Raw genomic sequence first — 288358 nt, 5'->3', positions numbered from 1 at the left:
AAATACTATTAAGACTTAAATAATTTAGTAAATAAACAAGCTATTTGCATGATTTTTGCTTAAATACTTTCTACATATAAACAAATACAAATTTTAAAATAGACTATCTTTTCTAAAAAAGAAAAATTTTAATTTCTCATTCCGAAGATATAAAATGATTATTAATTATTTTTTCACTTTCTCAACATAGAAAAAGCAATTAGAGATAACTGGGTAACAAGATCTTAAAAATAATTTTAACTGAAAGCTCATTCCATACAAGGAAATTCAGGGACTCTGGGAATCATTGTGTTTGAAGACATGAAAACGCGTAAGAGATAAGGTTAAAGTAACTTCGCATCCTGATACCTTTGGCAAAACCTCTAACAGATGTTAGCAGGCTTGCCGGTTCCAATTAGAATTTTTTAAACACACTTGAAGAAGATAACCCCTTTTGTTTTTAATTAGTTAGAGAGCCATTATTTTGGTTGAGTTGGTTTGTTTTGTAAAACGTTAAAGGCAAGCCATTTTGTGTTATGGGCTAGATTATTCCTGTGCTGTTAGTAGTTCTGTTCTAGTTTTAATGACCTAAAAGATGTTTTCTGCCCAGACGCCTGTTCCCTTAGTAACTCGTAGCTCCCTGCGCCGCCTCACCCAGCCCAAACCAACCCCTATCCTTGCCCCCCGAAAACAATGCTTCATCATTTTGCTTTATACCATAGCCTTTGTATTTCTTATAGCCTGTGTCTTCAAATACCAGTTTCATTTCTATGAGAAATGTGCTCCTGTCTAATTTTAGCCAATTCTCACCTTTTTTAATCTTCCCGAGAGAAGCTCTCTTGGAGGTGAAAAATGTTAGTTTCCCAATGATTGCTCCTGAATGCATTTGTTGTTATATATAGAATTAGTTACTTAAACAGGGATTAAATTTGCATTGTTATCTCTCAAGTTCTGTGGAAGAATAGGAGTCTAACTTTGGTGGGTGTCCCATGCCCAAACTACTTCTTGTCATAAAGGCCTGAGAAGCTTATGTTTCCTTTGGAGTAAGCCAATTAGCTACATCCCATCCTATTCCCCACGGTATTTAAGGTGAGCAGCGTGTGACTAATAGTGCTAAGCCCTCCTCGGTGAGACCTAGTTATTGTTTATTATAAGGGCACGTCTATAACGGGCTCTGTCCGCTCAGCTGTGCCAAGGGTGAGATGCCTTTCTGTCTTTGCTGTCTCTCAGTTCCCTGCCTGGGATGCTCATCCCATGCTGGGTTGATGCTTTTTCAGTACTAGCACATTTCTGGTGCTTTTCTACTTTTGCGGAGGGGTTGACTGGGTTGGGAGAGGCATTTTTAATTATATTTCCCCAGCGGCATTGAATATTGATGCTGACTATGCTCAACCTTTTCTCGGGCGTGTTCTTCCAAAAAGCAGAAATTGGTAAGAAACACCTCCACCCTTTTGTGTTCCTGGAATGGGTTGATCCAGAAGAAACACTGTGACTTCTCACTTGTTCTGAAATAAGGCCTATCTCTGTGTTGCCTCATTACTAACTCATGGATAGCTCACGTGTTTAGCCATCTCTATGGCAACCAAGGCACTTTTCCTTTCCTTGGACACATTGTTAATTAAAGAATATTCTCCCCACTGCAACAGCCTCAATAAAACCACCCCCTTTAATGGTTCAGCGCATTTTGTATTTAACAACACTTGGCTTTCACCAACCCGTTGGACGGTTGTGTTTTGTTAATGTTGTTATTGTTGTCATTTTGTCAATCATTTTTCTTTGGCTTCCTGAGTATTGTCACCAGGACTGGCATGGCCATTTCTGTCTTTCCCCTTCAGATGTAACCATATTAAATATTGAATTTTGATTCAATAGAGCTTAATGACCATCTTCGTACAATACCTAATCAGCAAGTTTAAAGGTGAACTCGTCATCCTGACTCTTGTTTCCATCCTGATTGTGTCTTTCTGTTGAGGAAATAAAGACCACTCTAAGCAGAACAAGGAAAATCCCTTGATTCACAGCTTGCCTGGGGAAGGGCCAGTCACATCCCTTGCGATGGACACGGAGTGAGGCATGTAGCAAGTGGGACAGTTTTACACAGAACAAATAAAAGAACTCCCTTAAGCCCTGGCTGGAGGCTGTTGGCTTTGGAAAGCTGGTGGAAAGGTAACCACGGGTGTTTCACTTGATTTTTTTCAGAGAAGTATGTTTGGCTTTCTCCAAGTTTGTCCTAAGCTGGAAGAAAATATAGGAAATCTGCCAGTTATTGATCATTTGCAGACAAATTGGGGCCAAGGACTACAGGCTTTCTGATTTGGCTTCCAGCACTGGCGGCTGAAGGTTGCAGGTCCAAGTTCTGTTTTTATATACAATCTGGCCATTGCATGCTTGTATAAGGCCTCTCCTTGTCAACGCCACTGCCAATCTTTCTGTCACCCAGGCATCACTCAGGCTTCAGACTGTAGTCACCTAAATGTTTTTGGTTATCTTCTTCATCTTCATCTTGTGATTTTTGCTCTTTTCAATCGTATTCATCTTTATTAATTACGTAATTCTGAACAACAAATCTCCATACTCTTCGCACGGCGACACCTTTGACTTAGTTCTCACAGTCACTCTGCCTTCACCCTGCTTTCTAGACCTGCTGCTACATCAATAAAATGTGCTTTTGATTAAGTTCCCCCTCCCGGCGGCAGAGTTGTGAGTTCTGCGCCGATCCAGCCTGGCTCTCTTCCTCGCACATATCATAAAATCAGTAAATGGCGTTTATTAAATAAATAGCAGCAAAGAAAATGAATTAACCCTGTACGATCGCCCTTTTGCTCTTTGCCCAAAACAGTCCATTTGCTATAGCCAAAGATTTCATTTGACAAAATGTGACTTAATAGACATTTTAATTTTTCAAATTACAGAAAGTCTTCTTGAGATTTGCCTTTTACCCTAGTTACTGATAATTACATATTTAGAAGTAACTAATTCTAGATACAGAAAATATTGTATCTAAATAGTCAAGTAACCCTGGCGGCTAATAATTACAACAGTGGCAGCCACCATAGTGTCCCATTGCTCAGACTCCTGGAGTCGCAGCTGCCTGTCAATCATCCCACATCCCTAGTGAGAGCAGAGTCACATGACCATCAGGGCAGAGAAAGGGCTGCTGCCAAGGGGACTCTGTAGTGATGCCCCCCAGAGCAGACATGACCTTCACCCAGCGAAATTTCATTTAACAAATTACGTTTGTGGTGCATTGGATACTATCAAAAGCTCTCTCTCTCTCTCTCTCTCTCTCTCTCTCTCTCTCTCTCTCTCTCTCTCTCTCTCTCTCTCTCTCTCCTTCCCTCCCTCCCTCCCTCCTCCCTTCCCCCTTCTCTTCCTCTCTTCCTTAAATTTAATAGTGCACCTCCAAAATAGATGGTAAGTGGGAGACCGTACTCAGCCATTTTACAAATTGTATCACCTTTCGTTTTTTATTTTGGCCCAGAAGTAAAATTTGCTCATTAAAAATATGTTCAAATAATACCATTCTTAGAGAATAATTAAATAGTTGCATGTAAATCAAGTAGGAAAAACCATAGGCTACAATAATTTCACTACTCTTTTCTATAAATGACTAAGTGAGGTAAGCCAGAGGGAATTCTCCTCTTGGATGTTATGTTTAATAAGAACAGAAAGCATTTCCTTCTCATCTTGCATCCTATTAACACCGAAAATAAGTAAAATATACTTTTTGAAAATAGTGCATCCAGCAACAAATAACTTTTAATTAAACTTAATTGAATATAACTTGCTGTGCTGTGAATCTCTGAGTGATACACCTTAAAGCCCAAAGCCATCACGGACAAAGCCCAGTAACATAAATGGCAGTAGTTTTATAATTCTAAACAGGTACCAAAGCCCCTGTATGGTTTAATCCTGGTATATCATTTTGCATGAGTGGTAGAAGGTGATTTGCATGACTGTATGGACTCAGCATATATGTGACCATTTCTGGAAGTAATTCCTGGCTCTATACCCCACTACGCAAGAACAGGGTGGTGTCCCTCCTGTCCCATGACATGGGGCCTCTATTATGTGTGTAAATTCATCATTCTCCCTTAGCTGTCTGCAGTCCTTTGAATAAAAGGACTTAATTTTTTGTAGTTGTTTAATACTATTTTATGTAGCTTATAGAAAGCATTAAATAATTGAAAATAAGAGTAGTGAATATTTAACATATAAAGGGACAAAGAATGAAGGCAATCAATCATATTACTTATGACAATTTGCAAAAATAGTTAATTAGTATGAAATTATTAGATATATAGAATTTTGTCCTAGTCTCTTGGTCTCTAGGACTCTTTTGCATTTATGTAACTCATTTCTATAACTAGTAGAGTTAAGTGACAACAGTATTCAACAGGATTCTGAGTATGAACTTTCTAAAGAAAATAGAAGAAAAAACATAGTTTTGTTATCCTTGTTTTCAAACTGGGAATGTTAACTTTAATATTGTACATAGACTAAAATCTACCCCCAGAAAACCATAGAATGAATCATATCCAAAAACAACAGAGAAATGAATCCGTCAAATGTAGCCATGCCACAGTTTTTATGTTATGATGGTTTTGTAATTCGGGTCCAAAATACTTTCTAAAGAACAAGAAATCCGTTATATTGATGAGTTTACTATTCTTTATGTTCTATCCTTTCCAGTTGTGAGGGAGAAATATATTGTCCTCTGTAATCCAATGGTTATAATTATTATTTTTTAACAAGGTTACTTTATTTTTATTTTTTTATTTTATTTATCTGTTTTTAGAGAGAGAGAGGAAAGGAGAGAGGGAGAGAAACATCGCTGTGTGGTTGCCTCTCACTCGCGCCCCCAACTGGGGACCTGACATGCAACCGAGTCATGTGCCCTGACTGGGAATCGAACCAGCGACGCTTGGCTCGCAGGCCGACGCCCAATCCACTGAGCCACAGCAGGCAGGGCCTCCAGTGGTTATTCATGTCTTCAAAATATAGGTTGAATTAACTAATTTTCTAGATGCCACGACTAGATATAGTATCTTCCACATCATGTGACGTATCTGGCAGCTTCCATCACGTCAGCTCCATGAGTCAGAAATCAGAAAGCCGTTCATTTCAAGGAGGGAAAAGGAAGTGAGTATATACAATGACAGATTTCCATTTTCCTCTTGAATTTTTGGGAAAATCTAGGGTTGTGAAAAGTGAAAAGATGCAGACTTGGCATTTGTGGGTTAAGTGAAATAACATTTCAAACAAGGTATTGGAAGCGCAAGCCATTGCCATTGGGACTTTCAGAAACCAGAGAGCAAAGGAAGACGAGAGAACCGTGTCTCTCCACAGGTTCACAGCTCTGCCTGTGGGAGGACTTGTGCCTGCGTGGAAGGGTGCAGCGCCACGTGGTGTGCCGACATGGGCAGAGGAAGCCGCTACCTGCCTCTACATCATTCTAGTCTGATCACAGAGAACGCAGACGTGGAACTATGCCGATAGTTATGTGTCGGGCGGGTGCAGTTTACAGCGATACAGAGGCCTGTAAACAGCACTTACATTAACCTTCCCTTCTGCGTGGGTAGGAAAGAACACTCGAGATAGATCCCTGTAAAGGCAGTATCAGACGGAGACTTGAAAGGGTTGCGCTGTGCTAGGAAGGAGCGGCAGAGGGGAGGTCAGTGTGCTTCAGGTCTTGAGTCAAGCGCACACGGCCCCACGTTAGAGAGAGCACGGTTCTTTCAGGGAAGTTAAAACAGTCTGCGAAGGAAAAGATATTTAAATAGAAGGCAATGATAGCAAGGCTCTATATAGAATTTCCTTCTTATATCCTCCATCAAGGAGCAATTGGAATTTGAAATTGAAAACACAGTATCTTTTACATTAGCACCAAAAAAAAAGAAAGAAAGAAAGAAATTGTTAGTTATGAATCTAATAAAATATGTACAAGATCTACTTGAGGGAAAACAAAATTCTGATGATAGAGGTCAAAGAAGACCTAATTGAATGGAGAAATATTCTACACAGATGATTAGCAACACTACGTAGTCTCAAGTAGTCAGTTCGTCCCAAATTGATCTGTAGGTTTAACACAATCCCAATCAAAATCCCAGAGAACTATTCTGTGGCTATCAAAAAGATGATTCTGAACTTGAAATGAAAAGACAAAAGCCTCAGAGCAGCCCAAGCGACATTGAAGAAGCATCAAGTTGGAGGACTTATTATACTACCTGACTCCAAGACTTTGTATATAAAAAGCCACAGTAATCAAGACAGTGTGATATTGGCAGAAGAACAGATAAATCAATCAATGGAACAAAATAAGTAGCCCAGAAAAAGACCTTCACTAATATCATCAATTGATCTTGGAGAGTAATTAGTAGATTTTCTAACGAATATGGGTAATAGTTAATGCACTCAAAATTGAGCATTCTATCAGCTGTGAGGACAATCATGATGCATGAAAACACACATTTATTTCTCTACAGTCAAAACTAATTTATTAAAAAATAAAGAGCAGTTATAAAATAAATGACTACTGCTACCTCTTCATTGTGCATTGTGCTCTTTAATTTTAGCATTTTAATTTAAATTTCATCTTCAACTATGTGAACACACACCTACAAATATGCCAGATTATATTATAAACACAACAACCTATAGCTTTACTTTTTCAAAACTATATTCAGGGAAGGACAAATGAACAAAAGAAGTTGGTACCATTTTCATTTCCTTAAAGCAGATTTTGGTATTTTAAAAATATTCTTCACAGTTGAAATAATGTTATCCAGATACATAATGGTTCTTTGAGTGTTTGACAATAAAATGATGTGTATTTTTTCATTTTAATAAGAACTAGCTGATGGATAGCCATAATTTAAATATGTCTTATGACCTTATACTTAATTGGTAGGTATGAGAGGCGGTACAACACTACCTATTATAACCGTAAGAAAATACATGTTGAAAAGTGTTTCAATCTAAAATACTAGCGATCAATTTCTGTCTTATGTATCCAACTAAATGGAGTACAGAAAGGACATTGATTTCAGAAAATGTTTGAATTTGCCCCCCAAAAGGTGAAAAATAATCTCAGCACATAGATGTAAATGTGGAGGCACAGAGGATCATATTTTCAATTTTAAAATGAATGCGAGGAAAGCAGGGTATTACGTTTTCAAAATATGTTGGCTCTTGCACACTTGGCTGGATTCTAGCACACAGCTCGGTTTTGCTATTTTATGAGTTTCTCGTATTCATACTGCTTAGCACCAACACCCAGAAGCCACCCACCAAACAAGCCACATTTTATCTGACATAACTCTGTCGTTCAAGTCCATCAAGTGGGCTAAGTAGTGCTTTAGAGGTTCTCAGATGTTTTCATTAAAATATTGAGACCACCTGGCTGCTGTGGCTCAGTGGATTGAGCGTCGGCCTGCGAGCCAAGTGTCGCTGGTTCGATTCCCAGTGAGGGCACATTACTAGGTTGCACGTCAGGTCCCCAGTTGGAGGCACGAGTGAGAGGCAACCACACAGTAAAAAAAAGAAAAAAAAATATTGTGACCAAGTTGGCTTTAAACGCTAAAGGTTTAACGTGATAAAAAAAAGAGGACCGTGTAATTCGCTCACGACAGACATCTCTATCAGACCTGTCAGTTGTCAGACAGGAGGTGGTGAGGCCCTGGAAGAAAAATTGTCATAATAAGTGAAAGTAGAAATGCCAGATCCTTCTGTGAGCATATCCTCATTTTGTACCAAAAAACTGTGAGCCAGACTCTCTTTTGAGTTTGACCTCTTTATTTAATTCTAGTATAATATTTTCCCTCTTATTGTCGTCATTTGTGTATTTTAAAAGCGTAAATGAAAGAAAGGTAAGTGTGCACAGGGCTACTTCCTTTGGCCGAGGATTGCAGCCAGTTAGCAAGATTTCCATCAGTTGCCTCCTGGGAATAAGATGCAAAAACATGTTTTCTCCAATATAAAGATATCAGATAAATCTCTGGACCTGAATCCTGGGAGGATTGTTGGAAACATATTTCAGTCTGAACTCCAAAAGTAATAAACAAAGGTTTATGTGAAAAAAACAAAGAAACAAATAAAAGTAAAAATGAAGCGTTGTGGCCTTCATTCTTATGTTAACCAGATTGGCCTATACAGAAATTCAGATCTAAAGGAAATCACACTTGTCACGTAGGTTTAACATCCCATCCCTATTGAGATCTTTTTTGTGTCATTATCTGTTTTTTAATATTTCTTGATTTTATAAAGATAATTCAGATGTTGACAAAAACAGCAATAACTTTTTACCCTGGCACTATTTATATTACAGCAGTCTGTTAGTTTTTTCTTATGTTTGAAATCTGGACATATTTAATAAAAGACACAAAACTTTCTATAGTTTGCATTGCATAAAACCTGAACATATTTAATGAAAGACACAAAACTTTCTATAGTTCGCATTGCATAATTTTTACCACCTTTTAAAAACTACAGTTGGAGTCACTGAGCTCTGAGGTATTACTTCAAATCATTTAAATCTAATTACAAAATGAAATTCAAAAATATTGAAGTACGCAAAATAGTTCCTCCTAAAATGCTATCAAAGTACATTAAAATGATGAAAACATATTTTTAAAAGTATCTTTCAAACTGCCAAAGGCATTTTTACTTACAAATTATCTTTGTACTTCAAGCAGTACTCTCTACCCAAAATATCATGTTTTCCAGCGACACATATAATTTATCTTTTCTTTCTTTTTTTCTGTCACTTTAGTCATTATTATGATGATTGATGGTGTTTACATATTTTAATGGTTTTAAACTCTTCTCTGGATTCTACTTTGAAGTTTCCAGAAGCATGCAGATAACGTCTTCTCTAACTGTCTCTATGGCACCTCAAAATCAACATATATAGAGTATTTTCTTCTTTCAAATTCGAAATGGCTAATAACTACTCATTTTTTCTTAAAATATCTCTGAGAATGACTCATTATTCTTCATTATTCACCAGTCTGGCTAGTTCTCATTTTATTCCACTCATAATACCTCTACTATTTATTCCAAACATACTGTTTTAATGTTTAGTATCTCCCCTTTCTAGGGCATGCTGTATTTCTAGATCAATTTTCCGAAATTGTTGTTCATCATCTCATTCTCTTGGTTGAGCAGATACAACAGATTCTTCCTGCCTTTGTGAACAAATTAATGAATTATTCAACAATTACCATAAAATTAGTCTCAGTGTTCCTATCAGTACTCATCTTCTACCTAACTTAATGCTAATGACTCATGCCCTAAAGACTATTCTAATTTTCATCATGCTTAAATTCTTTTCATATTAGAGACTTGGAATAGTGTAATATTAATACCTGGACTTCAGCTGAGCCCTACGTGAGGGTCTCTGGGGTCTTCTGGGGTCAAGAGTTGACTTGTAAAAATATCACCTAAATGGGTTGATTGAAATTTTTACTTTTGAAGTATTATGGACAAGTTTACAATCGTTTAGTAATCTTACTATGATTTTTAAATACTAACTTTATAATTTTTACCAAGACTCCCTAGAGTTTTATTTAAATTCATGAAAAATATATGTTTATTTTAAGTAACATTTGTCATCTGACCAACATTAAATATATACCCCTATCTACAAATAATGCTGGCATAACACTTTGTGAGCATTTTGGGGTCACAGAGTACTCAGAGTAACGAAAACAAGATATTTCTGTTTTCTCTACATTGTTATTCTTTGATAGATTCAATTAATACGATGAGCCTCCTAATACCCACGCACCCATATTTTGGACATCCTATACACCCCAGAGTAAGGAAGGGACCTCAGGCACATGTAAGAAGGGGACACTGGCTTATGCACACATCAGCTTTTATTTCTAACACAAATGCTTTGATGAAACCTTTAACCAGGTAGCAATTATACACCTACAATTTTTCTTCTATTCGGTGGTTTAATTTTTATCTCTCTGTCTTTTCCAGCCTTCCTCATCTTTTTAATGGTCAGCTCATATTACATCGATGGCTAATAGTTTCCTATCTCTTCACTGAAATGTCTCAAAATTCACACATTCATGGCAGAATTTTCCTCTGTAGCCTTTCTGGAGCGCGAGACATGCTTATTTCAAGTAACTCTGAAGCTGAAATATTCACCCTGGCTTCTAAAGACTGGTTGCTTCTTATTTTTATATAAGAATGCCTTTTCTCTCTGTGAGCTTCTCTTCAGGATACCTTTAATTATTCTTCACACTCGGCAACGGGCGCTGTGAAGTACATGTGGATTTGTTTTCTGATGTGAACTTTGGGGAGATGAGAGCTGCCTTCGCATTGTTAGAATATGAAGGTGTTTCTTTCCTCCATGAACATTCTTTCAGCCTTGCATTTATTCCTAACTTCACATCGGCCTAACGTTTTATGACTTAAAAAAAACTTCAGGTCCAGTACCTGGAGCAGTACTGGCACAATGCTAATTTTATCATTTTGAGAAAATCACTGTGATCGCTTGAAACTTCTCCCTGCTCTGAATAATTTCCAGAAGTGAATTAATTGCTAGAGGAGTCTTTGGGCAACTACATAATGGATGAGGATAATTAAGCTTAAGTATTGCTTAGATATTTACTAAATAATTATTGTAAATATCAAAAAGGCCTAAATCAACACAAAGCCAGACCATTTAGAGTCTTCATATTCTATTGCTAGTATCCAAACATCTTTTTTGTCTTTACCCCTTAAAAAATAACCCTCTTCAGTTATCAGCAATATTAACACTGAAAATAGACTAAACGTGCACTTTCGTCAGACATCGATGAAATGAATAATCTTATTTTTCTACTCCAATCACCCTATGCAGTAGAAACTACTATTATTCCCAACTTACACTAGGCAGCAGAGGTCTCGATAGGCAAAGTAATTTGCCTAGCACCAAAAAGACACTCTTGCCCACTTCAATGAAAAATGTATGAAGGTAAAGTTTTTGTTGGCTTGGTTCAGTAATGAACTCCCAAAATGTACCACGGAACTGAAACACAAGGGAATACAACACATAGTTGTTGTTTTTTCCTGTGCCAGATAGTCTTCATTTGTTCTCCCAGATCCACCATTTTCACTTTCCCTGTGCCCTGGGCAGGGGTAGAGGTGACTTTGTGAACGGCCTTAATTCCCTTGTTCTCCAGCTTCCTGTTGGACTCAGCTAATAGGACCTCTGCAACAGAGCTAGGCCACCATGAACCTGTTTTAGCACTTGGTTCATGTGACACCACAGACACAGTGGTGTCTCAAGTATCTGTCACAGCCAGCAAGGTCATGCAGAGCCATTGGCAGGACTCTGCAAGGGAACAAAGGGCACGTCTTTAGTGATTGAAGCAAAGCTGTGCTGTCCTCTGAAATACATATTCTTCTCTTATGAAACAGCCCATACTTGGGAGCCTTACTAGAAATGGAAAGCTTGGCCCTGAGCCAGCAAGTGACTATGGGACCTGAGACGCTCAGCGTGAACTGTGTGCTGTCTAATCCAATACACTGTGACTTGGGCAGCCTACCCAGCATCATTCCATCACCAAACGGAAGTGGTATACACGTCGTTGGGCTTAAAGGGATTCTGAAGGTGTGAGTTACCTGTCAGGTGGTACGGGTGCCCATGATCCCTGTTCGGGCGCTAGTGACTACACTCTCTGGACCAGCGCCTGGGGACTCATAAGGTGTTCCCTGAAAAGGGGTGATTGGGAAAGAAAAGTAGCAGGTCTGATGGTCGGCTGGTTCTGCACATAAGCTGAAACTACTCCAGAGTAGATGGCTGTAGTATTCCAGCCCTGTTCACGGTCACACAAGAAGAAGAGACAGAGACTTAAGCTGTGCACCTGGCTGTTCATTTTGCTTAGAAAAAGATTACTGTAAATGAATTGATACTGAGTGTCATCAGACATCTGAAGGGAAAAGTTAGCCAGTTGATGCAAAGGGGGTGCAGGAGAGAGGTATATGTTAGGCTTCACTGAACGAACATAGGCTGTGGCCATGTCTGGGTTCCATGTAAATCCTCACCGTGGAGCAACCACCGAAGAGTAAAATTTTAATAATCATGCAGGTGAGATGAAATTCCCTGTGGATGTCACCTGATCTTTTCTTGTCCTAGGGACTCACAGACAGAGGAGGCATGATGTCAGGGATGCAGATTTTTGAGGATTCATCAGCGGGATGAGGGGACCCCTTGCCCACATCCTCATAGAGGCTCAGTGCCTTCTGGCCCATCACATTGCCATCAGTGGGAACATGTTTTGTGTTCATGTCTTCCACCCACAACTGTAACATCTTCTCCATCTACCTAAGCCCTTATCACACATTGCGGCCATAGCATTAACAAAATTGCCTTTTTAAAACATGTGCAATTCCTTTTTTTATAGTAGATCACAAAAAAATTATCATACTCTAAGCTCCGCAAGCCAGAGGGACTTTATTCATCCCAGTGATTTCCCTGTCTATTCAACAATTGTTCACTGAATGTTCGCTCTTTATTCTTTTTTTCTCAACATATATTTACTGGGTGCCTCACTATCCAAACAACCCTTCATTAGACTGTGGATCTGGGGCAAACAAAAGACAAAGGACCTGGGTCCCCCGGTACCTTCATTCTAATGAGTGATTTTAGGGGAGAAAACCAATAAATTAAAAAAACCCAAATACTCAAGGGAATTTCAGAAAGAGGTAGTTATTTTGCAGTCAATGATACAAGAACATGAAAGGAAAGCTGGGAAGACAGTTTGTAAAGGAAAGTCCTTTTCAAGATGCTATTTGAAATAAAACATGGATATTGGGAAGGAGCCAGGATGTAAAATCCTTCCAGGATGAGGGAACAAGAAGAAATTGGCCTGAGCCACGCACTGTAGGGATAATTATTTTTTATTCCCATTTTTATGTTTTTCATCCCAGACTTCATAATTCTTACTGAGTCTCATTATAGTTCCCTAACTGATCCTTTTGCTTTCACTCTCTCTTGTGAGCAGTTCAGCATTTATTCATGTGACAGACTTATCTTTTTGAAGCACAGATTATAGCACTTAACATCCTTGTTCAAATATTCTCTTTACTTTCTCCCAGCTTATAGGATCACATCCAAACTCCGTAGACTACATTGTCATAGTAATCCTTTGTTCTCATGACAATCTGCATTTTCAGCCATCTTTTCAGCATAACTGTTTATACGCATCTGCCTCGGCCAACATGACATATTCATTTTTGCTTATGTTCCCTCATATCTGAGATTCTGCTCATGTTGTTTCCTGAACCTAAATTTCTGTCTACTTGACATGCATGCATGCCCCAGGTGTTCCCATATTACAACAGCTAATCAAAATTCTGAACCTACTCTGAGATTCCCACAAATTGGTAAATTGTTTGAAATTGCTACCCCATGGCTTCCATAAGCAGAGATATACAATGAACTGGAGAAGTGATTTTTAAAAAGACACTTTAGCAGCTACATATGTTACAGGGGACATTCACTAAGTTTTCTTTTTTTTCTAATCACTGCATGATTTCTCTCTTTATGAATAATTCATTTCATAGGCTGGAACTTTAAAACTCACTCTTGATGGTCCTTCGAAAATAGAGCAAAGGCATTTGACCTTTGTCTTCATCAATCAAGGGAAGCAACATTTGATTTTATGTGCTTGTGGTGTAGTTTCTGAGGTCTCTTACGTATTTTGTCAGTTTGACACCCTTCAACCACTGCAAGCTTAGGGAAATGCATATTGTTTCACATATTCTCCTACTGATGTTACACAGTGAAACGTAAAAAAACACACACATCCGTACTCTTCCCTTTTGTGCAAACTGTCTTAATGACATATACTATCTTCAGGAACTATGGAGAAGCGTACAACATTTTTATATTGTACTACTTTGTTTAATTAGAATTGACTCTGAATGAAGTACAATTTTGCCCCCAGTGAATCTGCCTTGAACTTTCTCCACCTAGATGGATTTCTCAGCTCTGTTGCCAAGCAACGGAGCTTCCATTGCTACTTTGCCTCTGCACGGAGAAGAGTCAGCCGTACCCCATACTTGCTTTGCATTTTTTAAGCATAAATAATTTTTCTCCTCTTTCTCAAGCAGCAGGGTCCTTTAGTTCTGTGCTATTGACAGATCTGCCCCATAAGCTGTTTACATTTACTATCTTGTACCCCACAATTTTTCTCTTCTGACAGCTTAGGAACTTGGCATCTATCTTCTCATTGGCTTCTCGGATTTGCAGAGCTGTAATTGTGTCTTCATTTAATAAATAAGATATGAGCAGCATTTGTCATGGAGGTAAAATTAAAAAGACAAGATCGTTAATTCAGGAAATTCCATATTATAGTTCCTCTTCAGGGGGCTAAGGGTATAGCAATGACCAAAACAGACAAAAATACCTACCCTCATTAAGGGTACACTCTATCTACTCAGAGAAAAATAATAGATACAGGGCGGGGCAAAGTAGGTTTACAGTTGTTTGTATGGAAATAATACAATGATTAATAAATAACAATGCAAGTATAAACTGTATTTTGTATACTCACAACTATAAACCTACTTTTCCCCCCACCCTGTATATGAACAAATAAGAAAGTAATGCATATAGCTGGAGTTGGTGAGTTATAAGCAGAAGATTAATCTAAGTCTTTATGTAACATATAATATATATGTATGTCATACATATTTCACATATAGTTTGATGGCATGTTTAAGAGGAATAATAAAGGCCTTAACTACAAAATGAGTTAGAAGACCTTGGACTTGAAAATGAAGTATTGTCAGTGTCATAAGACATCTGCCATTGATGCTGGGAAGAGAGATGTGGGACTCAGGATAGGCAGGAAGGGGGTTGCAATTTTGTAGAGGGTGGCCGGATTAAGTCTCAGAGAACATGACATTTAAATAATGATTTATAATAATTGATAATTGAGGAAATTAATGGCACGGGTGGTAAAAAGCTTCCTGATAGAAAATTAAACTAGAGAAACAAGACAGAAATTGTTGCTGCAGAGCAGAATGCTTGACCTTGACATTGACATTGACATGGACATTGACTTTGACATTGACGTTATGGATGTCAAAGATGTTGGTAATAACAAAGCATAAGATTGTCTGTGGGAATGGATTAAGTAGAATGATGAATATGATCACTGGAAAGACAGGAGATCAAGAAACTGAGTAACAAAGTAATTAGATGAATTATATACACCGATTTGTAAGTAATCAGAAGTTATGGCAATATTAATATCCTACTTCACGACAGGTGCCAAATCTTCAATGAGCGATGGATAATGAGCTGGATGTTAGTGGTGGTCGTGAGTGACAGTACAGAAGAGAGTAGAGAAGGGACAAGGATCTTGCCAGGGGTGGGCTACTCAGTTATGTGTTCCTGGGGATATGGTGGCAGCAGGATTCACAGTGGATGACATAATGCGGTGTCAGGAAGTGTATGATTCACAGGATTTAGTAAGGAGAGATGAAAATATTCTGAAAATAACAATGAGGGGCATGAGTCTTACCAGTCCTACCTCCAGGACTGTAATTTACAGAATGCATGAAAGAAAACAGCCATCACTCCAGGGCTCTGGCTGAGCAGGAGGCTAAGGGAGACCCAAGTTGCGTTTGCACCAAGACAGTGAGAACGGGGTGAGAGTCGAGAATTAGACTCTGGGTGTTTGTTGAGGGCGAACCACGAGTCCCTAAAGGTGCAATGGGGAATTTTCAGAAGTCGAACCTCAGCTTACCTCAGATGACAGGAGCAGCTGGCAGGAAAAAAAAGATGCATCTTAAGAGAAAATCAAATCTGCATGATGAGGGATGATATAGAATGTCCAGTCTACTGACTAGAGTTGGTGTATTGTGGAATCAAGGTGATTAGGTTTAATCATCTCAAAGAAGATTCAGAGTTACATACACAAATGCATTTATTACATTTGCAGATATATCATACATATCCATTTATTTCTACAAACCGACAAGCACAGATACACACAATCACAGAAAATAAGCATTGCAATGTTCAGACTACAGGCTAAAGATGGGCTATTGATATTAATTATCATGTGTGTGACTAGCAAGTCACTTGCAAATAACATCCCCCTGGAGTTCCATCAACACTGTCACATGAGTCACTCCAGCAATCAAAGTCTGTTGTTATACCCATGTTTCAGAAGGCCAAGAAGCAAATTCCCTTAGACCCTAGGGAGAGGAAGATGCTTAATATCATCCTGCTACACTAAGGAGGCCAAAAATTAAAATGCATTTATCTTTTCTGTAACATTTTTAAGATTTACATCCTAATAGGCTGATTTACTCATTAATAGAAATAATAGAAATTAGAAGAAAAACAGGAAAACCCATCACAACACGCTCTCACGTTTACATAGCTTTTTAATGAGTTTTACGCACCTGCTAATCCCATCTTATTGAGCAAACATTGAATCTATGTGTTTTAATTCTTATATTGAAAAGGAAGAGGACCATTTCATAAAAGACTCTTGTATTCCTTAATTAAATTATAAATTTCAGTGGAGGTTCATTGTATGACTCATTGGCCTTTATCTCTCCTGCTTTCTAACTTAAATTGGGCCCACATAAACATTCCTAAAAACCCACACTGGTAATTTGTTTGTTAAAATGCAGTTTGGACTAGGGTTTTATAAATATCTTTATCTCCTTTGAAACACGAAGCAATTCGAGTGTTTCAAAAATTCAGAATAACTGACAGTTTCAATAAGAATTTTCTTATTCATGTACATGAGCGAAGACTTATTTTTATTTCAAAACAGTAAGCACTTTATAGAGTGAGCATCTTATAAAAGCTCCTAAAAGCTATCAAATTGTTCCAAGATTCTGAACAGAAGGAGCTAGGCCAGAAGGATCTCTCTGCGTTTTTCCATTACCATTTAGTGCCCTGTAACCCCTCCCTGCCAGCAATCACCACACTGTGGTCCACGTCCATGAGCCCATCGAGGTCTTTCTAATGGGTAATTGAAGTCTCAACTTGCAGAAAAATAAGTGATATAAGAGCTTTCGTTTCTGGAGGAGAAAGAGCAAAAGCAAAACCCTCAGAGAACTGGAGAAGAGCTTCAGAGTCCGAGTGCTCAGCGGCAGGGGTCCCGTCTCTGAGAGTTCCCTCGTCCCTGTCAGTCGTTGGAGGCTTTTAAGCACCAAGTCCGGTGGGTGAGAACAGATTTGCCTGTGAGGAGCAGATTTCGAGTTGTCAGCATCCGTGGTGAATACAGAGGCTCAGCTCAGGGGTCTCCCAGGAAGGGTGCGTGTGTCTGGTTCAGGAGAGGAGTGTTTCTCTGTCTCTGGCCTGCGTGTCCTTCCCTGGCAAGTGCTGAGTCCTCTCAGAACTAGAATCCCTTGGGCTGCCAGGTGGGCTGTCCGCCTGCCGTCACCCACACGGATGGAGAGCGGCTTTCTTACCGGTGACCTGTGGCTAAATTAGGACAATGAAGTGTAATTAAAACGGGGACCTGGTAAGCAAATTCTACTTTCATACCGTTGTTACATTACATTCCCTTTCTTTCCATGTCTGTTAGAAATAACAAAAGACAGATGCTGTGTGGAGATAATGTTGATAGGAATCTCAGAAATTAATATATGGAAAACACGCAACTGAATTTATTTAACATTTATTGAGCCCTGGCCGTGTGGCTCAGTTGGCTGGGGCATCGTTCCTTGAACCAAAGGGTTGCCGGTTCAGTTCCCGGTTAGGGCACATGACTAGGTTACAGGTTCCATCCCTGGTTTGGGGGGCAACCCGTTGATCGATCTCTCTGTCTCTCTGTCTCTCTGTCTCTCTCTCTCTCTCTCTCTCTCTCCCTTTAAAATCAATTAGTAAATAAATAATCTAAAAAATAAAGTTTATTGAAATAATTTTTCTTTACCAAGGTAGAATTGCTTGTAAATATGGAAATTCAGCTTCTCAACTCAACAAAGAACATGAGAGGTTATTTAATTTGGGGGAAACAGAGTTTGAATTAGATGTACAGAAAGCAGGGTTTGAATGAAAGCTTCTCAGTAAAAGAGAGCATTCGACAACCCCCAACGGACGGATTTTAGGGGGCCTGCTGAGGGGGAGGTTCAGTGCAGTGCTGGCCTTGAGCGCTTTTACGACTCCCCGCGCGTGTACACGTGTCAGAGCCTACAAGAAGGGCAGGACCTACAGGGCGCTGAGACTTCAGTCCCTCCCTTTATTTCTCTTTAGCCAGATCCGAGGGAGGGTCAGTATAGCTCAGATCCACACAGTGTCGCAATTCTACTCAGAGAAATCTCATACAGCGTCCGAATCCGGCAAACAGCCCAGAGAACAGGTCGGACAGCGACCCTGGGACTCTCACGTTCCTGGGTGTGAACGTGAGGAGGGTGGCAGCGTGGGACAGCGCTGTTCGCCAAGAAGGGGGACATGCAGGGCTTGTTACCACACCTGCTTCCCATGTACACCTCTGAGCGACTCAAGAGACGAGCCACGTACACAGAATTGCAAAGAACAGAAAGTAGACTTCCAGAGCAGCGAATACTAAAATAGCAAGATAAATCCAGCCATGTTTAGTTGCTCTAAGCTCAACAGAAGTTGTTTTGCTGCTTTGCTTTGTTTTGCTTTTGAGACCATGAAAATTTAAAGTTCATAACGATTCTCTTAAGACAAGTGAGCACTCATTTTATCTACTAAGAAAACAGCCATAGAGAGTTTAAGGACTTGTCTATGTTCATACGGTTCTAATGATCTAAGTAAGAACTGAAAGTAAAGAAAAATTTTAAATCAGGAAAAAATTAAATATCAACTATTATAGGTTTTATTGTTTAAATGCCTGAATAATATACATGGTGAAAAGCTGTGTATCTTACATTAATGCCCAACGACTTACATAGCTTGCTATGTTTTTCTTCCACTAATAATGATGATGTTAATAATAACATGGGTTTTTATGGCATTTTAGTTTTTTACAAGTTATTTTACATGTTTAATATGTGAACACAACAAACTTAGCAGACCTACTATTATCAGTTTTATTCATTTGGGAAATTAAGCTTTCAAATCAGGATTAATAATATGATATTTATTCCCTTTCAGAATTTATATATAAAATGCATATATTAATTATAGATCAAATTATTATAAGCTTATAGGCATATTAATTACATATAAAACACATATTTACTGGGCTTCGAAGTTACATAATCATGTGTTTATATAAAGAATAAATTGATTATATTTTTTAGATTAGTGATATGAAATTTAAAAATCAGAACTTAGAAAATTTTTAGCTTTTTTTTTGGTATTATTTATTTGGCACCAAATATATCACCAGAAATACCACTATTTTTATGAAGTTTTAAAGTGTGTTGTTAGAAAAATGCTCAAAGATACATACATGGAAAGAAAATACATCTTTGTCTTTTTTAGAAAATATATGGTACAAAGAGAAAAGGCCTAACGGACCATATTTTATGTACTATGTAGTCATCTTTTAATGAAAAAACATATGTATAACTGCATGTAAACTCGAATAGTTCCCACTTGACTTAAATAATTTATTTTAATGTTAGTTGAGAAGTTCAAAACACAGATCTTGGTATAAATTTCATATGCCAAACTAACATAAGGTGGCAAATTCTCAGCTTTTATTGCTACAAATATGTCAAAATAAAACAAAAATATAATGTCATGGGACATATTTATCTATTTATATTTAAAAAGTATTGGTTAAGGACCTGCTATGTAACAGAAGTCAGGTACAGAAGAAAATTTATACAAAGTCCATATGCCCATAGAATTTACATTGTCGTCGTCGTCGGCAGCCGTCCGTCTCGAGAGACGATGGTGTAGCTTCTTAAGAGTCTCTGCACTGCCGAGAATGGCTGTGCAGTCCGACTCGGGAGTGACATGGTATCTGTCTCCTCCCGTGTTGAATCGACATCTTGTGATGACGCTGAAGCTACAGAGCCTGGGCAGGGTAATATGGAGGGTCTGCTGTTGCCCATGCAGCAGACCCCCCCTCTCTTCGCAGCTGAAGGGTCCAAGGGAAAGACGGAGTCGATACAGCTTGGGTTCAGGTGCGCCGCAGGAGTTGCCGGTGTTGACTACAACGTCAAACCGCCTTAGGGACTCCGGCTCCGGATTTTCTGTCGGGGTTTACTCCCTTAGCCTTTCCCCTGAAGAGGTATGCCGCAAGGCAGCGGAGGTTTTTTGGAGTCAGAGTTTTCCTTCTCTGAATTTACATTGTAATGTAGGGGAAAAGATTAAAATAAAATCTATGTCTATATATTTGTATATATCTATATCTGTATACTCTAGTACTTAAAAAGTCAGGGTAAAGAGGCTCTTTTTTCTTAAAATATTAGATATATAAAGTACATAAATTATATATAAAGCTATTTAAGTGGCAGTTATGTATATATTATGCCCATATATAAATAAATATAATACTATTCAGTGTAGTATTATTTTTAATAGCAAAAATTGATAAACATTCAAATATCCATCAGTAGTGACTAACAGGTTAAATATCAGAGAAATAGAAAATAGCACATCTATAAAAATATAATGAATGTTTGTGATGAGCAAAGTGGAAAACTATATAGTGTTATTCATGAAAAGGCAATGAGAAGATTATTTTATGTCACATGCTATCAGTTATTAAAACTAGTTCATAAATGACTGTCTAGATTTTTAGAAAACCTCACAGGAAAGAATAAATAGTTATCTGCTTGCAAGGCAGAGGATGAAATATTGTCAGAGACATTCCACTGTATATGACTTTCGCTACTTTTTGCTCTGTGAATCATGAGAATTTTCCATCTATATAGAAAATTAAATCAAAAGGTGGTTTTATTGAGATCTTCCAATGGCATTGAATTTGTGGGGTGGTCTCAGAGACCAGAGGCTCTAGCAGGGCAGTGCTTCCTTTGAAATATGAGGAACACAGCAGAGCAGTAGGGAGGTTAAGGAGAGATCTACATGCCCAGGAACATTCGTAAGGTTGTCAAAGGACTCGGCAAGTGTTCTTCCTTGGTCGGAACCAGCGCCGATGTCTGTTTAGTACACACCAGTTTGTTTGAACGCAGCTACACTCGTTCCCTTACATGTCACGTGTAGCTGCTTCCTCAGCCTGACGCCGAGCCGAGGGCCACCCGACTGCCTACAAAGACGCCCTCAGCAGCCCTGCCCTTTACAGAAAACCCGCGCTGGTTCCTAGGAGAGATCATCAGATATTTCTAATGGACAGCCTGTGTGATATTCAATAATGACGAGAGTGAATAATGATTCCACTACTTTTAACCGAGGCAACTGGCAAATGGAATCACCGCTTGTTGCCAAAAAAGCAGTCCCTTTGCCCTGACTGGTGTGGCTCCTCTGGTGAGCGTCACCCCACAAAGAAAGCCAAGGTCATTGGTTTGTTTCTCGTCAGGGCACATGCCTGGGTTGGGGACCCATCCCAGGTCGGGGCGCATGGGAGAGGCAAGCCATTGATGTATCTCTCACACATCTATGTTCCCGTCCCTCTCTTTCTCCCTCTCTTCCCCTCCCTCTAAGAATAAATATGTAAATGAATTTCTTTTTAAACTTTTTTTTAAAAAAAGAATCACCTATAGTGGAGTTCACATGGGGTACAGAGACCATAGCATTCACAGGGGTATTGTTGAATTCCTTGAGTGTGTCTTCATGACCACATGAGTCCCCAGGTCTCCATCCGAGAAGCAGCCGAGTAGTAGGACAGAAAGCGAGTCTAGGTTCTGAAATAACCCTTAGAGCAAATCATTCAAACGTTCTGATTCTCAATTTCCTCCTTAAAAATAGGTTTTTCTCAGTAATCACTATAATTCCAACACAAAGTCTGTGAAATAGTGGGTGAAATTTTACTATATGCATTTAAAATCAAGAGTTGTGCTTTTAAGGACTTTAAACTTAGTGAAGGATGCAGAAGGACCTAGTTAGGATGACAGGTTCCCTGCCCTCTGAAGGTCACAGAGTAAAAATAACTTTTTAAACTTTGTCAAGTTGTACTCAAATAAAGACACTTGAAAATTTAAAATCTTGTTTATTGAATTGTATGATGTTAAGCTTCAAGAATACTTACATTTTAAAACTTAATAATGGAAAAAATACATCGCAGAGACCCCTCCATCAAACTACTATCGCGCCTCCACTTTGCATTTTAGTTTGACAATTTATCGTAAGCACAGAGGACTTCGATGGCGAGCAATTTCAGAGCGTGTAATTGGTGGAGAACATAAGGTGTTTCTTTGCGAGTTTAACACTTTCCTGGGATGTTTAACTTAAATTCCGTGAGAGTGTAAAAAACAACATTTCTCAGTGTTCCTGGTCTTTCCCCTCTTTTCCTTAGACACTTGCAATTTCTTTAAAGACTTTCACCCTTAAAAGAGATATAAGTAGATATAAAGGCTGAGAATCAGTGTCAGCATTTCTAATTGCCAGTCTGTTTCAGACTTAATGAAAATTGTAGGCCTTTTTAGGCCTTTCCAAATTATTAAATGCTTTTAAATATTACTTGACCTACTTTTTTAAAGCGCTAGCTATCATTTCTTTAAACTACTGCTATTTTTACAACTATTTTCAACGCGTTCCCCCCCACCCCCGCACTCTCTCGTTCCTTACACCACTATTTACAAATGCTCTTACAAATGCAGAATCTCACTTATCGTGGGTATTATGTTCCAGACCCCTCCCCCCATCCCCGCGAAGTAGGAACCTTACATTTATTCTACACTCTTAAATCTACGTAACTTTAACAACACACATAAACAGTACCGCACAATCCCGCATTATAAAGAGGGACCGCTGTATATCCAATTTCCATGAGTGTATAGGTGTTTTCCTGTTAAGGCTCCGTAAGATCTAAATCTTCATCTCCCCCCCAAATACCATCACACTTGGCACTATTCCCAGCGCAACTCCATTTCCATTATCTGCGACATGTGCCCCTTTTGTTTTCTATACTTGATCCAGTTACACTCCCAGATGAGTCAGCAACCAGAATTGCCTGCAGTTTTGTGGATTTGAAATTCAAATTGCCAAATCTTATTATTCAAAAGTAAGTTGCACGGAACAAATTTATAAAAATATGTACAAGTGTGTGTAGTTGTTATTTGTCTTTCTCACCCAGATTCCTTTATCCCGTGACGCCTTCTTACCATTAATTTTTTTTTTCATTTTATCTACTTCCAGATTTACTATTTATAAGTACATGGTGAGATTCTCTTTTGGCATAGGTAAATCATTTATACTTACAATTATGCAAAGATAACATCAGAATATTTAATAAAACTTTAGAGAGCAACAAAAGGGGGTGGTATATAAAAAGGCACCCTTGAAAGATGAATTTATAAGCAAGCCATTAAAGGAAGGACTATACAGTCTCTCCTACCTGTTGCCACAGAGAACAGAAATATTACACCTGTTATGATTTAATAAGTAGGTTTGGTCTCACAAATAAATATCTTGAAGTACAATTATACTTCACTTTAAAAACAAAAAAAATATTTTTCTGTGAATAACTAAAAATATCAACTAATCATTTTTCTTATGAATTTATTATAAAATTAAACAGGAAATCATATTTCTGTTTTAGAAAACCAACAAAAGTAGATAAAGATAACTCAATTTTCCTTTTCCTGTTTTTTCTATCCCATTCCACCCAAACTTGGCCTTTTACTCGCCCCCCCCCCCTCAGATTACCAGTGCACCCCTTCAGGTATTTTACCATGAATTTACATGTATAATTTTCATACATGTATCTAGTTATATTCGATAAAATCTGTTCTGCAACTGGCTTTTATTTTTACACTGAACAATATGTTTCCTGGTGAGAAGAATAAGGCAATTACTCTTGAGATAAAACTCAAGATAATTTCCCAATTGTGGGCAAGCGTCCAGTGTTCTGAGCACGTTTAAGGCAGGCGAGGCTAAGCTATGATGTTGCATAGGTAAGGTGCATTGAATACATTTGCAACTTATATTTTTAACTTACAATGGATTTATTGGGACATAACTCTATTGGAAGTTAACAAGCATATGTACATTTTAACATTAACATTTTACTTTTATATTTTATATAATGTAGATACCAAGAGAAACCTATTATATAGTTGTATTATATACATATACATAAAATTGAAGTGTACAATTAAACAAAATGCAACATTTTAGACAGCTGTTAAAACCAGTTCAATTTAAATTTGGAAATTAGCATAATGTTTAGTTTTACATTTTTCAAGAAATAAGGCCAAAAGAATTATTTTAAAAAGTCAGTCAGATTGTATCATCAATTTATAATAATACTGTCAAATGGAAGAGTTCTAGTTAAGAATCGTCCAAATAAATCTCACTGACCTATATCACCTCCAATGTGGAGGCTTATGCTAAGGAAACTGTAAGAAAACAGATACTTGTTAAATTTTTACTATGTTTAAGGCACTGTGCTGAACAACAGCGATATCCATGTGACAAGATCATGCCTAATAAGATGCTTTGTATGGCACATTTAAAGCTGAAACGACCCCCGGGCATGCACATACACTGCCCACAGGAGAGTAAAGCAGTCTAAATTTTTATTATCCCAAGTGAGCAAGCCGTATCAAGAACCGTTCTATCTCTAATAATTCATTCTTTCTCGGTAGTTAGAGATATAAACAAAAACTTGTCCAAAATAATTTAATTCATCTTAAGGAATACAGATATAAATGAATATTCAATAGTGAGAAAATAATTTCATAAGTTGCATGTGTTTCTAAGATTGGATAGCCGGCAGATATTAAATACATGCTCTCAAAGGTAGAAACAGTATAGTAAAATGTTAACATAATAATCTGTGAAACAAACACAAGATGAAAATATACAAACAGCATAATTCCAAATAAATATTTTTATTAAATGGTAGAAATAGTAGTACGGGGATGCATAAATCACTAGACAGAGGAAGAAACCATTACAAATACTGTGTTGTGTCTCTGATTCATGGACTTTCATAAGACTTTTCCTCTATACTTCCCTGGGATATTAAAAAAAGTCACAAGTATTTTATATCAAATTCTTAATCAGAATATAAAATTAAAGACATTTCTCTGAGCATGCACCCTCTCTGCCCTACCTCACTGAAGACACGACATATTCCCACTCTATAGCCCTGGTATTTAATGCCTACATTGCATTCTTGCCTCAGAAAGAATCATAAATAGATCATTGTTTTATTTCTTTTAGTCACCTGTAATCTCATGAAAGACAGGAACTATTATCTTGATGTTTTTTACTATAAATAAATAGCCACACCTGGTCACAGAAAAAAAATTTTATTAAATTGTTCCAAGAATAATATTAGGCTACTTTCAGTACTTTAAATATGGATACATATATATGTGCACAAAAATGTGCAAAATAATTTTTAATATTATTAGATTTAATATTATTAGATTCTGTTTCTTTTTAATTGTACACACCTGTTAAAATAACTGCGCATGTCCTTATTGGTTAACTAATGCACTAACATTTTCTTTTCAGTTGTTAGTCATTTATTTTTGATGTCGAAAAAGACGTCTCAATTCAGTGCAATTTACCCTAATTGTTTTCCCCAGCACTAAGTTATCTGGAACTTTGAAAGCCTTTTTATGTGAGTTTAGAGAGATAACTACATCAAACTGAACCTTTTGATGAAACTTCAATCCCATGTTGAGATGGCTGTTTCACGCATTGTAGACAGACCCTTGCGCCACAGAATGGTGTGGGAAGCTTATCTCATATTAATGACTTGTTTGAAAATCAAAGGAACATCATTGTATTTAATATTGCCTTTGAAATGATCCTTTAAACTCTACTTTTTGAGCGAAGTAACGTGTTTCTGTTGAGTTGTGATTTTTTTTTAAAAAACATTTCTCAGCAATCAAGTCTTCAAATAGATTATAGTCTCAAAAATGTTTAAGTAAGTACAAATAGGTTACTCATAATGTATTGATTTTGTGAGTTTAAAATTTAATTTACAGCAATGACATTCCCCCGTGTTTTTCTTCACAACCTGCATCGCAGAGGAAATATGGAACTAGCCCTCCTTTGCAGGAGAACAGGAAGAGGCCAAGGGAAGGCTCAGACCACTCCAGATGGCAAGAGGCAGGCAGGCTTAATACAACAGACAACTTACTTAGGAGGCTAGTCTTGGGAGGCTGCAAGATGAGTAGATTTTGGCTGCCCAGGCCAATCTTAGAGGTCTATCTATATAGAGGCCATATGTGCACTCAGTCACGTACCTAGTTCAGATGGACTCAGAACCAGATTTCTATCTCAAGACTGTATCCTTGGAGAAGCCTGAGAATGGGGAAGGCAAGCAGAATGCACATTCCGAGGACAGGGAGAGGGCGAGAAGCTTCAGGCGCACAGGCACATCATCTCTTTCTGATGACCTTCTCCAACATTCTAGCCCTGGTGACCAACTGACAATCTCACGCGCCTCTCCCATGCCTGCAGTGTCCCCTGAGGGATCAACAAGGCGTCTCACTAACATGAAGGTGAATTTTTTGGCAGTTCTCTGGCTGCATCGGTGGCAGTTGCCCCAGCAACGTTATAGGCATGTGTGAGAGAAAACACACATTAAGACATTAATTTCTAAAATTAGTAGCAAGATTCTTCACCAAGTACCCCGTGGTCCAAACCATTGATTTATTACATACTCCAGGTGGGGAGTCGTGTAATTTAATAAAGATGACACATCAGTTGGCTCATCACACATAAACACGACACTCTGGATAATGGAATGGGTGTCTCCTTGTGAGTCAGTAAAAATATCCAAGGCTATGAGAAGAGCTCTTCTCATTAGTGACATTTGAGTGTCTAGTGAGGACAGGCTTTGCCAGCTATAATTTAAGGCTTGCTGCATGAACTTAGTAAGGGCCTTTGTGTGCTCTGTGACATCCTCCAGGCCAAGGGAGGGAACAAAGATTGTGGCCAAAAGGTCAACCCGTGGAAAACAGAATGTGCCCACCTAGCCTTGAGGAGAACAAGGTTGGAAATTGTTCCTGTGGAGGGTTTTCATTTTCTGCACCCCGGGAAAACCGAGTGGGAGGCAGTCCAACCACCCACATGGAAGCTAGAGCCAAAGATGTGTGCCACACAACAACCAGGTCCCCTTTGGGGCACCCAGAAAATACCTGGTGCCAAACAAGTGGCTGTCTTTTAATAGGACAGAATGACTCTATACTTCCAGTGATATCCGTCCTGTATTCCCGGTCTCATTGGGCTCATTCTGTTTAGCGTGATTTTTCTGTTTCAAACATAGGGGTGGGGAGGTGCTCCAAGTTCACATGCAGGGTGAGCTGCATAAAGCCACAGCCATGGAGAGATCAAACAGTGATATTGTTAGGGCCTTTCTGATCAGCACTTTGACTGGCTGCCTGTGGTTTGATTGACAGAAAAGGAAGGCCCCAGCCCAGGCTTACTGACAGTGTGGGCCACAGGCCGGGTCTCTGGATCAATAATGGACACAGTGGATGAATGAAGAGCACTAGCACTGGCTTGTCCCTGTCCCCGCTCAGGGCCTCCCAGTACCCACCAGGCAATCCCGATGAGCCAGAGAAGAGTCGCTGTCCACAGACCCACTCTGGGACGGGTTTTTCTTTGTTGAACAAATGAGTAGCCCCAGTGTGGGAAGGTGCCTCCATGAGGGGCCCATCCCACAACTAGACACCATGAGCCACAGGAACCTAAGGTGAAGACACAGGTATTCCATAGGAGCTTGTCCGGGGAGGTCTTCCCTTCTGGAAGGATGGCACCTGTGGCTCGATCCTGAGATGTTGATGTGGCCGCAGCTTTGGGAAGCTGACCAGGTTGTGCTGGGCATGTTGGCAGGGCGAGGCAGCACCAGGAGGCACGAGGCGATAGATCTGGGGTGGGATAGGCAAGGCTAGGTCCTTTACCTCCTTCCCTCTTCCGATGGTACATTCCATTCCAGGGATTGTGCTTTCAGCATGTCAGCTGGTAGCAGGACAGGGGGATTGCAGGGGCGCAGGAGTGGTTTCCCTTCATCCAGGGGGAAAAGACTAGCCTTTGCAGTCAGAAAACTCATGGCAGGTTGCAGTAGATGGTGTCTTTCCCAGGTGTGATGGGGCTTGGTGTTCTCAGAAGCACAGCACATTGGTTCACAGTGAGCGTGACCAGTGACAGCTATTTCCAGTCACTTCCATGCCTCATGCCTCAGCAGGGGTCCCCAAGCTGGCATATGGGGCAAGAGGCCCTACTGGTTGATCATATAAATGTATTACAACTTGCAACAGTTATTTATTAGAAAGTGATATTAGTATTTTCTTCAGAGCATACATAGTAACACTGTGGGGATCACTAATGTGAATAAATTGTCATGTGATTAATAAATGCCCTGACCAGTTGGGCATTGTCCTGTAAACTGAAATGTCACTGGTTTGATTCCCAGTGAGGGCACATACCCATGTTGTGAATTCCATTCCAGTCGGGGCACATGTGAGAGGCAACCAATCGATGTTTCTCTCCCTCTCTTTCTCCCTCCCTTCTCCTTGCTCTATAAGTAAATAAATTAAGTCTTTTTAAAAAGAGATTAAGGTGTATTATGATTCACATATATTTCTCTAAATATCTTGGTTAGAATGGGGCAGAATTAAGACAAAAGGGTTCAATTAGCTGAGTCCAAATAGCCTTGAGATGGCAAAATTGTACCCTAGTAGGATTCTAGAGACCCAGATCCTGTCACTAACCATCTATGATATCTGAAAGTTCAGTTAACATCTATAACTCATCTTCCTTTATAAACTGCTGTTGTTTACCACTCTAAAATTATTTCCTTGGGCTCTCTCACTAACACTTGTCTACCTTCATGTTCTTTATCTCAAAGACTGTTTATTCTATTCTAGAAAACAATATGACAGCACTTAAAACCAATGAATGCTTTTCTACTATATAGGGTTTTTTTTCTTCTGTGATTCTCCCATTTGCTGTATGTTTAAACCAGTTCCCTTCCGCATCACCTGGCGAACTAGCCTGTCTCTGTTACCTTGTTATTTCAGAGGTCTTTGAACCTTACTTAAGTTTTTATTTATCTTCTGAAAGAAGAAAAGACTGGAAAGAACCCAAATTAACAGGGTCTGTCCAGCTCCGCCTGAATGCCACTCACTGTGTAAACACAGAAATTGTCAGATGAAGCGGAGAAATACAGAACCTGCCCTTCCCTGCTGAGCAGATTCTTAGAAACACTGAAAGTCTTGAAAGAAAAATGAATCGAGTCTACTTTGAAATAAGCATGATGTTCCCTGCTGTGAGAAATCACACTTGCAAGGGACATGAACATCAAAAACAGATTTGCAAACCAGGAACAGGAAACCATGCAATGCTGGCTACAGATTGTACCTCCAAAAAAAAAAAAAAAAAAATTAGCACTTAGAAGAATTTAAGACATGAAGTTTAGCAAATAGGACAATAACAACACATCCTAAGGGTTACAGAGTATCCTGCTTAGTGAGACAAGCCAGGTGGCAAAAGGCAAGCACCATATGATCTCACCCAATACAGGAACCTAATGAACAAAACACACAAATGAGGAATATTGAACCAGAGGCACGTAAACAAGGAACAGACTGACAGTGACCAGAGGGGAAGGGGGAGGGGGAGAAGGGGGGGAGAGAAGGGGAAGGGTCTAGTCAAGGAACTAGCACAAATGACCCATGGACATGGACCACAGGGCGGGGACTGACTGGGGGGAGGGGGCGGTAGGCGGGGCAGGGGAGAGCAATGGGGGGAAAATGGGACAAGCGTCATAGAACAAGAAGTTAATAATTGAAAGAAAAATAGTTGTTTGAAGTAAACAAACTTCTGTGTTAACAGGTGTACCCCTGTAAAATGTGGGTGCCCAAAGTGTAGCAGGTGCAAACCCACTGAGATGAACCACAGGAAGACCTGGTTCGGGCATCCTGGCCTTTCAACCCCCGCCCTCTGCTTCCTCAGGGGAGGGTCAGATACGAGTGTCTGCAGCAGGAACATTTTTCTCCTGCTTTTTAAGAACCTGTTTTTGTTTATATGTTGTCCAGAGCATTTGTATTCATTTAGGTGACAGCCATTTCATAAAACGTTGTCTGCCCAGCATTCCATGTACCTTGTATTAATATTACACCCACACATGCCGACAAATGCGAGATAAAAAATACGTGCCCAGAATAACTTGAAACCCAAGCACCGCATAGTGGCTTCCAAGCAACAATTACCACATTAGAAGAGGAATAAGTATAACGATGTGTTTATTTTCATCAGAAATCTTCTGAAAACACAGAGGGAGTGATATTATTATTGTGTTTTTATTTTTTCACACACGCATCAGACTTCAGTGTAAAGGATACGCTAACACGGGAAGAAATAAAATCGAAACACAAGTGCTTAGGTTGTTATTTGTAATAGCGAAGCCGTGGGACATTCAGTTCACTTTGTGCTTCATCTGAGAAATGATGCAAATGTTGCACCTTAGAATCAATGATTAGAGATGTTAAACTTGTAAAAAACAAATTTAGATGATGAAATATATAATTATGCTTTATATTTAGGACAGAAACTAGCAAGTAGAGGACTTCCTTTTCCACTTTTATTTCACTGTGCTGGTTCTTCAGGGTCGTGGAAATAAAATGATAAGAAGTAAGGTTCACTAGAAAATACTTCAGCTAGATGTGAAGAACCCTCTCCCCATCACAGCCAACTCCGAATTCAAATGGAATCGGATTCAGTGCTTTATGTAGGGTAGGCATGGGAGTCGATGAGTTCTCTGCATTGTTAGCCATTTTCCAGCCAGTTTAACAAAGAACTGCTCCTCTTCCCATGGATTCGAATCTCATCCCTGATGCAATATCCTCGGAGAGCAGTCTTCCTGTCTGTATAACTGTGTTTGGCAATGGATTTCGAAGTCAACAATCTGATTGCAAGCATTTTACCAGGCTGCACCTCTTGCAGATCCTTTTTCTGAATCTCATGCTCTAGACAGACCAGGAAACTTATTACAAAGAAGAAAACTATCCTCTTTACTTTCCTTTCTCCATAAAGTCATGGCTGCTGGAAGAAGCTTTCCATATCTCTATTTCAGCTTGAAGAAATCCTAGCCCTCCTTTGAACTGCCGCTGAAATGCCACCTCTTTTCCCAGTCACTCTCTAGACACATTGCCATTCCCTTTCATGATGCTAGATTCTCGTAGGCAGTCACCATGCTTTGCTTGTCATTAGTCTGAGGTTAAGAAAATCATGTTCTAGACACACTTGCGTTCTGACTACCGCTTATTAAGTGCAAGATCTTGAGAAGATGATTTTCCTTGTCATGTCCAAACACAGAAGGGCGCAGTTCATGGTCCCTGCTTCACAGAGGTGCTGTACAGAATAAGTAAAATAACCCCCATAGAGCTTGCACCTACTGCCTGAAAATGGTAAGCTTTCAAAATCAGCTGTTCCTCTCCTTGCCTGTCTTCACTTCTTGTCATTATTTAGATTATTTACATGATGGGCTTTGCATGAAGCCAGAGGCAACAGGAATGACGTGCAAAATTCTCAGATACCAATTCCTTAATATTTCTTGAGCATGTCCATCTTGTAAAATAACCATAAACTTTAAAAAGGGCAACGTTTCTCTAGTCTTAGCTGATGTTTATATGACTTCTGCTAGTCATGTAGCTTTACTAATGCTAATGGTCTCACTGCTAAGACACTTACCCAGTAAATTACAACCCATGCTCAATTATTTACCAAGGAAAAATACACAGTCATGTGGGTTAAAATTCACTTGAAACATATTGATCTCTTCTCTACATATTGTAATTGGCTTTCTGTTTATATGCTAAAATAAGTGCATTCAGAAAATGAATTATAAAATTATGTTCCATATTCAGAAAAAAAATGTTGATCAACAAGGCTTCTTTTTGGGTGAAAATAGTACTGTGATTGGCTGAATTTTCACTCTCAAGTAATGGTGTATTTTTTCCCTAAAACCATACTGAATTAATGGCGTAGTTTAGTTACAGGCAAATAAACTGCCTTCTTTCGCTTTCATGAAATCCTCCGTTAGCTATTTTTCCCACAAAACAATACGTTGCATATGTCTTATTAATTTTCAAACAAAAATATGTTGTTTTGCAAAATCCCATCATGGTTTTTTTTTTTTTTTTTTGGTTCTCCAGTGTGGGTTAAAAGAAAATAAAAACCCTTAGACCACCTTGCCAGACCCAGGTAACATAATTCCTATGACTAAAGAGTACAGATAATTTGCCTGTTTTCCCAGAGAATCGGGCAGGCAGCCAAACCTCACAATCCAAATTAGTTCCCAATTTAGCGTTCGATGTCATTTCCCAAGGACTAGAATGAAAAATGAGACGTTGGACATGTTAACTCTGAGGAAAATGATCACTTCACCTTGTATAGGGCATCTTTAAGGGATGAAATCAGAGGAGATAAATCACCTCGCCCGGTGACAGATCTGCCTGTCATCTGGGCGAGAGATATCCCACCGTGAGAGGGCAGGCACTGTCTGAGCTTCCCTCGGGTTAAGACCAGATATATTTTATGCCTCGAAATAATTATAGAAATCTGGAAATGGAGGTGATATATGCAGGACACACTTCCCAAGTTGATTTTTCCGAATGACATTTTAAGTATGGATAAAAATACAAATGAAAATGCACACACATTTGTGAACTATGTATATCCTTGAAAAAGTTACTGAGTAATGAAAACAATTACTCTGTGTTTCCCATGAGCAGACTTTGGAATGATCTGTGATGATCAATACAAGTAAATCCACGCGCATGCCCAAACACGAGACATGGGGTGTTTTGTTCCCCAAGTTTTTCCTTCAGAAAGCAGGAAATTAGCCTGCTTTTAGGTAGCCACAAGGTAGGTCACATTGTAGTAAAATCTCACCCATAATTTATTTTGAAATCTAAAGTCCTTTGGGGAAAAGGTACATTAACCGAAAATGGTATCACTCCAAATCAGACTTTGGATACATATAAAGGTGACCTTAGAGAAATACAAAGGCAAAGATACTTTTATATCCAGGTTTTTGTATCTAGTCCTGTACTATGGCACCAACTGAGAGTTTGGGTTCCTGTTTTAAGCGAGTATAGTTAAAAGTAATAAAGTGTTAATGAAGAATTTGAATACGTGCCTTCAGAATTAATAATTAGCACCAATGTCCGGTGAATGGGTCTTTGCGGTTTGAGATAAAATGCTTAATTGTTATGATACTTCTAATAAAATATTTATTTTCTTGTAAAACCCTATTCTAATTTGCCCCCCCCCCCCAAATTATTTTGCAATCATCTTGCAAAATAGGGACTCAATTACATTTCCGGTTACTTGATATTTATAAAAATACATTATGAATGAAATAATTACTGCTCCTATGCAAAATGTTATGTAATTCTTTAAAAATTACATAAGCTCTAACAATGGACAATACAATTAAGAAGTTAAAATAATTCAAGGTAATCATGTGGTTTTCCTGTTCTGAGACAATCAAACATAGGATAAGGCTCTCTGTTTGCAGTTTTATTAAATCTCTTCTTTAGCTCAGAGTAATAACGAATCAGGGTTCCTTGTTCACTCATTTATTCCTCATTAATTTGCTGAGCATGTTCCCTGTGCCAGGGTCTTGACCTGGACACCAGATATGCAGCGGTTAACGAAGCAGACGTGCCAGCCCAGAGCTTGAATTTTGTGGGCCACAGACTCCATTCCCATCATTCATTGCTTGGGACGCTTGTAACCACAATAAGTTAGTGCCATATGAGGCAGACAGACAAAAGTACAGCTTGGGACCAGATCAGCAGGAAAAAGGCAACTAATAAGAGAGACTCAGAAGCTAACCCTCAAATTCAGATCATCTTGTTTGAAGTTGGTGATAGTCCGTCCTGTGTGGATGGTCTGTCTCATCTTGGCTCTTTGTTATGACAGCAAAGCCTAGAGCAAGGGATAAGGATCCAGGATAGAGAAGACTCCCCTTAGAATAAAAATGAAAGCTATGTTCTTTATTTTTAAGTAGTTTTATAACTCTATATATTCATAGTAAATCTCAACTGCTATTACAAATTTTGAAGAGGTCTTTTTTGGATGCAGAAACACTGCTATAAAATTTCCACTTAGCAGCAAGATAATGAATCTATAGCATGATGAAGCCTTTTATGAACATTAGAGCAAAGGTAATTATTAGCAGAAATAAGCGATTAGTAGGACGTAGGCTGCATTTGTATAGATACCAGCAGAAAAATGGGTGCTGGTCTTCTCAGCAGCGACTTTAGTAAATGGGACTAGTGTTAACATAATGCAAATAGGTTCTTGCTTTAAGAGTGCTTTTCGTACATAAGTTTAAGCAAAAAATGCTATAGCTTTGCATCACTTGTCAAGTAATATTTCACTGGCAATTTTTCCCCTGGACTTGGGAAACACTCCATTCTGATTGGAAGTCCATCTGTCTAGTAGCGTGATCTAAAAATGGAGATTTGATTTTTGTACAGTTTTGTTTGAATTATATCTTTGGTTTCCCCAAATCTCAGGAGAAATGATCAATACTTGCTTTCTTCAGCACCTGTCAGTGTGACCCCTGCATACCTATCATGCCACCTGCATCTTTTGGTGATGTTAGAGAACCAATTCTCTCTCTAGTCCTACTATGTGTTGCAACTATATTGCTGCAGGGATTCATGCTTTAGCCTCTGCTCTTCCCTAGGCTTGTAAAGCTTACTCCCCATTTCTTATTAACCTGTCTTCAATTCCCTATATTATAATTTCAGCTGACATTTTATTCTCTTCAAGATTAGCACTCTGCCTTCTGCACAAGCGGTCTGCCATTTCCATGACTAAGAGAAATGATTGAGCTCCCCTCTGATCCTCTGCGTAATCTTAGTTTTCTGTCACGAGTACACTTTCTGTAAAGTAGTTGTCTATCCACTCATCTGTCTCTAGGATTAGGTGACATCCCATAAACTTAGTGACTTTTGGCAGATGTGTATTTAACAAGGACTTTCTGGAATTTGAGTAACTTACTAGAAATCAGTAACATCAATGACAGCAATTGAGAAGTAAGATAGGCTGAATTCTTTGGAGAAGAAAAATTTCCAAGTTGGCAGTCAGCTAGACTATCAACTGAAGTGTGATTTGAATGTTCTCAACTCTTCGCTTTTTCAGGAGAATGAAATTGAGTATAAGTCATGCATTTTACATTTTATAGGATTACTTAGTGTTTTGAGCAGCAGAAAGGCTGGCTTTCTGCATGCCACCGTTGCTCGGGACTGGGTTTTGCAGACAAGTCGCACGGCGCTGCAGGTGGAGCAGTAAAGGGCTAGGTACCTTTTAGCCACCTTACAGAAGTTAATTTTAATTTAATTCCAATCTAGGGAACACTAAAATGCCCCAATTAGCGTGGCATTGAGTAATTAAGAATATGAATATTTTTAATATAAAAAGCACCAGGATCCATTTTACAAAAGTTGTTTAAATATAATAGCAATCAACATCAAAATCGATTATCATATAAAAGGCATGCAGAGTATAGTAATGAACAATAAAACATAATCATAACATAATGGCTATATACATGTAAGACTACAATGCTTTAAAATTAGAAACATAAATTTATTTCTTACTATAATCTTCAATTAACATATTCCACAATATTGTCACTGACTTACCTTTTACTTTTTGTTGGGAAAAAATATTCAGCCATATAATATTTAATGACAGCTATTCAATAAACATTAAAACAGAAAAACATATTGACTTAATTCTCTTTTGATGAAGTCTTAACATTGAACAAATGTAGCACATCTTTTACAGATGGAAAATGAAAAAGAAAAAAAATTGCTTTCAATTATGGAATAAAATTCATAATCCTGGGATCAAACTACGTTATGTTTCAGAGCCTGAGCAATAATTTGGTTTGTTAAAAACATAGGAAAATATAGAGGAAACCCCATAACTCTACTGCTTGATATTTTAAGGGTTAGCGTTTCACTCTTCACCTTCAAAAAAGCCATGTTTTGTTAGCTGGCTTGCTTGTTGATATGTCTTTTAATGTTCTCTAATGTACTGTAGCCAGGTTGTTACAATTTCCTTTAGCATCTGGTAATCACATATTTGATCACGAAGGTCATTTTGCCACTGCCAGCTCTTATTACCTCCACTTCTTTTCTGCTCACGTCTCTGAGTCTATATTCCTTCGTGGACTGCTGCAATTCAAGCAACAACCTAATGGCTCTCCTGTGATGCGGGCCAGCCAGCCCACACATGAAATGGCTCTTGAAATCAGATAAATATTTGTTAAAATTATTAATCCAGACAATTGCGTTTTGTTACTTAAATGCTGATCAGTAACCTGCATTCTTTAGCTAAACACTATATTAAATCAAAATACAGTCCACTGTCCCTCTCACTGAGAGCGCCTTCCTCTGCATTCAAAACACTAAAATTTCATTGTCAAAAGGTCTTGCCAAATAAAAAGCCCAGGCTTTATAGTCCTTAAATTGTACATGCTGGATAGATGTAACCTGCAGAGAATTTTCTCTTTATATCTGGGCAGAGGGCTCTCCGGATACTTCAGAAAAGACTTGATTCTACTGGTATTTTTCTCTGACAACTCTTTTACATGACTTGCATGACAAATTTCAACTTCTTTTCTTTCCTCTCATTATAGATTTTTATGTAAAATACAGACCTAAACATTCTCTTATAGTTTGCTTGTAGGCATGACTCCTTTTTAATTAAGTATTTTATAATTAAGTATTTTATAATTAAGTACGTTTAGCTAGGGCATTTTATATTTCCAGGAACAGAAATCAACTTGAACTAACTTAAGAAAAACAGGATTTTTTGTTTGTTTGTTTGTTTAAGTACAAAGATGTTTCCTATTGGACAGAAAGCAGCTGGACCCGAGGAAGGACAGCAGACAAAATAAAAGCTATCAGAAACATAAAACATGGGTGTTTTCTTTGGTTTGGGGGTTTTAACATTTTCGAATGCTTTTGAATTGGCTTCCTTTGGCTTTTCTAGCACACCAGCATTCCCTGATGTTCGTTTCCCATAAGGAAAATATAGCCTCCCAGTTCTAGGCCAGTAGAAGGACTTTCTTTTCTCCTTCCCCCTTGGTACCAATCCTAAATTTCCAGAGCAGGTTCTCTGAGTGACGGAGAAAGGGTCAAGGGCTTCCCCACAAAACCAGCCTCAATGGGGCCGCATTTCACATCCACCAAATATCCCTCAGGTTTGATGCAAACCTGTGCTCACAGCATTGATTTACCCCTCGACCAGAAGTAGGCAGGAGAACTGGGGTCCCGTTTCCTGGGCTGAGTTAATTCTCACAGGATGAGAGAACATTGGAAGTCAGTGCATTCATCAAAGGAAGAAACAGAGAAAAGGGGACCGCTGGGAAGAGAGCAGCGTGTAGGTTAGAGACGACTTTGTTATGCACGCATTCGCGTCCTGGCTCACCTGCTTTATAGTTGCACGGTCTGTGTGTGCCATTTAATTTCCTTCAGCCTCACTTCCTCAAATGAATAACATTGTGTTGTGGGTCAGGTAGTGTGATGCTTTCTGACCTCATTCTTTATTTTTTGTAAATTTGAGCTCCATCCTTCATGTTCAACATGGTTACCTGAGAAAGTTCCCATCTTGTTCTGAGACGTTAGGCCCTAAGATAAAACCGTATTGATTTGCAGCAACAGGGTACAGAAGTAGGTGAGGAAAGATAAAATGGCATGGGGTGACTTTCTAGAAATATACGATCTAAATGGGGTGAAATGGAGGCATGCTACACAGAATCACACATAAAATGGGTGCAAAAGAGAGGAATAGTTTCTGAAGTTACATACAACAGTATGTTGAGGTTACTCAGTGAAAAAGTGCAGCTTATGCTAATTATATAAAAGGAAGAAGAACAATTGCATTACAAATAACTTTATAGCCCTGGCTGGTGTGTCTCAGTGGATTGAGCACTGGCCTATGAGCCAAAGGGTCACCAGTTCAAATCCCAGTCAGGGCACAGGCCTGGGTTGTGGGCCAGATTTACAGTTGGGGGTGCACAAGAGGCAACCACACATTGATGATGTTTCTCTCCCTCTATTTTTTCCTCCTTTCTCCTCTCCCTAAACATAAATAAATAATCTTTTTTTTTTCTTTTTTAAGGAAACAACTTTGTAATCTAAATGCCTTGGTTTTATTTTAAAATTTAGTTAGAATTATATAAGACCCATACAATGTATAAGATGTAATGCATATAAAGCAACAAGTTATTCTTATGGTCTGGGAATGTTTTTAAGTTAAAAAACCTAGTATCTCCTAAGGAGAGAAAAACATGTTATTGCATTTTTTGTTCAAGATTAAACTCTATCCTACCTGTGCAGAATGACAAAGTATGTTAAAGTATGAAGATAAATAGAGTTAGTGCATATAAACATTATTTGGAAGATGTCGAGGTCCCCCTGGGAAAGTGTCAAAGCTTGGAGCCCTGCATAGGCCAGGTGAAGGAAACAGAGCCTGTAAGACCTGACCGGAAAACCGGGAAAGATGGGTGCATGTGTGCCTTGATGCTACAGCCAGTGGGCCCCATGGGGATCGGGCGAGAAGAAAATGCTTTAAGTCCTCTGAAGCTTGCCCTGCTCTTTTACCTTGCTTGGTCGCTTTATCATACCAGCAGCAGAGGTTTGAAGTTTAACTCAGAATGAACTCACCTTCCCTATTTTACAGCCATCTGAAGTCTTTGTGTCTGACACACCCTGACCTGAGGGAGATCTCAACATTCCTTCAGTTGTTATCCATGAACAATATCTGTTTTCTGTAACCAGCACTGTTTAACATTGATTGATGAGCTTTACATGCATGCCATATGCCCTTAAGCTAAGTGCACTCAATAAAAGACCCTGGAGGAAGGCGATTGTCTCTCAGACATTGGCTGGCCTTCTCTCCCCTGGCACAAGCTGCCTGGGAAGTCTTCATTTCATCTGCAATGACGGGGGATCTCTGTGTGTTGGGGGTCCCCAACAGGAGGACATTTTACAAACCAAAGAACATCTTTTATCTTAAGAAGTTAAAGTCATGCGGTGAGCCACACGTGAAAAATTCTAAACATTGGCCATGGGAACAAATGGTCAGTGTCCCTTTTGAAGATCCATGACAACATTCATTGTAAGCAGACAAATGTGTCAAGAGTATTCCTATTCTGCGAGCATTATGTTTTTCCAGAAATAATAATTAACAAGCACCAAGCTATGTGTTTACAACTGCTCATTTATTTTGGTGTTTTACAAAGACAATATTAGAATAAAAGAAGCTTTAGGCACTTGTATTGTAACCACCAGTGTCTCCTGAGATGTGATTATGTACAGGTTACAACATCCTGACAGTGATTTCGATGCATTACAGCAGGGCATGAATTCTTGAGAATCAGCTGAAATTCTCTTATATTTAGATTGCATTTTCTCACTGTCCCAAAGGGCTTCATAAACACTGACACAGCCATGAATTAGTTGATATGAATGGCATGCTGTCATCGTTATACAGAGAAATATACAGCGCTGAGTGAAAAATAATTTCAGAAACTTTTCAAGTGCTTTCTGCTGTTGTAACAGTAATTCCTGCAAATTACCTAGTAGACTATGTAAAATAATGTTTCTGCCTACAGATCTAGTAAACTGTGTATTCTTTGAGGAAAGTTGAAACTTTGTCTTCTGAAAATTTGTCTTAAGATAGTCCGACTTTCTGGAGGTTTGTAGATCTCCAAACTCCCTACACTAACTCCAGAGGAAGGAAACCAAGGGCTCTTGCCCTTTTGATAAGTTGTGAATGTACCAGTGATCACTGTATTTATATCTAATTCACTGGAGTAATCAGCTCACACTATTCTAAATTTATACACAGGAAGAACAGACACTAACTTGTTATGGATAGGGAAATCGTGCATATTAACAACCCTCATAAGGTTATCAATAATAGAGAAGTTAAAACTTATCAAGAGCTTAGTGCCTGGCACTTAGTAAGTGTAACACAAGTTGTTGACAATTGGATAGATTTAATACATGAAATTTGTAAATATCTTCAAAATTGTTTCATTGCCTCCACAAAGCATTGTGTACTTTTATTTTATATTTTGCATAGGGCTTTCTCTTTGTTCTGCCTTGCCTAAATAACCATCGCTGTGTTAGACATGATTGAACTGATTCTCTAAATGTATTGTTCAGGTTTTTTAAATAATAGGATGGTATTCCGAGGACTTTCCCATGTTGTATGTTACTCAACTTGCTTAAATCCTCAGCCAGGTGGGAAGAGTTATAAACAACTTCTAGTCTGGGTCCTCACTTTCCACTCTGCAGTTACTTCTCTTTGTGTCCAAAGGCAAATTAACATCTCAGACCCCCTGTTTGTTCGTGTATAAACTGAGGGGGTTGGAATATGAAGGTAACTTTTATTTCTTGATCAATTCTGAAAATGATCAACTTGCTTAAAACATTTTAAAGGTCTCCTTTTTTGATTAGTTTATAATTCACAATATAAGGCCTTCTTACATTATGAACAGACAGAATTAATTCAAGAAATCATTACTTATTACATAAATAATAAGAAACCCAAAAAGTGTTAAAAATTATTCTGAACTTTCTGGGATATATGATATTTTAAAGAGATCACCTCTGTGTTTCCTTTTAAATTAAAATTAAAATATTTCGGACTAGCCTGACCTTTTCTTAATTAAGATGTTGACATATTCCATAGTCTAGAGCCCTTCTCATGATGCTAGGATATGGATATCTCAAAGCACCAGGAAGGAACTGTAAATCCCAGAGAATGAAAAACAAAGTGATGTTGCAAACACCAATGGTACTGTGAAGTGCATCAGGACATGCAATGAAAATGCATGCAGACTTTTTAACATCCTTTTCAATTACAGGGCACATCATTTAATATGTTCACTAAGTGTCACTCAATTATAAATAATGAAAAGCAAAAAGTACTTATTGTGGATATTTCAGGACACCCTTCTTTTAAGCTGCTAAGCATTTAAATATAAGGTTGGTGCAAAAATAATGTCTGATTTCGAAGTCTATTTTAAAAATGAAGAAGCCCATCATTATGAAAATATTTATTTGTTAACATAACCTACTTTGCTTTCTACAACCTCATGCCATCTGTCAACTAACTTATAAATGGCACGCTTGTGAAATTCTTTAGGTTTTGAAGCAAAACATAAATCCAACTCATTTTCAACCTCTTCTCTTGATGTCAACCTGAGACCATCAGAACGGTTCTGTGGTCCCCGAGAAAAGTGACAATCAGAAGGAGCAAGGTCAGGAGAATATGGAGGATGAAGCAATACTTCCCAACCAAGCTCTTTCAAGAAATTTTTGGTGAGCCGAGCTGTGTGAGGACGAGCATTACCGTGATGGAAGACGACACCCTTTCTGCTGACTAAGGAGGGTCGCTTTTGGTTCAAAGCTGCTTTCAGACGACGAAGTTGTTCACAGTAAAGATGAGCAGTAATTGTCTGATTGTTGTCTGACAGTCCATCATGGACAGTTCCTTCCATATCCCACCACACACTCAACATGACCTTCTTGGATGAAGTCCTCCTCTTGGTTGTTGACCTCTTCTTCCTCCTTGACTGACTCATGATCAGCAGCATTTAATGTTATGGGAAAGGACCCACTTCTCAGCACCTGTAACAAGCCTTCCGAAAAATGGTGCCTGAAGGTGTCGCTAAAGCAACGATTCACAACAAGCAACACGCTGTTGCAGATCCTCTGGAGACAGTTCATTTGCGACCCATTTTCCAACCACTGAAACCTTCCCGATCCTTCTCAGTTGGCGCAGCGCGGCTGTATGGGCTCCGTTACATTGTTCTGCACGTTCCCTAGAGGTAACGGTGGGGTTTTCTGTGACAACTGCTTCTAACACTTTGGAATCGAGTTTTTTGGGGCGACCCTCTTTTGGCTCATTTTTCAAACTGAAGTCCCCACTTCGGAAATGGGAAAATCACATCCTGCAACTTCTTTCAGTCACTGCATCGTCCCCATAAGCGCTCTGAATAGACTTTGCTGCTGTACTTGCATTGGCACCTTTATGGAATTCATAGAGTAAAACATTTCTAATGTGGTCTTCAGATGGGACGAACATGGGTGCAAATATTGCAGACAATTATGAACAATACTTCGATAATCTGAAAAAATAAGGTATAAAGTAGTCACTGTGACATCAAAAAATAAGAAGAGGCACAGATTTAATAAATACTATCTAAAACTTTCTTTTAAAAGAGTCAAACATTACTTTTGCACCAACCTGATATTTTGGTTTAAACAAAGTTTTAAAACGTATAAGATACTGTAGAATTTTTCAACAGCACAAGAACGAAAATCAGCCACACCCCACGGGTGACAGTGCCTAGTATACTATGTCAATAGTTAAGCAAATGATTAACTCTTGTGTTGCCTGTATACTGAGACTACGACTTTTCTTCATATTCAAATAATTCTCCAACGTTTTAATTGAGCTTCATGAACTTTTATAACGAAGCACTTCCTAGACGGTACTGTGACGTAAGATTACGCTGCAAATGTCGGGGGTACTGGGAACGTAATCCTCTGCACTGGCAGGTGCGCAGAGGCAGCATTTGCTACTTTTTATACAATGATTTATTGTCCATCCGCCCATCAGTACTTAGCCCCGGTATCCCGTTCGCCAACTACCCCCTGGTAGGACTCCGAAGCCCCCGTTGTGAGTTACGATGGCATGTGGCCTCTCTCTCACGGCCTGTGTAATTACCGAGACCATGTGTGTACTCAGTGTCTGAGCAGGCGGGGCTGAGCGCCACTCACCCCTCTGATGAATGCCCAGTGATCTATCTGATTGGTCAGCTGGCGGGAGGAAAATCTAGGGTGCCCTCACTCACATGCCTTGGCTGTGGGTTGGGTCTCCCAGAGCAAAGGACCCCATGGCTCCTCATCCTGCAGGCTGGCCTTGATTTTCTCACAGTCCCCAAATCGCTCCCATCCCACCGTGCATAACAATAATGCTCAGTATCAAACTGCAGACAAAAATAATTGTATTAGTCAACATTCTTAATTCTTTTTAATTTGAAAGGTTCTTAGTGTTTAAGTAGATAAATGTGCTCGAATGTTGCTACAAGTTAATGCTATCACTGCGTTTGATGAAAATTCTTCATAATTTATGAAAGCTGTTCTTTGAAAATGTAAATATAGCTTCTGATAATTATTTTCAGACACTAGAATGCAGAAAAAATATCATGAATGTTATACAAACAGAGGCATTTAACAAATGTATGAAAGGAAACACTTTAACACTACTTTTATTTATGTATATTTTTCCTTGTTTGGAGTCTAATTATGTTCATATTTGTTTTGACATTTATAATATGTATCTGGTCCGTCTAGATTTTCTATGAAATTTGTGAGCTCTTGCGAGAGGTGCCAGAGTTTAAGAAGAGAGACAAAAATTATTTTATAAAGTTTCCAGCATAAAAAATTAAACAGTGTATTCTTTAGGTCTAGAGATCCCAAGTGGTAAAAACCATAGCAGCTTATATTTTACTTGCAAGAAATGCCTCCATTGCTTCAAATTTAATATGTTATTTTACTGAATCTTTCAAAAGTAGAGCAGAGACTGAAACCTCAAAGAAGAACATGAAACTTGTGAACTGTTAACAAAACTGTGATCATAATATGCAAGGTGCTATGTGTTTCTTTGCTTAAGAATCTATAAATATTTATGAGCTATTGGAGGTGTATCCATTCCATCAGACTGGTCCCATTTGAACAGGCTACACAAATGCTTGTTTCTTTTTATTCAAAACATGAATAATCTTGTACAATAAAGTATTTTTACATAAATAATACAAGACAAAATTGCCAGTATCTCCAGGGTGAATTATCAACTTCTTTATTACAATTGAGTTTTAAATTTGAAATATCATAAAAGCAAAAGCTGTTAAATACAAATAAAATAGTTCATACTTTTGTGTATTTTAGTAAATTAGTTTTACTTGGAATATATTAGAGTTAATTTTCTTCTATTTGAAGGAAGAAATAAGCATTAAGAATAAAATTCCATCATGCACTGTAAATAACCTCATATAAATATAAATTTTCACCCATTCTATTTAATAAAATATTGGTTTTGGAATTTTAAATATGAACAAGTAAAATCAAATTGTAAAATTGTACGACTTAATTTATGTGATACAGAAGTTCTCTCTCAGAATATTCTAGTGTTAAGTAAACCTATGTTGCCGTGGCCAGATTCCAGTACATTTATAGGGAATACACTAGAATGAATGTTTTGGCACATAAACTATATATGTGTATATATATGCATATGAATACATATGTATATATATAATGTCATATCATAACTTTAAATATAAATATGGAATGTCTTAATGTGCATTTAATAATATTGACATCAATATTTTTCCTTCATATACTTGTAACCTGTTCACAGAGTTTAGGTTCAGTGAAATTACAGTGAAAATTCTGGAATTTGGATATTGGCAGAAATTCTGGAATTGTTGGCAGAAAAGTTGTGTTTCCCATTTTAAAAAAAGTTTTTTGACTTCTCTGTATATTTACCATTGCGCACAAAGGGTGTAACATCATTTCTCCTTCCCTCACTGATACAATTATATGTGTGTCTCCTTTTCCAAGATACATCTTGGTACACATCACAGATAGTGGGCTGGCAGATCGATGGACAGACAGGTTGATGTATTAGAACAGGTTAGAATGACTAGTTTAATAAGTCAAAGTTACTAATATTTAAGTTAAATGGGGATTGTTATTTAAAAAACAAATGATTATAATTCTATTTTATCATTAACATACTATATTTTGAGATTTTTTGGGAAGAAATATAGATATTTTCACATTTATTCTCATTAGCCTTTCCCATCCTCTGCCGTAACCTTAGCTTTAAGACCTGTGTAGTTTGGTAAAGACCCTGAAAACAGAGATTTGTTCAAACTAAAAGCGGTGTTTCATATCATTATCAGGCATTGAAAATACGAAATATAATTGCTATCCCCAGCAATATAGGTTCTGGCATTTGGCAGTAGCTGAAGATAATTTTGGAATCATTTCAGCTCTATGGACAGTGATTACACAGGAATCTTGATGGCCTTGGTTTGAGACAGTCCACCTTCGTCAGGGTCACGGTGCCACTGACCTAGACATAAAGGACCTTAGAAATTCTAGCACCGTAGAGTCAAAGAATACCACCTGGAAGACTCACAGGAATAGATGTGGCACATTGTTAAAGCAGATCTCTCTCTCTCTCTCTCTCTCTCTCTCCAGGACTGTGGCATTTGGCCTTTTTTTTTGTACCTGAGTAGTGGCGTCAATATTTACCAGCTGCTATTTATATGTTAGTTCACAAATTACTTACTACAGAAATCATGCAGCAGACATCACTCCCCAGGGTTATGTTATATTCTGATATACAGCGGTCCCTCTCCATATCGCGGTTCACTTATTGCGGCCTCACTGTATCGCGGGATTTTTAAAAATATTATATTCAATTATTTATCACAGATTTTTTGCTATATCCTGGGATTTTGAGGTACTGTATACGTATCTTGTTAAAGTTATGTAGGTTTAAGAGTGTGGAATATGTTTGAGAACATAAGTAGTGTTTATAAAAGTGTGGAAAAGGTTAAAAGGGAGTGGGAAAGGTTAATAAGGGGCTGGGAACAGTTTATAAGTGTGTGGGAAGGGTTTATAAGTTTTAAAATATATATAAATGCTAAAATAAATTTAAGGTTCCTATTTCACGGATTTTCACTATCACGGGGAGGTCTAGAACGTAATACCTGCGATAAGTGAGGGAATACTGTATTGCTTTATTTTCTATTTTTCCAACTAGAATCTACGCCTCCTACATGCAATGGTTTTTATCCTGTTGCATCCTCATCCACGAATAAAATGTTGCCCAGCACATAGTAGGTCCCAGTCTATGTCAGACCAATCGATGAATACAAGAATGAAGTCACACGTGACTGTGCCCCTCTCCCTGAAATGTTCACAGCCACCCTGAGTCGGCCACGCTGCGAGGGAGCCAGGCTGCTCAGAGGGACTAGCTCTCAGGCCACTGCAGCCCAGCAGCTAGACGGAGCTGTGAGTGGAAGAGCCAGCGGACGATTCCACACCCAGTGCTGGAGACGCCGCCAGCCCTCTGCTTTTCAGAAATCATGCCACAAAAAAACAGCCATTTGTGCCATCACGCGCCTGAATTCCTGAGCCACAAAATCTGTGAGGATAAGAAAATGTCGTTTGAAGCCACTGAGTTTTTTGGGTAGTTTGCAGTCAGTAACAGTAACTGGTCTCTAATGTGGTGGACATTTTAATGCTGGTATTTTAAATGGATTTTCTTTTCAAGACCTACCACATTAAAAAAAAAAAAAAAAAAAAAAAAAAAAGAAACATTGCCAAGACTCAAATTTAAATATAGGTAGAAATAGTTGGATTTCCAGATGTTGACATCTCTACGCGCATGTGGTTAAGCTTGAGTTAGAAATGCAGGAATCATTTTCCTAGTCTGTGGCATCTCACTCGGCGACAACAGCTGTTGGCTTTAACAAAGAAGGTTCTGTGCCTTTAACAGCAAAAATAATACTGGTTTATTAAAAATGCATCTTTGCTTTGTTCATGCTTTCAGATGACAGGTACAAAAGACATAGCTCATTACTTAAAACTCAGAGATTAAAAATATGGTTGCACATGCCATCCTGAACTGTTTCAGATGACTGTGGTGAGCATTCACGCACCACAGATAACAGAACAAAAATGGAGATCACAAAGCGGTCCATAGGGCAGACTTTAACTTTCAAGGAGTATTTTCACATTTACCTTTTCATAGTCAAGAATGTCCGTGGCGACATTGACTTCCAGAAGGCTGAGGCAAAGATCCTCCACAGGCCACGTTGCTGCTTCTACTGCTCCCCATCACTCATGGTGGCATGGTGCTGGCTTCACTGATGATTGATCACATTACAAAATGGAATACATTTGCTATGATTTGAATCCATGAAGTAGCATTTGCTATGCACTGATATCAATAATCTTATAGTACATGGGTAAATCAGAAAATCTCTATGTAACATGAATAGGAACACAGCTCGTAACTCATTCGTTTAATTCTGCTAAATATGGCATTGCCTTTAGCTTCTGCCTATACACACACCTTCAACTTTTTGTGCTGTAGTTGTCATGTACCCTTCCGGGCCAGGGACTGAATCAAGGTCCTGCTGCCCAGTGCCGTTCATGCCAATAGAAAGAGAATGAGTTTGGTAAAGCAGAGCAGAAACTTTATTCTTCGATGAAGGAATGCAGAAGGGTGAGGCCATGGTCTAAAGGCAGCTGCTCCCCAACTGGGAGGAGCCTCTGTACTCGGCGTCTGGGCCGTGGTGATGAAATTCTTTTAAGCAACTACTCTTTCTGGCCCTTTGGCTCAAGGCCCTTTCTACACACGGTGCCGCCTCATCATCTTGACCTTTGTGTGCACTTGGCCCCTTGCTCTTTGTGATCAGCCCCTGGTCTTTGTGGTTGGGAATCCTTGTCAGTTCCTGAAAGCAAACATAGCTCACGCCATAGTTTAGATACTGAGAAACTTCAAGGTCTATCAGCTGACGGCCTGGTGACATGGTATTTTATTTCTAGTGAGTCTTGATTATTTATTTTACTCACCGGAATTGGGGCTCTGAACATTTTTGGCTCTTTATCAGAACTCACATTCAGTTTCAACAGATGAAGACTTCAAAAACAAGAACTACTGAAAATCATTTGGAAACGGTTCTTTTCTTCTTTTTTAAATTTCAGGCTTGAACATTAATAGGAACGTTTACATAGAGCTTCTCAAGCAAAAGTTTCGAAGGGAAAGTTACCATATTTTTAAACAAGAGCGGTTATCGTAATTTACACTACCACATCGTTGATGGTATCAGCGTCCCAGGTTACATTTCTGCTGTCGGCCTTGGAAGCAGTCGTCTAATAATCAAACGACTGTGATCTCTGCAATTTTCTTTGCTTTACTTTGATTTTTGACATCTAGCAGAGATCAATGATCTTAATCACTTCAAATACGGCACATGCCTCAGCCTTACAGGGAGGGAATTAGAATTCGGGCAGTAGTATTACCATGGGCAGTAGAAATGGCCTCAGCATCAGCACTGATAATTCTAACAATCTCATCAATAGTGTTGGGTCGACACACAAATCATTTTACCCAGAGCTAAAGAACTCGCAGTACTCATATGTCGAGGGAGGGATGCTCTTAAAGTCATGTTCAGTATTTATGAGATAATGACATTAGCATTTAAATCAAATACAAAAAGATTACAGGAAAAGAAGAATTTGGCATTACATATATATTTCTTATTTTTAGTCAAAATCACGGAAGAATTTCCTCAAAGGAGTTTCTTTGCTACCACTTTGCAGAAGGCAATACTACAGAGAAGCCAAATAATACCCTTCAGACTGAGTTTTATTTGATGTGCCAAACTCTGAAATACCTTTAAAATTATAGCTACAATAGCGGCTTGGCGTTTAGTGTTATTTTACTTCTCTATTCTTCCTCACGTTTTCAAATAGCTTTATAGAGTAGCATTCAAAACCCATTGAACAGAGAGATGAAAATGTATAGAGATTTAGAGAGAAGGAAAGGTAGGCTCCGCTGACAGCAGGTAGAGACCAGGATAGATCGAAACCGGTCAGACAGGACTGAACAAGGGACAAAGAAGTAATAGCTGGAGAATAACACAGTGATCTGGAGAAAGTACTAGCAGTCCTATGATGGCTCGAATTTTTACTAAAAAGCGTTTAAACTGAATTGAATATTGGCATGTTAAGAAATTTTAACACAGGAAAATAGTTGAAAAGTTTTTTTTCAATGTCATTGTAGGGCCCCCAATATTTAGAGGGACAGACAGGACTGTCCTCTTCCTTCCTCCTGCTGTTTGCCTTCGGGCTTTTTCCTTGCTCATTAGTACCTTCACCAGAGAGTGGGCAGGTGAGGAAAAGGGCCGAAACAGAGAGTCAATCAATTACAATCCTCATTAGGGACCCTGGGAAAAAAAATAAAATAAAAGGTGGGGCGGAGTCCGAAGCTAACAGACAGCAAGGGGGGTTACCCCGGTATTCTCTTGTCCAAATCATTCTGCTCCCTGAATATCAGAGATAATTGCATGTTGACTATATTAGCATACATTTCCATAGCAATTACTAGCATGTTTGCAGAAGGGAAACAAAGCAAAAGGGGGCAGTAATTATCCCGGTCAGTGGTTCTCAGATCTGAGCTTGCACTGGAATTACCTGCAAAGCTTTTTTCTAAAAAAAAGCAGATTGTTGGGCTCCAGAGGATTTCTGTTTGAGCAGGTGTGGGGTGGGGTCCCAAAATGTGAGTTTCTCGGAAGTCCCCAGGTCAGGCTGATGAGGATGCTGGTCCACAGATAAACTTCAAAGGTCGTCAGCCTAGATAATTCAGAAAATGTCGCACAGGAAACATGATTGATTTTAGTTTTTCCCTCCTGTGGGGCTTATGAATCCTTATATGATTTTTTAGAATTCAAGCAACCGTGCTCTCCTTTTGGACCTACCCTAATTTCAGATACAGAGAGAGGACGGGTTGCTATCCACATTGTACAATAATATCATAAAATGCAATGCTAAAAATAGATGTAATATAGAAATGTTTGCTTTCAAGTTCAAACATCCTGTTTATCTATCTCCAACTGTTAATTCACCACTTATCTTGAGACTATGTATTTTTTTTTCTCCTCTTCTTTGTTTTAAATTATGAACCAACTGTTTCCTAGGAAATGCTGATTTCTTTTTTTTTTTTTAAATACTGTATTTATCAGTGTCCTAAAACTTTCATTTAAAGCTCTATATTCTCTTGCTTTATTAACCTATTGAATATTTTTGTCTATTTTGTACATTTTCAGAGCCCATCATTTTTTTTACTTTTAAAATGGATTATAATTTATGCCAATGTTCTTGAGAGAGTTTATTTAAAAAGTCATAGACTTTTAAATAATTTTATTATTTAACACAATTTTAAATGGACAAAATATAGTAAACAATCACTGAACAATCAAATACCCCCCTAAAAGAGGGGTGAATAATTTTACAACAGAATGTGGATAATTTCTAAAATATTAGATAGAACCATATGAAATCACATATTCACCTGTTTCTGACCTAAAGAAATATAAATTGTAAATACCTATTTGATTTATTTTTCATAGAAGTTTTTATTTAAATCATGTTTTCACTGGTATATTTCTTTTATTAATATTTCATATATTTCTTGACTATTATCATAACTTTAAAAAACTTATTAGAATTATTTTTTATATATTGTACTTCTCTGAGTATTTTATATATAATGAAATACTTATCTTAAAATATTTTTCCTGAGTAGTAAAATGTAATAGAACTATAACTTGAATGATATCTGGCCTATTTTATAATCTAATTTAATGAAGATTAAATGCATATAAACAAACTTTTTCAAAACCCCACCTTTCCAGCAGAATATTGCAATGGGATTTTGTTGAGCCTACGAGGTAGGCAGAAATCAAAAAGCATTAGAGAAGAGGTCGGAGGTTGCTTTTTGGTGGGTAGGGAGGAAACTCTTGTTTCCTCGTTTGTGAAGAACGGCCTTTGAATGAGCACACGTGAGCTTTCCTGAGGCGTCTTGTCGTTTGCCCTGCGCCCGTCTGGACTCTGGCTTGTCTTTCTCCTGAAGGACTGATCGTGGCTTCCGCTTGTAGTACCACAGGGGCCAGTAGGTTTGCGCGTGAGCTGTGGAGAGCCCAGAAAACTGACAATTAGTCAAAAATTGGCATGTTCTCGCTGCCTAATTTTCCAGGGAGTTTCTTCTATATAGAGTGTTTGATAATGCTGAAAACAGCATCTGTTCCCGTTTTTGCTTTGTTTGCGGCTTTGCTGAGAGTCTATTGTTGGTTCTTTGTCACCATGTTGAGGTTTATTGGGGGCAACAGCTGGCTCTTTCATTACGCTGCTTTCCCTACATGGGACTGAAATGCTCCTTGGATTACAATCACAGGTGCAATTACACATACCTGAAAATTCTCACATAGACATGACACAAGGGTCTAATGCATATAATGGGGAGGGGGGTTAGATTTTAAATAAAACCCTGAATATTAAGGACAGATACTGTTTGAGTAAAATTTCTCAATAAGTGCACATACTTTCTATTGAAATACTACATATTCTATAAATTATATTGACTTGTATCATCCATTAGCCCTGTACCTTCTGTGATACACACCCCTTGACCCTACAAGAAGTGTGGGATGGGTACAGCAAGTTTTCACAAACTATGTACCTGTGAGGAGGAGGGGCAGAATTAAAAGCTACACGTTGGAGTTCTATGTTGCTTTTGCATGAAACGTACATTTACTGAATTAAAGAACTACGGGAAGATATTTTGACTGGCCCTACTCGCAAAAGTTTAGCTAGAATTTCAACTGCTTGGGCATTCCCCACCTGTTCATAACACATCTGTCAAAGCACTGGAATCTATACTTATATTTTATTTCAGAAAGCTATGAACTAAGAATCAAGCGTCTTTATTGGCATGGAAATTTTGAAATAAAAAATGTTTCTTGAATTTAAAATAAATGTGTTTTGAGGCTGAGTGAGGTCAGTGAGTGGAGCGCTGAACTAGCGTCGTCTAGAGGACAAAGCTGGATCTTCCCCAGTCTGTCCCAGGATGGCTGCTTCTGAAATCCAGAGGCCACTCCCAGGTGCAGAGCTGGTATGGGTGGTGTAGGAAGTCCTACAGAAAGTAAACGAAAAACCCTGGCCAGACTCAAAGGCCGAAAACACCTAGACTATTTGGGATGCATGAAACTTTATTTACCCTGATAAACACAAGATAAAAATGTTTTCAATAAATGTAACTCTAACTTCGTATTTCAAGGAGCATTTCTGTTGTAATCAGGAATAGACCCCTTTTCATCAGGTATACTGAGCAATGTAGGAGGTGACCGAGCAAAGCGTTAAAGAAACGGAAACGCATGAGAATTAGAGGCAATTAATCATCATTTGCAGAAGATGTGATTGTTTACATGGGAAAGGAAGAATATACCCACAGATTTTCAGTATTAAAGGTAATAAGATAAAATACCGAGGTGACTGAAAATAAAATCACTATGCAAAAAATAAAAAATAAAATTCAGTGTTTACCAAAAAAAAATCAGAAGTATACATATCAAAAATATAAATCCCTAGAAATTACTGTAACAAAAGACGCTCAAAACCTGTGCGCAGAAAATTATAAACCTACTGAAGAATCATTAAAGCTCTAGAACAGTGAGCTAGAACGAATAGATATCATAAAGATATCATTTCTTCCCTATGGAGTCAAATGGGTCAATAGACTCGATGAGTCTAAAATTTATATAGAAAAGCAAAGAACTTTAAATAGGTTAAGCCTTCCTGAGGAAGAAAAATGTAGAAGAGAAGCCTTTACTACCTCCTGAGTTTTATTTTAAGTTATAGTAATTCCAACAGGGTAAAGAGCGCCCAAGGAGAGGCGAGTTGACATGTGGAACAAAACAGTGAACGTAGAAATAGTTCCACTCAAATACGCTGCTTTGATTTAGGGCAGAGATGGCAAAGTGGGCGGCAAAACTGTGTCATCCATATGGAAAGAGACATGAAATTGAATTCCTCCATCACAACATATCCATAATTCAAACGCTGGTAACTTAAAACTTGAAATGTCATAGACAAAGCTTTGTAGTGTTGGGAGAAAATATAGATAAATATATTATTGAATTGAGAAGTGCTCACTTTCTTAAACAGGATGCAAAATTGTTCATTCATAAAGGAAAAAAGTTTAAATGTAGCTATATAAGTTCAAAACTTTTGTTTTTTAAAAGCTATATTAAAAACTAAAAAAAAATCAAGCTGCACATGTACTTATAAAACATTAGTATAAAAATATAAAGAATATGTAACAAGAAAATGATGGTTTATTAATAGTTCCCTACATAACAAACCACCCCAGAACTTGGTGGATGGAAACAAAAACCATATTTTTCACGATTGCGGTTTAGAATGTGCTCCGTTGGGCTTGAGTCTCTGGGCTACATGCTGTTGACTTGGTCCAAAAGACAAGGGCAGAAACATCCCTTTGTCTGACCACGTGACCACGTGTCTGCCCCTGCACTGGGGTAGCTGGATTTGTGACTGACTGGACCGGTCTCCTTTTAACCTCTTACCTCCCAGCCCCGCTCTCTGTGTGGCTCTTGCATTCAGCTTATGTCAGGCATCGGCTCAGGCAGAGCATCTCTTCTCTTTCCCTCCATTTGTCAGAGCAAATCCCAGATTGGAGGAGAGGGCACACAGACGCGAACTTTTGCTGGGAGAGATGGAAAGCGCCTTTGATGGAGGGAAGACACTACAGTTTTATTTACCTATTGGTCCATTCGTGGACACCAAGTTCATTTCTAGGTTCTGTTGTTACAAACGACGTCATCATGTGCATTCCCACGCTCGCCTGCTGGTCCACAGCAGCAACAGGGCGCCGTGCGTGTCCGACGGAAGTGTGATTATTGGGTTGGGGGCGGGGGCAGGGATCCTGAACTTCACTAGAAAATGCGGAATTGTTACCAGAAGTCGTATCAATTAACACGCTCATGGCCAAAGTCTAAGAGTTCTTGATGCAAAACCCCTCTAATATTTCATATCGTCAGATTTTATGTTATTTTATTTTATTTTATTTTTTGCCAATTAAATGAGTGTGAAATGGAATCTCAACATGGTTTTGTTGTTGTTGTTTGGTTGGTTGATTGGGTTGATTTTTTGTTTGTTTTTTGCTCTGTTCAATGATGCCTTTACAGCTTTGTTTTGTTTTCTGCTGAGACTGCCTATTTATGATAGTTATTCTTTTTTTATTTTGGATTACATGGTAGATTGTTTTTAAAAGGCAGCCCTCTATAACCCATTAATGATGCTTTTGATAGCTTCCATTCTGAATACAAATATATTGCAGTCAACATTTTAAAAAACACATTAAAGTACTTACGTATTATCTGGAAGAATCCCTCTATAAAAATGCCACAGAAATAGCCCTGACTGATCATCTTAATGCAATATCCTGTTTCTGGTGATATTTTGTCCCATTGTAGGGATTTCGTTTCAAAAGGTGCGTGCGCCTGGAAGGCTTTTCTAACCATTAAAATATGAAGAACTTTTTGACGGCTCACTAGTTAATTTTCTGTGTTTCCACAGGTTTCTTAGAGCAGAGACTTTAACTCTTTTCTTTTTCTTTTTTTTAGCTCTCCTTGTTCAATTCCATTATTCCATCTTCTCTTTCAGCAAATGTACAGGGAAAACGTAGTGTTCGGAGCAAAATGCTGAAAGCATTTGGATGGTTAGACGTTTTAATTATGAAGATTCTCATTTCATGTCTTTGTCATAAAAGAAGACAGTTACTGGGGCAGATAGGGCCACCTGAGCATGGAGAAGCTAGATGATCGCACATGCACGTGCCAACATCGCGCATATAACTAAATGTAGACGCCGTATTCCATCCACAATTATGTTTCGTTGGTTTTATTTGTCATTTCCAGAAAGTCCCAAGTGATCACTAAAAAGCAGTCCATCAATTCCTCAGTACAACATGATTCATTACTGTAGAATATAATCATTTCCCAAAAGGAATGATTACTTCGCAAAGCGACAGTGCCCTGTCTTCTCGGAGCGCACGGTCATTCAAGGCTGGAAATGCCGTTCCGTCCCACGGCAGAGTGGTTTGAGCCCGTTTTAACAAACCGCCCAGACACACGCGTGACAGGGCCGAGGAAAATGCCCCGGAAATGTGTGCAGCAGGATGCTCTGCTCTTCTTGGCCTGGCTCTGCGATGGTAAATGAGTCCCAGAAGAGGTATTCCTCTCTCTCTTCTCCCCCATTTAACTGAGCGTGGGACTGGTACCGCTTAAAGAGCACAGAGCAATCAGTGATATGTTCCCTCATAGGATGAAACACAGATGGAATCTAAGGGCATAAAAACAATCACCACATTGACAAAGATGTTAATGGACCTTCTTTGTAAAAACCTTTAGGGATTATTTTTAAATTTGGAAGGGATATTTTTTTTAAACAAGAGTCCTCACTAAAGTAGAACAATGATGTAAAAAAAAGAGTTAGGGCCTTGGTGGTGTAGTGGTTAGCATAGCTTCCTTCCAAGCAGTTGACCCGGGGTTCGATTCCCAGCCAATACAGCCTAGTTACTGTACTTTTAACTTTTCTGTCCTCCTTTGACTCTCCATCTAAAGTTTATTAGTAAAATAATCAAACTAAAATTTCAATCACTTTGGAAAAAAAAAAAAGAAGCAGAACTAGAATATGAAATGTATAGAAAATTCCCAAAGCTGAAAATAAGTCCTAGAAGCAACTTCTCTTAAGAAGCATCAGTTTTTTAAAGTATATACACTATCCCCATTTATTTTTAAATTCCTACTTATTTTCTATCAGTTTCTCTGTCTCACAAAAAATGTGGGAAGTCAAAGAAAATACTTAATACAGATTTAATATTTTTAAATTTATAAACAGTAAGTCCAGGAACAATTGAAATAACCAAAGACATGTTTTTCTTTATGTTGAATGCATGCAAAATATCACTTTAATTATCACAAAATTCTGCTGAAAGTAATGTTCTGAAAAGATAAGTGCCCTTCTTCAGCATAAATGAGCTCAACGTTAACAATCGTATGCTCTCCTTATATTAAGCAAGCACTGTTTCAGACAAGACTGTCAGACTTTCTGGGCAGAAGGCAGATTGGGTTTTGCAGGTAAGCAAACCCAGAGGCAGGATCTTCAGTTTCCTTTTCACGTTTTTCAATTAACACTTACCCTTTGGATCAGCTTGCTTCTCCCCAAGGTAATGCCACGGGCAGATAAATGATGAACTGGCTTCCCCAGACTACCTCAAAAGTACTGAACTATTTTAATTGTAGATCCATGTGGGGAGATGATTGATGTGGAAAAGGAACCAGAGTTGCTCACCATCTCACTTTATAGAATCCCCTTCCATTTATCATTCGCTATATAAAAGCCCTCCAGATTAGTCTTGTTTAAAGATTATTTGCATTTAAATTGTGAAGATATAGTGGAGCACTTGTATTTATGATTGAGGTTAAAAGCGAAAGTCCTCAGTGGCTTAATCTTTTTTTTTTTTTTTTAATATTCCTTAAAGCAACCCAGAGCATTGACTATGCTACAATATTTGGTGGAAACTCCTTCAGCGATGGGGATACTGGAGAGTCAACATTGTAAAAGAGAAAAAAGTGTCTTGATTTCCTGTTAGGTTAGAGCCAAAATTATATTCAAGTAGAATAATAGTCCTTGATGTGAGCTACTCCCCACAAACAAAAACGAAGCTTTTTATTTCTGAAATTACAATTGTATAAGCCAATTTTTTCTCAAGTATCATGCGGAGTTAATTGACTTCTGGCAACCTACATTATGCTGTTTCCTTACAGTTCAATTTAAAATTGTAAAGCAGAGAAATTTCGGAATGCTAGAATGAAAACAGTGGGCATGAAATAAGACTATAATGTAACATTTCAGCCACTCTAAATAGATGGTACACCATGCAGGTTGGAGCTGCGCAGAGAAAGCACAATTATCTATATTCTTCCATTCATTTCACAGGGTTCACGGGGCCATTCGTATCGAGTGAGCAATCATACTTTTGAGTTTTTCCCAGGAAAGATACCTTATTGGAGTAGCCCTTGAAAGCCTTTTATTTTAAAAGTTCTAAGATCAGTATGAAATAACCTTTGTAGAATTCTTCAGAAAGGACCATGTTTATGATAGTTTTAATATGATAAAGGATCTGGTTTTATATTTAAAAACTGTTCAATAAACAAGACTATTTGGTTAAGGCCTAAATTGGTCCGAAGGTTAAGACTGTATATATCTAAAGTGAATTTGATAATGGACAATGGTATTTACTTTTCCAGGTTCACGCTGGCTTACTCGTCTTTATGTGAAACTTATGTATCTAAAATTTAATGATTTGATTTTACAATCATGCATGCAGTTGATCATGTTTGATAGATTCTGCTAGAGAATTATGTGTTATACTATTTTAAGTATACTAATTATTTCAGGTGGAACTGAAAACAGTGAGAATTAACAGTCAGGTGAGTGCCTTTGAATGCCTTTGAAAGTACAGGAAACACATGGTTATGCTGAATAAATAGTTAGGAAAATATATATTTTCCATAAATTATTGCTTTATGTGTATTTACTAACTTTAGTAAATTCCCCTCTAAGCAAACATATCTGGTTCTAAACATTGCAAATGTATATTTCATACCATAGAGAAACAATGCTATTGGTATTTGGGCAGTCATTCAATTTGCTAGATGTTAATTCAAGATAATAACAATTATTTCACTAATTCAGAAATATGTATTATTAAATCAATGCCTCCATTTCTAAATACATGGGAACTATTTTATAGTCAATTTTAAATAGCAATTCAATTTGAGATAAAATTCTTTGGTATAGATAATTGTTGTTTTCTAAATAATAAGTATGTAGGGAAATTTCTTCTTCTAAGATTTCCCAGGTCAACCCATAGCTCTGGAATTACATTTGGAAGTAAAGCATACATGTCATTAAAATTGATCCATTAAAAGGATGATAAACTGACAGATATATATTTTTCCCACCTTAAAATTTATGTTGCATATGTGCTATTTTGTATATTCTTTTCATGCACTCTACCCTGTATTTGAAGGACACTTTCTGAAAGAGTCAACAGGGAAAATACAGAATGTCCCAACTTCTCACTTTTCCCCCAAAGAACCCCAAGCAAGGTCGTCTTGAAGTCCACCCTGGGGATTTTGCTTTTCAGTCTAGCTGTGTTCGATTCCAGCCTTTACCTTCCCCCCAAGTTTACTTCTTGACTAGAACCACACCTCCATTGATTCCTAGCACAGATACTAAAATACCCACAGTAACATACATGTCTTTAGCGTGGTTATCAGAAATGGGCTTGCAGAAGAGAAGTGGACAGAGGTCCTTCTCATCATTCACGCTCGCGTGGATTCTAACCACATGAAATGTCTGACCCGACCAGTGGGGGCGGGAGTTGGGGGGTGCCCCCAGCACCTCAGGCTGTCCCACCCATGGGCGAGCCACATACAATGTTATCAGGAGCAGTCTTACCCCACCTACCCGCCTAGGCGTGTAACTTCGACCCACGCATCTAGCTTTCTTTTCTTTTACATGTGGAAACTCAAGGATCATTCATTTTAGTATAATGAGGAAAAGGAAATAAGACTGACAGGTTATGTCTTTTTTTTTTTTTTGTCCATCTCATTTTCTTTTCTAATAATAGAAAAACATCTCAGCCCTGACTGGGGTGGCCTAGTGGGTTGGGTGTCCTTCTGCAAATCGATAGAAAAACATCTCATTGTGTTGAATCTGTTGCCTTAAAGACTTCTTTTATAAAATGTATTTATTGTTTTTCTATTACAGTTGTCCCCCTTTTTCCACCATTGCTCCCCACCTACTCAGCCCACTCCTTCTCCCACCGTCAATGCCCGCCCTGTTGTACATGTCCATGGGTCATTATACTAGTTCTTGATCATGAAATTGCCTTGTAACAAAATCATGTGTAAACTGTAAAGCAACTTGCGCACCCGTAAGACTGCCGAGATGACGACTTTATTTGTGGGGCGTGTGGCATTCGGGAGTAGGCATCCCGCCCCAGCTTGAGCCCACTCCTCCAGTAGCTGTTATGTGAAATATTACATTTACCATTCCTTGAGGGTTTTTATGATTTTATCACGAAGCAGTGTATGATGAAGTTTGGCATGATTTTGAACTTGGCCCCCTCAGAGTCACAGACCTGAGATTAAAATTTTTGATCCATGGTGTAGAAAATGATCCATTTTTTTCATGCTGAATGTTAATATATAAATATACCATCATTTATTTCCCATTCACCTCTCCATAAATATTTGGGAAATATCCCTTTTTTTCCATTATAAATTGTATTCCTATAGGTATCCTTAAAAATATCTGCTGGAGTGCATGTCAAAATAGCATCATGGCATCTATAGAAATTTCAAACCAAACAACATTTTTCCTTTACTGTATAATGCCAAACTAATTTCTAAAATATTTTGCCAATATAGACTCTGACTTGTTTCCGATTCGCTTTTTTAATCTGACGTGTGTAAAATGTATCACATATTGGCTTTAGTTAACATTTCCCCGACTAGGCTACTTCTTGCGTAATGGATGCTATGAAGAAACCCAGCTCAAGATTCTTCATTAACCACTTAACGCCCCCTTGGTTACCTCATTCGTCATCATTAAACTTGTTTCCCTGGTGACGGCAGCTGCGAGTCCCTTACCTGGTAACCCATAGCCCGGTGGCCCTTGGCCTGCGACTTGCTCCTGGTTTCAGTTAATCATGGTTTTTCTTTCTGTTCGTGGGTCAGGGCGGCTTGAAGCATCATTTCCCGTCTTCTCCTCTGCTGAACAGTTTCCTGTGGCCCGTAACGCAAAAAACACCCCTCCCACCTGAGTGACCACTCAAGTGCCAGACCTTTTTTATTTCACTCTGAGTGCGTGACTGCTCCCTTTAATCCTACTCAATGCGCCCTGAGCAGGGAAATACCTAAAAGAGAATGTATGGCCCCAGGCTTCAAACGCCATCCCTCCGTGTGCTTGGAAATGGCTTCAAAATTGATGTTCACTGAAATTTTAGATCAAAAATTGAGCATAGATACAGCCAAGGTCATGAGTCGCCAGCTCACAATGATTTCTGTAAAAGCTCCCCTAGGGAGAGGAGCCCTGCTGTGCTTTGGGTCTCAGATGATGAATTAACAGGAGAAGCCAAATTAAAATATTGTGGAATATGGGCCCCTGATCCGGCCAAAAAAGTTTTCAGGCATGGCCTCACTAATTAAGCCACTGAAGGGAGACGACAGGGAGGTCAGACACGTTTAAAGAGTGTCTAGAACTGAACAACTGTGCTCAGCGGAGCGGCACAGAGCAAAGGGACCGATTAGAGCAATCATTTATGTAGTTTCCAATAAAAAGCCAAACCGTTTTGACTGGGTTCTCTAGAAAGTTCTCAGCATCCGTGACCCTAGACTATTTCCTTCTTTTACAGACATTTGATAAGCATTTAGCTCTCATTGGCCTCGCACGTCCCATTGCCAATGCTAGCAAAGCAGATGTGGTAATGTCATCGGTCCTTCCGGGTCGGGGACCCAAATCAGGGGCCTTCTGCCCAGTGCCGCTGGCGCCAATAAAAAGAGACTGCGTTCAGTGAAGCAGAGCGGAAACTTCCTTCTTCGATCAGGGGACAAAGAAGGTGAGCTCCTGCCCCGGTGAGCCGTCTCCCAGCTGGGCGGAGCCTCGGGGCGGACGGGATGATTCAGGTGCGCTTTGTCATTGTGGTGGCTCGGCCCCTGGCTCATAGCTGCTTTGGCACACGACGCTCCTCTGGCATCTCGGTCTCTGCACTTGGCGCCCTGGTCTTTGCAGGTCAGAAACCCCTTTCAGTTCCTGGAAGAAAGCACAGCTCTTGAAAGAGTTTAGATATTGAGAAACCTCAGGGTCTTTTGTATGATGCCCAGTGACAGCAATATACAGTATATAAAACCGTTAGACCGAACCTTTTCTGTACGTGTATTCTTGAGTTTTAATGAACTCACATTGATGTATATATATACAAGGCCCAAATTTATTGAAAATTTTAATGAGATGAGAAAGAAGTGTAAGTCCCGAGATTTCAAATAAGTATAATTTGTGGAAAAAGGAAAGGGAAATTAGGTACTAGTATACAATTGCTTTCTAATTATTGCACTATTTCCTACTTCAACATCCCACTACAGATAACAAAATCGTGTTTTTTTTTAAATACCATATTGTATGAGCTTTCATTATTCTTCCCATATTTTTCCCTTGGAGTGTATTTGACAGCTTCTTAAGAAACGTGTCCTTTGACTCATTGTGAGAACTTATCCAGGACATATTTGTCTGACCCATGAACTGTGAAAAAGCATGTTTGACTTTTTTAATCCAGGTTTGAGTTATGGGTCAGGCAGGGACAAGATTGAGGCAAGCCCCCAAATCCCACAATGCAGAGCGTGTGTAACAGAAACAAGCCGAGAGGATCATGAACTTCAAGGCCTCTCGCGTTCTGTTCTCCTGTATCAAGTGAGGAAAACTGTGAGTGTAACACGCTAACACACCCGCGTGAGGGCGTTGCTATTAGAGTAAGTTAGTCCCCTCACAGAATCTGCTAGCCATTTCTGGATGCTGAAGAAATAATGTAACTTTGTACATTTCTTTTACCCTCGTAGGAGAAGCAAAGGAGGACATAGGATTCCAGCTGTCACACCGATTCAGTCAATGAGAGGCGAAGCATAGAACCCCTTTAAAGGGTATAAGATGAATGCAAAATATTGACAAGTACCAGTCTATTTTTTTAAGCAGAATAAACATAGTCGCCAATATGACGGTGCTTCATGAGGGAACACACCTTTGCCTAAGATTTGAATCCAATCAAGGATGTTTCTACCCTCGCATGCACATAAGCACCCAGGGACCCCACTGCCTACTGTCCACCTTCCAGACTCCCCCACACGGCCACCCTGGCCCCTCGGGAGCCTCTCTCCAGCATCATCACGCGCCAGGCTGCTGCCGCCTTTGCCCTCGCCTCCCAGCACGTGGCGTTCCCGACTATTGCTGAGCAGCCCCAGCCAGAGCCGAACTCCCCTCTTGTGGCATCAGTTACCACAGTCGATGGCGGCCCTGCGACATTAAATGGAAAGCTCCAGAAACACACAATTCGTAAGTGTCCAACCGAATGCTCCTGAGTTCCCCACTAGTCACTCAGTAGCCCCCTTGGTTATATGATTCACCCACGGGATTGCAGTGCTTGTGCCTAAGTAATTCCAGTCTTGCCTGGTAATGGCTCCGAAGCCATTTCTGTAGCTTGTATTACAGTATATTGTTGTAAGTGTTCTGTTTTATTAGTAATTGTCGTTCATCTCTCACTATGCCTAATTTATGAGTTAAACTGTATCAATGATAAGTATGTAAATATAGGGAAAAAACATAGTATGTATAGGGTTTGGTACTACCCCCAGTTTCAGGCTTCCACTGAGGCACTTGGAACACGTCCGCTGCGGGTCAGGGGGGCTACTGTGAGTGCCCCCCTCATGCCCAGCTCACATGCTGCCCTTCGGGATGAAGCTTTTCTGACCACGCAGACAGCATTTAGGCTTTCCCTGGCGGACTTTATTCTCCATGCATATGAGTGCGTGGAGAACAGGGTACTGAAGTCTCTGTTGCTTACTGTCTCTTTCTCTTTTCACTGGACTCGGCCCCTTCAGGCCAGTGTGTTTCAGAAGATGTTTTATTCCCAATGCCCATGACAGCCTGATTTAAAAAAAAAAAAATGTTTGTGGGCTAAACTGACTGTCCTGTATCACCATAAACAGCATTCCCTTTTCTTTCAGGAAATAGCATTATGACTACTCTTCAATACAGTGGGTAAAGCAGTGCCCATGTAAATAAAACTTACTTACAAAATAAGTCAAAATGCTCTGTTGGAATGACAGGGATTTTTAGAGCATCTGATACCTTCCAGAAATCTTTGCTAAGGAATATGTCATGTTGACATTCACTTTGACTTCAAGGCACTTAAAACCCTGCAAAGGAAACAGCTGTGCAGCTTTCTATAAAGCAAAATGGAATAATCCTTTATGCGTCAAGCTCTTTGAAAATTAACAATAATGAGAATATTATCAGTATATAAGCTTCAGATTAAAATGATTGTTTTGGGTGACATTTGAGATGAGATTTAAGGACCACTGACTTTTGGTGCATACAATATGTTTCATGAGCACTGGGGTATATTAGGAATTTAGCTTGGCTTATCCCCTTAGAATTTCAAATGCCGAAGTAATCTTTTGTACTTAATTTATTAGATAGTGTCAAGCTAGTAAACTTTCTGGACTAGAAAATAAGATGATTAGGCATACACAATTTAGTGTAATTAGAACGAGCTGCTACATGCAGAGGATTGCAATAACATTTTTTAAAATGTCAGGAGGCAAGGCAAGGGCGAGTGTACAGTGACAGCCGTCCGAAGTTGGGTCGCAAGCGAAGCGATGACAACGCACTGGGAAAGGAGACGGATACGGGACAGGCGCATGTAAATGACTTGTCAGCCCGCTCCTTCACACAGGGCAACGGAGGAATTAGAGGTCCATCTGTGCATCTGAGTCGGGATCACTGGAAAAAGGATGGGCGAATAATGCACAGAGAAATTAGGGGAAATGCTGCTCTGGAAAGAAAATGATGTGAACGGAGTAAGTGGTCAGAGAGTTGTGATGGTGGGAAGTATGCTACAGTGAGAACAGTAATAGTACTAACTCCTCTTTTTTTTTTCAGATTTAATGTGTTTTATTGATTAAATTATTACATTTGTGCCAATTTCCCTTCCCTCTGCTCCCCTCCATCCGGTGGCCCCCCTCCCTCCAGTTGTCCCCCCCTTTTAGATTATGTCCATTAGTTGTGCATACAGTTCCTCCCAACCTCTCTCCGTCTATTCCATTCCCTCCTACCTTGATCCCCAATTCCTATATCATCTCCCTCCCTTTCCCCATTCCCCCTCCCTGTTGACCTCCCCCCAATATGCTTCCCGTACCCACAGTTCCTCTTCCCCTCTCATTGCCTATTTAGTTTGCCTTGTACTAACTCCTCTTTATGTTGCTGAATGTTGCTGCAACGCGGAAAAAGGGTTACTTATTAAAGCTCAGAGGTCTATGTAATGCAGCGGTTCTCAACCTGTGGGTCACGACCCCTTTGGGGGTCGAACGACCCTTTCACAGGGGCCGCCTAAGACCATTGGAAAACACATATATGATTACATATTGTTTTTGTGATTAATCACTATGCTTTCATTATGTTCAATTTGTAACCATGAAAATACACCCTGCATATCAGATATTTACATTACAATTCATAACAGTAGCAAAATTACAGTTATGAAGTAGCAACTACAATAATTTTGTGGTTGGGGATCACCCCAACATGAGGAACTGTATTAAAGGGTCACGGCATTAGGAAGGGTGAGAACCACTGATGTAATACATTCAAAGCTACACTGCCATGCCCTGGCTGAGTGGCTCAGTTGGTTGGAGCATCATCCCATACATCAAAAGGTCACATGTTCGATCCCCAGTCAGGGCACATACCTAGATTGCAGGATCGGTCTCTGGTCAGGGCGCATTCAGGAGGCAACCAATTGATGTTTCTCTCTCACAACAGTGTTCCTCTCTCTCTCTGTCTCTCTCTCTGTCTCTCTGTCTCTCTCTCTGTCTCTCTCTCTCTCTCTCTCTCTCTCTCTCTCTCTCTCTCTCTCTCTCTGTCTCTCTCTCTCTCTCTCTCTCTCTGTGTCTCTCTCTCTGTCTCTCTCTCTCTCTCCCCCTCCCTCCCTCCCCTCCCCCCTTCTTCCCTCTCTAAAATCAATAAACATGCTCTATGATGGGGATTAATAAAAACATGCACAGGGGTCACGGAGCCCTTTTACTGAGCAATGCACTCAAACAATGCTAAATGTCTTGAAGTTCCATTGGAACAGTAAATTGTTGCATTCAGATAGCAGATTGCAGAGGCAAAATCACTTCAATTTTCTGTCATGATGAAACTTTGAATGCCTCTCTACCCATCTACTTGGCAAATCATTTCAGAGAATGGAAAATATTAGCACAGTTTTCCTAATGAAAAGTCCAAGAATTAAATTTGAATAATAATTCTAAATGGACTTCAGCGTTGCAACTCTGAAATAATTGTAGAACTTGTGTTTTCTCAGGCATCTGCTCGCTTCCATGGTCTGCATTTGGTACTCCACAGAGCTCGGGGCATGTACTGCATCTAAAATGGCACCTAATTAGAGAATAAGCCTGAGGTTGCTTCCTGTGAATCAGTTGCTTCTTTCTTTGAAGATGCTACAGGCCCTAGGACAGAAAGCATAGATCCCATGGCATGTCCCATGGTTTTGGCAGTGATTTCAGAGAAGGCCATGTTTTCTTTGAGTAAGTTTTCACAGTCCTTGTAGGTCTTTCAGCTTCAAAAGATGCATCGGATTAACTTCAGGGAAGAGGCAGAAAACCGTATTTATGAGTGTTTATGACTTCTTTTCCTCAATGAGAGTGTGATTCTTTCCATTGCATGTATATCACTCTTTGAGTCTTAAGTAGATAAAGATCTCAGCTATCTACCCCTGCATTGAAAGGGAGTCTCTTGATGAATACAATGCTGAGTTTCCTCACCAAAGAAAGAAGGGGTCTTTGTAAAAGAAATTTTTAAAGGTCTAAAGAATATCCTTCATAAAAAGGTTTAAAAAAACAATCAAAGAACACATTGAAGCTGAAAGGAAAAAGAAAAGGACTTGGTTTGTATAACACTAATACTTCCTTGTGTGTTTGTACCTGACTTTATCCTAATAATTCAGCTGTATTGCTGTCCTCAGGCAGGTCATTAGATTCTTGTTTTTTTTTTTGTATAATATCCAACTTTCAGGCAATGAAGCCATCAGAATGGGATAGAAGAAAACAATGAATTGCATTTTTATTCTTCCAAGTATTAGAATAAATTTCATAAGGAGACACAATCATTTTTAAAAGATTTCTAAGTCTAGTAAAGGACTTGTACACAAATGTACAAGAGGGAAAAATAAATCTCATTTAGTATTGCTTAGGACAAGTAACCTACTTCAAACAGCATCATGTAATTGCATTTATATTATAGCTGGTATTGATTGATACTCTTATTTTGCTAAAATAAAGAATTATACCAATGGGAAGAAGATACAGATAAACATTATAGCCTGTGCCTAATGCACATAAAATACACTAGAAATGTTAATACACAGGGCTAAGTAGAAATAACTTTCTTTTTACCATAATTTAAATTTTTATTAATTCTAACTTCGTACATGCTGTGAAGACCCCAATCTACACACCTTACTCTCACTGAATGTAAGAATTTCAATCTCCTGCCTAGAATATCGCTGTAAATGTTACTGAGCTAACTTGATTGTCTTTTTATGTTTTTTAATGGGTTCGATGGGTTCGCTTAAATAGCTTCCTAATGTCAATAGTTATTTAAAAAATGATGTTATTTGGAGAGGAGTGTGGTCTTCTTTTCCCTATTGGCACCTTCAAGCCAGACTGCCACAGCCCAAGTGATGAGGGGCTCTCAGCAATTACCCAGTGAACGCGAGGACAACGTCCTCGGCCTTGGACCGAGACCACCGAACAGATCTGGCGAACGCCCCCCAAAGCCAAGACTGCAGGCGAGGCGTCCGGAGAAATGAGGGGGTTCTCAAATCCCGTACACGTGCTGTAGGTCACAGGCCGAAGGGAGTGTTTTCTAACGGCTTTTGTGAAGGCACAACCAACCCTCTTTTATTTTTAATACCAAAGCGCCCGGTGGCCCCCACCTTTCATCTGGTCACGGAAAATTTCTGATTGGGTTTCCGATCCAAGTTAAATGACATGTTCCCCATGACAAACCAGGGCTGTGTCGGGAGGCCGTATACACACACCGTCATCCTAACGAGCTGTAGAGACACCCCTTTCCCCTCCTCACAAGCTGCATGCATGCTCTGTCCAACTTCTGGGAAATCTCTTCTATTCTGTGTTCAGCCTGAGAGAGGAACTGACATCCTCTGACACGTTATCCCGCTGACCTTCCCGGGGGAGATCTGCGCTTCAGCGAACATCTGTGCGTTGTCCACAGCGCACTCCTGGTTCCTGGTTCTGATTGTAGGGGAACGACTTTATAACTTCGTCAGTTGTAGACGACTGATGGCATTGCACAATAATTCTTTCCTATTGGACATGCAAGGGACTTCTGTCCTGTGGAGGGACAGACAGCCTGTGGAAAAACACTTTCCCTCTAAAACAATAAAGTCACGATTTTTCAGAACAAGAATAAGAGAATAGCACTTGCTTCTAATAGCCATTTTAATGTGTGTCTCTCTTTACATCTGTGTGAGAGTCACGATTTTATCCTATTTTAAAAATTATTGTGTTTTTAATGAAATTATCCTATATCGTATGTTCTCATCGGTTCCATCTGGCTGGTTCTCTCTCATGGCTGGCTGTCCTCTGCCCAGTGGTCCTCATCATGAGTAGCCAAGGTCACCAGTACAGCCATAGGTAGGAGCAAAGGACATGTGTATCCAATTCAACATTTCATTATTCTATGTGGTCTTTGGCCATTTTATGTAAGACTAGAAATCATTATAGAGTTGTATTAATCTCCTGTTACCATCAGGTTATTGAGTTAGTCACACACATGCAGAAAAAATAGGCCAACAGAATGCCCTCAAGAGAAAGGGAACAGCGTGAGTAAATTCAAGGAGGTCAGAGTGCGTGGAGTGACAGGAAGTGCATGAGATCAGCTGGGAACTGACTAAGTTATGAGGAAAACCACAGGTGAGAAAACTCAAAGGGAAACATTTTGAGAAGGAAGACTTGATCTTGTTTTCCAGTTACTCCCGATGCTTTGTCCTAAAAATCCCCATTATTCTGTATTTGAATGATAGCAATGGTGGCTAACTTGAGTTTCTTTATACCTTTCTTTTGCATATGTAGAAAATACTGTAATTTAAAATTATTACCCAAGTAGCTGATACACTGTGTGTGCTTCTGGCTTCTCAGATTTTCTATTAGCTGTAGCATTACAATGAAGTACATATGTATTTAATTAATACATAAAATATATTATCCAATACTTTCAAAAAGTAGGAGAATCATGCACAAATAGCTAATTATTTCAATGTACATTGAATAATGTACATTTTCTCCATTGTTTTCTAATTCAATTTCTTAAATAATAATTATTCTCCATGCTACATCCCTGAAGCATATACTTCTGAATTGTCCTAACTCTGTAATATCTGTAACACACAGGGACTCTCTCGGGTGGCACAAGGAGGTTTGTGAAATGCTGCTCAGAAATGACAAATAAAAATACACGCTGACAGCAGTATATACTTTAATTCGCTCTGGTGGGTGCTCTCTTTTTCCTTTCTTTTTATTTTGCTCTCTCTCTCTCTCTATTTAATGGACTTTGCCTCAGGAATACTGCTCAGAGACTGGGCAGCCAAAATCGCTGCTTCTTTCTGTGGCTTAAATGTCTTGGAAAAATTGTGAACCCCACAGAGCTTAAAGAACGAGTACCCATAGGGTGGTGTAATTTCCTCATTTTTAGTTTTCTATTCCTTTGTTATGGACCTTTAAAGACTAATATTTTTTTTTGTAGACTTTACATTTCAGGAGAAAGGCTTAAAAAAAGGCGAAACATTTTTGAAATGATAAATGCTATGTTTATATCTTGTTAGTGAGTGTCTTGAAAGTGCTTATAGCTTTGAGGTATAGAATTTAGGTAAATAATGTCCCTGCAGCGTGAAGTTGTGCATAGAGAGAAGCCATGCAGAGAAACTCAGAAAGCCTACAGAACAAGAAATGCTTTTCAGTAGGGAAGTCTCCCTCTGAACTTGTACATAGGCTGGAAAGACATAAAATGCTTCTTTATTGACAATGACAGAACTTTAAATAACTTTCAGGTGATGTCTATTCAAAAACTATAAACTGAATCATAATTCAAAGTTTCAATTCAAGCCAGTAGTCCTACCCTGAGAACAGAGAACACTGCTGATATGATAAATCAAAATGGAATATGGAGTTGACACAGTTTTCTGGCAAAATATTGGATTTTCCTCAGAGTACTACTGTGTATAAATAGGTAAAAACAATCAAACTGATTTTAAAAAATACTATTTGTTCAACAAATATGCGTTACAGACCTCCTATGTATAGACGTGGTTCTGGGTGCTGGAAATACGATAAACACAAACATAATAGCTGCTCTTTTTGGGTAACGTTCTACGGCAGAAGGCGGGCTATAAATATATAAACAAATGTATACATGATGCATTTTTGAAGAGTACTAAGTGTTATGAATAAAAGGAGGTGAGGTGTAGGGGAAACGATGGCTAGAAAAATTGAGGAAGGGGTCACCTTGGCTAGGGGCTCCTGAAACCTGACAAAGTGGGTGGCATTAGAACAGAGATGTAAAAAAATAAAAAATAAATAAAAATAAAAAAAATAAAAAAGAACAGAGATGTAGGTGATGAGGAGTGATGTGAAAATCTGGGTATGGGGGGCACTATTCAGGCAAAGGGAGAGTAAGGTACATGAAGATTTTGAGGCTACAATGAGTTTATACATTTTGGAGATGATAATAAGCCCAGGGTACCCTGAGCATCATGACTATTGAGTAGGATGTAGCGGCGGGGGCATGAGGGGGGAGTAGAAATGAGGACAGAGTTGACTTTCTCAGATAAAGACCCATTGCCCAACATCCGAATGAAATTAAGGAAATAGGTCAAAAATATGGAATTTGGCTAAAGAAATCTCTCACCTTCTCCAAAAATCATACTTGATCAAAACTAGGGGATAGACTTCTTCAACATTTCTTTTACCTATATGTTATGATGAATTTTATCTGTCAAGTTAACTGGCTAAGGGATACCCAAATAGCTTATAAGATTTTAGTTCTAGGTGAGTCTGTAAGGATGTTTCCAGAAGAGGTTAGCATTTAAATCAGTCAGTAGAGTGAATAGAGAAGATTTGCCTTCACCAATGGGAGGTGAGCCATTCAATCCATTGAGAGCCCGAATAGAACAAAAAACAGATGAAGGGTCGATTCTTCCTCTGTCTCTTGAGCTGGGGCTTCATCTTCTGCCCTTGAACTTGGGCGTTTCCTGGATCTTGGGCCTTTGTACTATTCCGTTGTCTACCTTATCCAACAGCCCGCTTAGTTCTCAGGTCTTCAGACTCGGACTGAATTGTATCACCTGCTTTCCTCTTTCTCTAGCTTGCAGGTAGAAGATCGTGGTATATATCTCAGCAGCTATAACGTGCTCTCTTTGTGTATATATCCTATTGGTTCTGTTTCTCTGGAGAACTCTGACTTTTAAAATGTATATAACTGTGATTCGAAAGTAGCAAAGCAGCTGTGAATTTCACATTGCTACCCAGAGATAGATAACAAGTGAAAATAAAAAAAGGGTACTCAGAGTGGGTAAATGTGTAAAGTGACCCACAGAAGTAAAAGTTTTGACCCTGAAAAAGGAAATATTGAGAAATGGTCTGAGAACCAGCGAGTCAGAGCATTGACAACTAGGGAGTGTAAAGGCTGAGTTTGGTACGTGTGTTTACTGTATAGTCATAATACTGTTTAGAAGGCACCCTTTGGAGGGAAAGGAAAGAAACGTGCAAGAGAAAGGCACTGAGAGGCTTGATGGTAAAAAAAAAAAAAAAAAAAAAAAAAAAAAAGGCAAAGCAGGGGATGTAAAGTAAGGGTACCATTACAAAATTAGAAGATTCACCAAACTTCTTTATCAAAAAAATTTTAAAAAGTGCCATGTGTTTACGAAGTTGTATCTAACTGCCAGCAGAAAGTGTACCTAGTATGTCACCCTTTCTTTATCAATACTTGTGATTGTTGGTCCAGAAATAAAAATCAGTACAAATTAAAATAAATGGGTAAAGTCAAGCATCATCCATAAAAAAGAAACAATAAGAGTGAAACAAGACAATCAATATTAATTAGCTATTAAAAACACTACCTGAACATTCATCCACAAAGGAGAGAGCATTTCTAACATAATATTTAAAAATAAATTAATTATAATTAAGTAATGAAAGATATAATAGAGTACCAGAAATTCAAAATTATAGAATAGGAAACAAAAAAAACAAGTTGTGAAAATAGAGTTGATAGCACTCAGGAAAGAAATTAAATAAGGAAACAAAACTGTCCCCAAGAGGAAATTAAATCAAAATACACCCTGGGGATTGTCTTTAGTGAGGGGGAGGGAAATATTTAGGATGTTGGAAATCTCAATGGCAGTGATGGTCACACTACAATCTACCACCATCAAAATTTGCTAAGTGTACACAAAAATTGAGTACATTTTATTATATGGAAATATATCTCAATAAAGAAAAATAAAGCTGTCATTTTCAGGCGGGATGTGGTACATTGTAAGATTCCAACACTGACGAAAATATTAGTAGGGGAATTGAGATAAATCACACAAAGTTTGCAAGCCACCATCTGTGACATCCGTGGCAGGGACAACCCCTCCCCGGTGCGAGGCTGCTTTCTCCTTCTCCGGGAAGCACAGGCTGATTCAGAGCATCAGCTGAGATCCCATCGTGCCCCCAGCAGAGGGACCAGAACGGTGGCAGACAGACACGGGATTGTCAACGTGGGCGGAAAACGGGCGGAATCGCAAACACGGCGGAGGGCTGCCTCACATTCTGGCTGATTTCCGGGGCAAACTGTCCTGGTTCATCTGCATGAAGTCTCTTTGGTCTGGCAGCGCTTGGGAGACAAAGATGCTCAAAGGAGGTGGCCGCCTCCACCAGCCCCGCCCGCCATTTGCCAAACTTTCAAGCTGCAGTGGGAAAGGGTAAGAAATTCATTGGGAAATTGCCCAAGGGCAGACCTGTCCTTTGAAGTGTCTCAGGCTCTAAAGAGGCAGATCCTTCCTGTTCTCCAGCAAAAGCCCAAGGGGATCACACTCAAAGGAGGGAAGCAAATGGAATATACAATGAGTCTTCCCCAAATTGAAGTCCAGCCCTGACTCCACCCCCTCCTGATAGACTGAGGCAATCAACCAGCCCCCAGTGGGGAGAAGAAGTCACCTGAGGAATCTGTTAGGACGTCACAATACAAATGTTAAACGTTTCTGTGTTTGTTTTTAATCTTCACATATATAAAAAGTCAAGAAAATATCACCAATGCCGAAACAAAAAGTAAACACTAATAGAAGCAAGGCCACTGATGATTCAGATTTTTGACTTCACAAAATCTTGAAAATATCAATAAATAATATCTTTCAGAAAAATGGCAAGTCAATGACAAAGGATGGAATGGAGAAAGGCAGCCCCTGCTTTGCTGACTTTCAGTGCTCCTCCCGTGACCTCTGCTGCCAAAGCCCACCCTAGGGCCCACTGGCAGAAGAAGGATGGTTCCAGGGTCTACTTCAGGTGTCGCGAAGCAGGGCAGAGAAAGGGGAATTTGGAGCCAGGAGACAATAATTGATAACTGGCAGTCAGTGACACCCCGGACACAGCCTGTGTTGTTGACCATTCTTACTGTGCGAAGAACAATGAGCCTGTGCATTGATCTGGGGTTACTCCTCAAAATTCTGAATTCTGTTTGGTGGCCAGTAAGGTTTCACGATTCTATCAGCTTTTTGAAACTTAAAAATATTTTTAAAGACATATTGTTGTCCAGTTCTTTAAAAATAGTTTCTAGTAGGGTATGTTTCTACAATTACTGAATTCACCCTTATCTGAGGTTACACATCTCTCCTGGTACCATGCCAGTATTTTTTTTTTAAGTGCTTCTGATGATTTGAAGCTCAGCCTTCATTCTTTAGTATAAACTTGTCCTTTCCATAAACAAAGATGTTGAGTTGATTGGCCATCAAAGCTGGCAAGGGACCTACGAGTCTTTATTAAACCCAGAGAGTAAGGTACAATTAAAGAAGACTGCAGAAATAAAAATGGATTAACTTTAAAGAACCCAGAATATCATTTACTGGCAAGAAAAACTAAACTAATGCAAATATGTCTTGTAAAGTAATAGGGTATTATTTTAGTCAAAGTTTAAGTCATGCAATACACATATATATATGATCTTCCCAAGACTATGTAAGATTTGTTATCATGTTTGAAAAAGCAGTTGAAATACTATTAAAGTTCAGGGTTTTGTTAAGTTGCTTTTTGGTTGGTTTAAGTCCACTCTGTTATAAATGAACTCAATTAGAGGAGACTATTAATTGTTGCATTGGAGCTATTACATCTACAAGGAAGTACCAAAGCCAGAACAGTTCTGAAGAGAAGACTTTTTTTTTTTTTTCTCAGAGCAGCTGGTTATGGAGAAGGATTGTTCCCTCAAGAACCATAAACCTTTTTCAGTTGACAGTCAAGCAGAGAAGGTGAGAAAGAATAAACAGCACTACTAATAGCAGCTGTCACCATGAAGAATATTGATGAGCAGTAATTAATGGGGATTCTTTTAAGTGAAGCCTGGGGATCTAGCTGATGTCCACTTGGCTTAGACATGTAGAGTCTGGAAAAAGGACCAAAGAGTGAAGAAACCAGAGAAAACGCTGTATTTTTTTTTTTTAATAGAAAGCAAGAATATGAGAACCATGTAAATGTCTGACCCTCCTGCAGTTTGTAAGCTCTTGAATAATGACCAGTTCCAAACCCAGTGTCCGAACAGGATTACCTATAACATGTGTGATTATGCTGCTTCTATGTCTTGATTCACTAGCGGGTCGTCTTACCCAGACATTCTCTGACAAACATGCATTCCCCATAAAGTGCTATACAACTTCGAAAAATTAGTATTTTCTTGTTCATTTGTATACTATAGTTTTGATCTTGTTGAAGTGATATCCTCATACTTAATGTTAAGTTATTTCAGCAAAATTATGAAAAAAAGGTTGTCACGTTTAAAAAAGAATGGTTAGCACTGTAGAAAGACAGGTCATCCATGTCCTATGTGGGTTGTCACCATGGAAGGAGACCGGAACTGAAAACATTTTGTAACAACATACTGTGGGGTTTTTCATTTTCATTTACTTTTTAAAATCAAGAGACGTGACGCAAAACTGTGGGCGATTTTACTTATTTATTGTTTACATTATTTTTATTGTCTTTTTCCATTACTGTTTTAGAAAAATCAAATCTTGAACATTTCTGATAATAGAAGAAATAGATCCTTCTTTGGGGGAGCGGATCCTTATACTAACTAGACATCTGCAAAAATATAGGAGAGTAAGCTGTATGTCTTTACTAGCCTGCGATTCATTGAAGGGGGATCCTTAAAGTAGTCCCATGTCTAAGGAGTGAGAATAAAATAATCCGTGGGTCAATTCATGGGAGGCAGCAGGCCTGCGTGGCTCTCCCATCATTCACAGATGGATAACCAGGAAAATGAGTTTTAAAACATCAGAATGGGTATTACGGTGTGATCCTACCACCTAAAGGGAGGAAAATGTAACATCGCAAGCGCAGTACACAACCGTTGCACGTTTAAGTAGATTCAGTACTGAACGTGGAATACGTATTAGAAAGTGTCCGCTTTTTACATTGAGACCCAGGAAGAACGAGGTAACGGCGTATTTTTTAAACTAAAACTATTTTTAGAGCAAATATTAATATTATGAGAGCTTAGGTCAGAAACAAAGCTACAGGAAAAGTAATTGTGATGTAAAAGATATAATTAACACCCAGAAGGCAGAGAAGGAAAGCAGCGAGGTGAAAGCAAATAACCAGTGAGGTGACACGAACACGGGGGACCAATGGCGATGGAACAAACCATTATTCTCCAAACCATCGATTAAAAAACAAACGAACAAAAAAAAACAAACGACCAACAACAGCAAAAGAAGTAAATTGACGGAGTTTAAATACAAGAAAAAAAGAATCCTGAGCTTAAGTAATATCAAGTTGCATGAATTTAAATACAATGTGGGTCCACCAAGAAAAACTAAGAAACACACACACACACACACACACACACACACACACGCAACCAAAGGACTTTGCAGTGGTAGCCTTAACAGTCAAGCTTGCTTTTTTATTTTTTGCTTATCTTTCTTTTTAAAAATTTAATGTTATTTTTTTTTCAATTATGGTTATCCTGTTTTTCCTAATTTGTAATGAACAGCTTTGACTGCCCAGCTGCTCACTCCAAAGGCCACCATCTCAAACATAAGCACGTTGCCAGCCACCCAGGACTAGAAAAAGGGTCAGGCCAGCCCCTCCTAGCTGACCATTCGGGCCACCAGTGAGCACCTGAGACCCACACTCGACACCAATAAAAGCAGATCGTCCCCCCAGCCCCCTTCTCTACCTTGGGCCTCGCTGTGTGGCCCCAGGTGGGCTACATAATCGTGTCTCTTCCAAGGTCCCCTGGCGGCGGTCGCCGAGGTGCATCTTGCAATCCTAACAAAACCCACAAGGACCCAGCCAGTTACAGCGTTAGGTAACCACAGGCGAAGACCAGCCTGAAACAGACATGCTTACACTGTGTGAGCAGCTCCGCCTCAGCCACACAAATCAGATTTACTCTGAAACTGGGCAGTTGTTCAGTGGGGAGCAGCCTGAGAGGCTGACTTTGAGGATTGCCTGTTGGTTAGGAAGGATGCCTGCGTGCCTGCAAAATTCATCTTTCACGCCCCCTTTATACTCCAAGCTAATTTTACACCATGTTTAATGATGCCAGGCTTCTATCTAAAAAGGCCGTTTTCTCGGGGAACTAGCCTATGTATCTGTTCCAAACAAACCAAATTCAAGGACCAGTTTACATCGAAGAGGAAAGGAGGATAAAAATTTGTGGTCCTGACACGTCACAGAATAGTAATTTGTTTAGTTTAGTTTTGGGCAGCCAGACTTTTACATGGACCCGACATGCGAAATACAACAGAAACTCATCTCTGTATCTCTGTACATGTAATTCAAATTATACTACAGAAGATCTTTTTCTTAATTACGCGGCATAACGCTGCATATTTTGTCACGTAAACTTCCCTTTTTCCCCTGACTATTCATGCTGATAAGTTTATGTTCTATGCACATCTTGCTCCTTAGGACTTTTTCCTTTTTCTTTTTTTGCCTGTCACTGTGGTCCAATCTTCATTTGAAGGGCTTTCATTAGGTTTGAAGATTTTTCATTAAGTTTTATCGTTTGAATCCCCCCACAAGGTAGAGTCAGAGGTGAAGAGTAAGGTTTCTAGGAGCTAAAACTGCAGGCAGCCCCCCAGAAGCTGGAAAAGGTCTGACATAGATTCTTCCCAAGAGCCTCTGCAGCTCCTGGGGTCCTGACTGCTCCTCGATACTGATTTCTTATTTCTGGCCTCCAGAAATGCGAGGAAGTAAATGTAAGCGGCTTTAAGCACCGAGTTTGTGGTCATTTGTTACAGCAGCCACGGGAAAATAATGGTCACTGGTTTCATGCGGACTGTGCTTTGAATGCAAACAAACAAATAAAAGCCAGAGAACGAAATAACGCTGACTGAAGGGGCTGGGAAGGCGAGAAATTAAGAACTAAGGACCCAAGGGATATGGTTAGTATCTCAGAGAGTAATTTAGCTACAGTATTAAGGATGCAATGATTTGCATATGGCGAAAGGAAAATTAATTTCCAGGGTTTTCATACTATCATGCGTAAACACTCAATTATCATTAAAAAAACACAAGTGCAATGAATGAAGTAATTGAAGTGAATGGATGGTGAATGGATGATTATTAATACACTTTAAAAATTTGCTAAAATTATTGCTGCGTACCTAACAACATGCATCACTTAGGGTCTCCAAGGTCTGCCTGATATAAGGAGAAACCGTGAACAAAGTCACTAAAAAGGATACGTATGAATATATATATAACATATCAAGTGCAATTTTTAAAGAGAGTAAAAGTATAGCATTTAAAGCCTTGGTCTGGAACTAAATGCCTCTGTTTAATTTCTTATTCTATTACTTACCAGCTGTGTGACCTTGGCTCCATTATTTTACCTTTCTGTGCCTTGCTTGGTTCCATCTGTAATCTAGTGATAAAAATAGACTTCCCTGTGAATTAAGTGGGTTGATATTTGCATAATACCTAGAACTATGCCAGGCATTTAATTCTTTGGTAATGTTTGTTACTGAATAAACAAGAGAGACTAAATATTTCATTACTCCTTGGGGCATAAGCTAAATTGATGATATTTAAGACAGTAGTGATTTTGAAAAGTTTTACCAATTTTATACATTTTTTAATTTGTGTTCAGACTGTGGCTTAAACAACCACCATTTACTTCTTACAGATCTGGAGGCTGGGAAGTCCAAGATCAAGGTGCAGGAGGATTCGGTGTCTTAGGAGAGTCTGCAGAGACAGATGTCCCTGAGTCCTCACCAGGTAAGAGGGCTGAGGGCGCTGTCTCTGTCTCTTATAGGGCACTAATCCCATTCATGGGGGCTCCAGCCCTATGACCCAGTCACCTCTTCAGTTCCCCACTTCCTAATGCTTTATATCATCAGGATTACTTTCAACATATGAATTGGGGGTGACACAAACATTTAGACTATAGCAATAAAAAACCTGCTAGTTTGGAAAACTAAAAGAAAAAGAAATACTACCATGTTAATGCTGCCTATGAGGAGTGGCATGTTTCAGAGATGCTAACATGGAAAAAATATTTAAAAGAGGAAATGGACTGATCAGGGCAAGCGTGCCCGGCCCCGGATGGTACTGGGGCACTAGGGGTGAGTGATGACCCCCGGGCCCCCCTTTCTTCAGAATCCATACAAGCAGCTTCTGTGGAGATGTTCATCCTTTGTAAACAGCAATGCATGTGGAAGGGCTACAATGTTGATCTATTTTGATAACCTTTTTAAAAATAAAAATCTCTGAAGAGACAGCTAAATATTATTGTGTTCACTTTAGTCATCCATCTTTTTGAAAGGTATCTTTTCTCTAAAATTCAGATATACTTTTCTGTAATCCCTGCATTCAACGTGACTAGTAAAGATTTTGGGGAATTTAATTTATTGCACAAAATGAGTTCACCTAATGAATCACCCATTGTATTTCCTTCTGTTCCCTCCCACCGCTCAGTTAACAAGGGGCAATAGGCGCCATGGTTTTGGCACCTGCCGCACTGGCAAATTTAATGTGTCCCCGGAAGAGTCAAGTCATCGGATTGTGTACAGGAACCCTTGCCAATCAGTGGAGGGTGGCATTCATTTTCAAATCTCTCTGAAAGCCTGAGAAATCATTCTCTTCGGCAGTGTTTACAAAATAATGTTTACTTCTCCAAAGAACCAAAGCCTTTGACTCAGAAGCGAAAACGGAGCGCTCAGGCAATAATCCGCACATGTGCCCCCTGTTGCCGGGATACGCGCGGCCTCCCATGTTCTATGGCACTCGCTTTGTCTGGAATGTCCCCTCATGCCCTCTATGTTCATTAAGATCCTTTTATTTTATGGCTCTGCGAGCAGCTCTCTTCCCCGCCGAGAGTCTGAGCCACTCTTGAGGGCACGACTCTGCGAGTCAGTTTGCACGTGAGGTCATAGGAAGCAGAAGTAGACATAGTGGACGTGGAAGGAGCTCCGGCTCAAGGGAGTCACGTGGCTTCGTTACTGCAACCAGATGCTGAGCGCAGGAAAGAACGAAAGGCCCAGACCGCCACTTGCTATTAAAATGGTAGCTTTTTAGTGTATGTGCGCACCGTTAGAGGGCCGTGGGCACCAGTCACGTGACACCAGAAATGTCTATGACCCTGTTGCAAGATGAGGCTTAGCTTCCTGCAGCAGAATGCAGGGATCACCTTAATGTGTACTGTTTAGATGGGTATCCGTTAGAAGAAAACATTGTTCATAATTTTAAAAACCTGCTACATTAAACTTAGTTTCTTTCCATGTATTTTTACATTGTATTGATATGTACTTACCGATCTACCTTCTATATGTGTATCCGTCTGTTGACTGCTGACCCTTGGACAGTTCAGGCTTTAGAGGAATGAACACCTGCGTAGCTGAAAATCTGCATATAACTTTGGACTCCCCCCAAAACTTAGCCGTTCATTGGCACCTGTGGGGGATGGGTGCCAGGACATCCCACAGACACCAAAGTCTGGATGCTCAAATCCTTATGTGATGTGGGGTACATCGATGCATTCAATTGGTCCTCGGCACCCCTGGGCCCCCAACCACAGATCAGAAAGAGTACAGACATTTATTGAAAAAAAAAAAAAAAATCCACGTGCAAGTGGGCCCGTGAAGCTTAAACCTGTGTGTTCAAGGGTCAGCTGTATATGAGCAGGTGAGAATGAATGTATCATCCCCCGTCACACAGTTTTGATTTTACTGTCCCCAAAGGGGATGGCAGTGTCTTCTATCATATCACCCACCGTACACCTCCCCCAGGTTTCTCACACCTGCCTAGGATAAACTCCACAGCCAGCATAAAGTCTGATATTGAAGGGAATGAGAGTAATGAAGTCAGCTGATGTGGAAATAGTATGGAAATTTTATATGTGTCAACAGTTTGACATAAGTGACATCCACATTAATGAAATTAATGATTCATGAAATGAAATTGAATATGACAGAAACATGTCTTTAGAAAGGGTACAATGGACATCGGTGTATCCATATTAAGGGCAGTTTAGGGTCACTTGAAGAAATAACATTCTGTCAGTTTACCTATTCAGCTTTCATTTCTATCTCTTTGTGTGTATTGCAATAATATATTTTTAATTTTGTTAAGTCAAATTTACAAAGTGGCCTTTCATGATGAAGAAATAGGTCATTAGTCCAGTTTCACTCCAATCACATGGCTTTTAGCTCTGGGTCCATGGCTCTTCCAGGTCCTGACATAATTAATTTATCCCAGCAAGTAAGGAAGGACTAAAAGTTCAAGGAAGGACAAGCTACCATGTGCCCATGAAGCGCATGCAGAATCAGCTTCATGAATGTGCCACCTTGGGCGATTTTAAGGAACCCCACATAGAAGGTCATGTGCTTGGTTTAATGTGCTACTGTCACCATCTTAAAATTCTCAACCAGGTCCTGCCTTTTTATTTTGCATTGAACCCTGAAAAGGATGGAGTTGGCTCTGAGAAAATGAGCCAAGTGCATATCCCTTCTTGTCACCTCCTATTCGGCAGAATCTGGCCAAGTGTCCACAGTGGGTCACGGGAGATGCTAAGGGATGTGCTTTCTCGGTGGCAGCCACGGCCAGCTGGAGGTCAGGCGTTCTCACAGTGGAAGGAGGGAAGAATGAATATTACCCAAATATAGTAAACTCAGCCACAGTGGGGCCATTTTTCCTTCGCTTCCTTCTTAGAACCTAGCCTTGGACGGGCACGTGGCTGGGGCATGGTGTATTTTCTGTTGAATAAATGAAAGTATCGTTCGGTAACTGTATCAACAGAACAAAAACAAAGCTAAATCTTTTGATTTTAGGTTGATGCATGTCATCAAGGCCATTAAAAAAAATGAAACTGACCAATCTAGTAATAGTTAATGTCAGGTAAATGCTTCCAAAGATTAGAAAATACTTTTAAAAGCCTTGGCTCACGACAGGCAGAAGTAGGTAACCAGTAGCCCGGTGGAGTACTATTTCCATAAGTATAAATCATATTTGACCAAACTGTATGTTACAGAGCCACATAAACTCAGGTTCCCTAATTAGTGAGCATGTCAAATCACTCCTGGAAAGGGTAGTTTTAATTCAGGCACATTTTGGTATCCTTTCGGTCTCCAGTTTAACGGGGAGTAATGTATTTTTTAACAAAGAACGTTAGAACAACTATATGTAATGTTTGGTACCTAGATAATAGGGTGATGCTTGGGCAAGGTGGCATAAACATGCGAATGTAGCAGTATAGTCATTTAGGACGCAGCGAACAAGCGTATGGGCCAAAATAAGGACCATGATGGATGTTGTTACAACAGCGTCAGGTATCTGATGGTCTTTTTGATGACTCGGTATTCCTGTTTATGAAGTTTACAGAAACTCCATCAAAAAGCATTACAGATAAACAATGTTAGGTCATAAAAGGGGTATACAGTTTGCATTTCTAGATAATATTCTTACCAAAAGAAAACAAACAAACAAAAAAACTATCTAGCTCCTGCTAAGTTACTGAATAACCGAAGCATTTCTATATTTTGTAAATTGTGAACGTTGTGCCCATTACTATAAAAGCACATTAGAGTAGTTACATACTCGGAGGAGATGTGGGAGAAAAGTAATGCATGGGATATGTCACTATATTAGAATGAAAGTGGAACCAAAATTTTAAAATGACTTAAAATGAAATGGCTGAACAAAGGAGATACAGCCCTGGCTGGTGTGGCTCAGTGGACTGAGCGCTGGCCTGCGAACCAAAGGGTCGCTGGTTCGATTCCCAGTCAGGGCACATGCCTGTGTTGTGGGCCAGGTCCCCAACTGGGGGCGCACGAAAGGCAACCACACATAGATGTTCCTCTCCCTCTCTTTCTTCATCTCTTTCCCGTTCTCTAAAAATAAATAAACAAAATCTTTAAAAAAAAAGAAAAGGAGATACATTTATTCCCCTCTTACTTAATGTTCAGGATGGGTATGTGGGATCTGCTCCAAATATGCATTACAGGACTAGTTGGGTTTCTGGTCCCCGGAAACATGATTTCCTAAGTAGCTCCATTCATGACCACTCAGACAGGGTAGGGTGGTAGTAAGCCGTAATGGCCCAAGGCCAAGTTCCTTTTAAGCACTTGCATTGGGAGGTGCCAGTAGGCTTTCCATTCACATTTCATTGGTGAGAATTTAGAGCCATAGCCACACTGACCAATGAGTGAGGGAAGAAGAACAATATAGCTGGGAAGCTTTGTACAATACGTAGGGAAAAGGAAAAAATGAATATGAGGAGTAAACAGTAAGAAGTAATAATACTTCCCTGAATAGATATTTAAAAGTTGAGTTTTTTTCTTGAAAATGATTTGTACCTAGGAAACTTCTAGTAATGCACTGAATAAATATCCTAGGGATTATGAATTCTCAACAGCTTTTATTTAGAACAGATTAGATTTACAGAAAAATGATAAACATAGGAAAGTGTTTCTATACCCCACTCCCCGTTTTCCCTATTACTAACATCTTACATCAATAACCTTGGTTATAATTAATAAATATTGTAACATTATGATTAAAGTTTCTACTTTGTTCAGATTCCTTTTTAACCTAATGAATTTGCTTCATTGCTATTCGTACTGAGATAGATTGAATAGCAGAAACCTGTTTTAAGTTTTATTCCCCATTTTTCCTTTTCTTGAAAAACCCAGTCTAATACTAAATAATAACAAAAATAACAAAGCAGTATTTAAATTTATTTAGTGGGGGCCTCATTCTACAATCCTATTCTTGCTATTCTTCTTCATATATTCTAATTTCCTGGTAAAACACTGTATGTATTTGTGATGAGTGTACTTGATCTAGAATTTTGTTATTTCAAAAGAAAATGATGATTATATATCATGCTAATTATTAAGAACATTTTTATTCAAAAGAGGCATTCTTTAAACTATTTGTGATTTTAACATAAGAGATAACAGACTATCTGGAGAAAGTTGGTTTGGGGTACAAAGAATAAATATAAATTATTATATAATATACATTGCATAATGTATTTGCATTTTATAAACTATCTTATTACTTATTAGAAGCTATCTGGCCCAATGAAACAAGATAACACACTAGAGTGTAGCGTTCTTCATGTCAGGAAGATCATACTAGAGTTTTCGTAAGTATAACTGAGACAAGACATTTAATGCACTCAACACCTCCTTATAAGTAAATAGAACACTTTTTTATCTCATATTTTGCACTTAAATGGTTTAACTATATTTTTCATTTCTCAATGTTTAAAAGTTTTCTTTTAAAGAAAGATATGCTTTCATATTTATTGAAGCCATGTGTCATTGCTACATAAATATTAGTCTGAAATGGGGAAAAAGTTATCTGGCATGAATAAATTTTATTTTTTAAAAACACAAAGGTGCTATCATATTTTTAAGATACTCATGCTCCTGGCCTTAGTAGCCTCAATTGGAGGAGACTTATCCACCATGACATAGCAAATATCAACCATTTACTTTAAAAGATTTATAAAATAATACTTAATAATAGAACTATTATGATAATCGTGATTTTCCACAAAAAATTTTTATGTAAAAAATGTATTAGCTCTGTTGTATGAAACTCAGGAAGTGAATTTCTTAAGTTCCTCATTTTCCATTCTCTTCCCCTTTGTGTTGGGTTTTACGGATGGCTCTTTAGGGAAAGGACATCTAAATTTATTTTGAAATAGATATTTGAACCATCATCCTTTATTAAATGATAAAAGATGAAGTGTCTCAGATGAATAAGACCAAGTCCTGCCAGTGGGATCCACCATATGTTGCTGATGTAATGATCAAGGAATATTATTTAAAAGGTTGGATGCTATTTAAATTTAGAGAAAAAATATTACTCATTTCATAATGTTCACTCTTAGTTGAAGATTTCAAATTTACTGTGGTATGAAAATGCACTAGGTTAAAATAATCACAAATAGGAACTCTTTATAGAATGTTTAGATTCAGAACGAACTTGCCACACATTGATTCACTGATCCGGCACTGGATTTACACAGTGTGCCGGGGACTGGAACCTCTGATTTCAGGCTTATTAACAGGGTATAAAAAGGGTTTAAGAAGAGAATTATGGACGTATGGTTTCTCCCTTCTGGAAATCTACAACCTCATAGACATACAAAAAGTTAGGACAGGAAAATATCAGAAAGTTGGATTTGTCCTGGCCAGTGTGGTTCAGTCGGAGCATCATCCCATATCTAAAAGGCTGCAGGTTCAATTCCTGGCAAGGCACTTGTACGGGAGGCAACCAATTAATATTTCTCTCCTGAATCAATGTTTCTCTCTCTCTCCCTTCCTCTCTCTCTCAAAGCAATTAAAAAAGTCCTTAGATGAGGATAAAAAAATGGATAAAAGTTTAAGTTTTTGTTTGTTTTCATTTTCACCTTGTTGCAATTTGGGTGTGAAAGAGAGAATGGTCCATTCTGCTATGGGAAGATGCTGAAAAAGTTGCCATGTAGGGTAACTTTACACCTGACTCATGAACGAGAATTCCTATTATTTTCTCTTTTTTGTAAGAAGGCAATCAATGGTAAAGGAATAAAAAATGTTGCAGGCAGAGGCAGGAAACTGCAGAGTTTGTAGGAGACAAACACTTGGGAAGAGGAAGACAGGGAAACAGCCAAGGACTGAACTAAGAAAGGAATCGCATGCTGACTGAAGAGCTAGTTCCCTGTTCTGTAAAGCTGTGTGTTACATTCCCACTTGAATAAGTTTATACTTTAGAAGTTCACTGTGATGACTGTGGAGAGAATAGGCTGGAAAAATATCAAGGGACATTAGAGAAAAAAAAGATAAATTATGGATTTGCAGCAATATGCTAGACTCACCAATATGGAAAACAAAACTAAAAACAAAACCTCCCATATTAGCCAACCTTCGAAGAAGCTTTCAGGGCTGATTTAGGCCCATATGTGATGCTGGTTGGGTTGGAGGGAGAGTCAGGTTAGCAGCCTGTGGCGAGGTCCCTATCTTACCGTGGAATCTTATGCTCTCCCTTCGGCACAACGCTTTACTCATTGTAAGCACCACATAGGTCTTAAATTAATCAAGTATTACATAGTATAGTCATTACGTGATAGTTACATCGTATAATCATAGCATGAAATAGTGTTTTGGTCATTAAATGGTTAGTCTGATTGTGAGAATGTGAGATAATTTCAAGTGTGGGATTTTTGCTTCAGATTGAATTTCATTTATATGTACTCATTTACCACATGTCCTCAATATCACATAATTTGACATGGATATTCTAATTCACAAGCCATTCATAGTTCATTAAAATAGCTGGTATTGGCTTCATGTAAGCGAAGATGTAAAAATTTCCAGCTGACATGTATTTACCAAACATTGAAATATTAAGAGGTGATTGAATTATCATTTCTGTTTCTATTTCTAGGAAAGCCTGGAGATAGAAATATAAATCTGATCACGTAGTTGGTGGAGAGGAAGGTAGACTGTCAGGGGCAGTAGAATAGTAGATAGTACCCGGGCATGGCAAAATGTCAACTCTCGGGTTTAAAAAGTTCAGCCAATTACACTATTATTGCCTAAGAATTCTACAAGCTTAACATCTGTGACTCTGTGGCTTCAAATTATAAATACCTATGACTAGAGGGAAATGCAATTTTGCTAAAGGATTACCATTTAATTAAATGATCCAGGCACCAAATCAGAGCGGCAGTGTTAATACGTTGTTTTCAGTGGTCACATTGAATTGGAAGACCTCTCCATAGCTTCTTAAAATCTTAAGCCATGATTTAAAGTTGTATTTTCTAATGGGTTTCCAAAAATTTCAACTTTCTTTCCAATTGAATTCCTATCTTCTGTAACTCACACTTTAGTGAATATAGTTTTGTTTTCAAATTATTAAAATAAATTTTCTGGCATTATTTAAATGCAGTTAGGAAAGACCATCAGCTATCGGGAAATTGGTCAGATAGATGCACAAAATAAAATCCAATAAAACTAGACCGCCTTCTTACACCAAGTACAAGAATAAACTCAAAATAAATTAAAGACTTAAATGTAAGACTCAAAACTATAAAACTCAAAGAAAACATAAGGTAGTAAAATCTCTAACATTTTTCTTAACAATATATTTTTCGTGTATCTCCCTACACCTGAGAAAGAAGTAACCCAAGTGCCCAGCAGTAGGTGAGTGGATAAAAAGTAATGGAACATACATACAACGGAATCTTAGCCATAAAAAAGGAAGGAAGGAATGTACTATTTGCAACATCATGAATGGACATGGAGGATATTACGCTAAGTGCAATGAGTCAGAAAGAGAAAGAGAAATACCATATGATTTCACTTATATGTGGAATCTAAAGAGGAAACTAAATGAACAACGACAAACAGGAACATACTCTTAGGTACAAAGAACAGACTGATGGTTGCTAGAGGGGAGGGGCTTGACGAGCCAGGTGAAAAAGATGAAGGGATTAAAAAATACTGATTGGCAGTTACAGAACAGTCACTGGGAGGGAAAGTACAGCATAAGAAATGTCAACAGTAATATTGCAATAACTGCGCATGGTGCCAGGAGGGTACTGAAAATACCGGGAAGCACTGCAAAAGCATATGATCGTATAACCATTACGTTGTACATGTGACCAATGCAAAATAATATTGACTGTAAATTGTGGTTGACAATTAAAAAAAAAAAATACCATCAGCTATTTCAAGAATTTCTCCTGGGCTGACAGTGGTCATTGGAATCCTGTTTTCATTTGCTAAAATTCAACTAGAGCTTCCAGCAACAGGAAGGAAAGTCAAAGTAGGATAGTCACCCAAATAACTAGAGCAGTAAGATGTTCTTGGAGAAAATGTTTTCTTAATATAGTTTTGATTTTCAGAATTTCAGGTTTCATTGAATTTAGTGAGTTCAGTTAATTCCTAATTCAGAAACCTAAATTAGGAATATCAAAAAAGAAATCAATGCCCTGTCCTTTAAAATACGATTTTACATATACATCTCTCAACCTTTGGCTCTAAATATGATTTTGACAGTAAAGTTATTTTTATTAAAAATTAGCAAGTTCATAAAACAATTTTCACATAGCTCATTTCAGGAAAAGGGAAATTCATTTCCCCCCGTACATTATTAGCAAACCTATGTGTATTAAGCTAGATTATATTGTCTATTGCTTATTGGGCACTGCTTAATACCTGGAACTATATGGGAAATAAAAATATGAACCTGTGTGTTGATAACTTACCCTTTAAATCTGTAGAGCACTGCAGAATTTCCATGGTATATTTGCTTGTATTGTATTCATGGCATCTTAGACACAGCAGTCAGAGAAACACATTTGTATTACTTCTCTACTGTCAGGGGGAAAGCAGAACCAGATAGAAAAGTCACACTGACAGCTGAAACTAAGATAATCCGATCCTGTCCAATGGGACTTCCGTGCCAACACCTGCCAGGCACAAGGTCTCAGGATCAAACCCCAGTTAAGTACTTCCTTACCTGTGGCCGCAGGGTCGGGGCAGGGCGAGTGGGCTGAGCATCGCTGACAACTTCCTCACGTGCCAGGGCGTGACTGTCGTTCAGAGTCCGTAGGTGCCGCGCACGTTGCTCACCCAGTTTCTGGGCCTCGGAGGCTCTGCACAGCCAGGCCTCCAAGACTTTTCTGGAAGAAGTCCTAGTGGCAGTTCTGACTTTTGCAGAAAAGCCTGTGTTGGAATCTTGGTCTTTCAACGTCTCAGTTTGTGATTTCTGGTAACTTGACAAACCTATTTTTGAACCTGTTTTTCACCAGGGAATTGGGAATAATCATGCATAACCCAGTGTTGTTGTTATAATTTAGTGAAGAGAATGTGTGAGATAATAACATCAGAAAGACGGAGTTTAATAATTGTGTACATTTCCTATGGAAGTGCCTACAAGCTGCCCAGAATAACGGAAGACAGCAATTTGCTCATGGTAGACTGAATAATCATTTGCTGTCCGAATGGTGTACTTGTTGCTAAAATGACTTGGAAATAGAAAAAAACAAACATCTCAAGAATCCAGAATGTCTGTGAAATCTTTTTTGTTGTCAGTCTTATTCTCTTCATTCATGTCATGGTTTCCTTTCTTTGTGCCCTGAAAAATGACCTGGTGACCTCATCAGAAAGGCTGGGCTGGATAGTGCATTTGTTTATGAAATAGTTAGACAAGAGCTGAGGGATAAATATCATAACCATACTTGACAGATACACTCGTATGTCCACACAAAACTATACATTATATTCATAGGAAAAATGTACAAATTATATACCTACTATTACACCGTGGGCAATATGGGAACTCAATTCAAACTTCAAGCCAAAACGTTAAACTAAAACTAGTTTTCTATTAAAAGAGTTTTCTCTTCCAAGTATATTTTAGTAATAGTAGTTTCTCTGGAAGAGGAAAAAAAAAAGCCTATTTACATCAGTAAGTCATTTTATGTCAACACATTACTATTTGTGAATTCTAGCTGTTATATAATTGACATTGGAAAATACCGGACTAACTAGGTTTTCAGTGCATGAAACGAAAAGGATTGTGTAGCGTATACTGATTATTGGTTATTAGAATGTAGACAGAGAAGACTAAGCAAGTTGCTAAAACTGTAAGTGTTCACATTCTCTGTGATGTCCTTGTAATCACATCATTGTTTCTGTATGTGTGACAGAACGTTCTGATGTTTACTTGGGCAATAGTTTACTTGCTTATTCTAATAACGATGGTGTTTCTTGGAGAGGTCTGTAAGCCCAGGTGATATAACGTGTCCCTTCCGTGAATATGCAGCTGCTTACTGAGCATTCTACCTGGTTGGGCTTTCCCTGAAGGCTATTGAAAGGGACCTCCAAATGTCTCCATTTAAAAAATCTTGGTGAATTTCCCCCAGGTTCTAACAAGCTATATCAAAATAAAACTCATTTCATGGAAAAAAGGAATCCCACAGCACTTCTTTTTAATAACTGTTCAGCTACAAAATTTTATTGGTATCTTTTTATGTTCCCTCTAGAGGATGTAATGCACAAAAGCATTGCCACGGAACATAGAAAATTACAAATGAAATTTATTGTAAAAAGTAGAATGTCTTCTAGACTGGTGTCAGTATTTATTTCATTCATCAACCAATACTGCAGTATAATATATTCATTGTCAGCAAGTCCATGTGTGTCAACGGCCATCCAATGTCATCGACGGATATAAGACAGATATTGAAAAGACAATTTAAATGGACTCTTGCAAACAGAAACTGTCCCACAAAAGCACTGTAAAAACTCCTGCCGGGTCCGGGGTTGTGCTTGACATGAACGGTTAACTACACAGTTTGGTCGTGTCGTAATCCACCGTGTTGGGCAATTTGGCATTGAACGCCTGCAGTGCGGCCTGGATCCGCACCACGTCGCTCGTGGACAGCTTGAGCCTGTGGCGCAGCAGGCAGGAGAAGAGGTCCAGGCGGCGCGGGCCCGGCGGCGACAGCTTGTTCACGCGGTCCCGGACCTCCAGCAGCTGCAGCAGGGCCGAGTCCTGCGACCCCTGCGTGTACGGGTAGTCCAGCTGCAGGATCAGGTCGCGGATGGCCTCGGGGTCGAAGTGCATGCTGTAGCCGAACACCTGGATGTGGTTGATCTTCATGTAGCCCAGGTTCCGCGCGGGGTCGACGAGCTCCAGCGGCTCGTAGTAGACGCTGTCGTTGCCGTGGGGGCCGCTGGCCCGGACGCGGCTGCGCAGGTAGATGTGCACCGTCTCGAAGAAGGTCTTCCACGTGTTGCCCAGCGTCAGGGACCAGTTGTAGCACTGCAGCGGCAGGTCCAGCCGAGTCCGCTCCCAGTCGGGGAAGCTGTTCTCGCTGACGGGCAGGAACCAGCTCTCCGAGTGGCTGCCGCCGAACGGGTTCACGTACACGGCCAGGACGGGCTCCAGCGTGCTGTTCTTCGTCAGGCAGATCTGCAGCGACAGCCCCAGGATCATGTGCACCAGGCTGGCCTTGTACTTGTTGCTCTTGAGCGTGAGCAGCATGCGCTTGCGCCACGACGGGTCGAACCAGCTGTTGAGGCGCATGTCGTTGCTGATGAAGATGGCGTGCACCTCGATGCGGCGGTCGGCCCTCTGCAGCAGGTAGCGCAGCTCCAGGTCCTGCAGGTCGGTCTCGAAGCCCAGGTAGTGGTCGGTGGCCTCGGCCACCTCGGGCTTGCACAGCCCCTGGCTGAGCATGAAGCCCGTGTTGCAGGCGCCGCAGCGCGTGCGGTTGTCGGGCGCGCACGCCAGGCAGGCGGCCGCGTCGCCCACGGTGCAGGGCAGCGCCGCGGTGCAGGCCACCTGGTCGCTGGGGCACGCGCACGAGTGCGTCGCCTCGGAGAAGCTGCCCAGGAGCCCGTTCTCGTTGCAGTAGAGGAACGACTGCAGGCGCGTGAGCCAGTAGGCGGAGGTCCTGGGAACACAAAACAGAACGGGCCCGCGTGAGTACAGACGCCTGGTGGGGGGCTGCGGGGGGGCAGCTGAGCGCCCAGAGTGTCGCTGCCGGTCCCTCGGGGCCTGTCCGGGCGGCATTCAGCTCAGCCCCGCGATGCACAGAGGGCATCACGGAAAACACATAAATACATGCGTGTATAACACACACACATTGTATATGTTCACGTAGTACGTATTTTCCCTTCACCTCTGCACCAGATTAGCTACAGATTATTCCTTCTCAAGAGACTGCCAGTCATATCTCTAGGATACGTGGCAGCTGACGGTGTTACCCACCCACAGGACCCAGCAGTGGTTTTGATCATAAAATATCTAGAGGATTCGAGCCTATAAGTGACGACTGTCCATCCATTCACCCTTAGCTTCATACAGCACGCATGCCGCAGGAAGCCCTAAACAGAAAATAAAACGGAAACGAAAAATAACTCAACTGTCACTCAGTGGATTTCAATCCTAGGGTTTTGTCAACATTGAAAGAACAAGTACCCACGGAGAGGAAAAATATTATTAAAACATGTTTGATCTTACGCTTACAGGCCGCTCAAGGACATTGTTGGAAACGTCTCATTCAAACCAACGAGGAGTGCTTTTAATAAGAGTTAAGTGTGCCAGTTTCCTGTGTTTGATTGGAATCGTTAAGATGTTTTTTCTTATTTCTTCCCAGAAATCAGGCTAATATGATGCAAGTTTAAGGTCTTATTTCCCTGGTTCTCCACATCAGCCAGACTCTCTTGTGTGCTTAGAATCTCAATAAAACACAGAAGGACAAGTGCGTAGCTGTGGATTCAGATAATCCTTTGTTGTTATTGTGTGGTTTCCTCACGCTGGCTGTACCGTCCTGGAAAAGCGGAATAGGTTCTGCAACGCACTTCCTCTCGTGTGGAAAGTGGTAATTTCTCTTATATTGTGTTCTCGTGAGATATAGTTGGGCCCAGACTGTGTGCGTGTGCTCAGAATATTGCCGAGAGGGTGTCTCAGGGCAGACACACAGATCGCGTCTCCTCTGGCTGTTCTGTGCCTTACGCTGCTCATTATGGGGTGCATACGAGATTTTCTGCTCGGTCCTTTAGCCATTACACTGCTACCATTTTAAATATACGCTGAACACTCTAAGGATGCAGGTCGTAATCTGTGTGAATAGTCCACACACAAAAAAATTTTATTAAGGTATTGAGAACAACATGTCATCTTGTTATATTATGTCTTTATTTTTGGTCCTAGCTCATCATCTCTTTGCAATGTAACACTTTAAAAAAAAATCAGCTCTTCCCTGTTTTCCAAAATTAAGTAAATTAAATAACTCCTTTATCACCACTCAGAACACTTAGTTTTCTTCATAGTGCCCTTTTCCACATAAATTTTTTATATTATTGTGTACTTACTTGTTTATGCTCCATTTATCCCATTAAATATAATATCCAGCTTGCCAGAACCCAGTATGCTTTGTTTATAGTTATAGATCCAGTACCCAGAAGAATGCCTGGAGATCACAGCACTTTAACAGTTACTGAATATTGAATCAAATGCATAGATGAATTAAAGGAACATTTGATCAATAAGTGTGTTTTTAAGTGAAATTTACAGCCCTAAAAATACACATTTAATACAGCTGTGAAGTAGCTCCTGAGTTGGTTCCTTCCTGCCTGCCTCCCTCCCACACTTCTCTCTCCTACCTCCTTCTCCCTTTCTTTCTGCAATTCTGTTTACGTCTACCTAATATAAAGGATATAAAATATATGTCCTATCTCGATTGAGAATTATATTTTCTTCCCTGAAACCAAAGCCTGCATTCCCTGAGCCAATTCATCTCTCAGTGGAAGCTCTAATCATGTTTCCAAATAATAAGGACAAACTGAAATAAAAAGACCCAAGGCTACAGGCAGAGCTCAGAAAACTAGGACACTTCAGAAAGAACCATTTGGACACTTTTTTTAGAAAAGCAATGGCTTTCCAAGTTCCAGGCTTTTCCCATCCTTGTCATGTCCCCGCAGACGCATTCTTGTGTTTCGGTGTCGTCCGTTTCTGCCTGTCACGTGTGAGTATTGATGATGCTACTCTCCCTGCCCCTGGACCCCAGGACGGATGAGTTCACGCGTGTATTTCCTTCCTTGCTGCTTCTTGTCCTTCCAACTATTTTACTGCATTTCACAATGAGGGAATCGACTTTTCAAGGGAAAAAAAAATACAATAGACTGTCTTGTCTTTGCTCCTTGTGAAAACTTGGGGAAAGCAGCAAAAACAGAAGACAGAGGGGATTCGGGGATTGTATGTGGGTTTTTCACTTACCCAAACGATCCCCAAGTCTTGTCTTTTCCCACAAAGTAAATTTTAGCATTAAACATTTTTTTAACTTTAAAAACACTGCAGCGAAATATATTCAAAATTAAAAGAAAAATATCTCCAAAACTGAAGAGAAATAAATACCTTTGAATTTAGGCTTTCTCTGTGTCCTTAAAACTGTTTCCTTTTATACCTAAATATTAAAATATGACACTTTTCAATGGTAACTTTTACTGACACCTATGGCTGAGGTAACGTTTAGGCTCCTGAGTGACTTCGAATTTTACTTCACTTCCCTCATTATGTAAAAGAGAAATAAAATAGAGGTGGCTGTAAGAAGTGCAGTGGAAGGAAAAGCACTTGAAAGAGTGCCCATGCACAGAATAAACGCAGAATAAATGTAAACGCTCATTCTTGTTAGCACCGTTATGATGACTGTTGTCTTTTAAAGAAACATAACTGCATGCAGCTTATTACGAATGCCTTTTTCTCCACAGAATGGGAAATTTCTCTTTATCTTCAACAACTCGTGACTATATTTAAAAGTACACATGTGCCCTCTTTGCGATATTTTTGAAACCTGCAAAAATCTGCAAAAACAAAGTTGCTTGAATTCAGGACATGTATTCTGATATGTAACGGCTTTGCACTGAAGTATAAGAATATGTGTTGTTACAAAAATAATTACCTCTTCTTGTGGTTAAATTCTGAGTACTAATGATCTTATTTCAAAGGTCCCTTATTACAACCTTCTAATCTTTTATTCTCCAAATCTGGGCAATGTGGATCTGGGTGGTAAAACCTAAACAACATAATTTCAGTATCTTCTTGAAGTTAAATACTGTTCTTTTGAACAGGGCATTTTACGTCAGCCTTCATAGATTTCTTCTTCTCAGACCCTCATACTTGAAACATGAATTTGGGATTAAGCACCCAGAGCTACTTAAAAAATCAAAAGCTGATTATTTGCTCAGTCACAGACAGATAATACCAAATAATTTTCTGTCCTCACCCCTCTTCCCAATAACAATATGGCATTCTGGGTGACATGTTATTCTTTAGGACTTGGATTGACTGGACTGTAATGCCCAACCTGGTCATCTCTGAGGTGCTAATGTAATGGGGACCCTGAAGCTTAATAGTTCTTTAAAAACTGCACCACTGCAGGGAAAAACATGAAAATATCACCTGCAGGGGTCCTGCTTAGGTGACCTTCATCCATAAAAAGAGTCTAAATTCATGTGCTCAAAGCTTTGGCTTTATATGAACATTGCCTAGCGTTTGGGATAGAGTAGTATATTCTGAGTCATATATGTGGATAATGGTTATGCCAATTTATCACCTGAAGAAAATGGGTGCTTCAGGCCCTTAAAAATGTCACCTTTATGGGAATAAACAAATACTGTGATTTGGATATTTGTTAAATGTTGCAAAGTGTGTACAAAGGTTTAAGGAATGATAATTCACAACTTTGTGGCTCTACTATTTGATTTAAGAATATTTGGGGGGAAAAAGAAATCATAAAACATGTTTTGTTTCGTGTTCCTGATTACACACATCAAAAGGGGTGGACGAAATTGGTTTTCTGAACCTGTTCTATGGAGCTATTTGGCTTCCTTACACATTAACAGGGAAATGAGATTTGACATAAATGTATATGTTTCTCTGAGGAACCGCCCGAGAAAGCAAGCAACCATATTACCTCAAAAAGCTGAGAGACATTGAGGGAGTCGTGGGATCCATTTTTTTTTCCTGCTATTGCATTCACCCTATTCCTAGTCTTTTCATTCCATGCCACTAAGGCTGACCATCATCCACTGCCTCTTGTAACTGCCAAGCCAGCGGAAAAACGACCTTGTTCCCCAAAGCTGCAGACATCATTCCTTATACGTGTTAATTTTTATCCGCGTTACAATAGATTCTGGTAGCCTTCCATTTCTCCTCCAAGTAAAGGTCACGCTGCTCCTGAAAGAAATACTAATTCAAAGTATCCACCTCTCACCAAGGTGGTTAAAAGCTACCGTTAATAGCTGGAAATTGATTGAAGTAGACAACATCCGCTTTTGGGGGCAAGGTGGAAATCCACACATTTCCGATATGCCATGGCATGTCACACACATGCGAAAATTAGATCTCAAAGTGGTATGTCAGCATTGATTTTCATAGTTTGGTAGTACCTCTAATCATAACCAATGGGGTTAGACAAAAACACCTGCTGTCTTTTTTGTAATTTGTGTGACAAATTAAATTCAAGGTAGCATGACTGCCATATAACTGGATCTCTACCCAGGGGTAAGTCTTGTCAAGTATCCTTGTAATGTCAGCGGTCGCTGGAAATATGACATTCTAAAGGGACCAGACACAATTTCAAATGAACACATTTCCATTACTTTTCTTAATAGATTTTCTGATTCAAAAATTCAGTGAGTGAGATAAATATGAGTTTTTATTTATAGAGTAGATGCCTGAAGAGAAATTGAAGGGATGAGTTGAAGCTCCTAAAATATGTGGCTATTTGCATATAAAATGTTTGGGATTCTATCATGTGCGACAGATGTGCGTGCCTTGTGTTTCTTGAAATTTCTGTACACAAAGACAGATTCCTGTTTTTCTAGAAAACTGCATTTTGGGTATAGGAATACCATAATCCTCACAGTTATTCTTCAACTTAAAAAGATTACTACTTCTTTAAATTAAGTTATAGTTGGTGAAAAGGGAGCTATTGCCACCACTTTGGGTACTTAAACTCTTAGTCTATGCAAAATATACTTGACCTTCTCAACATAATGCCTCTGTGGAACTGAAAGGTCTAAATCCTTTTGTAATTTGATTGTTAGAACAGTCTCGTTGTTTGGGGTAAATTAATCTAAGAAGAAACATCTCGGTGTTTTTACAGTTGTAGTATCAATTTTTAAATATTTACATTTTATAAGTAGGTACAAAAATATTGTATTAGTATAAACTAAAATGTGCACATAACAATACATGTGATTTAATATGTATTTATTAATTTCCTCATCTGTAAATAATTATTTAAAACCCCTGAAAGGCATAATGCTAATCTTAAAAAGCTTAGATTCAATTTTTATTAATTTTTAATATTTAAGTATAAGGTGTTCCAATGCACACAGACAGTGGAGATTCCACCTGAAGTTCCAGGTATTGCTTAGCCTGCCTCTACGCAAGTAGCTTGTGTGTATTTTTATGTGTGTATCAAAGATTGAATGTGAGAAGGACATTAACTTACCTGATTACCATTGCCATTGTCACCTAACAGAATTAACTGGAATTTATTGACAGTGACTAATGTCCAGGCCACATTCCAATCTCCCTGAAATTCTAAAAATGATTCTTCTTAATTCCTAAAAATCAGGATCCAAAGAGAGGCTACTCGTTTCATTAGGAGTATGTCCCTTAAGTCTTTTTCAATCATCTCTTTGTTTACCCCATGCTGTTGGCTCTTTTACGAAAATGAAACCAGTTTTGTAAAATACTCCACTTCCTGGATTTGGCTGATGGATTCCGTATGGTGCCATTGATTAGCTCCGCTGTCCCTAATTTATTTCCTGGAGACTAGAAATGAACGTCAGAGGTATGCTGAGACCCAGCTGTATTGTGTTTAGGGGAAGATGGTAAGGAGAAATCTCACAAGTGATTCCCAAGAGTTACTACTTTGTATGTTTAACTTAATATTCTGTCCTCAAATAAAACACACACACGCACACTCACATAGTTTATAAAGAACTCTGATTTCAAACCAAACTCTGATTACCTAAACAGTATTCATTAAAAAAAACGGCATGGACGATGTAATCAAGCCAAACACAAGTTCATTCTGTCTAACCCTGCACTTCTGTTTTCCCCTGTGCAAATAAGAAATAAAATGCCAGAAAATACAACTGGAACTAGGTGAAGAAATGGGTTTGCACTAGGCAGAGCTGCTTCCCAAGGGCCTTCGCGTGGGCTCTGGGAAAAAGAGAACGATGCCTAAGATTTATGAAGCCGCTGTTCTGCGCACTTGGCCCACCAGCCAGTTCCTCCTCCCTTCTCTGGAGTAAATAGTCTTGGTGCCAATTTTTACAAAGCACGTCGCTGAGCCTCAGGGAGGCTCCGTAACTTTCCGGAGGTCATGCAGGTAATGAGGAAGTGGCAGGTTAGGGGTGGGAGGAGAGCCTTTCTACTCCCGGAGCGTAACCTTCCAAGTTCATCCATGAGCAGTCATAGGAAGAACCCTGCCCCAATAGACTGCTTTCTGTTTGTAATTCTCATCGTAAAATAAAGTTCCCTGCATCCAAAACACAGCTTGTAACTCAAATAAGGAAATTATAAAAAATACAGTACCAAAACTGCCTGTTATAACTGAAAGTGTTCGGTTGTATTCCCAGCATAACTACAAAGTAATGGTAAGTTATCTTTTCACTTTACCTTACAATAATTACTTTGTGTATAAGCAAAAATATTTATTAACTGGTGTTTATGTTTTAATTTTGTAATAAAGAAGTGATTTTATGAGGCCCTAATTTTACCATAGCAGCTCATACTGACGGTCTGCTATGTTCCAGTTATGTTTCCAAACGCCTTCCCTTTATTATGTCATTTAAGACTCACCGGGAACCTGAGACAGGTACTAATATCTTCTCCACTTTGCAGATGAGGCAAGTGAATTGCAGTGAGGAGCGGAGTTGTTCTGAACATGAACCCTGAAATGGACGAGCTGGGATCTAAATAGGCCATAAGATGCTCTCATGCCCTTCTTAATACTGCAGTCCCATACAACCGGCTTCTTTCTAAAGGCACAATAAAAGCTGGTGGTATTTCCTTCAGGTAATTAAGACTTCAGTCAGTTCTGAAAGGCCCTTCTCTACCTACGTGGTAAGAATGCGCACCTGTACTGTGGAAGAGGTGGTGGAGGGAAAAAAAAATAGAGAAATAGAAAAAAAAAAAGCCTAAATTACTCATTCATTTGTGCATTCAAAAACCACTTATTGAGCTGAGATTTTTTTTTTTAAATTTCTGGCATATTAATCGATTCAAGCTTCTTCCAACAGGTCATGCAGGTCCTGCCTGGCCTGCTTTCCTGTGAGAAAAGCTACATCTCCCAATTATTAATAACAGTTAAAATCGATCCTGTAGACTATGTTGCACTAGTATTTGAGATCAGAAGGAAAAGGAAAAACAGAATAATTGCAGTTTATACATTTCTGATTTTTTTTTTTTTTTTTTTTTGGTTTGTGGCTAAATACACAACAAAAAACTTCAGTTAGATCCAGTTCCATGTTCCCGTGATCAAAATTAATAGAAAAGTTCACATCTTCTACATCGGAGTTCTTCGTGGTGCTTTCTAAATTTTTAAGACCTTATATTAGACTAAACATTTTTTGTCTCCCCTCTACCATTTTTTAAACGATTTATTATCCACAAACTTTACTACATGGAATGCAGATGTCTATATTTCAGGCAGCTTTCCTGTGCTTTGCTAAGGCACGTTACTGGGGAGGGTTACGGAAGGAACAGGCAGGTGGCAGTGGCAAAGTTTAGCTGTAGTTTATGTTGGTGGATTAATGCTTTACATGCATCTTTTTGGGTTATACAGTCTTGTAGACGGAAGGAAGCCCCAGGATCTGGGATTCGCAGCACTCACGATGGAGAGCCATTTGTACAGCCTGTGGCCACTCCCCTGGGGCCCCCTGCAGGCCACCCCTGGGTACTGCTGTGGTCAGGAGGTGAGGACCCATGCCCGCCCTGCGTCCACTGATCCTCGGGAGAGCGTCTGTGTGTTGGCTGGATCATTTCGCAATAAACTCATCAGTCAGTCTGTGACTCCATCGAATCTGGTGAGTATTCCATGGCTGTTTCCTTCTTCCTTGCAACTGCTAGATCACAGTAATCTTTAGTTTTTAAATTTATTGTATCTTTTGAAGGACCTCCTGCTGGCTGTGGCCGTTGTGAAAGGTATGTTAAAAAAAAAAAAAAAAAAAGCCCAAGGGCTCGTGATAAGGCGCCATGATTCTGAAACCTAACAATACAGAAATCTGAAAGGGTTCGCTCTCCCTTGGTCGTCTGCTGCGTTCTTTGTCCTTGACTGCAATGTGGCTTCATTGCACGGTGAAGGATTTGGTAATAAAAGTTTACCATTCCATCGAAAGGGACTAGAAAACAACTTGTTGTATGAGACACGTGTATTAGAAAATACATCCTATAAAGGAGAAAACACTTAGCAGGTTCTTTGACTAGGACATCTGAATACTGTCATTGCAATTAATGTTTCCTTAACGGCAAGCATTTGAGTACAACTTCCCAAATCTTGTGCAGGCTTTGCCAAAAACTGATTGCGTTCAAAAGACACCAGCTTTTAAAAATATCATTTGAGTTAAGTACATACAGTACTCATAATTGTGCATCCTTAGGTGTGTGGACAACCCTCCCCCCCCAAAAAAAAGTTAAATTAAGCTATGGCATATCACAGAGAGCCGAAATTAAACTAGGGAACATGCAAACAGGAGACCATTTAATATAACACACCATGTTGTCCACCAAGGTGAAAAATGCCTTGAAATCAAATTAAACACGGAATGATCAGACAAATGTGCAAAGCTGAGAAAAAGTCTTGGCACACCACCTCCTGAATCGCACACACGCTGTGCTGGGCTGGAACTGTCGTTTGTGTCATTAACGACCGCCTGTTATTGGTATCACCTCCAAGAACATAACGAAACGGGCTTCCTTATGTAGCGGTAAGAGGATAATGACATTGGTGGATGAACGTTGAGAGTTACAACCAAAATGGCAAAAACCAAAGCTTGGTGAGTATCAACTGCAGATTAAAAGTAATGTGCACAGAAAATCCTATTGAAATGTGTCATTCTATCCATTTCTCTCTGAAAGCAAAGGATATTTCTACAAATAAATACTACAAATGGAATTACCTTGTTCCCCTATTTTGAAATACGTTAAGATTCATACAAAAATCTGGATTAGTCTGCTTATGGAAAGGCTGCATAAACATCAATATGAAAGATTAGTAAATACTTATTAAGTCCTAATTATGTATTTAGCATCATTTCAGATAATGTTATACCAGGAGAGTGGGAAACTGGGGATTAAAACATAAATAGGAGATTTCCTATGTCAATTTCATGTGCATATCACTCTAGAAATGCATAAACTTATGGAATAAACATATCATCTGAATAAAAAGCAAATTATAGGATATGCTCGTGTACATCAGAGGAGGAGGAAATTCAAGTTACGAGCAGAGGAGGAGTTATAAAAATACACATCCTGGGGGTGGAAATAACTAAAAAAGAGCTGATGCCTGCACAGAGGCTGCAGATGGGACGTGATACGGGCTCGGTGATAGGGATAAGCCCCAGAGCGATATCACGTGAAGAATGCTGTTACATGGATGAGCACACAGAGGGGTGACAAGGCTCGTGCTTTCTCCAGCTGCCTGCAGGCCCCCCACCTTTAGTGCCATTATCCAACTACGTCAGCATGGCTAATTCGAATCCTCCTGCTTTTCTCTAATATTTTTTCTGCTATTGGGTCTATTGTTCATCCAAAGGCAGGGTCTTGAATCCATTCATTTGTTCATGTGCATATTCATGGATGGATTCCCCTGCATACCCACGGACCAGAGACAGATGCAGACACTGTTACACTGGGTTCAATAGTGTCCGCGCAAGTCCACCTGGAACATTCAGGATATGACCTCATCTGCAAAGAGGGTCTTTGCAATGCTGGATTAGGGTGGTCCCTAAGTCCATATACTGGTGCCCTTAGAAGCAGAGGAGATGACACAGGGACACAGACCTGTAGAGGGAAGGAGACCATGAGACAATGGGGCACAGGCCAGAGGGATGCAGCCCCCAGCTTGGGAACGAGGGACGCCAAGAAATGTTGTCACCCCCAGAAGCTAGCGGGAGCGAGAAAGGATTCTTCCCTAGCGCCTCCAGACGAAGTTCGGTCTCGCTGACACCTTGATTTCGGATCTCTCACTTCCTCGGTGTTGGGTAATTTGTTTCGGCAGCCCTAAGGAAACGCATATAGAGATACAGATACAATTATGGAGAGGCAAAGCTACACAGTGCTCAGTCCGGGCCAGCCACCGAGAGTTGAAAAACATTTGTGTCTGAGGCTATGCTCTTCGGAGGCCCAAATTCTAGTGTGGGACCTCTGGGTAGCAGCCACCATGGGCCTTGAACTTGCCAGCACATTCTTGCTCAGAGAGCCGGACTGCAAGGCTGACCTGTCTCCTGACGCTCAGCAGTTTCTGTAGCTGGTCACACAGGCAGCGACGAGGTCAAGGCAACTCCAGCCCGATGGGACCACCGCCAGGGGGAGTGGCTTGTTTACTGATTGTTCTGAAGCTTGTTTTGCTTTGTTTCTTTTTTCCCCCAAAGGCGTTGGGCCCTTGGTGCTGGGCTTCTCCATGGGGACGATGACCTGCCACCTGTACAGCATCCAGTGGGTGTCCTGACATCGTCCCCGTGCAAGCTGCAGGCAAGGGGGCCAATGCTGATGTTCACACGGCTCTGCGGTCCCTGAGCAATCAAGTCCTTTGTCTCTCACTGAGGAGTCTTGTGCCTTCTGTCAGCAGCCATCAAAGCTAAGAGGCTTAGTCTGTAAGTAGATTCAAGTCTCAGAATCCTGCACAATCTCGACACTCCCGCCTTATCCATTTATTTACTAAATTTTATTGTTTCACAATTTTAACTCTTACCCCTCCTGGTACGTCACCACATCTATTGGTTGGTTTATTAAAAACTTATTTAAACATTATTTTCTAAATAAACACCACATCATTCAGCAAGAGGCAGAAACATGAGTCCCCATCATGAAGCTCCCAATGTGCCACTCCAGGCCCATGCAATCTGATGTCACACAATGCCTGGAATCTGCATTTTACTGCATGTCTCCAGGCATCCTCTTCAAAGTGTTAGCCACATGCGTTTACATCCACATCTTTTTGTACATAATTTCCCTCGTTTAGATGGTTGCCTCTGACTCTGCCTAAGCCTTGTCCTTATATTTATGGACAAACCCGGTAGAGATTTTCCAAATTATCTTCAGCTCCTCTACGCACTATCTATCTAAAGCCATTTAAATTATTGCTATACTTTATCCAGTATATGCCCTTCCCGAGCTCCTACAGGATCCTGAGATTCTGAGGCCTAACAGCAATATCTTACTTTTTTTTTTATTTTTTATTGGAGCTCAGCAAGAAGTCCAACATTTAGAAACTGCTTAATAAATACAATGCAAGTGATAATGTGATACGCACAAATGACAGATGATGCTATCTAAAGAAACCATTTCAATTTAAATAGTTTAAAAACTATTTTAGAAAGCTCATGTGTTGTCACTCTATATTTAGGGAACAGTTTTGAACACAGAACATTGCATGTAACTCTGCAGGTATTACAGTTAATTTAATGCCATTCCGTAGCTTATCAGGAGGCAGAGATGCTCCACACTGATGTTAAGAAGGACAGAGAAAAGAGACCGTGGTTGTCCCAGGCGGTTAGCGTACATGATCATGAACTCAACTCTGTGCCTCTTAGGAAAGTCAAAATTACAGTTTAAACTTCACTGAAATCTTTACAGATATGAGAATCCCCTTCGTGAGCATCATGAGAAAATATATCCCATCGAATGTCGCGTGGGTGACTAAGAAAATTAATTAGATCAGCATTCGCAATGTGCCCGGAGTCAGAGGACCCTGGAAATTAGAGCAGGGGAGGACCTTGGAGATCACCTTGTCCGACACCTTCATTTGGCAGATGAGGAAATGGAAACTTGATTGGTAAGAATAATTTCCCAAGGTCGCACAGGTAATTAGTAGCAGAACAAGGTCTCACACATAAGTACTCAAACTCCTGATGAGGGTCCTTTCAACTGCATAAAGGGCATTGCTGTTCCAAAGCATGAAAAGATGAAGCAGGGTAGAGAGCTTCTCTATCAGGCACATTCTAAAGACGTAAAATGAATATATATATGGAAGGCAGTACCCTGGCTGGTTTGGCTCAGTGGATTGAGCGTCGGCCTGCGAGCTAAGTGTCGCTGGTTCGATCTTCCAGTCAGGGCACATCAGAGAAGGAAAACTCTGACTCCAAAAAACCTCCGCTGCCTTGCGGCATACCTCTTCAGGGGAAAGGCTATGGGAGTAAACCCCGACAGAAAATCCGGAGCCGGAGTCCCTAAGGCGGTTTGACATTGTAGTCAACACCGGCAACTCCTGCGGCGCACCTGAAGCCAAGCTGTATTGACTCCGTCTTTCCCTTGGACCCTTCAGCTGCGAAGAGAGGGGGGGTCTGCTGCATGGGCAACTGCAGACCCTCCATATCACCCTGCCCAGGCTCTGTAGCTTCAGCTTCACTGGAGAGGACACTCCAGCGTCATCGCAAGATGTCGATTCAACACGGGAGGAGACAGATACCGTGTCACTCCCGAGTCGGACTGCACAGCCATTCTCGGCGGTGCAGATAGACTCTTAAGAAGCTACACCATCGTCTCTCGAGACGGACGGCTGCCGACGATGGAAGGCAGGTATGTGCCTGCATCGTGTCACAGAAAGATATGCAGATATATTACACCCACATCTTTGCTCTCTGTAAAAAATCCCTTGAAGTCTCTCTTTGCTCTTTGTAACTAATATGTCCTACCTGTCATCTGAACAATTCTTACCACAAGGCTATTGTTGATAACGATGAAGTCATAAGCGATGAGAGAGAAATAGCTGTTCAGAATATGTAATTGATTTTCTACACAGTTCAATTTGATTATATCTTACAGGATTTGCTACATTTCCAAAACCTAACACTTGAAGATTAAATTCACGATGGGATGGGATGGGATGGGATGGCAGAGACACCCACTTGGTTCTTAATAGTCATTCTTCCTGTCTTTGCATAGAGTTAATGAGACTGCTCAGCTGAGCCCAGCCACTGAGTCAACGCGTCACTTCCTAATCTTTCTTGCAACTAAAAGGATGTAAGAAGAAGTGCTGGAGGCTGAGTTGTAACTGGAATGATGTATTCACTCATCTTTCAGGCCATGCCTTCAAGGGAAAGAGTTGTGCTGGCTCTTACATTTCTCCCTCCCAGCTGCGGGAATGGAGCCACCAGAGAGAGAGCATCTTGTCCCCTAGATTAAGGCTGGGTGCGGAAGACAGCGGAGCAGTAGCTTGGGGGGACCCTGGCTCCCCAACACGTGAGGCTACGTACCAGCCCTAAAAGCCCTACAGTTATTCACACTGGGAGAAAGGTACTTCTAGGCTATGTAAACTCTCCCCCGAGCCTTCTCCTTCCCTGCAGCTGACCAGATGCTGCCTAACACAAGTGGGACTGGTCTGACTGGAGAATTCAAAAGTTTACATTGATAGACAACGTTGTGGGCAGAGTATTAGACAAAATTGGACTCAAGAGATGGATCTTTGCCTGACGTCATGCTGATGCTAATTCTGCCAACCTAAAAACCTGAAAATAAATCATTCCTGGCACTGAAACATCTACTTTTTAAAAAATGAGTTATTTTATAAAATTATATCTCTACACTCTCCTGTCTCACCTTGAACTTAGAAGGCTGGTTGCTCTACTGGAGAGACATCGATGCCTCGTGCCCACAACAGTCCTGGGAATATACCGATCCCTTCCTTACCTTTACTTCCCATTAAAGGCAGGACACCTCAATATTATATCTTTTAATTCCCAGCTGACAGATGATGTGGTGTCCTTGGTTCTGCTGTTTCTTTTTCCCAGATCTATATGGACAGATTCTTACTCATCTTTCATGTCTTTGCTCAAATCGTACATCTTCAAAGAGACGCTTCTCTGTAAAATGGCGCTCACCTTCCCAGCGGATCCCTATCACATCCGCCTCTTTGTTTCCTTCAGACAGTTAATCTGAACTGAAATTATCTTATGTACTTACTTGCTGGTTGTTTACGATCTGCCTTCTCCTCGCGGTGTTCTAGAATGCACATTTTATATCTTTTTATATGAACTTTTGTTTCTCCACTAATATATCTGAATAGCTATTCCAAATTTTGTTCTTGAAACTAGAATAACATTCATTCCCTCTTCCCTCTGTGTTTATTTGCCCATGGAAAGGGTATCTAATGAAAACACATATATGGTTAATAGTTTAATTTTAAATATTAAAGTATTTTAAAGTATTTTTATTCAGTCCCATAAAATGCCAAAGACTGGGCTTTTAAAAACATTTTGTGAAATAAGATCAGGCCTTTTCCAGGTGAATCATCAAGGTCAGGTCTACCGACATGCATTCATTTTACTTTCATGGTTTCTCCTTTTCTTTTACAATCTGAAGACACAGATTTTCTGAAAACTACACCACACTGGGCTTGTTTCCCCACAACTGATTCAACAGCTTTAGGGACTAAAACACGGCCCAGCTGTCGTATAAAACTACCCACCGCAGTGACCCAGTGGATTTCCTTACCCACGAATTAAACATACAGGTGGTGGATGTCACTTTTGGAAGGAAGACCTAAAAATGAGCGCACCATTCCGTGTGCGTGTCCTGCCCCAGCAGCTGTGGGAGTCTGTGTCGGGATGGGCCGCCCACGAACCTGGAACCTGAGTAAGTACAAGGCCGAGCGCCGGCTGACTCTTTTCGTTCAGGTGGCGTGAGAAGCCATTTTTGCTGCCACATTGCGGATATTTAGGGTTTACGTGTTACAGGAGCGTTACCTGGTCTCTCGTCTCAACACAAGGTGACCCTGTGGTCTCTAGGGAAGGGGAAGACAGCTAAAGGGACACTCACTGACTTTTAAATCCTTCCATCAAGAAATAACGCGCATCATTGCTTCCCTTAGCCACTGGCGATAACGGGTCTCCTGGCACCACTAACCACAGGGAGTTACAGAAACTAGGGAGGGGCGCATGAGTACTCCGTAGTCAGTAAACGTTTCAACCTCATACTTCATACTTATAGTCATTTCAATTTTATAAATAAATTCTTTGAACTTTTCCTTCCTCTAGATAAATGGAGAAATGAAGAGTTTGTGGTCATGGTCAGGATTAGATGACTATGAACAAGATAGTCATACGGTAAATCCCCAGAAAGCCGCTGCTTTTTCAGACTTTAAAATGAAGTTTACCCAAATGATTTTTTAATTTAATAACTTAATTTGTTTATTCTACAAATATTTGTCAGCTGTCTAGTATGAACTATATGAGTCACAATTCAATTTTATCTGCCACAATTTTTTGAAGAATCGATTTGTCTATATCAAATGCACTCAGCTTGGTTAAGATTATTGTCTTCTGAGTTCACAGAGTTTATATATCAACTTGGTCCAGAATTAAGTTGCGTGGAAGACAAGTTGGCCTGATATATGTTGAATAGGGAGAACGGGATACAATGTCACACTCTACATGCTATTTGTCGGTAAAATAGGTTGTAGTATTAACTCTCATTTGACACTTGCCCCACTTTGCCAGTTTAATAAGTGAACATCAGAATGCCTTTACTTAGGCCTGAAGCAGGGCAGAGCATGAAAAAGACTAGACCTTGCAGACCACTTTTCTGACATATGAGGGGCTGAGGGATATTGGGTAAGACATTTATATGTAGCCAGTGTTTGGCAAACCTTGCTGAATCCATTTATTTATGAAGACCTGACGTATGGTAGATTAAAGAATGCCTTATGTCAATACAAGTGGCAAAACGAAACGTACAAAATACAAAAGAATTTTAAAATCTTTTAAATGTGCCTGATCATTCTCATTTCATAAAGATCAACTCATGAGAGTGTCAATTTGACTGGGGAAGTCTACTCTGTGTTTACAGGGCTGTCAGGGTCGAATGTTCACTAGGCTTTCCATTACAGCTTGATTTCTGCCATTACATAAATAAACCAGATTCAGTTTTACAGGATGTTGTCACTTACAAACACACAACCACTATATTAATGCATTATTAGGTGAGAATCAATTAAAAATAAAACAGAAGTGTGGGAAGGTTGATAACAAACTCTACCCTTTCATTCTTATTAATAATTTTCTCTCTCTATATGAATCAGTTCTAAAATGTACCCAGCCCGGCCAATAATTAAAAATGAAGTACCTTTTGGAAATGAAAAGATAGTAATTTTTTTGTCCACTAGATGAAGAGTGCATGAAGAGGCAGATTTTCAGTCACCTACATGCAAGTAAGCATTAAACTATAATTTTCATTTGTAGCACTATATTATCTACCAGCACTGGGGATATTTGTAGTTCATGCAGTAGATAATTATAGCATTATGTTCTTTAAGCAGTATCAAAGGGAACAGGTGCAGTTTCTGAAGACCAAGGACAATGAGCCAATCTGTGTCTAGAGCAGCCATCCTCACGTGAAGAACGGGAAGCCTACCGGTGTGACAAGGGCTCTGAAGCTGTGAGCAACATTAGCAAACAAAGTTGGCTTTTAGCCGCCTGGTTAGTGGTCTCTCTTATTCCTCTAGCATTTTCTTCCAGAAGTCACAGAGCAGTTAGAAAGAAATAAATTAATTCCACGTGCTGTAATAGATCACACACAGAAAGCAATGGGCACATTCTACTTCCCAAAACGAGAGAGAATAAGAGGTAAATAATGCTGGGAAGCATGTGACTTGGACAGCCAGTCCTGATTTTTAAGCAACATAGTGCACACAATTCTGCTCTTTAGAGAACAATCCTTTAAGAATCACATATCTATTTGGGACGCAGGACTTTTTATCTTCCGAATTTCTGAATGCAGACCTCAGCGGGGTTGTGCTCGCAAATAGGAGTTGCCAGGCAAGAGAATGTGACGGAGCAGCAAAGTGTGTCTTCAGGAAAGAAGTCTGGGAGCATGTCCAGAGAGCAACGCTTTTGTTGTAAAGATGTCTGTCTGATTTTAAACGTTACTTGATCTCTCTAGTTGGCAGTTTTCTCTGCACAAGGAAGAGTGGACTCAGATCTTTTCCATTAAAAACATCTTTTAAATGTCTTTTCAAATATCCCCAACCCGGCTGCCCAGTGTGTTCACACTACCCTTTGAACAACCAGGGGTCTATACTGGGCAAATTCTGACTTTCTGGTTTGTTGGTTTGTTCTGCTCAATTTAAGACGTTCATAAAAACATGTTTGACTCCCTCTCGTAAACGTAATTAGCTAATTATTGAGACTTAGTGGCCGCAGACCTTTTTAGCTGAAATCATTTCCCCCGAGCATTATTTTAGTCACCTCGGGAGAGGAATATGTGCGCGCTGCGCAAGTCCTGAGCAGAGAAGCGCACGGAGCCTCACTGCCGTCCAGATGCTGCACACATTCTATCATCTTGTTTAATTTCCTCCACAACCCTAAGAGCATGTTCGTTCATTCAGAGGTGTCACCTGGTGGCACCTGGCTCTATGTGTCCCGGTCAGCCTCAAATCCAGTTCTGATCATGTGAGGAGTTCTTGTAGTGCGTTAGGAATGGAAGAGGTCACAGCTGATCTGGGCCCTTAACGAGCAGGTGGTGCTTGTCTATCCACTCTTGTCCCATTCCCTGGCTGGATGCTGATGTCCTGGGTAACGCTGGATGCCACTCATGAAACGTGCACAGCCCCCATGCATCCGGGCTCTGCATGGCAACACGGGGCACACTCGAGTTCCCACACCACAAATTCCTGGGTTACTTCTTCTAGTTCTGTGATAACGCCCTTGGGATTTTGAGAGGGGTCGCACTGAATCGGTAGGTTGCTTGGGGTAGTGTGGACATTTTAACGATGTCAATTCTTCCACGAGCAGAGTGAATCCTCCCATTTATTTGTGTCGTCTAAAATTTTCTTTCACCGGTGTTTTACAGTCTTTGGAGTCCAGGGCTTTTATGTCCTTGGTTACTATTTATCCTGAGGTAGTTCATTCTTTTTGATTCAATTTAAATGGGATTTTTCTGAGTTGATTAGTACTCTAAAATGTACTTATATTTATTAGTGTAAAGAAAAATATTTACATAGATATGAAGATGCAAAATCTATTCCTACATGTGACACTATCTTCAATATTATATGTTCATGGTTGGCAAATGGGCTCTTCTGCTTTGAAAAAGGAATTCACCTGGGACGCCTTTTTCCTTAACCACGGTGTATAAAAATGTGCCAAACATAAGACTCCATTTATGCCTATAAACCTATTGTTAGCTATCAATCCTGATGTAAACACAGAAGTGAATTTTAGGATAAATAAGGAGTTGATTTTATTTACTAAGATTAGAAATTGCAGGACCAGCAGAATTTTGAGTCTTCTCAACTTTGCAGCAACCCTTTTACAAAGTTAAACATTCTAAAATTAAGGCCAAAGGTTCTGTTTTCCAACTTGGTGAGGTGACGTGAACTGTATTTCAAAACACCACTGGGACGCTGAGCTAGTCACGGGGTTCAGGGACAGCATTAGCATTCTGGGCAGCCGTTCCCCCAGGGCCCTGGCCGCCCCTCCCCCACTGGAAAGCTATTCATGGCCGCAGCTCCAGACCCCAGGGGCTGCCAAGCTTCACAGGTGCCCCTGCAGAGAGGGCCGCCACATCTGCCCCGCCCCCCCAAAGAGAAAACCCTCTATTCAGGAGAGAGAGCCATTTACAGACAGAGAGGCCATTTTTCAAGGTCTTTGAAGCCAGGGCAGTGTGGGGCGTCAGCAGTTGTACCTCCTCTTAACAGCAGGTGCAGAAGGATACACTGGCTCCCTTAGAAACACTCGTGAAAGGACCCCTTCGCGTCAGCATTTTAATGGCGGGTCTCTTTAAAGGAGCCCCGCTAAATGCATCGACTTCCAAACATACCTAATTTATCTGACTGATGAAAATACGAAATGCCCATTGGTCGGGGCCTCATGCAAACGCTGCCATTAAGATATATTTAGAGATTTTATATTTTAATTTATAGATTATATACCCATATTTATAGATTTGATATTTCTTACATTTAAAAAATCCTGCTTCCTTTATTTATGCTAATTTTAATATCTGATGATGCTACTCTACAATCACCCTTCTCCTTTAAAATATTATTTACTATTTTCGCTTACTTGCTTTTTCCAGGATAAATTTCGGTTGATGTTGCATTACATTGAATGTTAATTTGAGAGAAAATAATATCCTTATAAGGTTTTTTCCATTCAGAACCATGACTAAGGTCTTCATTTATTCAAAATTTCTCTTAATTTCCTAAATAGTTTTGTTTTGGCTTATTTCTTCAGTTACACATTTCGACATTCTCATGAATATCATCTTCGTTTCTATTATATTGCCTTACTGGTTTTTCCTCATTTGTGAGTAGACTTTTTTTTTTAATTTTTTTATTTAGTTACTTTTTAACCAGCCACTTCATTCATTTGTTTAAGTAGCTTCTTAGGTTTATGTCTGTTTTCTCCTCCAGTTGATTCTCTGGAGTCTTTTCAGATAAATATGCATGATATCTGCAACATATAATCATATCTCCTTTTCAATATATCAATTCCTGCTAATCCCATAGTTGTTTTATTTTACTACCGTAAGTCCCTGAGCAAGAGAAATAACAAAAACAACAGCAGACTTTATTTCCTTGTCCTAAATCAAGTAAGAATATATATTTTTTTAACTTCAGGAAAAAGTCTATGTACCTTCTTAAATTGCTTATTCTATTACTCTGTTGATTTAATAAGTAATATTTCAGAAGAAATATTTAGATTGTAATATCCACTGCACATGCAAGGATGTCTCTGTTTTCCTCTTATATAGGAAATCACCTAAGCATAAAATTCATGAGTCAGTATTTTTCCTCCCCAAACCCCATTCATTGTACTTTATAGTATGTCGCGATGTTTTCACGGCCACGTGGTTACATTTCCAAGGTGCAGGGGCAGACGGGCACCACTTTGCTGTCCCAGTCGTGGAAAGCCAGACGAGCTAGGAGCGGGCTTCCCACCCGGGTTCCAGGAGGCCCTACTGCGTGTAGCTTCACGCTGCCCTGTCTGGCGGCCCTGCTCCCCTGGGGCTCCCCAGAGCAGGAGAGGCAGGGGTTGGGGGGGCCAGGCAGCGATCCAGGGAGGGCCACTACTGGGTCTGCCTGCAGACGCTCCCACGCGGGGCTGGGGCTGCCTGGATTCTTGGTGGACACACGCTGCCGTTGTCCGAGCTGCGGCCGCGTGTATGGAAAGGAGGTGCTCCGGAGCAGACTTCTGTGTCCACGCACACGGTAAGCTGACTTAAGATGTGCCAAAGCTTGAAGCTCTTCGATGAACTAGAGAAACTGAAATGGTTGCCTTTAACTCAGAGACCACTTTCTCATGCAATCCTTCAGCACACCCTGCGTTTGGTACAGCCCGTCTTTTACGCACGTGGATTCCTGTTTTAAAGACTGTCCTCTCTCTCGCTCTCTCATGGATTTTTCTCCAAGAGGTCTCAGTCCACTCCTTGTGGAAATTCCATTAAGCATCCTTCATGCTTCTCATGCACCCCCCCCATAAATTACAGCTCCCCATTCTTTATTAACACTGGTTTAGTGTCTTAAGACTTCATTCAAATAACCTAGTTTTCTCTTAACAATCCACTGCCTTTATTTTAGTTTTAAATTTAGTGATGACATTTTTTTTTATCTCCCACAACCTTGCTTGTTTTCTGGTTACTCCATCTCGTGAATTTGCTTCGCCACGGCTTCCGTTTCCTGGGAAACGCCTTGGCCCCGAGGGCTCGGCGGGAGCTGGAAGCGCTACGCGTAGCAAACACGGCAAACCTGGGAAGTACCACGTGCTGGTGATTACGCACCCAGGCTCTGAGCCGCCTGCGTGAGTTCGGGTCCTGGCGCTGCCGCCACGGGTCGGGTAATCTTAGCACATCTTCCAGAGGATCTAAACTTCAGTTTCTGCGTTTAGAGTTTTGGAGGAATAACGCTAGCTCCCTTATAGCATTATATTTAAGGAACAAAAACAGGGATGGGCACACGGTTTGTGCTTCATCCACGTTAGCAAGCAGCTTGCTAACTGTGGACAGCGCTCATTAGCAAGTCAGCCCCAGGTCTGTCACCCTTCACCGCCTTTATCACGGCGCGTCTGGGCTCAGCGTTCAAGGGGACTGGTGGGTCCGCGGAGCGTCTCCCCTGCTGGCTGGTGGGTGGCTGTCTCACGTGGGTGTGGTGAGCAGTGAGTTGGTCATCTGGGCCCTCGTTTCTGTTTGTTTTCTGCACGATCTCTTTCCAAAAATCTCTCCACCGTCCTGCCTATGGATCAAAATGATTTAATAACATCCAACAGAGATGTAACTGATTTTATTTCAAGAGGAATTTAGATGAGGTTTTAAAACAAAAAGACATGTACATACACATCTTGTCCTTCTTATGTTTCTAATTCCTAGCCGAGGGTGTGTGTGCATAGGATAATACTGAGGACAATATTTCTTAAATATAAATATAAAGCTCCCTTAAAATTGGTAGGCTTTCCTTATAGCCTCACTAGGTTGTTTGAGATTGTTTATAGCTAACTCCCTGCTTCCATGAATTAATTTTATTTCAGCTCAATAAAAGGTACTGCCTGAGACTTGATCTTTTTGTTGCCTCTGAGAAACCTACATGAAGCCTTCCTGCTGGGCTTAATAGAACAAACACAACAAACTGACCTTCATTTTCTCCGGTGTTCTTTTGTTGCAACGATGTTCTTTTGTGCTGTTCTATTCGTTGCTGTCTGAAGTGCATCTGGATTGTGAGATAGGGGATTTTGATTTCAATTGGCATTGATTTTTGAATGTATTCACTGACTTTATAACTTGTAGTGGCCGCCTCAAATGAAGTTCTCCAAAGTTCTGTTTTGTTTTGTCAGGTCTTATTTTTTTCCCCCCAGTGTTACAGGGATTTCAGCTGCTCCGTATCTTGGTAATCTTTAGCTTTTCCCCTCTTGATTTATAAAGCGATTTGATTTTAGAAAATGTTACCTTTGTTTAATGCTCAAGGAAAAGAACACTGGATTTCAGGCGTGCGCCATTTTAATGACTTGGCACATGGGTGCATACCTTCTCTGTGTGTGTTTACATATACACGATACATTGGAATATGTGTAAGGAAATAACAATGGGAGGAGGTGAGTGAGCTTACTTTTTTGTCCTCAGCATGAATAATAGTAAACATACTATGAAGATTAAAGCTTGCCCACTGCCTTTACATGGTATTTTCAAATTAAGTATTACATTAAATTTATCAGGAAAACAACCCAAAGGAGATCCACACACAGACACACACACACACACACACACACACACACTGAATTGGGCAGGACTGATTAGATAAGGGCAGTGTTGGTGAGATTTGCATGATTTTTTGCCTGTAGTTCAATATCAAATTATTTCTTTATATTAGTGCCATCCTGTAGAATGAAAAAGAGTTCAGGACAAATTCTATCTTATCAATATGTTTAGTAGTGACAGCTTGACATGACCAACAGCATCTACATACATTAAAGCCTCCAATGTCATCGGTATGAAAGCTGACAGAAGAAGAGACTTTCGTATAATATGAGAAGCCACCCTTTTTATTCTTCCTTTACGTGTATATGTACTATCATGGTTTTTATAGACTAAGATTCTCATCTACGCTAAGTCAGGTCACCGTACATCACGGTGTTTGCTCTGGTACAACATTCTGTGGGGAAATGTTCAGGGGAAAGGTTCAGGAACAACATAATAATTGGGTTTCATAAGATGGGTGTTTGTTTTCAGATAATAAAACCAGCACACCATCCCAAGAGTGGATGATGTATTTATCTTTGCAAGTAAACATGTATTCATTTCTTCCATAATGTAAGTAAAATTGTTTAGCAGTGACTCATACAGAAATGAGACTGATTCTGGGTCCTGATTTAACTCTATTTGAAAATTGAAATTGCATCCATTCTAAGAATTTTATTGTCAATGACATTATAAGATTTGGAGACACATTTGTGTCTCGGGATTTATATTGATTCTTACTTTATGGTCCACAGACAAACCACTGATGCTTAATATAATATCAGCAAAGAAGCAGTTTATTCCCTTGCACTCTGTAACATTTTTCTCTTTAAGATGGAACTTCACGTTCCAATTAACCATCCCTGGAATGGATGCAGTTAACGCAACCGTCCGTCTCATGCAGAGTATCAGGATGAACATCTCAGGGCCCGGGTTATAAAACAGGAGACAAAATGTGTTTCAGTAAACAAATAAGAATTTACTCTGTAGGGCAATATAAAGTTATACCTTCACAGAGATAGGGTCACGTGATCCTCGAGTATTGTTTTTCACATGGGGATTAAAAGAAGCATTTGCCAAGAACTGCTACCTGGCACGCAGAAAGCATTTGAAGTTGGGAGAACAAAGATCATCTGAAATCATTTCAGCTGAAGGTAATAAACATGTTATGGTGATCGAGGTGACTGTATTGCAACACAGGACGATTCTAGATGCTACAACAAGTGGGTTAAAATGATTAAAGTATATTCTTTGCAAAGTTAACAGGTGTTTTAGGAATTAAAAAATTTGTTCTGGAAAATCCTTGTATAAACCTAGTTTTTTCTAAGTGTGGGGCATTAGAGAGAATTTTGCATGAATATATACATTGTAGATTTCCAAGAGGAGCTTATAAGAATTATGGTCTCCAAATTTGCTTAGCCATGGCTCATCTATGCTTTCTTTCTAGGAATAAATACTCTAATTTCATATGTAAATTACTTTAACCAAACTTAGTCTGTATTATTAAAGAAAGAACAAAATAAATCATTTTGTGTGCCAAAATGACATGATTTTTATACAAAATAAAAATGATCATCCCTGATTGCTTTTATTGACTGCATGAAAAATACTTATAAAAATACCCTGAGAGTAAATTAAAATTCTTTCCATTTCTACGTGTCTATTGTTTATAAAAATCTACTGCAATTTTTCTTCACAGATTTCCATTTTGTTCCTGTGCCAAGTAAGATGTGATTCTTTTCCCCCATGTTTAATAGCTATATTTACCTTATCTTGTTGCATTTCATGTTATGCATTTGCATTTCCTTACCTGCTTATGTAATGTACCATTAAGCCTTGACAACACCACCTGCTTGTGAACTGCCCCACCCCCAAGCCGCTAGTCTCCCAGATTGCCTCTCTCAACATTATGCAAAAATGGTGCATCAGACGATAATTTACATGCTCTAAGAATACACAGACTTTGACAAAATTAACTATGACAAAATTAACTGTTGAAACAAACAAACCAAAATTAGCGAATGCGTTTACCAGGCTCGAACTGGACCATCCTCCTCCATCTCAAAAAAAAAGCTTCATGCCAGGACGACCATGCTTTACTGCTGCGGGCAAATCACATTTTTATACTTTATTTTTACTGCTTCCAGGACATACTAAAAATGGATCCAGACTTTTATTAGATTTTATATCTACTAGAAAGTGGTCTTATTCTTAGACATAAAGAAAACCAGCTTGAATTAGAGACTGCTATAAGAAAAAAAAGTATTGCAAAGATAATTAGATAGCTCATGTATTTAAAGGTGTAAAAGTTATTGGAAGATAATAAAAATTATTATTTGTGATTCTTTAATGCATTAAAAAAAGAAAGTTAATTCAAGATGGGAGGCACTATTTTGCAGGACATTAGCGAGAAGTTGTGTCTTGGAATTCCAAAAGCACCAAATCTCTCTGATTAAAACAAAATTATAGAAAGAGCTCATTGAAGAGAGGACGTACAAAAGAAAAAAAAAGGGCCGATAAAGAGAGAAGGTCAAATGGAAAACATCTGGCTACGAGCAAAGAAGGAAGGGAAGAAAGAAAGTGGGTTGAGAGGGAGAGAAAAGGAACGAAAGAGAAAAAACAAGGACGATGAAGAGGGTTGATACATTGCCCCTGGAGGTCAGCTGTGGTAAACGTCATTCTCCAGCACGTCTCCCGTGGAAATGTTGGAACATCTACTGGTCTTGTGTGTGATACAGAGTTGTAACTACGTGGTGACGTGTCTGACACAGAGAAGCTGGGGAACGACCTCAGCAAGACAGGTGCGCTGCATCAAGGGTCTAAACCAGGGGTTCCCAACCTTCCTAATGCCGCGGCCCTTTAATACAGCTCCTCATGTTGTGGGGACCCCGAACCATGAAGTTATTTTCGTTGCTACTTCATAGCTGTAATTTTGCAACTGTTATGAATCATCATGTAAATATCTGATATGCAGGATATATTTTCACTGTTACAAATTGAACATAATTAAAGCACAGTGATTAATCACAAAAACAATATGTGATTATATATGTGTTTTCCGATGGTCTTAGGCGACCCCTGTGAAAGGGTCGTTCGACCCCCAAAGGGGTCGCGACCCACAGGTTGAGAACCGCTGGTCTAACTGGTGTTTGAACAGCCCCCCCCCCATTGGGTCTGCCTGCTGCCTTCATCAGTGTCCGGTGTCCGCTGTGCATGGACACCTGCTCACAAGAGAAGGGTGGATAGCAGGTCATCTCTCCCTCCGTCTCAAGAACTTAGCGACACAGAGGGACCAACCCTGTCTGCTAAGCTCTGAATGTGTGTGTCCCCTCCACATTTACCTGTTGGAATCCTAACCCCCGAAGCTGGCGGGATGGGGGGGGGCCCTCGGGGCAGTGTTGAGGTCCTGAGGATGGAGCCGCCAGGGCGGGATTAGTGTTCTTATAAAAGAGGTCCCCCGGAGCTCCCCCGCCCCTCCCACCCTGTGAGGGCACAGCGAGAAGTCGGCCGGCTGCAGCCCCAGAGGCCGACAGCAGAACCCCACTCCGCCGGCACCTTGACCTTAGTCTTCCAGCCTCCAGAACCGTGAGCTGTTGTGCATTTTCACAGCAGCCCAAAGGGAGTAAGACAATGACTCCGGCCCCTTGGAAAGAAAGGGAGAGGGCAACTGCCTGCCCAGCCCAGAAACGAAACAAAGCTGCATGCCATGCAGATTGTAACAGGTGACCCCATTTACACAGAACGGGAAACACTCTCCACAAAGTATTAAATGGTTGTTATTTGCATCTAGAAGGCGAACCAAAGTATCAGAGAAAATACCAGCCCCTGGCTGGTTTGGCTCAGTGGATTGAGCGTCGGCCTGCGAGCTAAGTGTCGCTGGTTCGATCTTCCAGTCAGGGCACATCAGAGAAGGAAAACTCTGACTCCAAAAAACCTCCGCTGCCTTGCGGCATACCTCTTCAGGGGAAAGGCTAAGGGAGTAAACCCCGACAGAAAATCCGGAGCCGGAGTCCCTAAGGCGGTTTGACGTTGTAGTCAACACCGGCAACTCCTGCGGCGCACCTGAAGCCAAGCTGTATTGACTCCGTCTTTCCCTTGGACCCTTCAGCTGCGAAGAGAGGGGGGGTCTGCTGCATGGGCAACAGCAGACCCTCCATATCACCCTGCCAAGGCTCTGTAGCTTCAGCTCCACTGGAGAGGACACTCCAGCGTCATCGCAAGATGTCGATTCAACACGGGAGGAGACAGATACCGTGTCACTCCCGAGTCGGACTGCACAATCATTCTCGGCGGTTCAGATAGACTCTTAAGAAGCTACACCATCGTCTCTCGAGACGGACGGCTGCCGACGAGTCATCAAATATTTATGGAGCGCTTGCTGCCTGTGAGTGGAAGAGCTGTCTAGGAACGCGGGCAGACAGCTCAGCACTCGTATTTCTTACAGACTCTCTGGAGGGCTCCAGCGGCCAGGCCGTCCTTCCCAGGCCGCTAATGGCTAGAGTTTCCATCAGGGGCTTAATTTACCTTCCCCCACTGACAGCCTCTGCTGGGCCTTTCAACTCCATTTCCCTCAGCTGTTCATTGTTCTTTTGTTCTTTATCCTAGTCCATGAGCACAACAGGATTTGGGATTGTACTAGAACTGGGGAGGTCGGGAAGAGGAAGAGAAGAGACTGAGAGCGCTAGGATAAGTGAAAGAAATTAGTGACAAGAGACACAGATTGGTTTCATTTACGCAAAATGCCCAAACCAGGCCCTGCTGTAGGTTTGACAAGTTCCGAGAGAGAAACAGCCCAGGGCTGGGTGAGGGAGTATTAAGGGATGATTGCTAATTGGTACTGCTCTTGCTTGGGGTGCAATAAAAATGTTTTCAATTTAGATTGTGGTGATAGTTCCATACATTTTGAATATCCTGAATTCCAACGAACTGAAAATAATGCCAATGATTTATTTTTACATTGGATTTAAAAAACTGAAACTGTACACTTAGTTTCTTTTTTTCAGTGAAAAAAATCTATAATTATCGATTTCTCCTCAATGATTTGAGCATCGAGTCAAACTACAAAATTTTATAACAGAGATAGTGCAAATGCATATATTTTTGTAATATCATTCTATATTTTCCCTTAGCTTTTCATTTTGATGTATTTTTTATCTGACTTCAGATAAATACATCCCATTTTTATTGCACCGACTGGTCAATACATCTTAAAGTAGCAAATCTAAAAACTGTGCTTCCCAAAACTCGTTCAGAAACAGTATTTTAATAGCCTCTCATCCTTCACATAAATTGTTAGTAACTTCCCCAGCAGTTTTCAGATATTCATGTCGAATGAGGCTGATAGCACTCTGAACTCATCACAGGAAATAAACTTTAAATCCCTTTCATTGAAAATTCCACGTTAAGAAATTTCACACTGTGGTCCCACTTCATTCCTATGCTTACAATACAAACACAAGGCTTTGGGGGTCTGTGTTCACCGTGCTACAATCATTAGCTGACTACCACAAGCAACAAGTTATAATGACTTTTCAATTTTAATAATAATAAAAGAAAAGAAAAATTAGCAGGTGTGAGCTGATGTTACTCATTGCACTATTGTTGGGAAGATAACTAGAAGGTATTACTCCGAGACCAGAGATATGTTGTTTTCAATTATTTCCTATGATGTGAGTAACACTGTGCTGTGTACATTAGCACCCCTGCGTTCCAAACCAAAGAGAGCTCCCTGGGAAGCCAGCGTCCTCCATCCCCCAGGGACACACGTGCCTTACCTCTGTCTCGGCAGGCTAATGAACGGCTGCTTCTGGCACCTCTTGCTAAGGCTGAAGAGCTTGTGCACGATCTTCTGCGCTTTGAGGAAGAGTTGCTTCATGCTGTTCTCCAGTTGTTCATAGCGGCGCTGGAAATTAGAATCCATTGTCCACAAGTGCATGATGGCCGACGTGTTGAGGAAGTAATTCATGGGCAGCCTTTTCATAAAGAACTTGAATTCGTCTGAAAGAAAATGGTTAAAATCCAATACTTGAATTATAAACAATCATCTTCCTCTTTCTCCAAAACACATTTCACATGTTAATATTTAAAAAATAAGTGCATACAATCGTATTTGAGTAGCAAATCAATAGAAAAATTTTAAATATTTTCATAATACTTTTCTTTTTTGTTCCCCTTAAAACAGAACTTTCAGGGAAGAAAATAATTAGAAGAATGTGTGCTAGAGCCAATAGTTTAGGCAGGAAATTCAAGCTGAACTTATTTTTTCCGTGTTCTCCCTTTGATGATCTTTGGATGAACTTTCTTCGTAGGTAATGGTCATTAATTCATCCTTCATTTTCCCAGTAGTATTAATAATCCTTTCCAAGTGTTTTATGTCAAAGAAATATTTTCAGAATTTTTTTTCCCTTAGTATGTAGTATTATAAAGCACATTGATTAATGTTTAAAGATTTTTTAAATAGGAAATTATAAGATCCAACTGTGTCCTCTGATTCTTCCCTTTAACTAGCCATTTAAAATCTGTCATGACATACCATGACAAACTTAGTACACAGAAATGTACTAAATGTGTTTTACTAATTATCATACCTGAAATCACCTTTTATTTCAAGTGTCTGATTAACCAACAGTGGGAACAAAAGTTGATGTTACACAAAAATCACTTGAAAGATATATTAATTATGCAAAAACAAAAGACAGTTGAGGTAATAGCCAAAAGATTCAAATAGCACAACTGTCCATAAAAAGAAATGATCTGGTACCTGGTACAATGCAAATGAACCTTGAAAATATTACACGAGTTAAAATAGCCACCGCAAAAAGACAAATATGGTACGATTCCACTTGTGTGAAATATCTAGCACAGTTAAGTTTACCGAGACAGAAAATAAATTTGAAATGACCAGGAGGGGAGAGGGGGAAATGGGAAATGATTGCATAATAGCTACAGAATTTTCTGTTTGGGGAGATGCCAACTTTATGGAAAAAAAGATAGTGGCGGTGATTCCACAACATTGTGAATGTAGTTAATGGCACTGAATTATACAGTTAAAATGATTAAAATGGAAAATTTTATGTTCTATATTATCACAGTAAAAAAAATTACAGTATGATCACTGAGCCCTTCCCATCTCTCCTTATTTATCCGAAGTAAATATCATGAACAGGGACACCAAACACGAACTGTTGATTGTTTCTAGTACTTGCTGAAGACGTTATCTTGTTAATAATGCCATGCTGCTCCCATTTCTACATCACACGCGGTCGGGTTAACTCTACAAACACATTAACGCACCACAAGATTTGGAAAATGTCTTCAAGGGCTAAACAAGTATTAGTTGGCGAGTGAGATGAACTACATTTTAGTCGCTTTTCTACGCATAAAAGAGATCCATGGTATGCATTAAACCTCAGCCTCTCTGTGCCGTAATTTGCCCTTTTGTAAACGATACAGAGAGTTCTAGATGATAATCTCTTGGAACTTTAAGTCTATAATGTTATGAACAGTTGTTTTAAATTCCCACAGTTAGTTTTAAATATCCAGTTCAAACCCAGTTGCTTTCTAATGTCATTATATTGCTATTATTATTATTCAACTGAATTTTGACAACCTGTGTTAATACTTTTTCCTTTAATGTAGGTGCCAAGTCTATTACAGCTTTCTAAAACTACCAGATTAGCATTAACACTTTTTAAAATATATCATTTTTCATCTGAGAACTAAACCGTATTAACTCATATCCATATTTAGAGCAATTAGTTTATATTTAGTTCATGTGTTAGGGCTATTTTGATAGAGCCAAACTATTGCACCAATGCTAGAAAATGCAACTTTTTAACAACGTAACAGAAAATTATACTCATGGATATAAGGTTTGCAATTTCACCCACAACAAAATAATTACAGGGGCCTGGCATCTTTTGGCCATTGTAGGTATACACTTTTACTAGAAGAAGGAAAAATAAAAGCAAAAAATAATATTTTATAGCAAATAATTAAAAAGATGCTTGAGGATACATCCATTTGAAATGCTTCAAATTATTTTTTAAAAGTAAGTAGGGCATAAATAAGAAATGCATTTTGAAATTCCAATGTCACAGCCCCTACATTTTGTTTGGTCCCATGAGTCTCCTCTGCGAGGTTCCCTCATTTGCACAAAGGGCTGACACATGGAACTGAGAGTGTCCCTGGGATGGTCTGCCAAGCAGAAGCCACTGGTTCGAAGACTAATCCATTTCATTGTCATCTTTGGCTTGAACACCTTGGATAAGCCATTATCGTTTCATGGGTATGCATATCTTAGTTCTCTTCATTGTTACAATGTTATTCTGAAAGTCTCTCAACCCGTAAATTATACTGGAGTTAAAGGATGGCTGAAAATAGAATTTAATTTTACCAAAGTGTACCTAATTGTGTCAGTTGAAAACTGTCACTGTGTAATTTCTAAGAAACACAGTTTTCACCTAACACTTGAATAATGACTTCATTATGAAGTCATTAAGCGTCACCACTGACAGACACCCAAAACATTTACTGGACACCTGTTATACACAGAGCACACAGATGTTTCAGTCTATGAAAGGGAATACAAAATAAACCTTTCATCTTCATTTTCAGAAATGACAAGTGACTTGAAATATTTTTAAGTGTTAAAACAACATCTTCAGCGTCTGAAATTCATTCTACTTAAAAGTCAACAGAATTCCCAGAAAGATCCCAGTGGAGATTATGTTCCTCTCATCTATGGCAATTGGTAAAATTCGTATTTGTAGGATATAAAAGTGAAATATGAATGACACATTAGAATTACGATATAAGTTTAGGGATTTACCAAACTACAAAGAGAAAACACAATGACTACAGGAAGCCAGATAACACCTTATTCCACAATAATTTCCAAAGCCACACAGACGATAAAGTATTGTTTTCCTTTTTCTGTTTTTACTTTTTTCTTAATTTCCTATCACTTTTCAAATAGCAAATCCACAGTGACTAGTCATACTTTGTGGGGAGAATACAGCTATAAAAAAAAAAAAAAAATCTCCTGCAATATGGAAGTATCTGTTTAAGTGTGTATTAATTGAATCCTTTTGCCCTACAGTCTTGAGGGCTACAGCGAAAAGAAGCCCAACCACAATAATAATAATAGTAATAAACATCCTCTATGTTGGCGGAAAGTTATAGTCGCTCAGTCATCTTAACAAAACTCACAAGCAGCAAGCAATAATGCAAAGGGAAATGCATGATACTAAGGAATTCTGTGGAAGCAAAGGGAATGAGGCTGGGGAAATGTCCTAGTAAGTGACAGGAGACCAGCTAAGCACCACGTTGACTCTCAAGACTGCGGCCACCTCTCCATTCAAAATAAAGTATTTTTTAAAAAATAGCAGAATAAGGTTTGTTGCCCTCCCCCTTCCTCTGATAGAAACTCTAGTTAACACAATATCTAACTACCGAATTTTTAATTAATGATCTGTCTCTATTAATGTGAGCTCTTACTCTGGGCAGGAACTCTTTTAAGTGTTTTAAATATTAATTCAATTCCCCCAATAACCCTTCATGTAAATTTTATCGGCGTAGTTTTGTGTGTAGAATGCAAATTATCTTTAGTTTCATAACTCAAATGTCAGCAAAAAAATATCAACATTAATATATTTACATAGTGATCCCATGTAATTATACATTATTTATGCTCTTTATTCTCATGCTTCACAGTTGAGTTAAATAAATAAGAGTGGGGAACTGAACATTTTAGGGTGAAAAGAAACCAGCCGTAAATATGTATATCCTGATTTGCATCTCTACCTGTACTGCCGAGCGTGGGAACACGAACCGAGGTAGCTGATTACATATTTCCAAATATCTAGCATCTTTCCAAACGTCTTATGAAAAGACATTCTAAAGCTTTGAAAACATGTAATTTAATTCCTCAAAAGAACAGAAAAGTAACCAGGGTTTTTTTTTTATATTTAGGAATAATTCAAAAGAGAAGCTACCTCCTTTAGAACACAGGACTATGGGTACAACTGAGGGGGAAACACGTGCTTTTATGGTTTTTTATTAACTAATATGAATGTGTTACTTTATTGAAATCTAAACAAATATTGTGAATCCCTATAAAAACACAGCCAAAGAATGCTGTTGAATTGCTAATACACGATAAACACGTTATATTATGTTATAAAAATATTAAATAAATTTAAGTAAATAGGCATTTAAATAAGATAATATTACTAATGCTCCTCAACTTACAATGGGGTTACATGCCAATAAACCCATCTTAAGTTGAAAATATTGCAAGTTGAAAATGTCGTAAGTTGAAAATTCACTGAATACACCTAACCGACCAAAAATCATGGCTCAGCATCGCCTACCTTAAACAGGCTCAGAACGCTAACATTAGCCTACAGTTAGGCAATTATTTTGAGTGTCATCTCAAGGGCAAATGTCTTCTTCTCATCAGAAGCAGGAGACACAGGTGGGCATTTTGTAGACATGGTGGGATGCGAAAACACAAAATAAAATATCCAAAGACACTTCCAATGCAGTGTGCATAGTGTGCTGGTTGTTCACCTCCTGATGGCTGGTGCACATTTTATGATTTTTCCCCCCGAAGTATCTTTTCAGTATAAATGACAATGCAATATGGATAATAATTTTAATTATTATTAAAGCATAGCAACAGTCTTACTATAATAACAAAATACTGTACAATATCTAGAAAAACAGGTAAACATGGACACAGCACATCTTAACATGAAAGAGAATAGGCAAAAAAATGTGTCAGATACATCTGAAGAAGCTATGTAAATGCTTGTTTTTAAGCAGAAAGGATAATCATTGCTGATGATTAAATGCTACAAATCTAACACCTTCCAACTTATTTCTCCCCTTATGTTTGTGAACATGGGCTTTTCTGAAGGAATACATGTGAATAGCAACACTCTGATAACCAAATTTCTGTAAGCAATACGCTAATAAAACAAATATTACTTCCTGTACTGAAGTACTGGGGCCTTATCTATACACAAATGCAGGGCAAATATATTCTGTTTCTACAGCTAGATTTTTTTTACAGATTGTAAGATTTTTATTAATTTGTTGGCTTGCTTGTTTATTTCGTCTACACAAAGTGTATCCTTATCCTAATCATTACCTCCAAACCTGACAATTAAACTACATCTGATAGGGGACTAAGAGTTGCAGGTTTAGCCTCAGTTGACAGGCTTAGGAGGTTAATGCAGCGGAAAGGGGCTATTCCAGGCCCTGGAATGCCTGACCTACAGTAACTGCAGGAGGTCCAAGAGGTCAACAAGCAATTCAACCTTCCTGTCCCAGGGGGTCTTTGAGCTGATAGATGGTACCTGAGCTGCTGATCGACAGATAGAGTACTGGGGAAATCACCCTGACTGCAACTCTCATTCAGTTAACCTAATTCCAACCCCCTTCCCTACCCTTCCTTCTCCTTATGAAAAGGTCAGCTTGAGGGAAAATGTTAAGACAGTTTTTGAGGGTACATAACATCTGAAAAAAGCACCCATAAAGACTCAATCCTTGTCTCTCCTTACTAATTCTGGTAGTGACAGGCAACAGAATGCCAGCTTTCCTGGTTTCTTCTCTACCACTGACCTTCAGAGCTATTGACCAACCAGAATCCCCCCTAAAAAGCCATGTCTTGTTCCTTAAGAGACAGTTTCCTGGAAGAGAGCATGGATTCTTCTATCTTCTCCTGGTTTTCAGTGGCAAAGAGCTGCCTAAAAAATAAAGGAACTACAAATCTTGACGCTACCGCAATGCTGGCCTTGTAAGAACCAGAATGGGCAAAGAGGTGCGAAAAGGAGTGGGAGGGCTGCTGGGAAGGATGCTTGAGAGACAGGTCTGTCCTGAAGGGCAGAAAGTAAGCCAAGGCTGAAATGGAAGTCCGATCCTCGAGCAGGTGCACCTCATATGCAAGTTTTGACCCCACTGCATAGTCCTGACTAGAATCGGCTGATTTTTACTTCCACACTGTTTTATTTATTTTTTTTTTCCTCCAAACATTTCTAAAGGATCATTTAAATGATTTGTCTCAGCACAGAATTTTCTCAACTTCTCCATTAAATCACCGGTACGACTTGGAGTGGCCACGTAGCAATGAAAGTGTTTAAACTGTGCCACAAGCCACGAACGTCGAGTTTATACTGATATTGACAAAATACTATAATGCCGCCCGAAGTACGCAACACGCGTGTTCTGCTGCTTGTGAACTGGCTGAGTTTATAACGCGACAAAGTGATGGGAACCCAGGGGCATAAATCAGAAACCGATCCTGATTCCATCGCAGCTGCCTAGAAATGTGTTTTTCCTGACTGTTCTCTTTTTCTCTGACACATCTATCACATTTTTACATTAAGATACTTTACTATAGTGAACCAACCACTCTGTCCTTCACTGGGTTGCCTTGTTTGAGAAATTACCCAAAGAGAGCTTTGCCTCTAAGCAGAAAATCTGCAAGACTCAGGTGTCCTCTTCCCCAGGGCCCTTGCAGCGGAGAGGCACCGTGTAAGCTCTCAGATGTCCGCACTTGGAGTTGGAATCTTAAGCTGTTGATTGAGTAACAGAGAAGATCGCTGGAGCCCTTCTTTAGGCAGGGGTGATTACAGCAGTAACGGTGGAGCTTAGGGCGATGTGGCGTTCACTGCGGTTAGCAAGGATGACCTCATTAAATAAATCGTATGCAAGTTCTTTAAATACTTGGTCCTGACTATGTAACAGAAGAGTATGCTTCTCTAGCTTTCTTGGTGATTCTATGTGTTACCCTATATTGTTCAATGGATTTCTTATCTGGTTAGGTCAGATACAGACTGTTTTCCACCGTTGGCAGGAAAGGACCTGGGCTGACAGAGGTACTGCTATCAGGAACCATTTGGCAATAATAGTCTCTGTGGACAACAGAAGGAATATTTACTTGGTTTCCTGGACTAGAGAGGGGAAAAAGAGGTTTTTTAAGTCCATACAGTGTTAAGGGTGGAACTTCAACAGCAGAAACACCACCTGTGCGCATCCGGAGTGAGGAGGTGCTTGTAGACGTGGGATTGGGGACTGTGCCTTCACCCAACTGAGTCAGGACCGTAAAAAACTCAAAGACTGAGCCTGAGCAGATGACTGTAAATAGAGATGGCTTAAGAGATGAAATTCCTACCTTTTCTTCTCAAAGCACAGAATGAATGCTAAAAACTTTCACAGCTGTGCTAAAGAATTTGTCTCTCTCTCTTTTTTTAGCTTAAGGGCTTCAAAACAAACTTTGATCCCAAGGTTGAATTTAAATTTCTGCCAGGTGTTACAATTAGGAAAATAAAAACACAAAACCACAAATTGGGACGACATGGGACCCTGGAAGACAGATCAATGGGAGGACTGGGGTTACCTCGGTCTTCAGATGCAGATTACTTTCCCTACCCTCAGGGAGTAGAGCCTTCCACCCCATGGGAGGGACTAACCCTGTCATGCGTTCCATCATTGTAATGATCTTAATCAAAAGAATGACCTTCACTGAGAAGCCAATTTTTATCACGTCTCACTTCCATCAGCCAACATGCCCAAGGGGAGTTTATTGGAAATAGTCTAAAGTTAAGACTGATTTTTCAATAGGCTTTGAAGAATTTGCTAATCTTTGTTGGAGAAAGAATATGAAGTGTTCTGGTACAAAGAATGCCTGCCAGCATTTCTGATGAACCCTGCACTGATGTTTTCTGTAAACTGGGAACACCAGTTCGTATGAAATTCTGTGTAAAATCAGGTGAACCGTCTGATTTCCATGTGGATACAATTACCCCTCTGTAATGGCGGCTAGTGGCAGCTGTTGACCATTAGAGGCACGGTGGATGTAGGTAGGATAATAGACAACAGGTCCAGTCAGCTATTTAGATGATCTAACCTGAAGGAATTAATAAATCAGATCATGGTCATAGGGACTTACATACAGAACCCATACTCTGATGTTCTATTTAATTTGTATAATTAAAAAAAAAAAAAAATTCTGGCAGCAAATGCCTGACTTGAGTCATCATGAGAAAGAACATTATACTATCAAATTTTGAGTCATGTCAAAGACTCAGAACCCCTATATCACAGCTTAAGTAGGGCAAATCCTCCTTCTGTATCATAAATTAATTCCTAGGACTCCTGGATTCCACAAGATTCCATTAATCAGAGTGCGATGGTATAGAAATAAGAGCAAATTGGGTTTTCTCTGAATCCCCCTCAAATTAGGTCCACTGAGACCCAAACCCACGCCTTATTTATTTCCCCAGTCCCGGTCTAATTAATTAGAATAGGAGATTATTGGCTCCCTAACCTATTATAAAGTATGATCTATTAAGGTAAGCAGGCAAAAATGGAATTTCCTTTCCAACCCAAAGACTAAATCCAAAGTGAGATTGCTTGTTTTTCAGGCTTGACGCAATCGCAGGCATCAGAGATCTGCTGAACATCCCAAACTGTGAAGATCGCGTTCATATTCCGTCTCCGAAGAACTCGCCATGCCGGCCACAGCTTAATCATAGGGTGACTCCAATGAAACGCGCATTCCAGAGGGAGCTCCCAGCCCAAGAAACAAAGCTGCTTTTCTGTGACACATATGGTTTCCTCTGTCGTTGTAAACAAAGAATACTGGAAGTAGTTCTCTTTCCTGTGTCAGATAAGCCAAGGCTGTGGTTCGGTCCCGGCCAGGGCACGTACAAGAATCGACCAAGGAGTGCACAAATAGATGGAACAATAGATCGATGCCTCTCTCTCTCTCTCCATTTTTCTCTCTCTAAAATCAGTCAACCAATCAATCAGTCAAGAGACTTAAACACTCCAATTTCACTCTCAGGTTAAATCATTTCTCAGTTTCTGGGCTGCAATTTATTTCACAGGAATGTAGGTCCCTTTACCAGGCCACACGACTTATTTGGTTCACGACATCATACTGAAAAAACATGAAAAGACAAGACACCAGGGCAGGCATCCTGGCTGCCGACCCACACCTGAGCGCATCCATCTTCTCAAAGGTCAAGTAAAGCCCCTGATGCCTGAGTGATGCTTCTGGGAGTTGCGAGTCCCGAGCCCATTGGGATATCCTCTCTAATATCAAGCACAGGGAGTGCCCGTCCAGTTCCCCTTCACTACACAGCTCAGAAGGTGCTTCAAATAAAGGATGTGATAATGTTACTGAACGCAATGACCCCACTGAAAGGCGCTGAGGCGCAGGTGTGCCCACTGCACATTCACTGGCTCCAGGGTGTCCTCAGGAAACGGTGCTTGCGTGTGATTTAGGGATCGTTCCTGGCATAGCCTCTGCTGACTCCGTGGCCTGCTCAATCCAATGTCTTTAAATACATTCCTTCTCTGCTGCAGTCATATTCTATTCTTGCAAAAATGCTGACTGACAGAGAGCTAACTGGGGCTTCAAAGGCAATTACAGTCCGCAGTTCGCAAGAGTATGGCGAATATCTATTGAGTATCTTCTGTGGACCAATCCCTGTGCTAGTTAAGGGTTAAAACGACAATAAAAATTATTATTATAGATATAACAGTGCTATCTCCATAGGTTTTCTGTGTAGATGAGATCATCACCAGGAAAACATAATAAAATGACTTTTATATAATCGGTAATAAATATTAGCTATTATTTCTTTTTATAATTTATTCAGTGTTTCCGTGTGGGCTGTGTTGAACATTTTACCTGGATTATCTCACTTAATGCTTACAACAGCCCTAGGGGATGTGTACTGTTATTATACTCCGCATTTTTCTAATGAGAAAATGTGCCTTCGAAAGATTCAGCAAATTGTTCAAAGTGACACATTTATTAATTAGAGCCCAGAACAAACCACGTCTGAAATGAAGCATTGCCCCTGCCATAATAAGCAGAAAGAGGAAAATAAAATTATTATCTCCCCTATCTAAAAGACGCTTTTGTCCGCTAGACTTGGCACAAACATTATCACGACCCATCTCGTAATAATGGTGCGGAAGGACAGGCAGGTGTTACTGAGCTCTGATGGGAAACTAATTCAAATCATGGGGTCCTCGCACAGAGCCAACTCTGAGGGAAAGGTGAGAGCAGTAACCGGCTCACGGAAATACAACAGGAAAGGTCCTTCTACATTTCTTGAGGGTCAGAACAATGTGTTATTTTTCTCTGTAGTTCCCCCTTTCCGAAAGCCTGCGACAGCTCATTACACACACTATGAATTAAGTATATATTCCTTAAATGGTTTAACCAATTGCCAAGATCCAGAAAGGAATGGCTGAAGCTATTATAAATGTAAATATATACAAAACATTTAATTTGGAAGTGTAGAATGGAGTTTAATCATATAAAATAGGAAGCTACAGGTGACTCACATGGGAAAAAAGTTGAAATGAGGTAGGTGTTCAGTTCTAAGCCTTCATAGGACTATGGAAAAAGGGAATTCGGATGGAAAGTAACGCTGCAAGATTAAAACATAAATATATTCCTTCCCCTATGGATGAGAATCTTGCAAATGGGTTTCAGGTAGTGAAATTACTCTGTATGCAAATTTGAGAGTATTGAGAAATAATTAATCAAACTATGTTGCAGTGACATGTGACCACTGGTTACGAACAAATCTAAAATCACATAGTCATGATTGCCACAGGAAAAATTGCATTCAGTGTTTTTTAAGTATCAAGCACTCTTCTAGATACTCAACTCTTAAATTCTGCACAGTAATGATTGCTGCTATATACATTATATTAAAATAATAACCATGCCTTAGAGATGCTGGATAAATTTCTCCATGTCTACAGCCTTGTAATAATACAGAGAAAAAACTGCGAACAAAGTTGAGTGCCATATCACACACCATGTAGCCTTTGGACTTTCCCCTGCACACTCGTAAGAGAATGAGAGTGAAGAAAGGACGATACCTCGATATGTTACAGCACGGGGTTACCTTCTGGGCCCCCTGACAGTATCTCGGGAACCCCGAGTTTCCACTGACTCCGCTTTAAGACTACTGCTCTCAGTGTATATATTAAGCAGCAAATGTATGCAACGTGTAGCTAATGCCTAAAAGAGCTCTGCAGTTTTTTATGTAATAACAATGACAAGCAGGACCCATGTTCTGTGTGCTCACATCAAGAGAAGATGGCGTACTCCTTATTAGAAGGCAGGGGAATTCGTGGGGTTCCTTCCCCAAGGATCTAGCATGTACTATTTAACTTTCAAATCCTCTAAGCACAATAAGGAGAAAAAAATCACGTGTTAGTGTAAGCCTGACAGTTGCTGCACACTTTCAATAATCTTCTCCCTTTTCATCCATCGTATATTAACTTGGAATTTCATGGGACAGCTATCACTGGATTGTTTTTCCTAAAATGCGCTGCCAAGTTTCAAAATTGGAGCGTCGCGTTTATTTGGTCTGCTAGTGCTGAGCAGCTATGAGCATAGTTCTGAAATCACCATTCCTATGCTGACAGGAGACCTCCGAGAGCCGGCCGTAAAAGATACAAATGACGCTGTGCAGTCTGGGAGGGAGACCTGTAGAGACCTGGCATGGTGGGTAAGAAAGGCGGCCCGCTAATAAAACCCAGGCAATCTGACTTCCTTCTCACAACAATATTTTCAATACTAATCGAAGCAATAAAAGTAATAGCGGGTCTAACACCATGGGCAATATTACATTGAAATAGCAAATTGCAAAGCTAGTGGAATGGTTATCAGAGGGATTGATCTGCAATGGAACCAATATTTCAAGCTCTCAAATAAATGTTCGATACAGCGTGGCTTCACTATTGTGCAGACATTATGATAGTGATTTACCAAAGATATATCACTTAAAACTCCCTCGCCATCTTTCCTACATGGGAGCAGAACACAAAAAAACTGAGATGAAAATGCACTTATTTTTATGCCCCAATGGACTTCAGTTGTTCACAATCCATTACTTGACTCATCCTAAAACAAACAACAACAGCAAAAAGCTAGACTCAATTTCAAGGAATGTTTGTTTTATTGGAACCCATATGAACATCAGGCCTCAGCCGGAAACGTGGCTCCTCTGCACAAATGTCGCCAGTGGAGTTAACGAAGGTTTAGAAACAACTCTTCGTATACTAGAGACAAACTGCAGTGTTCTTAGATTCTACTGTGTCTTAGGAAACATAAAAAGATTACTTTTATGGGACACTGAAAACATAAATAGAAATCTATCTATTTATTTACCGTCAAGACCTATCATTCATCTGTCCATCCTTCATCTATCCATCTGTCATCTATCATCTATCACTTACATGCCCATCATTGTCCAGAGAGGCTACATTTTGCTGCTGTAACAAACCATTCTCAAAACCCTAGATGCTAATGACACACTCTTACTTGCAGCTGCTTGTCAGGACTGGTCACATGCCACTATCTCACCGGAAGAGGACTACAAAGAATAAGGGAGGATATGGACTATTTCATGAGCACTAACCATCTCTGCAGTCTGCGCTGCTGGTCGTCAAATACTCCTCTTCCTTTCTTCTCCCCACATAAAGAAGACATTCTACCGTCCCTCGGGGGAGCTGACCCAAATACCCCATCTCTCTCTCAAGTGCAAAGGCCATGTGATCTGAGAGGTATGCCTAGTTCGTGAATCAAGTTCAGATATGACTTCTATTAGTCTACAGACTAAAAAGATGAGTTATGTGCCTCCCATACCGAGTACAGAGCGTGTAAGAGGAACAGAATAAAGCCAACAAACACGCCCGTTAGGGAGGTGTGTAACTACAAGGTACAAGTCACTGCTGTTTCCTGCTGTTTCCAGCCACCAGGAAACGCGCCCTGGCAGACACTAGGTGGGGTCCTCAGCTGGGGATGGGGGGTGGGGTGTGCTCCCTGATTAGGACCTGGTCTTCCTGTCTGGGGACCTCTTGCTTTTATGGTTTTCCTTTCCCGCTAACGGTGCCCACAGTACTTTTCCAGAGAGAGGTCTTAGAAATGTACATTTCTTAACATGTATATCTTCCTACCTCTTTGAGATTAAAAGGGACTGACTACCCTGAAGAAATCGCAATTTTAAAGGAAGGCCTGATCCTCATGTGGACCTTTTAGGATTTCTCTTTCTCAGCTTTTTCATGCTTAGCCTTGAGTTACCTCTTCTAAGTCTGGAGGCCTGGAATGTCTGTACTTTGTCTCTTTCATGTCTCAAAGGGAGCTCATCAGTTTTCTTAGCACGTGGCCAAACACATCCATGTGCAACCAATGTATATCATGAGCGCGTTGCTTTCCAACTTCTGCCTAGAGTGACAGATGCATGAGGCAAGAGCCCCCCTGGCCAGTCACTGCAGAACCCAGCATTGCCCAGACACGGCATGGCCGTTATCGCTCCTCACCCCCTGCCCGTCAGCTGAGCACTCGGGCAGTATCATCTCTGTGTGTCTGTCCTGGACATACACGTCCCCAATATGCACCTGCCGTGGCCATCAGGAGAGGCCAGGGTGAGCAGTGAGAACAAACCCAAGTGTAACATAGTCTACATGCCTTTGTGATTATTTTGAGACTCAAGGTCAAACTTTTTTTAAAAAAAAGATTCTAACTCTTTGATACATAATTCTAATAAAAAATCTAAAATTACTTCATAAACACCTGAAAACAGGGAAAATAATAAGTATTGGTAATAAGTTCCAGAAGCTCATATTACAATACGCACGCACAAGAAGCTCTAAAAACCAAACCAGAATATATCGTGAATTTGACAGCCAAGCCTAGTTTTCGTTTGGAAACAAATCTTTCCTGAAGCAACACAGTCCCAGATACGTTGGGATGTTACATAATACGCAGCCTTTGGATCATGTTATCCTCCTAAAACCTGCAATAGTATAAATTCTGTAACGCACTCCTCAAAGGTTCTGCATGCGCCTGTAATTCCTAAATCACACAGAGCAACGGGGTCTCATGTGCTCTATGACCCCTTGTACAGAAGCCTGTAGCATCCACCATGTATGACTCCCCTTTTCTATTCTATTTAAATTTGTCACTTCTCCCACATGCAATATGCGTTTATCTCCCTTCTCAATTCTAGTGGTCCTTGCTATCACTGTCAGCATTATAAACATCTGGATGCTAGAGACTGTTAGTTGGTGTAATTACCTTTCACACAAGCTGGTTGTGATATCACACTTTTTTGCAAGTGCACATTTTTGTGGATCAGACATCCAATGCTTTATCATTATTTATGGCATCTAGGAAGGAGTGGAAATACATCTAAGGAATTAGGTTACAATATTGATGCCAAAAAGCTGACCACTGATTCTGCATCTTCCTTGCCTGCAGATGAAGATTAATCATGTCTCAGAACACTGATGATTGTTTTGCCGGCACAGGGATGGGGACTGAATTTCATTTTTCTTACAGCCCCTCCCCATTACTTACATAGTAGCAATAAATGTATAGGAAACCACTAGGAAGCTAGAAGAAAACAGACTCGCTAAAAAAGAAATATGAAATTGGATAGGTCAAACGATAAAACAATATCTGCGTAATGAGAAAACTTAAGAGAACTGTAAGGAGTATGAGGGAGGAAAGACATTGAAATTCAGTAGATTTTCCTGAGTACGAAATTACTTGAAATACTCCCATGAATGAAATTTGGTTACCAGCTCCCCAGGAATACCGATCTACCCCGACCTGCGCGGGCACCAATAGAATTAGATCGAGCCCGCCTTTCCTCCTTCTTCTTCTCCCGATGTCAGCATAATATTGAGAATGTCTCGGCAAACTCATAACTTTAATAAGTGGATTTGCCAGGTGCAACACTAGCGGGAGGCGCATAATGTATTTAAGTTGGAAAATGAGGCAATTATGTTTCCAAGTTCTGATGGGCTAGTTCCATCTCGGAGCCCCGCGCTGAGCTGCTTTACCTGGTGACTTTCTGAGGAACCGTGTGCGCGTGCACCTGCTCATTTTGTGAAAACGGAAACACCTTGCCAGGGGTGAGACCAGGGTCTTGGTCACAGAAGCCGTGGCAGCTTGGTCCCTCTGCTCTTCCTATTAATTACATTTCTGGGCAGTCACACGGGAGGTTAATGACTGGTAGGCAATTAACACCCTTGCGCAAGAATAAAGAAAACATAATTATATGGAGACCTCCTGGAGACGGTTTGTAATCTTAAACGTGATATTCCCAGCTTTCTCCACAGCTGTGGCAACCTACGTCCTGACATCCCTTTTTGTCTGCGCTCCTCCACCACGTCTGGCCCTGACAAAGAGCAGTACTTATTAATAATCTATTGCCTTATTTTAAATGATTAAAAAAGAATCCCGAGTTTCCATCAATCTAATTAAACAGTCCCCGTGGAATGGCTCAAACAAAACAAGATAATATCTGCCTTGTATATAAAGTGAATCATCTTTCCAGAAAGATAGATCTGCAGTGAGAAAGACTCGGGACACCTTTTCTGGTATTAGTTTGTGATCTTGTTAAATTGAATTCCTGCTTCCTCCCATTCGGGAGGCAGCTCAGGGCCCGCCCCCGCCCTGCCCCCCAGAGCTCACGCACCTTTGCAGGTGGGGGGTGGGGGATGGGGCACAGCTTTCTGCTCTATAAAGGGGAATCATGGCTTTGAAAAATTCATTTTTATTCATCTTAACCTGAATCAGCACACCTAGCAGTTCGTGCTACGTGAGGCGAATAAAAGAAAGGAAAAAATGGCAAAACAGCAAAAACATAGGACTCGTGGCTGAGTCGTTCCTGACGTTTCCGGGTCCCCACCCTGCCAAGATCTCTGCACCGGCAGAGTCTTGCGTTTGCCTTCTATACAACGTCCAGAGTTCTCAGCTGAACGCTGAGGCTCAGCAGAAGGGACAGAGGAAAAAGCCGCTAAACACATATTTTTCTTCGTCATCACAATCCCACCACGTAAAGAAGACAATAACTGAATCTCTGCGCCATCACCTGATTTGTCCATTTTGCTTCGGTAGAAAGTTGACTGAGCTGGCGCAGCCCCTGGTTCTGGGAGGTTATAATGACAGAGATTACAAAGACACAGATGAATAAAAATCACACACACATAACTGTCTCCTACATCTTTCTTATTGTCTTGAATTTACATCAGGTTACAATTCTCCAACTTAAAGGTCTGGACCTAAACATATAGTTGTAGAAAACATACATGAATAACGGAATGGATTAGAGTTGTCCAATAAGTAGAATATAAGATGCTTGGTCTACACAGGTTATGAATATGCTAGTAGCTATTAAATAATAAGCCCTGGCTGGTTTGGCTCAGTGGATTGAGCGTCGGCCTGCGAGCTAAGTGTCGCTGGTTCGATCTTCCAGTCAGGGCACATCAGAGAAGGAAAACTCTGATTCCAAAAAACCTCCGCTGCCTTGCGGCATACCTCTTCAGGGGAAAGGCTAAGGGAGTAAACCCCGACAGAAAATCCGGAGCCGGAGTCCCTAAGGCGGTTTGACGTTGTAGTCAGCACCGGCAACTCCTGCGGCGCACCTGAAGCCAAGCTGTATTGACTCCATCTTTCCCTTGGACCCTTCAGCTGCGAAGAGAGGGGGGGTCTGCTGCATGGGCAACAGCAGACCCTCCATATCACCCTGCCCAGGCTCTGTAGCTTCAGCTTCACTGGAGAGGACACTCCAGCGTCATCGTAAGATGTCGATTCAACACGGGAGGAGACAGATACCGTGTCACTCCCGAGCTGGACTGCACAGCCATTCTCGGCGGTGCAGATAGACTCTTAAGAAGCTACACCATCGTCTCTCGAGACGGATGGCTGCCGACGACGGTCTATACATGAAAGAAATACAATTTAAAAACATATTTAAAAAAGGGAAAAAAACCAAATACATTTGTTGAACCTCCTCTTTGCCCAGACCCAAGCCCCCAAAAGGCACCATGGCTTTAAAGTACTATAGCAAAGGCCATATCTTTCCACGAAGGTGGACAGTGACATCGTCAGGAGATAAGGGACCAGGAATGGCTCTTGTTGGTAAACCCACAGATCACTCATTCTGCTTCCTTTACAAGCACTATCCTAAGGGCCTTTCAAAAACTATCCACGTGCTCCAACTCCCTGGAACCTCTAAATGTTGCCATTGACCAAGATGGCCTTCAACTCCCCGTCAGCTGACCTAAATTTCAGGTAGGTTTCTTTTGGAATACAGGTCCCTGATACGGTTGGAAGGTACTGCCCCCAGATTCACACGCTGGAATCCTAACCCCCACGCTGATGGCACCAGGCGTGGGAATGCTTGTGTAACGGTTATCTGCAAGTGAAGACGTGGTTCCTCAACGGGCACCAAACCCGCTGGTTGCCTGAACTTGACCTTCTCAGCCTCCGCAACTATGAGAAATAAACTTCGACGGTTTTTAAGCCACACTTGATACTTTCGCTATAGCAACCCCAACGGACTAAGACAGCCCCTGACCTCTGTCTCCTTAGAGCATTTACTTTAGAAAACTTGCAATTGTAAATTCTTTCTCTGCCCCGTTGAGGTGTAAATCTTCTCCCAGCCTCTGGACAGGTTTACAACCCAGGAATGTCTTTCTCAAGGACCTGGGTGCCATTCCTTTGAAATATAAACACGGAGGAAGATAGAGCTCCTACCTCTCATCCTCTGTGGGAAGGTAAAGGCCTAACGAATCACCAGTCAGCACGGACCGCTGACCTGGTCACACTGACTGCCCCTCTCACCCCCTGCCTGGTCCTCCGCTCCTTTTCCCCCAGCCCACCCCAGGGGTTAAGATTTCTCCCACCTTTCTGTTCAAGTAGGGTTGAGGTCCATCCCTCTCTTCCATTTTAATAGTCTCAAAATCCTCCTTGCCTTTTTAATTTATCTGTAGCAATTCTTTCTCTGACAACATGGGTGATTAGTCTGGATTATTGAGATAGGCTCTGAAGGCCATCTTCAGTGATCTCATAATAAAGGGGCAGAAGGAGACCACCCATGGGCGAGGAGGCAGGAGGGGACCACAGAGCCAGAGGCTGGAGCGCTGCGGTCTTCAGCAGCTGTGAAAATCAAGGACGCTTTCTCCCCAGGGCCCTCTAGAGGGGCGCGGTCCCTCCAACACCTTGGTTTTCTACCTTTCTGTTGTTTTAAGCCACCAGGTCTGTGGTAATTGGTTATGCAGCCCTGCGGTATGAATACCACGATCCGAAAACATTTTTTATGAAAATGTGTCATTTAAAAAATTATAATAATTAAACTAGGGTAAAAATGTTCATTCCACTTAAAACATTTGCGACTGAGGCCACTCTTTGGTTAAGGCGACGCCACAGGTCACTGTAGGTTGAGGACTGCGTGTTGTTTCCATACCAAAAAGTAGAAGTAAATGAAAACAATCCTACTATTTTGTTTCAGCAGAAAATGCGGACTGTTCTTTTTCCAAGTACTATAGTTAAAATGATAGAATTGGGATAAGCCACTTAAGCACCTGTTTTTAAGGAGACTGCTGTTTAAATAGATTAATTCAGCCAGAGCCCTGGAGACACTAATGAAATTCACCAATTTAAGATAAACAGCTTCAGTATGGATTTTTGATAAGAAAACAGCTGCTCATCTAGAAGTAGAAGTAGCTGAAGTCTGAAGGCCATGAGATGTGTCTGTTCTGGAAGATATGATATGCAAGGAACAGATGGTTAGCATAAATAATTAAAAATAGCTCTCTCCTTGCTTCTTCGGGTAAAAACGATGTGTTGAACTGTGTTTACAAGGTTACTTGGAACTTTCAGCACACAAATTATTTATATTTCCTCTTCATGCTTCCTTTCAATATGCAATTTAAAAACAAAACAAAATTTTTTGTTATTTACATGTGAGTTCTCCAAAATCAGTTCAGGCAACAGCATCGCATACGTCATAAAACAGCATTATATTAGCAATCACTATGTATCTAGCTCTCCAATGGAAAATTCCTGAAGCTGAGATGATGTTCTCTTAGCTCACAAATAGGCTCGGTTACAACACCCAGAAATAATATCCAAATGTATTGCAATCAAAACTAAATAAATAAAACTAACTTTGGCATAGCATTTCACAGCTTACACATATTTTTCTGCATACGTTATCTCCCTTGATATTATTTTACAGATGAAGTATGTGAAGTCCCTTCATCAGTTACACAATATAATACTCGACCTGCAGTTTCCCAATCCTACTCAATGTTTAAATTTCCTGGTGACGTCTTTACATATCCCTTGTGAATTACTCTGATATTTTCTTCTCTTCTTGAAAAAAAGATTGAAAAATTGCCAGACAGTTTTCCTTCATCTACCACTTTGTCTCTTCCCCTTTTCACAACTCCAGTTCTTCCAAATATGTACTTGTTTCCACCCAATTATTCTTAACCACATGCTCAGCTACACGTCACGGGTGCCTTTATATTTGTCCTGTGTTCTCAGCCCCAAACAGTTCACGTCAAGTAACGACTGTTGACAGCTGCCAAGAACAGGTGGATGGGCTTCCTGTTCGTATGCAGGCAACCTTTCGGTGCCATTCTCTGAGATTTTTTTAAATCCTTACCCAAGGACTTTTTTTTTTTTTCATTACGTTTAGACAGAGAGAGACAGACAGACAAGAGAGACAGACATTGATGCAGGAAGAGAAGCCTGGCCGATGCCCATGCATCTGTCTGGGTGCAGCTGACGTGTTCACTCCCCCGGAAGCTCTTTGTCTTCACTTCCCATCAACACCCCAAGTTTGATGGCCTATCCCTGCACTGATACCACCCAGAGCCCACCTGTGCCCCATTTATGTTGACATCAGCTGTGAGAACCTGCCCTCCCAGGCAAATCGTGAGTTTCCTCGGGGTACAGTCTTCATTGCTCTATCTCCTCCACCTACTCAGTTGCTATTTCTCAATAAATAGCTGCTGTTGGTGAGTCTTGCCAAAGTCTCCCGGAGCCGTCTGCCTGGTTCCAGAAACTCATTCATTTCACATGGAGATAATTTTTGACTTGGGATAAATTTAGAGTTTAACTGGCACAGAAGATACGGAACGTGAACTCAGACATCACAGGGTCCATATTTTAGTCTCTGCCCGGAGCCAGCACAGTGCACGGGTCACGGGACCAGCGCTCCGTCACTGCCTGCGGATGTACAGAAAACATTTCCTTTTAGATACAGACTTAGCCAACTGGGTGCGGCGGCGGAGACACGGATATCGTCCCCGAAGCCTAAAAACCTACCGATTGTGATCAGTCAGTCATCTGATATTGGAAGAAAAGGATGGTACAGATGAGGGCAATTTTCCCAGTAAACTTCGCTGCTTACACAACGCAGGGACAGACCCACTATACTTCGGTGTTGCGATGCTAACCAGGGCACAAGCAGCGGCAGTTTTTGCAAGCCATCTGCGTGTGGGCTCCATGACCCCTGAAAAAGGAGTCACCGTACCGACCTGCAGTCTCTCTTCTACGATTCTGCACCAAGATGCTCTCTGTGAAATTCTGCTTCTGAAATGCATGCATCCTTGTCTCACCGAGAGTATGACCAGACATGCCTAGACTTCCCTGTTGATGAGAGATGAAGTTATAACTGCTGCGTTATGTGAGGACGTAATACTTTCCAACGCTGTGTAATTCATTCAAGAAAATCCACGTTTAAGAATGTTCTGTCCTGTTTAAAAAATGTCTTTGATTCGTTAAAGGAATATGGGATGGAGTTAGGACAGAAGAAGAGCAAAGAACATTTTTTTTAAAGACACATATTACACATGTATTTTTCTTTCTAAAAAAAAAAAAAAAAAAAAAATTGGTTTCGTACAAGTTCAACTAACTAGATTCCTCTACAGCTCTGTTCCCTCCTGGGAAGAATTTTCACATCCTAGAATGTTATCATCAGAGCTGACTTGGAATTTAAAAATGCTGCAAAGTTCAAGCATTGTTTTAAAGATTGTTGAACAGATGTACTTTCTCCTAGGAGACCTTCTGTATGGTAAATACCTTGTATTTCATCTGAGAATTTCCAAATACAAGTATGCATTTTAACAGAAAGTAAGATATCAGGAAGCAAAAAAAGAAATGATCAAGGAGAGAAACTCAGGACACGGTGGCATTTTATCTGAGACTGCTCTTGTACAGTTTGGAATGCATTTCAAACTGAAATATGGGTGAACACTTCTCAGAGAAGTAAGAATATCCAATCAAAAGTAGCACCATATATAGTTAGTGGGCATTTGTATTATATACTGGGCTGGAGGGTATCTAAATAGAATTGCTGATTGCATTATTGATAATAATCCCTTTTTTAAAAAAATAAAATATTAAAATGCTTAGGTTACAAAGATAGTATTTCAGTTTTGTATCAATAAAAACAAACTGTGAGTTAATTAAAATAAACTGATATGGAATAAAAGCTAGCTGCACTGGACCTTGATGAAAGAGACCTTGATGAGACTTAAGTCAGGAAAAACTTCCTAGCTGATTTTTGTCCTTCTGGACGGAGACGTTTATAGCAGGTGTCTGTAAAACTAACTTTTAGAGGAAAATTGCCAATAGGCATGGAGCAGGATGATGCAGAAATCGGAAGCCATATCATGAAAACAGTAACAAGCCACATGTAGCCCATAAAAAGAAGACTCCACGGTTGTAATGAACGATTTCACTTCAAATACTTTAAAAGCAAAGTGAAAGCGATATAGCACTGATTACGAACAGCTCCAGAGGTCAGACTGACGTGAGTGGGGGACATATATTAGTGGGACTTGCGGGGAAAAGGTAACGCTATCCGAAAACTGAAGTGGCGGCCGCCGGTGCATACGCGTGACCAGGACAGGAGCAAGGCGCATGCTGCATGGATAGGAGGTACCGTTTGGCCTCTGACGCATGTACCTCACATAGAAAGACTGTGATACCATCAGGCGATCGAACAGAGTCCGTCTGCCAAACGTCCCCCAATGCCTCCCATCTCACGGCCGGGGCTCTTCCTGGCGCTGATGTCAATCACCTCGTAGCTCCATACTGAGAGGTGAACTGTGAATGACGAGTCACTGCGCTTAAACAGAACAGGAGTGCTGACCATGGTTAGGAACCGCCACCTATTGCTGACACGCACTGGTTCAAGCCGGCTGGGTTCCTGCTTCAACACAGGACTCGTGGCGGATTTTACGTGTTCACCGGGAGTCGCTGCCCTTGTCCGCCACGCCCTCCCCGGGATGGATGAAGAGTACAGCCCACCCTGCTAACTCGCTTTGGCCGCCACAGTTAATTCCGGGGATTATGCATGTTCAGGACTAAATTAGGGCTCACTGCATCAGTCGATGGGTCATACGTAGAACACAGGAATCATGGGATGGTATTTTCAGTGTGCCAAGAATGCACTGTGTAAAAGCGCCGTGCAAATTGCTAAAATTAATGAGAAACTTTTCTCAAATTCCAGGGAAACCTGAGCGTGGTTTATGACAGGGTTCTGCTATTTGCCCTCTTCTGCTAAAATAACAAAACTCAATGATTAATAACGAGAAACCAAAAAAGACTATTTTAGTCCATGGTGTAATCAAATCCCAAAAAAGAGCTCAAATAGATGAATAATGGCAGAAATATGAAAACAAAGTGAATATCAGCATTTACTCAAGAAAAAAGTGTGTGTGTGTGTATGTGTGTGTGTGTGTGTGTGTGTGTGAATAAAAAGAGAAAAGATCTCCCTTACCAGCAGATTATGTAAAACATACTTAATATTGTTAATACAACTCAATGCATCGGAACAATATAACACAGTGGCCAAAAAGCCAATGGATTCTTAGTCTGCATTCTATCTAGAATAAAGATAATTATTTTATTTCATTTTATTCTACGTAACATCCAAGGATCTGTATTTATAGCACTGTGTTCTGTTTAGTTGTGAAATGCACTGACAAACCAAGATTATTCCAACAGGATTATAGGACAGGTTAACGGTTTAGAAATAAGAATCACCTGAGAGAGAGGGACTATGAAATTTGCTGGAACAAATACACAGGGAGGTACGAGAGTTCATGCAAACACCTCAAGGCTGCCCTAGGGGGGAGACGTGAACGTTTGCATTGATATAGAAAAAAAGGCTGAGACTATTGGACAAAAATCAGAGTGACCAATATTCGAGCACACAGCCGCACAATGCTATTTTTGCAGAAAAGTGAGACACAAATTCAATTTCAAAATAAACAAGGGTCATCTTACAGTTATAACCATTCAAACTCAACCTCTTGAGCTTTGTGACTCCCTGGGCTCTCTGTCCCTGGAAATAGAAGTTAAATAATCAACACTAAATTGCATAAAGCCGAGGATTCTCCACCAGGTGGAAGGTTTGCCAAACTGGCCACTACAGCACGTGTGACTTCTAAGAGTTGAGGCATGCCTTTATGCTCCATTAATGCTCGGGACATTTATCTTGTTATTCTGTGATTCCCTGGGTGTTACCTTGCATAGCCACCGCGACACATTTGGTCAACGTTCCCAGGACGTACTTGCTCGGAGTTCACAAAACACAGCTCCCTGACAATATAACACAACACCACCCATTTGTTTGGCTGCCAATTAACTTCAAGATCTTCCCACTAACACTCTGTCAACTCCTTAAATGAAGCACTGCCTTTTGCCAACACAAGGGTTATTTCTTCCTCACCTGTGAAGTCATACTAGCAAGATAACAAAAATTGAACGAGACTCTCGGTGACAGGCCGTTTAACCACATGGCAGACGCTGCGTGCATGCTATAGGTGTCACTATGAGAGAATGGATGAGGCTGAAAGGACATAGTTTAGACCATTATTTTTTTTGCAAACCGAGAAAATAATTGTTATAATATGTCATCTGACTACGTTCCACGAATTTGCAATTATCAATGTATATAAAATCTTGAATTACTGTAACAGTAATGAACAAACAGATTTCTTAAAGAAAAGGTCAGAGATATGTAAGTACTATGATGATAATTATTGTCACAGCCTAGACTCCCACCATTAAAAGTAATCAAAGCCTTTCTTAAACATACAAAGATAATATTAACAGTAACGGAGGCATTCAACTCGCTCTAAATAAAAATAATGTCTTTTTTTTTTTTTTTTTATAGCTCTGGAGCTTTCCATCATCCCCTAATAAACTAAACATGTGATGACCGAGATAACTCACTGTCAGCATTTAGGAAAATTTAAACATACAGAATCAGTTATCAATATCCTACTCATTCAATACACACTGACAATGTCATTTAGCATGTCTACTTCGTGCACGGCCTACATATGTCAGTTTTCATCATTAAGGACCTACGGAAACCTCCAGATTACAGCCAGCTGCCCTGTAAGTTAATACACATAGAGATGCTATAAGCTATGAAATACAGGTGAGGGTTCCCCTCTGTAGTAACAGCCCTTGCTCATGAGAGGGCACAGTATAGGGTAAAAGCTGTGCATTTTTTTGTCTGAGCTTGACCTTTTGCTTTCCCAGGTATTAGATATGCTGAACAAGTGACCAACATATGTTAGCCCTGGCTTTCTTATCTGTAAACTAGAAACAAAATACAATGACAACAGCAGTCCTTTGCAGGGTTACTTTAAAGTGTAAAGGGCAAAAGTTCAAAAATGTGTCAAAATGGCCCTTAAACTTTCTACTGAGTCCGTTAAAAAATAAACTTGGAAAACATTTCAAATATTGACCATGATTTTTTAGGGGAGTTGATCAAACTAAAAGTCTTGTAATGCTACTTCTCAAAGCAGGTGAAGCGTAACACCAATCTATTATTTTTGTTTATGGTGAAATAGCATCGTCTTCTTATAAACCAGGTCTGTCCAGTAAGTATCCAGCCATGTAATATAAAAATAGGCATTTATTGAAGAAGAAACTATATACAAGAAACATGGTACACAGGACAATGACACCTCAGTCTTTTTCAAAGTAGGCACCTGGGGACCTCACACAGTTCTCCCAATTGCCATCAGCTGCCCTGTCGTATTTTCCTGAATCTCATTGACGGTCTGAAATCTCTTCTCTTTCGAAGGTGATTTTAGTTTTGGGAAAAGCCAGAAGTCACAGGGCGCCAAGTCTGGGATGTAGGGGGGCTGAGTCACCTGGGGGATTTGATGTTTCCCCAAAAAACTGCACGAGATGTGATGCATGAGCAGGCGTGTTGTCCTGATGAAGCTGCCAATCACCAGGTGCCCAGAGCTGCGGCCTCTGAATCATCTGAATAGTTTCTGCAGAGGAATGTTCAAGCTTCATGCAAAATTTGATGCAGATTAGTTGGTCCACTTGCTCAGTCATTTTGAATGTGACAGCCACACAGCACACATGCTCACTCAACGGCATCTACAGCCCCCACTGACTAGTACAGTGAAGTCGCCATTGTTCACACATGTGCATTCCCGTCCCCTCTCCTTGGCTGCCAGATTACATCAATGCCAAGCAAACCATTCTTGTCATATTAACAATGACTGGACTTTTGCTGGACAGACCTTGTATCTTCAGCATAGGCTGTTTTTTCCAGCAGAACAAACATCACCAAGTTATTGCTAGGCTTCCATAACAAAGATGTATGTCTGGCTCATATAACACGTCCAACTCAGAGTGGTAGGGCTCTCCTGCCCCTGTCCTATTTCAATGACAAGCTGTCCACATCTTCACTACCTGGAACATCATCGATACTTTGGCTCATGAAGCAAACATAACAAATTCTGCTTCCTCTAGAAAACAGCAAGCATTGTTTCTCCTCACATTGCCTCTATCAAACCAAGTCACACAGCCTTATCTAATGCCAAGGGTGCTCTAAGGCCAATTTTCTTATGTGCCCATAAGGATGATAACCAGTAATATTTGCTGAAGAGCATGAATGACAATTACATATCCACTTCATTCGGCTATCTAGAAATTTCCCTATACATTATAAATAATTTTAAAGATTTGATGACCTAATAAAAATTTTACAGGACTCATCTTGATTTCATTTTAATTTCTAATGCTTTACTATTAGATTATATACATGTACCCAAAAGTATAAGATAAAATTCCATATACTATTGTCTTCATTTATCAGCGAAGTAATTGATCAAGCACTTCATGCAAAAGACACCTAAATTAACTGTGTACTCACTTAAAGAGTTCACTCATTTGCTTTTGATTAAATTTAAAAATTAATAGAGGACTTTCTCTGAAAATGAATAAGTACACCTACTTGTTAGTTTGTCATAGTCAGGGAATGCTGTCTAAAAATTAAATGTATACAACAATAAAGTAGTTGAACACAGAGTACTGAATGAACTATAGTAGAGGAATTTAATCACTATGGGAGCATCACAAGATAACTGGAGCAGATGTGAATGCATGACAGCTTCTGCTGTGGCTTCCTAGAGTTCATGGTTAAAATGAGTAACCATTTTTATCAAAATGATCCAAGTGGCATCACGAAGGGCACACAACCCAGAAAAGTCATCACATATATTCTTACAAAACCGACCCTACAGGAACAAGTAAAACTTCTTTGAATATACTGTATTATTTATTAATCTTTTCTTTACCATAGTCTATGTCTATATGAAAAATGTGACATTAAAACACTTAATCAAGTTCCCATTGATGTTATTTTTATAGTACTGAAGCAATGAGTTGAATGATTTGTTTCAGACTAAGTTGGATAGTTGACCAAATTATCAAATACACGTATGTGTGTGTGTTGAGTGTGTGTGTGTGTGTAGAGTACATTTCATAATAAATACATTCAAACTTATGGGAAAAGCAATATGTCTTTGTGTTCTGGTGTGTCTACCTAATCTATCACCTTATTGTTCATGCTCTTATACAGATCTGAGTGACAGACAAAAAGACAAAAAATATCCCTCACAACCCCTAGGTACAAACAAAACAGCAATTTAACACAGAGGTAAAGCATTTGGGGGTCTTAGAATTGTTTCTTGGAATACATCTATTGCAAAGATCAATTACACCTGCTGCGACATTCAGAAGGCAGTGAATAAGGCAGATTAAATCAAAGCCTGGGCAATGGCTGGCCACACATATATTTTATCTCATTCATCAATTAATCAACACGTATTGTGATGTACAATGTGTCTACTAGATAGAGCACAGTGTACTAGTTTTTATGCAATGATGAAAATAAATATGCTGTTCTCTTCCCTCAAGGAACACCGAACCCTTTTCAGACACTGGGGACAGAGCCCTGATCTAGGGACAGAAACGCATCAAGCAAACAGGAGCAGGTAGATGGCGTTTGGCAGAAAGGCTTTGGGAGCTAGATCGGGAGCCCTTCCATCAAACACCTGCTTGACACTCTGCACTCGTCTTCTTTCAGACGGAGTTAGAAAATTAATCGGAGTACAGGATACAATTTTGTAATGGCAAAGGTGATATTCGTAATATAGTAAATATGATCCAGCCAGGCATTGATGAATCTCAGCAAACAGCCTCGAAAACCAAATTGGTTTTGATAAATCAGTATGGAAGCTGCACGCTGTCTCGTGCTGGGGGTATCCATAAATTAAAGCCACGCCAATGAGTGAATCATCACAGAAAATTAAAACACACATAGATATTGTGAGAATCCTCACTGGAGACTTGATACCATGAAAAGCTTGTTTTCTTTCCCTCACGCCTCTATTTTAATTACCTACCCCTATAAAACAGCTATGTTATAAATATAAGCACACGATTGCCGAAAGCTTTACCCATGAAAATGCAATACTGTATGTGGGAATTTTGAATGAGAATGTTAGACGTCGTTCCTCCAATCTAAATAAGGTAATGGAATGACAAAGGAGACAGCACTAGTTTTGAGAGATTAAATGACTTGCAGATTATCATATGGTTTGTTATTATAAAGTCTGGTTATCTGATGTTCAATTACTTTGTTGGTACAGTGGGTAGAATGTGTCAGAGTTCACGCAGCAGTATACACATTGCCTTTCCCTGACTATGGAGCCTCAGAGAGCAGGAGTGAAACCTTCATTCCCACCTAAGACCATGTGGTGAGACGACAATGAGGTGGTATTTTTAGTGACCTGTTTCCGAAGGAGTAATAATGGCCGGCACTTTGGTTTTTTACCAATATTCGGTGTTGTCTTCTCTCCTGGGCATCTGGTGAAATGGCGTTCCTCAGTTTTGTTTGAAATTAGACACGACCCTAACATATAATCGTAATAAATTCCTGGCAATTCCCATAAGAGCCAGTGACGATTTACTGGTCTCTCCACTGTCTCCATAACCAAACCACTCCCGATGGGGACACATCTTGAGCTTGAATCGGGCTGGGCAGCAGGGAGACTCCAGCCTCAACCGACCTTAACCCGCCTCTGAGAACGCACACACCCACAGCTGTGACATTGACTTGGCGGCCTGTGACTGTGTGCAGGGCACCCTGTCATGGGCTGGGATGCTGCCGGTCCCCGATAAGCAGTATTAGGGATGAAGATCACGCTGGGGAGGAGGTCAGAACACAGGAGGCTAGTTCTCTTGTTAACGACCGCTCCAGGCAAGGCAGGACAGGGCGCTGGCCTCTGTGTCCGTGACATGTTGTCCCAGACGGAGGCTGGCTGGCATCCCTTGTCCCGGACCGAGGAGCAGAGAGAAGACTCGGGCGCCAGCTCCTGACGGACAGAGGTCCGAGGAAAAACGAAACAGGAATGTGTGTTTGATGGCGCGTGGGCATGGTGTAAACTCAGAGCATTTTCAGAAACTGAACATACCAGCCAGCTTCTAGATCAAGGAATCCTGAGTTTTTAGCACCAAAGAAAGTCCCCCAGACCCTCAAGCATCCTGTCTGCCCTCAGCTAAGCAAGGAACCACAGCCCTGACTCGGAAGACATACATGAACTTGGCCGGTTTTTATACTTAATATAAATATGACCACATACGTAGTATATATACTTCCAAGTCTAGCTTCTGTTGTTCAAGGTGATATTCCAGAGCTTCTTATCGTTTTGGGATGCTTGTTTCCTTAGCTTTACAGAATTTCATTGTGTAAATATACCATGACTTTTTCCCCTTCTTTGTAGATGGGCATCCTGGAGCTTGGCACTGTTAGCAATCACATTACTGTGAATATTCTTGTCCCTTTTTGTGTTTTTGTTCTTGCAAATATGTACGTATTTCATTTGGGTTTTTATCTGGGAATAAAACTGCTGGGTCATAGAATGTATTGTACTATTTTTTGCCTTTGGTAGATATTATCAAACATTTATTCCAAAAAGGAATTAATCACACACTTCCAATTATTATGTGAGAGTTCTTCTAAGTTCTCACTCCACTTGTATTTCAATTTGCTTCTGGCACATCGCTGTATAAATTACTTTGTATATTGATTTTTTCTAATGGAAAGTTGCTAAATTCACTTATTCAAGAGCTTATTTTTAAAACTTTCAATGTATATGCAATCATATTATCTCTGAATATGCTAATTTTACTATTTCTTTCCAAATATTTATAGCTTTTATTTCTTTTATTCTTGCCTAACTATGCTGACTAGAACCTTTAATATATTTTTGAACAAAAGTTGTGAGAATGGACATCACTATTTACTCCTGCTCTCAGGAGGAAAGCTCCCAAGTTTTCACAATTATGCACAAGGTTTTTGTAGAAATTCTTTATTAAAAAGGTAGAAGGTTACATGTATTCCAAGTTTGCTCAAGGACATCTATTTCTGAATCATTTTTTCCCAAATATAATAACTTAGATTCTTCAATATGTTTTTGTCAAGTTAGGTAAATTTACTTTCCACCCTTGGTAATTATTAGGTTTATTAATCTTTCCAGAGAAACAGCATTTGACTCTGGATTTTTTTTCTACCTGCCGAATACTTTCAATTTCTTGAATTTCTGCTGTTATCTTTGTTCTACTTCTCTAATTAATAAGTTGTTTCTTCTTAAAATGTTTGCGGTAAAAGCTTAAATAACCGATTTCCATGTTATTTGTGAAAACGTCTTTAGGCAAGAAATGTTCTCCCAAAACCATCCATTGCCTTCCTTACCCAGTTCTGATTTGTCCTGTTTTGACTAGTGTTCTGTTGGACACATTTTCTCTTCCTTTAACCACTTTGACTTAAATTTTTGACTGAACTTCTTCTTTCTCCTTCTCTTGTAGAGTTTGTTTAGAAGCTGAGCACTCACATTTCAGGCAGATGAAGTTCCCCATTTCTCTTCTAGCTTAATTCCACTGTGGTCTGACATGTACTCTAAACGACTCGATCTTTTCTGATTTGTGCAGGCTCGCTTTAGGATCCAGCATACGGTGTGATGTGGGAAATATTCCACGAACCCTGGAAAAACGTAGTTGTTACTTTCTTCCTGTTGTTGAGTATTCTGTTTTATTTTAGTCAAGTTGGTTAATTTCCTTTTCGAATTTCAGGGTCTTCGCTGATAGACACGTTGTTTGTTCTTTTATTTATTTAAAGGAGAACGTTCAATTCTCACTCCGTGATTCTGTGTGTGTGTGGTGGTCCTTTTCCTTTTGGCAAACGTTTCTCCGTGGTTTCGGAGAATCTGCTATTAGGTGTTAATCCAAAGGGCCTGAACATTCCCTTCAGCTTGGTTAGCTTCCAAACAGATTTCTTCCCGACCCACAGCCCCCTGACTCCCTTTTCTTTAGAAAACCTGCAAGAATAAATTCTTTCTCTGTCCCCTGAGGTACAAATCTTCCACAAAGCAGAAATGCTTTCTCAGAGACTTGGGAGCCATCCGCTTGAACAGGAGGAGAGGGCACATAGAGCCCCCAGTCTCTCTGGGAGAACAGGAGTCTAACTTCGGGAAGGGGCCCTTGGCCAACGCTGAGGGCCTGGTCACATCTCGCTGCCCCGTTACTGTCCTCTTGCCCTCGTCCATGAGCTAATCCTTAATCCCAGTGTTTTAAAGACCCTCCTGCCTTTTGTTTCAAAGGAGTTCGGTTCAACCTCTCTTTCCTATTGCTAAGTCTCTCCTTATTTATAATAGTCTTAACAAAATCTTGTCTGCTTAACTTATGCAACTCACATAAATTAATAATGATGATATATGTTCCCACTGTTTATTACTTTATTACTATGGAATATTTTTTATCTCAATGAATGCAGCTTGCTTTAAAATGAAAGATAGTAACTTTTGGTCAGTGTCGGCATTGCATTTTTTTTCCATCCTTTAACCACAATTTATATATATTTGTAGCATGTTTCTAGTAAAAAGCAGTTTTCTAATATTATTGCTATCATCACCACCATCATCATCATATTTCACCCATGCTGCAGAGTATTAGTCTTGTATTTAGAATATTTAATGAAACAAGAAAAATAAAATTTTATATATATATATGATAAAGGAAAGGAGTCTTTATTCAAAAGCTCCACAATTTTGGAATAACAGGTTTCCACAAGAATTAGTCACTTAGGCCTGTCAATTAAGTCTAAACTCTTTAACTCTTTACTTACAGCTTTAAACACTTAAGCCTGTCACTTAAGGCTGAACTGTAACACCTGGGTTCTCCTATCATTCCCCCTGTTCCTTTGTAGTTATCTTATTTCTGTAGGGATAGTTTACAAACTAAAACAACAGAAGATACAAAAGCTACACAGGTTTTCCAAAACGGCGGGCTTCTGCCTCAGAGCTCGCCCCCTCTAGGACACCCAAAGAATAAACCTGCCACCCTCTGCCAGGCCAGCCCGACCCTCAGCTACGCCCGGGGTTCCTTCCCCTCCAAAATGCCCTCCCCTGGGAAATGCAGGCAGCCGCAGCATGGTCATCCAGGAAAATGTAATATTTAATCAAATAATCATTCCAGTAAAGTTATTTGTGACCCAATACAATTTATTAAGAAGACAATCCAAAACTTGATCTATTTGACCCAGACGGTCCTTCCTGTTTCCTGTCTTATTTTGGAGTGGTCCAGCTTTATAGAGTCTAAATCTCTGGTGAACTTATCAATATGTTCATCTACTTTATCCTTCCTTAGTTTTTTTTTTTTTTTTTTTTTTTTTTTTGACATTTAACAAATAATCATCTGAAAATATTTTCTACTAATTTCAATACCTGGGAAAACTTCACCTATTGTCTGATTTGCTTTTTCTTTGTCATCGGCCATAAGGTCTTGCCTGCTCTCATGATACACTTGGGATTCTGTGTCCTTCGTACATAAAAGAACTACAGAGGCGTGAGAAAAAGGTTCCATCCTCAAGGGGCCACCCTCTTCATATTTCCCAGACACTACTGGGAGTGGATCTTTCTAGAATCAGTTCCACAGGATGAGGACCTGAGCTGTTTCAATGTTGGATTACAATCATAAGGACTCGATCGACCTCTGTCGCTCCCTGGTGTGAGGGTCTGGCCTTCCGCGCTTCCACGTAAGGACCTGGAGAGCATCTGCCCTTCCCGCCTGTAACTTTGCAGAATGTGCACTTCTGTCCTTGAGAGGTTAAGTCATTTTTCAGTCATTTGCCACAGAGCAATTCAAAAAGAGGCACATGTCTTACAGAGCAGTCCGGTTGGGCATTAAACCCCCCTCAGCTTCCATTTTCTCAGTTCTCTCTACTGTGACCGCAGAGCAGTTTTCTGGTTTCTCTGTCCTGGACTAGCAACGCATTTCGGAAGCTAGTCCTAAATTCTCAGCTTCTAACTCGGCCTGGAATTGATAGATGCGCTCGAAGGGCAAACAGCTGTAGAAACTCAGTGTCAACCCATCATTCTCTCTGGGGCTTTCCATCCTTGCCTATTTTATTTTCAAGTGCCCACCCCATACCCGGAGTTTTTATTTCTTAGGCACCTAAGGGGGTGTGGTAACTGCCTGGTGAGATAGCAGAACTGTGTCGTGGTAAATTCCTGTATTGAGAAAAGCAAATCATGACTCATGGACGAGCTCAAGCCCACGGTACCTAGTAATATACAAAGCACCAATTATGCTTTCAGTGCGATACTGAATAAGCACTAATAAATCAATACACATGTCCACTTGAAAGAAGAAGAATAAAAAATCAGATAGAATGCTTCTGAGAATGGAATAATTCTTCCTAAGTGGTAACATGGTCTTTTCCATACAGTCGTCCGTTTGGCAAAGCTGAAGTGTGGTACTGAAACCCGTGTCTTACCTGACTGCTCGAAGTCGCTGTTGTAGGCTTTCCACGTCTCCGTTATTCGGAGCAGATTCTCCTCCATGGCCTGGATGTCCATGGAGGGGCAGTTGCACTCTGGAAACCTGGGGCCACACTGGCACCAGCAGTCGTTGCCCCTGCAGATAAATTCTCCCTCGGAATTGCAGGCGATGTAGCTCAAAGCGGCTTGTACGAAACGCTCCTGAAGGTAGTCCGGAAGGAGAACCTGCAGCCCTTGGAGAACAAACACGCCAACATGTTTACTTTGACAAAGCAAAAGAGCAGAAAGTGCATTTACAACGGTCAAAAAGTTAAACACTCAGTGTACCAAGTTACGGATTGGTGCATATTGAAAACTATCACTGGACAATTATCCAAGTCCACAAAATTGCCAATATTTATATAATCCTTTTCGATATATGTTGACTCTGTGCACTGTGCAAGGACCCCAGAGCGCTGGCTGGTGTGGCTCAGTTGGTTGGAGCATCATCCCAAACACCAGAAAGTCACAGGTTCAAGTCCCAGTCAGGGCACATACCGAGGTTGACAGTTTGGTCCCCAGCTGGGGCACGTGGGAGAAGAAACTGATCGATGTTTCTCTCCCTCACCCCCTCCCTTCTTCTCTCTCTACAAATCAATACGCATGTCCTTGGGTGAGGATTAAAGAAAAAAAAAAGGATCCCAGAACTCATAGGCGTGTTTAATCCCTCAAGACTATCTGATTTTGTTTTTTAAACTTCTTTGATTGGCTCTCTGAATTAGTTGATCAGAATATTTTGTTATTTTTGAGTCATGCAGATAGAGCCCAGCTACCTTTAGAAAGAGATGCAGGCATTTTTTTGCACTGCCTGACTTCAAATAGTTTTCAATATTTTCATTTTTCTTTCAGACCATCATCTCACATCTACATAAATACCGTCATACGAGGGGTGCTGCATTGATAAACGAGTCACAGGAGGCTGCTGCTCATGCCTACCCCACGGCACTGACAACATGTCATCTATCTCCCTGCTGTGCGGGAGCGATCCTAAGACCGACTCCAGAAAGCAGATGAGCTAATTGAGCTGTTTCCAGTTCATTTCCTTGTCAGGTGTTAAGACAGCCCTAGTGATGCAGTTCATTACTTTTCTAACGCAAGTTTAGTAAAATCGCTCTCTCTTAAGAAAAAGTATCAAAAATGAAAATAAGACGATGGGATGAGTATTTGGGGATCTGTACTGGTTTTTAATTTATTGTGATATTGCAGGAAAAATGTAGTTTCAATTTCAGCCTTTCCTCCTACACAGAAAATTTTAATAAAAGGTCTAAACATTCAAACTAATCAGTAGGTAAAAATAATAGAGTAAGGAAAAATTAGATCAATACATAATTGCTATTTACTACAAAGCTGGATTTTTACAACACTTACGTTTTCTTTTTCTAACAACAAAAAAATCAATGTTGGACCCTTAACAATGATATGTGAGGTTATTTAATAAAAACAAAGAATTATCAATTAGGTAAAAATGTACTTTGCACAAATCTTGATAATTATATCTCTCTCATTCTTTCATATTAATTCTCCCATACTTTGGTCAGGAAAAGTATTCTTAGGACTTATATAGCCACGTTATCATTTATTTTTATTTCACCTAAAATATATAACATTAATTGAATGCCTCACTTGGAAGGGAATTGCTAGGTAAAGTATAAATATGAAGATGACAAGATATATCCTTGCTCTAAAAGTACTTGCAATATATTTAAGAAATATGAAAGAAGTATATAATAATATTATACAATAGTAATTAAATAACTACTAGAATTTGAATACACATAATTAACTAGGTATAATTAATTGGCTAAGCATTATACTATGTTCATAAGATTAATAAAACTTTTCATAAAAAAGTTAAGACTGCGACATTATCGGACACATTTGTCAAGCAAGATAAACAGAGAACAAGACCAGATGACCACTGCTCCCAATGCTTATTTGCTCCTGTTGTTAATTATTTTTTGCTAGAAATATAGATCAATATAAATTATTTTAATACAAATTATTTTCCTACTTTTTATTTTTATATAAGTAAGCTCTGATATCATTAGTTCCAATACATTAACAGATAAAATAGTGAAAAAAGGTTTTATAATCCACATCATTCAATTTTTACTATAAGCAAAATAAATAATTGCATAGTGATGCATTATTAAAATTTACATTACGTGTTCTATGTAATAATAACCTAGTACTGTGTCAATTTTGTTGAAATAAAACATTAGAAAATAACTGATTTGAAAGAGTATTTGTTAGTCAGTTACATGGGTCACTTACTTTCCCAATTTCTGGGAATTTTACCAAAAAGCTACTATCAAGATTTAATAAATGGCTCTTAATTACTTCAGCTACTCTGACTCAAAGGTAACTTGTGTGATATATTAAATTCATAGGGGCTGAAAAAATTAGAATATCATTAATTTTAATCTATATATTTGCTGATACTTTCTTTGTTGTATAGTAAGTAGATTTTATATCCATATTTTGGAGTGCTAGCTATGACTCTTTGAGTTTGTGGAAGAAGTCTGCTTTGTAGCCTAATTGTGCAAAGCCAGATTTCAAGGTCAAAGAGGCAAGTAAATCCAGCGTGCTCACTGCCAGAAATCATTCAATTTCATTTGTTTTCAGTCAAAATTAATGTTATGTGCAGCTCTTTGACATCTCATTTCTGAATGCTAATTCTCATATAGATGATTAAGTCATGAAGTTTTATTCTAAAATTGTTGCCTAATGCTATTACCTTCAATAATTCATACAGATGCTTTTTTTTTTCTCTGATAAAATTCTACTTCAGGAGCAATTCATTTTCTTCTACAAGAGCAGAGACTTGAAAGAATAAGGCTGATACTGAGAAACTGCCATCATGCTGACTCTTCTCGACAACATATTTGGATTCAGAAGCTCCTAAAGGACCAAACTCTGACTCTAATTCTTCATCTTGTGCTTCAAAACACAACACAACCCAACACAAGACAGGACAACACACACAAACAAATGTATCTATCTCTTTATATCATCAATATCCATCTGTGTCCATCCATCAGTCCCTCCATCCATCCATTCATTCATCTGTTCAACCAACCATCTAAGGCAATCACTAACAAGCTATAAAACACACAGAGACCTATGATGGCGCCTTAATAACAATTCTTTGGAAGCACCTCTTTTTCCAAATGACACAAACAGTAACCCATAATTTTTTCTATGTTCGAGAGAAGTGCATTTATGGTAACATTGCTCCAGAATGAGTAAATGCTTTGCATTCTGTTTAAAGTAAAGAAGTAGAGGTCTGCTATCAAAGGTGAGGTTGAAACGGTGAAGCAACATGATAACTGGACTGTAAGGACACGCGAGTGAAATTTAAGAGAGTACATGAGAAGCCCAGAGTGTCAATACTGACTTTCTCTGGTTATCTTTGGAAAGGTCTTTGTACCAACAAGGTATACAAGTATACAAATAAAATCGCAACAGACAAGGAAACATACAAACCTGGCAAATGGAAAAGGTGAAAGAGAGAGGTACAGAAATTACATAAATTGAAAAGAACAGAAATATAGTTAAATAAAGGGAAGTGTCCCTTCATGAATTCTTTGTGTTATTTTTTTTAAGGCAGGTGACTGAATTTGTGTGGGTATAGTATAGTATTCTGAAAACTGAACACAGTGATTTATAAACAGTAAAAGTTAGTGAATTGTGCTAATAGATTTTTAAAATAAATCAACTGAAACAAACAAATTCGATATAAAATTTTGTGTCCTTTTGGATGAAAGTTCATAGTCTGATGGAATGTTAATCCATACAGGTGAAAAAAGGACTAAGCAATAGATAATTACAAGTAATATGATGTACTGTATTACTATTTAGAGAACATAATTAATAGCTTTAAATCTAAAATTGATCATATAAATGGTATAGCATTTAAAGTTTTAAATTTTAAAGTACTTTCCTTAAAATTGTATACAATTCAAAATGGATGGTATTCATTTATTATTTACAGTAATTTTAAATAAATCAAAGCTGTTACAATTTTTGAAGACTTAAAATTGAGAAAGAATGGCAGAATTTCTAAAACTTTTACACATCTCTATATAAAACTGAATATCGTAAACACAGGTCTAACTTACACAATTAAGGAAGGTGTACTAGGGAAGAGCAAGTCAGAATTACTCCTTTGGTCAGGCAACATAATTTCCGCAACATGCCATCACAAAGATGTTTCGGGACTTATTCAAACTAGTACCTGTTCATTCATGACCTTTCCCTGCCTACATGAATGAGTACTACGCATTCATATAACATTTTGAAATCAGCATATATTTGTGAGAAGTTACTATTTAAAAAATCCCCTAGTAAATTATCTCAAAAATATAGTAATGGGAAAAGATGGTAATTACTAGCATTATCACATAATCGATATTTACAGTGGAAATAGTATATAAATATTTTGTTAGTATATTATCAAGTACATTTCTATCTGCCAGCAGACAAATGTAGCCTTAACACCATCTCTGCTTATATTTAAAATGTCAACAGTTGACGTTACATGACGCATAAATATAATGACAATTTTTACCAGAATCCATGAGGAAAAATTCAAATCTCAAGCAGACTGTTGAGAAGACTGCTACTTTCTGAGACCGTGATTACTGTAGGAAAGTAGAATAACTATGATGATACATTTTCATTTGCTACACATTACTTAATTTAGGAAGTGAACTGAATTTTGACATTTTTCTTCCTCTGGTCTAGAATGTTTATATCTGTTAAATATTCAGGAAATCAGCCTTTTACGGGCATTTCAATATCCTGGTATTGCACATATGACTTACAACAAAAACAAGAAGAATGTAATCACTACTGGAGAGAGAATTAATGAAATTTTTCCTACGTACCTTGCAACTGAATCTTATTCTCAGGACTCTGAACCAGAACTGAGCTGACAGAATCTAGGTTGTCATAGTTACTGCAGCCAAGAGGACCCGTCCGCGTTTCTGTTACCTGACAAAAGAAAAACATCAACTTGATTCTACAAGTCGGACTTTACCACGTTTTCAGGGTTCGATGTAGCTGTCACATGGTGATAAACGTTTGACAGTAAACATCACTGAATGCTCTAGGACCTCATACACAGCATCAACGCGCACCCCTAAACACTGAGGGACAACTCTCTCTGTCTTTAACTCCATGTTTTCTCCTTGGGCCAGGCGTACACCTTCTGGCAAATAATGGGAGCCCTCTTTCATCAAAAGCATCGCTTATACAGGGTCACTGATTTTAGTCACGGTATGACAAAGCCATGCTCCTTGCAGTAGACAGCAAGTCAGAATTGTTTTTGTTGGTCCCTTTGTCCTGAATAAATCAGAACCGTCTACCACGCCACTGTCTCAAAACTGATTGGATTATTTTATTTCTCTGCTTAGAGATCAGCTGGCCATTCTTCGTTCTAATTCTCTGCTTATACAACATATTCCTTCCACCCCCCACTGTTCCCCTCTTTGACTAATTGATTTTACCCAGCCTCCAGGCTAAGCTCGTGTTCAAACGCCCACACCAAGCAGTCCTTAATGATCTCCACGGGCGTGATTTTCCCACTTGTATAAAGTGATGCTTGCGGGGCACGGCCTTGGCACTGGACTGTGGGATCACGTACAGTGGACCGATTGTTCCATGGGTGTCTTGGGATGGATCGTGTCAGGAGATGAGGAGGAGTTTAATCGATTATGTGAGACTGGGAATGGGTCCTGAGGCTATATTTTTAAAAACCAAACATCTATTTTAAAGCAGAGGCATTTTGTGTAATCTTCTTTTTAAAAAAACATGTTCTCGGCAACCAGGATACTTGCAAAACATGGCTCAGTTCATGCCATTCCACCATTCACGACCCCGCACGGGCTTCCTGGCTCTCAGGGTAAAAGCCAGCGCCCTTCCCAAGACAGCCCCCCAAAAAAACAATCATGTCATCCAGCGCCCTCTTTCCTCTCGGAACTCCCCTCCCCTCCTCTCTTCCTCGTGAACCTGCCCCACCCACACTGGCTTCTTTATGATCTCCCACCTCGTGGGCTCCCCTCCTGTTTCGGAACTGCGGACTCACGGTCCCTGTCGCTGGAGGGTTCTTCCTCCAACCGTCTCTGAGCTCACTCGAGCGCTTCCTTCTAGTTTGCTCAAAGGGTCTCGTTCTTAGAGGCTGGCTGACCGTGGGGAGCACGCCCCCCCACTTCCCTCCTCCAGCAGCACCGCCCCTTCTCTGCCTCCCTCGCCCCCCTCTTCCATGGCAGCGGCACCTCCTAACGTGCTGCCTCGCTGACACATGCGTCATGCTTCCTGATGACCCCTCTCGCTGGAACGAGCGCCCAAGTGCAGGGAACACTGTCCACTCCCGCGACAGTCAACCAGAGCACGGCAAGAATTGTTTAAACATGCAATGCCTGCCTATTTAGTCAAGGACACATTGACTTCTTTTCCCTTAGGTCGTCAAATAAGAAATAAAAAATTCAAGCAACAGAATAAACTGCTAGCCCAGAGTGACATGCCTTTTGTCCCCCCTCCCCCGTCTCTGTGTATCCTTTTTCATCCCTTTACTGAACATGAAAATGCTGGGGGCACGGGAACACCTGCTGTTCAGGACCGCCCTTAATCCACAGCAGCACCGAAAAGTCACGTTCCAGCCCCTTTCTGCCAAGAAGAAAATGATCGCATTTCAGTAGCTTTGGAGTTGTGTTAGGTTATACCCAAGTAGCTTTTGAATAATGTTGTATCCCCATTGATTATGTAGGGAAAACAGGGGACTATTGATGGGTACAATGCGGTTCATGCAGAGTTTTGCCCAGAGAGGGAGCCCCACTCCCGGGTTTAGCGATCTCTTCCAAAGACCCGCACTTCCCCGGATAATGTAAAATAAACGCCAATGTCTAAGAGGAGACGTCGCCTACCCCGCAGCGTGGCAAGAAGAGGGCATGAAGGGGGGCCGAGGAGGGGCCGCCCACCCATCTGCACCGCCAGGTGTTGCCAGACTCCGTCCCCTTGGGCCCCATTTTGCCCGCCTTTCCCTCAGAACGCCTCTCCCCCAGAAAGAGCACGTCTGTCCTTCAGCCACTTGGGGAGGGCTAAGGATGTCAGTGACACTGGCTCATATTCCAGTTACAGTTCCTTCAGGTTCCTCGTTCGCTATAAAAACTGATACTTGTTTCTGAAATAGAAATAAAGATGCACTAGTGTATGAATATTCCCCCAGAAGGTATTCATTTTACTAGTTCTTTCTTTATTAAAGTTATCTGGTCACATAATTGCAATTCATATACCCAATGCATGGCACGTACCCAGAATATATAAAGAATCCTAGTGAATTTCGGGGTTCTGCCTCCTCACATAAGGAGCTTGGAAGTTGCCACTGGGTCCTAACAGGTCAAAACCTGAACGGACTGAAAACCAGCAATTCCTGAAAACCAGCAGTTCCTCCTGAATCCATACGAGACGGAAGGACCCAGGGAGACCTGCTGCCCCCAGTCCTGGGGAGACGGACAGGGCCAGACTGGAAGGCTCCTCTTGCCAAGGCGGAGACTCAAGAGCAGAAACCACCCGGGGCCGCGATACCCCGACCCGTGAGCGATAAATCGCTGGAAGGTCAGTGTGAAGAAGTCTGGTGGTTCAAAACCCCACTGGGACCCCGTCCACGGGAGGCTCCCCTCACATTCTGAGCATTAACCTCCAGGAGTTCAGCCAGGTTCCCCCAGTGAATACTGAAGAAAAATCTCCCCTTGCTTTCCACAGGGGGAAAGAAAAAGAAACCACTGTTCGGTACCGCAGAGCACTCTGTTCTTTGCAAGGCCCGCCTGCCCTCGGGGAAAACAAGGCGGTGGATTCCAACCTCCTGGGTGGTACCGGAGCCTAATAACCCGAAGGAAGACCCAGCTCCAGCCCCCGCTGCCCCCCTGCCCAGCCCAGGAGGTTGGGCGTGGTGTGGGGTACAAAGCTGACGGTCACTAAGTAGACAGAGGCACAGGCTGTGAGTGAGGAAATACACCAAGAATTAGGATATTAAAACCCTCACGACATTTTAACATTTATCTGACCATCAAGCTCCCTTCATGGTTTATTATGGTAATTATAAAATTACTTCACAATCATCCCTTTACGTTTAACTTCTTGACGTATTTAACTGTAAACTCTCTTTTCAGAATTACACTTGCTTCCTGATGCATGGTAGGGATTCAATACCAATGGATTAGATAAGTTGATAGATAACCATTTTATTTGTGGTTAGAAATCTTTATTACAAAAGAATACTAAAGTTTATTTATTATACATTTTGAAGAACCTCTTGAAAAAAAGGCAGGAGGGCTGGGCTCCGTAAAGTTCTAAAAGTCGCGGAGCTCCACCATCTCCTGGTCACCACGGAGGCTGCTGAAGCCGGAGACAGTCCGGTCAGCAAGGTGCCCTGGAAGGAGAATGAGCCGTACCTGGGACTCGGACCTCCTGGCTCATAAACCAAATAGCCATTCAAAAACCATACTGGCTTTCTAATCGCTGTGCTTCGGTTTCTGAAACTCTGCTTGCCTTGATCAATCTAATCCATCCCCATTTATTCTGTCTCTGTCTCTCCCTCGCAATAAATTTACAATAAAGCCCATTTAATTGGTCTGGATTGATGTATAAGTCAATTAGAATGCTGTAGTATCTTGGGTCATTGTCATGAACAATAAATATTGCTATAAATGTGCTTGTTAATATACTTTGATGGAAGGCCAAATGAACTGGCTTTTATTCCAAGTATTAATTTATTAGTGCTTTGAAATAGAAATCCCCGTACATTCTTTTATTACTCTACGCTAAATTTCTAAAAAGTAAAATAAAAGTGTTGATTAGTTTTTATTTTTCCTAAAATAGTGCGCTTGTTTCTTTTCCTGTACATGTCAGATCTTTCACAATTACATATGCTTAAAGCTATCAAACTAATGAAAATCTTAGAAAATGTCAATACTAAGTATGTTAAAATACATATGATAACTATATCATATGATGAGACTAAAACATAATTTTATATATGTAACTATGTAAGCTATATGATAAATTATGATATACATAATTATTTATATGATGATTTATTATAAGTTAATTTAATAATTAGAAATGGCATAAATACATCACCTGTTTCATATGGGAATATTAACTTTGAAAATATTCTTATCATTTAAATTTTCTCTGTCAGTCATTAATTCTTATTTCAACATTTTACTAAGCACTTAATGTCAAATTGCTATTTTAATATAGTCCTAGTTCTATAGGCGGCACTATTTCTGGGATTTAGTATTTAACTAAGAAATCAATTTGCAAACATATTGTTAATTAAAAAAGCATATGAAAATAAAATGGTCACATTGATAAAAATCTAATTCTTCGTTTTGAGAACCATTTTATTACTTACAGTAAGTTTTGTGAGCGAAGTGCAGACTCAGCTATAAAACGCGGTGCGTCCCCAAGTGGAAAACCCAAGGGTGTGTCATTGCTGCATTTTCCTGCATCTCCACACCACCATAAGCACTGCACTTGGGGCTTTGAACACAATTAATATCATGATTCAAAATACAGTTGACATTGTCAGTGTTCCTTGAACCTGCTCCAACCACTTAATGGAAGTTTTAAAATAGTTCATGATATATAATCAATGCCAAGATGACTCATATTTTCACGTAAAAAGTACGCAAACAAATCAAATTCAATGTAACATAGAATTGTGGAATTATTTATCTGTGCAAATGACTTTATGCGGAAAACGATTTTCCCGAGTTCCATTCCCCATAATTTAACTAGCAGAATCACGTACAATAGGGTTGCATTTCTGAAGCTTTCTAGAGGCTGTCCTGCAGGAGGAAGAGAGATCCTTGAAACACAAGGGTCAAGAGTATGATCATAAACAAAATATTAAGTTAGGTAGATCCATAAAGCATGTGCAGAATAAACACTGTACCTATAAATTGTAAACCTTAAGAAAGGAGAAACACTGTGGACAAAATAGAGTACGTGGACAAAGCTATTAAGGACGGAGGAGAGGAACACAAAAGAGAGAGCCCACATTTTACTGAGGAACAAAATCGAGCATGTGTTCTTCAGCGAGCAATTGCCTCGGTACGATTTTCACTTGTGAGTGCCACCGTGAGCCCAGGCATGGTTACAATGATTGACCTAGTTTTTCCACACTCCAAAAAAAGAAGACACATGTGCACCACCCACAAAGAGCCCCAGATAACCCTACTGAGAAAGAGGAGGCCTGCTCTTTGAACACACATTAAAATATAAGATGACACGCGGGGCTAGAAGAGAGATGTTTTCTCTGACTTTTAAAGTGCCATTTCAGTGTGCTACGGCATAAGACAAACTGGACACAACTTTGTCCCAACAAGGCTGCTAACTAAAAACACCAGGATTCCTTTTGGGCATAGACCATGGTCATCATGGTTGGTCACAGAGGGTCCAAATCTATAAGCTCACGCCTACAGATGTTATTTTGATTTCTGTTTTAAATAACACAGAGCCTAAAATCTCAGCAATTGCAAGAAACTCTGTATAAAGTTTTTAAAAAAGCTTTCTTTAGGTTCCTTAGTATGAGATATATACAGTTAGAAAACCCACATTTTCATCCAAGCTCCGTCTGTGATGCCTATAACTGATGATGCTGCAGAAACAGTGACTGTGTGCTTCATTATATAAAAGCTATAGGATCTCGTTATTACCCTAGAGTTGGCTAAGTTTTCTGTATTAATAATGAAAACAGTAAAGCTTCGCTGCCTTGGGGCATTACAAATAACAAACACAGATTGCGGCCGGCTCAGGGCGGTGGTATGCTGTCTGCGTTCCTGTGAGTTATTAGGTCGTCACTACACTTGTCTCTGCCACCGTGGGCCGGTCTGCCACCTCCCCTGCCCAGAGAAATCACATTTTCTGGAACTCGGGAGCCACAGGTTCTTTTCTGCTGCTTCACATAAAAAAGAAATGTGGTCCAGGGCAGCATGGACTACATTTATTTTAGAAATGAAAGAAAACAGGAGTAGTGAAACATTTAGAGGGCTTTTTTATTTTCCTTACTGTTTATTCGATGAATTGCAATCATATTGCCTTTTAGTTACTGAATCTATGTAAAATGACCACAAACTTGAAGATGCTATGGCAAAAAAGCCCTTCTGGATCCAAGTCCAGAATACAAATACTATTTGTTTTTTTTGTTTTTTGTTTTTGGAGTTTATAGAAACCATCACATAAAAGTAATAGTGGCTCTGGCTGGGGTGGCTCAGTGGATTGAGCACCAGCCTGTGAACGAGAGGCCACCAGTTTGATTCCCAGTTGGGGCACAGGCCTGGGTTGTGGGCCAGGTCCCCAGCTGGGGGTGTGTGAGAGGCACGCAATCGATGTTTCTTTCCCTCTCTCTCCCTCCCTTTCCCTCTATCTGAAAATAATAGATAAAATCTTTAAAAGTAATAGTTTTTTATAATCCTTTTCAACAACAGTGTTGTCAACTCTCCCCTGTGGATGAAAACTCAAAAGCAGGCGTTCTAGGAGAGGCTAAATTTAATATAACAAAATCACTGAAGCCATGGGATTAGGAAAGCGTCCTCAGCCCACATCACTGTCCCTCGGAGACACAGTCGCTAATTACAAAAGGACACGCATGTTCTGTTCCCGATGGCTTTTCTTCTTTTATTCCCCAAGCACTTTCTGGCTCCCTCTAGATCCAACCACTTCCAGCTGTTCTCCAGGTGTGATGTGCTCTCCCTTTTCTGATGGAATACGCAAGGGAACAGGAGACTGAACACACCCAAGACGGTAGAGACTCTTCCCCATGGTGGAGCTAACGGCTCTGCAGCCAGGACGAGTGCGCGGAGGGTCCCCCTAAACGGAGCCTCTCCGGTTCCCTGACGGGGGTGGTACAGTTTATTGCATGAGCCTGTTTGTAGATCTCCCCATACTTTCCCGTTGGTACCGACCTGGGGCCTTGGCCGAGGGGCGCGCTGTGAGCTGATGCTGCTCTCCACAGAACGCGCCACGTGGCTTCCCTTTGGCAAAGCGACTGAACACGTGCAGGTGCGACTGGCAAGCGCTGGCGTGAAAGCACCCATCCCCGTGTCAGAGGAGGAATCAAGAGGTGAGGCAGCCGATCGTGGCCGGCGGTGCACGCAAGGCACAGCCGGGGACAATCTCTAACTGTCGCGGCGCCAGACACACGGTGCCCTGCCGTGCCAGGGAGCTCGCGTCGGGCACCTGCTTAGACAGAGCTCCTTTTATGCTGAACGGTTCATAGTACGGTTTCGTTATTAATATGTAAAATTGTCTCCTTTAATTCAGAAGGCAGGAGAGTGTGTTGAGAGCCCCCACAGTGCCTGCTATTCTATTTCCAAAAAGATACTTTGACCACAATTTTCTATTCCCCTGAAATTCCCTATTTACTATGACTTTATGAACTGTTGGTTAAACCGTTTCTTGTTGCTTATGATTATAAATGTAAAACTTTTTACTCTAGTCTTTTAGACTTTCCTAAGTGGTGAATATTTCTGAATTCCATCAGCATATCAAAAGCTTCTGCCTTCAGTTATCTTTTTTTAATGAGACAGCTAATGTCTGTGCACAGACTAACCAAACTTTCACACTGAGACTGGCATGTTCTTTCCTCCGTCACCCAATGAAACAGGCACCGGAGAGAAGCCCAGCACATTAAACCTTAACAGGCTCGGGCATAACAGGAAAGACAGAAGTGGATTTCTTGTTTCAATCGGCCGTGACAGAAACGGTTTCGCTGTCATTTCTACCTTTTCCCCCAAAATAAATTGGCTCTACTTATAAAAAACAAAAAAACAAAAAAAACGTTAGGATACATCCAAATTCTTTAGCAACAGCTAATCATTAAAAGTCAGCACTAGGATGACTTCAAATGAACAAAAACAGAATTATATTAAAGAAAGAGGAGTCTTGCAGGCTACGTGAGTCGCATATGTACTAATAAAACTCTACAAGCCAAGAAAAAAGAGTACGTTGAGCAGATTGCTCAGCAGTACTGTCATCACGTCATTGCTTCCCTTCCCCCGTTTTTTTTTAGTTGAAATACAGCCTGAGGATTATAACTATTAATAAGATAATATTGTATAATAAATAATGAATGGAGGCATAACGAAATGGAAAGAACAAGAAGTTAGGTAATTTTTAAAGTATGCATTGGTATGTGACCCGCGATATATAATTTAGAATTTTAAATTTTAGAAACTACGTAATAAAAATCCAAGGTGGACTCTCACTGCCTTTCTTGTCCTCTGTTCGATTCCCTTTCCCCCAGTTCCTCCTCTACGCTGTCTTATTTCTTCCTACGTATTTCCTCCAGAGACCAGGGAGCTACAGAAACTTCCAGAAACCTTACTACCGGCCAGAAGTGTATCTCAGAGGGCCGCCCGAAACCTACGTGCCCTGGAGTTACCGTGGTTATAAAGACTCAGGTTTATTCACCTTGGGCTTCCGGAGGTGCCCTTGACCGTACAACAAGGTGGACCAGGTGATTCTTAGCCACATTAAACATTAATTGCCATCAAGTTATTAACAAAAATCTTAGAGAAAATGATTCCTCGGTTAGCATATTAGTGATATTTTGATTTATGTTTTCCCCTTTCCTATAAAAAATTAAAAGAACATCCCTATTCACGCATATCTCATTCATGCGGGATTGTTAGGGAGAAGCTTTTTAAAGTGATTTATTCTACACAACTCAACCTTGATTCTATTTTTTGTAAAAATGTTTTAATTATTTTCCATGAACATTTTTCAAAAGAAGAAAGTTAACCTGCCTTTTACAATAAGTTACTATTTCAACTTCTCTTGGCTCAGTTGACATACAAGTAGTCTTTACTTGATAACATATTGAGTATACGGGTATTTGATCATGTACTTATGGGACCTGATGAGAATTTATGAGCTGTAATTTCAGCTGTATTATGTTGAGGTGTTATATCAGTTGTTTTAGGTTGGTTGCTCCCTTCCCCTACATTCGTATAAATTTAATTAAAGTTATTGATATAACAAGTGTGCCTCTCACTAGTACAATAGTCACTCTGAAAGCCTATTGTTAATTAGAAAGTCAGAAAAGCAAGCTGCATAGATTTGTTATTGTATAGTTTCATAGTGATATAATATCTGAGATGAAATTGTTCTCCTTCTGTATATCATAAATTTTATCCCACTTCTTCTATTGTGTACTTTTTTCTTTTTATAAAGCTTCTATATGTTCAGATGCTAGAGCTGCTTGATGTATCATCTATATTCAATCCCAACTTCAAGTTTTAAAAAATTTTATTTCTTTTCATTCCTGTAGTTTTGAGGTATAGTTTCTATTACTTTTCTGTCGGTGGCAATTCTCCATTAATTGCTAAACTTTTACTCAGCAGCAATGTATTCTGAGCTATATTTGTCAAGTTTTCCAGAATTTTCTCTATCATCTGAATTTCTTTAGAAATGTAGAACGAATGTTCTCTCTGCTCCTACGTTTTCTGTTCTGGCTCCTGTGAGAGGGGTCAGTAGGACCCCACGTTTACCCGTCGGGACTCCCGTTCGGCTGCTAAAACACTCGGGCAGCAGCAACCCTGCGAGGAGCTGAAGATGGTTCCGTGCAATTAAATTGTGAGCCTAAAAGGAACGGCAGTAGCTTATTAGTTCCCTGCGAAGCTATTAAGATCCTGCTTCTCCACCCTGAGGTGCTTTCGTGCTTTGAAGAGAAGAACTCTGCCCATTTACTCAAGGCTTCTTCAGCTCCCGGGGGCCAGGGAAACAGAGCTAAACTCATCCGTGACCAGCTGTCTCTGCCCACTCCGTCTCCCTGGGATCAACTGCCTTCTGATAGCAAAATTAAGACTTTCAGGAGCTGTGGGGCCAGACTGGCCATCATCCCAGATGGGGGAAAAAACGCTTCAAAAAGTTCTTACACTCTCTGGGGCCCGTTTTCTTGTGGGTGCCTAAACCTTTTAGGCTCAGGAGAGGTGAATGGGGGGATGGGAGGAAGTCAGTTCTCTCTTTAAACTGCCCCCTTCCCAGGATGTCCCCCTTCTCCCCCTGACCAGTAGGCTCTCTGTGAGTGACCTCATTCACTCCCATCTCTTCACTTATTACCTGTGTATCGGTAATGCTCACACATTTTCTCATCAGATTCACCCTTGAACTTCGTGACCCATAAATGCACTTATATTTTATGTGTTACTGTTTGGGTCTTCACAAAGGCTGCACGCATTTCATGCCACAAACTGAACTTATTAGCTCTGAATATATAAAACCAGTATCCTGTCCTGCGGTGGGAGGGGGAGAGACAGGTCTGACCCACGGGGGCTCGATCCGGGAATGGCCCAGTGACTTGCTCACACGGCAATGACAGAACCCTGAGGACAGAAGCTCAACCACAAAAGCACACCTCAAGTCTATGTGTCCTGTCCACCAGCAATCCGTTGGCCAAGCCACATGACCAGGGCCAACACTAAAGGGACAGAAAAACGTTCCCCAAATATCAGAGAAACCACAAACCCTTTTGGAAAAGGGTATACCGAAAACATGGGTATAAAACTGGGAAAAGCTAAAGAACTGGGGAAAAATTAGAAAACGTAACTCCATGTATGTCCTTGGTAAACAGCTCTTTTCACGGATCAGTCACAGAATTCTTCAGACACACCGAAACTCTCTCCATTTTCTTAGCATAGCTTATTCTTTCACATCCCGATGCTTCTGCCTTCTGTCTGGATTTTTCTTCCATGTGACTCCCCTGCTCTTTTTCCTTCAAGGCCCAGATCAAATATTTCTGATTGTTCTTACCAATTCCCTCAGACAAGACTCAGTGAGCGTCCCTCTACAAAGTTCTCCTTTCCATATTGTTTCTCTCTCCGGTTATCTGTCTCATCAGACTCAACATTTCCAGGCTAAAAATCACGACCTTTTCACTGATAAAGGCCTAACACCTAGCAGTGCTGGGTGCATCACAAATACGAAAGAAACATGGCCCAAGGAAGCCAATTTGCCCTGACATGGGATATTAAACGTTTGAGTATATCTAGCCGTTGCAGGATCACATATGATATATACATTTTGCTTTTTTATTGCCAATTTTATTAATTCGGCTACGAGTAATTAAATGCTTTCACTCATCTTACTACAATAAAAATCTGATTTAAGTACTGGATGTTCCAAATTTAAGAACTAGCAACTGTAAAAACTAGCAGTAGATTTCTATCAAAATAAGCATCAAAAATGTTTTAAATTAAGTAGGAAAAGTACGTAATTAGTGAAAAAAAAAAAAAGAAACGCTTTTAAAATCTGTATCATTGTTTGAGGCCATGATTTTTCTCTGGGTGTGATTCCATTTTGGATGAGATTTTTCAAACTGTAGCTTTGACCAAAGGTGAACTTGCTGGAGAGTTTGAACTAAATTGCCTCGGCCATTTCTGAGCTCTGCGAAGGTAAAGGTACATCCTCACGCACCTAACGACTGAAACGGGCTCCAGCCTTTTCTCCTTAACATCAGTCCCACACGACTAACGCCATGTATTTTAAACCTGACAAGATTATTACAGCTCTCAGAGAAACCTGTGAATTTAAAGAAGAAAATATCTGATCATTTTTAAAGTGACAAACGTTTCCATTTAGGAGTCTAAAAACGGCCCAAGAAGACTGTAGTTTAAAAGTAAAGAAAATACAATTAAGGTCAACTCGGATTTCTGCCTAGGTTAGAAAGAAAAAAAGATACAGGACAAATATCCAATTAGCATAGCATTTCTGGGCAGAAATGTTAGGAAGTTAATGCACTTTAAAGTGCACTTTAAAACGTAAAAGGCACGGTGCCTCTCTCTGCCTTTTCCGGTCCAGCCGGAGAGGACAACAGCGAAGTGACAGAAATTCCATGCGCAGCAGCCCTGCGGTCCGTCCTGATCACTCGCACTCAGTATCCATAATTAATGATAACAACCCAGGCAAACGTGGGAACTGATCACTCACAGGAAGTAGGTTGTCTAAGTCTGGGATGCCAAAATTACTTTTATTCCCTGAATTTTGGAAAGAAGAATTTTGGAATGTTGTATAAACCACTTTTCTCAACAACTTTCCATGGATTATGGGTGGAAATGAATAAACTCACCACAAAGTGAACCTTCATCTCAGATTCAGTGAATTTTCATCAATTCCAATAAATGGATTATTCTATTGTAGTTTAGTTCTGATGACTAGTCTTCCCTTTGGTGCCCTTGATGTGGACCTGGAGACGCAACACGTTGGTCTCCCTGGCAGCTCACTAGGTCTGTTGACAGCAGCCTCACCGCAGACACGTGAAGAACGCATTGTGCTGAGACTTTACCATGGCCACAACGTCACCAGGCAACGTGGAATTTGGCTTCCTATGATTTTATGGGACCACAGCCATGCATGCAGTCTGTCTTTTACTGAAACACAGTATATCCGTGGTTCAAGGACAGCGGTCACGGCCAGAGGCCTCTCTAGGTGAGCTGTTCACTCGCCCACGCCCAGGTCACTCCTGTCTCTCCCCCAGAGCTGTTCTTAGATCACTCCTAAAAGCCACTTTCCTTTGGGTCTCACTTCTACTGTACAGCTAGGTTATCAGCTTCATAAAGCCTTAGCACCCCTAAAGGTATCCCCAGGGCCTAAGAACCATGCCTGAGCACAATCGTTACCACCATGAAAACACGAGCCTTTGGTGGCCCGAGTTCACCTGTGGAGAAGAAAGTGTGCACAGACACCCAGTAAGTCTTCCCAGGAAAGGTGAATGAATACTCCTTTCTCAGTGCGTGAACAAAGCCTCTGCTGTATAATTCTACCAGGTGCTGGGCCAAAAATAAAAAAAATCAATAGCCATATAATAAACACACTTACAACAGTGATGTCTTCTATTAGAAAATATACTCTAAGTTCTTGTTTATATCAATGAAATAGATTTTTGGAAAAAAAAATCTATTTCTCCTCAGCGACCTCAAGCTAAATATCTCTAACAATACCCTCACTTACAATACTTTTAAATTAACTAAAACATCTTCTTTCATTGTGGCTATGTTTTTATCTATAAAGCATAACTTCTATGTATATACATGATTACTCAGTATAACTTAAGTCCTATGGTCAGAAATTAACTATAACTGCATCATTCACACCTACAGAACTCTTCACAGCCCTAGCGAAGACGGGTAGTCGTATTTGCGTAACCCTTTTGCTAAAGATATTCCTACATCACCTTTATTCTCTCCTGTACATCATTACAGAAAATATAGATTGGGCGAATTTCACCTAGCATTCCCAGAGAGCGAAGTCCTAACTTTTCAATTAACTAACAAAATAATACAGCATTAATTTTAACCTCATAAAGCAATACAATAGACATAATGATTGCTTTCTACAAGAATTATGAAATATTGCGGTTGGAACAAAAAAAAATGATCTCTGTTTTATTTTACTGTTGTAAACTTAGCCAAGGATGACACTACCGCACTGAGCCAACTCTCTGGTCTGTTATGTTTGCAATGGCCGTTGGCCAGAACAATGCATGTTGACCTAAATTGCCAGAGAAATATGTCAAAAAGTCTATTGGTTTGGAAACTACAATCTCTCTTCTTGAAGAAAAAAAAAAGAAGAAGAAGAACCTTATTCTCTCTTCTTCTCAGCATTAATAAAGTCAACCTTAATATACCCACAAGCAAAGGACTTGGGTGAACACGGGGAGGTCATCCATTAATGCTATATTATGGTGGACCTTGACTCCTAGAAACGTGTAACCAAAAACTTGCACTTAATTTTGAAAGCATGGAGGGAAAATACACACTGCTTAGAGAAAAACTTCTTAATCACTGCTGGGTGAGTGACCACTTGGAGTCTCTCATAAGGCCCTTTGCAAGGATAATGCTTTTAAAAGCATAAGATAAAACAGGAAGATTTACCAAAAGGTCAATGCTATTAAAACAAGGTTTTATGCATGAACACTTTGTGAGGAACTCCGTGTCTCCCAGGTTAAACTTACATAATTTGAGTTACTTCCATTAATATTTGGCCATGAGAAACCTTGATTCAATTATCAAGTTTAAAAAACTACATCAAGATACACACAATTTTATCTTAAATATATTACATCACTGACGGCAGGAGGGGATATGAAAATAATGTCAGAACACAATCATTTAAATCGGTGGGACATGCAAATGATTCTAAATGAGCTTTAGATATAGGAAAGCCAGCGGTACTGCAGACATGGAGGGCCGACTCGGTCATACCTTAATGGCAGTGGATGCGATCTGGATGTGGTGGAGTCTCCGAAGGGTGCTGTCCCTGTCAATGAAGTAGGAGGCAGCGAGTTGGTGCAGTGTCTCCAGGGTGACCGAAGAGCTGTTGGCGTTGGGGTCACTCCCTTCGGACCCTTTGCTCAGCTTCCGCTTGTCCACAAAAATTGTGAGGGACTCCTCTCCTGCATCAGATAGATTTTACACGATCCCATTTACCACTTAAAATCCACTTGTTTTAAAATTACACACATGATGAAGCACAAGAGTGATAAACCACAGAAGGACGAGGATTCCCACCTTACTGCTGTTTTGCTAGCGTTCTCCTTGTGTCTGGAAAAGTGCTTGGGATGCTGAAGCCTGTACATGTGGAGTCGCCATTGAATGGCTGCTTTGGCTGGACCGCGTCCCTAGATCTTATTCAATTTCTGATAGAGTTTAGGTTGCTTAACACTCATATGGCCCAAGAGCAAATTAAGAAACTATATAAAATGAATTTATGTGGGGTGGATGATATAAAATTATCATTATGCAGGAATGTTCGCCACAGATCAGCAAAGTACATATAAACATGACCAAGATATCTTTCTCATTTGGCTTTCAATTATACCCTTAAAATACAGAGAAGACATAAATGCATCTACGCTTATGTAAACATATATGTTAAATTGAGAGGGTGCCTGGATATGGCGCACATATTAAAATACCATGTGTTAAGCTCTGGCAATCACTAGCCTCCATGGGAGCTTTAGGTAATGACAATGAATTCTCAAAGGTGAAGTTCAAAGTATATTTTAACTATAACAGTTTTCAGTGTTCGAATGCTGACCCCCCCCAAAAAAAATTCAACCTCATTGAAGGTTCACCTTGAGAACTAGCTATCCCCAGACCTTTGTCTTTCTGGATACTCACCTAGCACCCAGGGGAAACCTGATACCTGTCCCCTTGCTTTCAGGCATCTGTCTGTTTAGGCAGCATTTTGCCCATTTACAAACTGATATGTCAGTTTTATAAGATAACCAGTAAGGTTCTCTAGTAGAAGAATAGTTGGTATTTCTTCCCAAATTAAAATAATACCATTAAAAAATTACATAGCCTCGGGGACTATCCAATCCCAAGGAACGGTCCATGTTTCTCAGCAAGAAGTCAGGTCAATTGATAGGAGAAATACTGGAAATCAAGTAGTCTCATTACAATAGCCAAAGAAAAAGAAAAAGAAAACATAAGAAATATGAATGAGTGGGCCCAATTATTAACAGTGTTAGGTTATGAGTGTGATAAATAGCTTTTGACGGGAACATCTAAAAGTAAAAGAAAAGAGAATATGTTGGTACAGTCCTGTAGAAAGAAACAAACAAAAACGCCCAACAATTATTTACTCTGAGAAAGAGAGAGGATCGACTACTGCAGAAATGTGTGTGACTGGATCTCAGGAAGACCAAGGAGTCTGAGAAAAATTCACACACGTGCCAAGGTGTGAGCATCGAAACTAACATCCAACAGATGGACAGACAAGGAATGACAGTAATATGGTATTCTAAGAACCCATAAAGAACGACAGCACCATAGGATTCTAAGGACCCAAAATTGACTCTGTGGCATGTGTAGGTGCTATGGTCTGAATGCGTGTGCCCCCTTTAGATTTCTATGTTGAAACCCTAACCCCCTCAAAGAAGCCCCCCCCAAAGAAAACAGTACTAGGAAGAAGAGCCTTTGGAGATGCTTTGGTCATGGGAGCAGAAGCCTGCATTGATGGAATTATGTCTTCATAAAAGAGGTTCCTTCTACATTCCTCATCAGGATGTAACAGTAAATGAGGCGGCTTTAAGTTTTCATAAGCTAGCATTTCATAGATACTGAATTTCCCCCTGGGAACCTAAACTTGGTCAAAACGGTCTCTAGTGGATCCTGTAATCAAGATATATGGGACTATTAAAGGCAGAAGTTGGTTCTTCTTTCCAGTAACCAAAGAAAGAGAATCCATTCAGAAATTGTTCATGGTTCTGCTCTGCAGTGGAAGATCAGTTCATGTATGTAAAAGCTTTCCCGGCAGTGAAGCACGGGAGGCTATTCAGACGACTACAACTGTTCTTTCATGTTTTATGAATAACTTCTAGAAATCCCTTGCCTACAACAGACCAGAGGACTATATCAAAGATTTGTAAATCATGCATTGTTAAATATCTAAGACACTTAGACGAGGCCACTCAATGTAATGAAAAATAAGCTTATTTATTTTCTCTAAGAGGTCTGTTTTTTTTTTTTTTTAAATCATACACAACTATCCTGTTTTTGTGATGTCAATGGTCTTCACATTCTTGGAGACTTTTACAGTCAGTCTTAAAGAAAGAATAATGCATTCTCAACTTTAATTGTAAATCTCTCTCAGGTATTCAACGTAAATAATTGAATTCTATGTAAATAACACAATATCCGTTTTTGAAGACTGAGATATTATTCAACCAACTAAAATAATTTTGTTCAAATGCTATTTTTATTCACGTTTTCAAGCCAGTCGCTCTAAAGCGTGACTGCATTCCAAAGGACATCCACGTGTTTTGGAAAAACTAAATCTGACTTTGAAACCTATTCAACACTCTGAGTCTATTACAAAATAAAAAGGATCAAATACTGTGTATATAGAAAGATGGGATTATTTCACATAGAAATCGCACAGCTGTGTCTTTTACAACTAAAATACTGTGGTAGTTTATGGACATGAAACACACATTTTGAAGGATAACTTCACAGAGAATGAGAAAGAGGACAAAAGAACCCCCCTACCCCCAAAAGATCATGACTTTAATGTTACCCTATGATCAGTTCAGAGGAAGAGATTAAGTACATTTGATATGCTGTGGACCTCAAAATTTTGTATTTTTCTCTCCCAAACTTTAAAAGTATATATATTGTGTCCATGAAAAACAGAAATGAAAGAACGTTTATACGGCTATCTTGTCACCTGGACTTTCTCAATTTGCATTGGCATGTATAAGTTATTGAAGAGAGAGGTAATGCTCTCACAGGACTTCGGTTTTAAAAAAACGGGTAAGAGAAGAGGAAAATGATCCTAGGGATGAATTAAGAACAGTGGTATGGAAGACTGGATGAGTTTTTGCAGTATTTTCTGCTCCATCATGGATGCAAACACATGTGCATGAATGAAAGGCCCGTTGCGGGAAGAGCTATGAGTTCGCGAATGGATTCCTTCAGCCTGGTCTTGGGAAGGAAGCTGCTATGTCAGGGGAATACACCCAGACCAGAGATGCCATGGCCTAGGGCAAGCTTTGAGGGTCACGGCCCAGTTACTACGGTTCTATTGATTTTCTTCTCTGCCAGGACAGCATGTGTCCAAGCGGACCTTTCAGCTTGATTCCCAGGATGGGGGAACCATAAGGGATTCGCCAGAAGACACACTGTAACTGTTACAGTTTAAATCCACTGAGGTTTTTTAAATTGTGACAATGCTAACTCTGATAGGTTGGCTGTATATAATTTTATTTTATTTCATCATTGCTACTGAGCAAAAAAGAAAAAGGACTCATGGGCACAGACCACTGTATAGTGATTGCTCGAGGAGTTGGTATAAGGGGACTAAATGGTAATGGAAAAAATACAATAAAAATAAAATAAAACATAAAATAAATAAAATTTCAATGAAGCTAACTCGGACAGGATAGCTGTATTTTCTTTTATTTCATTTCATCATTCCTCCTGCCCTTGGGTTAATCTACTGACCTGTAATGTTTACCATTCTGCTCAGGGGGAAAAAAAAGTGCATTTATGGCAGGTGTCTTCCTGGCCATTCAACTTCCTGTCACTTGAAGATCTCATGGTAAATATCTGTTTTCCTTTTGCGTGAGTTTTACTCCTAAAGAACCGCTATTTGAGTAGAAATCCTTCTGACAAAAATAACCATTGCAAGCGTAGCTTAAATCTAATTGTAGGTTTTACTTTTGATGTGTCCTTTTAGTTCAAGAATGCTCTTCTATTTTTGGTAAAGACAGATCGGATTAGCCCCTGAACGAAAGTCTTGGGTTATTCTGAGGCCTGCTGTCCTTTTGAAATTATATTTCAGCCCTCACGCTGTCTGCTCTGCTCTCGCTGCTGATGCCCATCCTTCCTTAGCTTCGCAGGTTAAAAAGAAGTGCCCGGCCTGATAATATCTATCTTTCTACTACAATCGTGTTATAGAAAATAAGACTGTTTTCGAAACACATAGACATAGTGGGGGAAAACCAATCTTAGAAAAATTGGCGTCTGACAAGAAGCAGAACCAAATATATAAAGACAGTAAAAAACAGACATGTTGGCTTATCACCAACTGGCACCCACGAGATGTTATGGGAAGAAAATAGCTAGCCCTACACAGCTTTGAAAGAGAAACATAATATGTTTTGCAAAACACTCTAAAGGAAAACTGACCTTATGATTATTAACAGTAACCCCTATAAACATCTCAAAAATTTCTAAACACAATTACTCAGATACCGTATTATTCTCTGCGGAACAATAACATAAAAAAAGGGGGGGGTTGGAAATTAATAGTTTGAATCTACCTTGAGTGAAATATAACTAAGTTACTTGTAGTTTCGAGCTGTTTACAAACAATGCTATAGCCAACACTTTTTGTTATGTATAGTGAACAGGCTTCTGTTATTATTTTGGTAAAATTACTTCTCAGAAGGGAGATTTCTGGGATACTTAAGAACACTCTAAATTTACAGAGAAACTCTTAACAGTGCTGTTCCAACTTAATGTGCATATAAATCACCTGCAGACCTTGTTAACGGGTAGCTTCTGATTCATTAATCTGCGATGGAATCTGAGATTCTGCATTTCTAACAAGCGTCAGGTGATGCTGATACTGCCGGCTGGACCGCGGACCACACTCCAGTAATGGGGCTCTAAATCACCGTTAAATGTATTACTAGTTTAAACGTCAGTCTTTATCTGTGACCTTTAAGGAAGGTCCTGGATGTTTGAACTATTATAGATCTCAGCACGTTTGTCAAACAGGCGGACAGGGTGTTTATCTACCTTGGCCAAGTGTTAAGAAGCAGAACAAAAAGTATATAATCAAATTTACAACATGCTCCAACGGAACATGTATCTTTTGACTTAGCTGACAGGAATCTCATTATGAACTGACACAGAGATTTTAATCTCCTTTTCTTCTTTGTTATCAGGTTATTTCTTACATAAACGGTTGCTAGTCATTTTAGTCCATAACTTGTTTTACAAACAATTGAAAGTTAATTCACAGCATTGCTTTAATTTCCAAATTTTCCTTTTGTTTACCAGAGAACACGAGAGATAAAGATGAGGAAGAGACAGAGAGGCAGAGAGGGACCGATTAATTAATCGCAGGCGGTTTGAGTAAATAAACACCAGCGTAGCAGTCTCATTCCCCATCCGTACCATTATTTTCTGATTCTCTGGGATATGAAGCTTCAGAAAATATTTCTTTTCCTTTCAGTCCTTTTTTTAAAAAACAGAATACGCATCCTAATATGCATTTTCAGTAGGTGTTTATAATTGCTTAAGAAATACATTGCATATATTTTTAACTGATTTCCTTCCTTAATTATGTTACATTTAAACTAAAATAAAAGTTGTGCTTCCTAAGAGAAGACCAGGTGAAAATGAGAAAGACACCCATTAACCGATGTTGAAAGATGTCTCTCAGAGATTTAAAAACTATGGGTGGATTCTTCATACAGAATTTAATTCACATAGAGATAAGTGAGGACTGAATGTTTCTGAAATTAAATGAGAATATTTACATTTCTTATACTTCTGGGGATACAAAAATATATAAAAAAACCTAACTGATATTCAATCCACATGATATCTTACTACCTGACTTCTGAATTCTGTTCTTTCTTTGAAAGAGATACATACACAAGCAATATATGGTAATAATTTCAGACGAACTAAACTATTATGCAGGCTTACTGTACACTATATTGTCATTGAGGTCGTATCCATTATTTTAAATACCGAGCAACTTAATACTACTCTGGTCATCAATCATACATGTTTTTTCATTTTATCAGTGAAGAAAATATGATATTTAAACAAAATGGACTATCTAATGAAATGATGAAGTTGAGCAATATGGTAAACACATGATACATTCTTATGAGAAGCACTTTCCAAAGAAAACATTCAAAAACATCCACCTATAAAGAAAATTATAATAATTTTCCCTAAAAATTTAATTATGGCTTTTAAAACTCTGCACATTCAAAAGCAGTAGTCTAACTGGACTTGTCTTTATGTTGCTCAAAATGAAAACTATTTTTAAAGTTGTAAATGAACAGATCAATATATTATGTATTGGCTGCTAGAAGAAATTTTGGTCCAATTTTTAAAAATACTCTATCCGGAAAAGAATACCTTCTTTTCCTGCATTCAAGGCAGTTCCCCCAAACTAGTGTCCTTATCCCTGCATTCCTGACTCTGCCTGCAGAGGTGCAGGGCCTGAGTCGAGCAGGGAAGGGACTGGCCTGCCTGCCTCTCCCTCCTCTTCCTCTGGAGGGGGTGCTGTGAGGAGAGACACACACTTGAACTTGCTCCTCACTGCCTGAGGCTTCAGAGAGCCAAGCTTCCTCCAGGGCTTCTGGGCTGTGTTTGGCTCAGGACTGTGATTGGGAGTGAATGGCTGGATGAGCCTGTGTGATTCTGGAGATGAGGGCACTTTTAAAATCATTAGAATATTCATTGTAACATTTGTATAAAATTTTAAATGAATTTTTTGGTCTGCATCTTCCTTTGTCCTTTTCAGTTGGTCCAGAGCCTGGACTGGTGCCTTTTAGTGGAAGGCCTTCCTCTCCCCCAAGGAAGCCGCAAAGTTTTAAGTTCTTTTTTCCCCTACTAACTTCTTTTCCTTTTTTGTATGTCTATATTCCATACACAGATACACTTTTATTTCAGTATTTGTCATATATTTATTATAATAAAATTTATTATGAAAACAGTCATGAAATATATTCCTTAACTAGAAATCAATATATCCCAGGAGTGCAATCTGTTTTAAGATTGATTCTGCAAATTGGGTAGCTTATTTTAGATATTTAAGCAGTGATGCAGTTTAGATATCATTATCCAAAGAGGAGCAAGCTGAATTTCTCTATCAATAAATAGTCTGGAAGCTATAAGATGAAATAAAAGGGAAAAATGATATATATTGAAGAAGGTTTTTAATAATTTATTTGTCCCTATAGGAAGATAATTCAATCTCTCGCTTTATCTATCATAAAATATCCCATTTAGGGCTTCAAATCTGCTATCCAAAGTTTTATGTCTAAGTCAATAATATGATGTACTAAATAACTCCTGAGGAAAAAGACATTTTTTAATTTATTTCCTTTTCATCACTAACATTGATAGTCACTATTTCACATTCAATTTGCTTTTAAAAAATGTGTAAATTTAGTTGAAAATCGAGTTAACTTAGGAAGCCCCTGGTTAGAAAATAACTGGCTTTTTGTTTAAAATGTTTGCTATATACATAGTGTGTTAGTATTAGAATTGTTTCTTATTATGAGCTAATTAAAGAGAGTGAGAGAGAAGTAGTTCAAGGTAAATACCACCAATCTGAATTTTTTTTTAAAAAATGGAGCAACATAATTACATGCTCGGTCAGGTAAAACCCATGAAGCTAAAACATACTCAGAACAACAAAAGGCGTTAGTGTAATTACAACAGCAATAATTTTAAAATTGCCCCAAATCAACCTGGTGCACACTTAATTGCAAATAGTTTATCTCCTTAAGCTACTTAAATAATTTCATGCATGTTAGCTGAATTATTCACATCCCCCTACAGACGCCGGGAGAGAACTGTAACATTCCGAGAAGACAACGACCTCCGACAGGAAAGCGCAGGAGCACGAGACCACTGGCCCCCTCAGAGTGAAGGAGAGCGAGGGACCCCGCCCCTCACAGAGTGTCGCGGCCCTTGGAAGAGTCAGCCTGAAACAGTGATTTACTCCCACCTGAAACCCACAAAACAGAAGCTGATCTCACACCAAAAATGTGGCATCCGTGCTGCCGAAACAATGACCCAAGTCAGAGTCACCATAACTCTGTGTCTGCAGACCAAAAACACATCCATGAGAATCATCTCAACTTTTTGATCTCTCTGCCTTCTCCGATTCGGAGCACGTGTTTAGTTTACGTCCTGAAATTCTTCTGGGCACCATACTTTCTTGAGAGTGGTAATGAAGCCTTATACGCCTCTGTTTCAAAACCACCGGGCGTTTTTAATGGGGCGTCATGGAAAGAATCCCCAGCTTTCACTGCATTAATAATAACTGATGTTACCAAGCCCAATACATGCAGCTTCCACAGAATCTATTCTCATCAGGATATTCTGTCATTTGCTGGCTCTCCATGCCACTATGATAACAAGAACATAAATGCGTCACGTGTAAGCTAGACACACGCTCTGCCGAGAACCGTAGCCCACGTTTACGCAATCCCGCCGGGGAGCCTGTCCTGTAGGTGCTACCGGTCCCCTTTCTACTAGACACTGAAAATGCAGAGACGTTGCTTAGCAGTGGTTGAATCTGACAATCTGTAAAGTAAAACTATTAGGGAAGAGGGCGTAGTCAGGATTCACAGCCAGGTTCGCCCAGTCTCCCTGGCTCCTCCTCCCTGGCTCCTCCACGGGGGAAGGGGACTCGGGCACAGTGGTCACTGGCCGCTAGCCCTTCCTGCCTGACCCACGCGGGCACCTGTCACCTGGAACTCCTGAGGTTACGTGCAGACTTCCGCTTCTCGGTGGGCCCAGGGAGCTACCCTTCACCAGCCTGCCCAGGCTTGGCTCCCCTGCTCCTGTCCGTGGGCGTCTCTCCAGTCCTGAGTCTTTATTTGTTTAACTCACAGAGTTGGCTCCCTGGAGGTGCTTCTTTCCTTCAGTTTCCTGCCTAAATTACGTCTCAATTATCCTCTGCATACATGATGGCATTTATTCAGGGAACTGGACAATCTCGGCCTCCCAGCAAAGTGCAGGCCCACTTATCTATTCATTTAATAACTACTTAATGAGGGCCTCTCACGGGCCAAGCACTGCTCTAACTACAGGGGTAAAGTGGTGACAAATACAGGCAAGGTCCCTATTTTCAGGAAAGTCTGCAGGAGTGACAGACAGTAAATCAGGAAACAAAATATACAGACACTGTTTTACATACTAATAATACTACAAAGAATGCAAGTCACATCATGGAATAGTAGAGTGTCAGTGGGCGCCGGCAAGATGGCCTGGAAGGGCCCCTTTCACGAAGTAACATTTGAGCAGAAAAGGCCTGGCTGTACCTCTGTGGCTGACACACCATCGAGCGTGATGAGGAGAGAGCGAGGGGACGGGACGTCTCAGATGAAGGCCACCGTCAGGGCGTTCAGACAACGCCCGACAATCCACAGCGAGGCATCGGGCTTTTATGTTAAGAGCACAGCTACAGATTGTCATTAAAGCAGGAAGAGATGTGACCTGATTCAAGTTTTGATCGGCCCTGTGTGGAGGACTTGAGGAGTATTCTGGAAGAAACGTGATGCTCACTTGGTTTAGGGATGTTGGGGGAGAGGTCAGGTAAGAGTCTGATATGGGACACTTTCCGGAGGAATAAAGGGACCTGGCTTGCAGACAGACTGGACCAGCGGAGAGAGGAAAGAAGACGTGTCACCTGAGACCGGGAAACAAGAACAGGGGGTCCTCCTCTCACCTGCCCACGGGGGCGCGTGGGCCTGCCTGACTTCCAGAAACTCACTGAGAAACTCACTCTTCTCATGCTTTTCTCCCCAGTTCTATTCAGTGCCCTTCATTCTGGGAAAGAGTAACATCCGTTTCTAAATGGAATGGCTGGAAACTATATAAAGCAATACCTGAAATAAAATATATAAAGTTCTGGGGTATTTTTAAGTTTTAGGCAACTGTCATATTTTTCCAATTACATATGACCTCCCAAAATATCATTTAAGTGCTTTGAAAATGTTGAATTATACATCTCCACTATAAAATATGGATCTAATTATGTTAAATCATAGCTTTCTGAATTTTTACAAATTTATAAATTGGTTGAGGAATAAGTTATACTATCAATCTCTACTTTCACATCATGCATCATAATTCATACTTATCATTCTTTCCATATATCAGCCATAATCAGAAATACTAAAATGGTACTAAAAATGTGATTTTAGATCTTCACTATTTACTCCAGAAAATCCTTCCTGCTTCCTGTAACCTAAGATAAGGACTCCCACTTGATTTGGCCACTTATTGCTCATGTTTGAAACACAACTTGGCATGTCACCTTGTATCACAGCGTGCAAGAACAATGCTTACACTTAACGAATGACATTGAATTGTAAATTGCTCGCAGGCAGAAACTGATACTCACCTACCCCACGGAATACCACTGCAGACATCACACAAGGCATTTAGCAACAGCTTCTCAGTGTGTGGACTGACTGAATGACTGAATTCGAGCATTATTCAAACGGCAGCTATCTGAACGCATCAGCACTTTTTTGAACTTACACAGCTTTATGCACAAGCACACACAGGCACAAGTATGTTCAAAGAGTCGTACCTCCCAAAGTCGCGGACAGCAAGAAGTGGGTCCCATATTTCTTGATAAGGTTTTCTGTGATTTGCTGAAGGGCGGGGCGGCGTCCCAGCAGTCTTATGTTGCGGAAGAATTCAGGGGCCAGAGGCAGAGGGGAGCCAAGGAAATTTCTTCTCTCAACTGCAAGGTTATTTACTTTCCAGCGGCCAAACTCCCTGAAAAGCAAATTTAGTTTTATTCATAAACGCACAATCTAGCCGAATGCCTTCGTTTGAAAAGTACACTTTGTAGTTCCTCTGGGGTCACTACATTACAGTACCACTTCTGCTTGCGGTCATATGTCATGTGCTATGAGTAGGAGAAGCAATATGACAATTTATTTATTTGGAGTGAATATTCTCAAACCCAGTCATGTAAAAAAATAAAAATAAGCCACTTAAGGTAAACAGTTTCTACTGGATTTCCCCCTAAGAAAAGATGTACTCATGAAAAAAACAATTTCATTATCCATAGAATATGAATGTAGAGTTATTAAAAAAGGAAAAACTAATGTAATCTTTTTCATTTTCTAAGGGAAGTTGAAAGAGAATGAATTTATTTTCATTGCTCTAATGATTTCTTTGTTCATTTTAGAGTGGAAACTTGTAAAATCTTCAGGACATTGTGGAGTTGTGGGAGAATTAAAAAAAACATGATCAAAAGAAACACTGTTTTATTTACAATAATTATCATTGATGACATATTTTGAAGCCCAAATTCAGCCTGATTAGCCATCTCTCAAGCTGTAAAATGACTTTTAAGTTGGGTATGCCAAATTAGAAAAACGGCAGATATGGCTGTGAAATAGTTCCAACAAATTTATAATTCTCTGAGATCAGTTAATAACAGTAATGTAATGAAAAACTCTGACTCCAAAAAACCTCCGCTGCCTTGCGGCATACCTCTTCAGGGGAAAGGCTAAGGGAGTAAACCCCGACAGAAAATCCGGAGCCGGAGTCCCTAAGGCGGTTTGACGTTGTAGTCAACACCGGCAACTCCTGCGGCGCACCTGAAGCCAAGCTGTATTGACTCCGTCTTTCCCTTGGACCCTTCAGCTGCGAAGAGAGGGGGGGTCTGCTGCATGGGCAACAGCAGACCCTCCATATCACCCCGCCCAGGCTCTGTAGCTTCAGCTTCACTGGAGAGGACACTCCAGCGTCATCGCAAGATGTCGATTCAACACGGGAGGAGACAGATACCGTGTCACTCCCGAGTCGGACTGCACAGCCATTCTCGGCGGTGCAGATAGACTCTTAAGAAGCTACACCATCGTCTCTTGAGACGGACGGCTGCCGATGATGAATGAAAAATTACCCATGGTTTACTATTTACTATTGGTTGTTATCAGAAATCTTGCTGGTAACAGAGATGAATGTACGAAAACCTCTGACCTCAAGGGCTCAAGGATTTACTAAGCAAGATAAAACAGGACTCAATTAATTGCAATTCAAAGACCTTAAAAGATTTTCACGGGCAATAACGCAAGTGTGCGCCAGCACGCGCAGCCCAACTCCAGCCAACTTATCCCCACTGTTGGGTACGAAGGTTACGGCTCTAACTCACTTCGAATGTGGTTTCTCTTCCCTTACATTCCCAGACCCCACAAGGCTGTGAAGAACGGAAGACTGGGCAAGCTTCCCGGGACCCCCTTCAGCATCAGGGGTCCTTGGCATTACCCCAGTCTGTTAAGCTTCGTGAAGTCTGCAGGCTGGATTCCCCTTCTAACATCTTAGTTGGATGAAACACCTCGCTGTCCCATTTGACTGATTTATTCTCATGCAACAGCCAAATTTAAAGGTCAAACTTTGGGAGTTATCACCAGACTACGAGTAAAACTAATTAATCAACTAAAGAAATTAATGACTTAAAACGAGTATCGTTAGTAACAATAGCAAATTGTTGTCTTAATTTAGGAGCCAATTGCTCAACTAAAATTCTTCCCTAGGTCAGTTTTTAATGTTTTCATATAAAGAATGAAGTAATAAAAAATTACACTGTCATTGTGTATAGTGAAGAAGTGTAATTTGTGTAGAAAACATAGTTGTTGATTTGAAATTGGAGGTCTCTCATTTCCACCAACCACACTTGGTTCGTTTTATAATGATACGTGATCACTGTATAATCTCTATGAATTTTTGGTGAAAACCCAGAGAGAAAGTATTGACTTAATCCTGAGAAGTGGTCAGATCACTTTAAGTAAAAGAAAGTCACCTCTGCACAGTGAAGGACCGCATTGTAAGTAGCAGTAATTAGTTATACAAATACTCAGTGTCTCTTTTTCCTGGGCACAGGATAAGGTGACATTTATTGGTGTCCTTGAAAGCTAGTGTGTTCCAATGGCTTACTTTGACCCATAAACAACGAGCAAGTTTGGTTAGCCTGGTCCATTGTTCTGGGACCTTGATACCCATCGGCCACCCCAGCCCTGCAGCTCACTGGGATGCATGCTTGCATGCACTACAAAGAAGTTTTGTCACGTAAAGCCACCAAGATTATGGTTTATTTGCTCGCAATATAACCTAGTACATCATGACTGATGCAGAGCATTCAGACGTTGGGGTAACGTGGGCAAACAATAAGGAACGATTCTGCACATACTGGAAATTGATGAAAGCAGCGTTTTCTTTCCTGAAGATAAGGCTCACCTCCATGGTAACGAGCCCAAGCATTTATTACAGTTTGGGAAAAGAAAGCAATGGAGTGCTGAATTGAAAACACGCTGTCAGGCTTGGTTATCGTAACGAAAGCATATTTTACCGAAAGGCATCGAAGGTACCCATCCAAGCAGACACATTATGCTTCTATTAAATAAGAACACTGTTGTATCCAAATAATGTCGCCTTCTACCTGAAGCCTTCACGGAATATAAGTATCTTCCTATCACAACTTTGGACATTTCAGATGCAATAGGCGCCATCATTAGAGCTGAATGTAACTTGGCCCTCTCAGAGGCACTGCTGTTTTGTAAAACACACAAATGGGCTGTAACCGGCTCAGCCAGAACATTACTTTCAAAATGTTTTTGTTGGCACGAAGGAGACTATTAGTTGATTGGAGTTGTGTGTTTGCCTGCTCAAAATTCTGACTTGCAAGCATCTATTATTCTGTGTGTCCATGTAATGTTTACTCTTCTACAATAATATTTATTATAATTTATCCCTGCCCATCTCACGCAGAAGATTGGAAAACAAGAGTATTATCAACACGTTCTATTTGAATAATGTTTCCATCATTGCCACGCTGCCGTGCCCTTTTTTTATTAGTATTCAAATTCCATGCAAATACCTAATTGTATTCAAAAGATTTAAAATACATTCACCAGCATGATTTCTTTAAAATTACACATGTATAATATTTGATTCCCCCTGAATATAGAAGCTATCACTGTTGACATTACATGTTTTGGACTCAATATCAAAAAAGCAGCGACAAAATTCGACGATGCAGTTGCAGAAATGATTTATCTTTATCTTCTAATCAGCACTTAATAAAGTCACCTGCCTAAGTCATAGAGGCTATTATCACCTTCCTTTCACAGTACTACACAGGGTGGCTTATAATTTTAATCCTGCCCATATCCACTGACACAGCAGAATATTAAAACAAAACAGAATGCCCGAGCACCAGCCGACTGCGAAGAGATCCCGCACAAGCATCAGAAACGGACTTGCCAATCCTGGGTAGCAAGAACTTCCTAATTGCCCTGTAAAATCATACTGATTTTATGCAAATGCCACCGATCCTCAGGACGCGTTTTTCCTCGTGTTATGACGGGTCACTGTGAGATATAAGACCAGCTCTTCTGACATTATTTCTGTGTCGCTCCCATATCTCACGAACGATGCTGGTTTCCAATTGGCCAGAAAAAGGGAAATGTCCCCAATGTCCTGGGTGAGTGGGGGCGGAAGGCTAAGCAGTGGGCAGCGGAAAGAATCTGCTTTCTTTCGCCTCCTGACCCTCGATCCGCCAACATGCTTTTAAAAAATGTTAACAGGACTGGGCGTGTTGAAGCCTGGAAGGTGTTTGGGGGCGAGGCGAGTGATGTGGCAGCACAGATCGGTGCACATAAAAGCACAGGGACAAATACGAGTCGTGTAAGTGTTTCCACGCAGGGTTTCTGAGAAGCACCATCAATGACGGGCGCATTTTGAATGAGCTGCCACAGGCAGAGTCGGTTAGAGAACACAAATTAGCACCATTGCAGGGAGCAGTGCCCGTCCCTGGGAAGCAGCGGAATTCGCTGCGCTCTGGCCTCTCCACGGCAGCAGGAAATAAACTCAAACGAAGATGGAGCTATAAAGAAATTTGTAAGAATGGTCTGGTGGGGTGGGTGATATAGGCTTCCAGTTCTTAAAGCATGTTACATTTTCAGGGTTATGAAAGGCCTGAAAGTTATCTAATTTTCTCTTACATAACTTTAAGTCATTTTCTGTAGATAGGGTTTATTTCAGTTTTAATAAAAATAACGCAGAATTTAATTATCATAGCTGGTGCCATTATTCCCAAAGGGAAGTAAATTAATAAAAATATGAAGGTACCCCATGCTTGTACCAACACAGATATAAATAATATAATAATTTATATTATCCATGTTTAAAGTAGGTCATTGTTTGAACAGATGTTAGCAAAGGTTTTGGTGCAAAAAGTATACACACACGCTGTCAGTGAATGACTTTTTAAGTTGAAGAGAGGGGGACTGTGTAACAAGCAAACTCATTTCTTTCTAAATTTTGGAAGTACAGTTTAACATCTGTTACCACTCATCACAGTTTTTCATCAATTACATGCATATAATTATACAGATTTGGTAATTATTGATCGGTGTGGAGAAAGCAAAGACGTACTGAGCTAAAATAAAATATCCACTCTGGTTCTCTCTATAAAAAGAAATAAACAAATAGAAGGTCTCTATTTTTTACATTGCTAACTTAAAAATTAATTCTATGTCTTGGTTACAAAATGGGAAATATTTGCATTTCATCTATGACTTCAAATATTTGGGGAGGTAATGCTAGTTTTTCAAAAGAGAATGGATTTAGGAGTCAGATATCTGTGGTTGAAATCCCATCCTCCCCAACTCAATTCACGGAATTCGGAGCTCTGTGGACGTTAGTACCCTTTCTGATGGGCAGCCATTTTATCTGTGAGTTCACATCTATAGATATCGACTCTGCAGGGTTTTTGAAGAAGGAAAATCTGTAACACAACTAAAATGGTTCACGGTGCATTGTTCACATCATAGTAAATGTTGGCATGTGCACCCTCCTCAGGTCACAGATTTGTGTCCCAGGTTGTCCATTCTTCAAATACAAATGAATACTGATCAGATAATAAGCTTGAGTGGAATTAATGAGCAAAATTTACAAAATAATTTATAAATAAAACTAACTCAAAGAATCTGCAAATTGTTCTTCTTGGTCCAGACACAAACTAATAAGTTAAATGCACCTGAGGAAGAATAAATGCCAAAATTTTATTTGTTTGATCATGAAAAAGAAAAATCTTCATTGCTCTTTAAACATTTAAGCAACCATTTTATTGAGATTTCTTTATGATGGTACAACCTCTAAACATTGGATCAAACATTTAAATTACAACAAGATACCTAACCAATGAAATATCTGAACTTGTAATACATTAACTGTTTCCTTTCAAGTAACATAAAGTAAAAATGGCAAAACCAAGGGTTTGGTTTCTATTTTTTCAGAGTAATTACATTTTCAGAGACAAACTGTCAATCTTTCTGTGAAAATTTCGCATAATAAAATTAGGATTAAATAGTAACTAAACTTAATAAAATATACATGTTTTACAATGTCTTAAGAAAACTCTTTTTAAAAATACCATGATTTTCCCCACGGAGTTAAGGGACATAAAAATGCTATAGTAGGTCATAGGTGTTAAGAAAAAATGCAATTCATTTCAATTTGCTATTAATTTTGATTTCCACATCTACATGTGGTATAAGGAGGCTGGTGTTTTATGACAAAAGAAATATTCATAAAGTCGATAATCTTAATTTTGCAAGGTAGAAATCATTCATTCCCCAGATTGTAACCTTTCAGCTGGAATCGGGCTTGAGTTGCGAGAATACCATTTCATAAACATATAGCTGGTGAGAGACATAAACGGGCAATGTCGCCTTTTTCTGTGTTACTACCAGAATCCATGGGTTACACATTGAAATTTGTTATCTAACATGCACTTAGTATTTCTGTGTTCTATTCCTGGGATTTATATGAAATAAATTTGTTAACTATCCCCCAAAGTCTTCCAAGACACCAATAATGCGCATGGACGCTGCTGTTGTCTGCCCCACCAATAGTCTCCAGCTAATTGTTAAATGGACTCCCGTCTGAAAGTCCTCATAAACCTAAGTCAAATGGTGCAATGACTCTTCTGTTGGTGACTGCAGTGTTTGATAAGACTGAAATGTTTCAGACGTGGTTAGCGTGGCTGCGAAATTGAAGGTGGCTGTGCTTTTCATAAAGCTGATGTGTTTTGCTTAGGGGGCCGCAGCAAGGCAAAGCAGAAAAACCATCAAAAGGAGTAAGAAAATGTAAGTTAAACGGGAAGAAATCAGGCTACATGTCTATGTCTTTATTAAATGGATACTGAAAAATTCCCTTCTAATACTAAAGCCAGTCACTTATTGCATTTGTGCATTTTAGACGAAAGCAGCAATTAAACATTCTACCGAGTAGCCTCACTAGCTGTGGTTTGCGCCCGAAAAACCAATAAATTGAGTATGAGGACTCTTCTCAAAGAACAAGGTCAATTAAAAGTTAGTAAAGCCAGAAGCCCAGATGGTGCTGAATTCACCCAACTAAAATGAACTGCCGTGGGTTTGGCTCGTTTTCATTATTCAGTTATTCATGTGCTGTATGTGAAAATCTGGCAAATCGGACAATTGCCAGGAATTTGCCCCATCCGTGGAAGATGACTCAGTTCTTCTAATTACAGACCTAGACACAAAAAGCACCTTCTCCTTCGCCTTAGGTATTTTTAAAAGCAACTAAGTCTATAATGAAAAAACTTAACCATCAAAAGAAAATCACAGATAATTTAATTTTTCCCCAGGGGTCAGTACTTTGAACAACCATTCGTGTAAAGCTCAGGAAGTAAGTAGTAATCTAATAACCATTAACACTATGTATGAAATAAACTGATAAAAATTTTTAGAAAATGGAAGGCCTGTATAGAGGAAGAACTCTATATTCACATATTTTTTCACCAAATTATTTTGCATTAAATTACCTTAATTTTCTATGCTATAAAATCAAGCACATGGACCTAAAAAATTCAAGTGTCGTATATTTTTCTTCATGATTTCCTCTTTAAAATGTATATAATTCTGTCGGAAAAATGACACTCTTAAACTTCTCAAAACTAAACAAATCTCTAGGATGTGATTAAGAATATTTGACAAGGACTTACATATTAAAAACTCTCCTATAGCATCATATCATATGCATATAGTTAAACAAGTATTATTGTTTTCTTTGCAGTATTCAACGGATACTCTGTGAAGATGAGGATCCCTACAATCAGTTTAACTCTCATTTCTCACTGAACTCTTGCAATGACACTCTAAGGTACTTATCATTATTATCACTATCTTACAGATGATACATAGTCAAGATACTTCCCCTCTCTGAGATAGTTTATAAGTCAGTGCTACCCAACAGAAAACGTCTGCGGACCATGAATCCAGCGGACAGCGGGAGGGTGACACTGTCGTCAAAGAAATGAAGCAAAAGTTGCTGGGTAACACCAAGGCTGGAAAGGGGTCTCCGAACTTGAATCAGCCAAACTGGCGGCCGCCAGAGCATTCTGGTGGTGAGTGCATGGGCCAAGGATCGTCATGAGAGAAAACAAACAACCAAACAACCGAACATGGTTTACTTGTACTATGACCTTGTGGAAAGCATATATTACCTCTTCAAGGTGATAAATTTTTTTTGGAATGAAAGCCAAACTGGGGGATAAAGGAAGGTGTTACTATTTTGGGGAGAATGGCCATGACCTTGATCTAGTGGCTCAAGTTTGCAACGTAGCTGACATCTCTGGGGTCTATCTGGGTAGACTGTATTTTATATTTTTTAATTTAAATTTTTTGTACTAGAGTTCACTTACGTTTGCACAGATAACCCCAGTTACAGTCAGAATTAGGTAAAGAGAACAGATAAGGATAGATGGTTTACATAAATATTGTATCTCAAAAGTAAATGGGGTCATTCCTATGCATAAAATTCATAAAATATTTTTAGGGCATTTAAATTAGAAGTTCTATTATAAAATAATATATTACCTCAATCTGTATCATTGCTCAGTTTTTATAGCCTTGCTTAACAGTTAAAATTACAGCCGACAGCACTAATTTCGCAAATAATAAATCATTTGCATGAACATTGTATGGCACCGAGGAGCACAGGTTCTTTGAGTCCCCCAGTCTCTACCGAGTGCAAAATACTCTGTGTCTTGTGTAGGGCATTTTGTCACTTTTCACACTAAAAAACCAAGTCCCAGTTAAGTTGATTATATTACATTGCAAAACTCAAAAATGAATAGTTAAGAATACAAATTAAAAATTAAAGCATATAATTTATATTAAAGCATTTTTAGTTTTCTTATATTGAATGCATTGTGATGAACTGAACCTCATATTAAAGACAAATTTAAATAGTCCCTACAAATGAGAATAATATCATTAGTCAAATCTATGAGGAAAAGTCTGGACTGTCCCCAAATTATTATGTTATATTCCTATCTTCCTCTGTCTACACCAACATCCTGATACATACAATCACTTAATAAATGTTAGTGGATCAAAAGAAATGCCATATGTTTATTTAAGTTAGTTGTTATCATAGTATGGTGATCTTTTGATTCAAATTCTAGTTTTTCTTTCTGTAATTGAAATGTTTTGCAATTATAGATTATACTCAGTATTAATGCTATGCATGGCTCATCTCTACAGAAAATCTTCTGTAGTTAGAAATAGTTTCTTTTTCTCTTTTCTTACATTTATACTTTGAAATAGTAACAAAAAGAAAATTAAAAGCAATGAAAACAATTTCTATTTACAGCAAAATGGTGAAAAGTCTCTAACATGAAAATAATTAAATATGCTGGACTAAAATAAATCTTTTAAAACATGATGAACTGGCAAGAAAATTAAAATTCTTCACAATCAAAAGTGGAAAAAGCTAGAACACATAACTATGAGAAAATAAAATATTTAAACCTGAATAATACTATGTATCAGCAATTCTTAGAAACAGCTAAGGTAATTCTAAGCATTAAACTTATAGTTTCAGCTACCTACCTTACAGAAACAAAATGAAAAAGAAGAAAGAAAAGAAAGACTAAAACATAGTTATATACCTGTAATAGAGGACAAAGATAACAAAACAAAAGCAAGAAAGAAAAAAAGACAAACACAGAGAAGAAAGTAATAACATAAAATAATTCAATAGAGAGAATCCATAAAGACAAATGTTGATTCTTTAACCTCAACAATAAAAGTAAAAATAGACAAATTAAACTACATCAAAATTATAAACTCGTTCATCAAAGGATAAAATCAACGGAGTAAATAAGGAACCTATGGAATGGGAGGTAATATCTGCAAATCCTGTATCTGATAAGAGGGTAATACCCAGTGCACACCAAGAACCCCTTTAACTCGGCCAGAACAAGCAAATAAAAAGAACCTGATTATAAAATACCCAAGGTGCTTGAATGGCTATGTCTCCTTAGAAGACATATAAATGTCCCACCAGCATATGAAAAGATCAACACAATCAACATAATTCAAGTCAATACACATTGAGGAAATAGCAGCTAATATACGCTAATTCCTTAACCTTGCTGGAAGGTTCCGCGACTTAATTCAGGGAGAGAGGGAAGGAACCATTTCCCTCATATCTTACTCACTTGGCAAAAATCAGTTCTTCACTCTAGAGCCAGACCTAAAACCCTTACATCTTTCGCTTCAAAACCCACGCGTGTTCTGTTATCCTATACTTATTCCTGATTCTAGGTTGCAATCAGAATTCTAATAAGAGTAGCAAAGAACTCCATCAGTAAGCACCAAGACTCACTCATGTGTTAGCATCTAGTATAATTTTTTTTTTGTTTGAGGAGTAGGACATTTATTTCAGTTATGAGGGAAAGCGTCATAGAAGACTTAGCACTTAAACTCTGCCTTAAAGACTGACAAAGATTTTTATATGTGAGAAATGTCAAAAAAAAGGATTCAAGGCTAAAGAAAGAGGCCTGAGCACTGACATGGATCAACGCAAGTGCATTGAATGTTGATGAAACAGAGATTAATCCTAGGCCACTGGAAGGCAGACATAACCCAAAGGGATATCATATATAATAAAATTTGAGGAAAACAATGCATAACAGCAAAGTGTAATTAAGAATTTGAGTAATTGAAAAACCAAAAAATAAAAATTAAAAAACAAAAAAGAATTTGAGGCTTAATACCAAAAACAACAGAAACAATCATCATACTGTTTTGAGGATTCAAAGAGTAATATTCATAATGAGTTAATCTCAGAATCTGGAAAACAGTATTAACAAATGTCACTATTAATTTTACTGTTATCTTGAGTAGATATAGATTGAAGATTATTTTATCCTGTGAGAAAGTTGAAATCATGATGGTTCTATAAAAACAAAAACAAAAAACTTCCTTATATAAAAAAGATGTTGATTTGATCTCTTAGGTAAAATAAACATTAAAAAAAAAAAAAAACTGGTGACAGTCTAGACAGAGCTGGGGCTAGAGAGAGACAGAGAGAAAGTAAAGAGAGGAAACAAAAGGAAAGTTTATTCCCACAGATCAGAAAGTGTGTAAAGAACCACCAATACTTATAAGGATGGTGCAAGTCGAATCGACGCTCACATACCTAAGGACATGGCGACTGTATTTTCTGAATATAAATTGAAAGCACACGGTGTCTTCACTGCGCGGGGTATTTAAAATCAAGACTGCCCGAATATCCAGGTATATGATAACTATGTCTAAGTTCGCCTTGTGGGTGGAAATGATATAAAAACATTTTTATGTTTAAGTAACTAACCACACTTGAGATGATGCCAAGAATGAACAGAAAATGATGATCTTTTATAAATCGTGTTATCATTGCAAAGTTCACTATAATAATTAGCCCAAAGAATCCCTCCATAGTTGGAAATGGACTGTAATGTAAAGATACTGTAAAAGGGGAGATAGGTGTATTTCAAAGAGCTGAAATAAAACTTGGCATGACGTCCAGATGAAGAAGATCAACATGTAGAATTTGTAACAACACATGTATACGTTCCCAAAGAGGTATTTGGAAGCAAATTAGTTTATGTTTCTCAGCGATCTCTTAAATACACCTGCTCTACCGCAGAGGGTTCGAATGAACAGAGAAGCTTTTCCACGGTGTTCAAAGCACCTTCGATGTGGCCCTGCTATATCATAACTTGTCCTTCCATCTCCTAGTAGGAAATGAAACAGACCCTAAGGTGTGTACTCAATATTCGCTGGTTTTCTGCTGAGAAGATTTCCCCCAAAGTTACGGAGCTTCCCATTGTGAGAGGGCCTGAGGCTTTGGAAAGGAGAGCGAGATAACACTTCTTAAATTACAGCTCTGAAATACGGACCCCGCATCTTAAATTAAATCTCATTTTGTATCATCAGATAATAAGAGATAGCTAAGAATACGGGTGAGATCCGGGGGGGTGGGGAATGTCACATCACATGTGAAGGGTTATTTCTTTCATCGTCTCTAGCATTTAATTGGAAATCTTTGCCAACTGGTGGCTATAATACTCTATTCTGGAAACATGGGGCTTATTGCCTGAGCGAGTTCGTCATTCTATTCAATTTGAGTTTAAAACGGTTATTTCAGATTCACCAATGCATCCTTGTAACCACGCCTATTGTTGTCAACCACAATCTTTACTCTGCGTATGGATTTTTGCGTTACAGATTACCTTTAACTCATATGTCTGGTACTAAGGTGGGGGCCACAGATGACAAGAAGTTTACCACAATTTGAAATGACAAAGGACAAGTATAATTGGTTGGGTCTGAGTGCAGTGCCATCACATATGACGGATACAACTAGCTGTCTAGTTAATTATGCTGGGAGAATTGGCATCGTCCAGGGCCCGCCATCTCCCTCAGGGAAGCTGCTGAGATGCTTTAGTCAATTGGCCCCAAATCTGGCCGTGTCTTATTTTGATGCATGTATATCAAGCCAACGGGGATATGAAAGTAAAGGAAGAGCACTGGGTAGCATGAAGGAAACTCAGAAGGCGAGGTACAGTGAGGTGAGGAAGGTGATTTGGCTGGTAAAAATGATAAAGTAGGATGAACCCAAAGGAATAATGTAAAAGAACGACCAGGGAGACCCTGCCTTCATCAGAACGATGGCAGGATGTTCACGGGGAGCTGACGTATTCAGAGCTCCACGCGAACAAGGAAGATGAGCATTAGGAAGCGTAACATTTGCAAGAGGAGGAAAAACCCCTCTAACTATTGCAAGCCTTCTCTTGAGGAATGCAGTCTGCTGTAGCAGTTTATTTTTTTTTAATCGGACAAGATTTACTGAGTGAAATAACAATAAGTGAATTAATATTTAAAAGGTAGCGTTGTATTTGAGAGAGATGTTCAAAGGAATACGGCACCTTTACGCAGGGGGTCTCTGTTCTCATCTGCATCGACTGGTTATTTAACCGCTCTGTGCGGCTGAATATTATAGCTCGTGTCACCGAGATGACACAAGAGAGCCGGTCAAACGTGACAAGCAGGACAGGGCCACGAGACAGCTGCATAATTGCTGCAGATGAAAAGCCTCCCGTTCCGTGTAAGAAATTGTAAGAGAACGTCCCTTTGCAGCATCTCAGATTGAATGTGTGAAACGGCTGAATGACAAGTTTTTAGACTTTTTGAAGGAAATAGCCACAGTTTTACAACCTGGAGCCAGAATCCTTAATAAATAAGTAAACAAAAGCGCTCTTACAGGAAGGCAAACCTTTTAGAACACCATGCTTCTGTCGTTAAAGAAAGGAACTCTAGACAAACGATGAATAATTTCAAATGACTGTTACATGACCATTCGCAGTTTAAGCACAATTAATTAAACCTGCTTTCAATCTTCAACACATAGTGAAGTTATGTCCCAGAAACAACTTCACCATGAGCCAATGAACGCAGACATGTGTTTCCCCTAAAATATCCTTGAGTGCTATCTGTAATAAACAAGAAGTTATCTGGGGGCAAAACTTAGCTTTGCTAAATCGCTAGAAAGTGTAGTGATCCATTCTATTTCCACGATCAGATAAAAAAAAAAAATACTGCTTTTGAAACATTTGCCAAAGTTTGATAAGTGTTCCTTTTGATTTCAAACTTGCTTAAATTGTTTCATCAATAATGTTTGCTGCTACTAATCATCAAATATTTCTAAAATATCATTTGTAATATTTAAATAGATACCAATGTTTATATAAGTAGCGACATAAAAGTATTTTGTAACTACAAGGAAGTTATTCTCTTGATAATATTTTGTCATAAGTTTAGCGAAATAAATCACCTCTAAATAATTGGGGCTGCAGGAGACTCGAGGGAACAGAAAAAGGCAGCAATACTGACGGCTTTTTAAACACTGCAGCATCTCGTAAATCATCAGGTTTCTGAGCAGGACTAAGATTCAAAAACCTGTGGAGCTCAGTAAACAAAAGTCGGATAGCAAACTTCAAAAAAATGAAAACAAAAATTATAACATAATTTTTTTCATTGTGCTTAGCTCTTAAAATAAAATCATTAAAAATTCATTAAAGGGCACCTCAGGAGGACAAATACAAGAAAGACACAAACATCTAGCATTGATGTGTGAAATACTGATACGCAGAAAGAAGTGTATGTAAAATGTTGAAGGAAATGAAAATACATTTTAGAAGGGATAAAGCAAAGAAAACACAAAACATGACTCACAGACACAGACAACAGTGTGGTGGTTACAGAGGGAAGGGGGTGGGGGAGGAAGCAGAGGGAAAAGGGGGATAAATGGTGATGGAAGGAGACTTGACTTGGGGTGGTGAACACACAGTACAATGCACCCCTGAAACTTATGCAATTTTATTAACCAATGTCACCACAATAAATTCAATTAAAAAATTAAAGTTGTTTCGAGCAATAAAGGCATAATGAAAGTCTTGATTTTCTTAGAACCTCCTTAAAAATAATAGTTAAACGAAAGATGTGCCAGCATCATCCACCTGCTCCTTTCCGCCTTTGTCTGTTTACTGCTGGAAGACGGACATACAACGTGCATTGGTCAGTGCAGACAAGAGAACAAAGAGTCCCAACTAAAAAGCCCATCGTTAATAAAATGCGCAGGCCACTGCCGACGATCTCACACTTGGCTGAACCGGCATGAGGTTTGGTAGCCAAATGCGAACTGTTCTTATTTCCTATCCACCATGCATCTGCCCACTGGGACCCCCCACCTCCGCCAACACGCTCCAAGTGTGGAGCTCAATCCACCTGCTCCCCTGGGCCCGTGCGCCCTCATCGGCCGGGAGAGTGGCCAGGCTTGAACTTGGGGCTACAGCACCGAGTGGTGTCTTCTGGGAGAATGCCAATGGGAAACTGCCCTTCTGGAAACAAGGAATCCGTGTTATTACTTTGGCCCGGTTTACATGTTTCCTGTTTCCTTTTTGACAATCTCCAACAGAAAATAAAGCCATGTTTCTACACACAGCAAAGACAAGAAATGCTTCCACTGCGGTTCAGTCTGTTCTGATTCCTTCAAGGGGAGTTTAGAAAAATGAAGAAGATAGGCCCTTTTCAAAATGCTTTCTCTGAACAAAAACAGAAGAGAAACAATAGAAAATATGCTTCCTGATACAGGAAGACATTTAATTAAGGCTATCATATATCTGGGTGCATTGCACTGTGAGGGGGGTCCAGTGATTTGCTCCACTTTTCTTTTTCATCCATCTCTGCACCCCTACACCCATTAAAAAATTATTTTTATTTTTTAAAGATTTAATTTATTTATATCTTTTAGAGAGAGGGGAAAGGAGGGAGATGAAGAGGGAAAGAAACATAAACGTGTGGTTGCCTCTCACGTGCCCCCAACCGGGGACCTGGCCTGCAACACAGGTGTGTGCCCTGACTGGGAATCGAACCAGCAACCCTTTGGTCCTCAGGCTGGTGCTCAATCCACTGCACCACAACAGCCAGGCCCCATTTTTTCAGAAAACAAAATTTATGTAACACCTAGTGCACAAAAATCAGCATGAATTAAAAAAAAAAAATTTGGATATAAACTTTTTAAGAAAAACTTCTTATCTATAAACAACATATAAGAATATTCATTGATAATTATAATATCAATGATTACAAAATAACAGCTATTCCCCAAATGTCATGACCAGAATTTTTGGTTGCTAATTATAAGCCTGACCCTATGCTAACTGATTTGCACCATCTCATTTAATTCTTAGTAACAGTTAAGGTAGTTTTTTTCTTTCCTCCTATAATTTATAGCTAAGAAAATCAAAGTACAAAGAACTTTTGAAATTATCTTCCAGTACACAGCTGTTAGACAGGGAACTGATGATTCAAGGACACCTGGTTCCCTGAGGTCTCTCTTCTGAAGTTAATGCAGGGACGGATCGGTGTGCTGGCTGACTCTGTTAACGAGCCTGAGCTTAGGGGCACAGCTGCACAGTGGGGGGGCAAACCTTCAGTGTTTAAGATATCGAAAGAGTCAATGAACCAAAATAAAGGTAAAGTTAATAAGATCAATGCAGCATAGACACATTTTAATAAAGTTGAACCAAATATGGATTTCCAATGATCAAATTATGGCATCACATTTTAAGGCAAAATATTCTACTACTCAGTTTGTAAAATGATTGTAGGGTTGAAAATAATTATCTTCAAAATTATTTTCTAATGTAGGAAGGACCTGAACAACATCCAGAGCTATTGGAATCGATGTCTATTTAATCATTTACTGGGAAAGAGATCAATTCTTCATAACAGAGCCTGATCTGTATTGTGTGATCTTTTGAAATCTATTCCCCTTCTTTCTAACTTTAACTGATTGATCCCTGTTCCATCCTCTGAGGAACACATAATTAATTTACTTACTGATTCTACCTGGCAGCCTTCAAATATTTATAGGTCTCCATAAGGACCCCAATGAGTGTCTCATTTCCTGGCAACTTCCTGGTTTCAATACATTGTCTCCCAAGTAGCGCGACAATTTAAGAAATCCCCGATCTCTCCCTCTGCCTCTCCTGCACGTACACGTGAGGGCCTGGAGGTCTTCAACGGAACAAATCATAAAAGTGGACATTTCAAATGTTTTTTTGAAAATCCTAGAAACTTCAGGTTAGGTTCCTACAAGGTCATTCTACAAATGGATTAGCGTGCCTAAGAGTCACTTGATTTTGTCCTTGGATTTCACGTTCCCTTTGATTTTTCTTGTTTTCAAAGGCTCCTGCCCAAGTGGTTTTCAAAGGTGAATGTGCTCCATTTAAACCTATGGTCAGAAATATTGTAAAGATTACTTTGGGGGATTTCCCTGTCACCTGAGAAAGAAAATCTTGTTCTTTTCAAGAATTTTATAGAAGAGATGCCATGTGAAAGTTTATAATCCCATACGTGGGTTCCATTGTGCTTGATATATGGTTTGGGGGGGCAGAATAGAGCGAGGGTGCATTTACTCTTATTTATTGAAGATGTGTGTCTCTTCAATAGTTGAATAAAGTGGGATTCTACTACTACAGATGCTAATTTTTAAAACATGGTCAGAAAACTGACCATGGCCCTTTCTGTATTTTATGTTTGGGAAGAATTGATATCCAAAGGAAACTGTATTTTATTTAGGTGGTGATTTTTTTCTGGGTCTTCAAATGATATAAAGTTAGGTCTCCTGATGCAAATCTAAAATTGGATGTATAAAATAAAGGTCTCAAAATTCCTATAACTTTTAAAATTTTTATTAAATTTTTGGGGTAGCATTGGCTAATAAAATGATGTCTCAAATGTATAATTCTATAACCCATCATCTTTCTATTGCATAATGTGTTCATCACCCAAAGTCCAGTCTCCTTCTGCCTATGACGACTGAATGATAATGTTAAATTACGAGTACTATTAGCCCTTAAATATGAACTCGTATTTGCTTTCGTAAGACCACCAGGACCAGACAGGAAATTTCTTAGGGTCAGTCATTTGTGTATAAAGGGAAATATTAATCTCTGTAGAAGGGGGGGGGGATGCAAAAACAAGAGAGGGATGGTCTCTAGGAAGAGGATGTGGCCAATGGGCTTGATTCATTTTGAGATTTTATATCCAGTTCAAAACTATCTCCCATTTTATATTTTAATTCCTCCCTATTTATTGCCTCTTTTCTTAACTTCTGTAAGACTCCAGGAAAACTTATTGAACCGTAATCATCACTTAGTCTTAAGAAAAAGGGAGGAGTAAGTGAAAGCATTAGACACAATGGGACGGAAGCATCTGGACCAAAATGGCAGGTCATGGTAAGAAAACCAGAAGAAAAACCAGGATCAGACATTTAAAGAATCAACTGCACACCCCAATGAGCACCGCTAATGTGTCCCAGGCATCTCGTGAGATTTCAGCAGTCACATGGACGACGGATGCTGAAGTCACACTCTCCTACTGTTTCCCTCAAGGATGCACAGCTGTAGAAGAAGCAGCCTCTTAGTTATAAATAGTAGAGACCTGAAGTTACACATAATAGGATAGCGTCTTCACTTTATAAGAATTTTATCATATACTGTACCTAATATGATGGTTTTTACTGCCACTAGGTGCTTAAAAGAAATGCTTATATACAATAGTAAAGATCTGAACCTCGGGTTGTTAAATAAGACATTTAGGTCAGGTGACTATTTAGTATGAAAGGTTATGAATGTGCTTCTTGTGTTCTGAAGCTTGGGTAGAATCTTATTCCCAATCAAATATCTGGACATTTCAAATAATATGTGACTCACTTTCCTATAAAGCTGAATTGAAATCACCAAATATTTTTCCAAATGAACTCAAGATATTCTCAGCACAACCATTTCAGCATGTGAAAAATATGGGAACCCTTCATTATAAATGAGATATTTTTAAGACCTTGAGGGGCCAGGGTCCCTAAACTCATCTACCTGTGCCAGGTCCCTTAACCATTAAGCGTTTTCCCCAATGACATTTGAATAGACAAACTCTAGGACCAGTGAGTGCGGAAAACTTCTCTTCCTCCAGGTGTGGGACCTGATAAGTAAGGGAGCTATTTGCTGATCCCCAGGAGTCCAAGGATAGGTCGCTTCTCACTGTAGGAAGCCTGGCATTGTGGAGCCCAGCTGTGTAATTATGTTAAGGCAAGTGACTTAACTTCTCTGTTTCCCAACAGTACAATGAAATGGTAATCATTAAGACACCTTCGGGCTACAGCATTCACTGATTTCATAATCACCCTCCCCTGTTCTCTGAATTGAATGTTCTGCTACTCCAGTCATACACCGATGTCTTGCTTCTGTTCAACACTGTACTTGCAGTTGTAGCCACGGGTTACCAGAAGGCCCATCTATGTTATAAAGACATCTTTTGGAGGCTACGGTTGAGCTCCAAGCAAGAATTCCACCTTCACTTCTTTTTTGAGCAATAAAGTCAGAACAGTTACCTAGTTTTTATTTATTTGTTCTTGTTTTTAATAGATTATGGGATGAATGCTGTATGCATTCTGAAAGAATGCCAGATAGATCTATATTATCATCAAAGGAAATAAAATATCACAAGGAAAAACCCAAAGCTCATACTCCTACAGTCTGAAAATAAACTGTTTTCCACTCAAGAAAATGTAATTCTTATCAAGGTCCATGCATATTTAATGAGGTTGTTAGCTGAAGACAAGCATCGCTGTGTGTGTTATTTATAAAGGCCACTTAGGTTTTAGGAAAATGGGTCCCTGAAAGTATGAGTGTAAATTAAAGCTGCTGTAGACAAATCCACATGTAGGAAGCTTAAACAAAATGTGCCTGCTCTACAACGCGTTCACAAAGCAAATGGCAAATCATATTCCTCTAAATTGAAAAATAATTTAAGAGTCTCCTTTCATTGTCTCTTTCTTCCCTCCTTTCTTCTTCCTTCCTTTCGTTTTCTCCCTTCCCTCCTTCCTTCCTCCTCCTCCTCTTTCATCTTCTGCAAATGGCTTTATCTAGAAAAATGTGCACAATAAACACAATGATTATTTGAGAAAATAACTTAAGGATTTCATAAATGTCAGCAAGAGCAAGAGTTACGTATGATATTAAGTTACACTCATAACGGCATCTAGCATCTTGAAAGGAGAGATTGATCTAAGTAAGAAATCTTTCTCTCTGGACCATAGGTTTAATGTTGAAGACCATACACCTATGTGGTAGATTTCTAAATAATCAGAGGAAGCCAAGATTTACCCCCACCATGACCCAACCCTCACTCCCATCCAAGAGAAAATAATTAAGCTAAGCCGGGTGGTACCCTCCAATTTCCTAGACCTATCAACTTAGCCTTTGTGGCTTTAGGATTTGAACACAGACTTGAACACGATCAAAGGTGATGCTTAGATTTTTTTTATTATGCATTTTTAATTATGATAGCACCTATTTCTGCCACATGAAAAAGTTGCCTAGTTTTGACATCATTTCTTCAATTTTGTATCGATAGCTCTAAGTGGAGTCACGCCATGTTTTCTATATCATAAACCCTTACTCTAAGAATTCAAAGATAAGTAACTCTTAAGATTGACATTTGAAGGTAATAAAAGCCCATGAGAAAAAAAGGCCTGGCACCTTGGTTGGTTGTGCGGTCCATGGCAATCTCTCCAGGGAAGGGATGAAGGTTGCTTTCCTGAAAGATGGCTAGAAGGGACCTGAAGGCACAATGGAAAACTCTGAAGGACTTGGAAAAGCCAGGTGTTTATAGGCAAGGCTGAATGGCAGGTATGTGGCTCAGCTCCTGTGCCCTGAAGGGCAGACTGAAGGTCACCCTAAAGGTTCCTAATGTAAGTTCCAGCAAAGCAGACTTCAAGATCACATGTGATCATTTGCTGCTCTTGCAGATGAACAGGATTAGAAAAAAGCGATCTGATGTTTTTGAAAACTATTGTTAATTTAAGCAACTGACATGTTAGCGGCCTAGGCAATAAAGGCTGCATCCAAGGAGCCGACAGAAACTTCTGAACGCAGTATGAGCGACCTCTCGCCCTTCGCTGTGGTATCTGGGCTCGGCAGGCAGCCAACAATGGGAGGCTACCGAAGGCTAGTTCTGCATGTAATGTGTTGTTTTGGTTCATTTTAGAAGAGTTAAAAATTACTAGTTAAGGACTTTGTATCAGCTATGAAAAGAAAAGTGCATTTTGTGCACCGACAGTTGACTGAATGATCGAGGAGTCAAACTCTGAGCACGTGAGACGCTAATGCCTACTTCTGTTTCAGCGTCCAGGAGAGAGAGACGATGCATTCACGCCAGCACCGCAACTGGTTGGGATATTATGCGCATATATCTTATTAACACAAGTTTTCAAAGCCAAAATATGTGAAAGGTGCATATCAAAACGTAAGACATACTTAGCTGAAAGAAGGCTGAACAATGTATAAATGCCCGCATGCTGCTGTCTATGAGTTTCCGGCCCACTTGCAGGAGTGTTGTTTCTTCCTGTTGGACTGCGTCTTGCTTACTTGTCTTATATCATAGATATTCTCCCAGAACTCCATGGAAATAATGACAGTTCGTCAATTTTAAGTGCATGGCAATGTAATTTTAAACTTAGACCTGGTTAGTAAGGAGCTTTAACTAAGAAGAAGAACATCATGTCGCCACCTCGATTTCAAGAAGGGCTCAAGTGTTAGCAACGAATTCTTGCCTAGAAATAGGATGGTTCTTGCTTGTAGTTCAAGGTGTGACAGCTGACGAAAGCAAACCCATTTTGTGTGTGTGTGTGTAAGCAAGTATACATTAGGGGGCATAATATTTTCCCTCATCTGTTTTTAGTTTATAAGGCAGAGTACAGCTGATCCTGAATTTAAAAAAAATAAATAAAAAGCAAGATTTTTCTTACAGTGTCAGTGCAGAGAGTAGGCAGCTGGCCTGGAATCTAGAAAAAATTGCTCAGCAACCAAGCAGTGTGCCTCATGCTCTTGGGGACAGTGACCTTTGTAAAGCTTCACAAAAATGGTTAAACTGCTTTGCTCATGTTCTGGGCACGTTAGCAGCTCTGCAGATAGTTCTGCAGTGTCATTAAAGTTGAGGACCACCTCTGGAAAGGAATGTCACCCTCGACTGAGGAAAATGATATCCAACCCTGCCTTCTGTGTCTGGCAGGAACCCCGGTAACCCGGGGATGCACCTACCCCTCTCAGTGATGTTCCTGCCCATCCCAGCTCAGCTCGCTGGGCCAGGGACCGGTGAGCAGAGGAGAAGGCGGCTTGGGAATCAAGCTGGAAACATTTTTAGAAAGGGTCAGGCAAACAAACGCACGATGTTCAAGAGTGAATGAAAATCTGTGAAAAACAGCTCCTCTTTTCCCATCCAAACAGCAATAATGGCGGAAATGTCTCCTGTGTGATCATTCCATTCAGAGGGGGTTCTTCCCGGGTTAGAACTGTCTGCCATCCTCCTCCCCATACGTGCAACAAAAGTCCGTGGAGTTCATTAGGCAGGGACGGAAGAGCCCTTGCATGTCGTTGGTCAGAACGGTGCTCTTTAACTGTGTTTCAGAGGAAACAGTCTATCACGAGTCTAAGGATGGCCTGTTAGAATAAAAAGGCAGATGTGGCCATTGCTGACCAATGACAGTAGGACAGAAAACTGGGGGTGGCAAATACAAATAACAAAGATGTGAGGCCCGCTACTGCCACTGTCTAAATATCGATGTGCACCTCACCCTGTTCCGGTTCATCTGCTGAAATCTAACGCCCAACGTGAGGGTATTGGAAGGTGAGGCCTTGGGAAGATGATTTGGTGAGAAAGGATGTGCCCTCATGAATGGGATCAACGTCCTTATAAAATGTGACTTAGAGACATGGCTGTCTCCTGCGATGTGACACACAGTGAGAAGTCTGCAAGCCAGAAGAGGGCCTCGCCCAACCATCCTGGCCCCCCGGTCTCAGACCTCCAGCCTCCAGAGCTTCTAGAAATTAATTCCTGCTGTTCCTAAGCCACTCAGTCGGTCGTCTTTTGTGACAGCAGCCCAGGCAGACTAAGGCAACTACCACCTTCAGTTCACAGCCCTGTTTTGTTTTTCCTCATTAGTTTTTATTACTCATTAGTAAAAAATGAACTTCAGCAATCACACTCTCTGCCACGTACTCGGAGCTGAAAATGAATATATGTTCACAAAAATGCCTGCACCGTGATGCTTACAGCAGCTTTATTCATAATTGTCAAAATCTGGAAGCAACCAAGATATCATTTAATAGGTGAAAGGATAAATAAACTGACTTCCAGACAACAAAATGCCATTCAGTGCTAAAAAGAAGTGAGTTATCAAGCCACAAAGAGACAGGGAGGAAGCTTCCATGCACAGGACTCCGTGGAAGAAGCCCATCTGAAAGGCTACCTACTGACTGATCCCACCTCTATGACATTCTGGAAAATGGACAGTCACAGAGACAGGAAAAAGATCCACTGCTGTCAGGCATGGGGCAGGAAGATATAAAAAGGCAGGTCACAGAGAATTTGAGAGCAGGGAAATGCTCTGTATGACATTATCATGCTGGACAGACGTCATCATGCATCTGTCCAAATCTGTAGAATGAACAGCATTCACAGTGGCTATAAGGTAAACCATGAACTTCAGGTGATTATGACCAGTCACTGGCTGGCTCATCCTTACTATTAAAAAATATGTACCCTTCTGGTGACTGCTGTTGATCATGCGGCACGTTATGCACACGAGGGGACAAGAAATATATGGGAAATCTCTGCACCTTCCTCTGAATTTTACTGAGAAAACTGCTGTAAGAGTAAAGACTTATAAAGTGAATAAAATCATCATGAAATTTTTAAAGAACACTTTTTTTAAGTTTGATTTCCTCTTCCATTTATCTTGAAGATTTGATGAGAATCAGATCACAAATGAAATAATATGTACAATATAAAATGTTCACTGATGATCAATCATACATGACCCTTTTAGCGATGAAGTAGTTGAACAATTCAACTTAATAAATAGTCTAGCTCAATAATGATAGTAATTGGCATTGTAGTAAATTATCAGTAATCATAGGATAAAGTTCGAATATTTGAACAATTTAGAATTACATTAACCTATATGTGATCAATGACCTTATGGAAGTAGACATTCAGAAAAGACTATGGTGACAGGGAGATAAAGAATATTAATTTAAAACAAAAGCGGTGAGCACTGTGAGAATTCTATCATTTGTTTTAATATAATTGTATTGAATATACACTACATATACATGGTCATAAAAATTGTCACAAATGATTAATGATTTTCTAAATCATGGTATGAATTTCAGATCATTTTAATAAGCCCATTTACCCACACAGCATTTTAATCATAATCTTTGTTCATTTCTATGAACATTCAATGTCAGATTTGCTTTGGAAGTTGTAAGCATCTGGACTCGCCGTCTGAAAGGCCCTGGCTAACCTACTTGTCTTTCCCCCAGTCACCCCTCAGTTTGTGCTTTAATCATTCCAGAAAAAGACACTCAGGTTTTCCTCTGGAGAACGGATTAAAGAATTCTAAATCCAGACTCTCTAAACTTGAAAAATTCTAAATGCACCAGTTCATCCATGAAAATGCAGCCATGCTTCACAGCACGGAATGAGAGTAAAACCAAGAATCCGCGCTAAGAAGATGGATTTAGGGAAATCTTGTTATTTCTTCCTCTGTCTTCCTGCCCTTACTTTTTAGTCTTTTAATCCTTTCTTGCCTGGAAATACAATATGTATCAGTTACATATATATATATATATATATATATATATATATATATATATATATATATAGCATTTTATTTATACTGTCATATGGATTAAAATAGGAAGTATTAATTTATAATTAGAAAACATGAAAAAAACATGAAAAAATATGCAAAATTTGCAAGCAAATTGTTTAGAGGTTATTGATTATACAAAGCAGCTTAATACGGAGGAAAATCTGTCATGAATTTACTCTCAGAAAAACCCTGACTCTCAAAAAAACAATAACCTTTCAATCCTGTGGAACTCCTTTTATCATTTATCTCTCAAAATAGTAACCAGTGAAAGGATAATCTGTTAAGTTAAATGAATTTTTTTTTTATTTACAACATTCACTGGCAATCATTCCAAGTGTGTTCCAGTTCTACAATTGATTACAAGAGCAGAAATAGCCAGTTTACTTGAAAGACTGTCCATATTTAAATAAATTGTCATAACCACGACTTAAGTAAAAGATTAGATAAAATAAAAATGGTAGGCAAAGATTACATAAAATAGAAATGATATTTCAGAGTATCAGATATTAGAACTATAAAACAGTTCTTACAATGTGGCATTTCAAGCAGCTCTATCATCTTAATAGACTTTCAGGAGCCAAGATAGATCTTCGCAGATTGGTGAGAATAACCATCAACTTGTACTGAACGGATTTGACATACAACAATTTTTGCATGGGCTATCTAAAAGGACATCGTAGGGAAAAGTCACAAAGGCAATATTTCAATCAAGGTAGGAGAATATTGCCAAAACAGATAATAAGAAAAACATGCATATTTATTCATACATGTAATACAACTATATAGAAAAATACTGGGAGAGCCTCAGAGCTATGAGTAATGAAAGCCAAGATTTAAATTCAATAGTTTGTCAAGCATGGGGACCGGCATACAAAACTGTACTGAAGTAGACTTTTCCTGACATGTTTGAGTTAAAATTCAATTAAGAAAAAGAAGAGGCACTTAGGCCTGTGCTTTATATAATTTTAAGCTGTTTAAGTGTGTGTGTGTGTGTGTGTGTGTAATCTTAAATTCACTCGTTGCTCCTCAGATAATGAGAAAAACAATCAAAATCAACAAAATCGTTTTTAAGAAACATTATGAAAAATGCTTTAAGACAAGACTGGTTGATAACTTGCCATTAGAGATAAGAATAAAATGTATTCATGTCTATATCCTAGTCTCTAAATTTCTGGGGGAAAAAATCTTGCACATATTTCTAGTTTCCTTATCTCGGCACAGAAGAAGCATTCAGTAAATATTTGCCTAAAAACAAATGTACAAATATTTTTCCTGAATTTTCAATTTCCAGAATCTGGCACAAAACAGGGTGAATTTTTCATTCTACTTGAGAAAGCTAAAAGTTTTAGTCTTATTTTTTTAACTTGTGACCTTAGGTTCATTGAAGGCTTGTGTTCGTGACCTGTAGGACGGCCACTACGTGCCTCGCCTAATTTCTCCCCTTGGAGCTTTCCGGCTGCCATTGCAAGGCTACATAAATAAGACAAGTGTTCCTTCGCTTTTTACAGTATGTGGCCAAACAGCTAGATCACCACCACCTCAACAACAAAAAAGATGTGAAGAATGAAGTCATGAATTCAAGGTTTCTATAGAAGCTTAGAAATGCAATAATCAATAAGAGGATGAGATGAAAGAATAATGCTTTAATACAGAAAAAGGAGCAGACCAAATCGGGACCTTAACCTAGGCAGCATATCTAAAATACACCTTTAATCCACAGCATCAAATATCAAATATTCAATCCACATAACTGGACTCACCAGACTGAGGCATTTATACTGGAAAGAGAGCCAACATGTCAAACCATTAGGACAGTTATTTTGCTTAAAACTTGAACATACTTATAATTTCTGCAATTATTTACCTATTTTACCAACAGATATTATCAATAGTTTATAAATACTCATAAATCCATAAGAATGAAATTCTAACAAAGCATGTGGAAGAGAAGTAGCTTGTAAGAGCAGTTCCAAAATGCACAGATATTGAAAACTACTAACATACTATCTGGGTGAAAATATGCCAACACTTATTATCCAATCACTTATTATTTCTGTTCTCGTCGCAGATCCTGCTGAAAGAATTTAAAGACTACTCATCATGTCAAAAGAGAGTGGTGTACACAAATCCATGGGGCCCAAAGTAAGAACGGAAGCAACCTCTTTAAGCTAGGAGAAAGAAGAACAGACAGTTGATACAATGCACAGCAACCAATAAAACATCTCAGGACTATAATAATTCATTCATACCAACTGATCTGTTTCTTCAGCTCCTCTGGGTTGTTAAGAGCTGCAGGATTTTAAAGGATCGCTCACCTGCAGATGGGCATAGAGGTCTATCAGAACACACTCAGGTTCTACAAAATCTGCACCAATCATGAGTAAGGAAAAGGGTCAAAACAATTTAAAAAGCAATAAGCTTGGCCCACTTAATAAAAATGAGATAATATTATAACCAAGTAGACAAATATTATGAAATAAGGAAAGTGCCTTTACTTATAAGGGGCACAGACGATAGTTGCATTTCTTCCATTTCCCAAAGTGGATTTATTTTTATAATTCCATTGATAGTTTTAATATTGCTGAAAGCTTTATGTAATTCTAAGTAAGTCATTAAAAAAAAATGAGAAAATTTGAGGATGGAGAAAACTATTCTGATAAAACCCATGAACAGTGAACTCAGAGGGAATTGCTATCATATATAGATCTTTCTGTTTTTGTCCCCTTTTTAAGCCCTTCCAAAAAATTATGTTTAAAAATAAGTAGGCTTATGGGAGACAGGATGGAGGATGCTTGGGAGCCGCGTGGGAGCTGGTCTGGTAGCGGGGGGCTGGCCCTGGCTGGGAGGCCTCTGTCTGCGGCACAGAGGGGACCAGCCGCTGACCGGTCCAGCTACACCCACCGTTAGAGCCACAGTCAAGTCCAAGGGCTCTGGGCATCACCCAGCTCCCGACGGTTTCCAGGGCTGCGCAAGCATCGCCACTTTGGAATCATGTCTGTGCGCACCTGGCACTCATGTCAGGCCTCTGCAGGGACTTAAGTAGTTCCAGGGACTTCCCTCCCCAAGATCTCGTGTGGAAGGTGGACATGCCACAGACTGGACCCGTGGCTCCTTCTCCAACCGCTGCTGGTTGTCACGCGACTACAACCGGGGGGTTGATTAAGGGCCACTGTCCTGTCCACAGCCATGTGTCTGCGTCACAGAAGAGAGCACAAATGAATGCCGTCACCCCAGGGGTGCAGGCCCCGAAGCTACTCAGCAGTCACTGCCCATGGGAGGCGCCGGGTGCCGTTCCAGCTGGTGTCGGCCCCCGCCCCACATCCCCGGCAGCCTCCTGACTCAGCTCTGGCTGGTGGGAGACAGGACATGCGGCTTCATGGTGCTCATACCATCGCCTCGGACAGTTCAGCAAGAGTCTCTGCCACAAGATCAAGACCCGCCCCAGCTGGAAGGCCACCAAGAAGGTGCCCCGGGAACCAGAGGGGACTGCAGGCGCCTGTGTTATGATTCCTTCCTCCAGCTGTTATTAGTTAGTGTTTTGTACCCCGGATACCCCAAGAAAACTGACGCGTGCATTACATAATCATCCTCTCCCGATCTACCAATTGTTTCTGAGGCAACTGCAGTGTCTGGGTCGTGAATTACACTAGAAAACCATAATGTTGGAAAGAGCAAATCATTGTGCGGCCACTGAAACTCCTCCAGAAAACAGATTTCCATCCAAATGGTTTTTATGAAGCCAGGATAAATCAATAAAGGCAAAACAAATATTGCATAAATATTTCACGTAGTACACTCTGCTGGAATATCAATTAAAATCTAAATAAACATTAGAAAATAAACTCTAGGACTCCCTTTAAAAAAACGACATCATGTTATGAGCAAGAAGGGTATTCTAAGAAGCCAGCGAGGTCCTAGAATATTAGAAAGTGCATCAATAGGACCCGCAATATTACTATATCTGAGAAGAACATTCAAGTGGTCCCCTCTCTGCTCTGAAACGCAACACTAATTACTGTATCGGTGAGCAAAGCGCTGAATGAAACAGAAGTGGACACAATCTCTTAGCACGATTTATAAACCCGTATGCCAATCATACCCTTTATTTGCCTGCTCATTACGTGCAATTTCACCCACTGCCTACAACGGAGCTGTGGCGCTAGAATCAATGCTCGGGGCCTTTCCCCAGTTGTCCCAGGGCCGTGAAGCAGGGGTCGCCCGGATGCACCTTCTTTGCTGAGCACCGGCCAAGTTCTGCTCAGCCTTGTGACCGTGCCCCACAGAGGCGGCCTCAGGATGGCGTCAGCAGGGGGACAGCGCGGTGCATTCCAACGCCGCCCAGCTCTGTGGGCAGTGGATGGGGTCTGAAGCGCCAACATTGGCACCTTCAAGGGGACAGTGGCAGGCAAGCCACTTGAAGACGTCTGAAGCTTGTCTTCTCTTTTGCAAAATATTGCAGATAGAATCTACCAGGATGAGCTGTTTTAATATTATGTTGAAGAGTGTAGTCTCTGTGAGCTACGTCTACACCCTCATGAAATTCACTGTCCTCAAAGATAACTGCTCTGAAGGATGAAAATTGAGTGTGTATGTGTGTGTGTGTGTTACATGCACATGTATGTAGTACATACATATTTCGATAAGTGGCGAAATACAATAACAATATCGGCCTTGAGATTAGGATAATAAGGGAAAAAATAAACCAGCAAAACAATTATAAAATAAAAAGTGACTGGGGACCCGATTTGGATACGGCAGCTGAGAGACTCTTTCCTGACATGTCAGTACCGACTGGAAAGCCAGGAATGAGACTGGACAAGGGAAGCCAGGGAGGCGCGCCCTGGATGAGAAGAACCAAGGAGGCGCTTGGAAGGGCGCGTGCGGACCAAGCTGGCATGTCAGTAAGGAGGTGAAGGGCGGTCTGAGAGAAGCACCGAGAGACAGAAGGAGCCACTCCAAGAAGGAGGATGTGGGTTATGGCGAGGGACTTAGGATTTGTTCCAAGAGCAACAGAAAAAAATCCCTGACTATTTTTAGTCAAAAGATTGATGTGATCTAATTGACATTCTTGAGAAATCACTCTGGCTACTCTGAGCAAATTCACTCGGTCTTGTTGGAATCCTGTAAAAGTCTAGGTCAACTATTATATCTTGAATGAAGGCTGGGGTGTGGGATGGAGCAAAATGGATGAACCGGAGATTCAAGAGTGTTTGTTCACAGATTGAATGTGGTTAAGGAGGGAAAGGGGATACTGGGAATAATCCACAGGTTTTAAAGTTAAGCAAGCAGCTGAGTGATGGTGGGGAAATGTGAGGAGGCAGAATATTTTTGGAAGAATATCAAAAGCTCCATTTTCAACATCTTAATTTTGAGATAGCTATTTAGTATCCAAAAGAAGATGTCATAAATGTAGATGGGTATGAGAATTGGGGTGGCCTTCTGGAGAGAGATTTGGACTAAAAAAATAGATGTTATAGATCTACATCAGTAACACTTTCGGCACGACTGAATGTGATTCCTTGGAAAGACACCCCACTTTCCGTGGGAAAGGTGTACCAGGACTGAGATTTGAGTCAAGGAAACATTGAAATAAGGAGTATTAGATCAATTATAATGAATAAAAATATCTCCAAGTCAAACTAAATTATGAAGGAAACTTATTAAGTAGCATACAAGTAAATCTAGAGGTAAGGCGGTGTACATAATTTCGGGATTCACCACTCCCATGATGCTGACATCCCACAAAGGTAGTTTTTACGGCTTACCTACGTGACACGTAACATGACTTATCATCACAGACAAAATTCATCTGGCTCAAGGTCACAAGAATTTAATAAATCAAGAAGCCAGGCATTCACATATTTCTATCACACCGCCCTATCTCTCATAAAAATATTTTTAATGTCCCTCATTATTATATTACAAACCTATGCAGGTAAAATGGAAAGTCCACTTTTCCCCTTTCTTTTTAACCAATAAAAAATATGAGTCTCAAAACTACCTCAGAGTTTGAGCAGGATCGCAGGAATAAGTGGGAGGACGATGGCTAGACCTCGTCCTGTCTCAGCTCCTGCACAAATCCTCCCTCCTACCCAGCCTGTGATAACCGATCACCCCGCTACGCTCCCGTTACGCGAGCGGCTTTACATGTCCTTGTGAATCTGTTTTCTTAAATTTGTTACTTAAACCACTTTGAATGGGTTGGCCTTCCTGCCACATGTTGCCAAGACCTTGCCTCCTTGACCTTTCCCTCCACCAAATAGCACTGGTGACAGGAAGTTCTCAGGTCTGTGCGGTCCGTCCAGGTAGCCAGGGACCACAGCCCCGTGGGATGGTGACATACAATAATGCACTGAGCCCAATAATGCACCGAGCCAGCCCTGAGGTCCAGGAGTGGTACCCACATTGCTTTTATCATGGGATTTGACTCTCATTTGCTATTTTAAAATAAAATCAAGGTGAAAGAGACATAAGCGTCCATTTCTGTCTTATTTCTATTTTTAGATATTGCTATCTCGAACTTTAACGGGTCCTTAACATTTTATTTGGTCACATGCATCTAGACCAATGACCTTGAGTTTTCCTGTTAGCTCTCTTTCCTCGTAGCCTAAATCATGTGAAATATTCATAAACTTCTGCCAGAGATTCATTAAGTGTCAAATAATAATAATGTAAATGAATGGCAGTGAATAGCACATTTTTTTCATTAAATCCACCAGCTAATTCTCATTATGTCCCAACCCAATTTCATTCAGCACACACTGAAATCGTGCAGAACCTAGGTTTATGGATCATTACTTATTTCCAAGACGATTGCAATGTTCTTTTCCTTTTCATACAGATAATTTGTGGAAATTAACTTCTTTAGATTTTATAAGGCAATTTCCATTTTAGAAAGTTTTATATTAAGCTGAAATCCTCTGAGTAAAGCTTATGGTGCATGAGTTTTAAAGTACAAAGGCACAAATAATCAGTAGTGGCGGAAAATTGTATGTACATACAAAACACAGATACACATATTGCGTTAAGACCTGCATTTATTTCTGGCAGGGGACATGTGTGACAATTCATTGTCTCTTTCAATGTTAAATCTCTTCTTTAAAAAAATATATGTATATTTCCTTCCTACTCAAGAAGTCTAAAAACTTGCACGACAATGAACCTCCCAGTTACATTTGCCCTTTCCACTGAAGTATAAAATGAAAAGAAAAAAAAAACACATGATGCATGAACATATTTGTAAAGAATGTTGAGCTGTTTTTTTTTTTTTTTTTTAAATCCTCACCACTTTTCCTCCTAATGGCTTCATACTTAGAAACCCTGTCACATCGTTCCTTGTCTACACAACCAGGATTTACATGCCCCTCCTAAAACACCATCACAAACGAAAACATTGTTTTGGGTTCAAAATGCACATTCAGCGGCTGCCGAGGAACTTGGACGTGTACCCTCCTTACCAAGTCCAAACAAATTCATCCTTCAACTCAGTAGAGCGATAACTTTTTAAAAGCCCCAAACTCTACATTTCTGCAAAAGACCGCACTGAGCCAAAAATCTGGTTTTATTTTAAAGGAGATACTGGGAGTGGGGAACTCAGTCCTTAATAATCTTCCTGAGCAAAAGACACCCTACCTTTGGCAAATGCTGAAGCAGAGTATGTATTCATTAAACTTTTTCTCCCTCTAAATCATGCCACTAAAAGTTGTCCTTTATTTAACAAAGCACATGCACTTCTAATACATTTCACCTGCTTTCAAATATTTAAAATTTCTGATCATTATATATATGTGTATGTGCACACACACACACACACACGTTCCTTTCATAACACCAGCAGCCACTGAGGTGACCCTGGCACAATCTGGTACGTCTGGGTCCCTGAGGTCCATGTGAACACGCCTCTTTATGGACCTTGAGGCCCACGTCACGCGAACGGACCACGGCAACCCGATCCCGCCCGGAGAATCCTGCGGGCACGTCAGCTCCCTGCAGTCACGTGGCTCCAGGCTCAGCCTCGATCTCCTCAAGTGCCTTTGCCACTGTGGACTGGCGGACTGACAGCCCAGAACAGACATGGCATTGATCTGCGTCTGCTCGGGCCTGCAGGTGGAGAGGCACATGAAAGGGGGCCCTTGAAGTGAATCTGTTGGCACGCATCCATTCCTGGGCGCGCTTCCCCCCTCTATTCATCTGATTTCGACCAGGAAGATATCTAACTGGGTGCTATGTGTGAGGTCATTCACAGAGCAATTCCCTTGTTTTTATTTATTTATTTTATTTTTAGTGGGCCACTAGATTACGGAGAACCGAAATTTCTTATCCTAGGATGAAAATAGCAGCAACAGAACTAGGCTTCTGTTTCCTCACGACGGCAGTGCCATGGCGTGGCCTTGGGAGCCCCACAGAAGCCAGAGAGCACTGTGACGAAGTCCCAGCAACACGCTGTCCTGGGAAAGGCCCAGGGAGCTGTGTGACGAACTCTCGCTCAGCAAGAACGTTGTCCGAGCTCTGGGTCCTTCAATAAACTAGGTGTCAGTGATCCAAGACGCATATCTGTGACTACTTTCAGCAGGCAATCTATAGTATTTTTTTTTATTTTTTTTATTTTTGGTTTTTCAATTACAGTTGTCCCCTTTTCTCCCCATTTCTCTCCCCCACCCAACCCACCCCCTCTCCCACAATCATATCCATAGTATTAAAGAGTAAAATCATATTTTGGCGAGTGAGCAAAATAAAGCATGAAGAGTGAAATAAATTTAAATCACACGCCCTGGGGATAAATTCAATCTCTGCCATTTAACAATCTGTCTAACCTGAAAATGTTACTCAACATTTCCAGATTTTATTTTTCTTGACCTATGTGGTGAGAATAAGAACTCTGACTTCAAAGGATTATGTGAAATATGAATATTTGTAAACTGTATTTACCAAAGTTTTATAGACATTAACTATATTGATTCTTGTAAGCAAGTGTTTTCACATTTTCCCTAAGTAAACAGATTTATAAATTTAAAAAATGTTATGGATTATTAAGAAATCGTTAGGTGCTACTTATTATAAGCACTTTACATATATTGCTCATTCAGTCATTGTGATAACTTCATGAGGTATTGTTATAATTATCCCAATTTTACAGATGAGGAAACTGAGTCACAGAAAAGTTAAGAAATGTCACACATCTTATAAATAATGGGATCAAGATTTAAATTTCAGGCAATCTATCTCCAGAGTGTTCTTTTTTAATGCCTTTCAATTATATAATAATTTAAACAAAATAACATTTCCTAAAATAAAAAAAAATTATTTGCACTACTTCTCTTCTATATTTTGTAAGGAAAAAAAAAGTAACCCTAAGACAGAGGCCCTTTGTGACTTAGTCACTCCAAGGCTCCGGCCATTATTGCAATTAAATTCCAGCACAGAATTCTCGCTATTACGAAGAACAAGAAATTCATATTTTTAAGCATGGTTGTGATGTATAAAGTAAAATGTGACCATTTCACAAAGCAAATATTATATCTATTTATGGATTGATAATTAAACAACATTCAAGATGAAGGAGGAGTGATCTATATCCTTGGGCAACATCACTCGGTGTTTCTCTTTGGTCATTTTTGATACATGTATAATCACCAGATTAAAAAAAAAAATTTCACTTTTCACATGGCTATCCCATCCACGTGTCGGCAAACGAACGAGGCGGCCTGAATTAGACATGGCTTATAAGGACGCACGTTTTCTTTGAGTTAATAATGGGGTGTTAGTGTGGGGGCCGCATCCCACCTGCCCTTCCTGCTAAACTGATAACATGTTGCAACAGGGTGGGTTTCTGCCTTCTACCGTTCGAGTAAATTAAACTCTTGGCTCTCATATAATCAATCACAGACCTTTGGAAGGGCCCGGAAGTATCGGTATGTTTAGCCAGTTTACAGGGACAGAGGGCTCAGGACTTTTTAAAAATTAATTTCTAAATTACAGTTGACATACAATATTGTGTTAGTTTCAGGTGTAAAACGTAGCGACTGGAAATTTACGTACCTCATAAAAAGGTCACCCTAATAAGTCTAGTGACCGCCTGACACCATACGTAATTATCATGTTACCGAGTGAGGCAACAGTTGTGAGTACATGAAACACAGAGTATATTCTTATTACCTATTAATTATTGCATTATTTTCCGTACGAACATCTACACACCTGCTTTAGCCAGCCGCTGTGTGACTGACTATGTTTCCTAGGCTCTGCTTCACAACTCTGGGACTCTTTGAGTAACTGGCCATTTCTACTGGATGGGAGATGATATTCACCAATGATACATCACATAAGAAATTATCATTCAAAATATATAAGGGAATCATAAAACTTAACACCGACAACAAACAATTTGATTTAAAAAAATGGGCAGAGGACCTGAACAGACATTTTTCCAAAGAGCACACACAGATGGCCAATAGACACATGAAAAGATGCTCGATGTCACTAATCATAAGGGAAATGCAAATTAAAACCACATGACACACCGCCTCACACCTGTCAGGCGGGACTATCATCAGGGACTCTTTGTAACACATGTAGCCACTTCAGTGCTAAAACGGTCACCTAATGACTTACATGAGAAGTTGTGGTATCATGTCATTCCTCCTTACTTTACTGATGGGCAACTGCACTCCACATTCCTTTTCTATTCCTTTCCCATTACTTGTTTTCTCAACTTCTCTTTTGAGAATTTTATTAGTCATGTACATGTAGCCACAAATTGGATCTAAAACTTATTAAATTTTATATGAAATTAAAGGAAGAAAACTTCATTTTTGTCAAAGGAAATCCTAGCACATGAGTGGGTGACCCAGCTCTTCTAGGAAAATCAACCTTTTCATGTAATTTCCAATTTAAGTAATGATCCCTGAAAACGATGATCTGTATCAACGTAATAAAATGTGGAGTGTTTGCCGCTGTGAAGTTTTAATGGGTTCTAGTAAAAAGTATTTCTGGGAATAAATTTTGCATATATACAAAATAGTGTAGGAAATTATAAATGTTTTATGTCCCCCAAATTTTCCTTTCAGAGATACAGTCTAAATAAGCGATAAGAGAGTTGTTTTTCACCGACTCACTTATTTTCACTGAGCATAGTAACTTCTAGGTCCAGAGGTGAAAAGACCAAGAAGCACAGACTGGCGGTTACAAAACAGTTCTGGACGTATCATAGGGAACACAGTCAATACTATGGGTGGTAACTACGTGTGGCGTTAGCAGGGGACTGGAAAAATCAAGGACGTAGTCCACACAGATGTAAGTGCAAAAATAATAGTTCGTAATTTTCCAGGCATTAGTCTAAGTTTTTTTTTTTTTTTTTTCCTGGCCTTCTCTGTATTTACCAACACCTCAACTCTACAAAGCTGATGTCATTATCACACCCTGTAAACATCGGCAACCTCAAGTTCACAGGATCTAAATAATTCTCCAGGGGTCATACTCCTACTTCATGGGGCACCCTGGATTAGAACCCAGGCAATGGAATTCCAAACCCCTGTACTACAGTGGCTAAAATTGTATAGTGGTTACTTTTATCAGCTTTAATTTTATTTTTCATTTAGAAACAATGTTTGGTGATGAGAGATTGACTACATAGGGAATCATCCTTTAAGGATTAGCTGTGTGCTCACTAAAATTAATGTTGTCCACCTTGAAATGCAAATATGTTCGAGGTATGTTTTTAAGCTAAGAAAAAAGGTTTTAAAGTATTCAAATAGAAAGAGTTACGTTTTTTAAATTTCTAAATAAATATATGTTAAAAAAGTCAAAAACATGGTTGAAAATATGTGTGGTAATTATATCTGTTGGTGAGATTCCTTACAGCTTTGTACTGATCACCTTAGAGAGCCAGAGTTTGGAAGGAGCCAATAAAACCTACTAAGTGCCCAAGCCCTGGAGGCCTTTGCCTGGTGAGATTCATTGACTTCATCTTTTAAGTTTTGAGGACTAGCTAAAGGGATAAAATCCTGACTTCTCTGAGTCTCAGCTTTCTTTCTTTCTTTCTTTCTTTTTGAAAAATGGAGATGTTAATACCATCCACCTTATAACAGAGTGTTGGTAAGGATTAAATGACTATCCCAGTAAAGAGCTTACAGCTCACATCAGTCAATAATTGCAAGCTATTGCTTAACTCTGCTATAGGGAGAAAATGTTTTCTTTATGTCTTTATTTATTCTCTAATTATACCTTCATGAACATTCTTTTACAGTGAGACTAAAATTACCAGCACCACTAACAAGAAATATCATCATTTAGCAATGACATGAAGGATCAAATTATTCTGTGTGTAGGGTCCTGATAGGTAGGCACAAACCTGTCTTCTGACCACTATGGTCGATGAACTGGAGAAGGCAATTAGTGCGTACTTATCAGGTTTCCACGACATCTAGTTAAAACCATAACTATGTCTTAGCTTGCTGACCGACGAATCAAAATAAATTTGGAAGGAAAAATCAGCTGAAACCAAATGATGACATTTAATAAGGACAAATGAAAATTTCTAGATATAATTTCTAAAAATCAATACTAAATGTTGAAGGATGGAGGAACCTTGGCTTGGAAACAGTTCATGTGCCAAAGATCTGCGGATTTTCACTTAATCAAAGCAAATAATATGAGAAGCTAGCAGAAGCTAATTTAATCCTAGGCAGCATTAATAGAGTTACAGTGTGCTTATCATAGGAATTGATAAGCCCACTATACTCTGCACTGTCAGAATGAGTTTGGAACGCTGTTTCATTCTGGATACGAAAGTTTAGAAAGGGCCACGGACAGGAGAAACCATCCAAGAAGGCTAAAGATGAAGACAGGTCTGTAACTGAACTGTGTGAGCATCCTCAAAGGGACTACGCATGTTTAGAGTGAATCTGAGTTGCCAGACACAGCATCCTCCGTACTATCCTACAAGCGCTGGCTGCTTTCACGCAGTCCTGAGGCTGCTGTCCCCATCGGTAAGCCCTAGAGCACTTCAAGTCCTAGCCTGGACCTCTTTTTTTCCTCTGTTGACATTAACCCCTTTGCTGACCTCATTCAATGCCAGAGGTTTGAATGCCGTCTTTACCAGAATGACTCACAAGTTTGTATGAATTTGCTCCTGAACTTCATGCCACAATATTTGGCGTATCTCTGCTTGGAAGTATAAGTCTTAAACTCAATAAATCAAAATCAAATCTTAATTTTTCTCCCCCAAAACATACTGACTCTAAATTCATCCTCTGCTCAATAACCTCATCATTCTTGTTATTTAAACCAGGAGTCCAGTGCTGCTTTTCATCAACATCAGTTGTGGGCGTGAGCTGGCCGCTCCTCGTCATCCCCAAGGCTATTACCATGGTCCAGTTCACGGTGATTTCTCACCTGGACAAAGGCAACAGGACGGACTCCTGGTTTGCCTCACTTCAGTGAGCTCTCAACACGATGGTCAGAGTGTAGCCGGGGAAACGCTTCCTCTCTCTGATGGCCTTCGGGACAGGAGCTCCTGCTACAGATATCGTAATGAACTAGAGCAGTTCTGCTTGATGCTTAAGGATTGGCAAGAGCAGCCCCTGCCATGCGGTGCTTTTCCCTACAAGACTGGAAATATACACAAAATAATGACTTCTCAGGAAAGCTCTATAGAAGTCTCCAAGACCAAAGGCAGATCAGCTGAGGTCAAGAAAGCATCCAGATTCTAGCTCATTTATTGACCCTAACAGGGTACGAGGCACAGAAATAGATGACTAACGATTGCTTGGATGAAAAATGCATAAATGAGTTAATGTATAGATAAATATGGCAAAATGAGGCTAGAAGAATATTCTAGACAGAATGAACACCATGTACCAAGCAAAATTTTGTTTACTATGAAATACAGAGGGAAAAAATGAACTAATATGCATGTATTATAAATATTTTATTGCATTTTTATTAGCTGTACATTTTCATGAGGGCAAGATCTGACATGCTTGTGCCTGATACAATTCTCACCAAAAAAGGGAAAATGAATCTAAAACCACTTATGATCACTCCCTACTACACAGTCCCTCTCTTCTCCCCTATCTTCTTCCCAACAGAACCCTAATTTTGGTCAAATATACAACCTTACACCGTATGGCTCATGAATCTTGAGAAAAGAAGCTATTTTCCTACCTCCAAGAATAAATTTTGATAAGCATACACCCTCCTATCCCCTTATATGCATCAGCTATGTCCACCGTTATAGCTCAGGCTAACAAACGGGTGGCCAACCTGCCCAAATGTCTATTGTCATATGGATGCCAAGAACTCTTATTTCATGAACTGGGAGAGAGATTTTCTTCTCTTCTGGGACAATAACATTATAAACTTAGGCCATATCATCTGGCATATCTTCTCATTTACTTTTCGTTGATACATTAATAAGTCTTTAATAAATGGAAATAGATATTATTAGTATTGAAATGAATCCACTGACTGTTGATTTTAACAACACAGAAATTCTTAGAGATCTTTAAAAGAACAGGCTCAGTAGTGTGGGTATATTGGCCCAAATCCTAATTAGCGTAGGTAGAAAAAATGGAAAAGGAATTCAAATAAAGTGTATGTCAATTTTTAAGAGGCTTCCTGTCCAGAAGTAACCTGACGTGGGCCGTCGTGGGTAATGGAAATCTTGTCTTGCTCTGTTAAGTGACAGGAGCGGCAACAACATATTTATACACAAACAAAAACGTTCCTATAAAAATTTTTAAAAACCCTTATTTGACTGGTCTGTGGAAAGAACGCAATATGGATTATCCATTTCTAAAACTTGATCATGTCTCACAACCGAGCCTCGTAGCAGATACTTAATAAAATATGTGTGGATTCCATACGCTGATCTATAAATGCCAGGCTATACGCAGTATAATTAGCACCTGAATTTGAATTAGAAAGAACATTTAGGTCAACAGTACCATAACAACAATGTGTCATTGTGATAGGTAGCTAGTCTTGCATTAACTATTAGAACACAAACAAGAATTATATTCCCTCCAGAACAAGAGATTTAAAAACAGCTCTCTTGAAACAGAATCTTGAAAAGATCAAGCTGACATTTTTAAAACCTTATAGATTTCTTAGGGAGTGTAAGATACAGAAATGTGCTTTTCAGTCACCTTTTCCTCCAGGAGCCAGGGCTGCCTGTGGTGACCCACGGGTGGGAAATGATTGAGCTGTACTGCGCTGTGAGTTAAAGTGAATCCACTGATGTTACCGAACCCAGTCGGCCAGATTATTAAGGCCAGCGATACAGACCAGCACACGCCGGTCTCCATCACTCTGAACATTAACGACAGGGAACTTTCTGCTTTACACTCAACACCTGCTGTAGGACAGACGCTACTCATTAGTTTTCAGAGGGTATCCTCTCTGGGTCTACAGTATTTTACCAGGAATGGTGATATGCGTGTAATCCTAATTTTCAATGCATGGCCCTCTTACTTGCTTAGCACAGCGGCTGGTATGACATTAAAAATGGAACAAGGAATTACCTTGATCAAATACCCTAAACTTTGTAATTAAAAAGACTCTCCAGGAGATTAACTTTAAAAATGCCTTGGTGCCAGATAATTAATACTCTTCTTAAAATAGGCTTAAAGTTATATTGTGATCTGCATACTCTAGTCCATAGTATGAACAAGAGTTTAAAATAATTTGTAAAATCTTTAAAAAGAACATCAAGGTGGACTACTGCAGACCTAATAACAGCAATAATAGTATTGGTGATATGTTATTATTAGCTAAAATGTTCAGCTCCCTTACTAAGGGCCAGGAACTAAGTGGTACATACGGAGCTGATGCCATTTAATTCTTAAAACAAGTCTGTGAGCTAGATACTATTATTATTCTCAATTTATGGATGGAAAGAACAGACCTCAACCTGTAATAATTTGTATTCCCTTTCCATTTTCACACTCTCCACATTTTGTCAATTAGGGTAAGAATGAAAAACTTAAAACCTCCATCCCCAAAAGAGCCATACCTGGTGCCATGGCCACCGTGTAAACATGTGGGCTCATGGTAGGAAAAGAACTCTCAATTCTCAATGCAATCAATCAATCAATTAATCAATCAATATAAAATAATTTGGGGGTCAGAAAAAGGAATTAAGACTTCCTTTAACCTAAATTTCGTGATTTTTGCATTGTTCAGTCCTAGAGAGGCTATTAGTGTAATGAAATATTTGTGTTAGATTCACTTATTTTCAGTTTCTTGTTCTATTCTTGCTTGTTAGACTTTCTTTGTAGTCGTAACCAGGCTGAAATCACAAGATTGGGAATGGGATGTATCTAAATAGAAACCCACTTACATGAAGAGTGCCAGGTATCCAGGTAGACTTTCCAATACATTGAGAATATTAGAGATAGTGCATGATTCCAATCTTGCTTAATTTGTAGTATGTACTTGATCATTAACTGAGGAACTCCAGCACACATTATATATGCATTAAATGTTAAATGAATTTGCATGTACACATGTGTGTATGCATTTAAATGCATACTCACATAGATGTGTTGCCTATTCACACATATAGTGTATGCCAACAGACCTACGATGATGGCAAAATTCTCTTAAGATCAGGACAGTAATAGGTATGACTTATGCCAACTGAACTTATTGATGATAATGTCTGTATGACGATTCTAAGAGGGACACTAAGGTGAGACCAGGTCTGATGGGAAAGAAAGCCCTCCATGAGGAAAGGAGAGAACATATTAATAAGCTTGACATGTGTATCTGTCAGATCTCAGCACAAAACCTCGTTGCTATAGCACAAACATCATATGATATAAAGTATACAGGAAATCCACTTCTGCAAGGCATATAAGGAGAGTAAATGAAAAGCAGCAAGTTCTTAATATATACATATATATCTTTAATAAAGCAATAGACATCAGAAAACTTCAAACATAAAAAAATCACATCTTTCTGTTCTCCTTTCTAATTACCTAGTAAAATTCTGTGCTTAAAGGAGGAATTCAAAATATACTTTAGATTAATTTTTTATATATAGCTCACATCTCAGGACTATTAAATCTAAAAGCATGTGGAAAACATCGAGTGCATGTATTACTCAGAAAATGGTTGCGAAAATTTGCATCTGATTATGCTAAACTGAATGTTATGGCTAGTTTTGTGCACTCACTGCAGAATTTCACTTTTAGGACGTGGTTTAATGCATCCACATGCCCAAGAGCTAAGCCACACAAACAGGGACTGAGAAGAGGGAACACAGTTTAAGCATTTTATTTTAAAATTTCCGTCTGAATTAAAACTATCATTTTGCTGCAGAAATTACTAAACTGCAAGTATTTCATTCTTTTAAACTCAACTTTAATCCATACAAAATATTGAACATCAGTTCTGCTGTATTGTGAATTTCTTATCAGTTAGGTAACTGAAGTATTGTAGGTAAATTGCTCATCATAATTAGTCTGGAGCTTGATTCAAAGAAACAAATTAGGCCAGGAACATGTACATGATTATAAAAGTGTCAAGCCTTTCACTTCTGTACCATTTTATAATACTTTAAAATAGTTCTCTCTCTCTTTACTTACCATTATTTAGCCTCATCATTATGAAGTATTTAATGAGTCCTGGGAACAAATATAATTTCCTTTTTTAATAAAAGTGGAATTATTAAACAGAGTAGCGCAATTAAAATGTCATTATTTCCAATAACACTGATTTCAGCTGGCAATGCGTGCATGCACTCTTTTTCAAATTACCAATTCTCTTTTCTGCAGACAATATGCATATGTGGATGGCCAAAGAGGCAAAATCTCCAAATTTTTATTATTGCAAACTATGCTGGCTGCTTTAATCAGCATGTTTATAATAGTAATCTCAGGACCCTTATTCTTCCCTTAAATTAGGTAGTTAAAATATAATAGGTCTCTTTGAATTAAAAAAAAAAAACAGTAAAACTAAAACATAGCAAAAAGGATTAGGAAATTATTGAATTAAAGGTAAGAAGAAGCTACATTTGGCTATCCATATTTCTTTTTCTCAAACACTATATTCTGTGCTCACTAATAAGGTTTATAATTTCCATGTAAACACTGTTTATTTACTATTTCTTATATGCAAAGATTCAGATACTTAGAAAATATACTTTGTGGACATTCACCTAAATTACAGGATTAAAAGATGGTGTAATGCACAGCCTGACCCTGAAAAATGTCTTGCCTTCTGTACAGAGAAAGACTCCCAAAGGCTCGCAAAATCGCACCATTTCAAGATGTCTTTGTAGCATGTTTAAAGTGTATTATTTTTAAAGTGGAGATTTAGTAAAATCCCCAAGGAAACCTTGAATACAATACTTTTAATGGTCAAGCTCTTTTAAAAATCACAGCATATTGATCAAAGCATAGTGTGATGTTTGTATTAAATCTAATATCAATGGAATCAATTTCTATATTAATATTTAACTGGCCATGTCTTTTTAAATGCCCCCATTGGCTGAGCTGGATATAGGGAGGGGCATGAGTGGGTAGGAGATAATAACTAAATGGATATAAAGTCAGGTAAATAAACATAGTTGTTTTCAGCATGTATTTCCCTTTAGGTCTGTCTCCTGACTCTGTAGGCATAAAGTTTCCACAGTTCTTCAAGGCCAAGGATATGTGCGACTTTGACAAGTACATAGGGGTGGAGAACAGAGGAGGGTCCCATGTGCAGTGGCTTCTGTGTTTGTCCCTATGAACTGAAGTTCAACTGCTCCTCTACCTTCTTGAAGAACATGGCCTTCTACCTGTGGACTCCACATTTGATGCTAAGCTACCAACCCACTTCTCCTTCCTCGGCAGCCCTTTAACGTGGCAAGTGGGTATTCGTGGTCCAGGGCCCACTACTCGGAAGCCATGGGAGCCCTGAAGATGCCCAGTTCCACCTCTTTAAGTCCCTTCTGCTACCACCAGGTCACCAGGTCCCCTGTGGCGCGGGAGTTGTCCATGGATGGTGTTCTTTGACAGGTCTGAGCCCTCCCCATAACCAGTGAAATGCAGGCCTTGGTGGCTGTTCCCTTAAGTATCCACACGGCCTGCATGTTCCCAGTCCTCTCCGTCCCCACCGCCCACACATGATGGCTCGGACATCTGCCTGACCATTGATTCCTCCCTTCCTAGGCTGGAAACAAAGAGTCTTGAACTTCTCACCGCCATCAAGCCGTACCCTGATTCTCTCTGCCCTGAGAATACAGTGAGACTCACCTGGCCTGTGTGGTGTGTGGGTCAGGTGACGTTTTCCAAAGGGAGAGGTCGTCAGCTGATTCCTGGTCAGGACACTCCCCTGGCTGGTGGGTTTGGGGTTTGAGCCCCAGTCAGGTAACCCATCAATGTTTCTCTCTCACCTGAATGTTTCTCTCCCCCTCTTTCTCCCTCCCCTTCCCTCACTCTAAGAAAATAAATAAATACAATCTTAAAAAAAAGAGGAGTACAGTGAAACTCTCTGATCTAATTACAGTCTGAATTTAAATGTGGTATCCCCTAAGTCAGCAAGTCTGGGATACAACTGAATATCCTTCCAAAGTATGGATATAAAGATAGGGTTAGGTCTATAATTAATTATCTATGTCAGTAATTTAATTAAGTGACTTTAATTACAAAGATTCTTCCCAAAATTTACTAAGAAAAGTGTCTCATGAGAAAGAAAGGCAAATAATATTTTAATATTTGAATAATAATAACACATTAAAAATATTTTCTGAATCATTCTTTTTTGTACGAGATGATTTCTACAATCTTTTTCTAAGAAAATGAAAATATAAATGTGTCAAATTTTGCTGAAATGATACTATACGGCAGGATTAATGTCTCGTTCACTGTAGATTTGGTTTTTTGTGAAGTAAATTTACCTGTGACATATATTATAGGGAGTATTTTTTTAAGCCACGAAAAAAAAAAATCAGAATTTGACTTATTTTGAAAAGTCCCTATCAATCAATCTTCTATTTTAAAATATCCCATAAGTTAAAAACAGGTCAAAAATCACGTATTTTTCTTTGCAATATACAACACAAGTCTAGAGGACTGACATAGTCTCCTACAGTTAATGCTCCATGAATTTAACATTTAGGCTCGCTCATGTCCTTGGGCACACACAGGCTACGCTATTTCCTTCAGGGACAGAGAGTGTGAAGAATCACCTAGCTGAGAAGTTAGCTCTTACAAAACCGAACTCTTCCAAGAAGGCTTCATGATCCGAAACTCCCCAGTGCCGCTGCTCACGTGTGTTTAAGACATCAAGGCGAGTCATGTGCCAGCACTGGGTGGGCTGCAGATAAGAGGAAGCAGAGTTTGCAACCCCCAAAATATGCCTTTTTGGAATATCATTTTAAGCTGTTTAATTTTTTAAGAATAGAAGACTCAGAAAGAAACGCAGACCCTCCCCCTTTATCTCCCTAAGGAAATCAGATAGAAAACCTGCTTAAAGGACAGGAGCTATCACCTTAGCATCAGGACAGGATCGGAGTGCGGCAGACAGAGAGGAACCCCACCCCCACCCCATCAGTGGTCCACTGTCTCGGTCCCCATCAAATGTTGGCTCTTCCTCGTCTGCCTGTGAACTGCCCACCTTCCTGTGGAAATCCAGGCCCATCTCCTTTCCCTTCCTCCAGAAGCACAGCAGCCTCCCCCCCGCCCCCCATTGGTCTTCAGGACCCACACTCTAAGGGAACCCCTGAAAGCACATAGTGCATAAATCTGGTTCTCTTCTCTGGCCGGTCTGTCTCACATCAGCTGGATTATTAAACGAGCCAGAAGGACTTAGAGGGGTAGAAAGAAAGTTATTTCCCCTCCAATACATAGTGTTAATGTCTGTTTTTAGGTCTGTTCACCTAGATATGATGAGTTATTTGTCTTACTTTGTCTTGTTGATGCCTTTTGAGTCTAACAGAGGGAACACTTCATCTAGAAGCTAAATTCTGAAACACTCTTGGGATATACTAGATATATGTGAATCAAGATGATCCACTTAATCTGGTTCATTAAAAAAACACGCTAATGTGAAAAACAAATATCCATACCTCTAAATTAACGATAAACAAAAATTACCTGTAGTGCCCGGAGAAAGGAAAGACAGAAAATATTTCTAAAGCCTCCTGATAGAATTTTTTTTTCTATTCGTTACTAAGGCCCCTGACTAAAAATAGGAAATCTTCCCGGGGGAGCCAATTTGTGACCCTCTGTGTCTCTTCATCAATTTACAATGGCTTCGAGCTACCCATGAAAGTGGCCATGCTTGGGCACGGAAGTGAAGAATATCTTCCTGAGGTACAATAAATAGTTCTCATTTAGAATTTCCCAGGGGTTTTAAAGACAGAAAAAAATTAATAGGCATGTAGTACTCTGCTGTTCATAACCAGTCTCTCGGTACTCATGGGTGCACGTTGAACAGAAAAAGAATGATATGTCACCTGTCATCTCCCTGTGTTGAGTATCATGTCCTGACACTATCAGAAAGGCCATCTTTTACCCAGGTACAAGGCTGGTAGAATCTCTGACTACAATCCCTGCCACCCAATCTCAAAACCACTCTATTAGATTCTCTGGGACCAAGGACAAAAGCCACAGCTGGGGCCAGTCACTGTTAGAACTTTAAAGCATATCTGAGGTCATTTATATTCATCAGCTCCCTTCCTACCAGTAAATATTCTGAGCCTCAAATTTAGTTAAATCAAGAGGATGAATACATACGCCCTAATAATGACACTAATGCAATCACTTTCAGGCCACTGCACCTTCCACCCATGCCTCTCTCTCTTTCCCCTTCTTCACTACCGCCCTTGACTCAGACACCAAGCATGTGCGGGTTTTCCAGCACCGCTGACGTCTGCATTCTGAAAGGCGGGGCTGGGAGGTAACCGAGGGAAGGCCTCTCAGGTGCATGGGATGGGACCAAAAACATCTGGCGTGACAAAGGAAAGCAGGACAGACCAGTCTGTCTATCGGAATTTAAAACAAGCCTCCACTTTATAAAGGTGTTGGAGATTCCTACAGTTTCAGATTGAAAAATAACCCTAAAGATGATCAGAGAGTCAAAATCATTATAACACCTGCAGGTTAAATTAGAAATATATGTTATATGATTTAACTTTGAAAGACCACAGGACAACCTCAAAATATGTTAGGTTTTCAAAAATAGTTGGGAGTTAGGTAAAATCAATCTACAGAATAGTTAATGAAGTGAAAAAATGTTACTGTGTGCAGTACATTAAACAACTGTAAAAACAAAAGTTTAATCCAGTGCCAATTCTAGATAGTTTGAAAACTACCCAATACATTTAGTCTGCGAGTGATTGTCCCAATCACTTAGATGTGATTGGTCACATCTGTTTCCTTCCATTTCTTATGGATGAGTGTGCGCACACACACACACCACACACACACACACACACATGTTGGTGAACACGTGGGGATGGCAGTAGTGTTTGCTGGTAGTTGCCAAGCAGTGTGCCGTTGTTGCCTTTCATCAACATGACAGCACTGATTCTGTTCTGGGTCCATCCCATTCCGTGTAGCCCACATGACTCAGAAAAGCAGATGTTACCCATTGCTCCATAAATGAATTCTGATTAGTACCCCTCCCCCCCTCAAAGGTAATTCTAACCCTCTTTCCAGTGGCATTGGTATAAGCCAAGCACACCATGCAACTCCCTGGGCACGAGCTACGTCGTCCAGCTGGATCGAACCAAAGACTAGCTTTCTAGATTCTGGGAGCTCGCTCTCTCCCTTGCTGAATGTGAACAAGGAAGCTGGCTGCCTGCATTCTTGTTGGCGCCCCACGAGCAGGCTGCCTGAGGACCAACCAACCCCACATGTGTGGGTGTAGCACAGAGCAGAGAATACAAGGAAAAGCCAAACAGCTTGATTGCGTGTGGGAGTGTGTCCGACCTGCAGACTGTCTAATAGGCCATTTCAAGTCGGAGCTTTTCAGGTAAGGTCCCTGGACTAGCAAGGTCAGCATTCGGCATCCACAGGGAGCTGGATAACAATGCAAATTCTGTGCCTCGTCCCAGACTTTCTGAGTCAGGAACTTGGAATGATGCCTGTGAACGTGGGTGGGCCAAGCAAGGTCTTTGTGACATTCTCAAGCACATCCAAGTTTGAGAAGCATTAATGTGAACCGCTTTTGAGTCAAGGTTTATATTAACGATAATCAAATGTAGCCAAATAAATAAAAAGAACAAACAGTTCTACTAAACCAAGTGAAATCATTATACACATGCATATAGTCGTCAAAATAATGTTACATTTTTAAAATAAAATTTTACTTTCATAAATTATCATTAATATTAATGCAAACATTTTTAACCTAAAATCATTTTTTAAATTATTTATTTATTTGTTTATTTATTTATTTTTAGAGAGAGGGGAAAGGCGAAAGAGAGGCAGAGAAACATCACTGTGTGGTTGCCTCTCACTCGCGCCCCGAACTGGGGACCTGACGTGCAACCTAGTCATGTGCCCTGACTGGGAATCGATAATGCAAACGTTTTTGAAAACACAACTTGAAGTTGTTATTCATCCAGTCTTTTAATCCACAGACATTAACTTTTCACCAAACCAAAATAAATATACATATGATTTACCACATGTATTGCACTACATGACAGTAGCTCTGAAATAATAAGCAATAGATTGGTCTCTGCACCTGGAACCAAGCACAGGACCCCCAAAGACCCTTGTATTCTCCTGAGTAACTGGGGTGCTAGGAGCATCTTCTGTTTTAATATCGGATCTTTGACTCCAGGTGTGACACAGAGCAATTAAAATCCTTGAACTTCCTGAGTGATGGAGCATTTTACTTGGAGCCCCTAAATCCTTTGGACTTTCCTGGATGATGAAAGCATCTTTTGTTCTAATGAAGTGATTAGGTGTGTTCCTAGAACAGGGTTGCTCACAAGAAAGACTGAGAGGGAAGAGGGGCAGGTGATTGAGTTAATAACTGATCAAGTCTACAGGATAAAGCTCCCATAAAAACCCCTGCACTAGAGGGCTCAGAAGCTTCTGGGCTGCTGACCATGAGCAGGCGTCGGAGGATGGTGGGCTCCATCCCCACAAGGACAGAGCTCCTGGGCTGACACCCTTCTGGACCTTGCCCTGTCTGGCTGTTCCTCTGCATCTGTAATCATTTCCTTGATGGTAATCTGGTAAACAGGAATAACTGTTCCCCAGAGTCCTGAGAGCCATTATAGCACATCAGTGAACCAGAGAGGGAAGCAAGGACATCTCATTTGTATCCAAGCCAACACAAACGTGAGTAACCTGGAGAGATGCTACTTGCAACTGGCGTCTGAAATGGGACATTGTCTTGTGGGCCTGAGCGCTGACGCATGGGGTCTGCATCAACACCAGTAACGGAACTGCCGGACTCCAGCTGGTGTCCTGAGAGAATCAGTCAGTGTGGGGAGGACTTATATTTGGTGTCAGAAGTGTTGCAGAGGAAAAAGAAACAGTTGCTTACTTTTAGTAGGCATGTCTGCTGGACACTAGTCTAATGTGCACGACCTACATGTAGTGGTTAATAGTGAAAACAGATTATCACAATTACTATTAGAAGAATAGCAGTCTTAAGAATGAATGCATATGAACCATTCTTAAAAGAAAACTGGTGCCATATATATAGGTATGGGTTATTTCATGTATGATAATGAAGCTTAATTTATACAAAATATTTTTCCTCAAAAGGAAATTTAACTTAAAGAAACTGAAGTAATAGATTTTTATATTTAAAATTTATATAGTTGATTATAGTTTCATTTGTGAAATTACAGCCACTTTAAAAATTACAGAAATATATGCAATTAATATATTCATATATTCATCAACTGGAAGACTTTTTAGACAGATGAACATTGAAATGTTAATGGACTGTAATAGCTCCTTCTTATTGTAAATTAAAATTAGTTACATCATAGTTAATAGCAACTATTAATTTTAGAAATCCAATGTACTCTTTAAAAAATACTTCCAGACTCTATGTGAAAATCTCTTTGCAGGTGTCTCCAGAGAAACACGGTTGGCCATGAAAACACCCAGTGTATTCACAGATGGACGAGGCCTCGGTTCATATACTGATGCTGAACGTGGTAGAAAATCAGGATCCGCTTCACATTCAACAGAAAATATATAAATTTTAAGGTTCGAGTTGGACCAGTTTATGACTCCAGTAAAATGTAAAATTTTGAAACCTCTACAAAACAAAAATTAATAATAATAAAGAGCAAAAACAAAAATAAAAGAAAAGGCACTAAATTCTCAAAGTGATCAGGTGAACTTTCCCGCAATGACTTCTTGAAAAGTGCGCTTCCATTTCATAGTGTTAAAAGGTTAGATTTTTTTTTTCTCTATTATGGAAACATTTTTTCAACTGTCCTGAAAATATTATCTTGTAAACCAACAATGCATGCATTTAAAGTACTCAAATCTAATTCAATACTGAACTGGCCTAAGGAAAGATGAACATAAAGAAATGAACAGCCTGTGGTCTAACTTGATGTGAGTCGGATTATGATACCCTGGACGAGTAAGAAAGCTTCACAGTAGGTTTATTTCAGCTAACCCATTAAGTTGTGCTGGGTGAAAACAGACAGAGTGCAACCACACTACCTGACAAGACCTGCTAGGAGACAGAAGCCACATCATCAGATCAAATAAGGAGGCAGGAGCCCAGCAATCCCCTTCTACCTTCTACCTTCACTGTGTAGCACAGATCAAGGGATGCGGAGATTTTCACTGAGTATCAACAGATGGGTGTATGACTCAATTGTTGCATGAGGAATTAACCGACATAAATGGATCAGAGCAGAAATAAAAAACATGCTTTCTAAAGGAAACTGAGAACTAAGGGATGACTCTATAGATAAACTGGAAAGTACTGTGCTTCTCCCACATTTTGGAGTTCACTTTTAAAACATTCTCTGGATATCTGATACTAATTCCCTTTAAAGGAACCATTCTCATCACGGTATACACTGAGTTTGAATTGACATCTCCATCCCCTTCAGTAACTTGATAAATACTTCCATGTCAAAACAAAAGCTGAAGGCAGAGGTTGGCTCTAAGAGCAACGTGTGTTTTCAGCAAAGCTTCTTAAGAGAATGAGGGAAATGTATCTGAATGCATTTGAAATCTACAACGTGTCTGACAATTTACCTACCATATCTCATTTAATCCTGCCACCAAAGCCCTAAGAGATAGTAATAATTACTCCAAATAATTTCACAAAGGACCAAAGCTGAGCATAAGGAGAAGTATGCAAGTTAAAAGTGAGCCCTTGATTCTGAGCCCCCTAATCCATGCTCTTTAAATCAAATCACTGGCTACTTTGCAGTCTGTCTACAGTTCTATTATTTGCAAATTATTATTCTAATGGGAACATCAGAGAAGGAAAACTCTGATTCCAAAAAACCTCCGCTGCCTTGCGGCATACCTCTTCAGGGGAAAGGCTAAGGGAGTAAACCCCAACAGAAAATCCGGAGCCGGAGTCCCTAAGGCGGTTTGAAGTTGTAGTCAACACCGGCAACTCCTGCGGCGCACCTGAAGCCAAGCTGTATTGACTCCGCCTTTCCCTTGGACCCTTCAGCTGCGAAGAGAGGGGGGGTCTGCTGCATGGGCAACAGCAGACCCTCCATATCACCCTGCCCAGGCTCTGTAGCTTCAGCTTCACTGGAGAGGACACTCCAGCGTCATCGCAAGATGTCGATTCAACACGGGAGGAGACAGATACCGTGTCACTGCCGAGTCGGACTGCACAGCCATTCTCGGCGGTGCAGATAGACTCTTAAGAAGCTACACCATCGTCTCTCAAGACAGACGGCTGCCGACGACATTCTAATGGGAAACATTTCAGTCCATAGCAAGCAAAACTAAAAGCTGTATAGTGCCACAGCACAACCTGATACATCTGAAAAGTTATTGCTGGAGGAAGAAAAATAAATCAACTGAGTAAGTTCTCTGACCGGAGGCTGAAATTCAATAAAAAGATATATTATATTTCTAGAATAATTTTGCAGAACCATGCTAAAAAGACGTGTTTTTTGAATAACATTACAGATGTTCACAACTTCATGAGACATGTTATTTATTAATATGTTTACTTCCTTTGCTTGCAGAAGAGTGGCTGTCACCAAGGACACCTTCGCACTTGCGCAGAAACAAAGACAATACAGTTAGCCAAGGAGGAAGATGTAATCTCTAGTAAAAAAACTATTAATAATATCATCACCTTAAATTCATAAAGCACTTTATAGTGTTCAAGACTCTTTCATATACATTATGTCATTTAGCCCATCAAAAGCCCGGTGAGATTGCCAAAAAAGATAAATGATTGGCTAATTTTATGAGTGAGCAAATTAAGGCGCAGGAAGATTAAGCGCTTCCCTAATAATACACAGTTTTTATGGTGGCTCTTCTCTGTTATTAAAACCCAGTTTCTTTCTGAATTTCCTGGTGTCTCTCTCTCTCAACAGCAGTGATTTTGTTAATTGGGATAGGAGTTTTACAATGTCTTCCCCAGTTTTCAAAATGGTTTTAATCTAAAAATTACAACTGAACTGTTGCTGTGACATCACGGCCACAAAGCCCCCTGAAGGCTTTTAAAAGTCCTGCCCAGAAATTCCTTCATGAATTTCTAACACAGAAAACCAAAACATGGAAACAGACGAACCAAAAAAGGAAGCGACCGTCCCTCCATTTATCAAAGCGGATAAGAAGGGCAGCCGGCACCCACGGCTCCTGAAGTTCAGGATTAATAACACCGCCTTTTCTTAGTGTGGAGGAGGAAGAAATAATTTCCAAGAACCTGAGACAGGCCGCATCATTTTTTAGCGTGAATAATGAGGGGCCGTTGCGGCTCTAATGGTCCTGCGGGATCACGGGAAGGCAGGGGGGAGGCTTCCCATACAGATGAGTGTGACGCCTCGTGAGCTGGCGGGCCACAGTCAGAGACAGAAGTGCCACCTGATGGGAAGGACGTGTCAGGCGGGTGCCCCCGAGAGGAAGCCAGAGGCTGCACGAGCCCTGGTTCATCCTGCAGCTTCAGGCTTTGTGGATTACGCAGGGGGGCTTGCGGATCTCATCTGCGATGCTCCTGGGCCCGATAATCTGCAGTAACTGTTAACAAAATTAATCTAAATATATGCAGCGTGTAAGACGAAAGACTAGTTAGCCAGATCAACGTGTCCTTTTCATCGCGTTACTCACGGGGGTCCGAGGCCCCCAGGAACATCCAACTAACCCCTGATGACTGGCGGAGTGGGCGCAGGCTGACTCTGCCCTTTTCCTTATTGTAAGTTTGACTTCCAGGCTCCTATCTGCTTTAGAAAGAGCCGGCAATTTCTTCAGACCAGCCAGGATCTCGTAAAGCAGAAACTCTCAGTTCTGTAAAATTCTGAGCTCTTAGTACCACGTGCAGTTTCAGGAGGAGGACTGCAGACGTGGGACATGTGCATTCAGCTCGGCCTCCAGCAGCAGCGTGGTGGCCCCGGCTCTGAGCCGCAAGGGCGCCGCTGGCTGCCTTCGTCGGACTCGGGAAGAATAATACGGGAGTCCCCACCGTACCATCTAGTCATCATCGTCCTTTCATGCGCCACGGGTCATGTTTTATAAGCTTAACACAAGTCACATCAGGCTACAACACTGTTTGTGCTCAGTCTGTGTTTTCATAGCACAAGAGTCAAAACTACGGAGATGAGTCCCCTGACAGATCAGATTTTAATTTGAAATGATATAAAATAAAACACGTCTTAGCGCGGCTTTGCCCTCACTTATTTTTCAAGGACATGATGCAGCTGTGAGATGAGCGAGCACCCGTACAGTCTTGCTGTGACATATATCCAAGTTAATGTTAAAAACATGCTCTTAGCATCATGAACCAGCAGTTCCCTCAAAAAAAAAAAAAAAAGGCCTTTGATTTTCTTGTCTAATTTCTGTTACTAACAAAAAGGAGGGGGGTGGGGGGAGAAGTCCACCAAAACTGAAATAATGGACTCTGGGAAACGTTTTCCAAAATTCCAATAAAACTTACCATACAGTTATTTCTAGTAATTAACGCAGGCACCTTTTTAGCTAATTCATGTTACATAAAGCACAGAAAGAGAAGAAAGATGGGCGCAAAATCAAAGATTCCCCATGGACACGACTGAGGATCTTCTTCAATCAAACTAGATGCCTCATTACAACTGATCTTAAAATATTTCAGTCTGAAATACTAGCCATGTTGCTTGATCGGAACCTCTTTGGTCATTGCAGACTAAGTTTTTTAGCAACAGCAGAGTACTTTATTCAGGAAAAGTGTATATACTACTTGAGTTGTGCCAAGCCTCTCCAAGGGCCACACACACAGATGACGCGGATCCTTCTAACTGAAGGTCAGTGCAAGTCGGGCTGACCACATTACATAACGGATGGTCACGCCTGCCCACAGTGCGCCTGCACTCTGAGATACCGGGACATGCCAGGGGTCAGTAAACGACAGTGGCAGGTCAAGCTCTCTCGAGAAAGTTTCCCCTTGAAGGCATGGCTTACTATCCAGCTCTCTGGTAAACCAAGGTAGAAAAAAGTGACATTCAAGGAAAAAGAGTTGCGGGTCATGCAATTTATTTCTTGAAAGCATTTAAACTCTAATTTACATAAGGTGTAAGACCTGGCAATAGGACCCTATTAACAGAAGCAGTTTATACCAAGTTTTGATATCTGATGCTAAGGAAACAGAAGTGGTAAACCCTACGCTACCCCCCAGTTTCTCATATATTTTCTTTGTACAGTTCCTAGTATTAAAGGCTATGTGTGCATACACACAAACACACACACACACTCATACACACTACACACACATTTTCGTTTAACTTCTTAAGAAACTAGAAAAATAAAAATGGTCAAAAAAATTAATGCAAAATTCTGGTGTATAGGCCAATGCTAACTACAGGGGGAAAAACAATTCCCTACTTAGAAAAAATATTTCCAGATCAATATGCAAATATCATTTGAAAGCGTTCTTTCTTTTAAAAGAAGATTCTTCTCTTAAGAGGTTTTACAAATGTCAGCTGTGTTGGGAGAATGTGCTTGCAAGCAAACCAAATGTGGGGGCCAACGTAGATTTTTATAATGAACCTATATATGAATCTCAAGCAGGAGTCAAAAGCACACAGATGGTTTTGCAGGTGGTAATGGCCTGACAACCAAAGCTGTCCAAGGAGCATGTGTTAGTGTCTTGAGTAACAATGGACACGCAGCTGTGCTAAGAATTCTCCAGTCCCTTGAGCTGACATCTTCTGTCAATCATTTGGCCACTATTCTGTCTCCAATAGGCTCAACACATCACATTCTCTCAAAGGTCATTGTGTTACCATCCCTGAATGCACGTACTTAATGGGGATGTTCACACATGTGGGGGAAAGGCTGGAGGTTGTCAGAGCATGGAGGAATGCAGGAACTGACTACGCGCAGGGAAAAGGGAAGCTTTGGTAGCAAAGGCAGTTAGACCAGGCTTATCACCTTCATCATAAGGGCAGGCTAACATCAACTGTTCAACCATCCTTCCATTTGTAACCCTGGATTAACCAAATCAGCCAATTCTGTTATCTCTGACAAGTGCCACATTCCCTAGATATACTCACAGGCTCAGCAGTAGATATGTCTAATTAACATATAAAGTGTTCACAAACCTTCAGCACAGTGTTAGGGTGTGACAAATCGCTGTTTAAAAAACTAGCGAACTTGAGCCCTCCAAGCATAGACGATGTCATCGAAGCATCATCCTAGGCAAAAAGCTTACTATTCTTTCCTAGTGAAAATCACAAACCCTGTCAGGAACCCGGGTAACATCAGCTGTCACACTCAAAGGCCCAGCAAAGAGAGTTGAGGTTTTACAGATCGTCCAGGCTCCTCGGGATGTTAGCAAACACGGGGCTTCCAGCCCTTCCACCATCTCAAGATTTCTATTTCGTAGGTACCAGCAGGAGGTCAGAATGGGCTTGTTCGATGAAACCTCTTGAGTGCAGAGGTGTTACTTTCCTGCCCTTACGACTTGAGCAAACATAATAGTTGCCTGATTCTCACTTAGTATGAAAGAATGACCCAAATATGTCTTGGTACCAGCTGCTCTGCCCAGGACTACACAAAGCTTTCACCAAACACTCACTGTCATTAGAAGTAAAATCATTCAAGCTGTAATCCAATGAATGGCTAGATTTTTAATATGTATTCCCCAAAATTATACTATCTTTTTACATTACAAATGTCATATTTTGTGTACTAGATGCAATTGAAATATTACAATAATGAGTAGCCTTTTCGTGAAAAATAGGAGAGGGTATCTGAACAAGATTGTTTTCTTATTGCCATTTCAAGTGATACAACGGGCGATTGGTATTTTAGGGAAACCTTGGCTTTTAGCAGATTCTTAGGAGTGCTGAACTGTTGAAAATGTAATCTTTAAAAAAATAAGCTTGAAAATGAATCTATACATTATCTGATTCAATGTTTTATAGAAAAGTATCACAATATGTACATATATCACACTAAAGGAGATTCTATGACCTCAGTAAAGCGTGGTAATGAGATGTTTATGGAAAGTCATTGATTCTCTATGTTATAAATCTTTGCTCCATTTTTTGAAACTAGTTATACAAGTGATTATGTTAGTAAATGTCTATGTGTTCTGTTTGGACTTCATACGACCAAAAGGGCAAGTTCTAATTATTAATACTCCATGAGACCTGGAGTCACTGTGTTCTTGCCCTGTGAAATCTGCAAAACTTTTTCTCTCCAAAAGTTCTGATTTTCTCAGCTGCCCCTCCATAAAACTCTCTGTGTTTGCTTTGTGGTTTTCAGGGGCTGTCCTATGCCATTGGATGGCCCCACACTTTGTGACTCTCACAACTCCAAGTAGTGGTTCCACACGTTTTTAAATATCGTTGAGTGATTTTTAAATTTCTTTTGAGTGATTTTTAAATTTTTGTTTTCAAAATTTGTGTGAGACATGACTAGAGTTTTAATGTTTTCATGAGGTCAGTGTTCCTAAGAAAATAAAGGGCCAGGATCATTGGAAAGCCATCTATAATGGTGCCATCGGGAACTTCGGAGCAGAACCGTGACATGCAGAGGGCGCCTGAGACATCTGAACATCAGGCCTGGCTGGACCCAAAGGACGGGCCCCGTGAGAAACACGTGTGTATAAGTAACACAGGCAGAAGCATGTGGCCGCTTCAGTAAGGTGCGTGTTTACTTTGGATAGATTCTTACTTGTTGCTGGGTTAACAAAAGTGGTTTTCAGAAAGTTCAGATTCTCTATGAACCTCGGGAAAAATAACAATAGAAAATGAGATTCCGTATGATTGTTTAAGCCTTCAAAAGTCATAACAGTAACTGTCAATGAAAAATGGCACTTGAGGTAGGGACGTCAACATGAAAAACGACACATTCAGGACAGAGGCTGTAAATTCCCTGTAAATATCCTCTGATGTGATAGGGAACTGGAAACTCGCTACACCGGTGGCGCTGTAGGGTTTCTCAAATTTATACCTGACTTACCCCCCAGCCCATAAATACCATATTCTCTGCCTGGCTTCCGGAAATAAGAACTGGAGTCAGCTGTTGGGTCGTGGGATGGGGGAAAGGAGGACTGAATTTAAAATCTTGAACCTCATTCAAAAATTAAACAGGATGTTGAGTATTTTTAGTGTCAAGCATTTCTTTTGGGTTTCCAATTTGGGGCTGAATTAAAATAGCCTTTCTATAGTAAAAATTCTTCGTTTGACATATACTATTTGTCCACACTAGTAACTGTTAAAGAAGAACTTCAAATACGAGGGTATTATTACCCTGTTTCAACTTATCACTTGGAAACATAGGTTTCCTTCTCTGGTTTTTGAGGGGTAACTGACTGCCAGCTCCGGTCCAGGCAGGCAGGCAGGCAGCTTCCTTGAATTTTCCCATTTGGAGGGAAGAAACTTTTCTGGAGCCCTGACCTTTCACATCTCCTTTCTAGGTGAATAGTTAATTATGCTTCAGTTTGTTCCAGTTCCTTGTAGGGCAGGGTCTGAGGCATACAGGCCCTTCCTGGGGTGTGATTAGGGCCCCGAAGCCAGTCCTGAAGTGTTCAACATGTCCCATACTCTCGTACGGGGGTCACCTCCTTATTTCAGAAAGCCGAACACTTCCCCTTCATGTCTTAATGTTTCAACTCATTGACAACCACTAAATAATATCCCACGTTTCTGTGCTTTAGGAGTGGAATGGAGTCTGCCAAAGGCAGCCCAATCCGCTATGCTGATCTGAATTTCCTGTTTTTTTATTTAGCATAGTCACAGAAAAGGTATTGATCAAACATAATAAATGTTTAAAATGGATTTATATAATATGCAAATTTCCCTCTCCATCAATATTGTGAACAGCAGCAGATAGATCAATTACTCTGAACATGAGAAGAATTATCATACCTTTACATATTTGGCAATTTAACCAAAAAAAAAAAATGCTGATCATTTTAACTTAAGTTTTACTTACAGTTTATGCTATATTTATTTATCTAATGCAGCACATTTAAGCCATCTTCAAGATTAAGTTATTAGAAAAGAATGAAATACTGTCTTTTGATATTTTCCTATTCACAAATAAATTTGTCAAACCTGACTTCATACATATTTTTCAACTCTTCCACCCTTGGGGGAAAAAAAAAACATATGTGCACGCATATCTTCTGTCATTGGTGCTAGACATGAGTTTTATTTTTGATTATTATTATGGCAGCTTTTTTGTCTCAGAGAATTTCATAATTTTATGTCCCTGTAACCCAATTTTAAACAATGTGAAGTAAGTTTATTTCAACTTTGCTTTATTGTGAACCCTAATCTGTTCTTTTATAGATGCTGCATCCTGAACTTAAAGTTATATTTAATTTCTTAGTTGGCAAGAGTTCCACATACATGCCTTTTTGAACTAGGTACATGTGCGATCTATTTTTGATTTTGTTCCAAATTATTACAGATTTTAAAATATTTCCCCTGCCTCTTTCCATGAAAGATAGCTTGTGTATGTGTAAAATTCTTGAGTCCTAACCTTTACCCTAAATTCTGCTGTATCACTTCACCATCTTATCGAATGTGTGGCTACGTAGCCAGAATTGGGAGGCCGGCATGAAATATATTAACCAGTTACTGTGGTTTGGTCTCAAAACCATAAGAATGTTCCCATCCAAGTCTTTTTATATCAACCCAAAGACATCGAGTCTCAGCACACCACTTGATGTCGGCAGGGGAGCATTTTAAAATGACAGAGTTTGTACGAAGAGCAGCGCCATCGCGGAGACGGGATGAGTATTGTTAGAACTATATTATCACGGCGATTTTAGGGATTCATACGAACTTTCCATTCAGACTGTCAGGAACCATGCAATGGCTTAGCATCACACCCGACGACACACCACCAAGAAATGCCTGATAGAAGCAAAACAGGTCTAGAAATGGTACCCAACACAGGATCTGCTTGCTGATCACACCGGGCAGGAATGGTGGCAGCAAACACAGCAGTATTACCTGTACACAGAGTCTTCAGAGCCTAAAGATTATTAGGTCACGTGAGAACAACCAGAGGAGCCCTGGAGAATACATACTGCAGGTCAAGGAAAACAAGACCTCAGCTTCTCACGGGCGTGAGTCTCAGAGGGTCGTCTTTAGAAACAACACCCCTTTCTATCGCCAGAAGGACATGTCAGAACGGTGCCCATAACATGCAGAGAAGTATGTCAGAGAACAGACCTCTGCAAGAGCTCCTGCAGGAGGCGAGGAAGCCAGAGAGAGAGAGAAAAAAGATGTCGTTCGAGGGCTGATGCGTGAGATGAGGGAGGACCTCAAGGGGAGCAGGATGGCAGTAAAACGCAGATCAGACGGAAGGCGAGCGCAAACAGAGCTGGCACCTCAAACAACTGTGGCGAGACATGGAGGAAAATACCGAGAAAGACCTCTGAGAAAGGAAGAGAAAACAATTTAAAATAATGAAAGCAAGGTGACAGTTGGAAGGACAGAAAAGCACCACGCGACCTGTGAGTCGGAGGTGCTGCGGGACAGTCTGCATATGGAAAGCAATGAAAAACTCAGAGGAAACGAAGTTGGAGATGAGCAGGAAAGAGATTTATGCTGGTAGACTGGAGCGATGTCACAATTTCCAGACGATCCCGAGGCCTTAAAACAGCAGAGAAAGGCTGGCAAACACACAGAGACTGTCTTCAAGGAAGCATTTAACAGAGCTCCTAAAAATAAAGGAACAATGCTTTTACATCTTCAATCTCCAGCAACCAATTTATCCCAACAATGCAGAAAGTTGACAGAGAGCCAGAACCAGGAAAGGGAGTTAAAAGAAATTTACGTTTTTAACTTGCAATGGCAATTCCTCTCATTAAGAGTCAGCAGCAACATACTCAACAAGGAAGATGCATCTTATGATAAAGGGCTAACGTCCCCCCACCCCCACCCCCGGAAATGGGAACTTCGGGCCAGGTACAATAAAACGGATCCTGGGGAAAGAGGCTGAGGCAATGTGGAATGCTGGGTCGCAGCTAAGCTGGCAAAACCTTGGCTTGACCTTAACGAACTATACTTGTTAGAATTATTTCCAAATCGATAGCCATTAGACCCAAACAATGTTGATTTGTGCCTTTTGAAAGGTAAATGGCTCCAACAAAATCGCTGCAATAAAATCTTCCTCTCTAACAGTATCCATTTCAACAGGAAGCCAATAAATCGGACTCTCATGAAAAGCCAATAAATAAGGAAAAGCCAAGCGTTTTATTTTTAATCAGCAAAAATTTAAATACATTGTCAGTACTGCAAAAAAGTTCTGTGCTTACTCATTGATATGTCTAATGTGTAGTTTCAAAAATGAAGATACATGTATTTCTTCAATATTACAATACAATCTGAGAAACCTAGAAGTGTATATGTGTGCTTTAGTTTGTGAATCTGTAATAAAAATATCTGAATCCAAGGGTAATATTCACAATTATTTCTGTGGGGAGAAATAAAATATTCCCAATCTCATCTTTAGACTCCCATTCCCCTCATTCTTTTTTAAATAGAGGTGTTGCTATGGCAACATTAAATGTATAATATGTGTGTGATTTTTATGTCATACAGTATAGTTTTTACCATTCTACCACCTTATACCTTATGGGAGAGCATGTGGCCCAATTATGTAACATTAAGAAGTATTTACATTACTGTGAACCAAGTGTGGCTGGTTCGATTCCCAGTCAGGGCACATGACTAGGTTGCACGTCAGGTCCCCAGTTGGGGGTGCGTGAGAGGCAACCGCACAGTGATATTTCTCTCCCTCTCTTTCTCCTTTCCCCTCTCTCTAAAAACAGATAAATAAAATAAAACAAAATAATAAAATGAAATAAAGTAGCCTTGTTAAAAAAATAAATTAAAAAAAATTTTATAAAAAGAAGTATTTACATTATTAAAATCAGAAACAAGTTCAATTTTTAAAAATATGTAATCTAAATTGGGTGAAGTGTGCACATAAAAAGTACCAGAAGGAAACAGAGCAGAAGTTAAAGTTGGTTGTCTCTGGATGGTACGTGATTCCTTCCTACGATGTGAGCAGTGATCACCAAATAACAGATGTTTACTTCCCATCTGACTTTTATCAGAGGTTAGGTGAATCACAGAAAGAAATGATTCTCAAACATCTCAAGGCAGTCACCTGGGCTCCTCATTAGTCACCTTCCCAGCAGCTGAATTTCAGAATGAAAGAGAAATATTAATGCTGTGACTCAGACAGAAGACCAGGGCAGACGGCTAGGTCTCAGCGCTGCTGCGTGGGCTCCCAGTCACTCTTAAGAACAAAGGAGAATCCCAGTTTCAGAATGCAACAGAGGTAGTTCAAGTTTACACTAGCACAATGCGGGGAGGGCGGGGCGCTCTGTCTGTTCTATAATGGCAGGCAATGACCATCGACATTTCTTTCGACGGAGTTAGGATTTATACAAGGATATAAAAAACAGGCTGAGAGTGTCTGTTCCAGACGATAAAAGTGGAAGGGTACCAATTTGGGGGACGGAAGAATACATGCATGGAGAACATGTCAGAACCCCGTATTTAAATGGTTATCATTGAAACGCCTTTCAGTGTTACGTGTGCCGTGACTTTCTCTTATCAAGACTTTGCTACCTCGACCGTTACAAGGGTCACTGGTGAGGCACTGACAGAAAGCGATCATTCCGTTTCATGAAGTAAGGGTTTTACTTGTTTGGTCCTTGCTTTTGAAACAAATCTATAAACGTAGAAAATGACACAGTTCGACCCCGCTGTATAATTTAAAGAAATAAAATTAATGGTGCTATCAACTATCAAATACGTTGATGCTGTCCAGATGACAGCCTTACAAGGTTTTTTTTTCTCATAAAACTTACACCTGAGTAGAACTACAGGGTAACGTAATTACAAAAACGTCTCAGGAAACAGGTAATTTATGACATATTATAGATTATCCCTCAGGCCAGACTGTTAGTTTGAGTAGCTATTTCTAAAAGGACAGTGCAGTCATAGAGGCTCATCAACTTACTAACTTTAAATAAAAACGTTTCTGGAATTTTAATGAAAATTTGTTTAAATAATACACTCAGTGTGGCTACTGCCTAATTAATGGATTTTATATACATTACATAGCCTATGTGCATACATTGCACTCAAGCGTTTATATGCAAGTTTAAGAGAGCATTTCATACAAAATTTAATTTTAGAAATTTTATCACTTTTTGCTTAAAAAACTGATAAAATAAGGATTTCATTTTCAATGAAAAAAAAAATAACCTTACAGAAATATGCCTTCAGTCATATTCATAAACATGCAAGTGAACCATTTTCTTTCAAGAATTTCCTACTGCATAACTGTATTTGTTTTTCTGTCTAATGCAAATTAAGTGAATATTAATCTACATTATTATTCATTTTCCTCTAAAATGCTCAAAAGCTTTTCTGCATTGCTGAAAGATTTGAAAAATAGTAAGTTGCACAAAAACCCATGAGCCCAACTGGGCATTCATTTTTAGTATAAAATAAAAACCAAATAATGCTGTTGAGAGATACATACTGAAGGTTAAGAGGCAAACCCAGGAACAAAGCGCATTCAAGTTAATTCATACACAAATACACGCACAGATAGAAAGAGTGATGCACTGGAAATAATCAAAAAGTCAAATCACGAATCTGCAAATCCCAACAGATTTCTATAAGATAGAACCTTCCTCTCTGCACCTTGGTACAGCTCTCATTCACATACCAGTCAGGCAATGCCTCACTAGACACAGCTTCCACACTTAACACCCAGTAATGACATCTAAAACACATACGGAAGTCAAGGAAATGCACTGCAATTGGAAACAATGGAATATCCAATTGCCATGCAGAGATACATTTCTCTGGTTTCCGACGCTGGCGCATTGGGAACCAGAACATGGCGCTGGATAACTGAATTCAAAGTAGTCTGCTCACCCTCTGGGTCGCTCAGGAATTGGCGATATTCAGAATCCACATCACTCACAAAAAGTGGACACTATGATTTTAATATATTCCCCTTTGACCCAGTATTCATCAGAAAGTTCCATCTTTTGGTGACTGCAATTTCACAACGGAGGAGCTGGGGGCTTCAGGGCAGACACCTTCTCAGTGAGGTAAGAACTTCCGCCTCTGCATGCAGGTCCACCAGCCGTTTTAAGAGGAAGGAATGGAGTGGCAATCAAAGCTTCCCTCTCTGCCAGACTCATTAGAGGCAGAGGGCGTTTCTGTGCTTCCCAACCGTCTCCTTTAACATATCTGTGCCATCCCTGCCTTTGCCATGAGAACACGGGAAAGAATGGAGTTGCCACAGGTGAGCACGGACCTTCCATGAACTGCAATCTACCCATGATCCACGGTCACGATCACATCTGGTATTCGGGACTGTAACAGACGATGACTTGCTCGTGGCAATCCAGTTGTGAACCTAGTTTATAATGTTTGCTTTTAATTTGTGTGAGAAACGCACACTTTATATGAACCACTTAATAAGCACTGGATAATCAAATTGCACTTATTCAAGAGGAGTAGAGGCTAACAAATGTTCTAGAATATCTTTGGTCAACAGGCTCACTCCTAAATCACTGAGGACTTAGGAAGAGTGTTCCAAATGAGAAGTAAAGAAAGTGAAGAAATTTAATTTTATCTTATCACAACCCTGGTCCACATCTTCCTCATTTCTTCACTTGACTTCCCTAAACGTCACGGCTGCTCTCCTTGTTTCTGCCGTTATTGGCTCTCTAATCCATTATCTCCACAGTGCCAAATAGTCTTTCCAGAAGTAAATCAGAACAGCCCACGATCCTCTGATCATAAACTTTAGCAAACTCTCCTTGTATTGAGAATCACACCTGCACTCAACTCTGACATTAAATGCACCCAAGATGGAGCTTCTGAGTCTTGTAAGTTCATCTAACACCGGGTATGTGGTCCTCCAAGTCTTCCAGGCTCTTTCTCCAATTAGTGACCGCCGTCTCCTCTGCCTGGGATAGTCTTTCTTTCATCTTTTGTATGACTCATGGTTACGTTTCAGATCTCAGTTCAACTATCACCTTTTCGAGACACTGCTCCTGACTGTTACCTTGACAGAGTTGTCCAACGGGCCAACAATGTTTCTCTGTTACGTGACGTGAGAGACAAACACACACACAGTGCTTTTGGCGGGAGGGCAGCTAAACCTTGACATCCAGACAGCCTGGGGAGAACCGAAACATTCTTCCCATAAACCAGAAGCTGAACAGGGACCTGCGTGCTCTGATGTGAACGAACACTGAACAGGTTAATCGGCATGGATGCTAGAAGGTCCAAGCTCTCAAATTCTAGCTCCTCACAGAAAGGCATTCCTAATAGAATTGCATGTACATGGGTCCAGTTATCATGGGATGGGGTGAGTTCTCATCCACCTGGAATATTTAAAGGAAGGGTTGATGATCACTTGACAGGGATATTAAAAATGGGGATTAGAAAGCAGGACTTAAGTATCCATAGTTCGAGTAGATGAATCTTAAGGGCATTTTCAATCCTTAGAATCTTTGATTTTTTTAAAAAAATCTCACTTCTAAAAAAAAATAACTGAATAGCAAGTTGCCATCCCTTTGTTTTCTTTAATAAGCATGGAAAGTATTCTTATACGGGGTGGATTTAGTGATGGCAGTCAATGATTAGTTTTCACATAATGGGCAGTCTTCCAGATGTTACATTTCGTGAACCAATGCCTTATAAATGTTCACTGGGGGTGTTTGTTCACATCTAATTTTCTGTTATGTTTCAGGACGATGGTCATGTGTTTCTTTAATACACAAGGCCACAGCAAAACAGAGCTTGGCTGATTTGAGGCTAACAGGAGAGACGGCTTAATTGGTTAGCTGCTATTATCTATTTCGGTGAACAGCCAGGGAAAGGACCGTTAGGAAGAGGACGTGCAAATGAACGGTGACGCCACACTCTTGGCTTCTGCTCCACTGTCACAAAGGAAGGGACCAGGCAGCCTGCACACCAGTGGAAAAGGGAGGGAGATTACTAACAAAGGTGGAGACAGAGAATTAGCAATCATACGCCAGCAGAATAAATGTGTATGTTGGGGTATCGGCACCTTAACAATAAACTTGAACATAGGCGGACTGCTTCCGCATATTGTGAAACCTTCTGCTTCCCATCACTAAAATACTCAGAGAACCTTCAATATTTCTTTAATAGCAACCACAGAGCTTAAAATTTTCTCCTTTGCCTGTAATCAAGGTTCTTGGCTTTTACACGTCAACTAAAAGTTAATTAATATTTTCTTAAGGTTGTTGATTTAATAAATAGCGTACTTTTTATATTGCCTTTTTCACTATAATAGTTAGAGAAATAGATTAAAGGGAAATTAAGAATATATGAGCATCCTTGGTGTAATTTTCCCAACCAACATTTGTAGAAGACCTATGTATCATCATAAAGCATTGGAGTCTTGAGAGGCAAATTCCATGGATAAATGTCCATTTAAATATACATAATGAACCCACAAGAAAAAAAATCATGAAGAGGTATTATCACTTAGGAATTCTTCTTCCCTCTGATTTTAAACTTTGCATTTTTGGAATACTGTCCAATTAAAAAAAAATTTAGCAACCAGAAGACCCAGAACAGTCATAACAAAAGAAAATAATACTGATAATTTTGATGATTGTATTTGGAAAAAGACCAAAGCGATAATAACAGTGAAGAATCAGAATGCTTGGTGAGTTGGAACTAGAGAGAGAAAAATAATCAAATAAATTATTTGTTTCAATGCCAAAAAATCATATTGTTATTTTCTTTTCCGTAAATAAATGTGTGGACTAAAAGTCCTGTTAATGTTCTCATTTTAATAGCAACAAACATGAGTGCAGCATTAGACTAAAAATTATTGCTTACAAATTCTATTAATTGTTACAAAGCATGTCTTTTACTTATAATCATGAGGTTATATACAATCCCAATTACATACTGGCTTTCCTGAAAGCTGATTGCATTTCCCAAACCTCTGAATTAATATTTCTATTTTATTCATGACTGAAATTTTTCCAGTGTCAACTAAACATATTTAAAGTATGAATTCATATGTATATTTGATTGTGAGTTAAAATTAAATAAAATTTCAAATGTATTAAATGATTAAATCTCAAAATTAGAGACATAACTGAATAGAGTTGTTGAATAAATGCATTTAATTAAAATTTAGTATATTTATGTATAAAATCACTACCTAAAACACTCTTCTTAATTTATCACTGTACTGTAAAGTGCGCTAGCAAACTAAAGAATGAATTATAGAAAGTCAACCAACTAGGAAAAATAGCTTCCTTCCCACTATAGGTACCTCACTGTAACATATAAGAAATAAGAATAAATTGAAGTAATGGGGAGAAGGAAAGCTATAAAAGTTACGTTTAAGAATTCACAGACAGGGTAATATGCGAGATTCTTAGATATTATTTTTTTGAAGTATTTATGTGACTTTTGCAGAAGACAGAAGAATGAAGATAGATGAATTAACCATTATTGCTTTTTTTCCCCCATTATTACTTCCAGAGTTTAAATAAATATAAATGTTGCCTCTCTACTTAATATTCTAAAGGTTTTACTCAATCTGTAGGTTGGCCCTTCTTTTAGGGATTTATTCATATCATTTGAGTTTATAAACCTAGGTGATTTCAACTTAGCTGCTATCTTCCATGTTAAATATTATCTCTTCCAAAATTTATATTTTAATATTTTCATGCAATTTCATAACCATATTTACAATTGTTATACTTAATTCTATACAGAATGGTTATTAATGTGGATTTTATTCTTGTTGATACAGTTCTGTCGATTTGCATCATTACCTTACCTTGCTCAATTCTTTTTCTCTTTTCAAGGTACTCTCTCCTTTACATCCTTTCTGTTTTACAGATATCATATAGAGAAGATCAAGTGTGCCTGTGTGTACTCGCTAGTGTATGTGTATGTGTTAGGGAGGTTGGATTTATAAAGAAGTGATCTCCTCCGCTCAATATTTATGATGCTTCTTTAAGTCCTTGTTCTATCATCTTTGATTTGTGCCTTTCTTCCATCACTAAGTGCGGTTGTCCTACCAGGTGGCAGGGGTACTGTCATACACTGCCAGCCCAAAGGTGCCATTGTTGTTTCATTTTGTTTATGACATATAAAGAGAGCTCTATCAACACCTAAGTTTGCTAAGAAATGGAGAATGTGAGTCACTTTCTCCCATTAACTCTTCGGTTTGCTGGCAATTCTCTCCTTCATTCAGCCTGAAACCTCTAAAAACATGCCAAGCCGTGTTTGCGACTCACACCCAGTCACCCGATAAGCCAGAGTCCAACCATCACACACAGATTACACCTCAGGCCTCCCAACGGAGGTGCCCGTAGTTCAGGGAAACGTGCTCTGTGCCCACCTGTTCGAGGCACGTTGAACACCCTCCTGGAGGAGGCTGAACCAGAAGACACTCCACCCCCTAAATCCAATCCATGCAGGGAGGTGACCGAAACCAACAAACACGTGAAAAAGCATGGAGCTGGAATCATAATATACTATTTCCTGCTGCATTTCAGAAAGAGATTACTTAGTAGTTGTCATTTAATTTTTGTTTAATGAGAGTCATTTTTGTAGACTAGTGGCAGTGCTCTGGCCACCTAGACTAAGGGATTTCCTACTAAAGCGCACGCGCGCGCGCACACACACACACCCCAGTGATCCTGTGACGTCCCACAGAACTAGATCAGCACCTTCGGTCTCTTCTGTAAATACACATTGCGGATAGATTTCATAAATTTCTCACCGTGCCGTGTATAACACATACAGACGGAATGCACAGCGCCCCCCGGTGCACATACACAACACAAAATACAACACGTATCACAGTATTTACATAGATACAGACACACACATGCAAAGCTCGGTTTTGCTTGTCCATGCATGCTAAACCAGTCACTGAAAATCGTTAGCTTCTGCTTTGAAGAAACAAGCCAAATGCAGCTTTCGTAAGACATTCTCTACGGCATAGATCAACGCAACCTAACGCATCAGGCCCCCACCCGGACAGGCCTCTATTTAAGGCATTCGGATATATATACGTGAGCTCATTCAGCTGGTCAGGGACTACTAGAATATACCATCTCCATTTACGCTCAAAGAAGGTCACAGCGTGGTATAAACTGGAAAGGAGACAACATTTGAGAAAATTCACTTAATAATTTTTGCTCTTTACAATGAGGAACTCAACCTCAAAGTTAACTGGCATTTACTTGATGGCAGCAACGCATTCTAGAATTGGAAGGGGACATCCAAGTGGTCAGCGTCACCTCATTTTTCTAGAATACGTGACATCTATGAGAAATAAGTTTCCATTCCACGACAACATCACTATGCGAATGGTAAATAATAACCCTCCCGACAGGCCCTTTCCCCCTCTGAAACTTTCCCTTAGAGAAACGCATTTATACACACCCTTCAAAGACCTCTGCCACGACTCTCCCTCTGCTTCATACCTGTATATCTTGTATCTTGTGCTAAATCCCTGCCGGCTTCTGTCCACAAAATCTGTGTATTCCTGTGAGCGGTGGAAGGGTCCCTTATCAGACAGCAGCCAGTCGAAGGGGCTTGCGGCATGCTGATCCGAGACAGCAGCGACCGCTAACACCCAGCAATGCAGACTCAGGGCTATGCACTCCCATAGAGCCATCAGAGAGAATAATTCAGCACCAGCTCTGCGCCGCCATCCCATGCTTCCTCTGGGAGCTTAGGGCCTTCATTCTCTTAGCGCTCCCTCAACACCTAGACGAAATACACAGGCAATTAGTTAGCCCCGCACGGTTCTTTCTGGCGTGGATGGTGTCGAGGTGGCTGATCCTTTCTGTAAAACCTAGTATCACGGCTTTACATTGGACAATAGCAAAAGTAAATAGGTAAACCCAAATGATTTCTTTTTGTCAGAGCTGTAGCTCTTTCAGGTCAGTGTTTTTTTGTTTTGTTTTGTTTTTTGTTTTTGTTTGTTTGTTTTTGGAGGTACTGGAAAATAAGTCATGAAGCCATCATAGCTTCATCGTGACCACGTCTCACAGGAGAGTATCAAACCTGCATGCAACAACCAAAGGTTTTGACTAAGGATTCTTTCCTTCTGCTTCAATGTTTTATAACATCGGACATATTCTGAATCAATAATACACGTTGAATTGTAAGTCATGTTATAAATTTTAATACTAAGTGCATTTTATTGTTGAGTGATTTTAGAAATATGCTTTAAAAGGAGACACAGATATTTAGGGAGTTATTTTCATAACATAGATAAACTGGGACGGCATAAAACTATGGGTTTAAGAACACATGAATAAATAACTGTTCATATATGTGAGTGTGTCTATATCTTTATGCAGGTAAATGAATGAATGGATGGAGGTGGGAGGGTAGTGAAAGTAGAGGTGTGTGTTTGCTCAGATATTTTTTTTCCATTATCCAATTACAAACAAACTTTTCTGATTAAACAGAACATAATTAAAATATTTCCAGGATATTTAAAAGATTTAAATGCGCCCCTCTGTATTATTCATGAGAGAAATAGGCATACCTACATAATTCATATACACACAGAAACTAAGACAGTGAGGACTATGCATAAACTATGAAGCCATCCCCGTTAATTTTATAAGCATTCAAAAATAAAGTAACAAGAGGTGCGAACCCAGTGTGGCACGGCAAAGGGACTGCACACAGAGCGATGTCTATACACTATAGAAGAAATTCCACACATACGTGAATTCAATTCTGCTCTCCCTTTTCACCAACTTTCCCTTATTTGTTATTTGTATCACGTAGAACTGAGCGATATATAGATTCTACTAATGAGAAAGTTTGGGGTGTGGAAGCTTTCAGTCAGCAAAATCTCTTCAGAAAGCAATCAAAATGCACAATATTAGGCAAAATAGTGTAATTATAGTAGTTGTCCTATTTCTCTGCTGTCTGGGTAAGGCGATTGATAGCTTTATTTTGCTTTCTAGTTACAACCCTATAATTCATAATTTAATCCTCAGCGTCTTCTATATGAGAGGCACTCAGCAATAATCTTGCAGCTATAAAGTATGTCAAAATAGGGACATGATGTGACTGGCCTAGGTCATCAGATTTGCAGGCTTACCCACGCACAATTAAAAGAACTCTATGAGTTGTCCCCATTGTATGAGTTTCTTCCCTGTGGTGATTTAAGAATGCCATCTTTGGAAACAACACAGGAAGTCTTCCAACTGAATACGTTTGTTTAAAATGCTTTATCATAAGAAGATAACACTGTGCAATAGAAACAGTCTGAAATATGGGGTGGGAGATGCTGGACCCCCAACAATCATCTGTATAAATTGAGCATTGTCAAATGATTCAACTCATAATTTCCAATTCTGATGAAGAAAACAGACATTTTTTTTACATCTTGTTTTTCTTATGTGGCAACTACATCATTTTGCTTAATATTAATATATTTTACTTACATTCATAAACTAAGAATTATGATTATGCATAATGGAATAGTATAATCCCCCTGTGACTAACGAATACTTCTTATCTTTGTTAAACACACATTTTTATTCTGCTGATCAAATATACTCAAACTTGCAACATTTAATTATTGTCATGCTATATTTTCTTATGTAAAAAAGCAGGAATAGGGCCTAGCATGTGGTTAGGACATTGGGGGTTTTTCAAAGCAGTGTTTCCTGCTGGTGTGAAATCATGGAATTATATAACTAACTGTTTAATTTTAAGTCATAAAAGTAAACCTAATTCTGCTCAAGCGCATGACTTTGTAAGACAGAGAGCACTACAGAAAAAGTACGAAATGACTGACCCATATGGCATTTAAGGTCCTATTCTCAAATTCCATGACTTTTCAATAAATAATTACCCAGACACACCGTTTCATTCTCTACCAAACGCGTTCAAGAGCTTCCGTGGTCCTCACTCCCTCATCTCCACGTATACACAGAGGGAAAGATTTCCTTAAATTATGTGTAGGGGAACTACCTAAAAGGTTAGCATTAACTCATTTATTTAGGTTCTATTAGTTTATTTATTTTTAACTGAATGTCTTGCAGTGACATTGGTTAGTAAAATCATACTGATTTCAGGTACATAGGTCTGTAACACAGCATCTGCAGATTGTACGGTGCGTTCGCTACTCCAACTCCAGGCTCCTTCCATCACCCTTGCCCCCCCTTTTCCCTCTCCCATCTCCCCCACCCTCTTCCCATACTGTTGCCTGTGTCTATGAGTTTTGTTTTGTTTTGCTTAATCCCATCCCCTCTTTTGCCCAGAGCCCCAGGCCCCTCTCCTCTGACAGCTGTCAATCTTCTCTCTGTGCCCATTAGTCTGTTTCTATGTTGGTTGTTAGTTTATTTTATTCATTAGAGTCCACATGTGAGTGAGATGACATGGTTCTTGTCTTTCTCTGACTGGCTTATTTCACTTTGCATGATGCTCTTCAGGTCTATCCATACTGCTGCAGAAGGTGAGATTTCCTTCTTTTTATGACATCATAATATTCCATTGTATAAAAGTACCACGGCTTCTTTTTCCACCTGATGTCAGATGGGCACTGGGGCTGCTCCCAAATCTTGGCAATTGTAAATAATGCTGCAATGGACATAGGGGTGCATATAATCTTTCAAATTAGTGTGTTGTGTTTCTTTGGATAGATTTCTAGAGGTGGAATCACTGGGTCATGCGGCAGATCCATTTTTTAATTTTTTGAGGGAACTCCATACTGTCTTTCACGGTGCCAGTCTGCATTCCCACCAGCAGTGCAGGAGGGCTCCCTTTTCTCCTCAGCCTCCCCAGAAATCGCTGTTTGTTGATTTGTTGATGATGGCCATTCTGACCGGTGTGAGGTGGTATCTCATTGTGGTTTTAACTTGCCGTTCTCTGATGATCAGCGACAGTGACCATCTTGTCATATGTCTATTGGCCATCATACGTCCCCTTTCAAAAAGTGTCTATTCAGGTCCTTTGCCCATTATTTTCAGGGTTTATTTTTTTTTGGGGGGGGGTGTTGAGTTTTATAAGTTCTTTATAGATTTTGGATTTCAACTTCTTATCAGATATATCATTGGAGAATATGTACTTCTATTCAGGGAGCTGAGTTTTTATTTTGTTAGTTTCCTTTGCTGTGCAAAAACTTTTTAATTTGATGTAGTCCCGCTGGTTTATTTTTTCTTTTGTTCCCCTTGCCTGAGGTGATGTATCGGAAAAAATATCACTATGAGAAATGTCCAAGATTTTACTGCCTGTGTTTTCTTCTAAGATATTTACAGTTTTGAGTCTAACAGTTAAGTCTTTAATCCATTTTGACTTTATTCTTTTATATGGTGTAAGAAGACGGGCTAGTTTCATTTTTTTGCTCTTATCTGTCCAGTTTTCCCAATGCCATTGTTTTAATTATTTGTTTCTTTTACTTCTGATTTGGGTACATGTTCCCACTTCTGCTCAGAAATTATTTGTTTTCTAAAAGAAAGTTTATGACCACATAATAATATGAAGCCTGACTAACTATAAATGAATTTTGGGGATCCCTTGAAATGATCATATTTATAAGGTCTTTTTAGAGAGAAGTACAACAACTAAAACATGATACTTGAAAGTTCTATTGACATGTCTTCAGAAAACTGCCTCGAAGAGCCCCAAACCGAGAAGAAAGGCAGTGCTGGAGAACACTAAGGTAGGAACGCACTGCACTGCCCAGAGATCTCAGGACAAGGGGCCGCGGGATGGGACACTCAGTGACAAGAGGGCTTTATTCCCCTGGTTTGTCACAAAAGCAGATTAATGCACATCCGAGTCACCTTCGTATGTATCAGTACTAATTTTTAATTATTATTAAATGCCCTAAACTTGTTTTTATTTGCTGTGGGTAACAACCTTATCTATCCGCATGTAAAAGATGACTGTATAATACAGACTGCCTATGACAAAATAGGGAATAGAGTTCATTGAAGGACATTTGGAGGTCACTACTGAAGTACGCAGCTGAACTTAGAGGTATTGAAAATGAAGGAAAACCATGAGAGCCAATGAAAGAAACTTATTAAACTAGTCAGTGAATTATCAGTTTTACTCCCCGGGAGTCTGCGGAAAGTGCAGAGACCAATCCCTGCCAGATGTTGCTTATACCAGGTCTACAGGAGTTATTACATAACTCTTGGCATTATTAAATAATTAAAAGATTTATCACCCTGTGAATTGAATGATATTGGTAGCCAGGATTAGAAGATAAATTTAGGAATTCATTGACAATATTTATAACCATACACTCCTCGTTTTAAGAAGTCTGGACATTTTCTTTTCCTGAGAAATGGATAAAAAGAACCTGAAGATTCTTACATTGAAACTTCAGAAGTTTTTCCTAAATAATCCAGACCTTTTTAAAAATTCTTGAAATAATTTTAGTAAACTTTCTTTGAAAGTTTCTTAAATGTAATATTGCCTTTGTGTGTAACCCCATATAATAACTTCTAATCACCTAGCCCATTTCACCGTCTAGTCCTGGCTAATTTGAAGGTAAGTTCTGGTCCTACTCCAGATCAGCAGATCTATCATATATCTGGTTACCAATTTCCAAGATTTCTCAACGCCATTGCTCTAATGTCTTATTTTTAGATTATATTAGTAAGTCCTTATTTACAGCATTGCTTTTGCTAAATGGCGAGTTAGCATTAATACTTTCACTTTTTACTCAGGATTATTAAAAATGTTTTGAAAAAGCATTTCTAAAGCTTTACAAAACTGTAACTGAAGATGTTGTCCATAAAGGAAGAGGCAAAGGTTTATTATCTTTATACTTGCCTAGATTTGCAAGTATGTTTTTTAATTTATGCTTCCTTAAATTCCCTTTCAATTTTCATTTAAGTGACAAAATCCTTTTAGTGACAAGAAATGCTTCCCTCTCCTCACAAACGAGAATGACTTTTATTATCAGACTATACTCAAGAAAAAGTAGGCTCATATTTCCATCTATAATCACCAGGTTATATCCAGAAGCCTGTCACTATTATTCCCACTCCATTCCTATATGGAGATTATTTTCATCGTGACTTTAAACTGTCTTTAGTTTTTCACTGTTTGGCTGGTCAAAGGTAGTCCAAACGACCTTTGTGCGTGGATATAAATACATTTTCTGAAGCAGTCCTCATATTTTACTTTAAAAATAGATTTTGTAATTAAATACACTATTCGAGACATCATGCCTCTGAACTTTACTCTTCGGTTTCTGACCGCTTTCCTTATGAATCAGAAATAAGTACAATTTGAATCTTGCCAGGGTACGCTGTTAAATGACCATGTATGTGGAAACAGGGAGATGCTTAATATTTAAACTAGAAAGAGAACACAGGCGACTCTGACTTGGAGGTGTCCCCGCCGTGCTGGACAGAACCGAGGAACGGCGCTCCCCTGGTCTTCACTGCTTTCTCACCGGTTCTGCCCTCAGGTCGCAGCACTGAACTTGCTCTTCATTGGAAGGACAGGATGTATTGACAGGATCAAGCAGAGGATTAGCTCCCTCCGCAGCATACACTCCGCACAGGACTCAGACACCCTCATTAAGGTGGAAAACATGCAAGGCTGTACCTCAGAGGCCCTGTGTTGCCTGATCAGCTAAAATAAATAACAAGGAAGACCATCTGGAATACAGGTTCAGCAGTCAAATGACTAGAAAGATTCACTTCCAAGGCCAGTCTTAACCTATAGAATGTAATTTAAAACAAGGAAGCTCAGTTTTTAAAAAATATAAGAAGGAAAAGAAAAAGGTATAATCACTAACAGATTACTCACTGATGAATATAAGGACAATCTCTTGCTAGTGTAAGCAGATGAAATGACACAGCCATCACCTTTTTAAAAGGACTTCAATTAAGTGCATGTTCCATAACGGTACTGCATACACGAAAGCATGTTAACCACTAGGGGTCATGAGGCCAGCAAGTCCTTCATGATCTGGTCATACAAACACAGGTGTTAAGAAGGTCCCCAGTAGCATACTGTGAAACTATGGAAGATTCATGAATGGAAAACCATCCAGTCCACGGTTATTTTAAAAACTTACATACTACCATATTCAAAAGGAGCTAAGGTGGTTATTAACCCCCAAGAACTAAGAATAACAAAGAGAGGAGATGAACAAGAAACCCAACCAGCATCAAGCAGGCATGTCTTTCTCTGCTGTTCCACAGCGTCTCCTGGGGCACCGCTTCGTGCAGGTGTCAGAGCCTGGCGGGTTTCTACGGAGAGACTGGCCCGTTAGCAGTGAGCCCCAGGACCCCTCGCTCAGTTGCCAGAGATGCTGGGACGGCCCGTATCTTCACACGGTAGTTAGCCTCACACCGGCTGGTGTTGGGAAGATATTCTAGCTTGTCTAAACCTTTTTTCTATCAATAAGCACCTGACTCCCCCATTATTTATCAACATGCAATTTGAATGCATTTGATATTTTCAAGGATTACCCTTGTCAATATGTTAAACTTCTAAATAGCTCAAATCGTCTTCAAACTCAGAATGTTATAAAGAACTTAAGTTATAAAGAACTACATTTCAGAAGTAAAGTAAACCTATATGAAAAAATCATCTATATTCTTAACGAGTGCGTTAATAGAAAGAGAACCAGCCACATTTTGAAGGGTATTCTAAGAAAGAATAAACGGGACATTATCATGGCTGACATACAGAGAATACTTAGTATTTGCTATACCCATGATACGCATACCCATAATCAAGTACACATTCGTGGTAATTTGTAAAATCATGTTGTCTGAACTTGTCAGAAATTACCTTCTGAATAATGATTGTCGGAATCAGTATTACAGGACTTATCAGAGACCAAAATGGGGTAACAGGTAAAATTTCAATGAGCAGGTAATAGCTGTGTGGTTTCAAATCCTGAGCAAAGAAATCGCCCTCTTCATCTTAGACCTCTGCGAATCTACACCTAAAAGATAGTAAAGCATGTCAACTTTCTGTCATTTCAGTGATGAGAAAATCATGTGAAGCTAGATTAAACTTTTGTTTACCTTACTGACTCAATATTATTGATGAGGAAGAAATATTTTTAGTAGTTAATAACCCGAGTTTCTATTGGAGTTGCCCATCCTTACTCTAAATCAGAGATGATTTCCTTAATTAGCAGGGGTCAAGCATGGGGTTAAAATGTACTAATGACATGAGTAATTGTTCATACTCCTTCTGGCCTATCTCCGTATGATTGTAATGTGCTGTTTTGTTCTTTCCAATTGTTAAACAAGAGATACGTTAAAATGTCTGCATTTCATGACGGATGGACGGTCCAGCTGAAAACGTGCTAGAGGTAGTTCACTCTAAGAGGCAGCTTGGGAGCTCCAGGTTCTACTTCCCCACAGTTCTGTCACTCTCAAACATCAGCAACGTTAGCCCAAATAGAAAGGCGGCTGGACCCTCAAAGTAATGCTCTGTCCTAGACCTAAGAGTGCTTAAATAAGGAGGGATGCATTGCAGAAAAAGTGTGTGGGTAGGAGACGAGCTTTGTAAATACATAACCTCTGAACCCACTCAAAGGCGAGAGAGAGGCTTAAAACAAGTACGTTAGTCAAAAAAGTAGTTTTAAGATGAATTTTTGAAAGCATGTAGATAGCCCCTTAGGAAATTGCTCAGGCCTCCCTTTTTCTTAGCTATTAACTTTAAGTTTCAATTCCCAGATACGTCTGAATCCCCTTTGCTTAGTTCCCATCGGAAAAACAAACGTGCTGTTTTGGGGCGATTGGGAACAGTAGGATGAGACTTCTGTTAAGTAGAAAAGAGTATATCTTACAAATCCAGAAAACTCAGATTCCACTCTAATTCCTTCTTCAAGAAAATTTTTGAATTATAATTCACAAGTTTGTTTGTTTGTTTTAACAGCTCCATTTGGAATGGAATTAGTGATAGGACACCAAAAATATACTTTCCACTTGTCGCTGAGGGTAATTGATCAGTAGCAAGCTCCTTGTGTTCTACTTGGGAAACCTCAGCCGTCTTCCATCTTATTCCATAGTGTAATATTAAAATATGACATCACATTTACAAAATGCACTATAACTTTGTCACTGTATAGTAATGGCAGGTCTGCATGAATAATCAGAAAGTCTACTAGTATAAACTTAGGTAGAGCCATTCCATATAAACGTTTGAGCAAGGTAGACCTCGTCTATATGTAAATATGAAAGAAAAGGTTGAGAAAAGCATGGGTTAATTATCTTGAGGAATTATATAATTTTTACAATTTTACTACCTGATTTAGTGAACCTTTAATGATTTTCTTCTGAAAATTTAGATTGTGTTTATTATTATTTAAGAGGTGTTCACTTCTGAAGCAGACTGTTCCACCATCTCTCTATATGGACTCACAAGGCTGATTTTTCAAACCCTCAAAAATGTCACCACACCAAAGGCATAAGCCACGTGTATATGTTGTTTACCCAGCAACTCCCTGATTGAATTAACTTTTCTTCTATATTTACTTTAGCTGTAACAGAAGGAGCTTCTGCACACAGTACTAAATTGCTTATCTAAAATCAGGGACAAAACCCAGAACCTTAAAAAATATATGCATATCAAAGATACTCCAAATTGTAAGGCACACATGCATTATTAGCAACCTGCGAACATGCAACTTTGTAACACGATACTCGAGTGAACCCAGGCTTCAGGTTTTTAATTTATTCTTTAATTAGATGTAATCACTTTTTCCAAAATTAGCTGATATTTGTGCTCATTGCTTGACATATTTTAAAGACAATATCTTTTAGTGGTGAGAGTGGGTGCTTAATGAATCTATAAATTGGTCGTGTGTTTAGATACTGGCCACTCTTTGACGTTGAAAATCTAAAATGCACGTTTACTCCCCTTGGGTCTTCCCAAGGCTAGATTGTTTTTTAATAGTGCGATAGTCTGGAGACAGTTTTAAAATTAACAAAATGCAAGACTCCAGAAAAGTTCATAAAAAACAGCTCAATCCTGATGAGGTTGGCAAATATTCACAGAAATCAGGAAGAATAAGTCTATCTATTAAGTATTCGTTCACAATAAATCTATAATGGAATTTAAATGAAACACACCATTACGAGATAATAATTCTCATACAGCAGAGAACTACAATGCATTTGAAGGTAACGTTAACATATTTATTAATTTAATCAATAAATGTGTGTTTTATAGATTTAATTTTGTGGAACTATAACATGGTAGCTTGTTCATTAGCTATTAAAGGAAATGACTAATGTTTTGGGTGCTTTTAAAGGGATCTACCTCTCGGTAAATTAGAGTTTAACCATCAAAACAAATATTGCTAAAAATTAAATATAAGTAAAAGTAAGTCATATTGAGGATACATTTCATTGCTGACTGGACATAATAAAAATTAATTTTTAAGAAATTATGAGTTGTGTTTAAAAAATAGCAATGAATATACATGAGAATTTATAAGGTTTTCTTAATTCATTAGATTGCATGCCATTTTCCCATATCTGAATTTATACTTTCTAGGTTAAAACTAACATTTTAAAAATCAACAAAACTATTTCATGATGAAATACGTGCTAATACACTCAGTTCATTAAAAATATATTAGTTATATCTTTCAATCTTGGTGAAAACTGGTTAGAAAATTATAACTGGTTTATTTTTATTATTAGAGTATCAACTAGTTATTTATGGTCTACTCTGAATACAAAATTGAGAAATATGTAAGAACTGTTTGCATGAACACTTTATTTCAAAGGTTAAACAGAGTGGATTTATAGCTTATGAAATAATCATCTTTGAAAACACTGTAACTAGATAGGTCTGCAAATGATTAATTGCATATAAATAGTCTTAATAACCCATCAAATATGCCTCAAAATGATAGTTATAAAAACCTTAAAATGTTATTGATGGAGATATTTGATGACCAGTATAAAATGGTTAGAGTAGTTATTTGATACCACTAAGCAAAAAAGAAGAAGAAACAAAAAATCTAGGCCAGAACTTCCAGATACATTTTCAGTAGAAAGGCCATTAGTGTTCATGATGAAGTTTAATCTTCAGGAGTTATTTCTAGATTCTAGAATAAAATAAACATTATTGAATTATCCCTTTCTTTTAAGAATCAAGATCATCCATTAGCAACCAATTATATTCAGACACAAATTATTTTTTAGTTTTGTTCTCCTTTGGAACTTATGATATATAAACATAAAACCATAAAAACATAGAAGAATGCGTAGAGAAACTGGTCAAAATTACACTCTAAATAGCTCAATAAAATTCCCCAAGTAGTCGCTAAATTAAAACGTTGGTGATGCCAGTCGCCGCCAGATTAACTCTGGGGAGCTGCACATACTTTGTAAGACATGTTAGCAATCAATGGTCTTTCTTAAGTTTATCCATTTTGAAGGTTGTTATGTAAGAATTTTGATCTTGTTTTCAATGAAACTGAGGATAGAGATCACCAGGTTAATAACAGAAATCTGCTCATAAACCAGACTTGTCCTTTACTGAATGGCATTGAAAAGTCAAGCAACAGCCACTGTTTCTCTAAGTGACTGTCGCCTCAGAACTGCATTAAAGCCAAGGTGAATCGCTGTAAAGAAGAACTATTGTGCCTGGAAGAGTGTATTATTTAAATGTTAGTTTTCAGCTACACTATATCAAAATAAAAGAAATGTTATTTAAACCCATTAGACACCATGACACCATAGCCCAAGAATATTTGACACTAATATTTAATTTTAAAAAGCAGTTCAGTCAACATTACTTCTTACATAGAAAGAAAACTTCATCCAAAAAGACAAAAATAAACCAAATGTAAATGTTATCTTTTTAAGAATATATTTTGTTTTCATAATGCTTGCCCTTTTAAAGCATCCCCATCGCATCCTGTTTTATCTAAAAAAAATATTTTAAAGTAGATCTTGTTTGCTCCAGGTCAGAGATGAGGAAGATAAATAGAAGTGGTCAAGAACTCTCACTAGGTAGAACCACAAATGATATTAGGGGAGGACTCTTAGATCCTTCTCCTTCTCCTTTTCAAAATAACCCACTGCTAGGAGGTAAAGAGAAAAACGTTACCAGTCTTAAAGGAGTACCTCATTAATCAAAAATCATAATCATATTCAAATTGCTTCATGTTTTTAAGTAAAAGAGATAATATTTAAAATCAAAATAACAGGAAATACAGGAAACTGAAGTATTGGTTTATAACAAGGCATCAAAGTTTGGAAGACCTACCAGTAGAGTTCTTTGCACTTGCAGAGAGAAACACAGGCAATATTCTGAAAAGAAGTCCCATTTTTGTTGGGGAAGAAAACACAAATCTGGGGGTAAGGGTCATTTTATATATGCATGTGTGTATATAATACAGACATGTGTGCATGTAAAATCACACACTGCTATAGAGTTCCAATGGTTTCTTCTAACTTGGGTTTGATTTACTTAAATATAATATAGCAATAAATATAATATAGCAATAATTTTGTATAAAAAATCAAAATGTGATGTATTTTCTAAAAATACACATCATCATTCAATATTGAGTTTATTAAAAGAAAATATCTCATGAGAGACTGAAATCACATGTTATCTGATTAAGTAATAGATGACATCAATCATAAATCGTATCATACCTTTTTCATTTGGAAAACATTATTAAAACAATGTAGGTTTAAAATAAATACCTTCTCCACTGACCCCAAAACAGACATACACAAACACACGCATGTGTACAATGAGCAAGTTCACTACAATAAAATTCCAGACAGTAAAGTGCAAAAGATTTGAGAAAGTGAACTCTATTGGTAAATTACTTTCTCCAGGGAAGTAAAAATGACCTCTGGCATCAAACTGAAGGAAAGCACTAAAACTTTGCAATTTTATGACCCAGAGATGCAATTATCTTTCATATTTCCTCAAGATGTTATCAGTGAGCCTTACAAGCAGAAAAATTATTGATCAGGCATCCATGTCAATAAATATAAGTAGTAAAACTATTTCCAGAGAAAATTTTAAAGAATACAATTTCTTAGAGAAAGGAAAGTGTTAGAAATAAAAGAAATAGCTTTAGGATGGTGTCTTATTAATATTTTTGGCCTCACTGTGTGGGGGCTCCAGAACCCTTCAGTGTGTAAGCATCGCCTAACAAAACAATAGCCAGAATAGTAACAACAAAACTTATTAAAACATTCAAAATTTATTTTGTTATGTTACTTAACATTTTTGTTAAGCCATGATGGAAGATATCTATTGGCTTGCTAAAATGGTAAATCTACAAAACTTGTCATTTAAGAGAGTTCTATTTATGAGAGATTTGCCATCATTTAAAAAAAATTGCTCAGATTTTATTTTTCAGTCTCCAAGTGGTTTCCTAAGCCCAAAGGTTTCCACACTAGACTCATATATAACACTGCCTTAGGGCAAACTCTTTCCTTTGACAACACAATCAACCCCCACTCTAAGGATTTTTTAAATTAAATACACACACACACACACACACACACACACATAAAATATCCATTCCTATGAAGTAGTCAGGATTAAATTGCTAATTCAAGATGTCCTTAATAGTGCCCCAAGTGTCCTTTATATATTAAGGTCTGTGACCTTAACGACAATCATGCTTTAAGGCATCGATGGCATATCAGCATCTCCACGCTTCATGGGGGTCATGCATCCCTCCCTCTAACTCTCTGCCCCCTCCCCATTTTTCCCTCTCTCTTTGGCCCAGTTTGTCATTTTTGTAGCACTGGTAAACATTTAAATCAATGCAAGTTAACATTTAAATGAATGCATGCATGTTAACTATGTCAATGGAGTTCATTGAAAAAGGTTCATGAATGTGAATATTAAGAAGTTATGCATCATAGCAGAACCATCTGAAAATACACATATTCCATCTCTTGAAACAGAGAAAAGGCATCACCGGATGGCTCAAACACAGGTTATACGACTGTCAGTAAAATGTAGACATTCAGTCCTTACCTGCTTCACTGCATGATGACAAACAGAGCTGAAAGGCACACCAAAGCAGAAGTCCCCCCGACCCCAATCATCTGCCTTCCAAGCTGCTGTGACAGCGTTACACCCTGGCGTCGTTTTCTTTGCTTACATGCATGTGAGCGGCTGGGCTATCTGGAAGCGATGGGAGGGTTATTTACCAGCCCCAGTCCCTTCCTCCTCTCCGGCAGCCTGGGGCTGGCGGCTCACGCTGCTGGGAAGCTGCATCTCATCTCCGGACAGAGCGCCTGCCCAGCCTTTCCCAGCCGGGTTCCCATCGGAAGGAGGTCCCTGCTCTAAAGGGCTGACCACGTTCTCGACCTGGTGCCAAGGAAAACGCTCTCTGGTTCAACTCCTGGGGACTGGGGGAACAGCCACGAGAGCCGCGGGAACCCCGGGCCGCTGCTGCCTGCGGTAACCAGTGGCCAGAAAGCGCCCCCGCCCCCACCTCGGGTGGACGCCGGAGAAGAGGGCTCCAGTCCCAGATGCGCCTGCCCCCCCGCGCCACCTCCAAGAAAAGGGAAACATAAAAATAAAAGCCCGACTGGAAAGCGGATATCATACAAGCTCAAGGACTCGCAGCCCTGACTCTTGGCGCTGAACTTCAACCTTAGAGTCCAAGCGCCAGCTCCGTCCAAGTTGAAACCAACTCCCACACCCCACCGCCCCCCGGGTTCCTGCCAGCTGCAGAAGGGAGGGAGCGACGGTCACCAATACTTAAACGCGGAGCCCGAGAAGTCAGGCAGCCATCCTGAACCCAACTCAGCAATCAGATGGCGACGGGACTCGGGCTTTCCGGAGCAGGCAGGCTAAAGAGCCCTCGTGAGTTGGTCTTCGGGATCGCTCATGAGAAATTAATTAATTGACACAAACGCAGAAGGGCTTTGAGAGGAGAGGCCCCAGCTCCCAAGGCTGTCCGCTGGCACAGCCAAGAGGCGTTTGCTCAAGTGCGGCCAGAGGAACACTGGACATGGAGCCCCCCGAGCCCCGGGCCGGCACAGCCCCCAGCAGGCAGCCGTTCGCCGCAGGGCTGAGTGCGCAGCCTGCGCCAGCCAGCAGGTGGGCCCGGGCACAGTCCCCACCCACGCGGGTCACTCCCACCGCCAGCACCCGGCTCCGCTCGGGGGCGGCAGTCCGGCGGGCGCCCGCACCTCCGCGCTCCCTGCGCCCAGGGGGCTTAGGCGTCGCCAGGACCTGCGGACCATCTCCGGGCACAGTCGCCTGTTGCTAGTCCCCTGGAGACAGCGTCGTGGGCTGCGGGAGCCTGGCTGTGCTCATCCCCTCCCCACGCCCGAGGGTCGGGTCGTGGCCCAGCACAGCGCACTTACCCAGCACCGAACGCCCGAGCCTGTCTGGGGGGGACTAGCCGGAGGGGCGACGTGGCTGCGCCGAAAGTTGGTGCCCCCTCCCTCCGCCCTGCGCAACGGCAGCAGTGCTCCGCGGGGCTCCCAGCTGGTGAACCCCGCTAAGCCCCGGCTTCTTCAGCTGAGGTCAGGGACGCGCAGGGCACCTGTCAGGCCGGACGACCAGACAGGGAAGGAGCCTCGGGCCGGGTGAGGGGCGCCAGGCGGTGCAGCCGGGTCTCAGCCCCGGCTTCGCGGTGGGAGCCTCGGGGAAAGCCCTCGGCTCCCCGGAGTGGGGGATGGGCTGAGGCGGCACCGGGAGCACTTCCGTCTGGAAGCTAAAAGGGCTTCTGAATTTAAAAAGCATTACTTAGGTTGTCGTGTCAGCCATCAGCGACCACGGGAACAGTTCTTTCCGAGAATTAATTAATTTTTTTTTTTTGGAAAAGGAAGAAGGACAGGAAAAAAAAAAAATGCTTGAACCATAGGTCTCACCTCCATTCATCCCAATAAAGAGAAATGTTGCACAAACCAGAAACTTGTTCTTATGGGGAGGGGGGAGGCGTCTCAGAGAAAAACCCATAAACCTCAGCATTCCTTCGAGATTACTGATACATGCAGGTTTGGCCTTTAATGAATACAATGTCCTTATCATATGCGAAGTAAAAGCTAGGATGTAAAATGTTTCCCAACACTCCTATACTTAAAGGGACATGATCATCATAACTGTCAGTTAAGCCCACAAAAATGTTCATAAAAGCCAAAAAAACACTGACATATTAACGTACTTCTTGAAACTTGAGTCTGCGGGTTGAACACATGTGGAGGGAGGCGATTACACTTTTCATGTGAAGCCTGCCTTTCGATGCATTAGAGCCAGGAGAGTCGAGGCTTTCCTCAGACAGCTCTCCTCTGAAGTGAGCGCCTTGTGTCCATAGATGGTCGCCGGCTGAATTCACAGAATCAGAAGTGTGCTCCCAGACAGGATGCCTGGACTGAAGTACAGTGCCCAGAATAACCTGTCCGCGCGTGACGGGGAATGTCACCCGAGAAAAGAAAATGGTGCACTGGAAACACACTCCTCGCCAGACAGCGGCTCTCAGTGCTCAGTGGCCTGCCAAACCCATAAAAACGCACCTTACCCAGCCCCCTCCCCCCCATTCACCCCATTGCTTGCCATGAGCAGCCCTGGCTGAAGAACCTACTGACGATCAGACTAGGGAGCCTTCCCAGACCCTGGGACGGTCAGAAGGTCTCTCTTAAGCTCACTCGTAGAGAAGCATAAAATTTGACCTTTCAGATGGTACAAGTGTGTGTCTGCCAGGAAGCATTCATGGGAGGAGGAAGTGGGGGGGACTGTTTCCTATAGCCTCTGATACCAATGAGGACAGAAATAAACACAGGATGTAAAAGAGATGAGGTGATTCGTTACATGGGCTGGATCTCAGCACAACTGCGAGTAACATACTAATTAGACATGGTCACACAGATCTCTGAGTTCTGAAAGTCACAGACAGGAAACATTTTTAAAAAGCGGCACTTTTTAAGCAAGCACAGCTTATTGAAAATAGCAGCAATAAGTTTCTAATAAAGTGGAAAGAGGATAACTTACCCGAGGAAATCTCAGGAAGCGAGAGGACAGTGAGAAAAAATGCATCCAGAATTCAAACGGAGGCTCCATGATCTCCCAAATCAGGGTACAGTGACGAGCTGCGGGGCGCTGGGACTTTGAAATAATCAGCAGTTCCTGGTGGCGTGTAACCAAGTGGAAACCAGTTACACCGGGAGCCGAGATCCCCCAAGGAAGGAAAGCAAAACGCGGAAGAAGTGCCTTTTATTGGGGGTGGGGGCAGCGGGGTGGAAGGGGGCTTCTGTGTGATGATCCTTCAGTGGACAAAATGCAAAATCACCGACAGAAGGGGGGGGGGGGCAGAAGCCCTGTAACCCCAGAGGGTGGGAGGCGGAAAACAGAGAAGCCTGCAGGGAGCAGAAGCTCGCGTCCAAGACAAGGAGAGGAAGGAGACTAGGGCGCAAGGCTGTAGCCCCCCAGACAGATGGAGCGGCGGGAAGGACTGAGCTGCTGGGAAGCGTCCAATGAGAATCCGCGAGGGCCCCGTCTCGGAAACCCTCCTCTCATCTCCCCACTCTCCCTACCTCACGAGCTACCTGCGTCGGGAACACCATGATTAGGATTAATAGCATTCCATCAGCGCGTTCCACTAGGATTTCCCTTGAACCCGCTCCCCCCCAGCTACTGGGGGGGGCATACGTAGTAAAGCAGCCGGGCTCGGCCAGACCCCCCTCCCCGCCATGCACGGCTGTGGTCACTCAGGATGACCAAATCATCAGCATTGGGGGGGCGGGAGGCGATCGAAGGGCCGAAGATGCGGCTGAGGCCGCCCGGGGCGCTGCGCCAAGGGGACCCGGCACAGGGGTCAGCAGCCGGCGGAGGCGGCGGGAGCTCTCCCGGGTCCTGATTTCCCGGCGGATCTGCGGCCCGAGGCTCCAGGCTATCGACCTTGACCCGAAACCGCAGCCTCAGAAGCCTGGCTTTAGAAGCTGGAGCTCTGGAGGTTCTGGGGACCGTCCCTGGGGCGCCAGTGGCAGGCTGTCAGGCTCCGCGTCCCCGTGGTTTCCGCACAGTTCCCGCGGGAGAGCGCGCTAGAAACGGCTTTGCTGCAGAACGCATTCTTTCGCCTTTTCGGATCCCGCTACCGCACAAACGATCGCCTGATCGATCGGGTAAGACCTGGATGGCTTCTCCCCATCCTCTCCAGGGTCGCATGCCTTCTCCAAGACCAAACCCCTAGTGTCGGTCTCTCTGTCCCTGCATTCGGGAACTTCCCTTTCCTCGTTGAAACCTACCTCCCCTAGGAAATCGCTACTGTGACCGAGGGGCTGGTAGTTCTCCTGGGGGGGCGGTTTATATTTTGGCTGTGAAATCCCCTGGCCATCCCGGATCCCAGACCTTCCGTAGGGAACAGCCCTCTCTCCGGGGGCTCACCCCGGAGCCAATGTCTGGATAAAGAGCACCGTGGGGGTCTTCTGCCCTCTGCTCTATCTTCCTCTGGACTCCAAAGCAAGCATATTCTCTCTCTCTCTCTCTCTCTCTCTCTCTCTCTCTCTCTCTCTCTCTCTCTCTCTCTCTGTCTCTCTCTCTCTCTCTCTCTCAGGCTGAAAGGCTGAAAGGTGGGGTGGAAATTGATTTCTTGCACAGGCAGCGAATGACAGAGGAACTAAACATTCACCCTAGAGTAAAAGTGTTCTTGGTAAGTGATCTTATTTTCTGCAGTTGAAACGGAAAGGCATTGCTGCCCACTGCCCCATCCCCCGCTTCATTCACTTATTTACTCTTGGCACGGAAATCACCACCTGGGTCACTCAGACGGTTTCTACAGTCATTTGTAAGGGTGAGTTTGAAGTAAGGAGCTTTAAGGCCTTCCTTTCCTACACCCAAAGCTGAAACACAAGTAAAGCTGATCCTTACTTGCACTGCTAAAGGGATATTTAAATATCTCCCTTATTCTTACTAATCCTCTTTCCTTTCTGAAAATAATAGTTTCCAGTAGGAGCTCCATGTCTATGCTCACTCATGTGTACATCTTGGTTCAGTTTCTTGGACACATCTGTAGCCTCCAAAACAGTGATGTGCGTGTTGTGATGAGACCCATAGTTTCATAAGGGCCTCTGGTTTGCATGTCTTTAGCAACGCCAGCGCACGCGTGCCCGTCACGTGAAGAGCATAGGTGTACGAGAGAAGCCAGCAGCTCTTGAGAGTGCTTCCACATGGGCACTGAGTGCAGAATAACAAATCTGGCAAATGGACTGAACTTGGTTTTCAAGCGTAAGCCAACCATTTTGGATGTGAGCGCTGGAAGGAGACTTGGTCTAAGAGAAAGCATTGCAATTGTGAGTTATGGAGTATATTTACTGGTGAAAAATTCATATTCAATTACTTCCTCTATTATTGTCAATCCCTCTACTGTAAATGATTTGCCCACGAAATTCAATGATAAAGAAAAAGCTAATCGGTGCACAGTTTATTTCTGGTGCAAACAGGGTGGGTTTAACTTCACTGGAAATATTGGATATTAAAATTCCATTGATTAGAATAAACTTCATTTCAGATAGTCAATTCTTTAGAAATCAGCAGCATAAAATCTCAGGAGACAACTAAGTGACATGTTACAGAGCAAGACAAGCATGCATGTGCACAAGTATCTATCATCATCATTATCAAACTTGGGGCGGGGGCCGGTAAGGACTTGTTTGTATAATTTTTCTTCTTTCTCTCCTTAGGCTGTATTCCTGCCCTAATGATGTCATAGAGCAGAAGTTTTTCGTTAGTCACCTCATTTTACCAAAAGGGTGATTTCTGTGTATGCCTTGTGTTTTATAGAGACTGTATTTTGCTGGGGAATCTGAGGTCCACATAAGAAGGCCGAATACCCTAAATCTCATCCACTACGAATACAACCTAATAGTTGTGATCTAGAGAGAATGCACTTTTCATATAAATCCTCAGTGTGCTGCCTAAACCTACTTGCCTGATTTGCTATTCAAAGAAATACAACTGTTTTTGTTGAGGACCCAGCTTGACTTAAATTACAAAGCATAACATTAGATTTTTTAAATTCTTATATCAAACAAATGGGAGGTTGCTGTTCTTTAAAATACTTGGAGAAAAAAAGTCCAGGATAAAAAAATAATTTTGGGCCCCATGGCTTCTTAATTTCAAAACTGTTTATAACACTGGAAGTTTATTAGATAATTTAAGTGTGTGAGCATTATATTTAATTAGATGGTTATAACTGATGGACCTCAAAATAGAGTTGAAAGCTTTCTATCTCCTGGCTGGCTTTACCTTAAGTACGAGTCTGGTTTGTACGTAGAACTTTCTCAGAAATTATGTTTTAATTTCACATGGAGCATGTGCTGTCCTGTAATATTGGAGATCATTGGTATTTTAGCACATTTTGTTTTACCGGTGATGTTCTTGCTTACTACCCTGGTTCCTTGTTCTTTTCAGTGTGAGCACATCATCTAATGTGTAACTTACCATCGCTCTATTACAATTCCTAATCTAAGCAACGCTCAAGATATAGCGTATTAGAGAAATTGTAAAGCAATTTGCTGGTGAAACAAAATGCCAATATGCTTTAGATTATTTTAACCTTAAATCAATTTTACAGCAAAAAATGGGCTGTGATACAATTAAATACATTCAAACTGTCCCTTGTGTACAAGAGGGTCGTACATGACACCCATAATTAGGTGTATATATTTGCCCTTATTCAAATATTTAAATTTATTTATTTTAGTCTCTGCTTTATTTTGGTTTTAGAGCTTTCTCTTTGAAAGTGTCTAGAGTTTCTTAAATCCCAAAGTGGGCAAGCATCTTCACACCTTACTCCATAAGACCACTATGCCGCTAAATACAACGAGCCAACGTATTTGAATCTCAAGAAAGGTATGTTGGAACTCAAATGGGATTTTAAATATCCTTTAGTCTAACTCCTTCTTTAAGTGCATAGTGAAATCACACACTGACTGGTAAATCCATGAAGTTCTGCTATTAGCTGCTAAAACAGGTATGCCTGGAGATTGGGGCAGGGAAGAATGAAAGAAGGAGCCGTAGTACAAAGATGTATAAAATGCAGTCCTTGTTATTGCATTGGTAACTAATACTCCTTATTGTAGAAAGTTTTTATTTCCCTGCTGTGGTTGGTCCTTCCCTAGCTTCTCCACCCTGCCCCCTCAGTGACTGAGGAGCATTTCATGACATAATTTCACTTACTCAAAAGAGAGCCTGTTCTTCCTGTACGTGTATCGGGCTGTGCTCTGGACTAACCCCTCGCCCCTGACCAAATGACCTTAAACTAGATCATTCCAGCCACCTGCAGTCTCATACTCCATGAGGTCGCCCCTATGTTCTTTTTAAAACTCCTGCCAATATACATATATATAAATAGAAGTGTAGCAAAAGAAGAGCCGTCGTCTCAAAATAAGGTGATTAATTAGACCCTGACTTAGTCTGAAATCACACTCGCTCTACGAAGTAAATACAGAGATGAAGACATGTAAAAAAAGTCTGTGCTCCATTAAAACAGGCTTTCTTAATTAGGGGGAAAGCTGTAAGACTTCCACCATTCAGGAGTGTTCAATTTTCTGGAGTGCTTGAAACAATATCAGTCTTCTTGATTCTTTCAGACGCATCAATATTACACGCAACCTTTTTTTTTTTCTTATGCCAATTCTAAAAGACAAATATCAGCACTACATTTTATTGGCAGTTATCACTACTACCTAGATTTAAAAATACAAGAATATAATTATAAGTCCTACAATGCGTTCTGATAAAATTAAAATTTTGCATTCAACTGAGATACTGAAAAAGATGGAACACATATGAGAAATTAATATTGGTTATTTTATAGGCTAAGGGTTGAAAATAAAACCCACACTATTCAAAGCCAATTTGTTCATGAATGCAAATTTCTATATTAAGCACAAAGGTTTATAGAATATTTAAGAGTCTACTGAACAGCCTAGACGAGCGTAGACCTGTTGCTGGTTCCCAAGGTCGTCCCCCACCCCTCCCCACTCAAGGGAGGTTGGTTCTCGCCGATAGGAGAGTACTAGCGCTTCCCTGGATCCACGCTGGATCCAGCCTAGAGTGGTCACATTAAGATAAGCTGTACAGAAAAACACTTGACGTGATAGAAGAAAACTAACTGCAGTTTTGAAATCAGCATGCCCGTTTAAGTCTAAAATAGCAGAAAAATCGAACTCAACAGGAATTATGTTAAAAACTGTTTCCCTGTGTAATCTTTCTTGCCTCAGTCGTCCAGCGGGCCATGGTTCACGGGGTGAGGTAGATTGGTCAGTGTGGACTAAACGTCTTCATCGATGTTTCTGAACAGGACCAAACGTCCACTCATCAGATCAGCTGTGTCTGCCTAATGAAAATCCTACAAGGGGAAAGGAGAGACTCGGAGAAAGATGCCATCACAGCGGAGATGGAGTAATAGGGGACTGTTAGCAAAGAGAAGAGGCAGGCCTCCATTCGGAATCTGGAACAGGGAAGGACACCGATTCTTCCCTAAAACTTCCAGAAGAAATGAAGCCCTGCTGACCCATTTTAGACTTCTGGCCTCCGGAACTTAATTAAGTTAATAAATGTGTGTCATTTCAAGACACTATGTGTTTGTGCTAATATATAATAGCAGCAATAGAAAACAAATAGGACTAGTTGTGCAAAGAGTGCAAAAATCAATAGTGTGCTCTTTCCTCTCTAAAACTTTGTGATTGAACAGCAAGCTCTAGTCTCATGGTCATTCCCTTTCTTCAGGTATTTTTATCAGGATGAAATCTGATTTCATCAACAACCAAGGTGATTCTTCCAACCGGTTTCCTAGGGAATGGATAGGAACTGGGGTTGGGAGAACTAGTTCCCCAGACATAAACTCACAATCTAAAAACTTATCATATGTCATAATTACACTCATTTAGATTGTACTACTCAGCACAGAGTCTCACACACGCTAGCACCCAACACATTCTGGTTCTGTTATAATAATGACTTAGCTATAAGGAAGTGAATACTGCCCGTTACATTTGCAGATTATATGAAAATACGTGGTATGAAGAGAAGACACTATATGCAATAAGATTAAGCACAGAAGCCAGTGAGAATTAGAAAAATATTAAAAGAAATTTAAGATCTAAAATGAGACCATCAGAACAAGACTGACAAGGAGCGGGAGGATGCTTATTTTCATGGAGAAAGTGATATGAAGCAATTTGATCATTTTTCCTTGTATTGTGTACACTATTGCAATCAAGAAAAGAGGCTGAACATTTACTTAATTAGGGTGCATCATTAATTTTAGTGTCTCATGAACTCCTAAGGCCTTTTGCCCTTTTTAATGAAAACAAAAAGAAACCAAGTTACTTGACTGCCAATTCTCTTGGTATCTCTAAATCCCCCTAAATCTCTCATACTTCCAATTCTGAAGAAATGAATACACTGCCCGGGATGAAAAACAACCCTTCAAATTGATCTTGGGCTTTGCCTCTGAGGACACACTAGGAATTTACAGACAAAAGCAATTTTAAAAGACTATATAAAATGAATTCATTTCATATTTATGGAAGGAGACCAGGCCTAAAAGTCAATTCAACAAATGTTTATTGAGCATTTATTCAACAATCATTTACGGACAGTATTACATATAAGAAGCAAAGTTCTAAGTGTTATAAGAATATAAAAATAAGTAAGCTACAGTCTTTACATCCTAGTCAGAGGGTAAGAGAAGTATACTGATAAATATAAAGGTCTTTTTGAGTCCGTCCTACACTCTATTCACATCATCAATCATCCTTTTATTAGAAAGAAAAACAAATTTATTGATTGTCACCTATGGGACAAGCACTTCTTAGGATAAGATGTCAGATGAATAACCAGAGTCAAGCACCGTACAACAAAGAAAACAGTAAGCCTAGAGTTGAATAATTGCTGATGTCTTAGCACAGGCATAAGCCTCTTCAGCAATAAAGCTGGCAAGCTTTACTTATTTATATTACCTAGTAGCTTCTGGAAGCAGGTGAGTGTGTCACCTCTCGCCTGGGTTTGTTGGCAGGAGGAGTCGGCTTAGCCTTTCTGAGGCAATGATTAGAGCATCCTTGAGCTAATAAAAATCTTCCCAAGGAACTCACACATCTGCTTAAACGATCCACGGTTGTTTCTTTTTTTCTTGAATTAAATGTATTGGGGTGACACTGGTTAATAAGATTAGATAGATTTCAAGTTCCTCTGAGTTGCAAATAGGTTTCTCATAAACAAGCAATAGGAACAACAGTGTAGCACATGTATCCCATGAGTCCAGATGTCTTTCTGGGTCCCTGACGCGTACAGCTGGTCATGCAATACCTCTTATGAGAAGAATGTCTCAGAGCATTCTAAACCAATAAACTCACAACTGAACTCACCATCTTTTTCCTCAAACACTATTTTTTTCCCCAGTGAATGGTCCCCAGTCTCAGAGAATGCTCCCACCATCCATCCAACTGGGTCCTTCTTGAATTACTTTCTTACTCTTCCTCCAAAGTCAATCAATAGCAAAAACCTATGACATTCTGGCCAATCCTCTCCCACTGCACCACCACAGCCTTCGCCACATCATCATCACTTCTCATTCCGAGTACGGAAAGCACCTCCCAACTGTGTCGAATCTGGGTCCCCCAGTTATGATCCTTTGCCCTTAGAACGGTTCTCGCTGTTCTCAGGATCAGCCCACTGTTCCCTAACGTGGCTTAGGAACCACATAGCCCAGCCCCAACCAAATCCCACATCTTCAAGTTGCATAAAACTCTTCTTTATCCTCTTCAGTCAAGACACTGCTTTATGCCACTCCCCCCTGGCTGCCACGCGCCCCCTGTCTTTCACACCTGCTATCCGTCTGCCTAGAACATGTTCCCTTTTCCTCTGTCCTGGCTTGACTTCCACGCAACTGACCTATCACAGGCCAGGTGTGCCTTTGACATGTCTGACTCAGCGACATCCCTACGACAGGCCTCGTATTTGCAGGTGGGCACGAAGTGATCACTAATAACTAGACAGGAAAGTGAATTAGGTTTTCAACTCCAGGGAAACTTTTAATTCCTTACCTTTCCTTAGATGTTAACTCTCTAATATTACAGCCCAGTGAACCCATGGGAAAGCATACCATCATCAGTTAATCTTTATTAATAATAGATACTTTGTTTTGAAATAAGAATTAAATGCCCTCCAAATATTTATAAATATGAAGAAGAAAAGAAATAGCAAGGCACAACACACTATTGCTGTTCTGGCACTTCTAAGCGACCGAATTCACCTAAAAAATAAATAAATAAAAAGCAACAAAAACTCTTGTTTGCTCCAGGAATATGACGTAGCTTTTTCTTAAATGTGGCTGTGGAGCTGGCTGTTCGCAAACAAGACAAATGACTAAATGCGCCAGCGTCAGGCCCGTTGAAAGAGTGGGTGAGGGAAAATCACAGAGGCACGCGCAGGAGCAGGTGTGTGGGGTCCATGGTTGCCCAGCGCACACCCAGAACCTAACAGGAAACATTGCCACACCCCAGGAGGGGTGCGGATCCTCAGGCCACGTGATCCTCAGAGCTGCCTGAGTGATGCAGGGGCCCCTCCGAGCAGGACCGGGCACGAGAGCCACACAACCGGGCAGGATCTTGGCTCTGGTCCTGTCCTGCCAACCCGATATTTGTGGATGGAAAAGCACGAGCCTCTCGCTGGCAGCATCGATGTCTGTCCCGCTCTTTGCCAGAAGTGACGCGTCAGCGCCAGACCGCGGCTGCTGCCGTGGGGGCTCTGCCCGGGCCAACTTCTTTCCTGGGAGGCCAGCTTCTGGCAGGTCAGTTCTGGCCAAGTAAGCACGAACCTTGCACCGACATCATTATGAACAAACCGTCTGAAGTCATTCTAATGGCTGCAGTAATCCTTAAGTATTTTCAGTATTATTTCTGATGTTAACAGACCTGATGGAGTTATATTTTCTCTAAGGACCCCTCTCCACCATCCTGCTTTCCTGTGCTCATACACCCTTTCCTATTATTCTGTATCCTTGTATGAAGGATCCAAATGCAGGTTAAGTTCCTCATGAATTTTTTTCTTCCCCAAAGGGACTTTGCCCTTGTTTGTTTTCTTCAGAAGCAGAAATTTAGAATATATAAAATACATATGCTCACAACTGCCCTATGGATACAGAAATCATATTACCATTTGTCTAAAGAAACATGTGCATTTTCCTCCACATTTTGGGGTTTGGGAAATATATAAAGATCTTGATTTTACTAATGCTCTAAACTTTCAAAGGAAAATTCTTATTCTTACTCTAGTTGTAGATATTTATATATCATATACATATTTTTCAATAATGGATTATGTACATTATTCTGCTGAGTATTTTAACTAAGGTTGTACTTAAATGCATACATCTAAGCCTTTTCTTGAATAATATTACATTCCCTTTAAATCACAAGTAGAACACACCAGAAAACTTAAAATTCTCAATCGTACCTGATGAAGTCTGGAAGCTATTTTGAATGAATGACTTAGAGAGGCTGTTCTTTGGGAAGTGGCAGAAGACAAAGTTTATGTAAGTCTAAAAATTTACTAAGAACAATGTCAATGATAAAGAAACCAAAAGTTGTCTGGCAGATCAATACGGAATTCCCTTTAATACAGCTTTAGGATGTTAAGTGATTCTAATAAATCACCTGTATTTTACATAAGTGTAAACTAATACTTGAGGTTTATTTGATCCATACACTTATAAAATGCTTGTTGAAACGATAAAGTTTCTACAGATATTTCAGATTCCACAAAAATAATTTTGTTATTACAAACTATAGGGTTCCACATCTGGAGATTTTTCTATAAAGCTACTTAGAATCAAAATATTACTAAAGCTACTTGTGATTTATTATTGCTTTTACTCTACTTGTTTCTTTTCAAAATCATCACTATTAACTCTTTTTTAAAATCTAGTGGTAATTCTATTACTCAAAAATTTAAAAGATTCAGATTTCTATACTTCATATAAAACTATCTAAGGATACTGACCTTTACATTTATGGTTACAATCATAAAACTTCCCTGTTATTGACCGTCATATACTTTCTAGTGATCTCTTAAAGCTACAGGAAGCTTATTTCTAAGATAGTTCAAGAATATTTTTCTTTCCTCCCTATAGTGCCTCTCAATTGTTTTGGCCTTATGTTTCATGAGATACATTCTGATGCAGGTGCTTGTAACAAAATGTGCCTCATTGATGGCCAACCCCAGAGTTCGCTGTCAGCGTTGATTCTGTTCAGCTTAGCAGTGGCCTTGAACTCAGTCAAGCACAATGTTCTTATCACTTGACTTCATGGGGTGGGTAGCAGTGATTCCTTCTAGTGCATCTTATCTTTCCAATCATCCTTTTCTGCCCGGGTAGCAAAGGCACTTCCTACAACTCCTAATGTGCCACATGGGATAAGTAATTAATGACAAGGGCTGGTGGGATCAGCATGGGACTCATGCCCGCTGCTGAGTCTCCGGGGCAGTCTACACAGGCCTCATCATGACAGGTACACAGGGAGCGTTACAGGGAGAAAGAATGAATCATTCAGTCATAATGTGCATCTTCAGAAACATTCCATGTGCAGTACTATGAAGTTTTGTTCCTGAAGTAGTGTCTGTTGTAGGATTCTTTTTATATTTTAAAAGGGAAAGGACTAGACTTTCCTTCAATGCACAAATCTTTTAGAATAAATCCATGCTTGAGATTAACAAATGTAATATAATTAGTACATTGATCCCATGTATGACAGCGCAGTGCATGTTACAGACTTGGAATGAGTGTTAAAAAAAAAATTCCCAGAGAGACTCAAAACATGCTGGATCAGAAAAAATTCACTTGGGAGATAATGTCTATTTCCTTCCTTAATAAAACATGTGTACGTGTGTGTATGTGTGCCCTGTCCTTTTTGCGAGCTGACTTTTCTATGGGAATATATAAGCCAACAGTAGTGCAGTTATTCACCCAATTTCTTGAGGTTTGCCTGGACAATTTACATCAAACGTTACAATGAACATAATTTTTAACCAACCAATTCAATAAAGGCCCAGAGATATTTGGGTTTATGAGGGTTGCAAAGTCAGCAGAGAATGAAATAGGGTGATAGTTAAATTTCTTCTGCTGTTGCTAACTTCCTTTATCAACTCAATCAGCACTGAGCTTATTGACTTCATTATAGCTTATTTGTAAAATTTAAATTGGAAGGACTTAATTTGTGACAGCGTTTATGGAGCAGAAAGGACAGAGTGCAGGGATCAGACCGTAGGGATCCCATAAATCAGTTGTGTGAGCTAGTCCTAGACACAGAACGCTCTGCGCTTAGTGTTGAGGGATAAACAATCGATGCAATAATAATTGATGGATATAAGAGATCTTTCTAAGACTTATTTGTGATTGATTGTGAAAATTATTTGGAGTATCGTGATAGAACAGATTCTCTAAGGAATTCTCCCATTCCTCAACAACCAGACCCAGACTGGACATAATTTCCACGTCCTAATGCAGGTAGGAGAGGTCTCTAAAGAGCTATGTACTAGTGAGATAATCAGATAAACCAGTTAAATTAAATATGTTATAGATATGTAAATATGTGTGGTAGAGGACATGTGCCATCATTAGCAAAGCTCACTGAACAAATTCAAATGATTTCCGAGAGCTGATGTCCGTGCCTACTAATACTGTGACATACTTTTCGTTATTATCTGAGCTCCTTAGTCTCTGTTGTTCTGCGCATCTCCAGGCTAGTTTCAGAGACACACTTTGGGGTTTGCTGTGCGGCCACTTACGCAAAAACACAATCATACCATCGCTCTCCCAGAAATACTGTTTAACCAGCTATCTGGGCAACCCTTGGCCCCGTCAAGTGGACACATACAATTAACCAGCATCACGTTCAGTCATTCACATCTATGGCCACGCGACCTTGGCTCGCTCCTGGTTGTGGACATACTTTTCAAAAGTCCTCTATAGTTACTGCCTCCATTTCCTTACTTACAATTCATTCTTTAGTCTATTTTGTCCCTGTTCCTATGACATAAGCAGCCTGTTTTCCCCTCCTTTGCTTCAAAACGGAATGCACGCTGCCAAGTCTCCAATTACGTTTTGTTTAGAAAATCTGCTTATAGACCATGTGAATGTCCTTTTCTAGACCATTAGACCCTGCTGACTACTCCTCGCTTCCTCAGATTCTTGTCTTGCCTCTTTGTGGCCCCTAATTTTACACCACCTTAGTGGCTCTTCATTCTCATTCCCCTTTATGGGTTTTTTTACTACTCTTTTTTCCTTAAATGTTAATGTTTCCAGATCTTGTCTTTTACTCTGGACACATTTTAAGTAAATCCTCAGTGGGTTTTTTATAGCCTAACATTGCTTCCATAACACGCTGCCCCAGTACAATCTCCCCAAGGTTTTCTAATGCTCTACCTCATTTACATAAAAAGTAAAGTTAACTGTAAAGCTTATTAAAATCTATAAAAGCCTATATGATGAACCCCTAAATAACAGGTCCTCTTTTGTATGCAAGTCATTTCAATGTACATCTACATGTCATGTAATCTCATGATATCCAACCATTTTCCAATTTCATATGCTAGTCACTTTTTTTTATTATAACATTTTAACAATCGATATCCATACAACTTATATTAACATAAAAAAATCGATGTGAATTCTTGCTTCCAACTTCATATGCCAATGTAGACCCGGATTCTATTAACAGATACCGTGTTTGTAAATCATAGCCTGTATAGTCATGCATGACACAAGGAGATAAAGAATTACAGTCACATGTCACTTAATAACGAGGCTCTGTTCTGCAAAATGCATCATTAGGTAGGTTTGTACGTGTAGCAACGTCATCAGCTGAGGTAGCACGAACCCTGCACACCTAGGTTAGATGGTACAGCCTGCCCGACTGCTCCTGAGCTGGAAACCTGCGTCAGCTGTAACACAAGGGTAAGTGTTTGTGTACCTAAACGATCTACACACACAAAAGGTGCAGGAAAAATACGGTACAAGAGGCTAAAAGGGAACAGCTGTAAAGACAGTGACCATGAACAGAGCTTGTGGACCGTCGGGTGCTCTGGGCATGTCTGGTGTGACGGGTGTGGCGTGAGGCCGAGGGCGGGGCTGCACACAATGTGGGCTCAGGCTACACCACCTTTATAAAAGTATTTCTCCTCCTTCAGTAACAGAAGTAACTTAGATTCTATTGTAGCTTTCTTACTGTAAAAACTTTTCAATTTTCAAATGTTTCACTCTTTTATAATAGCCCAGCTCACAACAGACATTAGACAGCTGTAAAAACCATTGCTTTGTTTATATTCTTATTGGCTAACCTTGTCTCTAGTTTAACTTTTTTACATTTTTTTGTTAAAAACCAAGACACAAACCCACGCACTGGCCTGGGCCCACCATAGCACTGTCCTCTACCCGCATCCTGTCCCCGCGGAGGTCTCTGGGGACACTCGTGGAGGAGACGTGGGCTACAGTAACGCCTTCTTGCGGAACATCTCCTGAAAGCCCTGCTTGAGACTCACTGAGAGGGGCCCTCTTTCCGGAAATACGCCCGTGGTCGTCTGTGTGCTTCGTTTCTCTTTTTCATCGTGAATTTACTTGTGAGCGGGCAGCCCTGTGGCATTACGAGGGCTACAGTGTCACTAGCCAGCAGGAATGTTTTAGCTCCATTATACTCTCATGGGACCACTGTCGTGCACACAGGCCACTGCTGACTACAGCATCGGTAGGCAGTACATGACTATATATTTATTTACTGTGCGCTGTCAGAGTATGTCGTATCCCAAATGTATTAATAGCAGCTCTATAAATGTTACTGAACAAATCTCATACTGCAACAGGACATGAGACAAGACATGGTTCTGCCGCTGAGAAAATATTCCTCTAACAGACATGCGGGTTACCACGTGCTTACAACTTTAGTGCAATTTTATGTAGTGTAATTTAAAATTAAATGTATGAAAATGATAGAAAGATGGTAGATGGAAGAGATCATCAGTATCTGTCTCTTCAGCAATAATATTTTTAAAAGTTTGTTTATTTATTTTTAGAGAGAGGGAAAGGAGAAAGACAGGGAGAGAAACGTCACTGTGTGGTTGCCTCTCACTCACACCTCCAACTGGGGACCTGGCATGCAACCGAGTCACGTGCCCTGACTGGGAATCGAACCGACGACACTTGGCTTGCAGGCTGACACTCAATCCACTGAGCCACAGCAGCCAGGGCTCATCAATAATATTTTTAATGGTAAACCTTGGAAACTCCCACGTAAGTCAGAGCATGAATGCTGCTCTGAAAATGAATGCTACATTGGAGAGGGAAGCCGAAATATTGTGGATTCTAATGAACATGTAGTTGTAACAAATCTTGGTCATTTTAAGAAAAAAAATCCTAAAGCACCTTCAATCGGAGTGAATTCTTGACATTTGGACAGTTTTACTTTCTGCTTAAATCAATGTATTTTAAACTTGATCCCATTTTCTTTTCATGGGAGACACTGAACAGTGCATATATTATTGTTTTTACCGCTTTTGTAAACATTCTTCCCAAATTTTGTGCAGACCCTTGTCATTAATGTAGACTCTTAAAATATTGTCTAAGGCCATCACTTAAAACAGTAGCTGGAGCAGAATTAAGATGTTACATATATTCAAATGAGCATAGGGATGAATTAGGGAGTTCTGCGGGAACATGGCTATCACTGGGAATGGAGATAGAATTTCTGTCTAAATTAACGTGTTTCTTACCTGAAACATCGCTATAGTAGGATAATGAATAAATGCATTACTTTATTAAGTGATAGCTTTAAAATTCACAGATTTTCTTGCAAATCCTTTGAAAGGATCTGATTATGCTTCCATGGGCATCATGATAAACCACTGTTTATTAGACAAAATGAGTTAATCACTGGAGAAATCATTCACGGTACTTGAGATCTGATTGGACGACATTCTGGAAGCTGGTCTTAGCCTGGGTGATAGACAGTAAAAGGACTTTCTTGATATTTAGTGAGGCAATTTCAAATGAAGCTATATTAGGCTCCGTGTGTTAAAGACGGCAGCCGTTTCAGTGGCTTCATGACTTGCAAGGCTGGTAGCCCGCCAACCCAACGATTAAGTCCTCCAGGAACCCAGAGGAGTCAGTCGTGAAGCAATAAGCATAATGCTTAGCACTTTTAATCTCCAGAATATTTTGTAAACATTATCTAATTAATATTTACATCAATCCCTGTAGGCAGATGAATATCATTCTCATTTTACTGATGTGAGAACAAAGCACATTATGTGCAAATGCCAAGTCACAGAGCACAAAATGGTGCTTTGGTACCAATAACCTCAGAAACTCAAGACTTTTAAGTTAACTGGAAATTCGAATTTCTAAGCATGATTTAAGTTGATTTTTAGAGTTAAGGCTATGTTTCCTAAAAGGTGACATGCTATAATTAGCATTATATAAATACTTTAAATACAAATCTAATCATTTATCTTTTAGTTGTAAAAGTCATTTCAATGTATCATTCTTTCAAATTACAGCCCAGATTCTGAATTAATTATCTTTTTAATATTCTGTGCTTTCCTGTACTTTTTGTTCAATTATAATCGACATTATAAACATTCTTCATACTCATCCTTTTTTATGATTTTAGAATTACAAAAATAACATCATCTCATTGTAGGCAAAGGCACGACATAAATTATAAACCAGGGTTTCCGTCAGCAGCCCCCAGCTCCACAGCCCCACGGCAGGAATATTGGCATCTCGGTATATGGACCGCCGTACGTTTCTCTCCCCTCATACAAACAGACACATTTGCAGGGATCCCATTTATTCTCTTGTACATTTTTATATAGAAATAATAACATATTTTACGCTGTGTTTTGTCACTTGCTGTTTTCACTTAGCCATAAATCTAAGCTACACCTCGCCACTCCTTTGCTCAAAGTCCTCTAAGGACCCAAATTCAAGGTCCCGTGCACACATCACAAGGCACGCCCGCGACCCCCACTGCCCCGCTCTCCTCGGACACCCCCAAGCGTGCCCACAGGCATTTACACTCCCTGTAGGAAGGAGTCACCCTCACGTAGCTGCCTGGCTTTTTTTTAAAAAACCACCTAAATTGTAATGGTGAGGAGTTTGCCCTGCGGAAGAACAAATGACCAGCCCTCTGTCGCAGCAAAAGCAGGGCCCTGTGACCTTCTGCCGAAGGACTGGCGTCTCAGCACCACGGGTGTGCAGGGCACGGGTGAGGCAGCGGTCCGTTGGCTGACCTCCCTTGTAAGAAAGCGGGCAGAGGCCCCACAGTTGCGAGTGGCCGCAGCCTGGCACTGAAAGGTCACGGCCGCCAGCCCCCTGCCCTTCTTACCCGGGAGGATGCTGACGACTCCCTTCTCGCCCGTCACTACACACTCACGGTGGCCCCCCCTCGTCTCAGCACCCGCCGCCCCTGAGAGATGGCGTTTGCTGACTTGCTTGTTATTTTTAAGCATGACCCCTACACACTGACGGGCAATGAGTGCAGCTATGTGGGGGGATTTTACATTTTGTTGCCTACTAACAACTGGAGATTATTTTCACACATCGATGGCCCATAAGTTTTTTTTTTTTCTGTAAATTTTTATGTCCTTTGCCCAATTTTCAAAATGTTCTCATTTTAGTTTTAAAGCTTTTATTTGATAAGGATTAGCTCTTTGTCTATAATCTGAGTTGCATCTGTTTCTCACGTGTTCTTCTAAAAGGTTTCATTTTTTAATATGGCAAAATATACCTGTTTTTACTATTGTCGAGTACGGCATAGGAGGACCCCCTTACCCCTATAATGTATGTGTAGTCTCCTGCTGGTCAGTTTAAAAAATCAGCATCTTAAGTCATTTGGGGTTTATTTAAAATTGTACTGTGACACGTAACTCTGCCTTTATTTTCTTTTTGATTGGCACTCATGGATACCATTAGATTTATCAACTGAAATATCTTTTTATTCCACTTCAATATTTCACCTGTTTTATTATACCCATTTAAATATACTGACCTATATATTCCTAGAATATTAAAATGTTTTATATTTGAAGTGAAACAACATAATAATGATTTGACCTCCAGAGTCTGACATTACATTTTGATACCAGATGGTGCAAGCCTCTTCGTACATTTATTAGCTGACCTTGGGTATTGTCTATATTGTTAACTAAAAAGAAAAGTTTGGGATTATGAATTTAAAAGCATTAAATTACCGTGATCAATTTGTTTACTTTTTGTAAAGCCCTGTTGATTTAGTCTGAGTTCCCTACACAACAGAGCCTAAAACAAGAATCCAAGGATAGATACTTTATTTGGGGCGCACATGTGAGGCAGGGATAGGAGTGGGAAGGAAAGGAGGAAAGAGAGACCATTGGCAAGCAACACACTGCCTGGTAGCCAGGGATGTAAAATGAGCCTGGGGCAAGAAAGAATGGATGGTCCCAGGTATCCGACGGGACGCGCAGGACTTCTCCCAGAGAGCTTCAGAGAGCAACTTCTTCTTAGCGTAACCCCAAAATGGGAGGAATGGGACTGATTCCACTGTGATTCGGTCTGCCATCTCCTGGGTCGTCTTATCCAGCCTCCTCAGCAGCCACGTGGGGCCACAGACCCCACAGTCTGCAGTGAGAGGTCGCATCCACGTCTCCAGTGGCCCACAAGCCACAGACTCCAGGATACACCCGTGGGTCCAGCTGTGAACGGGCGGCCCCTTCATACAGGGTGATGGGTCCTATTGTTAAGAACTCAGCTAGAACATAGCGGGAAAGGTGCCTATATTCTGGGTCTTTCGCTACAGATTTTTCATTTCCTTCCTGCACGGTCTCAAAGTGTCATATTCCTTCTTGCCAATACATTCCTCCTTGTCAATACATTCCTTTATGAAGAACCCATTCATGTCCTCAGCACGTCTGTTCCCATAAAGCTGCAAGCAGTGTCTTCTAATTACTGTAATCTCGTATGTATTGATGTGTACGTCTTAGTTCTTCATTCCATGGTCTTCACTCATGATTCTCCTCTCTCTGTTTTTAAGATTATAAGAGCTTTGTCTAGTTTACTGTCCTTTTCAAAAAGAATCAGCTTTTGGATTACTTTGATTTTCTGTTTATTTTCTGTTATTAATACTAGTTTTATTAACGTTTAGCTTGTTTTTATATTGAAATTATACATGATAATAATTATTTATAGTCTTATTTAAAGACCATGACCTGGATAGAATAATATCTTAATATTCTTTTTTATAATAAGCTTAAATTTTTATGAATTGCCAGTCTAAAATAACATTGTAACTACCTGAAAAATGGCTGCAGATGATTATATTAACAGTAAAAATTAAATTTACTTCCAGACATTGGAAAAATTTCATTGAAAGATTTGTGTTCATTTTGAAAGTTAAGATATAATTAATTTAATAAGTATATATTAAAATGCCTAGTAAATCTTAGTGCTTGAAAGAAAAATAACAGGTAGATAATTTTCAGATTTTAATTCACTGATTTATCAGTGTTTCTAGTAGTAGTTGTCAAAACTCTCTTTGCTCTAATGATTTCCTCATAATATTGAAACATATGTGACAGTGTAACAACCGAGCAGAGAATTTATACTACGCATGCTCTATGTATGCAAGAATATTAAATATATTTTAAAAGTAGATTTCCCAAATGCAGCTCTGTGTAAGGCTTGGTTCACCCAAGGGGTCTTCGGTGAGGGACATTTATATCGCCTGAGCTCCGTGACTTTCTATGACCTTCCTCAGTTGTTTTAACTCGGTTTTATAATTTTACTTATGTGCCTTTCATAAATATTACATCAATTGTGATAAATCATGTGGTGCCATTGCTGTAGTCTCTCTAGTCGGCTGGCTTGCAGCTCCGCTTTATTTCAGCCGTGGACTAGAGTGACTGTATCTCTGACTCACCGATCAGCCCGCATCTCAAACTCTTAGTATTTATTCTCTGATCCAAACCTGCTTATTTCTACATGTCTCATTCACTGACTCCTGTGGAATTTTTGTACAATAATTCTTTCATCATCTCCAAATATATTATGTCTTCCTAGTCACTTCTATGCCAATAATCAACTATTTTAACACGACTTGATTTGCCTCATCCATATTTATATGCTGAGTGTCGTGAGAGAAATAAGGGAAATGATGCTTCATGCTGCATATATCAAACCATTATGCTATATAATTTCGACTATGACAATGTTACATATTAATTATATATCAATAAAATTGGGGAAAAACAAAAATTTGTCCAAGGTCTCTCAAACGAAAACATGCCAATAACCTTTGCAATCCTTCAGGTTGGTTCTACATTTCTCTTTTATTAAAAAATGAAAGCTTCTAAAATCTACCTGCTGCTCTTAATAACTAGATATTTACAACAATTGTATTTTCTTAATTGTACTTTCTTTTCAGTTTTTGATACTATTTTATGTTTTCTAAGGAAGGGTAACATTTTGAGCAGGGAATGAGGCAGCTTAATGGTTTTATATTTATACATATTCTTTATTGACGTCTATATTTTATCTGTTATTTACACTGGTATCTCTCCTACTATGCTTTAAATAAAGCATAACTACATTCAGCCCTTTTCTCTAGATGAAGAACAGTATTAATTTCATAAACGTCTGTTTCACCCTCTGTCTATACGGAGAGCACGTCCAGATTAAAACCAAAAATCTCAGTAGTTTGGTTCCATCACTTCAATGCATATATGCATACACACACACACACACACACATACACACACTTGAACATGGAGGTGAGAAGCAGGGTTGTTATTTTCCGATCATGATTTACATTGCTCCCTCCACTCTTTGTTCTAGAAATAGAATGGCCACTGTGGCATCATTTCTGGGTCTACGCTTCAGCTTACCAGGGGCTGGGCGGCAGTTGCGGGGTCGGGGTGGGGGGCACGGCTCTGAATTATAGATCTGGTGTCATCCGGAGATGCAGAGCTCCCCTTTGACCTTCTGGTTTTCTGCTGCCGCCTCTGAGGGGCCATCCTAGAACCCATTTGTTCAGACGTGGCGACAGTTTGGTAAACACTTCTTCCCCCATATTGCTCTCTTACCCACTTGAAAGTGACTTCATTCACTACCACGAGTATAATTTCTGGCTCTTTAATAGGTGACAAAAAATCTATGTATTTCAGACCATTGGTATAAGGGAACTGGAAATAGGTTAAGAGTTGATTCTATCAGTTACTGTCTCTGACACTTCAGATTTTAAAAAATCAATGACTACTTTGAGTTACATGCACACGTATTTTAATAATTATTTTAGAGGTTCTAAATTTTTTTAATTGTGTAAGCCACTTCAAGTATATTTTAAATGACTAGATGAAATAAATATAAGTGTACATGTGAACAAAGTCACCGAAAACTCATCAACATTTCTATTTCTCTTCTAGCAGAGACCTAAAGATATCTTTAAATATATGTCTACTTTTTGAACTTTGTCTTATAAATTTTTATTCCAATTTTTTTTTTCTTTCAGAATCCTATCTCCAGAGTCCCCTTTCTCCTAAATTATATATTTAAGGCAATTCTGCACACCAGTGTTAAAGCCTCAAATACCTTCATGTCTGTGTGTTCCTGCCTGGATTAAGCATGGTGAAGATGGACACAGAGCTGGATTTCTGATCATCTTAGCCTTGTTAATATAAACGAACCCAAATGTTTATTTCCCTCATACTCTTCCATAATCTTCGCTACGGGCTACGAGTCACCCGAGGAGAAGGCCACAGCAATGAAATGACAGGTGACAGAATAAGAAGACGGGGGAGAGAGGTAAACGAGGAGCCAGATTTAGACACGTCTTGCGGAAACATGAATTCATCCAGAACCTCACTCACAGCACCACACGGCCACTAACCACCCTCGAGGAAGGAGAATTCCAAGTACTTCCCTTTAGGACGAGGCATGGGAACGGGCAGACGACACCCGAATTTGGGGGGCGCGCACACATGACTGGAAACACGTTCTTATACAGACTCGACAGACTGTGTGCCAGGAAGGACTCAAGGCTGCGCATGAATGAAAAGGTCCTTGGCGACAGCAAGGAGAAGAAAGGTTTTCCAGAATGCCGTGGCGATCGGCGTACCCGGTCCCCGCTGCCTCAAACATGACATGGGATGGACTTCAGCAAAACGCCCGCGAGAGGAGGCGGCTGCCAGGAAGATGTTTACAAAGCGATGCTGCTCCGAACAGGAGAGGGTGGGGGCCCTTTTCTGCCATTACGAAACACAGAAAATAAACCGCCTTTAAAAAGAGATCGACAACTTCTCCGTGTGGACAAGCAGAAGGCAAAGGAGGGGTAGTAAAGAGGTGTCTCGGCAAAAATGTAGGGGCTTGGACTGTCCAGGCAGGAAACACTTCGGGGTGATTTAGTGAGAGAAACCGAGCTTTGCATGAAACAAGCAGAGACTCTGCCCCCAGCGCACGCAGATGAGGGAGACCCGAGACTCGGTCTGAGTAAGCGACAGGAGTACCTGAGGGGAGTCGCAGCCTGAGAGCACAGCCAGCTTCACAGGAAAAGGTGACGTGCAGGTGGGAATGCCACACTGTGCCCTTGAAGTCTCTGGTGCTGGGTGATCCACAGACTCCAGCTAAGGCTGAGCTGGGACTTAGGGGACAGCCAGTGTGTACACATTATAAATTATTATTTATCATTGTTGGGGTCCCCAAAAGCAAACCCAAAGAAGTAGGGTGGCTGTGTGATTTACAAAGAAGTGGTCTTAGGAAAACTAGTAAGGCTGTAAGGAAAGAGGGACAAGAGGTGGAAGAAGCCACTCAAGAGTCTCATTTCAAGCCGAGTGCTGTTATTCAGCAGGGGCACTCTCATCTGTGAGGAAGTCACGCATCAGAGACCGAACCAGGGAAAGGAAAATCCCCAGGGCCCTGGGCGCCCAAGGGCGGGCCTCTGACATGAGAACGTCTGCCCAGGAGAAGGAAAAGCACAGGAGGAGGAGGTTCGAGGACCTGTGTGAAGAAGTAACAAGGTCACAGTCACGGCATAGTAATAGCATTCTGCGTTACGTTGAATCCTAGTAACCATAAATACAGAAAAAAGATATTTTCCTATGTTGTCGGGTTAATAATTTTCAGGAAGTTCTGTTCTTATTTTTTACACAGTTCTGAGTTCTGCCTCTAAGAAGCTAGAAATATTGTGAAATATATAGTTGCTTACATATAATCAGCTTTAAAGAGGGCTAACAGAGGTAAGCATCTTTGCTCAAAAATCAGGCTAAACAAGGCCTACTCTGTCTGAATACATTCCGAGCTATACTGTGTAAATTTGTTAGAGACCGATTACTGAGATTTGAATGACCTTTATGTTAGAGTCTATTAGGGACTGAAAGCAAAAATTGTTATTGCTATTATTTATGTCTGTGTATAATTATAATTAAGGCTTGCAAACTTC

General features: G+C 39.9%; 1 protein-coding gene and 1 long non-coding RNA gene across 3 annotated transcripts; one reads left to right on the top strand and one right to left on the bottom strand.

Annotated features, from left to right (window-relative positions):
• Positions 1-88425: 88425 nt before the first annotated feature.
• BRINP3 (BMP/retinoic acid inducible neural specific 3) lies at positions 88426-266049 on the bottom strand. The gene is made up of 8 exons (XM_090263260.1): positions 265890-266049; positions 249410-249695; positions 181248-181438; positions 170642-170832; positions 156263-156368; positions 151331-151567; positions 118094-118316; positions 88426-89805 (listed from the first exon to the last, which is right to left on the bottom strand). The coding sequence occupies exons 2-8, from the start codon at positions 249643-249645 to the stop codon at positions 88689-88691; spliced, it is 2301 nt and encodes a 766-aa protein (XP_090119386.1). The 5' UTR covers positions 249646-249695; positions 265890-266049; the 3' UTR covers positions 88426-88688.
• A 490-nt stretch (positions 266050-266539) lies between these two features.
• On the top strand, positions 266540-271299 carry LOC149992316 (uncharacterized). 2 transcript variants are annotated; one of them, XR_016508282.1, is made up of 5 exons: positions 266540-267019; positions 267459-267546; positions 268577-268656; positions 269622-269747; positions 271121-271299. It is a non-coding gene; the product is annotated as an uncharacterized LOC149992316 (long non-coding RNA). The 2 variants fall into 2 exon arrangements; XR_016508281.1 differs by lacking the exon at positions 268577-268656.
• Positions 271300-288358: the final 17059 nt, after the last annotated feature.

The sequence above is a fragment of the Furipterus horrens genome, unplaced genomic scaffold (assembly GCF_987537825.1).
Source record: "Furipterus horrens unplaced genomic scaffold, mFurHor1.1.pri manual_scaffold_15, whole genome shotgun sequence".
Classification (NCBI taxonomy): domain Eukaryota; kingdom Metazoa; phylum Chordata; class Mammalia; order Chiroptera; family Furipteridae; genus Furipterus; species Furipterus horrens.
This window is presented reverse-complemented; position numbering and strand designations above follow the sequence as displayed.

Coding starts and splice junctions, on each gene's coding strand:
- BRINP3 (XM_090263260.1), bottom strand. CDS start 249,645: ATGGGATGGCGGCGCAGAGCTGGTGCTGAATTATTCTCTCTGATGGCT. Junction 156,369..170,641: donor TCGCATCCACTGCCATTAAG/GTATGACCGAGT, acceptor TTCTTTTGTCAG/GTAACAGAAACGCGGACGGG. Junction 151,568..156,262: donor GAATAAGATTCAGTTGCAAG/GTACGTAGGAAA, acceptor TTGTTCTCCAAG/GGCTGCAGGTTCTCCTTCCG.